The sequence below is a fragment of the Pituophis catenifer genome, unplaced genomic scaffold (genome assembly GCF_029215685.1).
Source record: "Pituophis catenifer annectens isolate HBS135680 unplaced genomic scaffold, rPitCat1.0.hap2 SCAF_3, whole genome shotgun sequence".
NCBI classification, from domain to species: domain Eukaryota; kingdom Metazoa; phylum Chordata; class Lepidosauria; order Squamata; family Colubridae; genus Pituophis; species Pituophis catenifer.
In genome coordinates, this window is record NW_027256883.1 from 201,769,753 (window position 1) to 201,996,192 (window position 226,440).

Below are 226,440 nucleotides of genomic sequence, written 5' to 3' on the forward strand. Positions count from 1 at the left end.
ACTATGTGTATATATTTCTTTCAACAAGTCTCTCTTCCCAAGTTGTACTTTCTCTTGTCCCTTTCCAAAATGCAACAACGAAGTCTGTGGAGTAGATCGGAAAGAAAAAGGCCAGAAAGTACGAAGCAGCAGCGCTTAAACATTGTAAATAAACCTAAAGGAGGAAGCAAAAGGCAGCGTCGCGGTAGGAAGTAGTTTTTCCGCTCTTCGATTTCTGGAGAATAAATTCGGCTGTCACGTGTTTTGCACACACCCAAATACACAAACACAACACACACAGAGACACACAAACAGGCTGAGAGAAACAGACAGAAGCACACATGCATACATAAAGCAAGAGAGAGAGACTAATTTGAAAAAGGGGGAAATAGGAGCCAAAGAGGACCAAGGCAAAACGCTTCGCTGAGTCCTGAGGAAAAGTTTCCACCGCTCTGAAAGTCTTATGGAGGTTCTCAGGGGCCGCCACTTTGAAAGTCGCCCAAGGGAAAACCGGCGGAGACTCCCGAAGTCCTCCTGGCACGTGCTGAGCCAATAACAAACGCTTGTAGAAAAGCGAGCGCGCCTTTCTACACGCTCCCCCCCCCCCACTTCTCGGCTGCATGGGGATGTGCTATAGCCTCCGCTGCGGGGGAGACGGCCACCTGCCCATCTCTGCCTATCCCGCAGGCGGAGACGCGGCGGAGCTGCAAGCCGCCAAGAAGGAGAACAGCAAAAGCAAAGAAAAAGCAGATCGGAAACGCAGCCAAAGCATCGACAAGTTCCTCAGAGCCGAGAAGAGGGACTACAAGCAGACGCACAGGCTGCTTCTGCTAGGTGAGAGAGGGAGCGAGCCTTGCGGGGAGGCGCCGTCGGGCGTGTGTGTGTGGCTGCGGCAGCGGCAGCTGGGCGCGGGAGCCGTCGAAGGGAGCCGGCTTCCTTCGGTCTGGTATTCCATCTCTTTCTCCGTCTCTCTCGTCGTGCCATACACACACACAAACCCTTATCCTGGGGCCCTCTTGGCCTGTTGGTTTGGGACGCCTGTCTGCGCCTCGGGGCCGCCACCTGTTCGCCTTGTCTCCCCCCCCCCTTATTTGCTTTGTAATTCAGTTTGCCCCTCCTCCCTTCTCTCCTCCTTTTTACGCCACAGAAAACAGGACTGTCACTGTGGAAAGGGAAGTTTTTCAGCCTTTCCAGCTTTTTCTGGGATCGCTATTTATATTATCAGCATTATTGTTCCTCTCCGCTCTACAGTATCTGCCTGCCTAGCTAGCTAGCTAGCCAGCCAGCCAGCCTGCCAGCCAGCCAGCCAGCTAGTTAGCCAAGTAACTAAACTAAACTAAACTAAACTAAACTAAACTAAACTAAACTAAACTAAACTAAACTAAACTAAACTAAACTAAACTAAACTATCCCTCCAAACGTTTTTGCAAAGACTATGCAGAAGAAAAGGGAGGGTTCTGTTTATGTCCGAAAGTTTGGGAGCCATAAATTATGCTGTTGTTGCAAACATGACTTTTTCTCCCGCCACACCCACCAATGACCCAGATTAGTGCTTGAAAAAGCCGAGGATGATGATGAGCGCAGCCAACCTGCCTTGAGGGCCAAGTAACAGGGAAGAGAGGAATCCCCCTGGGATGCTTCCATGGGGCGCCCGGTTGGGGAAGGTACAACTTAACTATTCAATTCAAATCTTTATTGTCAGTGCACAACATATGTACAATGAGATTGGCTGAGCTCCCTCAGTGCACACACACACCCCCAACACAATACAACTCACAGTGAAGACAGAAAATTCCTAACCCAATAAATCATATTCACAAAACATCCGGTCCTATTGCACCAGTGTGGACATGTTACATGGTGCGCCGGCCCTGCAGTCCATCATACTACGTAGTTATGATGTTATTTCTCATTCAAAGAACTAACTATTGTGAAAAGGATAATGGAAAGGGATGACTTGTTAGGGCTCCTCTGGAGAGCAGTTCAAATCTAGTCCCAGGATGAGCATGGCTTAAACCAAAGTGCAATCTGAGTTGCCCGAGGTCATTGGGCGGCGCACAAATTTAATGAAGCAAAATCTTGGAGGGAGAAAAAGCTTTCTCCTCTTGAAGTCCCCGGAGAGCCCCGATGTGTGTTGGCAGCCGCTTCTTCCAGATGGTGAAATTGCTTCTTATGAAAATCTTTTAATTGTTTATCTTAAAACTTTAATTAATTTAAAGCTTTAATTAATATAAAGTTTATCTTAAATTAAAATGTAAATTAAATCAAGGAGAGGAACTTTTCGCCCTCTTCCCTGCCTGGCTCTGAACTCTTCCTGTAAGTGAGGCGAGGTCTTCAAACTTGGCAGCTTTAAGAATTCTGGGAGTTGAAGTCCACAAGTCTTAAAGCTGCCAAGTTTGAAGACCTCTGAGCTAAGCTATGGTTCTTCTTCCTCCTTAGTGATCAGGAGGATCTGGCTAAGAACTGATTACAGTAATTATGGAAGGCCTATTCAGGGCAGCCTTGCATTCTTCTAGTCTTTCCTGAAAATATGTGATTTATCCAACAGAAGTCAGTATGTGTAGCTGAGGGTTGAACTGCGGTGTCCTTGGTGCTTTTTGAGCTTGGTTGTGCGCTTCCAGATATTTCAGTACCCAACTGCTTAAAGGCTGTGGTGTGTTGTATAGAGATGGAACAATATTTAGGGATGTTCAGTAAAATAGAATCAAGATAAATCTGATGATAACAACTAAGAGATAAAAAGAGACAGAACAACCAGGACATTTGACTAAAAATGGAGGGAGGTCTCCTCTGATATAGATAATACTGATTTATATACACCTCAGTGTTCCTTCTAGTAAGTTCCTGTGTTCCTAAAGAGTACTGAGGAGATGCCACTTCATTCGCTATCCAAAGTTTCTAGTAGCTCATATCTCAGTCAGAAGTGAAATACAGAGGCATATGTCGCATTTGAAGTCCATACAACATACATAAAAGATTCTATGTTCAGCTTCTGGCACGTCCAAGAAAGACTAAGTAGTTTTGTAGAATTGTGGCCAATCGTTATAGACAATACTTCAGGACAGCACTAGGATTCCTGTAAAAAACATGGGGGCACAAATGTAGCATCCATCTATGACTCTTTAAAACAGCCATTCCCCCACCCCCCCCAGCGTTGTGTAGTTATGTATTTTCCTAAGATAATGTGGCAGGTGTAGAAGACTTCACCTTTTGGAATCAAACCCAAAGCCCTAGTAGACAATAATGGCCTATATGAGCTTTTCCTATGACTTATGTTACTAGGTGTACTAATCCAAACATAAAACATACAATTCCTCTGTTGTATATCCTAATACAGCTTCAGTTGTCTTCCCTTTCGTACGATTTATATTGATATTGTTTCCTGATTGCTTATTTGTACCCTATGACTATCATTAAGTGTTGTACCTTATGATTCTTGATGAACGTATCTTTTCTTTTATGTTCACTGAGAGCATATGCACCAAGACAAATTCCTCGTGTGTCCAATCACACTTGGCCAATAAAAAATTCTATTCTATTCTATTCTATTCTATTCTATTCTATTCTATTCTATTCTATTCTATTCTATTCTATTCTATTCTATTCTATTCTATTCTACTCTACTCTACTCTACTCTACTCTACTCTACTCTACTCTAGCCTAGCCTAGCCTAGCCTAGCCTAGCCTAGCCTACCCTACCCTACCCTACCCTACCCTACCCTACCCTACCCTACTCTATTCTATATTCATACAGCTGCATTATGGATATAGAACTGAATCTAGTCTGAATGCCAGATTGGGACTCCACCTAAGCAGAGGGGGAGGGGGCTGATGATATCCAGGTATGGAGCTTTTGAGGGAGAAGTCCCACCCTCTAACATCATCTCATTATTTCATACTGAAGAACTAGGAACTGATACTGTTTGTCTCCTCCTGCATGCAGAAACCTTCTTCACCAATATCTTTTTTTTTCCTTCAAGGTTAAGGTTAAGGTTTAGGTTTATTAAAGGGAAAGAACTTTATTTTAGTTAAATGTTGACATGTTAGCTTCCACGATGGACAAAAGTGATGAACATGACAGCTTTGATGTAGGCTTCTCATGGGATCATGGAACATTTCTTGTTTATTTTCAGTTGGGGCATGTTTTGCAATCTGCTGGACCAGTTCTTCTCCTGTGGTTTGGCACCAAGCCTTTCAGACAAGGCTGCTGAACAGGGATGGGTTCTACTTACCTTTACTACCGGTTTGCAACAGGGCCATGCGTGCTTCTGCACATGCGCAGAAGCTTCCTGATGATGTCAGGGTAGGTGGGCAGAGCCTCCTGCCAGTTTTACTACCAGTTTTATAGAACCAGTCCGAACCAGGGGCAACCCACCACTGCTGCTGAAGCTTGGAAAAACCGTCCATTTCCAAGTAAATGTTGTTTTTGTTCCCACCTGTCCTGAATACTTAATGGCCCACTCTATAAAGTTCCAAGCAAGAGGCCCTAGGGAAATGAAAGGGCCTAATTTTTTTCCATTTCAATTTCACAAAAGGCGCTTCTCTTCCATTGCCCTCTGAACACACTTTAGCACTGATTCTCCTGGAAATTATATAGGGCACATGTCTTAAATATTGACTTGCTTGATAATGCCTTTCCAAGGAACTATTGTATTCTAGAAAGGCTCTCAGCAAGAAGCCAAATCTTTTTACTGGCTTTAATTTTAAGAAAAGAAAGAGGAAAGGGGATATAACTCAGAAGACTGGATACTGGAAATGAAGTCTTCCCTTTTGAATACATTGTAGCTTTATGTTTATGCATTTTTTTTAAAAACATTCTAAATAATAAGTGGTGAATCTCTCTATTGTAAGGAGGTTAAGGATGGGTTAACTGTGGCTCCAAAAGAAAGAAAGGACTGGGAGATGGGGGAAAAGGGATTTATTTGTGCAGAGACAAAAATCCTTCCATTCAATCCAAAAAAGACAACTATTAGCAGAATAACCAAATAACAGAGTTGGAAGGACCTTGGAGGTCTTCTAGTCCAATTCCCTGCTCAAGCAGGAGACCCTATACAATTTCAGACAAATGGTTGTCCAATCTCTTGTTAAAAACACCGATAGACATTTGTGAAGGCAAGCCGTTTCACTGATTAATTGTTCTAACTGTCAGGAAATTTCTCCTTAGTTCTAGGTTGCTTCTCCCCTTGATTAGTTTCCATCCATTGCTTCTTGTCTTGTCTTCAGGTCCTTTGGAGAATACATTGACCCCTGCTCTTCTTTGTGACAGCCCCTTAGATATTGGAACACTGCTATCATGCCTTCCCTAGTCCTTCTTTTCATTAAACTAGACATACCCAATTCCAGCAACTGTTCTTTATATGTTTTAGCCTCCAGTCCCCTAATCATCTTGGTTGCTTTTCTCTGCACTCTTTCTAGAGTCTCAATTTCTTTTTTATATCATGGTGACCAAAACTGGATGCAATATTCTAAGTGTTATGGAACACTTGGAATATTGCATTCAGTTTTGATTGCCGCAATATAAAAAAGATGTTGAGACTCTTAAGTGGTCACTTAGAAGGGAGGCAGTATTGTGGCACTTTCCGGGCAGCCAATTGGTAATTGTGTAGGCCTCCTTCTAATGCTCATGAATTCATAAAGCAATTGTTTCTCTGTGTTAGAATGAGGGAAGGAGTTCATGGACCTCTCCTTTGGTATCCCCTGAGTTCAGTACCCCAAATGACTGTCAATGCAAGGATTGCTTATAAAGTTACTTTTTCATCACCATCATAACCACAAACAGTTACTAAATAAGGCAGTTGCTAAGTGAGAACCACCTGTATATGAAAAGAATGCTCTGGAGAGAGAGAGAAGAGAGGAATATATAGTGGCCAGTTCTGCTAGCTGAACTATGAATTCCCAGCAGTCACCAAAGGTGTACACATAGCTAATGCATGTGAAGACTCTTGGAACAATATACAAGTATTCCTCAATTTATGGCAACAACTGAGCCCAAAATTTCTGCTACTGAGCGAGAAATTTGTGAAGTGAGTTTTGCTCAATTTTATGACCTTTATGGCCACAATTATTAAGTGAATCCCTGCAGTGGTTAAATCAGTAAGACGGTGGTTAAGTGAATCTAGCTTCCTCATTGACTTTGCTTGTCAGAAGGTCACAAAAGGGATCACATGACCCTGGGACACTGCAACCGTCGTAAACATGACTCAGTTACTAAGTACTCAAATTTTGATCAAATGACCATGGGTATGCTGCAATGGTCATATCACTTTTTTCCAGTGTTGTAACTTTGAATGGTCACCAAACGAACTGTTGTAAATCAAGGATTATCTATAAAATTCTTTCCAAATTTATCACTATCTGGATTAAATTGCCATTTATGAGACTCAACCATTGTCTTTTTATCATTTGAGTCTATTCTCCTCCTTCCCATTCTCTTCTCCTATTCCTCACAGTCTCTCACAAGCTCCCTTATTTTTTGTCCTTCATGGGCAACCCGTGCTTCTTGGAACCCATGTCTAGGCAGTGCATTGCTGGAATGGAGGAACTATCTTTGTTTTTTTAGTACACACCCTCCCCTCCATTTGCAAGTAACACATTAGTAAAATATATTAAAAGTATATACTAACATAACAATTTGAATGCCCCATGAATAAAGAGTAAATTCACTTCCTTCTTTTCTCTATAACGTGTAATATTTATCAAGAATTTACTGAGGAAAACAGGATGTCTGTACAGGCTACACTAGCATCCCAAAATAACTAAATTATGTCATTTAATCTTGTACAGACATCCATGGCAGGAACTAAACTTCCCTTCCTTTCCTTTAGAATTAGGAATGATTCATTTATTTATCTGTATCATTATATCACACCTTTCTTCTGTGAAGATCTCCAGATATTTTCCAGGCAATCGCCGATAGGAACATAGATCTGCTTCCTTGTCTTGGCACAAGGATCGCTGGCTGTTTTCAGAGCACCTGTGCCTCTACCTGTATCTCAGCATCTTAGTGCATCAGAGACCACCCAAGAACATCTTAAGGCATTGTGGCTCCATTTGGTTCTACTGGTTTTGGATCTCTTCTTGAAACTAGTTCCTGACCCCTTCTTCCACTGAATAGTCCCCTTCTGGCTGTAAGGATGACTGAAACTCTGGCTTTTGCAGCTGCTGTCACCTGGTGGTCAAAATGCTGAACACCATCACACAACACAACACAACACAATCAGAGCACCAAGGACCACTCATTTCATCCACCATCTACAAATATTCTCCTTTATTGGCTGAACAGTCTGTCAAAATACCCAAAATTGGACAAAAATTTCTTCTGATAAAGACACAGGAATCTATTATCCAATCACAACAGGGTCATTTAAATAAGGACTTTCTGATAAGCAGTTTTGGGTAATGAAAGAAAAGGTTTGGGAAACCCTAATCTCCAGAGTCCAAAGCCTTGAAATTTACTTGCCCATACCCTGGATGACATCTGTGATGCATTTGAAAGGACTTACATTGTGGCTTTTTGGGGTTGGGAATTCCTTCCCATTGGCTGATGATTAATGGATTGGTTTTAGAAATGTATAAAGCCACCCAACAGTTCAGATAGTCCTCAACTTACTATCACAATTGAGACCAGAATTTATGTTGCTAAACAAGGCAGTTTTTAAGTGAGTTATGCCCAATTTTATGATCTTTTTTGCCATAGCTGTTAAGGGAATCACAACTGCAGTTAGTAAGTGACTCATGCAGTCATTAAGAAAGTTTGGCTGCCCCCAATGTCTTTGTTTGTCAGAAGCCAACTGGGAAGGTGTCAGATGGCAATCACATGAACCTGGGATGCTGCAATTGTGATAAATACATGCTGGCTTCCAAGCACCCAAATTTTGAACATGTGACCATGGGGATGCTGCAACAGTTGTAAGTGCGAGGACTGATTATAAGTCACTTTTTTCAATGCCATTGTAACCGAGGACATATGTCCGTCTCACCAGAGCCGATAGGGTGAGCACACTCCCACCCTCCTACTCCTATTCCTGGCTCAGGAATTCTGGGAGTTGAAAGTCCACAGGTCGTAAAGGGGCCATAGTTGCCTACCTCTGCCTTAAACATTGCCATCTTGTGGGTCCTTGGAAGTGTGCCTTTTTCACTGTAGCTCCTATCCCAGTGATGGCGAACCTTTTCGGCACCGAGTGCCAAAAAGGGAGTGTGTGTGCGCGTGGGTGGCACCAAGTGCCGAAAAGGGCCAGCTGATCACTGTGCATGCATGCATACCAGAAACCCAGAAGAGGAACACCAGGCGACATGGCTCCGCGTGCCACTTTGGGCACACATGCCATAGGTTTTACATCACGGTCCTATCCCATGAAACATTATCTCTGAGATCCAACAAGCCCCCATCCTTCTATCCTTCCAGAGGGTACTTAAAACTTGTTTCTTTCCCAGATATTGAGATAGGTTGAGGCTAGGGTGGGACAAGAATGTGGGTGCATCAGAAAAGTGTGGTTGTGGAGCCAGGTTTTTCTGTTTTGCTTTATTGCTGTTGGTTTTATACTGTTTTATATTGTTTTATTGGTTGTAAGCTGCCCAGAGTTGTCTTAAGGTGGGCAGTTATATCAATGTTTTAAATAAATAAATTTCCCAGTGAATCTGTAGTTGAGATTGGGTATCATCAGCTATGATTCTCTTCCTCTCCTAATGTTGTGTTGTTATAACTCCTATATTAATCCCTGCAGCAAACTTCAGGTCTTCAGCAGCATTTATCTACTGCATAAATACAGATGACTACCAGATGGCAGCCAAAAGATACAAGACTCCTAAGGTTTTGCTGCCACATATTGGTTGCTAAATCAAACGGTCATTTGGTCAACTCATAATTCCAAGAAACAACAACAAAAGTTCAGTCAGACCTCAGTAAATCCGAAACTCCTGCCTATCTATGTGATATTTGCCGTTCATCTTTTTACTCCCACTATCCAAGGTGGCATGCATGCAATAAAACTAATTATCTTGCACTGATTATTCTCATTAATACAAAGGGACATGTAATTTTGTACATCGTTCCCGCCTGCCCATTTCTAACACATAGAGACTTACTCTGCAGCTCAACACTCAGCTGGAACCAGGGGGCTCCCAAAATCAATTAGTCACACATTTCTTAAATTACACCACTTCATGGATTCTGTGCACTCTTCCTACAGGCAACTTTTGAAGAGGGCAAGGAATCCGAGCAAGGCAGCATAGAAAGTTATACATTGCTGGGTTCCTAAAATAAATCTCTGTTTATTGAAGGAACATTCTGCACTTTGAGCTCAGGATACACACCCAGGATTTGGGGGACTGTAAAATTGCTTTCTTTTAGAAGGGGAGGGGACAAAGGCTCTTGAAACTATCACAGCTCATAAACTGTAGGGTACTCATAAATAAAGGCTACATTTAGAATAGGATGGTTTAAATCAATTGCACGTTTTGTACTTAGGCAGAATGCCACATTATTCCATATACTTCAGCTCTCAATTTTATTTGGGGAAAATAGGCTGTGTTTTTCTGAAAATGGGACTCAATGCCCCACACTGTTTTTTCTCAGCCTTGTTTAATGTTTATGGAGAAAATTGTGTACTATTTTAGTGCATATTATTCCTTACAGTTAACTTTCTCTCAACCAAATCTGTTTCACATACTATAAAGAAAAATAGGAGGACACCCTGTGTACTCTTCTGTAGGCTTCCTGCAAAAGTCAGAATATAAATAAATCAGCAAATAAGTGTTTTTACATGTGCCTTTTCTTCAGGAGCTCAAGGCAATTTAAGCATAGATTGCTTTCTTTTTATCCTTACAACATCAATGCTGATGGTATGTTAGCCTTCAGAGAGAGATGGATTATCCCAAAATCTCTCATGAAATTTCCATGGCTGGAGTAGGCTTGAATCTGGGTCTCCATGATTGCAGTGTTTTCAACTCTGGCTTCCTTTTTTGTTTCGCCACATCTGATTTCCTTTTTAAACTAAAGTGGGACCATCTCCTTGAAGCTGATGACACTGGGTTGAGAGAAATTGTAATCCAATTTCTGCTTTAGCTTGGAAATAGCTAAAGCAGAACCTACGCAATTCCAAATAGATGATACAATTACTCACAATCACAAGGATTCTTGTGGCACGTTTATTAACACATTTATGATGATATAAATTTAGTGCATTAAAGCCCATTGTGCCAGATACAAATTCACAAACGTTTATGTCACAATGATTTATTTATTGGGTACCATTAGTATTTATTATCATTTATTCATTCATTCTTGTTAATGCTTTGGGGCTGTTTTCAGCAGAACTCATCCCGGCTGTGCCCAAACCACAAAACATAACCCTAGTAGCATCAGAAAGTCATTCATTCAGAAATAGCACCATAATAAAAACCTAACAGAAACAACAGAAAGCCACACACAAAAAATATAGTTTACTGAAGTGGGGTTTTGGTTAGAACTTTGAAAGAAATCTGTTGAATTTGGAACTAAGAGCCTTTAAGGCAGGAATGAGTATAGGATGTCCACAGGATGCAGTCCAAAAAAATGAAGATGGCTGCCACAATGAACTTTCATATGCACATAAACAATAGATAGCGCTTCAGTTGTGCCATTGTGGCTGCCATCTTCATTTTTGGCGCCAAATCTTCTGGACACTGTGAGTAAGCAACATGGTGTCTATAGGTAGTTTTCAACTTATGACCTGCTTGAAGTTATAATAGACTTAAAATGGGGGACTTACGATCCAGATCCAAAATTCTGACAGTCCCGCTCGCCCATGGTCATGTGACCATGCTTTGAGCCCTTGGCAACATGGCCACATTTACAGCTGTTTGCAGTGTCCTGTGGTCACATGACTGTGTTTTACAATGGTTTTGCTGAAAACTAATACTTCTGGTTCTCAGCAAAATCACACCGTAGCGAACAGTGCAGATTCACTTAATAACCACCACAAAAAATAGGTTGTAAAATCAGGTTGGTCGCATAACTGACCTGTTTTACAACTTACGACCTATGATTATAATAGTAGAAGGGAATATAGCTCAGCGTTGTATTATAGGGTCCTTGATGCTCTCTGAGCTTGGTTATTTTCTTGCAGAAGTTTCATTATCAAACTAGGCAACATCATGTTGGACCCCATAGTTGTGGGCAAAATTCACTTAATAACTTTCTTGCTTAACAGTAGAAGTTGTGCTGGGCTCAATTGTGGTCATAAGTTAAGAATTAGCTGTCATGTCTCATTTCTCAGGGAATGTGAAATAATCTTTCTAAAAATCCCACCATCCCCACACCAACTGTAAAATTACCTTGGAGAAACAATCTTGATTTTCCTTCTGCAAATCTTATTCTTCTGGCTGCTTTATTTCTTTTTATTAAATTGATATCTCTACTGACTTGCCCAGAATTGATATTAGGTTAACCAGACTATACTTTTCTGGATCTTCTCTGGATCTCTTTTGTAGCACTGTATGCTACAATCCTTTGAAATCTTTCCTGAAATCTTTCCATGTAAAGAAACTTTTCCCCTTCTGAAAATCCTAGTTTGTAAAATATCTTTTAACTTGTTGGTTTTTGCAACCCGGCATTTGCTAATAATATTTTTTTAAGAATAATCTTGTAGTGGAAATAAATTACTATATTTTTCCTATTAATTTTGCAAAGAAAGAAAATAATCTTACGTGATATGGTCAATTATATTAAGTAATGGGCCAATCCATTTTATATATAAATAAAAATAAATAGATTATTGTGAGAGGTCATCAAAGGTTCAACTCAACTTTACTAGATTTTCACCAGTTTAGTTTCAAAATATTGGTTATGAAAGCCAGATAAACTTTTAAAGTTGGGCTATAATCCTGATAGTTCTGTAATAAAAATGTAATAAAAATCAAAGTGGCCTTGTTAGAATGAAAACAGAGTTTGGGTTGATGTGGGGTGAAGGGTATCAGTTGAAGTTGTAGTTTGGTTTTGCATAAGATGAATTCCCCGATGATCAAATGAGGTCATGACTAGCAATTGTAAGACATTTTGATTTACTCATGTTTTTTCCCCAATTTTTAATTTAAAATCAAGGAATTGACTTGGTTCCCATGAATGACCATCACAGACAAAGTATCCTAACTACATGGTTGGCTTCGATGAAATATCTTGCTCAGAGGCAACCTAATCTGATTGTGGTTTTCGTAGTATCTTTCCAGTAGTATATGATCCACCCATATTTTTTTTTTGAGTTTTCATGGGGATTTCTGAGCTTTCCCTCTACATGAAAAGCTGAACATTGAAATTATATTGTTTAAAAATGGTGGCTTTTTCTGTCTTCCAAAGAATTCTGGGAATTGTAGATTGATGAGGTACTGAGCATTTTCAGTTAATTAGGATAGTTTATTTAGTGTTAGTTTGTGAGTTAGTTTTAATGTTTATTTAATGTTTATTTTGAATTAGCTTATTTATTTTATTTATTATCAATTACAGGTATATTGTTTATTTAATGTTAGTTTTCATATGCTTTGTAAAACTGTAATTTAAAAAATTAGGATAGTTTATGGGAGGATGAGGAGGACTGTTTAAATAAAGCTGCAGCTAGAATACAATGTTTTCACTCTGGGGTGTTTCCCCTCATCAAAGATGTAAAATGTCTTGGAGTCTGTCATGGATAATGCATTTACACAAACCTTTGGAGACATTTGCCAAGTGCAAATGAACAATCTGGCTGAGGTTTTACATTTATAAAACAATTAAAATAAGAACCTTTTAAAGTTGCTCGGGTAGAAACCACTCTAGATGATATGCAATCTATTGCTATTCAAGAATTATGATCTAAAATTGTTTACAGCTTTGACAAATCAATAACTCGTGCCTCTTAAATTGTGCAGAATAGGTTGTATTGGCTTCTCTGGATAGGATTATTCAGCTCCATACTAGGAATGAGGAAAATAATACATAGAAAAAAAAGCATTGTATTAACATGAGATTCTTCACACATCTGAAGTTTCCAAAGGTGAACTGAGAAATCTGTTTTCCTCTTACAAATTCCTTGATTTCCCCCAGTGCAGATAATGACTTGGTATGTTTAATTCAAACAAAGCATCAAACGGATTTACTGTGGACATCCGTACCTAGAAGATAGGATAATTCTAGTAAGAAATGTCTTAATCATAATTTGTACTTTTAGTTTGTGGTAGTTTTTCTTTCTTTGGTTCTGGCTCTAAAGTCATCCCATGGTTAATTTCTCTGTCTGGAAGAAAAAAATGTAGATATTTCAGTCAGCTTAAGAAAGAATTTGCCTTCTCCTTTGTACTTTCATATATTGTTGAAAAGTAGGGAACATCTGCCTTCTTGTGGACACCAGAAATTATAAGGACCTACAAGAGATGGAATAAAAACCTTGCGCACGGTGGTTTCAAGCTTGTGCACCAAGCTTGTGATTCATGCTTTTGATTGTGCACCAATCACAAGTATCACAAGCTTTGCTCATTCTCTTTTGGAAAGTTCTCCCCCCTCCTTTTTTTTTTTTTTTTTTTTTTTGAGATAGGTGGCACTTGGATGAATCTTCTAGTAGTAGCCCCAGGGGTGGGTTCTACTTACCTATACTACTGGTTCGCAACGGGGCCGCACATGCGCAGAAGCGTTTTGATGATGCCGGGATGGGTGGGCAGAGCCTCCCTCCGGTTTTACTACCAGTTCTATAGAACCAGTCCGAACCAGGGGCAACCCACCACTGAGTAGCCCTTACTTCCCTGAATCTCTCAGGCATATATGCAGTTTCCTCCATATCACGATTTCTGTAAGTAACTTATAATTGTATTTTTTCAGCAAGTTTTCATCCCACGTGTGACCACAAGCATATATTGTGGGTTTTTCATTTTAGAACAGAACAGAACAGAACAGAACAGAACAGAACAGAACAGAACAGAACAGAACAGCTTTATTGTCACTTTGAATGTACACTAATCGGCATACATTAAAATGAAATTACATTGCATACAGCTCTCAAAGGGTCTCCACCTCTAATATAAACACGACAAGATAAATGAATAAATAAATAAATGAATATAAATGAATGTATCCACATATATTGATTTGAGTTTTCATTATCATAGTTTTTTTATTTTGCGTTGATGTTGTAGGGCTGGGGCACATTATAGGTACAGGTAATCTTTGGTTAAAAATGGTAATTGTGACAGGCAACTCCATTGCTAAACAATTTGGTTGTAAAATGCAATCTCATGAGACTAGGTCAACTTATGGTAGCAGACCCAGTTGCAGTCATGCTCATTAAGCACTGTCACATGATCGTCATGTGTGATTTCTTGCTGGCTTCCCCATTGATTTTGCTTGTCAAAAGCTGGCAGTAAAAGTCACAAGAGGCAAACATGTGTCCATGATCATTGCAATTTTGAGCTGGTTGCCAAGTGCCCAAAGGTGATGATTCAACAGCCACAACTACAAAAAGCTGTTGTAAGTCCCACTTGTTCAGCACTGTCATAACTTTGAACACTTACTGAACAAGTGGTTGTTAACCGAGGACTACCTATATTATAAAGATAAACAATCTCCCAGGAAGCAAGATCTGGTCAATTCCACCAAAATAACTGTGATAACAGATATAACAGATAACATGGCAGATGATTGGCAAAGTGTGTCTAGTGGCAGCTTGCTGCATCATCTGTTGCAGCATCCATAAGTAAGTACTCTGTCTCCCATTAGCACCAAAGCTGGCTTAATGTTTTAGGTGAACATTTGCAAGGACTGGGGTCACCAGAGGTAAACTGACTCCTGCCCATTTTGCAATCTCCAGTGCAAATGAATGGGAGGATTTGCATCACACACCAGGTTAAAGCTTATTTGTCATGGAAGCTCAGCCTTTGTGGTTAGTTTGTAACTCAGTGCAGTGAAGCCCAGCCAGGGGTGAAATGCTACCAATTTGCTCCGGTTCGGGCAAACTGGTAGTGATAAAAACTACCGGTTCGGGCGAACCAGTACTAAAAAAAATGCTTTAAAAAGGTAAGAAAACGATTCCGACAATCGTGTGGCACAGTTGTGATCGTTGGAACCTTTTTTTTTTACTTTTTTAAAGCATTTTTTATTACCTATTTGCCCAAACTGGTAGTAAAAAAATGCTTTAAAAAGGTTTTTAAAAAATTGGCCATGCCCACCCAGTCACATGACCCCCCCCAACCAAGCCACACCCACCAAGCCATGTTTCACTACTGAGCCCAGCAATTCACACTCAGAACTGGATGAACGTGAATAAACTATGGATTAGCATATCAGGTGAATAAACCTAATCAATTAAGAAAATCTTATCCAGACTCCCCATTTAATATCTGAATTTGAATTCACTTCAATGCTGGAGAAAAGTAAACCAGGTATTTCTAAATAGAAAATCATCCTCTAATCCTACCACATCACTATCAGTATTTTCAAGAATTCCCCCCTCCCAATCTTTATATTCTGGTTTTTTCACATATTTCAAACATAAGAGAAAACAGGGAAGTTGGAAAGTTTAATTTTACAAAAGCAGTTTTCTGTAAAATGTTTTTTTTTTTCATTTCCTTCAATTTGCCACCATTTTTCCTTGCAAGTATTTTAGATTGTAATGTGGAGTTAAACCATGGGGTTTTTTTGTTTTCATTTCTGTTTTTTGTTTAGAATCAGGGATGTTATGCAAAAAAAAAGAAAGCCAATAACTTGCAAGATAGAGTTACTGATTTTTTTTTCTCAAAACCCAGATTGGGATTCTTTGGAAGGAATGAAAACTGACTCAACAGCGGCCTCATGTGTTGGATTGGCAGAATAGTCCTACCTTAAACCTGTTTGTTTAAGAAATCTTTGGGGGCATTTCACACTGTAAAAATTATTACATAATGTTTGTGGTCAGTTATGAGAGTGCAAGAGAAACACTATCTTTGCACTATATTAAAACCCTGATTTTAATATAATTGTGTACAGGGAGCCAATCTGCATCTGTATTTACACGAATATAAGAAAAAGAAGATGTGTATAGGTAGTCCTCAATTTACAACAGTCTGCTTGGTGACCGTTCAAAGTTATAACAGCATTGAAAAAAGTGACTTATGACCATTTTCCACATTTATGACCATTGCAGCATCCCCATGGCCACATGATTTATATTTGGATGCTTGACAACTGACTCACATTTATGACGGTGGCAGTGTCCCGGGATCATGTAATTCCCCTTTTGCAACCTTCGGACAAGAAAAATGAATGGGGAGCCACATCTTCTTAACAACCATGTTACTAATTTAACAACTGCAGTGATTCACTTAAGAAATGTGGCAAGAAAAGTCGTAAAATGGGGCAAAACTCACTCAACAAATGTCTCACTTAGCAACAATAATTTTGGGCTCAGTTGTGGTTGTAAATTGAGGACTACCTATATCTACAGTATTTTCAAGAGAAGGATTTACAGTTCTCTTTAAATGTTTCTTCCTTCATAAGTACTCCATTAAATAACAAAGGAGAAAAATCTAATAAGTAAATATATATCGCTCTGAGAGCAGGGGTGAAATCTACTTACCTTCTCCACCAGTTTGGAAGTGTGCGTGCGCGGACAAGTGTGTGTGTGTGTGAACAGAGGGTAAAAAACTGTTTACGTCCTGGTTAAAACCAGGAAGTAATGATGGCCAGGCAGGTGGGCGGAGCCTCGCACTGCCGTCGCTACCGGCTCTACGAACCACCCGCCACCATCGCTACTGGTTCGGACAAACCAGTCTGAATCGGGAGCATTTCACCCCTGTCTGAGATCAATAGATTGTGAGATTTCTGCAATGATTTGCCACCTTACCATGTGTCACTGGGAGGAGGCATGGCATAACAGCAGCAAGAACAGGAGAGCCGTGAGTGAAGACCTGGACCCAAGTGCCACTCTTCCTGGTCTGCTGCCTAAAGAGGCTACTTTTCTGTTTTTTCTGTAAGATTCTACTCTTGGAAAGAAGGATTCCGCAGAACTGATATGAAGCTGCTGCTGATAAATCCATGGATGGTCCACGGATGAGCAGATGTTCCTTAATAATCTCATCGGAGGTGGATGTAGAGACTTTGCCTGGTGTACCTGTGGCTTGGCAGGAACGATTGATCCTGGCTACAACATATTCTGGACTGCACCAATCGGGACTTGAGGAGTGGAGTAGAAAGAGTAGAAAGCTCTGCAACCAGCTAGAATACAGGGTTTGCACATGGGGTGAAATCCAGCAGGTTCTGACAGGTTCTGGAGAACCGGTAGTGGAAATTTTGAGTAGTTCAGAGAACTGGCAAATACCACTTCTGGCTGGCCCCAGAGTGGGATGGGAATGGAGATTTTGCAATATCCTTCCCCCAGGAGTGGGGAGGGAATGGGGATTTTGCAGTATCCTTCCCCTGGAGTGGGGTGGGAATGGAGATTCTGCAGTATCCTTCCCCTGCCATGCCCACTAAGCCACGCCCACAGAACCGGTAGTAAAAAAATTGGATTTCACCACTGGTTTGCACCCGATTTTCAAAAGAATTAGGATTTAAGAGTAGGAATCTAAACATCTGGGGCCTGTGACTTTATTTTCACTGGACATCATAATCTGACCTGAGAAGCTCTGAATTTTTTTGCTGCTCACTGATCTTTGATCTGGGCTTCTACTTTATAATCCCTTTCATTAAAAAAAAATCCTGGGCAGAGAAACCCCACATTTCAGCGTGTGACCAGTGTGTGACCAGGACAAGACTTATTTCAACATGGTTAGAAAAATCTTTCTGTACACGTTAGTCAATTGATTGTGTATTTTGTGGGTTGTAGAGACCCTCCACTCTTAAAAGGATATTGAGAAGCCCCATTGATTTCGAAATGCTGATATATTGCACCGTAACAATGAGCTTGACATTCAGGTTACTCTGGAATCTTGCAAGGGAATTATACCATCTCTCAGCTTTATATTAGGCACCTAGATGGGTGTCAGGAGGCATAAGGAGCTTCCTAAGAACCCTGGTGGCACAGTGGTTAAAGTGCAGTATTGCAGTCAAACTCTGCCCACAGCCTGGAGTTTGATCCTGATGGAGCTCGAGGTTGACTCAGCCTTCCTCCTTCCGAGGTCGGTAAAATGAGGACCGAGATTGCTGGGGGAAATATGCAAATAATTCTTACATTGTAAACAGCCCAGAGAGTGCTGTAAAGAGCCATGGAGTGGTATATACAGTAGTGATCAAAATTGTGGAAACCTTTTGGGGAAAGTACGCCAGTACGCTCGCACAGAGTGGGCCTCCTCAGGGTGCCGTCCGCCAGACAATGTCGGCTGGCGACCCCCAGGGGGAGAGCCTTCTCTGTGACGGCGCCCACCCTCTGGAACAACCTTCCCCCAGAGTTACGTATAATAACAGACCTCCGGATTTTTCGTCGGGCCCTGAAAACCTATTTATTTCAACAAGCTGGGCTGGCCTGAATTAAATTTTAAATTGATTTTAAATTGGGTTATCTTAATTTCGGCCAAAATATTTAATTATTTTAATACTGTTCTTAAATTTTGTATGCTTTGTTTTTATCTTGGCTGTGCACCGCCCTGAGTCCTATTTGGAGAAGGGCGGTATAGAAATTTAATTAATAAATAAATAAATAATAAAGTGTAATTTTGAGGTTTGATGGCTAATAACACCACTTTTTTGGGGGTGTTTTAGTACCATAAAATTATATATCAGTGGAAAGATAATTTAATCAAGAATGTAATGCAACAAAGTTTGTTCAATAATCTGTATTCTATGAAAAGTTATAGCCAAATAACCAGAAAAAGGAAGCACAACTTGCTTAGATTGATATCACATAGCTTTCCTTCATCTGATTGTAGCCAATGAGCATGAGTGTTTAGAAAGCCAATCAGGTGTCATCTTGTTTTGGCAATGAACCAATCAGATCACAGTAGGATTCAGTTGTGTTATTAGGCATCAAACCTCAAAAATACACTTTTCTCAAAAGGTTTCCACAATTTTGGCCACTACTGCAGGCCTAAATGCTATTGCTACTGCTATAAGCCACATCTGCATTGATGTTGCATTTGTCACAAAGCCCCTTGAACATGCTATGTTTACCCTTGATTTTCTGGTTTATTTACTCTCAATGATCATAGCATTAGTTTGTGAGCATATAAATGTAATGCCTCTGCCAAGAGCCATAGAAATCCAGTGCTTTAAAGATGGGATAAATAAATCAATACTCTCCCCCCACAAGGAAATTCTTATTTCACCCACTTGCAACTTGAATAAGATGATGAGAAAAGCCCCTTAAATCTGTCTGTTTTGGGCCAATGCCTAGATTAGTGGTTCTTTGTCCAGATGAGAAGTCTGAGATCAGAATTTGTAGCTCTGACAGAGCCCATAGATCAGCCACAATCCCGGTAAAGTTTAATAATAAAGCCTATTTTCATGCAGAAATGCTGCCAGGAGTATTAACATGAGACCTTGTGCAAACAAGAGCTCTTTTCTATAGAGAAGAGATTCCTTGGGCTGGATTTTGGAGTTGCATAGTTTGGGTAGACCTTTAACTATGCAGCTCAGTTCACAAATCCTGTAATGCCATAATGTCCTTGGTCTCACTCAGCTTGAGGCACTGGATTCTGGATGAAGCTGTTAACAGTTTGCAGAAGCAAAATTTAGAATTGCATGTTATCCAAATCTAGCCAATTGTGGTTTATTCATGTAACTGTGGCTTGGCTTGATCAGCCAGACCTGTAACTATAGGGTAGGGAAGGGAGGTACTGCATTTATTTTATTTTATTTTATTTATTTATTTATTTCGTCAAGCATGTATTAGATAACAGATATAAGTATAGACATAATTATGAATACATGAGATGGATACAAATAAAAGGGAACATTAGGACAGGGATGGTAGGCACGCTGGTGCGCTTATGCACGCCGCTTACAGACCTCTTAGGAATGGGGTGAGGTTGACAGTAGACAATCTAAGATTAAAGTTATGGGGGGTTGAGGATGTAACAACAGAGTCAGATAGTGCATTCCAGGCATTGACTACTCTGTTGCTGAAGTCATATTTTCTGCAATCGAGTTTGGAGAGGTTTACCTTAAGTTTGTATCTATTGTTAGCTCGTGTATTGTTGTGGTTGAAGCTGAAGTAGTCATTGACAGGTAGGACATTGTGGCAGATAATTTTATGTACTACACTAGGTCAGACCGAAGGCGACGTAGTTCCAAGTTGTCTAAGCCCAAAATTTGGAGTCTGGTGGCAGAAGGTATTCTATTGCGGGTAGAGGAATGGAGGACTCTTCTCATGAAGTATCTCTGGACTCTCTCAATTGTATTAATGTCCGATATGCAGTGCGGGTTTCAGACAGATGAGCTGTATTTGTTTGTTTGTTTGTTTGTTTGTTTGTCAGATTTATATGCCGCCCTTTTCCCATAGGACTCGGGGCGGCTCACAACAATAAAACAACCTGACAATAGATAAAAATTAAATAATATTAAAAAGCAATTAAAATCCCCAAATCCCCAAATTAAAATCCACGGCAGATCAGGGAAGTTGCTGAAAGAGCCATGTCTTTAGATTGGCGCGGAAGGTGCGGAGGTCGGGGGCCGTCCGGAGCCCAGTGGCCAACTCGTTCCAGAGGGTTGGTGCGACCACAGAGAACACCTCATCCTGGGGACCACCAGCCGACACTGTCTAGCCGAGGGCAGCCCTATGTGAGTGCACTGGACAGTGGGAGGCCGGTAGGAGGTGATCCTGCAAATATTCCGGGCCCATGCCATGAAGAGCTTTATAGGTGAGTACCAGCACCTTGAAGCGGATCTGGAAGACCACCAGCAACCAGTGCAGTTCGCACAATAGTGGTGTTATATCGGAGTAGCGGGACACACCTGTAACTACTTGCGCGGCCTCATTCTGGACCTGTTGGAGCTTCCGGGTGCACCCCAAGGGCAGCCCCATGTAGAGGGCATTGCAGTAATCCAACTCAGAGATAATGAGAGCATGAGTGACTGTACGGAGGGCGTCCCTGTCTAGAAAAGGGCATAACTGGAGCACCAGGCGAACCTGTGGAATGGCCCCCTTGTCACGGCCGTTAGATGGTCCACTAAAGACAGCCATGAATCAAGGACGACGTCAAAATTACGAACCCTTTCCGAGGGAGCAAGACACTCCCCTCCCATCAACAGTGATGGGGGATCTAGATCATGGGACGCCGGTATCCACAGCCACTCTGTCTTGGAGGGGTTGAGCCTGAGCCTGTTCCTACCCATCCAGACCCATACCACCTCCAGGCACTTAGACATCACGGAAAGGGCATCCCTGGGTTGGTCCGGGGTGGAGATGTAAAGTTGGATATCATCAGTGTACTGATGATACTGCACCCCGAAACCACAAATGATCTCACCCAGCGGCTTCATATAGATGTTAAAGAGCAGGGGGGAGAGAACCGACTCCTGCAGTACCCCACAAGTGAGGGGCCTTGGGGAGGATCTCTGACCCCCTGCCCAAACAAACTGCATATGGCCCGAGAGGTAGTTTATTTGTTTATTTGTTTGTTCATTCGTTCGGTCATTCATTCATTCATTCTTGGGGCTTACATGCTGCTCCAACCAGTCCAACTCACAAACTTCCCAATGCAGTAACTGCATTAAACATAAGATAAATATAAATGTAAGAATAAGAATTAAATTATCAAGCAGGCTTGTTACTTCATGAGTTTGAGGAGTTTGGGGTGTAAAGATATTTGTTCTTTGACCGTGAATTGGAGTAGCACTTTGATAGAGAGTAAGGGAACCAGTGTAAGCAAAGTATATTTTCCAATGTATTTGAGATTCCGATACAGACAAAAAAAGAAACTTGGGACCCTTTAAAGACCAGCACATCTATTCAATTTGCTCTTCTAAAGTGCACACAATTTTGTGATGGTTTTACAGCAAGGGCTACCCATCTGGAGACACTGCGGTATACAATCCAGGAAAGAGCTGTGAATTTTACCTAGTTTAAAATTCAGTCCAATGGAAGAGAAGTTGCAGAAGCAAATTTAGATCCAGACTGAGTTAATAAAAGATGGCTCCTTTAAATTCATATGAGCTCAGGTAGAAGGACCACAAACCACGCCTCTTCTTCCCCAGCAGATCCAGGGCACGTCTGGCCAGTTATAAATGGATCACGCGTTGCTATTTTTAGCTTAAGAGAGGCTTGTAAATATAAAAGGGTATAAAGTGCAAACGTAGCAACGCAGGCAGCATTTGTTTGCTTTATTCCCTCTTTCTCCTCCCCCCCTTCTTCTTCTTCTTCTTCTTGGCAGGAGGCTGTTTCGGAGGGGAGAATGAAAGCTGGAGTTAAAAAAGAGCTTGTTGGGTGATTAGATGGGGACTTTGCACTCTGCACTACTTCCCCATCTCAAAGGCAGCGTGGATTATGCAGGGAGGAAAGGAGTGTGTGTCTGTGTGTGAGTGTGTTTCATGGACTCTTTTGAGAAAGTAGTCTTGCCAAATTCCTTGTGCTGGGGAAGGGAGAGCCCCGTGCGAGGAGTGTAGATGGAGTGGGAGAGAAATGGAAGGAAACGGCTATGACAGAAACGACAAGGAAGCATTTGTGAAGGAAGAACAAAGGGTGGAGGAGCCGAAAAGAAGCATCAGATTGCATGGAACTAGAGATCACAATAACATTAGGCACGCATGGTTAGGCCGTTGTGTCCTGTTGTGGGGCATGGATCTTTTTTTAAATACATAGTTATTTTATCATAAAAAAGTAAAACAGGAAACAGAAAAACGAAACAAAACAAAAACATGCATAAAACATTAGCAACAAAAAAAGGGGGGAAATCTCTTTATTTGCACACTCCTAATGGGAAGTATTTTTTTTTGTGGGTATGAATCCTGATCGTAAGTCAAATCCCTTTATTAAGTCAAACCTGACTTAGTGGGACATTTTGTGACCATTTGAAATAACTTGGCCATTCCCTTCTTCTGACTCTTACTTCCTGGTCTAGCCAATAGCCTGATAGTTTTCATTCAGGTTCAAAGACTAACCACGTTTGATCTTTCTTAGGAGCATCAGCGAAGAGTGCCACCTAATCAGTTGTGCCAAAGCTGCCGTTATTGTACAATTACTTTCCCTTAGGAGTGTGCAAATGAACATACTTTTGCTTTTGCATTTTTGCTCAAATCAGCTTTCCGTAGTTAATGAAGGTGTAATCCCAAAAAAACTGGAGGCTCTGGCTTGACTAAGGCTGTCTTAATTGGCTTAGCGCAAATGTCTTCAAACTTGGCGGCTTTAAGACTTGTGGACTTCAACTTTCAGGATTCTCCAGCCAGCATAGCTGGCTGGAGAATTCTGGAAGTTGAAGTCCACAAGTCTTAAAGCCGCCAAGTTTGAAGATGTCTGCCCTTAGCAGATTGACTGAAAAGCCCACACTTTTGATCTCAGATTAGAAAGTGGCTGTTCAAAGAGATCATTGTCTGAAGATCAATATTCTGGCACCCCCTTAGATGTTGCCTGAATTCTTACCAGGTTTTATGATATTAAATTTGATCCAGAGGTCTTTTTCATAATAAAAGGAGACTTACTTTTTCTTCTCCAATCCAGGAAACAAATAAGGTCATAGGATTTTTGAAACTAGTTCACAGTGGCTGTTGAAGGAGAAGCTTGAACTGAAATCCATAGAGTACAGCAGTGTTTGTCAACCTTGGAAAATTTAAGATGCATGAACTTCAACTCCCAGAATTCCCCGCTGGCTGAAGAATTGTCGGAATTGAAGTCCGGATATCTTGCTAAGCTTAAAAAACACTATGTTAGACTACAACTATCTACATTCTCAGCTAGAAGGGCTGAATGCTAAATTGTGATGAACACAACACTAACATGAGAGCTAAAACTATAAAATTCAAATTGTAAAAGCAGCATTCATCAAAGTAGTTTAAAGCATATCATGGAGCTGCACACTATTTTTGAATAGCATGTACGAATTCTGTGTGCAGCTGCTGAACTGAAGCGTGCTGGCTGGAGAATTGTGGGAGTTGAAGTCCATGCACCTTAATGTTCCCAAGGGTGACAAATACTGCTATAACTGGGAATTTCAAGCATTACAGACCCTCCCCAAAAGGGCCTGGAACAGGTTTACTACCCCAGATCGCCTATGATCCATGGAGGTCTTGTTCCTGGCCAACTTATAATTTATGATGTGACAAAAAAGGAAATATATAAATTACACCACAAGAAGATTATATTATTGTTAAATACAAACCAACTTTAGTCTTGATCCCCTTCTCACCCACTAATTTGGGGTGATGGAGCTTTTAGCATGCTGTTCAAATGTCGGATTTGCCTTTTAGCCTGAAAAATAGTTTTTGAAGGGGAAAGGAAAGGAAAGGAAAGGAAAGGAAAGGAAAGGAAAGGAAAGGAAAATTTAGCCTATGACTGACTGTGAATGTGTCTGTGCACACAGGCTTGTGTGTGTAAAGAAAAAGTAAGCTGGGGTGGGGCTGGAACAGGAGAAGCTGCCATGTGAAAAATGAGGTGTGTTTGGAGCCAAGAGAAACATGGAGGGGGGGGAGGAGGAGAAGGAGGAGGCAAGGGCTGCCTGGGGCAACTGTGGGGGGAAATTACTTGTTGCCAGGATGAGGTGAAGGTTCAGCAGCCTTGTCTAAAAATAGCAGCAGCTCTGTTAAAAATAGAAGTTGTTGAAAATGTCTGGTGGAACTTTGTAGGAACTTCTGTTTCCTTTCCCTTTCCTCCTTTCTTTCTTCTCTCTTTCTCCCTCCCTTGTCTACTGATTTTGCTGATTGTTCAAAATCTACTTTCAGAGATTCTTTGAAATCTCTATATGGTCATTGTTATAAATTCGGGAGGGAGGGGAGCTGGGTGCCTTTTATCAAGGCCAGCTTGGAATATTAATTTCCTCCTCCAATTTGTAAAGTGTTGTGGGAAATGGGAAACACCAACAATACAACCAAATCTTTGGCATCATTACCTTATGCAAGGGGTTTCTGGTCAATTTTGAAGGTGTACAAATAGAGCACCGGGGTGAGTAGGGGAGTTTTAAATTGATAATTTTAAAAAAGTTATGAATGTGGAGGAAACATGGTAGGAAAAGTGTGAAGGGGAAAAAAGGGGTTATCAAGAAATTTGAGTCAAAAATTCTGTCATTAATTTAGGAAGGGCCATTTGCAAAGGTTTGGGGACTGATCCTGAAGATATGACTGATCCTCCCTCTGCTCTCCAATTTTCCCTTTTGTCCAGTTTAAGAGACAATAATAAGGTTTATTTTGACTTAGATAAGTGAGGCAAAAGTGTGCAGAAATGAGGCAGACAGATAGAGTATCAACTCTGCACTGGTTCTTTTAAGGGTTTAAGAATAGAAAAGTTGTTAAAATTCAGGGGCTCCCCTCCAATCTCTTAGACATGTACTAAAGGAACATTTTGATCATATGCTCAACTTTCAAACATCCCTATTCTGGAACAATATGAACAAATTTGATACTGTGACAGCAGATTTGGAGAATTTTCATATTAGTTGTTTAGGATAAAATTTTAGGGAACATCAAGAGTTCCAAACCTCTCCTGTCTCTTCTCTCTCCTAATTTGCAACAATTAATAAAATCTCACATTAATCATTCGTGGGATGTTTCAGTTACTTTATATCTAAGCCTTCCATGTAATATTTTTTTTTCCTAGTCTGATGTAATACTCAACAAAATGGGAGTGCTGATAATTTCCAGACGCAAGACAACATATTCCAAGGAATCTTCTACTGTTTTTATAGTTCTGTGGTTTGGGTGGATTGGAATGAAATAAATTGATTAATTAAAAATGATTTATCATTTCCTCTTTCTTCTCTAAAATATTCCCAGTACAAAGCTATCACATTGATAGCTTAAAAGCTGTGTTGTATTTCTAAAGTCTGATCTTAAACCACTTTCCTTCCAAGTTTCTATGCCCAGTTGTGCAGTTTGAGATAGAAGGATGAAACAACAAGTGTCAATATTTAAAGAGCTTAAAGCTTTTGGTTAGTAGCATTATTTTTTATTTTTACTTTTTAAGATAAATTATACATTCCCACACTTTTTTCCATAGATCTTTTAAAAAAATTATATGTTATACAAGTAAAGCCTATAATCATTTAATTGCATAGAAAATAGAAAACATTCCTGTCTGCAGGAGGAGGAAAATATTCTAACAGAATGCAGAAATGTGTTTTGTTGAATCTGAGCTATACATTTTGAGGGGAAGAAAGAAGAAAATAGTATTGTATTATAGAAACATATATCTCTAGACTTTGGCGCTATAAGACAAAGAAATAATAGATTTGCTTTTCTTATTCCAGTCTATAAATCCAGGAAACACCTAAAATCTGATTATTTAACAATGAATTCAAATATAATGTACGTACTTGACTATTTGCTGGACTACTGAAAAACATTCTGTGCATTTAATCACTAGCAGATCTTAAAATGATAATATTATGTACTCAATAGTATCAGGTCTATCCTAGGAATACTTCTTGTATTTTCAAAATACAATTTGCTCTGAATTTTTTTCTCCTTTACTCCAGTTCCTGATAAAGTTAATGGAAAGTTAAGAAAAGTAATATTCTAAATATACTTCAGGCATGTACTACCCTGTTTAGCTTTAATTGGCAACACATTTTACTTGGTTCACTGTGTTTTCCAGTGAATTTTCAGAAGAAAAGTTCAAAGAATTCAATTCTGTCCTTTTCCATGTAGGGTTCTAGGTAAGATATCTGATTATATTACAGATATCCTGCTCCATGACTCATAGATTAGTGAATCTATGTCTGACCTACAATTAATGTTGAAAAAGAAACTCTCTAATGAGCAAATGTCCCAAATAACTAACATAAACTCTGTTCAATTTTTGCTTTTTCTCTTTTTCTAACTAGCAGCTATATATGAAAATTAATCAGTTTCTGACAGAGCCATCAAAATCAGAGAATCTATTAAGTTGTTTCAATATTTGTTTAGTATTTAATAATATTAATAACTGTTTTAGTAGCAGGAAGTTGGAATAAAAATACCCTGTATTGATAACTTGAATTTTTAGCTGGGTGTTTATAACAAACAGATTGCATGCATATTGCATATTTTGCCTATAGTTTCCATTTATGGATTTTTCAGACTTAACTCCTTTATGGACAGTTTTCACCAAGAAAGTAGCAATATTCACTAAGGTCTTATAGAATCTTAACTTTCCTGCCTTTATTAGGAAATTTGACCAATGAAAAATACTTCAGTTTGAATAGGAAAACATGCAATTCTTATAAAATGCTGCTTCCAAATAAAAACATAACAAATAATAATGAGGTTAGTACATAATATTTGGGCTGACAGGAATGTTCATTAAGATAGCATTTGTAACATACATGTTGTTGAATAAATTTTGATGAACTGCATGAGGCTTATTTCTGAGAAACACACACAGGATTCTTTTGCACATTATAAAGGACAAGATAAAGGTTGTTAGGAAAAATTATTCACTGCTTTGTAGTTTTGAGGCAAACAATTCAGATGTTTAAATTTAATAAGGAATGAAGAAGAGAAAAAAGTATTCTAATTATGAGTGATGACTTGGTTTATGAAATAAGAACATAGGCTAAAATATTTCATATTCTCTCTCTCCTTTTCATAAGTGTTGTATTACATTTCTCAATGTCTGTACATAACCGTTCATTTAGTGACACTTATAATTTGTTTTATAAACTTGGCTGCTGAGTTCTGCCAGTAATACGTAAATTTGATGAATAAAGGTCATTACTCAATATGTTCCTGAATTTTAAAATACATTATTTAGTAATCTAAATTAGATTTCCTGTAAAACAATTTACTAAGTTGTTATGTTATAGGACAGTGATGGCGAACCTATGGCACGCATGCCAGAGGTGGCACACAGTGTCCTCTCTGTGGGGATGCGAGCCGTCGCCCCAACTCAACTCCACCACGCATGCGCGTGCGCCTCTCGCCAGCCAGATGGTCTTTGGGTCTCTTCGGGGGGCAGGATGCATGCGGGCGGCCCGTGCATACACAGGGGGGTGGGGTATATGTGCTGGGCAGCACGCACATTGCATTTGGGGGTTCGGACGTGCGTGCTTTGGGCACTCGGTCGAGAAAAGGTTAGCCACTACTGTTATAGGAAGAAAGAGACATTTTCCTCACTACTGAGCCATTCATCTTCAAATTAGCAGAAGCTTCTCACATCTCTGAAAGGAAGTAGGTAGGGGCCTCTCAGCAACTGGATGGGAAGCCTGATAGAGGTTGCCTCTATACTTTCATGATGTGTTTATTTATTTAATTTCTATGGCTACCTGTCTCACCATAGCAATTCTGGGTGGCTAACGAAAAAATGGCATCGGCAATGATAAACAACAATAGGTTAGGCCCAAATCTACAATATCTGCATCTATCTCTACCTAAATGGCCAGTAGCAATAGCACTTAGACTTATATACCGCTTCACGGTGCTTTACAATGTTCTCTCTAAGCGGTTTACAGAGTCAGCATACAGGTAGTCCTCGACTTACAACAGTTCATTTAGTGACCGTTCAAAGTTAACAACGGCACTGAAAAAAGTGACTTATGACCATTTGTCACACTTACAGCCATTGCAGCAGCAGCATGGTCACGTGGTCAAAATTCAGACGCTTGGCAACTGACTCATATTTATGACGGTTGCAGTGTTCCAGGGTCATGTGATCATCTTTTCTGACTTTTTGACAAGCAAAGTCAATGGAGAAGCCAGATTCACTTAACAACCGTGTTGCTAACAACTGCGGTGACTCACTTAACAACTGTGGCAAGAGAAGTCATAAAATAGGGTAAAACTCACTTAACAGATGTCTCCCTTAGCAATAGAAATTTTGGGCACAGTTGTGGTTGTAAGTCAAGGACTACCTGTATTTCCCCCAACAATCTGGGTCCTCATTTTATCAACCTCAAAAGGATGAAAGGCTGAGTCAACTTCGAGTGGGTGAGAATCGAACTGCTGGCAGTCAGCAGAGTTAGCCTGCAATACTACACTATAACCACTGTGCTACCATGGGTCTCCAATGCTAACAATAAAAAACCACAACATCTCATAAACTCAAGCTAACCTCCTGGCCCCACTCCTGGGAGTACAGCCAAGTTTTTGCAGCTTTCTGAAAGGGTGGCAATATCAGGGCACTGTGTTCTAAAAGGTTGGTTCTGCAACCGAAAATGGCTACTTTCTTGGTCCTGCTAGTCAACAACCATTTGTTATTAGGGCCCAGGGCATGCCTCTCCTGTTGGACCTGGTGTGATGGGTACAAACAATTAGAGATAATCCTACAAATGGAGGCGCTTATGATGGTGTTTGTGATAGAGGCAAATTGTGCTCTTAAGTGTAATAAATGGCAAGAACTAGGAGCTCATATTAAGCCACAATGTAATTCATTTGTTGGAGCACACTTAGTAAATACACAAATAGCATTTTGTTAATTCTGGTTTAGAGTTTCACATCTTGTGTGAACTAGACGTGTTAGGAAAGCCCTGTTTGTAGCCTCAAGTGACTGACGATTGAGTACATAAGACATAGGGAATTCCATTCCTAATCTTAATTCTTACCATCAACAGTAAAAGAACAAGCAGTCGAGAAACATGCTGCAGACTAGCATTTAGCAGAGCAGACATGAGAGCCTTGAAAAAGCTGTTCAAAGGCTGTAATGCAGGGCTGTCAAACTCACCGCCCGGATGCATCACACACTGGCCACGCCCACGCCCGGTTTAGCAAAGGGGGGGGAAGTCCCGCTATGTCACGTGATGCTGCCATGATGATGTGAGTTTGACACCCCTGCTGTAATGTATCTATACCTACAAAGATCAGAATCGGGCAAGCCATGGTATTCCTTACACTCTATGGAAGTGAAAGTTAGACTCTTAAATACCAAGATGTGAAATGTTTTGTCCCTTCTGAACATTGCTGCTGGAGAAAACACCTGAGAATACTGTGGACAGCCAAGGAAATCATTGAACAAATCAACCTAATTAATTCAGGGCATCTTTCGGAAACTTCACACCCAGAGTTCTGACTAACACACAACTGACCAGACTCAAATTATCCTACTTTATACACATTATGTGAAGATCTGGTTCTCTGGAGAAGGCTCTAATGCTGGGAAATGTTGCAAGGAAAGAGAAGATGATGACCAGCAGGAAGGTGGATGGACACAGTTTATAGTAATGATGAGTGTACAGGCAATAGCTGAAGGAGCAGGTTAGGGACAGATTGTCATGGAGAAAATCTATCTTAATTACTAACAGCTGACAATGATTTTTTTTAAAAATTTGATTTATATGCCACCCTTCTCTGGAGACTCAGGGCGGCTTACAATGCATTAAGCAATAGCCTTCATACTTTTGTATATTTATACAAAGTCAGCTTATTGTCCCCACAAACTGGATCCTCAATTTACCTACCTTAGAAAGGATGGAAGGCTGAGTCAACCTTGAGCCTGGGGAGATTCGAACTAGCAGTAATTGCAGGCAGCTGGATGTTAATAACAGGCTATTAGTCTGCTGCACCACCAGGCTCTGGATTTGATGGCATATAATTAACAATCAACGAAAATGTAAGGGAAACCTATGGGGAAGTGATCTATCAAGGCAGAGATATGGATAGGTAACTTAAGACTAGGTTAAATGTTCCTACCAAGGTTTCTTCTTTAAAAAGCAATGGATTGGATAAAGATGTAGATATATTTAGAAAAGATCCATCGAAGTTGGTGAGAGCTTTATTAGCTGGAAGAAGCAATTCCCAGGGATTTAAATGGATCCAGGCCCAATGCATTAAGCTCTGCTGTGTTTGAGGATGTTTCTTTATTCCAATATGGGGAACTCTGGACTTCTGGTCCAAAATTCCGGTTCACCGTGACTGAATTCAAACTTGCTATGCTGTTGCAGGAGGCAGATTGGTATTGCCTTTGTTGAAGATTGAAAGCCAGTCTTTCGCATAGCATGATAAGATATCAATTGTTTAACAAGAGCGTAACTAATAAACCACAGAGATGTAAATTCTGCATGACCATTTACAAACTGCAACTGACTGAATTCACACAAAACAAACACCTTATGGCTTAGTGTGAGGTATGAATCCATACTGAGTGAGGCAAGACATTCCTTCTACAAAGCCTCAGAGCTGTTTCTTTTTCTAAATATTCCACTATTGAAAATAGATTCTTGGGTTGCATCCTGAATTTGTTGTAAATGTTTACTTTTTAAAAGTTTGAAAACAAAACAAAAGCCATGGTAGCAGAAAGAACATACTTAGATTGTCCTTAGCAAGACTGTTACTAAAAATGTTCTTTCCTTTGGTTAGCTGTAACAGCAGCGAGACATAGACAGCAAATGCGAGAATTAGGATCAGGAAGAGGCCAGCTTTCAATGCAGACATTTATTAAATTCTTAGCCTTTTTATGTTTGCAGAGATTAGTTGGAAAACATAATGGAACAAAATGTTAAAAAACACTGAAAGTAAGCCTGGTTGTAAAGCAAAACCCAGACTTGTTTTTTAGTACTTCGAAGTCAATATTTTATTATCTTTCTCCAAAAGTCTCTGACGTTCATGTACTTTTTGTCTCAACTCTCCACTGCATCTTTCCATATACTGTGTTGTTTTTCATTTTCTTAACTGTAGAGAGAAAAGTAAAAAAGTCTATCTAATAATAATTCCCCAGTGTTTACATTTTTAATACTTTGATCATATAAATTAGAATATTAAATCATTCTGCCAATCCTTACTGATCTATAATGCCCTTGGAAACATTGTCCCACCTGGAGATTCAAATAGCCCTAATCCTGTTAGTCCTTTGTGACATGCTGAAGATCAGGATGTAGCTCCAGAGATTTGGATCAGGAAGTTAGATGAGTGGGGTGTTTTATTCATGGTCATCAGTGGTTGTACATTGTGATTTTCCTACGTCTGTTTCTTGTATGCTATTATTTATTATTAGTTATATGAGTTACCTGTGTGGTAACTCTGGACATAAAAATCATATTAAAAAATAAACAGTAAATGAATAAACTCAATTTGGGGTTTCTAAATATGTTGGACTTCAATACCCAGTATTCTTGAGAATTTGGGAACTTGAACACATCTGGAGAGTACCAGATTGGGGAAGACTTATTTGCAAATGAGTAATTCAAAAATTCTGTCACCAAATAAAAGGTTGTACCTGAATACAGATAGTCCTTGACGTGGGACCACAATTCCAGTTGCTAAGCAAGGCAGTTATTAAGTGAGTCACTCCTGATTTTATGAAATTTTTGCCAAGATGGTTAAGCAAATCACTACAGTTATGAAGTGAATCACATGGTGATTAAGCAAATCTGATTTGCCCCATTGACTTTGCTTATTAGAAATCAGCTGGGAAGATCACAAAGAGCAATCACATGACCCCTGCAATGCTGTAGTCCTTGTAAATGGATGCTAGTTGCCAAGCAACCAAATTTTGATCATGTGACCATGGGGTTTGTAAGTGTGAGAAATGGGTGTAACTAACGTTCTTCAGTGCCCTTGAAACTTTGAACAATCGTTAAACAAATGGTTGTAAGTCAAGGACTTACATCACAGGCACTGGTTTCACTCCTAGTTCAGTTGTCTGATTTAACGTTTAGCGAAAATTTAATGTGGTAATTCACCCAGAAAATCATGCAATAAAAGGCATGATTATTTCTCATCTGGCATCTAGGGTGGTACTGGAAGAACAAACTTATTCATTAAAACTTCCCTGTAAGTAAAAGACAAAAGATGTATATGATCTGAAGAGAAATTAGAGTATCTTTTTTCAGATAACAAACTCTAGAAACAGTAATTATTTTATTTTACCTTCTCCCTCTCCATTTTCTGTTTTTCTTTTCCAACTGAAACTCAAATGGCCGTCACTAATAATCACATTTAATTGGCCAGCAGATTAGTTACACAGATTCTGATACGATTTTATATCTTTTGCAAATTTGACTTTACTGAAAATGGAGCTTTTCTCCCACATATTAATTTTATGACTAATGTTGCACAGAATAGGGATAACCTGTCCCGTTATATAGGTCACCCAAAAATTGTTGGATTTTAACTTCCAGCAGCTTCAGACAGTTGGATAAGTGGTGATGAATGCTGGAAACTATAATTCAGCAACATCTGAACTACATTGGATGTCTTAGTTTGTGGGTTTTATTAATAAGATTTACTGTAATAAAAGCAGTAATAGAAGCCGCACTAGATGGAATTCAGTAGCGTTGTTGCCAGGATAGAAATCCTAAGTAGGATTGTGCAATGCTTTGAAAATAATTTTTAAAAGATATTTTGCAGCATATGAAACATAGTCCCAGGGAATGACACAGCTGCTTTTAAGAATGGCAAATGCTGGGAGGTGCTATGTTTGCATTCCATTTTCTTTGGGAATCAAATTTGTACAGCCTTAATTATTTCTAAGCACAGTTCTTTATAACCTATCGTTGATCCATACTTCTTTGATGCCCAAGTATGAGGATGCAAAATAGAATGCAGAATACAGAACAACAGTGTTGGAAGGGACCTTCTAGAACTCTTCTGCTCCAACCCTCTGATCAAGCAGGAGACCTTATGTGATTCTGGTGGCGCAGTGGACTAAGTGCTGTTAAAGTAGCACTTAGTTGCCAGTTGCCAGCTGCCTGCAATTACTGCAAGTTCAAAGTTGACTAGGCTCAAAGTTGACTCAGCCTTCCATCCTTTCGAGGTAGGTAAAATGAGGACCCGGTTTGTGGGGGCAATAAGCTGACTTTGTATAAAAAAGAACACCACTTAGGGGGGGCCGAAAGCCCTTCTAAGCAGGTATGTACAAAAGTATGAAGGCTATTGCTTAACGCATTGTAAGCTGCCCTGAGTCTCCGGAGAAGGGCGGCATATAAATCGAACTAATAAATAAATAAATAAATAGATTCTGGACAAATGTTCAATTTATTCTTAAAAATCTCTAATGATGGAGCACCCACAACTTCTGGAGACAAGCCATTCCATTAATTGTTCTCACTGTCAGGAAATTTCTCCATAATTCTAGGTTGGATCTCTCTTTCATTAGTTTCCATCCATTGCTTCTTGTCTTTCAAGTTCTTTGGAGAATAGATTGACACACACACACACCCCTCTTCTCTGCAACAGCCTGAAATATTGGAATACTGCTATCTTGTCACTCCTAGTCCTTATCTTAGTTAGACTAGACATACCCAATTCCTGCAACCTTATTATCATATGTTTTAACCTCCATCGCCCTTATCATCTTTGTTGCCCTTCTCTGCACTCTTTCTAGAGTCTCAACATCTTTTTTGTATCATGGTGACCAAAATTGGATGCAGTATTCCAAGTGTGGTTGTTCTAGTGCAGTATGTTAAGATATTTACTTTAATAGCTGGAACAGGTACGTATACAATGGACCAGAACACACAGTTGTAGTTGATTGGTTGGAGAATTCAGGTTCCTGCATGAGGCAATCTACGTTATGATTGGTTGCTGGGCATAAAGAGGGAGTTTCCCTTTTTTGCCCCGCCTTTTACTTCTTTGTGCTCTGTATGCTTTTCTGTGATTTACCTAATGATTTACCTCATGATGTAATGACTATCTGCCTGTAGTGACTGCCTGACTATCTTGTTCGCTGTAAATATAAAATATATTTATTTATATAAATATAAGAGCCACAGTGGCACAGTGGTTAGAATACAGTACTGCAGGATACTTCTGCTGACTGCTGGCTGCCGACAGTTCAAATCTCGCCATGCTCAAGGTTGACTCAGCCTTCCATCCTTCTGAGTTTGGTAAAATGAGGACCCAGATTGTTGGGGGCAATAGGCTGACTCTGTAATCTGCTTCGAGAGGGGTGTAAAAGCACTGTGAAGCAGTATATAAGTCTAAGTGCTAGTGCTATTGCTACTTTTATATAAATCTACAAGTTCTTGTCAGCATCTCTGACTCCATTTGGACACTGGCTGCGCGATTCCTTGACATTGGTGACCAAAACTGGACGCAGAATTCCAAGTGTGGTCTTTCTAGTGCCATACAAAGCAGTACTAATACTTCATCTGACTTTGATGCTATGCAGCCCAGGACTGCATTGGCTTTTTTGCAGGGGTGAAGTTCAGCCTGTTCTATCCGGCTTGGGCAAACCGGTAGCGGCGGCTGCGGGAGGCTTCGCCCACCCACGTGGACATCATGACGTTGCTCTTTTGTGACATTTTAAGCCTTTGTGCATGCGCAGAAGGCTTTGTGCATGCACAGACAACGGCGCATGCACATTTGCGAACTGGTAGGGAAGGTAAGTGAATTTCTCCCCTGCTTTTTTGGCAGCTGCGGAACACTGCTGGCTTATATTTAAGTGATTATCCATTAGCACTCCAAGATCCCTCTCTTAGTTGCTCCTGTTGAGCCATATACTATCAGGTTATCTTCGAGACCGCCTTCTGCCGCATAGCTCCCAGCGACCGGTAAGATCCCACAGAGTTGGTCTCCTCCGGGTCCTGTCAGCTAAACAATGCCGGCTGGCAGGCCCGCGGGGGAGGGCCTTCTCTGTGGCTGCCCCAGTTCTCTGGAACCAGTTACCTCCTGAGATCTGGACTATCCCCACCCTATTGGCCTTCCAAAAAGCGGTGAAGACTTGGCTTTTCCGGCAGGCCTGGGGCCGTTGATCTCACTCTTGCAATCTGGCGAGATCCGGCCATGAATGGTGTGAATGGGTTTTAATTGTTTTTAATGTTTTAATTTTTAATGTTTTTATATATGGTTTTTAAATGCATTGTAAGCTGCCTTGAGTCTTCGGAGAAAGGCGGCATACAAGTTGAACAAATAATAAATAATAATAATAATAATTCTATACCTGTGCATTTTGGTATTCTTGCCTATCGTTTCAAGAGGGCAAGAACAGATGATGCCATCCTTAGCCTGCCTCTAGGAAGGTGGGATGGTGAGGTTCATCCATATTTTTTGCTCAGTATCAAAAGGATTGTTTTCCTTTTTCCACTGGTGAGAGCAGGGCAGTTTGCTTCATCTATTGCACTTCATCCCATCTTATGCAAATGCCTCTGTTACCATTGGATATGTGTGTTCTGGTATGCCCATCATCCCCAGGTTCTCTCTTCAATAGATATTTTGTACTGGGCTGCTGATGAAAGGCTGGATCTTTGGAGGGATTTTATTTTTTAAAGATTCAGTAACAGAAGGGTGAAATGCTGCATCTTTTCCCTTGCCTGGGAGGAGATCTGGCAAGCTTTCCCTTCTAGCCCAAATGACTAAAAGAACTGTAAAACCTGTCCTTTCCCTCACCAGCCTCCCTGGTTGGCACTTGGTTTCTGGCATGGATAGCAGGGTAAAAGAAGTGGAGAATCTGCCAATTGGGGTCACCTTTAACTGCATTTTGGACAGAATGCTTGGCCATTCCCATGGCCAGCATGGAGGAGGAGGCTGACATCTGGAAAGGGATGTCTTAAGTGGCTTTATCTCCAGCCAGTTATTGCACAGGAGACAAGCAACCGAAGGTTACAGTGAAGGCTACAGTGTGGAAAATTCCTGAGAAAAAGAATGGGAGAAAATAATTACATTTGTTTTACAAACTGGCTAAGGATGTTGGAGGCTGAGTTATTTGAGAAGGAAAATTTGGAGATAGCTCAGAAAATGTCAGGTGAGGGTCAGGGCTGATTTTCTTGATTTGGTGTCCTCCGGTCCAGAGTGTCGAAAATGGAGAATTATGAACATTTTTAGTCTAGTGCACCTAGAGCAGGGGTCTCCAACCTTGGCAACTTTAAGCCTGGCGGACTTCAACTCCCAGCTTTACTGGCTGGGGATTTCTGGGAGTTGAAGTCCGCCAGGCTTAAAGTTGCCAACGTTGGAGACCCCTGACCTAGAGGAAACCTGTTAGTGAAGAAATGCTCTAAATGCATCTCAGGTTACCTGCATAGGATTGTGGTGTTCATGAACACCAGGTGCCAAATTAATTTTCACTTGTTGAAAACTGTTAATAATCTTGGAGCTTTTATTTAAGTTTCCCCTTTGGGATCCCATACTAGCCTTTTCATCCCTTCTCTTTCTCCACCTGATGAAAAATATGGGAGTTCCCTTAGTTCGTATGTGCACAGTGGTGTGGTTTGGGGGTGGTGAGGTAAAAGTGGTGGGAAGGAGGACCTCCTACATAATTGGCAATTTTAGAATTGAGTAGATTCCTGCCTTCTTTTCCAACAGAGAGAAGTTCACAAATAATTTAGAACATAGGCCTATATTCTCAGCTTTCTGCCAAAGACCGCAAGAAGCCAACAATAGTTAATAGGGCTGTTGGGGAGGAATCAAGTTTTTATCTTTTAACAACCTTGCTCCCAAACTGTGATTTGTCATGCTGGAAACCAGCAGTCTACAAGCACGATTGTTGAGGTTGCAGGAAACCCATGTTGCTTTCCTATTCCTATCAGACAATCTGCTCATCTAACCTTGTTTGGGAAAGATTTGAGAATATATTCTCAAAATTGGCTTAAATCAAGACTTGACATGTTTTGGCAAGCTGTAAAGACAAAAACACTTCACATTTTGCTCGCTAAACCTTCTGATTCAGTGGAAATTAAAACAAAAATAAAAAAGGTACAGGCAATTTTTGTCATTTGGTATGGACCATTCTTTTATTCTATGAGTAATGTTGAGCTGAAACCAGTAGAATTAGAAGTCTGGCACGGCGTGGCAGGTTCAGACTGAGCCATGAACTTCTTGGTTTTCATTTGTTCCGAATGTCGTTTTCATGAGCTGCTTTGAACACAAACTTACTAAATTTTAATCATTCGGTTTGTATATAAAGAGTCACAGAGCTATCCAGAGGATTTAATGAGATAAAGGTGACAGTTAAGAAAAAAGAAGGAAACAAATCTTGAAACAAATCCTACAACGCAGGACCTTAATAGATATATCTAAAAGCTTTTTTTGTTTTAAATATGAATGGGTGGGGTTTTCACTGTTTTTATGAGCAAGTGAATTGAATTGCTTGAATTGAATTGAAATACCATGTTTGTTTACTAAATAAGAGGGCAGTTTAATCTCCTGATGAAAATGGCTGGAGGAGCTTAGTCTAAACATCTGGCTGATTGTGGAACCAACCATAACAACAATAACCCATTTAATATGGCAAAAAAAAAAAAAAACCCACAGAAAAAAGAATCCTATACCAGACCAGTCTTTGCCCAGGTCAACAGAGAGCATATCAAATGTTAGAATTCCTGGGCATCTGTTGACAAATGGATATGGGGATTCAGAAGCTATGGCTGGGCAATCAGGATTTAGCCTTGAAGGATTAGCAGAAGAACTACAACCTCAGACAAGACAAAAGTATACTCTATTTGAAAATTGTACCATTATCCCCTGCTATCATGAATCAGAACCAACACAGCGGGGCTACTTAAAGTGAATGTTTAAACGGCAGGGGGAAAAAATTATCCAGATTCAAATATCATTGAATTAGCTGATCAAAGGAAGTTCATTACCAGAAATAAAGTATTCAGAAATGTAGAACTGGAAGAGATTCAGAAAAATTGTGAAAATGGAAGAGCCCAAAACAATAGAAGAATAGAGCAGTAGAAGAAACATGGATAAAAAAACCAATTGCAAATATAATGGAAAAAGCTGATATAAACTACAGAAATGACAACTTAAAAGAAGTAATAACAACAGACCTAGTATAGGCCAGTACTGAAACAACCCATGAACTGACCCCCTGACAAGAATTAAAAGAGAAAATTATGACATGAGAAGAATTATCAGTAGAAAGACAAAGACTGACAATATAATAAGTAGTGCCCAAAAAAGACGTGGCTCCTCTAATAAAGGATGTAAATAAGATACTTGCAAGGATTAAAATAACATTTATCGAACAGACCGATTAATTTGACTACAATACGATCAGCTTGCCTACAGTATAATCTGCTTGGCTACAGTGATTAAACAAGAACTGAGTAACCAAATTAGAAAACCAAAAGTAAAATCATATTCAATCCCAAAGTGGAAGATCAGATTGGAGGCCAAGATAAAGAAATTAAGATCAGATGTAAGTAATTTAAAGAACATAAAAGAGCAAAAATGGAAAAATGTAAGGATCAAGACAAGTCTAATAAAAAAAAATACTGGCTTAGTACCAGAAAAGTTGAAGAAGCTTTGGAAATCATAAAGCAACAAATAATAGCAGGGAAAATTGAATGCTTGTGAGGCACGAATCTCCAAGTTAAGCAAAATCAGCTATTTCAATCAGGCCAGAGGCAATTTTACCAAAGTATACATGGCAATAGGAATTATGAAAATGGAAAACCAAACAAAAAGGAAACCATCTACTTTTGGAAAGATGTATGGGAAACTCAAAAAGGCTATAATAAAAATGCTAGATGGATAAAAGAATTTGAAGATGAATTTAGTAAAAAATCTAATTGAAGAAATAATGATAACCGCAGAAATAGTTAAAAAAATTGAAAAGGATTAAAAAGTGGACATCTCCTGGAAATGATTAATTGCATGGGATTTGGCTCAAATATCTGACTAACTTACATCCAATTATAGCTAAACAGCTTAATGAAGTATTGCATAAAAGAAACATCAGTGACTGATTAATCACTGGCAAACGTTAATAACTGGCAATATCTGATTCAAAAAGACCCAGCAAAAAGGACACCCGGAAACTATAGATCAGTAACATGATTGCCCTATAATGTTTAAATTACTCACAGGCATAATAGCAGGCAACATCCAAGATTATTTAGAAGAAAATAATGTCCTTCCAGTAGAACAGAAAAATAAATAAAAGGAAAAGCAGAGGTACGTAATATCAACTTCAAATTGATGAAAATAATTTTGAAGAATTGCAAAATGTGAAAGCCAATTTACCTAGGGTCTGGATTGTTTATAAAAAGGTGTTTAATTTATTATCACATAGTTCGACCATAAAATATTTAGAAACAACTGGTGTCAGTAAAAACATTAGAATGTTTATAGAAAAAATAATGAAACAGTGCAGGACAGAATTGGTGGTTGGAAATGAAAACTATGGGCTTGTCAAGTTTAGGAGAAGCATCTTCTAGGCTGACTTGTTATCACCCTCACTATGGCTGGCAATAGGGGAAGCCATTCTCCTCTGATCATCAGTACATGTAGTCCAGTGGTGGGTTCCTCCCGGTTCGGTCCGGTTCGGCCGAGCCGGTAGCGGTGACGATATGACGTCACCGAACCGGTTCTCCCCCCCCGCCCTCCCCCCCCCACCCACGTTATTCTTACCTTTTATTTGGTCCCACCCCCAATCTATTGCCGCCTCCTGAGTCCCAGCTGATGACTAGAGAGAAAAAAACTGTTTAAACTCTTGCCCGGGGCTTCAAAGGGCCGTCCTACAGCTGATCAGTGTTAAAAGCAAACAAATGAGTCGGGTCGTAAGTGCGAGGACTGGTCGTAAGTGCGAGGACCTTCCAGAAATGACTCTGACCAGCTAGCCACGCCCACCTAGTCACATGACCTCCAAGCCACACCCACAAAATAAGCCACGCCCACAGAACCGGTAGTAAAAAAATTTAGAACCCACCCCTGATGTAGTCCATGACTACTGAGCCTGGAATTCTGGTAATAAGTCATTACTGTCATAAGTCGAGGCATCACATGGTTGGAGTTTTCAACATGTTTTGCAGCAGTCATTAAACAAACTGCAGTCAAGGAAATACATTAAGTAAACCCCTTTTTTTTATTTTGCCAATGGGTGTTTTTTGCTGAAACCAGAAGTAAACAACGGAAACATTGGCAAAAAAATAGTCAGAAATCATGACTATGATTTCGTGACCACAAGTTTCTGCAAATGGCCATAAAGCTGGGCCTGTTGCCAAATTTTGAAAATGTGATCATTGAGGGTGGGGGCAGCCATCCTAATTTCGAAATGGATTATAAGTACCTCTGAGATACTTGTAACTTTGAAAGGTTTGTTGTAACTTTGAAAGGTTGTTAAGCGACCAGTCATAAATCAAGGACTATCTGTAATCTTCTTTGGCCATCATAACTCCCATAAAATAAATCACCAATTACCCCAACCAGAAGATGTGTTTGGGATGCTTTAATTTGAAGTACATATAGATTTAGCTTAAATGGCCACTTCAAGCTCTATGGTTCTTTATTACCAAATACTATGGGTTTGTAAATATTCCTTTCAAATCTGAGACTGTTCTGACCTAGGCTTCCTGAGTCATTAAAACACACGAGGAGTCCCAAAAACCTCTTTTATTGCCACAGCTGTGAATTCTGTTCATTCACAGATGAGTCCCAATTAATTGTAAAGAATCCTTCGGGAGAAGTCCTTCGGGATAATCACCCACCTTTATCTCCCTTGACCTAATTGGCAAAGCCACATGGAGTCCAGAATCAAACAGAGCTTCAGGCTTTAAGCTGAACCGAATGAACAAACATTGCTTCCTGCAAAGGCCCACATGCCTTTGCTCCTCTTTTAAGTCTTATGGGAGGGGCCAATCATCTCCCAGCTCTACTCCCAAGTCGTCCTTTTTGTTTTAGCTGTTCTTGCCTTCTGGCAGCTCTGCGCATGCGTGCACTGGGAACAGGCTCCTCCTGTTCCTCTGCCTTGCTGAGGTCCAACTCTGGAGGCTCTAGAGGCAGCACGTACCTCCCAGATGGCTCTTTGTCTGCCTCCGATGCAGAGCCCTCGTCCGAGCCTTCCCCAGACTCCAGGACTGGTCCATGGTCCTCCCCAGCCTCCTCACTGTCAACTCTGCTGCCAGCTCTGCTCTGCTCTAGCATTGGTCAGGCTAATCAGCACTGATAACTCTGCTTTAGAAAATCTAATTATTGTTATGGAATCACATGTCGGTATTTTTACTGAGATTTTTCTTCCTCTAGTTTTTTTTTTCCCCTTCCTCTTTATTTTGCTTTGATACTTCCAGGTACTTTGTGGAATTGGATGTGTGTGTATGAATAATGGAGCTAATATTTTTTGTTCCTATAGAAGATTTCCATCCTTTCTAAGCTGGTCTTTGCTCCTCCATGATTTCTGCTACTCCAGCCAGGGACAACAGGAGAATCTTTTCTTGGCAAAATCCTCTCTCAGAAAGGCGAAGGGGTATAAGCAAGTCCTACAAGAATCTACTATTGCCTATTGCCACTTTTTTCTTTTTTTAAAAAGAGTTTAATATGCGTAGTTTGCTGTTGTTTGGCTTGCAGGCGCCTGCATGGCCTCTGAGCCAGAAGTGTTGAGAAGTACCTTGTGGTGCTCTTAGTGGCTTATCCTGGTGTTTACGCATTGATTTGGAGCTATAGTAAGAACAGTCCTTTGATGGGAAGTTGGCTGAGTAGCTCAGCAGCAAAATGGTGCAGGAACAGAAGGAGATACCTTTGCTTTACAAATCATATAACTTGGTTCTCCAGCTGGCATTCCCAGAAGAATGCATCTGCCTCATATGGGTTTCACCGCCAGAGAAAGAGGAACTGTTCAGTCTGAGCACCATTTGGCTCATCCGAATTGTGCCACAACTCATAAATGCATATTTTTGGAACAGAATGGAACGGAACAGAATAGAATAAACTCTATTGTCATTTTTCTGTACACACAATGGTATACATTAAACTGAAATTCCAAATAAACTGTTTTAAAAATAACCAATAATAAAGTAGAAGTAGCTGCAGCTAAAAATGCCAAATTGTCCAAATACACACACACATCTCACAGTCCATTTTGAATATATAGCAGAAAAAAGTTTACAAAGTTCATAAAGTTGATAGTATATGATACAAAGCTATTACAGAATCTAGTTTGGGGGGGTGGGGTTGCTACCGGTTCACCCCAGTTCGGGCGAACAGGTAGCGGCGGTGGCGGGAGGCTCTGCCCACTCACCGAGATGTCAACAAAAATGCTCTGCGCATGCGCAGAAGTGCCACACGCTTGCAAAGTGAGCGCCCACGCTCGCGCACTCCCAATAGCAAACCGGTAGCGCCGGGATATGAATCCCACTACTAATCTAGTTGTTCTGCTTCGAATACCACAAAGCCTTCTCCGAGAAGGTAACAAAGAAAACTGGTCATAGAGAGAATGGGTAGAATCCCTAACAATACTGCGGACAGTCAGTGGTCAAGCAATGCTTATATGCCATGTCCAATAATCTTTTCATCCATCCTCGCCACTCTGCATAGCCTGGTTTAGTTCCTTATATATTGTGCCCATTGACTTCTCAGTTGTTTGCTGGCCTATATTAAAGATTCTCAGGGTTACCTGAGGGAGAGTTTTCTTCCAGATATTTCTACCTATCCAGCCATGTTCTAGGTTCTGTCAGCTGGCGGAGACCAGGAGATATGTCTTTTTTGCTGTAGCACCTGCTCTCTGGAATACCTTCCTTCCTGAGATTAGAATGGTCGTAGTCCTGGCTACATGCCCAGTCCTGGGGTCTCAAGTGTGTGAAGGACTCCCATTTCTTGGTTATTCTGACACCAACAGATTATAATATCTCTGGCTGCAATTTGTACTTATTTTTTTAAATCATGTTTTAATTGTTTTATGACTGTTCACCCTTATGGGTGACTATGAAAACTGAATAAATAAATTCCTTAGTTTCTATTTGGATCTCCCAACTCTCCTATCAATAGCCAGAATGGCATAAATTGGATTTAAAAAAAATGTATTACTTTATAGTTATGTTGTGTAATAGAAAGTATTAAACTGAAACTTGTTGAAACATACACAATTTTTCCATTCATACAACATGCCCTTCTTATTTTTATCTTCACAACAATCCTGACTAAATCCACATATTGTAATGTATTTATGCTCAAACAAAGCTTTTCAAAAAGCAGTTATGCTAAGCAGATTGATAAAGGAAAAATAAAGATATATACTACAATATTGGGAAAAGGAGGTAGCTTCCAAATGAATCATTATGGTAATAATAAAAAGATAAAATGGCCTACTTGTGCTATAAACAGAAGTTGAGAAAAATGATCATATTGCTCAAAAATCTTCTTCCTTGTCTCTCTGTTGAAGACGATAATCTAATTCAAATGTTGATAAATGACAGATTTCTATTGCTGCAAATCAGATGTATCTCCTTCTAGTATTATATAATAATTATTTTGGCCAGTCTCCATGTCTGAAAATTAACCATATATTTTTTAAAATCATAACCAGTTTGTTTGTTTATTTGTTTGTTTGTTTGTTTGCACTTGACAAGTTTAAGATGCATGGACTTTATTTCCCAGAATGCTGGCTGAGGAATTCTGGGAGTTGAAGTCCACACCTCTGAAAATTGCCAAGTTTAAAAAACACTGCCATTTTGACCCCTTAATGGCTGGATCTATACAAATCATAGACATTGCAGCTCAGTGTAACGCAGTGTGAGACTTCCCTTAGTGTTGGAACCATAACCAGTTAGTTAGTTAGTTAGTTAGTTAGTTCAGGAAAGCTTGGTCTCTGAGATTCTATTAAGGAACCCTAGAGAGAAACTTGGGAGCTTTCCTGTAGGGGGCTCTTCATCAATCTCCCCCATTTTTGATAGGAGTTCTGGAAGTTGAGAGCAACTACTGTTGTCTGATCAACCCAAGGCTGCTGAGTTTAGAAGAACTTTTTAATTTTCTGCCAAGTTGTGGAGAGATACCACATTGGACCATGGACGAAATTCAAATGGCAATTCCCATAGCCAGTTGCCCTTGGTTGATAGTGAAATTTATTTATTTATCTAATTTTTATACCGCCCTTCTTCCGAAGGACTCAGGGCGGTGCACAGCCAAAGATAAAACAAACACATATATAAAATTTAAAAGCAATCTAAAAACCTATTAAATAATTTGGCCCGAACATCATTAAAAAACAAAAGCAACCCATTAAAATTAATGTTTAGGCCAGCCCAGCTTGTTGGAACAATAACGTCTTGAGGGCATGGCGAAAGGTGCGTAGGTCAGGGATCATCCGTATCTCCGGGTGCAATTCATTCCAGAGGGCGGGTACCCCCACAGAGAAGGCTCTCCCCCTGGGGGTCGCCAGTTGACATTGTTTGACCGATGGTACCCTGAGGAGTCCCTCTCTGTGGGAGCATATTGGCCAGTGGAAGGCTGTCGGTAGCAGAAGGCGATCTCGTAAGTACCCAGGTCCTAAGCCATAGAGCACTCTAAAGATGGTAACCAACACCTTGAATCGCACCCGGAAGACCACCGGGAGCCAGTGCAGCTCACGCAGGAGAGGTGTTACATGGGAGCGCCGTGTCGCTCCCATAATCACCCGCGCGGCCGCATTCTGGACCAGTTGGAACCTCTGGGTGCTCTTCAAGGGGAGCCCCATGTAGAGAGCATTACAGTAGTCCAGACGGGTAGTGACGAGGGCATGAGTGACCGTGCGCAGGGAGTCCCGATCCAGAAAGGGACGCAACTGGTGAATCAGGTGAACCTGATAAAAAGCCCCCCTGGCCACAGCCATCACATGATCTTCTAGAGACAGCCGCGCATCCAGGAGGACACCCAAATTGCGAAATAAAAGAGTAAAGGGGAAGAGGGAGCAAACACATCCCCTGATGTTTAGCAAGGTTCTTTGCTGCACAGCTGGACCATTGCAATTCCCTGTTATGCTGGTTTTGAGATATATTGAAAGTACACCTAAGAGAACCTGGTTCTTTAAGAGTCCTGTCCCCCTATATGTCCCCCAAGATCCATTTTTGTCCCTGGAGTCTGTCTCCTTGCACTCCTTGCACTGCCAGTGGTGGATTTCACTTTGCTACTGGTTCGCTTGCATGCCACTTATGCGCATGCTGCGCATGCGCAGAAGTTTCTGTGCATGCGCAGAGCGTATTTGATGACATCCCGGAGGGTGGGCGGAGCCTCCCGCCATCGCTACTACAGATTTGCCCAAACTGGAGCGAACCAGTAGCAACCAACCACTGCTCCAAGCCCTTGTGCTCTACAAAATTCATTCAGAGGTTTTGTGGAGAGGAATGCATTGTACCTATGTGTGCCTTTCTTGTAAGTGGAGGAGAGAACTAAAGGGATTCCTCAACTTACAATAATTTATTTAATGACCGTTCAAAGTTACAACGGCTATAAGAAAAGTGACTTAGGACCATTTTTCATACTTAAGACCATTGCAGAATAAAAAGATCTACCGGGATGTAACTATGAATCATTATGACCCCCGGTTAGTCTTTCTTTGTGGTTGTCTTTATGTGTTGTGTTGTGTACCCATATATATAACTCATATCTGTTTGATAATTACAGTATATATTTTTTTTATTTGTAAATAATTAATAAAGATCAATTTTTTTAAAAAAAGACCATTGCAGCATTCCAAGGGTTGCATGATCAAAATTCAGATGCTTGGCAACTGGTTCATATTTATGACGGCTACAGTGTCCTGGGGTCATGTGATCAGCTTTTGCAACCTGACAAGCAAAGTCAATGGGGAAGCCAGATTCACTTAACAACCGTGTTACTAACTTAACAAATGCAATTATTCACTTAACAACTGTGGTAAGAAAAGTCGTAAAATAGGGCAAACTCACTGAACAAATGTTTCACTTAGCAACATAAATTTTGGGCTCAATTGTGGTCGTACCTCGAGGACTACCTGTATTAGTAGAGGATCTAAGCCAGTGCCTTCATTAGAGCATGAGTGGAGGGAATGGCTTCAAACAGTGAGTAATTGAAGCTACAGAAGTAACTACTTGTTTACGCCAAGAGCTACTGAAACAAATGCAAGAGCTGGAGGGAAATTCATAAGAAAATTAGCTGTACAGTGAAGGAGAGAGAAGGAAATGTCAGGGCTGATTACTTAACTATCTCATATTTTGCAAAATGTTAACACTCCTATGGCAGGAGAGCTATTAATTTTGCCAGTGCTGTAATGATACATTCTGGTTTTTCCCCCTTCCTCTTCCTTTTCCTCATTCCTTCTCTCCAGTTTTGAGTTTAAGCAGAACTAAACTACAATTTGGCCTTTAAAATAACCACATGAAATGTCAAGCTCGTAGACATAATCCTGTTTGAGGAACCTCAAAAAGGTGCTTTTCGAAAAGGCAACTGGACTTTTTGGGTTTTTTTTTTTTCCTTTTTTCTTTTCCTTGAAAACATTTTACTTCTCATTCAGGAAGCTTCTTCAGTTCTGACTGAATGGTGGGGAATGGAAAGATTTATATTCTTTGTAGTCATCTGATCATTAGCACTCTGAGGGGCAGCCGTTCGCTCTCTGAGAGTCGTTGAGGCCACTTGGAGGTTTATCTATATCATGGGTCCTCAAACTACGACCCGTGGGCCGCATGCAGTCCACTGAAGCCATAAATCCGGCCCACGCAAGACCACAAGGCTGCCCCGCCCACATTAGCCCGCCCACCCTTTGGCCCAGCGCAGGACTTACCTTTGCTAGCCCCTCGGGCTGGAACTGAAAGGTAAGGCCAACAATTTTGGTCTGCAGAGATGTTCTGGAGGTGGGAGAGGTGAAAAATGGGGTTCACAGATGCCCCAGGAGGCAAAAAAGCAGGCGAAAACGGCCCGTTTTTCAGTTCCCCCGCCTCCAGAAGATAGATAAAGAGAAATAGATTGACAGAGGGAGAAAGGGAGAGAGAGAGAGAACCAGAAAGAGAGAGAGAAAAGAGAGAGATTTCTCAAGCTCCATGGGGCTGAGAAGAATTGCTGCAAAACTGAGTTTTCTGAAGTGGACCACTAGACTCCTAAACAACTGAAAAAATGATCTAGTAAAAAGAAAAATCAACCAAAAGCAAATAAAACACCCCCAGGAGCAAAACAAATTAAAGTTTAATTTGTGTGCATTGTTTAATGGACTGTTAAATTGACCATGCCCACCTAGTCACATGACCTAGCCATGCCCACCCAGCCGGTCCAGCCCCCCAACAGTCTGAGGGATCATGGATTCGCCCCCTGTTTAAAAAGTTTGAGGACCCCTGATCTATATCCTCAGAGTCACCTGAATAATAGGATACAGATAAATTGGCAAGATTACATATTGTAAATGTCCTGGGGTATCAGAACTGAACAGAAATATTTAAGTTGTGAACAAAACTCAGACATTGTGCTTTTGGAATGAAGTTTTCCTGCTCTTGATCAAAGAATTTTAGGTATAACTCGAATTTGTGAGGTCAACAGGTTTAAATTCCCAATATATAGATATCCCTTTCTATCACAGATATCAATATCTATAAGTGGATATCTATGCAAATGGATTGGGCATGGGATAATGGCCCTTTCTCCTAAAACAATGATAGATCTGCCTTTGGGCATTCTGATTCCTGCTTTCATTTAGAAAAGATAATATTAATTCAGTAGAGATCTGCAAGGTATTTCTGGTTGTGTGTCCGTGTGCACACACACACATGCACGTACACACACAAACACACACATACTGTATGCCAAAAATTTATTTTTCCCCTTTCATGGTGGAACAAGTAGCGTAGAATATATGCACAGAAAAAAAAATGCAAGCAGAAAGCATGCATAATACTTCTTCCAAAGACAGTTTGGCAGTTGTCAGAATGTGTTGTCCTGTCCAAGCTTTTCCCATGACTGTACTACAATACCAAAATTTACATTGAAGGTTATTCTGACACGTTCAAATCCACTTAAGTACAAAGATAAATGAATTTTTGTGGTTTAAGCCAGAGCTAGTTCAATTGTTTGGGAGGAGAATATCTTTAACTTGAATCCTGTGTTCTCATTAAATGAGATTCTATATATATTTTAATGTGTTTAGAAACACTGCTGTTGTGTTGTGCATTTGGTGTTAAAAATGATTGGCAATTAAAAAGAAAAAAAGAAATACATTCAATAAAGATCTTAACTTCTTTAGGTATGCCAAACTCCATTAGATTTTCAGCTCTCTGGCTTTTTGTACATTCTAAATCCTCAGTACCCTTGTTGCCAGATTGGAATGGGAGAAGGCAGCACCACTTAAATACGTGACATATTGGCCAAGCAGTTCTATCTTTTTCTGAAAATACCTTCAATTTGCTCTGTGTCTCTACAGTTGGTTCTTAATTTACATTCATTTAGTAACCGTTCAAAGATACAATGCCGCTGGAAAAAAATGATCTACAACCAGTCCTCACACTTATAACCATTGCAGCATACCCACAGTCATGTGAACAAAACTTACTGATTGAGTGGTTTACTTAAGAACTGCAGTGGGACCTTAGAGGTCTTCTAGTCCAACCCCCTGCTATGGCAGGAAACTCTACACCATTTCAGACAAATGGTTATCCAATCTCTTCTTTAAAACTTCCAGTGTTGGAGCATTCACAACCTCTGGAAGCAAGTTGTTCCACTGATTAATTGTTCTAACTGTCAGGAAATTTCTCCTTAGTTCTAAGTTGCTTCTCTCCTTGATGAGTTTCCACCCATTGCTTCTTGTCCTGCCTTCAGTGGTTTGGAGAATAGCTTGACTCCTTCTTCTTTGTGGCAGCCCCTGAGATATTGGAACACTGCTATCATGTCTCCCCTAGTCCTTCTTTTCATCAAACTAGACATACCCAGTTCCTGCAACCGTTCTTCCTATGTTTTAGCCTCCAGTCCCCTAATCATCTTTGTTGTTCTTCTCTGCACTCTTTCTACATCTTTTTTACATCATGGCGACCAAAACTGAATGCAGTATTCCAAGTGTGGCCTTACCAAGGCATTATAAAGTGGTATTAACACTTCATGTGATCTTGCTTAGCAACAGAAATTCTGGCTCCAATCGTGATCATAATTCAAGGACTAACTGTACTGGGGATGATGGCAATAAAAATGTAATCATCCAGGTTTTCATCACTGGATTCAGGAAAGTATTGCCCCACCTTCTTGTAAAAATGTTTTTCACCTATGAAATGAACTCTCTGAGGAAGAGAGATTCTTTGGGAGTCTATGCAGATGCAGGGCATCTGATTGTTTGTTTCCAGTAGAGGTTGCAAAAATCTTTCAAATGTATCTGTGCTTGCTGGGGAACAAATTGAGCCCTGTCTCAGTAGTCCTAGGATGTAGATTGGAGAAGAAATGTTGCTTGGCTTTCTATGCCGAAGTTTCCAAGGTTAGTCCCAGGGGGGGATGAGAACAGCTCCTTCAATTTCAGGACATTTTTGTTGTTCAACTCCACATTGGAATCCAAGCCATCACAATGTGCTTTTGATATGCTACATTTCCCCCCTTTTTTTGCTTGCTTATAAAATCCACTGCCAAGTTGCCCAAGAAGCTGTTTTTGTTACATTCTATACTTATGACATTAAGCATTTTTTAAGCTAAAACACTGATAGAATTCCTTTTCTTCGGCATAACATCATAGTAGGGCATCAGTTGTCTAGCCTGTAATTAATAGCAATAGCACTTAGATTTATATACCACTTAACACTGCTGTACAGCCTTCTCTAAACGATTTATAGAGTTAGCGTATTGCCCCCAACAATCTGGGTCCTCATGTTACTGACCTTGGAAGGATGGAAGGCTGAGTCAACCTTGTATATTTGTGTTAAATAATATAATATATTAATAAAAATAATATACTTAACTTACATGCAGAGCACATCATGAGAAAGGCAGGGCTAGATGAATCAAAAGTTGGAATAAAGATTGCCGGGAGAAATATCAACAACCTCAGATATGCAGGTGATATCACTCTAATGGCAAAAAGTGAAGAGGAACTAAAGAGCCTCTTGATGCGGGTGAAGAAGGAGAGTGCAAAAGTTGGCTTGAAACTCAATATTAAGAAAACTAAGATCATGGCATCCAGCCCTCTCAATTCCTGGCAAATAGATGGAGAAGAAATGGAGGTGGTGACATATTTTATTTTCCTGGGCTCCAAGATCATCACAGATAGGGACTGCAGCCAAGAAATTAAAAAATGCTTACTCTGGGGAGGAAAGCTATGGCAAATCTAGCTAGCTTACTAAAAAGCAGAGACATCACCCTGCCAACAAAAGTGCATATAGCCAAGGCTATGGTTTTCCCAGTTGCAATTTATGGTTGTGAAATTTGGCACCATAAGAAAGGCTGAGTGCCAAAGAATTGAGGCCTCTGAACTATGGTGCTGGAGAAAATTCCTGCGTGTCCCTTGGACTGCAAGGCGATCAAACCGGTCATTCCTAGAGGAGATCAACGCTGACTGCTCTTTAAAAGGCCAGATCCTGAAGATGAAACTCAAATTCTTTGGCCACCTAATGAGAAGGAAGGACTCCCTGGAGAAGAGCCTAATGCTCGGAACTATTGAGGGCAAAAGAAGAACGGGACGGCAGAGAATGATGTGGCTGGATGGAGTCACTGAAGCAGTAGGCATGAGCTTCAATGGACTCCAGAGGATGGTAGAGGACAGGAAGGCCTGGAGGAACGTTGTCCATGGGGTCGCAGTGGGTCGGACACAACTTCGCAACTAACAACAAAATAATAATAATAATAACAACAACAACAACAACAACAACAACAACAACATTTTGACTCTACAAAAAACCACCTTACTCGGAACAGCTTACATCCTCCGACGATACCTTAACAGTTCCTAGGTCCTTGGTTAGAACTCGAGCTGCTGAGCTATTAACCAGCCTCAAAGGCTGTGAATCTCACTAAAGATTAACCAATAATAATAATAATAGAGTAAACTGATCAGCTGCAGAGCACTTTAATCACCAAGGAGCTTTCCCAGACATGTAGTACTAAAATATAGGATTACTGAACCAAAATGAGGCTTGGCTTTTTTTGCCAACCCAACCATTGTGGTTGGTAAATCATGGCTTGTGAGTCAGTGTGTTGTGTGAACCCATTAGCTGTGACTTATTCAATACACTGTGCGTAAAGAAGCCATGGCAAAATGGAGTCTGTGAACTCTTATCAGTGTTTTTTTCGGCAATTAAACTCATAAATCTGCTATTTTAAAATTAAGCAATGATCCTGCTTTTGTTGTCAATTTAATGGGAATCCCAGAACATAAATTTCCCATTCCCATCTTGTGCAAGGGGGTGAATGAGAAGCATGGGTGGGGGAGGTCTAAGACAACTCACCGTGGCCAACTCTCCGCGGGGAACTAGCCATGAAACACCCCACCATGGTCAACTTGCTGAGGGACAACTTGCCACAGGACAAAAGTTACACTAATATCAAAGAAATAGTAGAATAGAATCATTAAAGAATGTGAAAGGAGAGACAAAATGAAACGTGAATGAGAAAAATTAATATACATTTAAACTATTTTAAATAATTAAATTGAATTACTGTATTTTTCAGAGTATAAGACACAGCTTAGTTTTTGGGGAGGAAAATAGGGGGGGGGGAATCTGCCTACCAGGTATTCATCTGGCTAGCGTCCTTAGTCTGGTCAGCTTCAGCACATTAGCTTCTAAGGCACAGTTGAGAGGAAGCAGCAATGAGAAAAGCAGGCAAAGCACTGGGGTGGGGGGGGGCGATCGCTTCACTCGCTAGCACCTCATTAGGGCTGAAAAAAAAGCTTCGAAAAAGCTAAATTCGTAGTGTAAGACACACCCAAATTTTCAGCCTCTTTTAGGGGGGAAAAAGGTGTGTCTTATACTCTGAAAAATATGGTATTGAATTGTCCTGTGGGCAAGTTATGCCACAGCAAATTAGCAGGATAACTTGCCCACATGGTGAGTTGGCTGTGGCAAGTTGGCCACTCCATAGGAAAAGGTCCTTTCCAAAGCCTTGCACAGCCTCGGGAAGGCCTTGCAAGATGTCAGGAATGCTATGTGTAGCCAGCAGCTACCTCACAAAGAGGCAAGACAGGTGCATCTCAGCAACAGCAGTAGGAAGGTCAGCTGGGAGCAGCAGGGGTGGCATCTTGCAGGATGATAGAGATCCAGTAGGCAGGGATGGTAGAGCGCAGGGCAGTGAAAAAAATCAGAGACAGATGAATGAGAGGAGTTGAAGTACAGCCTGCAGTTGTAAATGTGGGCAGGCTGTCAAGCCCCTGAATTTTGATCACATGACTGTGGGGCACTCAGCAGCTGTAAGTTTGAGATATAACTACCATTTCTTCAGTGCTGTCATAACTTTGAACAGTCACTGAATGAATATTCATTAAGCGAGGACTGCCTGTACAATAAAAATACATCTATCTGGCATTGGTTTCTTTGTCTGTTCTACATTGTTATGCTGATCCAAACTCACTTGTAAAATCCAGCTTTATTCTTTAACTTTTCTTATACTATCCCTTCTTTTTCTTCCTGTCCACCCTGATTCTAGCAAACTTTGTCCAACTATTTCGGTTTTGTCTTTTCAAAGCATGCACTTCTTACACAATGGGAAAATTTGTCTATAAAGATGGATAAAATACAGTATGTCTGATATCCCACCTGACCTGTGGTAGCTGGAACTGCAAAAGGATGCCATAAATACTGTATAATATAGTACATTCACTTTAAAAATCTATTATCAAATTTCTGCCAATCATAGTTTCCAAGTAGGAGATGCTCATGTTATTATTTTCCTAGTGGTTAGTGGTTTAATCATGGTTTACCAATAATGCTATCCAGGTTTAATATTAACAATAATTTACAAGCCCACTTTGAGTTACTTATAGTCATTCCTCCTAATATCATGTAATATTTTATCATCTACTTGCACTTACTCTTTCCCTAGAATTGGCATTTAATATCTTGCCAAAAAAGATATATAACAATGAAAAAAAGAATACTTTCATAGACTAACTGCATATTCATGTGCTAAATTTTCAAGCTACAAGAATGTTTAAAAACAATGAATACAATTTTTCTCTTCTGAAGGGAAGCAAATTAATTTCCCATTTAAATCATTCCAAATAAGTTCTCAAATTAATTCATATCCCTCAAATCTCCCTTATTCTTTGTTCTAAATCAACCTCCCCTACAATAAATTCAAAATAAATAGAATATATAAACTCTGGATAGGTGGTTTCTCGAATTATGGCTGCTATGCAGGCCTGGAGATGATTCTTCCCCAATTATCTAGAATGCACAAAGAAATGGTTGCAATACAGGGGTGAAATCCAGCAGGTTCTGACAGGTTCTGGAGAACCAGTAGCGGAAATTTTGAGTAGTTTGGAGAATTGGCAAATGCCACCTCTGGCTGGCCCCAGAGTGGAGTGGAAATGGAGATTTTGCAATATCCTTCCCCCTGGAGTGTGGTGGGAATGGAGATTTTGCAGTATCCTTCCCCTGGAGTAGGGTGGGAATGGAGATTTTGCAGTATCCTTCTCCTGCCACACCCACCAAGCCACGGCAAGCCCACAGAACCGGTAGTTAAAAAAATTGAATTTCACTACTGTTGCAACACTTAAAAATCTCTACTTACACCGTCACTAATATCACTTCTATAGTATTTTCAAATATTTCCTTTTCCAACTGTTCATTTTCTACGGAGGAGGTAGGCAATGTTATGTGATCTGTGTTTCTCCCATCGGCAACACTTAGCACCACTGATGGCAAGAACCATGTTGGTGGGAATTTTTATTATTTATTTCATTGGGTAAGCTCAATACCATGTAAATAACCAATACATTACTCAATCAATCAATACAGGACATGTATAAAAACTCATCCATCAAGGAGGCCCTATCTACCCCAACTCAAGGCCTGGGAAAACAGCCAGATCTTCAAGGCCTTTCAGAAAATGAAGAGGGCGTGAGCCAAAGAAATTTCAGGGAGAATAGTAGTATAAAAATGTCAGGTTGTACTCGGAATGTCTGCTTTTAGTATTAACTGAAGGTATCTTTCTTCTCCAGGCTGCATCTGTATCTTATCCAATCAAAAAATGAATCGAAATATAAAAATGACAAATATCAGTTGCTTCAAAGTAAAGACTGTCTGAAAGCTCTGGCTATGATAGTATTGTCAGCCTCATGAGAGAGACCAGACTTGAAAATCGTCCACAAAAAAACTAGATAAGCTATAATGGCACAATTTTGCAAATCTGGATTGTGCTTTTTTTCCTTCTTTTCTTCTTATATCCCAGTGAATGGCCAACCTGGGTCTCTTCTTGATACAGGGAGTCCTCAACGTACAACGTACAGTTTGTTTAGTTTGCAATGGTTGCAAATATCATTTAGCTCAGAGGTCTCCAACCTTGGCAACTTTAAGACTTGTGGACTTCAACTCCCAGCAAAGCTGGCTGAGGAATTCTGGGAATGGTTGGAGACCCCTGATTTAGCATGTTTAGTGACCATTGAAAGTTACAACGGCACTGAAAAAAGTGACTTGTTACCGTTTTCACAGTTATGACCTTTACAGCATACACCCCATGCTCATGTTAAAATTCAGAAGCTTGGCAACTGACTCATATTTATGACAGTTGCAGTGTCCTGGGGTCATGTGATTACCTTTTACGACCTTCTGACAAGCAAAGTCAACAGAGCAACCCGATTCACTTAACAACTGGGCTAGTAACTGAAGAGCTGCAATGATTCACTTAACAACTGTGGCAAGAAAGTTAGTAAAATGGGGCAAATTAACATCTAACAAATGTCTCACTTAACAACAGAAATTTTGGGCTCAATTGTGGTTGTAAGTTAAGGATTACCTGTACTATCTCTGTTCCCAGGATTTAAGAAATGCTTCTGTCCCTTTTGCTTAGGCTACAGTTTCTGAATATTTGCTTCAACTCCACCTTCCTGCCTTTCTATAGGTGTAAATCTAATGAGGGCTATTGCTTTTTTTTTTTTTTTACTGTTTCTATTTTAGCCTATTGTAGCCTACAAATTTTCATAACTCAACCATAACTTCTTTAATGCCAGTTGTTTCACCACTAGTGATTTATAGATTCATCAAATCATCACTATGACAAAATCGCCATAATGTTCAGGTTTTATCCTTGTTAAAGAGATGGCTGGATGATATTGTATTATAAAGATGCTACATGTTAGTAGTGAAGAAATGGCTTCTGGAGCAATTCTTTGTGTCTTTCTCAAACAAGGTTTACTGCCTAGAATTAATATTGATATGCAAGCCAATATTGATATGCAAGTTTGCATAACTATGGCAATGTCAGGGTTCCAAGCAACAGGGTTTCCTTAAAGTTACATTTTTTTAGAGATGTCATATTGGCACATCTGGGAAAACCCGAATCTGAAAGTTTCCAGGTTTTCCCCACCCAAAGAAAAGTTCAAATCCCTGCCCAACACCCACAAGTCCATCACATGATCCAATCAAAGCACCATCCCAACCAGAGATGCCTCCCAAGTCCAACCTCCTTGCAGGGCAAGACGACCTTGACTTTCTGAGAAAGGAATGTTATTATGATTATATATCAGGCATGTCAACCAATCCGCTAATGGCTATTAAGCCAAAGTTTTTTTGATGTAAAGATTGGCATGATTGAGTTCACTAGCACTCCAAGCTAAAAATCGAACAAGTCTATGGTTTGCTGTGTTGTATGGACCCCACAATAGTGATTTCTAAATCATGGTTTATGATTTAGCATATCATTTCAGCCCAGCCAATTATAATAGATTAAGCATTATAACTAACCCTGGCCACTAACCCTGGCTTAGTGCAGGATTGTCAAACTCACATTGTCACGGCGGCATCACATAATGTATCGAGACTCCCCCCCCCTTCGTTAAACTGGGCGTGAATGTGGCCACCGTGTGATGCATACGGCCCACGGGCCAGGAGTTTGACAGCCCTGGCTTAGTGCAATGCAAGAACCAGGTTGAAGAGGCAATTCTGGACATTAAAAAGTCAATGTGGAAAAGGAAATGTTTTAAGAGATCCACACCCACAACTCATCAGTGTTAGCAAAAACTCTTGTGCACTGTTTTCTCATTGTCCTTCTACTTTATGCCCAAACAGTACCACTTCCCAGTGAAGCAGTGGTGGGTTGCAACATTTTTATTACCGTTTCTGTAGGTGTGGCTTGGTGGGCATGGCAGAGGAAGGATATTGTAAAATCTCCATTCCCTCCCCAATCCAGGGGAAGGTTACTGCAAAATCCCCATTTCCTCCCAATCAGTTGGGATTTGGGAGACAGAGAATGGATGGGGGCGGGGCCAGTCAGAATTATTACTACCGGTTCTCTGAACTACTCAAAACTTCCGCTACCGGTTCTCCAGAACTGGTCAGAACCTGCTGAAACCCACCTCTGCAGTGAAGGGGGAATAGAAGGAGAGAAAGCATCTGGGATGTTAACTTTCCTTGTTCCTCCAGAACTAATTTGCTTTAACTGATCCAGAGATGGCAAAGTGACATGGGGTAAACTCCATTACAGGAGCTTTGATTACTTTGTCACACTCTTGTCAAATCATGAATAAATAAAGGCTATCTTTTCTTCAATATGCTACTTTGCAACTTAAAAAAAAAAAAACAATCCTAAGGCTCTGAGCTTTAGGAGATGCAACTTACCATATTAAGCAACTGTGAAGCCCATCTTCAATGTGCAGCATAACTAAATTTATACTCCTGAGGCTGCATGTTATAAATTCACCACTTTTGCCTTTGCAAGAAAAGCACAATTGGTTAATACTTGATACATAAAACACAAGGTCTGGGCCAAAAATTAATCAGTTGGTAATCCTAATTACAGTGTTTCATTTCAAACTTCTCCATCTGATTTAAAGGATCCCTGGCAGGGAATATTGTTGCAATAAAAAGTGGACATATTATTCTATGTATCACACAGCACAATCAGCAACTTTGTTACTGCTGCAAATGCCTTGTGTTAAATCCTGTTCATTTGGAAGAGGAAAACATAATTCATGCCATCTGCATTATTAACTTAGAGAAAAGAATATTTCAGTGGCAGGAAAACAAGCCTTTTTTTTTCCTTGGGAGCTATAATAGAATTTAAAGGGGATTTACTAATTGAAATAAAGAAGACTGGAATGGAACTCGGACACTGCAAGTACGCTTAAGGCTGTGGTGACAGGAATGAATATATGGTGATAAATGGCTCATAAAAATACTGAAATACTGTAATAGGAAAGATTATTATGATGCCTAAAACAACAATAGGGTAATAATTATTTCAAAAACATGGGCAACAGTTGTTCCCAGCTAGCATTTCTTATTTTGATATCAGCCTGTTTATCAAAGGCTATGCAAGCTTTAGAATGAACTTTTCTTTCAAACATCTTGGGGAAAAATATCACCCTACCCTACTTAAAAAAAATCCTTCTGTCCGAACCACAACGTGCCTCAAAACACCTACAAGTGTGCAGTTTATGGAATGCAAATATTATACAGTCACAATCACACTGGGATTTGCTGGGGTGGGGTGGGAGAAAGCAAGTATTTGGTTTCTTCTTGGAATTATCTGAATTCCCTGGAAACTATATTGTACAGTTTCTGGTACAAAATGAAACTTAATGTTACTAAAATTCTGCTGTGGACAAACACTCTTTATTCCATGTGGTTGGTTGTCATTCACCCCACACAGCCCCTAAAAAAGAAATTTTGAGAGGCCTGTGTTTGTTACAACATTTGGAAACAAACAGCCGTTCCCACTGAAATCAGAAATGCATTAAAAAAAATAAATAGGCATCAAGAACTAGTGGCAAGAAATAAGGCCTAAATTATTCTTTTGTTTGTCCTAATTTTTATATTTTTTTGCAATTGTATATGGTCAAAAATGATTTAATGGTTTAATAACACTAGATTGATTTTCAGGTTTCTGAATATTTGAAATATCATTGTCAATATGTGCCATACAATTGATATCAAATAAGCTGACTCTCATTCTGAGGGACAATATTATGGCTAAGATAAGTGAAATTTGGATTAATGCTATGTCTCCCTCCCACAGGACCGGAAAAGCATTAAGCACAGATAAATAGTTATCTCAGGAGGCAAACAACAACAGGGACACTAATTTGCTTCCACAATAGTCCCTAACTGGCCTTCTACTTTCAAGGGTAATGAAAAATTGTATTTATTTATTATTGAATTTCTATCCATAGTGTCCCAGGGAATCAACCCCTGATGGTGTATATCACTGATCTAAATAGTAAAGCCAAAACTGAAAAGAAGAAAAACAAATAGTAAATATTGAGAAAACTATAGGCAAAATCATTTTATTTACACACAATAGTTATTCTAATAGAGTCCATTAAGAAGGGAAGGTTAAAATTCAAGAATGATCTTCAGTTTCTTTGGTAAAGGCTGTGACCTTGGTTTGTTTTTAATTTAATTTTTAATTATGCTTGATACCTGAGCAACCTGAAGGAATCGTTCCATTAGACTGCCAAGACTTAAACTGTAACACAAATCTTGAAACCGGCTAGGAAAACAATGAGGACCCAGTGCAGCTGAGCCAGGGTCAGGTATTCTGTATGCCAGGGGTGAAATCCAGCAGGTTCTGACAGGTTCTGGAGAACCGGTAGTGGAAATTTTGAGTAGTCTGGAAAACCGGCAAATACCACCTCTGGCTGGCCCCAAAGTGGGGTGGGAATGGAGATTTTGCAGTATCCTTCCCCTGGAGTTGGGTGGGAACGGAGATTTTGCAGTATCCTTCCCCTGCCACGCCCACCAAGCCACGGCCACAGAACCGGTAGTAAAAAAAATTTGGATTTCACCACTGCTGTGTGCCCAATGAGGAACACATATGAGAAACTTGACTGCCTCGATTCTATTACTGGTCCATTTTTAGGATTGAAATAAAACAATTTTGCTAATTCAATTTTGCTTTTGAACCCAGGAGGGAGAAACAGCATCTTTTCTGCCACTTCTGACAGCAGAACAATCTAAACCCTCCTGTCTATGCAGTTTTACTGTGATACAAATTATTAGACTCTATATCCTGTCTGGGTTTTGTGCATCCAATTAACCCAAAATGTGATCTGCTTCATTTTGGTTTAGTGCAATAGTTTAGTCAAACTATTGGTGTGTGGTATAAACTCAGTTCTTTTATCCAATCTGGCTATCATATCTGATAAATAAGGATTCATCAAAATGTGGAAATTAAAAGAATAGCACGTAATCCAGAGAAAATTAGGTATTCTATGTTAACTTCAATGAGACGTGCAGGACATTGTGAAGCTTTCTGAAAACTGTATTGTATAGGTTTAGGTCAGAATTTAGTGGTAGATAAGCTAGTTCTCCTTGGACTCAATTTATGCAATGGCAAACTAGACCCATTAAAAATACGTAATTGAGAGCATCTTTATTGGTATCAAAATCTAATCCTGTTTGGCCTTGGGAATGTCAGGGCCAAACAATGAAGTTAGCATCCATCTCTGCCTGCAATACATTTTAACAGAGTTAAATTTTCCCTTGTGGGCTATGTCCAAATGACTCCCCATTGCACCTTATCTATGATTTAAGGCAAAATATATTTGTAATTATTGTGCTAAAAGCAGAATAGGAAGCATCTGCCTATTGATGAATTAAAAAGGTGAATACTCTTAAAATTTTCTCCTATCTCCTTTCTGAGTTCTTTTTATTGACTGCAAAAATAAAGAGGTTGTTAAGGTTTAAGCTTGAAAAATATTTTGCAGATGAAGTTATTGTTTATCAAACAACCATATGAGAAACCAAAAACCCTCCCTCCCATTTTACCTCAGCCCTCACAAAGCTTATCTTGTTCCTGTTTTAATATCTGTAGACCAAAAGGTGCCTTGATAGGATTGCATTGATACAGAGAGGTAGATCAAAGAGCTTTCATCACCAGCGTTTTTGTTTAGACATAAAGAGGACTGGCTACTTTTAAAATATTTTAAATTTGCTTGGTAAGCTGTTAAACTTTTAGTTCTAAAAGTTGTTGGAAAATAATTTTGGAAGTATAATCCAGAATACTGTATTTCCTGGATTTTATGCATAGCTTTCTTTCTGCTTTCCCTACAAACAGCACAACAGTATAACACAGAGCTGGAAAAAGAATGCATCACAAAATCTCTTTTGTGAGAGTACGCCAAAGCAAATGATTATTTTACAAAATGAATGCCCCCACCAGAAAGAGATTTAAATAAACTGCATTGTACCTTATAACAACCCACACCTAAAGCATTTTTACCTGCTCTCAGTTAGGAAAAGGGAGCAGCGCTATTGTATCGGCTTCAGGAACCTTGCTGTACAAATTGACCATCTGCAATTAATTCGTGCACTGTATAAATAGTTTTGAAGACTGAATAGTTTGCATTCCGAATGGAACAGTCTATTTTTAGCTTTCAAAGCTGGCGTGTTTTGTGTTCTCTGCAGAGGCAAGAACATAGTTGTTGTTTTTTTTAAAAAAATGCATGGAGGAGATGGTTTAATTACTCGAAAAGAAAATAATCAGAAGGGACATCAGGAAAAGAAATTTCTGAATAATCTTAAAATTCTATAAAGGTGGTTGCTCCACAATGAAAAAACTGCAGAGAGAACAGATGTTTTATATAGGGTTTTTTCCCTGCTTTTTCCTTATGCTTTTGTAATATCTATTGGTTACTGAACAAGCTTGCTTGAAAGGGATGAAAGAACATAAAATTGTTATATTGCAGCCAAGATCGTTCAAGAGAGAGTTATAGCTGGAAAACTTTGCAATGGCATTAAAGTGTTAGAAAATATAAGATTAGAAAAGATCCAGAAAAATACTTTACCACATTCATTTCTCGTCAAAGTGTTTTGCGATGTTGGAGAAAGGGGTAATCTCATGCTTTGATCCCATGTTTTCTTTTTAGAAGTCCTTTCTATTGAGGGAAGTCTACTCATACAATGATTAAGTTTTGTAATAACTCAAATTTTGTTTAAATTGTAAAAAAACATGGTCACTGTGTACATGACTCGGTTCAGGATATACAACTTCTTCTTGGCCAAGTCCATATTTTGCCTGTGAAGATCATGATGAGGATGCACAGTCCAAAATGATAACTGGATCAGGAAAGTTATTTTATTTAATATGCATTTACATTCAGCTTATAATGAACTGAGCATCTTCAATCATGTATATTTATCAATGGTTATCTTCTGTCATGTTTGACAGAACATGCAAATCAAATGCAGCTCTCAGTTCTCAACTTCTATGCCCTTCTTGTCATCATCATCATATATTATAAAAAGATAAAAAGTAGCAGTAACAGGTACTCATAAACAATGTGACAAGAGAGTTGTGTAGGTCCAAAGTAGTTAAAAATCAGAAGGAGGTAGTATCTTTTGAAAACAACACGTTATTATTAAATGAATAAGCTTTTATGAACTGGAACTTAACAAATGCACAGCAGTGACTAGATTGATGTAGGAATTCTTTTTTTTTTCTCTGCTTTACACTCATGTACGTGTATATAAAGTCTATAATTTGTCTCTCACTCTAGCTGTGAAGTTTTTTATTTTTTTTGTTTGTACTAGTTGCTGAAATATTATCAGGCTTCTGCTTTATGTTTGTGACATTGTCTTAAAAAGTCTGTTTTTATATCCCCAAGTAGCTGAAAAGTATAATATCATTGCATGAGTGCTTTTAGGTTTTTATTACACTTCTGTGTTGGATGGAATGAAAACTATATTTGTAGTTTTATAGAAACTCATCCTGAATTAGCAAATACGTGTGAGAAAGAAGTCCTCGGAAGCTGAGAAAGAGCTGAAATGTTATAGGATTGGTTGCAGAATTAACATTGTTCAATTCTTGATCTTCTATTATATTTTTCTCTTTTTTCCTTTTGTTAAAAGAACATTGTCTTTTCATATAAATCATTGTTGTGAGAATGTGGATAATCAAATACCACATACATTTTCCACATCTCTGCAAGCTCAAGATAAACTGTCCTTCCATAAGCATTATATATAAATGGTGTAATTTTAAAAATTCTAAATGTTATTCTGCCGTATCCTAGTGGTTTGGAAAAAGAAACAAAAACAAATTAATGGAAAGGCAGAATTTAACCAATTTCCGTCCTTTTCCAGCTTAATCTGAGTCCAAAGAGAGTTCCACAGAAGTAAATTAACAAAATGTCCACAATCCCATCCTTAAGAAGAAAGGTCTCATATTGTTGCTGTCTAAACTTAGTATTTTGGGCTAAGCTAGAAATTATATTAAACATAATATGTAGTTGTTAAAGGAAATATGCCAACCTGGGAAAAAAATCCAGTGGGTTCTTAAAAAATAGAATGGGGAAGTCATTGGGTTGGCAGCTAGGAACTGGGTTCAAATCTTGATTTAGCTGCATTTACATACTGTAAGCCATGGCTTAAAGCCACAATTAGCTGGGTTCACACAAAACAAAAACCCCATGTTTGCTGAGTGGGTTACATGAATGCAGACAGAATTTCACTGAATATTCAGTCCAAGATGTTAATTACTTCTTGGAATGAAACCTAGAATGCAAATATGATGCAGTCAATTACAAAGAAGGAATTCAGCATTTAACTCATCTATATTATTTAGAGAAAATCTGCCCCATCCTCTGAAATAGGTATGCTGGGTTCACACATAGGTTGTTGTTCAGCATGCTTTCTTCACCTTAAAGTAGGACTGGTGAGTTGTGAGGTCTTTTAGCTCACTTAATTGACAGTTCAGTGACATGTCTATGCTTTAAAAAAATTATGCTAAACTGCAGTCCATACTTATTGGGAACAAAATGAAGCAAGGTCTGCCCTGCCAGTTTAGGTATAATTGGACCTGGCCTAAAATAGCTCATGCATTTTCCCTTATTTTGAAAACAGCCCCTAATTCTAAATGGTAGAACAGATGTAAAACTAGCCTAAAATTTAAACAAATTAAATTGCAAATAATAGTAATACTGTATTTACCGTATAAGTAGCTGGGTTCCTATATTGAATTAAGACATGATCTACCAAATGGCTGGAGCAAAATGTATTAAGCCTAAATAAAATCAAATTGTATCTCAGTTTGATGTTGGCTAGAATGAAGGAGGGTTGTGCTTTTAAATATCAGAAAGGCTCCAAGTTACCTATTGCTTCTCCCATATTATTATTGTTAGCTGTACCAGGAATAGTCAGTTGGATTGGGGTCATATAAGCTATTGTAAATAGTTTGGAAAATTAAGGTCTTCAGAATTTGATTAGTAGTTGGAACTTGGGTTCTATGCCTGTAAATTTTAGAGCTGAATTTTGCTATTTGCAGAGAAGAGCCTTTGGCCAAACACTGGTTTCAACTGGCAGAAAGTTGAAGTGTCTCCTTGGGAGACTAGCATCTGTGCGGACTGAAGTAATGAAAACAGTCCTTCAAAAACACAAGGTAAGCATTATCAAGCATAGTAACCCACAAAGGGATTAAAAAGTGCAGTCCTCTCTAACCAGCCCAGCAGTAGTTAGTGGAAAGTTCATAATAAGCTTTAGTCTGAAATAGCCAACAGATTATATAAAAATAATAGTGATACTGAAAGGTAAATTAAAAAGATCCAACTACCGGTAGTGAGCACACTGGAATATGATATATGTGTATACTTGTGCACATATTCCTATTAAATCTTCTCTCTGTGCGTGTGTATGCTGTATTTGCCAAAGAAAGTTGCATTGCTACATGTTTTGAGCTTCTTTGTCATACAGGCTTTATGGAGTTTATATATTTTCATTAGCTATTTTCAGACAGATTTTTTTTAAAAAAGTAAATAAATAAGAACCGTGGGATTTTCAAGTTGGTAGAAATCACAGCACCTCTACTGCACCGTCTCTTTGTGGGGTTTTTTTTTTAATCATTGGGAAAATTTACTTTCATTCTCTGTATATGTCAAAATATAGTAATAAAAATTGATCCTATCCCCAATCTACCCCACAAGGTTGTTGTGGGTAAAAATGCAATAGTTATGTACATCCAGGAGGAAATAAAGATTCTTGTTTGATGTCTCTTTAATTACAGGGACTAAAGCAGACTAAATCTTGGCAACTTTTAAGACCTGTGGTCTTTTAAGACCCATGTCTGCCTAGGGAATTCTGGGAGTTGAAGTCCACTGGTCTTAAAGTTGCCAAGATTGGACACCCCTGGACTAAAGTGTAAATATTGAAGGTCAAGACAAAAGAGTCCTTATTTATGCTATAATTAGCTTGCCCCAATCCCAATGACCATATATGGAACCTAGTTTGGCGTAAGAAAGACATTCTTCCAGTTAGTTTTTTCAGTATGATTTTTATTTAAACTTTTAAACAAGAGGATAAAGACTGATACAAGCTAATGTAAGAAAAAAAGTGAAAGGAAAAAAGTTGAAGAAAAATACAAGAAAGAAAAAAAAGATAAAGAAGGGGCTTCCAATATTTTTCACAACAGTTAGAAGTACAGTACAGGTATAACTTATTTCTCTTAATTGATATCATAAAACTCTTCTATAATCTATCCTGACTAATCATCAGTTATAAATCTTGTTCATTTTTTTCATTTTTATGCAAAAACTCCATAGGTTTTCAATCATCAATAAATGTAGACCTGTTTTTAGGTTTATTTACATGTCTACCAAGCATGATAAAATGTGCCTTCATGTTGTTCACATTTGCAACATATATTTGAAGCTCCTTCATATATCAATGAAGCATCATTTTATAACAATTCTCTTTTAAGACCATAACACAAGGTAAAGGGGGACAGCTGTTGCAACTTCAAGGGTGAGTCATAAGGTTTAAATCTGTTGTAACTTCAAGTGGTCATTAAACTACAAATCATAAGTTGAGGACTACCTGTATTCCGTATTATTAATGTAATAATATGTATAATTAATCGTACCATAAATATCCATGCAATCAAAACTTCAGGCTGTGATACTCTAACTCTAAAAGTCTCTTGATTCTCAGCGAGATCCATTCTTTCCTCCAGATCAAACAAGCAGCAAAGTACAATTTCAAATTGTTCCTGGCATCTTGTAACACTCTGTATTTAACTCATGAAGTTTTCTTTTGCCATATAAATTTAGGTAAATAATTTTGCCATTGTATAAATGGGGTATCAATTGTCAAAATGGGTATTGTCAGGAACAAAAGCATGATTCTTGGGGGAAGGGGAATCATTTTATTACAGATGTTGATTGCCCAGGAATGACCATTTTAATTTCTCCCATCTTAATTTCATTCCATGTCTCAACCTATTTTGAAAGAACATGCGATTCGTATTTGTTATAGTAATTCCCAAGTGTTTTACTTTTTTCCCCAATCTTAAAACCAGTTTTCTCCACAAATTCTATTTAATTTTCCAGTTTAATATTTTTTGTTAGCATCTTTGTCTTCCGATTATTAATCTTAAAATCTCACATGCTGAACTATCTTTTCCCATTAATGCCTCTAATGGATTTCTAAAGCTAACACCAATCATTCACAAATGCTCTCAGGGTTCTTTTTTATTCTTAACTCCCATAATTCTCTCATCTTGTCTCTATTCTGTACTTTTAAGAACTAAAATGAACCAAATTGGAGATAGCAGAAAACCTTGTCTTGCCCTTTTGGAATCTCGCAAGATTTTGTTAGTTTCCATTAACAATTTTAAGCTGGCCAAAGGGATAACAGGTTCTGTTATTTAATCTACCCTGGGATAACAGGTTCTCCAGTTATGTTGAACATCATGGGTTCTGATTCTTGCTCATATACTGTACCTCTGGGTCAGGACCAGACTGAAGTTTGGCTAGAAGGTTGAAACACCACAAAAAGGATCATTTTCTTCTTTGGAATACTGTATCCTCCACCATCCACATCCCCATGGTCTGTGGCTTGCATCTGACACATTATGGTGGCAGCTTTGGTAAAACTGTGGCTAAAGAATGTTGCTCAGTCATTAATTATCCTGCCTACTTTTATTATACCTGCAAAGGAATATATCTGGTTATATACTATGGACTAATACATTTTTTCCTTGAAAGATTTGCATCTTTACTCTTTCAATGTTGACACAAAATAGATTATATTGCTGTCAGGGCCCCAAACTTGATGGGCATTGAATGGCCCAGATTAATTCTGTGTCTCTTATTTTCAGAAGCACAGTGGTGAATGTACTGAGCCTCATTTAAATGGCTGTCAAATTTAAGTTGTGCATCTTCACTTTTTAGAAACTGGCAAAATTAATCTTGGCTCATTGAGCATTCACATACGGATGCCAGCATACATATACATAATCTAATATGAGCTCTGTCAAATTTTGGCACACACATATATTCTAGTTAATATTATCCTAAAAAAAGATGAGGGAGAGCTGTTCCTAAAATAACATTTTAGCATCTATTTTGCTAACTCCAAAGCTAGACATAGTGACAGGTCCTCATCTGGGATATATCACCGTAACTCCCTGGGCCTGTTTTATTTTGACAAAAAGCATTTCAAATGTAAAAATAGTTGCATTGTTTTTCTCTAACTAATGCTCCTCTGTTTACATGGAGTAAATTTTAACATGTGTGGTTTAACAAGCTAGATGTCTGATTTCTTAGCTGACTTTCAGCAAATGAGGTTGGGGAAGGAAAAAATATTAGTATACAGGAGACTAAAAATGACGATAGTGGTATCACCCTCTAAGATTCTACCTGGGGCCATTTATTAAAAAAAATCATGCTTGTCAAAAGTCAGAATAATTTAAATTGAGATAATCCAGAAAGATTTAAACCAAGTTTCAGCCTCTTTCTACCCCACAGCCTTACAAAATGGATTTACTGTGCGGTAAATCAGAAATGGCACCCATACATTGATGCTTAAAATCAGAAAATAATCAAAATGTCTTGATCCTTTGGGGTTAAAATATTATTTTATTGTTCATGCACATACTTTTTTTCATTTTCATTAAATGGTGGACTAGCTTCAACCATTCAAAGTTACAGTGATACTGTAAACATGACTTACAACTGGTCCTCACACTTACAACCATTGCAGCATCTCCATGGTCACATGATCAAAACTGAACTGTTTGGCAAGTGGCCAGCATCGGGGGGGGGGGGGCGAACGTGATTGCCGTTTCCAAACTTTACAGCAGGCTTCCAGAAAGCAAAATGAATGGGGGAAGCTGGTTTCGCTTAATGACCACAGGATTCACTTAACAACTACAGTGATTCGCTAAAAAGGTGTAAATTCACTTAACTGCCTTGCTTAGCAAGAGAGTCCCAATTGTGGTTATAAGTCAAGGACTTACCTGTATTCCAGTACAGCGTGTAATTTGGTATTGCTGAATAAGTCCTTTTTTAGACTGTCATTGGATATGCTTCTAAAAGAGGTTGATTTTTTCGTGGAACGCTTAATGTGTCCAGATCTGTTTTTCTTCCAAATATATGTCTGTGTATGTGTCCCCACTCCATTCACATCCCTCCTTGGCCTGAACAGCTTTTCTCTGATTTTGTGGTTTTTTATTCCCCACCCCCACCCCGACGACTTCATGCATGAATAATTAAGAATAATAAGGCCATCCAATCAGGAGCCCAATTTAGAACATTAAAAATACAAACACTTAACTCGTGCAGTTTCAAAATGGCAACACCACCAGAATCTATCTGGTATAGTTAGCAAATCTATTGAGTTCTATTGAAATTGGCATGGTGAAATTGAGAATAAGAGATGGAAAGTGCTTGGAAGGAATTAAGATGGCCCTCAAATATTGGCTGGTGAAACTGATTAAAAAATGGATAACCTGTTTCCTCCAAAATAAGACATCCCCTGATAACAAGCCCAATCAGGCTTTTGAGCACAGGACAATAAGGCCAAGCGCTTATTTCAGGGTTCAAAAAAATATAAGACAGGGTCTTATTTTCGGGGAAACACAGTAATTCTGCAAAGGGAGAACAGTAGAGACAGAACTATCCAAAACCTTATTTTTCCAAATTGATTTAAAAAATACCAGATGAAATGGCAGGAAAAAGCCTCTGCACTTTGCTCATCTCTAGACAAAATAAAAAATAAAAAAAAAATACATGGACCTTCTCGGACCATTTATTTATTCTGTTTACAAGGTATATATTAGGCTGATGGTGTAAACACAGCAGGTACAGATAGTCCTCGACTTACGATCACAATTCAGTCCAAAATTTCTGTTGCTAAGTAGGACATTTGTTGAGTTTTGCCCCCTTTTACCACCTTTCTTGCCACAGTTGTTAAGTGAATCACTGCAGTTGATAAGTTAGTAACCCAGTTGTTAAGTGAATCTGGCTTCCTCATTGACTTTGCTTGTCAGAAGGTCGTAAAAGGTGATCATATGACCCTGGGATACTGCAAACCATCATAAATATGAGTCAGTTGCCAAGCTTCTGAATTTTGATCATGTCACCAAGGGGATCCTGCAACAGTTGTTAAGTGTGAAAAATGGTCATAAGGAACTTTTTTCAGTGCCGTTGTAACTTTGAATGGTCACTAAATGAACTGTTGTAAGTCGAGGACTACCTGCATGGCCCTGCAGTTTTCTGAATATCCACTGCATTTCAGAAAAATATCACCATGATTGTACCTCATGTACAAAGGGTGTACCCACATCAGTGTTAAAACATCTTCTGAAATTTTGTACTGTTTAAGTACGCGCCTTTATTCAACATCACAAAATTCAAGCGTAGAGAATTACCGGAACAATTTTGTTCTGCACCTGGGGCAGGTGCAAAATCTGTCATGATAATTTCAACACAAAGTTAATTCAGATCTGACAGCTAGCCCAGTATTCAATGCCATCACATGTTACAGCAACCATTTACCTAACAATGAATCAGTTGTCAGTATATATTTCAAAGTCTACCTTGCCAAGTTTCATCTTCTCATACAAGTATTCAAACTAGTTCCCTGCATTTAAATCTTAAGGAGCTTTAACATTTATAGGATATAACATTTATTCTACAGCAACACGATTCCCCTAAATATATATGACTTAACTTGCTATGTTTTATAGAAAACAATGGTTTCTATCTCGGCATTGTATCTGGCACTATACATCATAAATTATGGTTTACAATTATTTGTTTCAGTAATATGATGTGATCAATAAATTGGGCTATCATATATTTCATTCCAACTCTAGCATTGCTTCCAAAACATGTCCTGAAAAGATGGAGGCCCCTCTATTATTATCCCTATCTATTTCTATTCTTTGCTTCCTAGTCTTTAATCAGTTCTACCAATCTATAATGTGCATTCCATTCTCATCTCATGACTGCTAAAAGTTTGTTTTTAGTGTGACTCTGTCAAAACAAAACATACCTGCCATTTCATCTTTATCCACTGGTATATAGACATTCTAAATATATATCATGTATATACCATCAATGAAAGATGTCACTTGGAGGAAGCCACACTCATTCTTCTTCAGCAAGAATGTTTATTTTATCTTCAATAATTGCTCAGAACAGGTTTTAAGCTAGCCAGGGCAGTTTCCTAGAACCACCAGATTCCTTTCTAGTCCTCTAATACAGAGGCCGATCTTGGAAAAGTATTTCTGCTAAGAATTCTTGGATGGCTACCATCTGGACTCTGATTTACTTTCAGTTTTCCAAGAAGTTCTAAAACTTTTATCACTTTTCACCATGATTTGCTTCGGTTCCTAAAGCTCTATTTTTCAAAATACTACTCCAGGCACAAAGAGTCATTCTACATTCTCTGAAAAGTGACATAAATAACTTAAGATTTTTTTGAATTTTTTTTTTTTACTCTTCAAACTTATTCTTCTTTGTGGTTTCCAGTTCTGATTGACAGATTAGTATTTATTTCAATGTCATTAACAATTTCCCCTCTCTACCATGTATTATGTGTACTTCTTTATGCAACTTTATGCTTTCCCCCCCTCATCTCATTTATAAATAGAAAATAAGGTCCATTCCTTTATCATCTAAGAGGCTAGTATATCCAAATTTGGTTACATTTTAGGTCAAATGTGATTATATTGGACTTCCTTGGTAATTCAACTTATATTTAGATTTAATAACACTATGGCTACTGTTTCCAATGAATTCAACAACTTTCTTTCTAGGGTGCTATATCTAATAGGGAAATATGTATGTAATTCAGAAAGGATTCAATTCTTTGCTTGGTAACTAAAATGAATTATAAAAACATAACAAAAAGTTTACACCATAATATTCTAAAGCTCTTACTATCAATAGTCATATATTTCATTATTCTAAATCTGACATTTTGCACTTCTCACAACCACTATTTTTTAAATGGGCATTTTCCCCACGAGAGCCATTTTGTGGCAGCATTTCTAATATTTTTCGCAAAATTTGAAATCTGACCATTGCTGCTAAAATACAGCATATCATACTATATACTATATCATACTTTTCTCTGGTTTAATTTTTCCTACATTTTTCCTTCAATTAAACTTGGCTGCCCTTTTTATCACCTTTGCAGCCTGGGATATATGTACAGGTAGTCCTCGCCTTACAAACAGTTCATTTAGTTACAATGGCACTAAAAGAAGTGACTTATGACCATTTTTCACACTTATGATCATTGTAGCATCCCCATGATCATGTGATTAAAATTCAGACACTTTGCAACTGACTCATATTTATGACTGTTGTCCCAGGGTCATATGATCACTTTTTGTAACCTTCTGACAAGCAAAGTCAATGGGGAAGATTCACTTTACAGCCGTGTTACTAACTTAAGAACCGCAGTGATTCACTTAACAACTGTGGCAAGAAGTCATGAAATGGGGTAAAATTCACTTAAAGTCTCACTTAGCAACAGAAATTTTGGGCTCCATTGTGGTCAAGGATTACATGTAGTTGCTTTTGAAATAACCTCATAAACTGAGAACAAGTTGGGTTCATGATCATCTGACTTTATACTTCTCTTGTCTGATATAATTCCATTATCCACTACTTGAACTGAGTTTTAGAACTAATTCTAATTGTTGACCTAACTTTTTTAATGTAATTTTTTATTCACTTGGTTGATTAAGCTCAATTGTACTTGGCCTTAACTCAGTATTGAATGGGTCTAAATATGAGACAAAGAATCTGGGAAGAAAGAAGGGCTTTGAATTGAGGTAAAGGTTAGATAATACTATAAAATAGTATCAGAAGAGGCCCTAATCTGCTTGAAGCAAAGCATGGACAGCAAGTCAGTTTGATTCTACTGAGAAATTTCCAAGTCTAATTGATCACCAAGGATTTTCTATTCCTGGTGGTTTAACAATATGAGGAAAACAGCTTTTTAAAATATTTTTAACAAAACACAATATGACTGATTTTAGTATAACTAGGATCATGCATGAATTAAATTCTAAAGTAGTTTGTTCAGTTGGGTTTAATAGGCTGTGTTAACTAGTGCCTCATTCAACAAACCATAACCTGTTTTCAAATATCTTGAAGATTTGACTTTTCTTGGTGCACCCAGACTTTCCATTTGACCCGACTTTCCATTTACACTTTTGTAGCAGTTTTTTTTTAATTCCTGCATTATGGGTCCTAGCTATTATATTTTTCTGACCCGTCTTGCTTTAATCCTAATTATCTATATTCCTTAAACGCATAGATTTGCAGTTGTGATTGAAACCGCCTATAAGTTAATTGATTAGTAAAAAATAATAATAATAATCATAAAACCTTGCCTTGAATTGTTGGAAGACAGGCAGAATATAAATCTTAACACAATACACGCAAACGCGGGGAAGATCCTGTGGATCCAACACGAAGGTACGTAATTAAATTAACAAGATTCAGACGCTGCTTAGTCTCGAAGGAACAGGTTTATTCCCCTGGGCCAAGGGCTTAATACAGACAGGATCGCAATTGATATGGTTGGAATAAGAGTTATACTGGATCGATTCAAGACACGATCGCAACGTAATAAGCCTAAAATGGAGCCTATCTTCGGTCTTCCCCCAGAATTAGCGCATCTCCCTCCCCTCCCCGGTCACCTCCCAGGCTTTTGGCTCTCCCTGCCTTCTCCACTCTCCAGTCAGGTTACAGGATCCGGGCAGGCAGGTCTTCCCTTCCCAACCAGGATCGCTAACCAACCAACCCCCCCCCAACCTTTTCCCTTCACTGCTCCTCATCTGCTTTAATTGCCAGGATCGGCGGCGTTCGCTCCAAAGCCTCTCCCATTTCCCCGCCTTCTTCATTCCCATCAAAGATTTTCCAACAAGCACCGGGAGTTCTCCTTCGGGTAGGGATCCATCTGCGCGCCCCTCCATTTTCGGGTGGGGGGGGCGGGAGAGGAAGGAGAAGGCGTTTTGCGCCCACCCAAGCCGATCTCTTCCCCCCCACATCGGTCCGAGGAAAGTTACGCTCGGAAGCGAAACTGAAAAGCGTTTTCCAAAAGAAAGAACGAAAGAAAAAAAAAAGAAAAGAGATTCCCCCCTCCATCCTTGTCGTAATAGGAATAACACCCCCCCCCTTACACTCACACCACATACACACACCTGGGCGGGTGAAGCTAGGAGGGAGCGGGCAACGCAACACGTGCAGCCACCGCCCCCCCTCCCCCCCGTCTCTCCCTGCGGGCGTTTGAAGAGGGCGCCTCTAGTCAGTTAACTCCTGACGTTTGGGTATCATGTGAATGATTGAGTTCCCATGGTTCACTCCGAGCCGAGGTTGCCCCACCCCATCGCTGCCTCGCTCGCGCTCCCCTGCCTCGCTCGATTTTAATATTAAACTCGCCCCCCCGCCTCGCCCTCCTTGGCGGGGAAATGCAGGGAAAGAGGAAGGGGAATTAAACAGGGAGTGGGGAGGGGGAGCGCGGAAGGAAAGCTCCCCATAGGAGAGTTATTTTTGTTTTGGGGGAGGAGATCCACACTGCGTTTTCCTCTCTGCTGCCTCTTTCCTCCTCCTCCTCCTCCTCCTCCTTCTTCCCCCCCCCTCCCGTCCCCTTTTACCCCTCGTCTCCCCGCATTTGCCGGAGAGGCGAGAGCCGATCGAGCCGCCTGGAAGCCGAATGTGAATAAGCAAAAGGGCGAGGAGGAGGAGGAGGAGAGGGCCTTGGATTTGTACAAACCACCATTAAGGGCAGGAAGACGCGCAGCCGCCGCCGCACCGCAGGCTGGAGAGAAGGAGGAAAATCTACCCAGCCCAGCCCGGAACGCAGAAGGGACTCGCCTTCTTTGCCTGCCCGACGCCGCCGCCGCCGCCGCCGCGGAAAGGTTAGCGGTGACCCTTTCGGGCGCTTCACCCACTTTGCAAGAGGCGCCTCGGAAGGGGAAGCCGCGAGACGGAGAAGGAGACGGAGAGAAAACGGGGCAATTTTTAGCCCCCAAAACAAACAAACAAAAAAGGGCCAGCCAAAGAAGAGAGACGTTGCTAGAGCTTCGGTGCCCGGAGTTGGGAGGGTCTCTCTCCCCCCCCTCCCTCCGTCCGTCCCCTCCCGGCTTTCTGGAGCTTGCTGCTGCTGCTGTCGCCTCGATCCTGAAGGATTATATGTAAAGTGAAGAAGAAGAAGAAAAAAGACAATTTTGCTTTTTATTCTGTTCCCCCCCCCCACCAGCGGAGGTGGCGTGGAAGCTGGAGATATTTAAAGGAAAACCCACCCAGATTTGGTGGTGGCTCTCCCTGCGGGGTTTGGGGGGGGGAGAAGGAGGAAAAGGGAAGCCAATTTTTAACCCGTGATCCTTCCCCCTTCGGGTGGCTGCCGACCTCCCTACGTTCCCTGCCCCCCCCTCCCTAATTGCCTTCCCCCCCCTTTTTTGTGTGTGTGTTTGTGTGTGCGCCCTTTTTTTAATTGGGGGAGGAAAAAAAAATCTGCATTGCGAGCGGATCCGGCGGCGGTGTTAGGGGAGAAGGAGGTGAAGGCCCGGCTTGAGCAAAGTCATCGCTCTTCCCCCCCCCACCCCTTTCCCCGGCCCCCACCCCGTTGTAGGCTCCGGGTTCTCCATGTCTTTGGGTAGCGACAGCTGTGCGTGAAAAAAATAATATTGAACGGGGGGGGGGCAAGGAGAGTCGCCGCCGCCTCGCCCGCCGCCCCCGATCGCTTCCTGCTTCCCCTCCTTTTCCCCTTCCCCCCCTCCCCCTCCATTGCACCCCCCAAGATGGGCTGTTTAGGGAACAGCAAGACTGAGGATCAGCGCAACGAGGAGAAGGCGCAGCGCGAGGCCAACAAGAAGATCGAGAAGCAGCTGCAGAAGGACAAACAGGTCTATAGGGCCACGCACAGGCTCCTCTTGCTGGGTAAGGCGCGCGGGCGTCGGGGGCGGGAAGAGAAGGGAGAGGCCCCCTTTCTCCTAGGGGCCCCGGGGGGGACGGACGGACGGGTGGGCTGGGTGGTGGGGCCTGGGCAGGAGAGGTGGGGCCCTGCTGGCTGCCTGGCTGGCTGGCCCGCCGCCTCCAATGAAGCGGGCCCTGTGCCAGGAAGAGGACAGGGCGGCGGAGGGGTTTTGCTTTCTGCCCTTTTCCCAGGCTGGCGGGCCCCGGCTTGACATCTCCGGGTGTAAGGAAGCGGCCGAGATGCAAAGAGGAGGGGTGTGGGGTGTGAAGAAGTAGGCCTCGGCCCTCCCTGCTGGTCTCCCCATCCTGCAGCTTGGACTAAACCCCTTAGGGCAGTGTTTCTCAACCTTGGTAGCTTGAAGATGGGTGGACTTCAACTCCCAGAATCCCCCAGCCAGCAGCGCTGGCTGGGGGATTCTGGGAGTTGAAGTCCACCCATCTTCAAGCTACCAAGGTTGAGAAACACTGCCTTAGGGGGTGACCCTGGGGGGAGCAGAAGTGTCGGGGAAGGGACTAGGTCACTAGGAAGATCTCCAGGCGACTTCAGGAGGGGCTCTTTCTCCCCTCCTCTTTTTAAATGAGGGCTTTTTGTGGGGCTTAAGGTGGAAGGGGGTGGCCTGGTCATTTCCTTGCCAGAAAATTCCACAGATGACACATGATGATGATGATGATAATGTAATTATTTTAATAACACTCTTTTTTTCTTCTCTTCCCCCCCATAAGACCTCATCCTTTGAAAGCCCTTGGTCTTTCTGGTTTGGGACTTTTTTGCCCCCAAAGTTGGTTAATAAATAAAAATGGCTTCATTCTACCTCTGCCCTTCTGCTTCCATCGCTTGTCATTCGCTTGTGGGGGTTGGGGGGTGATAAGGGTGGGCAAATCAGTTGCCCCTCTTTTCAAGTCATGATTTGGGCAGCTGTGAACTGTTGAAGGGAAAAGTCGCTTTCATATAAAGAAAATGTTCTGATTGATATTGACGTGGTTGGCTTTGGGGATGCAACAGAATATTCGGCACTTCCGTTAAGGTACTTGATGCCACAGGCCGTTGGTGGGAACTGAAGTAAATATAGTAGATGGAAACACAGGATATAAGGAGAATCAGGACTCACTCTGCTGTCTGCCGAAGATGGCACATTGAATCCTTGCAGGAAGTCTGTTGAATTTTTTGCAGTACATTGGTGAGGTGGAGAGAGAAAAATACAGGTATTTCTTTGGAGATATAAGGGAAAGGGAGTGGGCTAAAAAAACCTAATACTTGATTAAATTTTAAATACTGGGATTGGGTTGCATTCTTCTCTTTGATACTTTTGTTGAAAATGGGACTGGGAATAAGTCTTTTTGTTCAAAGAGCTGGAGTTTTAGCATATGTCGGTCTTGATATCACAGACTGGCCTATTTGGATATATTTTCTCACAGGCCTTTCCTTCCTACAGTTTTATCTGAAGATCCCAAGTAAAAATAAAGTGAATAGCACTGTTTTCTAACATGTATTTATCTAAATATGATAGTGCTTGCTAGTAGAGTATTCCTTCTGAATAGACTGATTTTGGGGAAGAAGAAAATAAGAAAAGTGAGGTGTGCAAGTTTTACATTGTTGATTTGGAGGACTAAAGATAAATTAGAAGAATAACAATGTTTCCTATGATAAATGATTTGTTGAGATCCTGTTTAACTTAAGTTGGAATGAAATAGTTTACCTTACACATACATATTACAGACAACCCTTATTGCTAGGGTTACAATCTTAAGAATACGTAGATATTAAAATCTTTTTAAATAATTGGATTTACTTCCATATATGTATGTTGTAAGCTTTGATAGCAGTCAATTTGTTTTCAAAATTCTGATGATCAGAAAAGTGCTGAGAAAAAATATCAGATTCTTCATAGTTAGAATGTGTCTTCCTTTTATGTTTGGCTGGGCCTAAATGTATCAGCATACATACAGTAGTAGTTTTATGATTGCACAAAACAGTTAACAGCAAGAAATCTTTGCTATTGTAAATGCTATAAAACAGCACAATGCAGGGCATTTCAAGTATTCCAGCATATTATGAACATATTAAGAATAATTAAATGGGGATGGAAGCTTTGTCCAATCTTACTTATAAGGCTTCATATACTTTAGGATATTTAATGTAGTGTCTCAACTGAAGAAACAATTGACATATTAGTGACAAATGTTTTGTGGCTTCTATTTATATGAGAAAGATTAACACTGTTCAATTTGGTCTTTTATAGATCAATATTAACAATGTTGGAGTTAATGTTTTCATTTAAATGTGTCATTGCTTCAGTGTAGGTTGATTTTAATTTTTAAGTCTCTGATATTATAAGACTTACATATATTTAGGCGGAAGGTGTGGGAAACACCCTTGCTTTTGATCAGCTCTCTTACTGCTTGGTAGGAAAGACATATTACAGTTCTGTGACTGGCAAAGACTTGATGCAATTATTTGTCTGGCTGTGAGAAATGGGGAATTTGATTTTCACCAGTATTGATGAGGAATGAAAGGGAAAGGCAGTGAAAATTTAATATTTTGGTCTCACCGCATTTAATGGTTGGATTTGAAGAAGGCTGAAAACATTAGCAGTATGCTATGGTAATCAGGGCCCAGAATGGCAGGGCAGATAAAGACAGAGAAAGAGGAGGACAAAATTGGAGCCTCCTGCAGCCAAATAGCCCTTGATATATAGCTGCTAAAATTTAGTTTTGTGTATGAGACTCAAAATGGAGGATTGTGCTGTAGTGAGTGCTAAGAGAACCACAGATACTACAGTGCTTTTGTGAGCAATGCCCACTTTAAGCAGTGTATCCTTTATTCCCCCCTCGGGCTGGTGGGGAAGCTATCTTAGAAAATGAATTTGGGTATCAGTGGGTCTGCGTTAGTAAAGCCAGTCTTGTGCTCCTATAGGAGAAAAGGGTGCTTCTGTGTAAAAAACAGTTCAAATTAATGGTCATCAGAATTCGTGGCTGAAACCATCTCCTGGGCTGGCTGAGTGGGGCAGATTTGGAGAAAGCTTGTTTCAAGAGAGGGAGCAGGAGAAAGGATAGGGAGCAGAACCAAGGATGTAAGGTAATCGGCTGGCTAGGCAGTTTAAGGTCATGCAGAATATGTGAAGTTGATGGGGAGACTGTTTTTTTGAGGGCAGATGGGAGATACAGCACAAAAGGAAACTTTTACGCAACAATGGAATGAAGGGAAGGCCAGGGAAATGTGTGTCTTCGATGTTCGGTGCATTTGACTGACTGTGGCATAGGTGGAAAAGGCATGAAGGATCTCCAGACCAAACTGGGAAGTGTTTTGCTCAGGATGGACTGCAGCAAAATGGTCTTGCTACTTACATGGGTTGGGAAATGGTAATAGCATTAAGTGGCTTACCTTTTTCCTCTTAAGGTATTGAGTCCTCCTACATTGTGTCTGTTTCAATAAAGACCCTGGGGAAAAAAATGGATAGTGAAACATTCCAAGCTTCCACTCTCACACATGACTTTAGCTTGGCATTTATTTTTAGTTACAGTTGCAGTTTCCAGTGGCAATTACTTTTCTTTTCTTTTCTTTTCTTTTTCCTTTCAGTTTTCAAGTTTGGATTGCATCGTTCAGGTTTGGGGAATATTGTTTGTTGAACCGGAACAGCCGCACACACATTCTCCTGGGTTTCTTCTATTATTTTCTGAAATGGATTTGTTTTTGCTTTCTAGGTGCTGGTGAATCTGGTAAAAGCACAATTGTCAAACAAATGCGGATCTTGCACGTCAATGGATTTAATGCAGAGTAAGTATCTCCATTCTGGTTACATTCCTTGAAGATACAGGTGTCATTTCATTTTGGGAATTGTTTTGTGGGTTCCTCATCCCTCCCCCCCACTATGTTTCATTTAATCCAGGACATGGAGATTGGATTTCAGAAATACGTTTAAGGAAACTGTCATTACCTAACTCCATCAAAGGTTCGCTTGTCAGGTTTTATGAAGGCAAGGTTTTGGCTGCCATTTCTACCTCATTGTGGCTGACATGCCAGCTTTTGCTGTCGCTCATTATTTTGTGCTGTTCTCAGTGCTTTCTTGCAAAGAAGAGTAAACATGAAGTAAACGCCACATACTTGATTATACAACATTAAGATTTACTGTACTTCAGGAAATTTTTCTTGTGGTAGTGTGCTGTTTTAGATTGTTGACATATGCAAACTGTAGTTGCATTTTGTTTTCCATAGATGGATAAAACTCTTTGATATCGTCTATTGGTCTGATGGGCCACATGCTATGAAGTGTAAAGATATATTCAACATTTAATTGTCAGGCTTTAAAAAAAAAACATGTAAATGTTACATTGCAACCAAGTCATTAACGTTAGATACTTTGAAACATTTCATTGGGCATTTATACAAAATGGGACTAGAAACAAACTTTGAGAGGATCTACGCAAATTAATGGTCTTTTAATTAGTATTCTGGGTTGGAAGTACATGTTTTATAGAAAAATCTATGCTTCTAAGTCATTTCTTCAAAGTATCTGTTTAAAGATCATATTATGCCTTCATCATTTCTTTTCCATGGGCTGTCCCCAAAACCCTTTGTTGGTAACATGCACCATAATCCAGCTATCTGCTCCAGTAATTTTGAACACCTGAAGTTTTTTTCTGTTTTTCTTTATTTTTATTTTTAATGGGGGTGAATGCAGAGAACTTGAAAATTGAAAACAGTGAAGAGGAAGACATACAAAAGCTGTTTGTTACAGTGGCATGTAGGAGTAAAGGCTTCATGCCGGAAACCAGGAAATCTTGAGTTCTAGTTAAGCCTTAGACAGGTAGCATGCTGGGTTACTTTGCGCCATTCAATCTCTCTCAGGTCTGGGAGGGAGGCAATGGCAATGGCAAACCAATTCCAAAAATGTTGCCAAGGAAATTGCATGGCTTATCCAGGCAGTTGCCAGGAATTAAGGCTGATTCAAAAGCACTGGGGGAAAAAAAACAGTAGAAGAAGCTCCACCATTGGAGATCAAATGTCAGAAATCCCACAAATACAGTAGCTAAATAAAATGAGGCATTTAAGATCCCAGTTACTGCTCGTTAAGATCCCAGTACTCCTCGTTAAGTTCACATCTGTTACATCATAGGAAGTTCCCTGCTTACAAGGCCAGAAAGACTGTTTTGATTCCGTCTGTCTCAGCAAGATACTTCCAGGAGATGTAGAGTTTCTTGGAATTTTCTCTTCACCTTACTCTCAAATGTGTTCAGCAATGTGTTGCTTCTGACCATTGCAGTTCTGTTCACATAGCAGGGCTAATTATTGCAAAGGACGTAACTTTGAATTCATTCAGTTTCTCCTGAAAATGTTGCAAGCTAGTGTGTTGTGTAGAGAGATACTGATGTTTGCTGAACAAATTTATTGCAATTTTGAGTCATGAAGAGGTGTGTTTCCGCCCCCCCCCTCCCCGGATATTTTATAAAACCTCTTGGATTCTCCAAACCAACAAGTAATAATGATTTTGTTGCTCCTAACAAACTATGGATGACTTGGCTCTTCTCAAGGGAGGCCCTCACTTCTCTCTCACTTGCTATCTTTTATCTTTATTGGTTTTATTATAATTTATTTGCTTGTATACAGATTTCATAAATTATTATTATATACACAACAACGTGAAATCACAGCTGCAAGTTTTTTAACTAGTGTTGGCCTTCATAGTTACTGAGTTCTTGCCAAGAACCCAGGATGTTGTAATATATTGACATAGTATTTATTTATTAAATTTGCTTGCCGTCCTCATATGTGTGGATCAAGCAGGTGGCCTTTTGTAATTGACAGGTGGAAATTTTGTCAATGTGTAGGTTTTCTAACTGCCATCCAAGATATTTTGGTTATGGCACTCAGTGTGCCGATAACCATTGGAATCACCATGACTGGTTTATGCTACAATCTTTCAATTTTTCGGATCTCGATATTTTGTGTTGTTCTCCAATTCATTGGCTTTTATTCTACTATCCTCTGGTATTGCCACATTGGTTATCCACACTTTACTTTTTTATTTTGTATAATTTTATTTTAACTTTGTATTATCTATAGTATTATGGTTCGTCGCATAATCAGCCAGATGTTTAAAGTTTGGATGATTAGATTTGGCATTATTATTGATAAGTGATCTGTGCAAAGGCTACATAGGTCTCAATGGTCCATATGATGGTTCAGATAAGACAGTAGCAATAGCAATAGCACTTAAACTTATATACCGCTTTATAGGCCTCTCTAAGCGGTTTACAGAGTCAGCATATTGCCCCCAACAATCTGGGTCTTCATTTTACCCACCTCGGAAGGATAGAAGGCTGAGTCAACCTTGAGGCTGGTGGGATTTGAACTGCCAAATTGCAGGCAGCTGGCAGCAGGGTGGATAAAAATCAATGATTTTTTTAAAAAAATCAAAAAAATCAGATTTTTTTTCATTTAAATCGGATTTTTTTCATTTAAATCAGATTTTTTTTTTATCGAATTTATTTTAATAAAAAACTTTTGGGGTAAAAATCTATCGTAAGATAGTTTTCTATTTAAGATACATAAATAATTTAGTTTATTCAGCATGAAATGGAGCTTAGTTATGTAGCATGAGGCTGTATATTCTGCAACACTGGGACTATCGGTGAGTCAACAGTGGGTCAAAGGAGTAGCAGAGATGACAGTTGCTCTTTAAAAATTATTATTTAAATCGAGTTGATTTAAATCAAGCCTTTTTACTAGTGATTTAAATCATTATTTAAATTGTGATTCAATGCTTAATGCATTGTAAGCCGCCCTGAGTCTCCGGAGAAGGGCGGCATATAAATCAAATTTTAAAAAAAAAAATCCACCTTGGCTGGCAGTCAGCAGAAGTAGCCTGCAGTACTGCACTCTAATCACTGTGCTACCAAGGCTTATTAGCTATAGTTTGGCTGATATTCCGTCATAGTGTTACATCATTTCAAAAAGATGACCTTGAATTAATGTAGCTTTCCCTTTAGAAAAAAGATACGTAACTAGTATGTGGTTTTAGTTTTTATTTGCTGTGGTGTCGCAGTGGTTAGAATGCAGTATTGCAGGCTAATTCTGCTGACTGCCAGGAGTTCGATTGTGACCTGCTCAAGGTTGATTCAGCCTTCCATCCTTCCGAGGTCAGTAAAATGAGGACCCAGATTGTTGGAAGCAATATGCTGACTCCTAGTCTATGTGTTATATTCCAAAAAGACATCTGCTTTTTCTAGTGTATTTAAAGGTTATGCATTTCAGCATTATTTTTCCTTGTTTTCCAAAGAATTAGATATTAAGCAAGTTTAATATTTCCTATTAGACTTTGACTAGATAATGTACATAAAACCCTCCTTATTTCATAGCATTTTGCACTTTTTTCGAATAATTAGTGTTCTATCTTCCCTTTTTTTCCACAACAACTCTATAAGGTAGATTGCAGTAAGGGAGAGGTGGGCATGTCCAAAATCACCCAGGAAAAGCTTCTGGGTCTGAGGCTGAATTTGAACCTTGGTCTCTCTGATGCTAGTTCACCACTCTGCCAAATGAGGTCTCCAGGGTTAAGAGCAAGGCACCTCAAAGAGCTAGACCTCAGAATAACATGTACTTCATAAATCTAAGTACTAGTGTGATTTTAGCTTTCAGTGTTTAAGAACTGTGAATCTTTGTTTGTTACATACAGTATGTGCTGGTTATGATTTCACCACCTCTTATCATTTCTTATGTCTCTACAGTTGAATATGTTAATTTGAAAACTCCAAACCTCTTCACTGTTGATAGATTACCATTTTATTCACAAAATGGTCATCATTCAAATGGATATTTGTGCAGGGGTGAAATCCAGCAGGTTCTGACAGGTTCTGGAGAACCGGTAGTGGAAATTTTGAGTAGTTTGGAGAACCGGTAGCGGAAATTTTGAATAGTTTGGAGAATCGGCAAATGCCACCTCTGGTTGGCCCCAGAGTGGGGTGGGAATTGGGATTTTGCAATATCCTTCCCCTGGAGGGGGGTGGGAATGGAGATTTTGCAGTATCCTTCCCCTGCTACGCCCACCAAGCCATACCACACCCATCAAGCCACACCCTCAGAACCAGTAGTAAAAAAATTTGAATTTCACCACTGTATTTGTGCAGATCTAGTAGGGTATGTGTATAATGCAAAGAACCCAGGAAAATATGTTTGGTGTTTTTATCTCTCTCAGTTTTCCTGGTCACGCTAAAATTCAGTATCGGTTGAAAGTAGGAAACTGACTTCTAGTTTACACCAATTAATTTTTATGGATGTTACTACAATAGAAATTGCTAATTTGGTCGTTTTCTGCTTTAGTAAAGGCCTTTTCAGCAGTGGCTCTCATAAAGGTATTGTAGATTCTACCTTTTGTAGCTATTATGAAGATCCCAGACAGTTTGATTTTATCAAGAGTTGTATTAATTTTATTTCTGGCCTATTTCTGTTTATGTAATGGTGTTTTTATTCTCGCTTGTCCACACCATTATGATACTGGCCTCAATATTTGTATACTAAGATGTTCTGTGAAGACTGGCCTTATAGAGTAGAAATAAATAAAATAACACTTAATAGAAATAAATTTAGCAGCATTTTATATTTTATAAAAAGTAGGAATAGTTGCCCCAAATCTTGTATGTTTAATCCTTTATGAAGCATCTGGAAACACTGTTAATATAGTATGGTTTTGAAGTAAATGGTAAACATGGTTAAAAAAACAAATTCTCTTCCTACACTGTTATGTAAAGTTTCCCATACTTCCCAAAATTCTGGGGCACATTTTTGTAAGGAGCTCCAGGGAGGTGAATAAAAATGGTTTATTTTGCTGTTGTACATGCTTTTATAAAGAGATGGATTCTGTGAGATGCAATCCAAACAGTTGGAAAAATGGGGAGTGGGAATGAAAGGTAGATTGTACCTTTACAATTGTAAAATTGAACGCTAAATTACCTGAAGTGCCACCATTATATTTGCCTTATTTTAAAAAAGAAATTCATTAAAATTGAATCCAGAATCTGTTCTTATTAAGGATAGCGCTCTTTCTTTCAGTAGTTAGCAGTAGAGAACATGAAATATATTTTTTCACGAGGCGGGTGTGATGTATCAGCTTTTCAAGCTGTGTTTTCTCGGGGCTGCAGAATATTCCTGAGTTGATCTCAACCTTGCGCACATATTTATTAATTTTATCATACATTTTAAATGACTCAAGGCAGTTTATAATCAAAAAAGAAAAATTTAAGTTATAGTTACAGTTAGTTATACGTTATTGAATTTATATACCGCCCTACTCCCGAAGGACTCAGGGCAGTGAACAGCCAAAAAATAAAATACATGTAATACAAATGTTAAAAAAACCATTAAAATACGATTAAATAATTTGGCCCAGAAAACAAAATTTAAAACCCCCAATTTTTATACGACAAATTTAAAATTTAAAAAACAGTTTAAAAAACAGTTTAAAAAAGAGGTTAGGCCAGGCCGGCTTGCTGGAATAGGAATGTTTTGAGGGCACGGCGGAAAGCGCGCAGATCAGTGATCCTCCGTATCTCTGGGGGGAGCTCGTTCCAGATGGCAGGTGCTCCCACAGAGAAGGCTCTCTCCCTGGGGGCCGCCAGTCAACACTGTTTGACCGACGGCACCCTAAGAAGCCCCTCTCTGTGAGAGCATACTAGTCGGTGAGAGGCTACTGGTGGCAGAAGGCGGTCTCGTAGATACCCCGGTCCTAGGCCATAGAGCGCTCTAAAGGTGGTAACTAAAACCTTGAAGTGCACCCGGAAGACCACCGGGAGCCAGTGCAGCTCGTGCAGGAGGGGGGGTCACATGGGAGCGCCACATCGCTCCCATAACCACCCGCACAGCCGCATTCTGGACCAGCTGGAGCCTCCGGGTGCTCCTCAAGGGGAGCTCCATGTAGAGAGCATTGCAGTAGTCCAGGCGGGAAGTGACGAGGGCATGAGTGACTGTATTTAATGAATCCCGATCCAGAACGGGATGCAACTGGCGAATCAGGCGAACCGGATAAAATGCCCTCCCGGCCACAGCCGTCAGATGCCCTTCTAAAGACAACTGTGAGTCCAGGAAGACACCCAAGTTGCGAGCCCTCTCCGTGGGGGCCAACGACTCGCCCCCAATAGTCAGTGATGGCACCAACTGACTATATCGGGATGTCGGAAACCACAGCCACTCGGTCTTGGATGGGTTGAGCCTGAGTCTGTTTCTCCCCATCCAAATCCGTATAGCCTCCAGGCACTGGGACATCACTTCAAGGGCATCATTGGGGTGGTCCGGGGTGGAGATGTACAGCTGGGTGTCATCAGCATACTGGTGGTACTTCACCCCGAAACCACGGATGATCTCACCCAGCGGCTTCACATAAATGTTGAACAGAAGGGGTGAGAGGACCGACCCTTGTGGCACCCCACATACAAGGGGCCTCAGGATCGACCTCTGTCCCCCCGCCAACACACATTGTGACCGGTCGGAGAGAAAGGAGGAGAACCACCGCAACACGGTGCCCCCCACCCCTAACTCTTCCAGCCGGTGCAGCATGATACCATGGTCGATGGTATCAAAAGCCGCTGAGAGATCTAATAGGACCAGGACAGAGGAACAACCCCTGTCCCGAGCCCTCCAGAGATCATCAACCAATGTTACCAATGCCATTTCTGTGTTGTACCCAGGCCTGAAGCCAGACTGGAACGGCTCCAGATAAGCCGATTCATCCAGGTGCTGAGGGAGCTGTCGGGCTATGATCTGTTCCCGTCCACACACACATACAAACACAGCCAGCCGAGGGTTAAGGAAGCACTTGGCATACACCCAGGTCTTTATCTCCAACTTGGCAGCGATATACACACCGTCTGCCAAGTGCTTTTATTTCCACAGAACAGAAAGATAATATACTCAGCGTATAAGAGTCCAACAGAAAATAATATTCCTCTCCGCAGTTTCGGACGATGCTTTAGTGACTATCCAAGGTTTATTTTTGTTCGTCACAGGGATCACTGGCCACCACCCTCTATTATATAGTCTCTGGGGTGTGGTCCAGTGACTCAGTTCTAATCCCTAGCACGCCTCCTGAGCTGCTGCAATCGTTTATCACGCCTTCGGTGGCGTGCGTCCAGGAATGATGTCTCTCCTTCACTCTCATCCGAGAGACCTGTTTCCCGGCTAATCTCCTCTCCCTCGGCCGGCACCTGAGACAGTGCCAGAGGGGAGGGGCCTGGAGAGGGAGGCCTGGCTGACTCCTCTTCCTCATGCTTGGAGCTTTCTTCCTCCGATGGGATAGGCTCAGAGGGCGGGGCCACAACAGGCTACCACACTCTCAACAACCTTCGCAACAAAGCGAAGGTTGGAGACCGGACGGTAGTTAGCTAATTCAGCCAGGTCCAGGGAAGGCTTCTTGAGGAGGGGCCTCACCACCGCCTCTTTTAAGGCGGCGGGAAAGGTACCCTCACTCAAGGAAGCACTTATAATCCCCTGGAGCCAGCCTCGTGTAACTTCCCGAGAGGCCAGCACCAACCAGGAGGGACACAGGTCCAATAAACATGTGGCAGTGCTCAGTCTACTCAGTATCCTGTCCACGTCTTCGGGAGTCACAGAATCAAACTCTTCCCAGATAATATTCTCAAGAGCTGCCTCCATCCTCCCCCCTGGATCTACCCCATCGGAGTCCAGGTGTTTCCGAATCTGAGTGATTTTATCATACAGATACTGTACAAAATCCTCAGCTCTGCCCTCCTAAAAGTCAAGAACAGTTAATAAACAGAAAAACTGTACAACAAGGGCCCAATCCCCTATCAATCCCCTATCGCCTGATTCGCCAGTTGCATCCCGTTCTGGATCGGGATTCATTAAATACAGTCACTCATGCCCTCGTCACTTCCTGCCTGGACTACTGCAATGCTCTCTACATGGAGCTCCCCTTGAGGAGCACCCGGAGGCTCCAGCTGGTCCAGAATGCGGCCGTGCGGGTGGTTATGGGAGCGATGTGGCGCTCCCATGTGACCCCCCCTCCTGCACGAGCTGCACTGGCTCCCGGTGGTCTTCCGGGTGCACTTCAAGGTTTTGGTTACCACCTTTAGAGCGCTCTATGGCCTAGGACCGGGGTATCTACGAGACCGCCTTCTGCCACCAGTAGCCTCTCACCGACTAGTATGCTCTCACAGAGAGGGGCTTCTTAGGGTGCCGTCGGTCAAACAGTGTTGACTGGCGGCCCCCAGGGAGAGAGCCTTCTCTGTGGGAGCACCTGCCATCTGGAACGAGCTCCCCCCAGAGATACGGAGGATCACTGATCTGCGCGCTTTCCGCCGTGCCCTCAAAACATTCCTATTCCAGCAGGCCGGCCTGGCCTAACCTCTTTTTTAAACTGTTTTTTAAACTGTTTTTTAAATTTTAAATTTGTCGTATTTTAACATGCTTTTATTCGGTGATTTTATTGTTGTGAGCCGCCCTGAGTCCTGTGGAGATAGGGCGGCATATAAATCAAATCAAATAAAGAAATAAATAAATCCACAAACCCAGAAAAATTGGGGAACTCTGCATTATATGACACTGCTTAATTGATTGGACATGAAGCATACCTTCTACCCAATCTCCCGGAAAGACCAGAAGCATGTGGTCCCTCAGAAAACCAGACCCCATATCCACCATTTTGCCTGTTTCTTTGTCGTCGTCCTCCCCACCCCGCCATATTATATATGGAGAGTGACTCTGGGCAGCATGCAACAGTCCAATAAAACAGTAAAGTAAATAAAACCATCATTACCTAAAACCATTATATAATAATGAATGAAAGAGCATTAAAAAATAAAAAAACAGAACTAAACCATCAAAAAGAGAATAATAGACGGAGGGATGTTAATAATACCAGGGATACTTCATGAGGTTTCCTGTGATACCAATCAGATCTAATGGCACTTGGGGTAGAAATACTTGATAGTTCAGCCATTGACATTTCCTAGGTATTCTTAATTGATTGGATAGCAGATTTGATCCCAAAGTTTTGTAAGTTGCATTAGGAGAATACTTCTAATTTTATTTCCCCATATTTGGATTTGACAAGACAAATGTTTCAATCTTTATTCAGATTTATCCACATTCTAGTAATCTTTTTTTAAAAAACAACAAAAATAAGCACAGCTGAGAAGACGGTTGTGTTTCAAGCGAAAAAGGCATATTTATTTCCCCTCAACATGATGTGAAACTCACAGTTTTTAGGCCTTTTTTTGTCCCTTATCACATTGTCTATACACACCAATTTGGCTGTTGAGGGAAGAACATGGGAGGAAGGAAAGGTAAAGGTTTGTCTGTCGAGTCGTGTCCAACTCTTAAGTCGTGGTGCTTGTCTCTGTTTCTTGGTGGAGGCAGCCAAGATTGTCCAAAGTCATTTTCTGTGGTCATGTGGCCAGCATGGCAATATGTCAATGGCTCACGGAACACTATTACCTTCACTAAAGTGGTACCTGTTAATCTACTTGCATTTGCATGCTTTCAAAGTAGAAGACCCCAAATTGGTTCCAGTAAGAAGCTTACTGTTATCAACCTAGAAGACTCTAATTGATCTGTATTCCATCCTGAACCTCTGGTCTCGGCTCATGTTTGATGGAGCTTGTGGGTGTTGTACTCCAAAACATTTAAAAGGAAGCAGGTTGCTACTTCAGCTACCTAGCTTTAAATCTTCAATCAGGAAGTAGGTTAAAGAATTGTTCTATTGTTCAATTTAGGAAAGATTTTTTTCTTGCATAGGGTTAAATCTCGGGGAAGTGGCTTCTCTGTGCTTGTGTATTCTACTCAATTCATAGCATTATTTATGCTATTCTTATGTAGTTGCTCTTCATATTTGGTCATTTAAGAGAACAAGACAGCACGGTTTCATTTTAAGCTTTAGCTTTGCAAGATGAAACCAGGGATCTTACTCGATTTATTAAAGCCCCCAAATTTATTGGGAAAGATAGAATTAGAATCTTAATTATTTTGCTTCAAATCAATCAAAAACCCTGAAACTTCGGTAAGGGTAAGGTAAAGGTAAATGTCCCCCTCGCACATATGTGCTAGTCATTCCTGACTCTAGGGGGTGGTACTCATCTCTGTTTCTAAGCCGAAGAGCCAGCACTGTCTGATGACCATTCTGTGGTCATGTGGCCAGCATGACTAAATGCCAAAATAGGTAACATGGAGCGCTGTTACCTTCCCACCGAAGTGGTCCCTATTTTTCTACTTGCATTTTTACGTGCTTTTGAATTAGATTGGCAGAAGCTGGGGAAAGTAACGGGAGCTCACTCCGTTACGCAGCGCTAGAGATTCGAACTGCCGAACTTTCTGATCGACAAGCTCAGCGTCTCAGCCACTGAGCCACCGCTTCCCCTCAGTAAGGGTAACAACAGTAAAATAAACAGTAAAGGCATCTGTTCCTGGGCCAGATATTTTGAAGGCCTAAATTAATAGGATTTCATAACTCATTTAGTAGGTACTTTCATTTTTAAGTCTTCAATCAAATTGCTGTTCCAACATGGTTTGTGCTAGATGTGTATAAGTAGCACCTGAAAACCCATTTCTATAATAAATTCCAAGGACGTCCTATATTTGTAGTGGTTATGGTCATTATTTAACTAGATTTATAATCTAATTAAATTTGTATCCCTCTTTTCCTGCAGAAGCTCAGGGCAGTGTATACCTGCATCCATCCAAGAGATCCCTATATATTCTGTATTTTCTTACATATATGTTATATATTATAGCAGGATAGAAGAAATGATCTGTTTTAGCCTACAAATATGACCCTTGTCTCTAGTTTGGCTATTTATGGAAATTCTCTTTGCAATCTAGTCCAAGAAGATGGAAAAGAATCTTTATAAAAAAAGGGGTAAAATGCTGAGCTTCTGATCTTATTTAAGGAAACCAGCATTTGGATTATTACTCCAGAAAAGAGCATGGACTGTTTTAAGGATGCAGGTGTACCTGAGTTTTGTCACCTTTTCCACTCCCCCTAGGACTGTAGATTTCATTTATGTATTCTAAAATATCCGTTTGAACTTGGGAAAGTTGAATAATTCCTCCTTTTTATAGTTTACTTGTCCTGTAGTTTGCATGGGTTTGAATTGAACAAAATGCATGGATTTGAGGGTTACATTTTAATTGCTTGCAGCTGCTTTTTTAAAAGAAAACTTGGCATTTCACACCCAACTACAACTTATGTTGGCAGGGTGAATGGAGAGATATTTGCTAAGTTTAGCATCTTGCGTGATCGGTGGGCTGGCCAGTAGATTCCTCCCCTCCATACACACACACCCAAAAAAAGGTGTAAATACATGTAAATATAGGCCTAACAGGTCAGTTTCCTTGCTTTCCCAGTTCTCATATGATCCAACCATTATTTGTTTGTAAACTTGTGTAGATGATGATTCTCCTTCAAGAAACTTACAGAGACTCAGGGCGGCTTACAATGCGTTAAGCAATAGCCTTCATACTTTTGTATATTTTATACAAAGTCATCTTATTGCCCCCACAAACTGGGTCCTCAATTTACCCACCTTAGAAAGGGTGGAAGGCTGAGTCGACCTTGAGCCTGGTGAGAATTGAACTCGCAGTAATTGCAGGCAGCTGGATGTTAAATGCTGCCTTAGTAGGAGGCATTAGCCTCCTACGCCACTCAGGAGTTCTCAGTACTTCTTGTACCAGAAATGGTACAAGAAGTCCTCGACTTGCAACAGTTCACTTAGTGACCGTTCAAAGTTACAACTGAAAAAAAGTGACTTATTGAATTGAATTGAATTTATTAAACTTCTATACCGCCCTTCTCCCAAGGGACTCAGGGCGGTGTACAGCCATATTAAAACACATATAAACTCACAAAATTTAAAAAAACAATTTAAAACGAATATATAAAATTTGGCCCACAAAGTTAAAAGCTAACAAACACCTGATTTAAAATTCATATTAAGCCAGCCCGGCCTGTTGGAACAAAAGAGTCTTAAGGGCGCTGCGGAAGGTACGCAGGTCAGGGATCATACGCACCTCTAGGGGCAGCTCATTCCAGAGGGCAGGTACTTATGACCATTTTTCACACTTATGACCATTTCATCATCCCCATGGTCACTTATTTATTTATTTATTTATTTATTTATTTATTTATTTATTTATTTATTTATTTATTTATTTATTTATTTATTTATTTATTATATTTCTATACTGCCTTTCTCCCGTAGGACTCAAGGCGGTGTATAGTCAAGAAAAAATATAGATACACAAACATCATAAAATTGCTAATTAAAATTATTATTATAACAGTTTGGCCCAATTAAATAGAACCTAAAATTAGATAACATTTTAAAATCATTCACATGTTCATATGTTTAGTCCCGCTTGTTGGAACATCAGGGTTTTGAGGGCACGGCGGAAAGCACGGAGATCAGGGATATTCCGTATCTCCGGGGGCAGTTCATTCCAAAGGGTTGGAGCCCTCACAGAGAAGGCCCTCCCCCTGGGAGTCGCCAGTCGGCATAATTTGACTGACGGTACCCTGAGTAGTCCCTCCCTGTGAGAACGAACTGGTCGGTGGGAGGCTATTAGTGGCAAAAGACAGTCTCGTAGGTACCCAGGTCCTAAGCCATGGAGCGCTTTAAAGGTGATGACTAACACCTTGAATCGCACCCGGAAGATTTACATTCAGATGTTTGACAAGTAACTCGCATTTATGATAATTGCAGTATCCCAGAGTCAGGTGATTTCCCCTTTTGCGACCTTCTGACAAGCAAAATCAAGGGGGAAACCAGATTCACTTAACAGCCATGATGTGAATTTTAACAACTTCAGTGATTCACTTAACAAACGTGGCAAGAAAAGTCGTAAGATGGGGCAGAAGTCACTTAACCAATTTCTCACTTAGCAACAGAAATTTTGGGCTCAATTGCGGTCGTACGTTGAGGACTACCTGTATAAGGTTTCCTGCTTGAGCAGTATTAGAAGACATCTAAGGTCCCTTCCCTTATTCTATTATTTTAAATTGTAACTTTTAACCTTATTTTTTTTTAATTCTGTTTTTAACTGTGTTTTATCACGTTTTATGTATTGTTTTATGTTGTTTGTAAACTACTCAGAGTTGCTTAAATGGGATGGGTGGCGTAGAAATTTAATAAATAAATAAATTTGAACCAGAGTTGAAAAGTCTGACTCACAGAATAATGATTGTTCTCTTTTCTTTTGGTCTACTCTAAACCAACTTTTTAAAAAATACCTTCTTAAAGTAAATCCTGAATTTTTAAAAACAAATCTGCATTACTTCCACCTTGATGTCTCTCATTCAGTCTTTCATCAGTTCTAAGTGAACATATACATACACTCAGTGCTGTCCAAGGGTGCTGCTTTAAATATATTTTTGCTTAGTTGATTATTTTAGTGTTAAAAAGTTGTTTATTATGTGGCTGTTAAATTCCGAGCTAATTTTACTGAACTGATTTGGAAGTACTGTATTTTGGTTTTGTTTTAAACCTTGTTTAACATTAGAGGAATGTCCTAACACAAGTGGTCCTCAGCTTACGACCACAATTGAGTCCAAAATTTATGTTGCTAAGTGGGACAGTAATTAAGTGAGTTTTGCCCCATTTTGCAGCTGTTAAGTGAATCACTGCAGCTGTTAAATCAGAAACCCAGTTGTTAAGTGAATCTGGTTTCCTCATTAACTTTGATTGTTAAAAGGTCACAAAAGGAGATCACATGACCTTGGGATACTGCAACAGTCATAAGTATTAACCAGTTGCCAGGCATCCAAATTTTGGTCACATGACCATGGAGATGGTGCAATGATTGTAAATGTGAAAAATGGTCATAAGTCACTTTTTCAGGGAAGTTATAACTTCGACTTCGGGTGTAAATCAAGAACTGCCTGTAATAAAGGCTAAATCTCAAAGTCTGATCAAGGAGTGACTGTTGTGTGAACACAGTCTTTGAGGAGCTGGCTGATAGTTAGCACAGGATCTCACTGTGCTGTATAATTAAAACACTCCTTCCACCCCTTAACTCCTTTGCTAAGGTACTCATAGGACATAAATCAGGAGTCTGATAATGCTTTTTCAGACCAATACATTTTATTAAAAGGGATATGTTTTTATAGTTACAGCTTGTTTCATCAAATGCAATAAGACACAGATTCCTGATAAGTTTTCAGTGGCTAATTCTGGTTTTGCATTCTATTTTAAAGCCAACTAAACATTTCTGAACGTTGGGGTTTTTTTTTGGTCTAAGTGGATTTAGTTATTTTGCTGACCACATTCTCATGCTAGACAGTTAAATATAGCCCATGCTTTTCATGCAGATACATATGAAAGATTTCAACCTGGATTCTCCTGAGACCAGAATTATTAATCCCATAAATGGTGCAGTTCTACCTATAATACACAGCAACAAAGATCTTACGCTCTTTGTTGTAGCATTGGGGGCACAACATTATTGTCATGGTCTAATTCAGTGTTTCCCAACCTTGAGAACTTTAAGATGAGTAGACTAATTGGTCTAATGGTTCTCATTGACCAACCACAGGAAGAATACTCAACCACAGTAAGTCTCCACAAGAGCTTGTGAGAGTAAAAAAAAATAAAAATGAGATGGATGCCTAATTATCTCTGTAATTTTATATTGGTGCAAAAGTAAAAGGCTGCTTCATATCCATAGCCCCAAAGTGTGCCTAGTATTTTGCTTGCACTTGTTTTCTTTTTACAGCAGATCTTTATTATAAATGCATACAGCTTTTCCCATAATAATGATACAGAGTGAGTTCTTGTTTCTCTAATGTCTGTTTGTTTGCTGTTTCCTATATTAAAAACTCATTTAATTTCCAAGAAATAAAAAAAAATAGTCCCGATCTTGGAGTCATTTTATTTTTAAACTTGGAAATAATTCTCTTGGAATGTTTGTTTAGCAGATAGACTTGATACCTTAAGTTTGCTAACCTGGCTTCATAAGAGTGGTTGCAATTAAGTTAATAGTTTTCGCTTTTGGATATTAGATTTGATTTTGTTTGATACTGATAAGTCTGTATTGGTGAAGATGAAAATACATGCAATTAGGAGTATTGCAAATTCCTTTTGCTGAGATGCTTACTAAGATCATTTGAGATTAACTGCTTTGACAAAACCTGTGTATGCCAAAAAACTAACATTAAAGTATTACTTAAAAATGGTCTGGAAATGATTAAAGCACCTTCAATTTGTCTGCATTGTATCCCTTCTATAGTAACTAATTTTTTTACATCTAAGAAATTTTGTAACTTATTTTTCTATGAAGGTAGGCGATAGGGAGAACTTAGTTCTAAGATTTTCTATTAATTTTTTTTTAATGGAGCCACAAAGGGTACTACAGGTTTTTTTCCCCCAGCCTATGGACAGATTTTACTGAAGTTACAGAAGGAAAAATGCCAATTGTCTGCTTTAAGAATACATGGTAAGATTGACTACACCTTGCAAAGAGTGCAAAAAAACTGTTCAAAGAGGGAATTAAACACCGTTATTTCTGTTTTAAGAAGACAGTTTATCAACTGTGTCTGAATCTGAGCAAATTGTTCTTACTTTTAATATGTCGTGTGTTGGGGTGGGGTTAAAAGTTGACTTTTTAGAAATGTCTTCCTTCCTTCCTTCCTTTGCCCTGAGAAGGGGATCAGACAATCCCCAAAATAATTCAAGCATTGAGTTGGCCCTTTAGGGCAGGGGTGTCAAACTGGTGACCCTCATGCTGGATGGGTCACGTGCAGGCCACGCCCACTCCAGCTCTGCAAAGGGAAAAAATGTCATGTGACAGCAATGTGATGCTGTGAGTTTCATACCTGTGTTTTAGGCTTTTTTTTTCCCCATCAGAGAAAGACCCCAGCTTGGCTTAAAGATGACATGTTACATGGGAAGGCTTCTTCTTGCCAAGTCTGGTTTTGTGAGTAAATTCACTGTTTACCTAATGGATAGTTTTAAGACCAGCGGTGAAATCCTCTGAAGTCTGCTACCGGTTCTATGAGTCTGCTACCGAGCGTGGGCTTTGCACACCCCCATGCGTGCCTGAGGTGCGCCTGCACAGCGCTAATAAAGGAACATTTTGAAGCCTTCCAAGTTTGCAAAGGTAAGTAAAACAGTGAGAGGGGGAAATCTGCTGTGCCACATGATTTAGATTAGTTAGAAAGCAGGAAATTCGACCATTCTATCTAATATAAATTGCGTGTCACAGCTGATTGTCGCCCAGCTGATCGTCGGAAATACCAGTTCGCCTGAACCGGTCCGAACCGGTAGCATTTCACCCCTGGTTAAGACTAATCATAATGGAGAATTTGGATAACATTAGAAATGGAATCTAGCTCTTCCAAATTTTTTCACTAGTGATAGAGAAGGACATATAACAGAGTCTGGTGTCAAGAGCAGGTATGGTGAACAGGAAAAGAACACTGCTACCTGTCTTAATTAGTATGTTCTAACATAGGATCACATTTGCTAGCAAAGCAGAACTGGACTAAGGAAGATACTCTGTCCAAAAAATGCAGGATTTCTTAATAAACATTTAGTTGGTCTCAATGTATTTGTATTACATTGTAAGAAATACATTTTCAGAAATAATTAAATATTTCATGTTCATTCAAAAAGTATAAGATTTCCTATGAGATAACAGAATAACATATTCTGTTTGATTCCTTCATAGGAAATTTTATACTTTTCAAATGAACATGAGATACATGTATTTAAGGCTCAGTCATTCTTAAAGTAGTGAATGGGAAACCCCAATTTATACAGGCCTGTGCATCCCTTCCCCCATATGCACTCAGACTTATACAGCCTGGGCCACATGTGGGCCAGGCAAGCAAGCCTGAAAAATGAGATTACAATGCACGTATCCCAGGTATCTGAGCAGACAGGCAGGAGAGCCGATTGGCTGCGGAATCCAAGCCTTGGGAAGGGGAAAGAAAGATCTGGAATCTGTAGCGTGAATGAAAGTTACGAAGAAGTGCTCTTTAAAAGTTCATTGAAGGCTACATCTATGGGAATCAAGGATTGATTAGTCAGGACCAGGTAGCTGGTGAAGTGAGCTGAGGGAATTCCTTCCTCTCTGACATGAAGGTGAATTTGTAGGCAAGGATTTGTGATCTGATTCCTTTTGTTTAAATGAATGCTGATTGGCATAGTCTCTGATCCTTTGAATACTATAATTTCAAGAAATGTGCCTCTGGTTTTGTATTAGATGTTTTGTTGTCTTGTGCTAACTCAGAGATGTTGTATCTCGAAGGATGTAATAAAAGCACCTCCTGATTATTTGTACTATTGGGTTTAAGTAACTGAGAATATAGAGCCGAGGTGGCGCAGTGGTTAGAGTGCAGTACTGCAGCTACTTCAGCTGACTGCTAGTTCAGCGGATCAAATCTCACCGGCTCAAGGTTGACTCAGCCTTCCATCCTTCCGAAGTGGGTAAAATGAGGACCCAGATTGTTAGGGGGCAATATGCTATTTAGTATACTGTCTTTGGTGTAAACCGCCCAAAGTCCTCGGAGAGTGGGCGGCATAGAAATATGACTAATAAATAAATAAATAAATATAAAGACATTTCAAGGACATTCTTATGTGTCACAAGTCCCATTGAAAACCCCTAATTTCATTTGGAATGTTTGATACATAAGACTTTTGAGTGACCTTTTCATGAATAAGTAAAAAGGAAGCATACCTAGATTGCGATGCTTTCTCACTATTAATCTTAATACCTTCATTTTGTTACTGATTATTCTTTGTCTTTTTCTGTCTCTAGCCACCTAACTATAAAATGTAAGGTCCTCGGGAAAAATACCGCTCTGTTGCCTATGTTATTCTATAACATGCGATACCCACAGATGTTCTGCATAATTAACAATATTACCTGCAGTAATTAAAAAAAAGATCATCGCTTTTGGAACCAGCTATAAATACTCTACATTTTCTCTCACCTCATGTTGCCATTCAAACAGCAGCCACTAAGGACAGGTTGAAAAGGGCTGGACTTTTTTGGCTTTATTGTTTAGGTTTATGATCTCCCAGAATTTACTGCTATTAAATAGAGGGATTTTGGCTGTGTCTCATGGTTGCCTGGTAGAATTTAATGTGCACTTTTAAAAAAAATTAAGCGATGTTGATTCATCCTGCAAAAGTAGTAAAGTTAATATGGCTTGATTTTCATGGAATAAGACCCATTTTGAGATGATATGGAAATATGATTCCCAGTTGACAAAGGTACTTAGAGATAAGAGCTTGTAGACTGGAGCAGTGGGTCTAGATCACGGGTGTCAAACTTGCAGCATCACATTGCCATCGCATGACATTTCGTGACGTTTTCCCCATTCGGGGGGTGGAGTGGGCATGGCCTGTATGTGACGCATCTGGCCTGTGGGCCACCAGTTTGACACCCATGATCTACATCAGTGATAACTAAACTCTTTTGCCGCTGTGTGCCAAAAGTGCACACATGAACCCTCCCCATTGCTCGCACTGCGCATGCACCCTTCCCCCCTGTTTTGGGCCTGGAAAACCTCCTGCACCAACCTTTGCTGGCGCTGTCCAGAACACAAGGCTGGCAGCAGAAGGAGGAGCTCTGGCAGGCCGTTTGCACCTGCAAAGAGGCAGCGGTGGCTCCTCCTGCCAGCCTCACGCTCCTGGCAGTGTCCAGCCAGCCATGCCTGGCCTTCCCCTGCGACAGCCCACATGGATCCCGGGCAGCACAGCTTCGGGGCTTTTCTTGGCGGCAGCGGTCAGGCAGGCGGGTGCAGGGGTGTGACTGGCGGCAGTGCTTCTGGCTGGCAAGGGGGTGGATGTCCCAGGGTTGCATGTGGGCGTCGACAGCATGGCCAGTGTGCATGTGCGCTAAGAGGAGCTACCCAGTGGGCATGCATGTGCCGGGAAATGAAGTTCCGGTTTCCGGCACACACATGCGCACTGGCCACCTAGTCTTCTGGTTACTGGCGCTCATGCGTGCATGACAATCATCTGGCCAGCTGATCTTTTGGTTTCTGCAGAAACACATGGAGAAGAAGCTAAACTTGTATTTCTTTGACGAGTGGAGTTGAACTGTATGTTTGTAGCAATCTGGATTCCTGTCTACCTAATGTGTGCATGCAATTTACTGGAGCCAGAAAGAAAAAAGAAAGCATTTTAGGCCTTTGCAACTCTGCCTGCTTCTTATATAATTAGTATGTGGCATTGGTTTGTGACAGATATCCTAGTGCAATTCTTATTGTGTGTCCAACAAGCAATTGCGTTTGGGGGAAAAAAAGATGTAATAATTCTTTAGAAGCAAAAGGGATTCCTAAGCAGTCCCTGCCAAAGTATTCAAGTTTTGAAATTTGCAATGAGATCATAAGCAGATACATTAACCACCTTTTGATAAAATTAACTATCTCTCACTTGCTGTATTCTCTGGTGTCCTATTATGTAGGCCGTTTTGCTTACTCCTGTCTGTCGTCAAGGCTCCAGAAAACAATTACCTATCTCTGATGCATCCTTTCAGACTCCCAAGACACCCAAAAAGTGGTACAGTCAGTTGTGAAAACAGTGAATAGTCTCTTTAGTCACGTCTCTAAAATACTATAAGTTTTTCATTTTCCAGACCAAAATTTTTTTTAAAAAAAAATTAAAAGGTTATATTTTAAATTAAGAGCTTTTTCTCTGAAGTGTTGTTTTGTGATTGCTGTAGAAAGAGAAGTCTTCCTGTCAAAGAACAAGGAAGTGAAAATTATAATCAAAAGTAATATTAAGCAATAAAGTATGTAAAAAGTAAGGGCTGAGTTTCCAGACCAAGGCCATTAAATTAAGCATTATACTAACTTTTCCTGTAAATAATGTGAGTAAAAATAATACTACAGTTTGTTCTATTTGTAGTTTTGATTCTTGTAATTTTTGCAATGCTGAAGAATATTGTTTCTGATGCCCTTGCCCCTTTCCTGATACTTTTTTTAACCTTTGTACTCTTCAGATTCTCATTACTACTTCAAATTTGTCTTCTTAAAAGAACTTCATATTTTTAATCCCTTCTCTCTTTACTTAGTAATGACATGTTCATCAAAATACTTCGTTTTAATCTTGTCCTCTAAAGTTTTGAGCTGTGTTTTTTTCAAAACGCAGATGTTTTAATCCCACTTTAATATCATTTTAATGAGTCAATGTGTTTTTGCTGCTTTAATGTTGTTGTTGCATACTGTGTTGGTACCATTTGTTGAAAGGTAATAAATTTTCACTCCTTTTTTTATTTTCCAATTCTGGGAGGCTGTTCCATTCAGTTATGATAAATATTTACTTTTTTCTGTAATTTTCTTTCCTCAGTGAGAATTAGTTCATTTTCAGATTTCCACAAAAGAGCTTTTTACTTACACTGCTAAAGATCTGTTGGTTTAGATTTCTTTCTCCTTTACTTACCGCTGTTTTTAAATGCAAAGGATAATATTAAAAATCATACTTTTTTCCTGCTGACTAGTTTTATAGCTGACTAGTTTTATTGATTTTTCCCCTCCCCATTTCTGCTACGTGCCTTCATTTCTTTGGTTGGTCATTCCTATCTTGTTTCAGGCTCCATGCCTATAATCTTTACCTTTTTTTAGTTATGTATGGTAAAACTTTAGGTCATTTCCATTGTTGTCCTTCTCTCCTACATCAGGAGTCCCCAACCCCTGGGCCGCGAACCAGTACTGGTCTGTGGCCTGTTAGGAACTTGATTGCACAGCTGGAGGTGAGTGGCAGGTGAGCGAACCCTACTGAAAATGGCGCATGCGGGGGATCTAGGTTGTATACTTCTCTCAGCCCAGTGATGGAATTAATTTGTTTTTTCCTCTTACTGATCTTAACTTTTGTTTCTGCAGTGTGTTTATTCCAAATCAGTTTTATTTGTCTAAGTAGGTTAGACATAAATCTAAATAAATGATTAATTCTTGAGCTTTTGCTATCTAATACTTTTATTCACCCATCCAGCCATCCACCAAACTTGGATGTGCCTTCCTAATTATGACATCTTTGGCAGAACCTGCATTTTATGTTAAATGTGTATGAAACCTTCATGTATTTGTGCTGCTACTACAGCAGCAACAGCAGTAATTTGGCTTCAGTCCTGGCCAAGGACTTGTACATATGAATAAAACTACTGTTAGGTTTAAACTACAATATCAAAAATTCAGTATGATTGAATTTGTCATTAGTTGTTGAAGGACATGTAATTTGATGTTGTTCCATTAAGTTCATTTATTTCTATTTCTTATTAAAATCTGCATGCAGAACAGATTTCAAAATCAGATCAACTCAAATTTCTATCTAATGGAAATTAATTTATTTAATCTCTTAGTGTTAAATAACTATTTCTAGGGAGTCAAGATATTGTCATCATCATCATCTTCATCCTAGCGTTTTTCCCACAGGTCTCCTTTTCAGCTCAACAAGCACCCTCTTGTGCGATCAAATGCAGCATCTGAGTGTAACTGGGCATTTTTCATGTCCGCATTTATTATATCTTGTCATCTTTGTTTTGTTTTCGTCATAACCAATGAAGTCAAGACTATAAATATGAGGGAAATCTATCATTCTGAAGAGACTTACTATACAAAAATGCTTATATTTATGTTACTGGTTACAGTATATCATACTTTTTTTAATAGAGAAAGACAAAAAGTGGTCATATGATTGTTAAATAGGTTATTTATTTATTTATTTTTTAGCAAAGAACAGTATTTAAGAACAGTTATGATCTATATAATGAAATTTGCCAGATGAAATAGGAATGTGGTTATGTGGTTTGTGTATTTCTTTATATCTGAGGAACTTCCCTCTTTACTAACTGAACTTAAACTAAAATAATGGCAAACTTTGGATATACATGCTCATATTTCTTTGAGGATTTTACGCTGGTCAGAATGTCATTTAATATAATTATGACCTTCTTTCATGATTTCGTGGAGCCTGAAGATTGAAGGCGAAGTACCATCAATTTTGACGATATCAAAAATATTTCTCCTTTTCATCTAATGCAGCCGAGATGCAAAATAATTCCAAAGAGATGCCTGCCATCAGTTATGGCACCGGATGTAAGATAATTAACTGATCCACAGATCAAACAGAGGGTTAGGAAGTGAGTAAGTCACTTGATCCCACAGTAGGTAGTCATGCTGTTCTTGCTAGAATTTTATTCTCTCAAAGGATGAAGTTTACACTTGGCTTTGTGATGAGCTTTTCAAAGAGAAAGGAGGAGAAGGAGAAGATCCTTTTCTACCATGACTTCTGCCCTTTGGTACATCTTACCCCCATCCTTTTGACTTGCTGGAAGACCCTTAAGACCTGGCTCTACCAGATGACTTGGGGCCCAAATGAGTGAGCTTCAAGTGGAGCTGGTTAATTAACCCCCCCCCTTAGAGACACGGTGGCTCAGTGGCTAAGACACTGAGCTTGTCAATTGAAAGGTCGGCAGTTCAGTGGTTCGAATCCCTAGTGCTGCATAACGGGGTGAGCTCCCGTTACTTGTCCCAGCTTCTGCCAACCCAGAAGTTTGAAAGCACGTAAAAAATGCAAGTCGAAAAATACGGACTACCTTTGGTGGGAAGGTAACAACGTTCCTGCACCTTTGGCGTTTAGTCATGCCGGCCACATGACCACGGAGACGTCTTTGGACAGCACTGGCTCTTTGGCTTTGAAACGGAGATGAGCACCACCCCCTAGAGTTGGAAACAACTAGCACATATGTGCGAGAGTAACCTTTACCTTTACCCTCTCACCTCTTGCATCTGGCTGCCCCCTTCTCCATCTTGTGTCCATGATTTTATTCTGTTTGTATTGCCGAATTTATTGAGTATTTTTATATTTGACAATTTTAATGTTTTTATGTTGTAAGCTGCCTGGAATCATTTTGAAACAAGATGGATGCAAACGCTTAATAACACCCACTGTTTTTGTTTATTCTCGGATAGGTTTGGTGTAATAATTTTTGAAAGAACCCTAACAAAAATGTCCATTTAAAAATCAGCAAATTATTGAGGCATTATGAGTTCTGCAATGAGTTTTAGCAATTTTCTTAATATTAATGACCAGCTATTTAGATGGATGGCCTGGGGTTAAATGTTTTAGCCTGCTGGGTTTTTTTTCCTCTTTTCTGTTTTGATAGTGAGCATTCAGCAATAAATATGAAGTTAAGTCAAACAGTTACCTTGAACATTGCTCAAGAGGCATAACCTTGCTAGCAGAATGCTTCAGGCAACCTTTTATACGTCATACTGTAACCATCATATCTTAACTGGAAAATTAAGTGGAAATACTATATAGTGACCTCGAATTTCTGCAGGAATCAAGGTAGAACAATTAGTTGTCACAGCTGGGATACTCTGTCAACCTCATCTTTTTAAAAAAATGATCTTTTCTAATAAGGATGTGGTTTGCAGAAGGAGCTGTGAAGGAGAAGCAGTGGGTTTACATATTGAGAATAAGTAGTCCTCAACTTACAACAGTTTGTTTAGTGACCGTTCAAAATTACAACGGCAGTGAAAAAAGTGTTTTTCACACAACCGCTGCAGCATCCCCATGGTCACGTGATCAAAATTCAGATGCTTGGTAACTGACTCATATTTATGACGGTTACCATTTCCCGGGGTCGTGTGATCACCTTTTGCAACCTTCTGACAAGCAAAGTCAATATGGAAGCCAGATTCACTTAATAACCATGTTACAAACTTAACAACTGCAGTGATTCACTTGAAAACTCTGTCAAGAAAGTTTGTAAAATGAGAGAACATTCACTTAACCAATATCTCACTTAGCAACAGAAAATTTGGTCTGAATTATGGTCGTAAATCGAGGATTACCTGTCATATAGCTTGAACCATTTGAAATTAGGAAGAATGGATGGTGCTTCGCAAGATATTTTATAGCAATAGCTTTTAGTCTGATATACCGCCCCATAGTGCTTTAAAGCACTCTCTGGGCAGTTTACAATGTCAACATATTGCCCCCAATAATCTGGGTCCTCATTTTACCAATCTTGGAAGGCTGAGTCAACCCTGAGCGCCATCAGGATCAAACTCCATGCTGTGGGCAGAGTTGCCTGCAGTACTATAGTTTTAACTACTGTGCCACCAGGGCTGTTATAGTATTGTTTTTCAAAATGTCAGTAATGATTCCAATAAAATGCTGCCGTAGTTTGTTTAGACGTACACAGATATGTCCAGATACTATTTCATTAGAAGCCTCGTGGTTTATGGTTTGTTTACTGAATTTTGTTCAGAACGTTTTCTGAACAGGGATGTGATGAACTTTTCTTTAGAAAGTTATAGTGAAGATTGAAATTGGTCACTGTTGACAATACTTTTTGTGCTTCTGCTGGCACCAGCAGTGAATATTATAGTTTTAGAAATGGAATTGAATTGTCATGCTTTTTATACGATGCTGCCTCTGAAGGTATTTCGGGAAAATAATACAATTTGGAACAGAACAGCTAGTCTACTAAGAGCAACTGGGCATAAAGAACACATTTCAGTACTTCATGAACAGTTATTCTGACTCCCTTTATGGTAAGAGGCCAAAGGCATGAGGTTCTTTTATTAGAGGTGAAGCATCTGGCAACTTGGACTGAGGCCTTTTCCATTGGACTGCTTTGGCTTTCACTGTTTTTCCAGATTTGCCCTCAGATAATTTTCTAGTGATAAATGAGGAACATTTTTTTCTATCTCTCTTGGATATTACTTTGGTAGAACTGATGTCTTCAGCTTATTTTAATGTATGTTTATTTTGTTTGGGGTATTATATTTTAAGTCCTCTGAGGATGTATTTGATATAGGGAATATAAATCTTGAAACAAATTGCAACAGCAGCGGAAGAAAGAAAGGGATCCCCCTCCCCCCGGTCTATTTGCAATTTTGGCGGTGTTGCTGTTTCATAAAAGTGTCATGTTAAGGGCAGTCATGTTATTGTGACTAAATAATATTGAAATTGACTTGCATGTCATCTATTCCACGAGACTTTAGGAATCTAATCACAAAAGGTTTGGGTTCTGAAGAAGGGAGCTCCACATATAAGTCACCTTAAGTTCCCTGGGGAAGGCCAGGATAAACATATCAAATTATGGTGTTGCAATTTGTGTGTGTGTGTGCAAACACGTGTCTCTGTATCTACAGGTAAGAACACCTAATTAGTCATATCTGGGCTGAGTAGCTCAGGTGGTAGGGGCCACAGTAGCTTAATGACGTGGAACTGCTGACCATAAATTATCTGAATTCCAGCGGATCAAGCCTGGGAGACAGAGTGAGCTCCCATCGCTCAGTCCCTAACTCATGCCCATCCAGCAGTTTGAAAGCATGCAATATTGCGAGTAGATAAATGGGTACCACTTTGGTGGAAAAAGTGTATAAGTGTACCTAAATTTTCACCCCCTTTTGGGGGGAAAGGTGTGTTTTATACTCCGAAAAATACGGTAAATATTCAAATGCTATTTCTCTCAAATAATAGTTAATCCCAGTGACTTTAAATACTCATTTTTTCTGGAATGCTGCACATGTTCAGAATACATGTGAGGTAGATTATGTTTAAAAGGCCCATCTCCTAAAGATTGAAAGTTGTTTGCATTCAGACAAAGAGGTTGCTGATCTCCCAGCCTTCTCTGCAAATGTCCATAAACTCAGATTATGAAATATCCCATACAATGTCCTACTGTGTCCATTTGCCTGCTTATATGATAAACTTCCATGATGTTGTGAAGATTAGGATTTGAATTTCCATAGATGAACTTCTAGGTGACGGATTAGGAACACTTGATAGTAACCCATTCATTACTTTAGGGAAATGAGGTGGCAGTTTTGCAGTTACAAACTAAAGAATAGTGCTATAAATAAAAGGATGTTTGGAAACAGGAGTGAAAGTTCAACAAATGAATCAAGCTAAATCTTCTTAAACTACTTTCTGAGAATTTTGGAATTATTGACAGCATCACTGGAAACTGGCAAGCATTTCTGAGTGTACTGTAACATACTGAATTTATTTCTGCTTTTCTGTGAGAAAGAGGCCGGAGGTACATCTTATTTTTCTATTTCTACTTAAACATAGGCTGGGTAATATAGAAGTATTGGCTAAAAACCTATTATTGGTTTTTTTGAACACTGTTTACATCAAAATGGCAGGTTTTATTGTCCTGAACATTTAGTTCCATTGCATCTTATACTAGTTTCCTAATTCTAATATGAGAAAGGAAGAAAAATACTCCCTACATTCTAGACATCATTTTATAAATCTTGGTCATATTTTTTCTTCATTTAGTTATTGATAGAATGTTTCCATTGTCCATTAGTTTTTCCTTCCATGCAAAGATGAATTTTAAAAATAAATAGCACTAGCACATATGTGCGAGAGGAACCTTTACCTTACATGTAAACATACAATGCATTCAGTTCTTTAAAATGATGTCCACAGTAGAATCTTGTTTTTAGATGCGAACACACGTTCATGATGAACTGAATAATTATAATATCTCAGGTGGCTTTATGTCTTTAGATAGCTTGGTCATTAAAGGTGAAACTACTATTTAGATTAGTGCTTTTTCAGTTTGAGAGCTAATAGGTGTTAATTACTGCTGGTTTCCTGGGATAATCTTAATCATATGCCTGATCAATTGTTAATTGGTTTAGAAACTCATTAGTTATTGGGAAAAACTGGAAAAATTTTAAGGCCAAATTATATCTATCAGAGGGCTTATTATAATAGTCCAATATTGCATATCAAAATCTTTAATGTAAGATATCAGAGAATTTTGAAATTTTTCTGGATGGAAAGCTCTGAAAGTAAACTGTCATATTAATTTCAGTTATTGAATTTTAAGGCAACATTACTACTGTAATCTTTTACCTGTTTTTTTTTTAAATTAAAATCTGTAAGCAGTAATAGGTTGTTGTTTTTTCTTCCTTTGGTGTCTCAAATGGGCTTCTGTGACCTTCCCAAAAAAGCTGCTCTGAAAGAGAATATAAGAATTTGATCACTGTTGGGATAACTTGCCTGGTCATAAATAGCTTCTAAGAATTTTTAGTCTAAAACTTGGTTAGGTTGAAGCGTGATATAAGTAGTACTTAATTTTATAGCATTAGTGACTTCATCAAAATAAAATTCATTTGCATTTAAAATTTTGTTTAAACATAATTATGTATAGAAATAATTGGAATTAGCTTCAAATTTTCCCTTCTAGTATTATAAGAAAATAAAGCTTAAGCACCCCTCTCCTCTCCCTCCTCTCCTCTCCTCCCCTCCCTTCCCTTCCCTTCTCTTCTTTTCTCTTCTTTCTTTTTTTCTTTTTTGCTAATGTTGCTTCATTCCCTTTCAAGAAAAGGGGAAGGAAGAACTTTCTGTATTGTTGTTCTAAAACAGGGGTGTCAAACTCAAGGATCTGTCCCACGGGGTGCTTAGACATGGCCTGCAGGGCTGCCCTGGAGACAGCGAAGGACCAGCTTGCAGTGCCTCTGCCAGCAAAAACTGAGCTTGGGAGGGCTGTGTGCGGTCTTCCCGAGCTCCGTTTTCATAGGCAGAGGGTTACAGGAGGCCATCGCAGCTGAAAATGGAGCTCACAAGGGCTGTGGGCGGCACTCCCAAGCTCCGTTTTCGCTGGCAGAGAGTTGCAGGAACCCTCCCAGCTGAAAATGGAGCTCAGGAGCCCGTTTTCACTGGCAGAGCGCTTAGGCTACCATAGCCGCCTCTGACACGAGTGATGTTGAGCTGGCCACGTCTACCCTGGCCACGCCCATCCCGGCCACCCAAGGTCAAACACAACCCTGATGCGGTCCTCAATGAAATCAGGTTTGACACCTCTGTTCTAAAAGAACCCTTATAGATCAAAGGACAGATTTTTTTTTAATTAACTTACTCAAAAAACCTGTTAGCAAATGGGTAAGATTTGGAATTCTAGTACTGACAAAGCTTCTTTCTCACAAGCAGGCAAATATCTAATATTAATCAGTATCTGAACTATCTTTATAATAGCTCATAAAATAATGCAGAAGAGGAATGCTGTGCTTGTTGGCGGCTTTTAAAAATATATTGTTCTGGCCTTGTGGCTTCAGTTAATAGTTCTTTTTTATTATTGAGAAAAATGTTTTAAAATCTAGCAATCTTCAGGAATAGAATTTTCTTTTTGCATATTGCTGAAGTCAGCAAATGGTTTTAATGCTGAGAACTTCAGTCAAGCAAGGCATTTATTGTATTTTGTAAGTCCTTGAACCGTTAGTAAATTGCACTTGAAAGTAAGTTATTAGTCAAAGTCATGACGTACCTCACTCTGTAGGAGATGTAGCATGCAATTGTCATGGAAAAAGTACTCTTGGGGAATATTACGAAATACAAGTGAATATTATATATTCATTGCTATAAAAAGGGTCTATTTACTGAACTTACCATAGGCTTACTAAGGTAACCAGGTGAAAATAGGGACATAAGTATTCTTGTGGCATCTAATTTTTATGACTCCATCACTTAAAGTATCTTGTTCAAAATCCATTAAAAGTACTTGATGGGAAAGGAATCAGCTTTTGTTTTCAATTTTATTTATATTTTTTTAATAAATAACTTGGGGGGGGTGAGGGGTGAACAAACAATACTCCTTCCTTCTCCTATTTTTCCACAAACCAGAGAGAGAGAGTGACTGGCCAGAAGTCACCCAGCCAGCTTTCATGCTTAAGATGGGACTAGAATTCACTATCTCCTGGTGATTGGCTCAAAGTCACCCAGTCGGCTTTCCAGCCTAAGGTGGGACTAGAATTCAGAGTCTCCTAGTTTAGATCCTGGTGCCCTAACCACTAGACCAAGCTGGCTCTCAGTAATATCACTTGGCTTTGTAAACATTGATTAAATAATAGAAATAGTGGTTATTTTCCTTTCCCCCTTTTTTTTAAAAGTGGGCATTCTGTGACTGGATATTTCATAATGTGCTAAACCCAGCAGATTTCTCTTTTATTTTAAATGTTGATTTCAAATAAAAAGCAGATGGAAGGGAAGGAGACTTTCCCAGGCCACCCTGAACAAAAGAACATATTTATATATTTGATTTTTTTTTTGTTTCTTGATTACAGGGAGAAAAAAATGAAAATTCAAGATATTAAAAATAATATTAAAGAAGCTATAGAGGTAAGTCTACCAGCTGTTCCTTGTTTTGACTAAATTGTTTTAACCTGTAGCATTCTGGTAACATGCTTGAAATCATTTTCTCCACAGACAATAGTAACAGCGATGGGAAACCTGGCACCACCAGTTGAACTAGCTAATGCAGAGAATCAGTTTCGAATTGATTATATATTAAACTTAGCAAATCAGATAGATTTTGACTTCCCACCAGTAAGTACGCATTTTTATTGAAATGATATTTGATTAATATTTAAGCTTTTGTCTCTTTATCCATGTGGGTATTTTGAAAAACAGAAAGTAATTTGTTGAATTTTCTGATGTTTTCAACTTGCATGCATTGATTGGTATCCAAGTATTGATCTACAAATGTGAATCTAGAACCTGACTTTGGATTCTTCTTTGGACTTTTCTGCATGAACCATGGGTTGAACGATACAGATGTATAAACTCTCCAGTGGATGTGCATGTTTTCCAAAGAAATTGAAGCACTCCAGATTTGAAGTATATGAGAGTAAAGTGATGAAAATGGAGGAGGTATTTTCATGTTTACCATTAGTCTTTCTGTGACCCTTAGATATCTGTGCGTTTGTGTACATGCACAAGCATGTGAACAAACCATCTGTGCAATGTAAATTAAAAATGCTCACAAGAAAAGCTCCAATTAAGATTTCAGGCAAAATTTAGTTACCCATCCACTCCATCAGGATTCTGTTACTATGGACTTTGAGTTGAACATGTAAGTTACGTGTGGTTGAATGCTATAATTTATATGGATCTTCTCAGTGAGGCTTTAGGTGCATGAGGCCGTCCATCCCAAATAAACATTATCAGTATAATATAATTCAACTTAAAGTGAGGCAAGCTGGAGCAGCAGAGATAAAATTGGTTTTCATTGATAACATCACCTCCTCCTATTCAGTTGGTCCTTGATAAAAGACTTTTCTGGTATGGGCCCAATACTAAATTTGGAGGTTCTCTTTTAGGATCCAAGACAGATTTTAGTTAGTATTGTTTCTATCGTTTTCTAAATGCATCCAGGGCCTGTGTCAAATAAACCAAAATTCTCAACAGTGAGCCATGTGTCAGTTCCCTGCCTGCTATTTTTTACTTTTGTTAAACCTGCTGAGTCACTATAAAAGGCATTTCCTGATTCTTGTAGCTCTGAAAGATAATTTTGTTGATGTTGGTTTCACTGATAGAAATGACTTTATGAATGGGACTCCTTTATTTCACACCTGTCACCAGTGTCAGCTCCTGGTTATCAGAGTGTTTTTGGCTTGCATTTGTTTCTTGTTAGCAGCCAGTATAATTTATTTGACAAGAGAATTTTCTTACACATCTAGATGGGGAAAAGGTGCAAAGATTAGTCATTTTGGGCCATCTTGAAGCATTTCTGGCTTAGAAATGGCCATTGTCTTACTTGCTAACAAGTATCTATGGGAGAGGTAGGGAGAGAGAAAGGGAGGGAGGGAGAGGCTAGAAGTTTCCAGCTAGGCAAGGCTTCAGAGGAAGTCATGGTTAATAATCTTCCAGTAGTTGAGGATTAATGAGTAGGTTCTTTGGCACTACCGATTTCTAAGTTACAATGAATTCACCCCCTCCCTCTGTACATTGGATGTAGACATGCACGCACAATACCAGGTGCATTGATTGTCAGCAATTTGCATACTATAAATAAATACAACCAAGACTCGTGTGAGTGCTGAAAGCTGTTCTGTTGCTGAATTGTGGATTCCCTTCTCTGTTGGCTATCAACCGGAACTGCTATGGATGTTGATATGCATTTATATTTCACTGTAGAGCTTTTTTTTTTTTAAAGAAAACTTGTAAGTAGCTCTCTGTGCACACATAATTGAGAAGTATTTTGCTGAAATCTCTGTGAAGTCAGGTCAAATCAGGTGCTTCCACTCCCCAGTCCTTTTGATTGTGAAGCAAAAACTGTCTGCTACATTAGGTTGTTTACCGCAGCATAGGAGTTGGGAGAGAAAACTATGTCGGGAATATTTGGGGCATCAAATGTCATTTCTATAGTGCCGTTGTTGGGCTCTGCAGAAGATTACACGGCTACAGATGCAGCCTGCTCATAGCATCAGGTTTTCTCCTCTGAGATGTCTCTTCCTGGTGCAGAGTCTCACCTGAGCTCATTTAAATGTTGTATTCCTTTGGTACTGGAAGAAAAAAAAAACCTTGGGTATTAATTATATGTAAAGCAATGTCATACCCTGGAATATCTCTATACTCCTAACCTCCTGGGCACAATCATTGAAATGGAGAGTCCTCAGAGAAAATTGGAGACTTTATAACCTTAGTTTATACAAATTTCTCCTCCTGAATACTGTAAACAGTAGAGAGCAGCTTTCTCTGGTGCATTGTGAAGTATACACAAGCAGCTGGACACATCCAATTTTGTGATGAAGTTGAAAATTTTACAATACTCCATTTTCTTAAAAATAGCATGTATCACAAGTTTTCTGTAAAGTATTCACCTGAGTTGTCTTATTGCAAGCTATTGTTTCCTAGGGCATCTGTGGACGTGTTTTTGTGTTAATTGCTGATTCAAGTTCCTATTTGTATACTTCTCTTTGATCTCAAAGAACATTTTTGTAAACCTGTTTGTTTGGTACTTGAGCCTAATTTTTCTTCTTTTTTAGAGCACATGACTAGGGAAATGAGTTACTGTGGCCTCAGTGTCTCAGCCTAAGAAATACAGAGGCAATTTAACATCGATGTTTTTTCATTAGTGTTAACACTTGGCTCACACAAAGGCACTAAGCATACCTGATCTATCTGTGGGCCAACTAGACATTCTCTCCATTTCAGTAATCTGTAGACCTGTTTTATGATGCCCTTTTGCTTTGTTATGTGATATACCTGTGAGATTGTGGAGCGAAGGAGTAATACGCAGTTATGACTTGAACTGATCATAGTTCCTTCAGCCTGTAGAACTGGCTTGGCAACTTTACACCTTTCACCTCATGCATGAGGGAAATGAACAGCGGGCAGGAAACTGGAGTCTGGGTGCTACTTGTTTGAAAAAGGCTCAATGGTAGCTGTGGTGTGTTTTGTTTTGTTTTATTTTATTTGTTGACTTGACTATGAAGATGTAAATATCAGGTAACCATTTTAATAAAACTATTATCTGCAAAAAGTAAAAGCTACTAACCATAGCTGTGAGATTGGCTTTGGGCAACAGTGATCCATTTTTTCTAGTCTTGGGTGTCAGGTGATCTCAGCAATTGGATGGAGGCCAAATTCATTTGTTTATTTTATTGTATTATATTTGTATCCCTCCTTTATTATTTTTACAAATGACTCAAGGCAGCAAATGTATCTGACACAGCTTCGGTCTCTTAATTTCCCCACAGCAATAACTTTGTGAGGTAGGTTGGACTGAGAAAGAGTGACTGACCCGAAATCATCCATGGCTAAAGCGGGATTTGAACTCATGATCTCTTTGGTGGGTTGACAAGTGACTGTGGACATTGAATTGACAACTTTCATTTAGTGAGATAAATTATACAGAAAGTTTACCACATTAACATACTAATTTCAAAGTAATTGTACTTTGGAATGACTGTTTCATGCTTTGGGGATTGTTCTCTCATTCCCCTCTGAAAGTTACTAGGAAGCTGAAGGCAAAATCATAAATTTCTGTCTGTCTGCTTAGAAGTTAAGATACCTTATGTGGGCTATGTTGTTTTCCTTTTTACTTTAAGGCAGGTCGGAGAACTGGAGGGAAGGGTTTTTGGGGGGTGATTAGCAGTGTAGTATAGTATTTTTATTTGACATGAAATTTCAGTTTGTTTGTTTGTTTTTCAAAACCCCAAAATGGTGAGGTAAGTTGGCTGAGAAAGAATAGCTGGCCAAAAATCACTCTATGGCAAGTATCGGCAACCTTAAACACTCAAAGAGCCACAAAGGTCCTAACCAGAAGCCCCACGTTCAATTCTGGAGCTGACTGGAAGTCCGGTTCCCCCACCATATAGTCTCCTCCTAGCACAGTGCCCTTTTTTCCTCTGCTGACCGGAAGTACAGTTTCACCACCACCATAGAGTCTCCTTTTAGCGCAACATCCTCTTGCCTCTACCTGTCCTGACCAGAAATCCAGTTCCCCCCACCGTAGAGTCTCCTCTTAGCGCAGCGTCCTTTTTCCTCTACCTGTTCTAACTGAAAGCTCTATCAATTGTGGAGCCGACTGGCGACAGGGAGCCACAGCAGAGGGATGAAAGAGCCACATGTGGCTCCAGAGCTACAGGTTGCCGACCCCTGCTCTATGGACATCTGGAGTGAGGGTGATTTGATCCTGTATCTCTGAATGTTCCTGACATAGGTCTTTAACCAATACAGTAATCTGACTCAAGGAGCACTAGGTGAACTTTAGGGAAAGAAAAATATCTGTGATTAAAAACTCAGGAATAAATCTAGTTCCTCCTAGCTTGGAGAGATCTTCTCCTTTGTTAAATAATAAATGCTCCCAAGTCTGAACAAGGAAATTCGTAGACTGAGACACAATTGCAGTCTTACTGAAGTAACCAAGTGCGCATGATTCTTTAGGGAACTGTTGCCATAGATTAGGTCCTATCTTTCTTCCCTCCCTTCCCAGGGTGTTGAAGCAGACTTTTGGCACAGTTTCTTTTTTGCATTAGATAGGTTAAAAAGACACAAGGCCTTTTCTCTCACTGTTAATGGTGTCTCTGAAGAAGCAAGTTGAGGAAGTTGGTGGGTGTTTTCCATATCTCAATGCATATTAAAGGAGAACAGATGACCGAATGCATTGGCAGAAACATCAGGTGTTTCTTTGAAAGACAGGGGGAAAAAATCATGCTTCCAGAAGTTTGTGGCATGAAAATCACCTCCCTCTCTCTAAAGTTAACCTTTTGACTAGTTAAATTAATTGAGGCAGTACTGTAAAACACACACAGCAGCCGCCTCCTTGTTGTGAATTTTGTGTGCCGGTGCTATTTAAGAAAAATGCCAACAGCACTACACAGGCACAAAATTATCTTTAGACACCTCTGTTGAAGTCATCTTAGTTTAAATTGTAGCTTTACAGTACTAAAGTTATGAATTAAATAAAACATTTATTTATTTCGGTCATTGACCGGTACAACACATAAGGGATCATGCAATATTATCAAAGACTAAAGCCAAAATAGGGAAATTTGCAACTTTGACATCTCAGAAAAGAAAGCTAAGCATTAAATTGTGTGTGTACGCTGTGATGCAGGAGTTCAAGTGAGGATGTGACTTATATTACTTAGCAGAGCTTAAAAGGATGAGCTGACCATATTTGTACCCGCCATGGGTACAGTGTTTAACGTGACCTTCTGTTTGAAGGAATGGTGTTTGTTAATGCGAGATAGTTAAAGATTGAGCACATTTGGTAATGGTTTACTACACTTCCTAAGTCGAATGGGTTAGATTTTGTATTAGCTGTACCTTGCCAAGTAACAATAAGGAATTTAGGTGCTTAATAGATGACAGTAACATCCCTTTTTGTAATCATTGCTTCCTGTTCAGTTTTTTTTTAAACCACCAGTAACCATTTGTGTCTAAAGAAACTCAGCAAAACCAAAGTAGAAATCTTTGCTATAAAAAGACAGAGGGAAAAACATAAATAATAATAAAAAAAACTTTCTCAGGAAATGGGCACTGCTTTATATGTTTTCACCTAATGAAAAATGTGCTAAAAATGCATAGCTTTTAAAGAATAATGAAGAAAAAGATCAAATATTGATGAATCATTGCTAGGAAGGGAAGATAAAAATTGTTGTTATAAAATCAGTGCCAAGGATCATTGAGGACTATCTTCACTTTTTCCAAGGGAAAAAGCAAAGGAAGATAACGTCGGAATAGAGAAGGAAATGTGTCCATTTCACTAGTGAATAATACCATTATTGTCTATGGAGATTCTCAGTCATTCAGGTCATGGTTGTCCCAAAGATACTTTTCCAAGAGGCAACTGGATTTTCTTTGTTTTTCCTTGAAGACATTTTGCTTCTCATCTAAGAAGCTTCTTCGGTTCTGAAGAATTGAAGTACTTCAATGAGTACTGAAGAAGCTTCTTTGATGAGAAATGAAATGTTTCCAAGGAAAAATAAAGTCCAGTTGCCTCTTGAAAAAGGCATAGTGGTTAATGTATCAGGCCACAAACCAGGAGACTGTGAGTTCTAGTCCATGTTAGGCATAAAGCCAGCTGGGAGACTTTGGGCCAGTTCTTCTCTCACATCCCTAGGAAGAAGAAGGCAAGAAAAAACATTAAAATGTTGCAAGAAAACTGCAGGGACTTGTCCAGTGGTTGCCAGGAGCCAAACCAGACTAAAAAGGACTAAAAAGCAGGAAAAGCATTATAAAGAAAAAGGGATGGGGGGCTTCTTAGATTTTATAGTATTGATCTATGAATCAGAAAGAAGCAGTCTGAGAGCGGAGCATAAAATCAACCAAGAAGTCATAGAAAACCCCAGAACCATATCAAGAACCTGCAAGACCTCTCTCGCCTTAGCTAAACTTAATATTCCTGCTCTGCCAGTAGAAAAGTATTGAATATAAATACTATTCTTCAGAGAATAGCAGAGAGAAATCTATTGCTCCCTACATAGCGCATTAATTCTCATCTCAAGTCTAGACTCCTGGAGGAATATTCTATAGATAGAGGAATAAAACTCCTTTATCTATAGCAGAGGTGGGAACTATGGCCCCTTTATGACTTATGGATTCCAACTCCCAGAATTCCTGAGCCAGCATGGAATGGCTCAGAAATTCTGGGAGTTGAAGTCCAAAAGTCATAAAAGGGTCGTAGTTCCCCACCCCTGCTCAATAGAATATGCCTAGTCTAATGAAAAGAAGGACTAGGGGAGATACGATAGCAGTGGTCCAATATTTCAGGGACTGCCACAAAGAAGGAATCAACCTATTTTCCAAAGCACCTGAAGGCAGGACAAGAAGCAAAGGATGGAAATTAATCAAGGAGAGAAGCAACCTAGAACTAAGGAGGAATTTCCGGACAGTGAAAACAATAAACCAGTGGAACGGTTCAAACATTTCATAATAAAATAAAAAACTAGCTGTCAAGCATGGAGATTGTGCTGTTGGAGATACTTTTCTGCCTTAAGATGTGCTTGACTTGCTATCATTGAAGTAAGCATGACTTTTCCTTTGTACAGGCCATCTGTCCATCAGCAGATAGACACTACAAAATGGTTGTACAGTGATTTCAACATTCAGTGATTCCAGACATTCAAACGAGGAAAATTCCAAGGTTTTATAATTGTAAAGTGAACCTTCAGTCCTAAACCCAATTAAAATTTTGTTATAGTACCAGAAATGAGTTAGAAAACCCTAACGTTTTATGGAGTTAAAGCTCCATAAAGCTTTTGCCACAAAATAATAAGCCAAAATTCCTACACAGCATTATGAAAGACTGATTACAAATTGTAAGAAGGGTTGGTTGATACAACCCTTGGTGTATTGGTACAATTATTGAATTTCAGGGGAACCTTTTTTTTAACATGAGCACATGTTGGATGATCTTGTATACATGTAACAACACAAAGTTTAGGTGTTATTTGTTTATTCAGACTTTTTATAGATGTGTAGGACTCATGAAATTTAGGTAACATCCAAAGCTCAGAAAATCAAATAAATACTTTTTAGCAGAAGTGTAGGTAATTTTCTTGTACTGACATTTAATTTTGTCAGCTGTATACACTGTCTTTTGAATAGAAATTGTGGCATATTAAGTTTTTAAAATTAAAATAAAGTGACATAATTTTTTTTTATCACAACATACAAGTTAAGCCTGGGAACAAAGGATTAGATGAACAATATTGAAACATCTTTCCATCCCATACATTATCATGCTTAATTATCTTTAAACTTTAACAATTTAAGTCTCAAGAGGGATAAACCAAAGATTAAATGAGAGCAGAATCAGTATATTCCCAATTCTTGGATTACTTCTGAGCCTTTTTATGACAGAAAGAATACATTTCATTGGCAAATTTATTGTGCATGTTTACCGTGATATTATTAGTATAACACTATGTGGGATTCTATGCGAATTGTGTATGCTTCCATCAAGCTGCTTCTTAAAGGAATATAGAAAATCAATTTTGGAGGATTTTCCCTCAGTCAGCTTTAAAAACTTTTAAATAAATAAAAAGGTTGGTTCTTCTCAGAAAATAAATTTTGGCACATTTTAAACTTTTATAAAATGCGCTTAATGGTTTTAATACAGACCCAAAGAATAAATAATGAGTCTTTTTTTTATGACTATGTCTTTGAAATACTGTAAGTGCTGTTAATATTCAGTATTCAATTCTGAAACAAGTATGAAACATTAATGAACTTAGTAAAGTAACTTTATTGTACATTAATTTCTGTAGAAAACGGTAATGTTTATTGTTTCTTAGCTAGAATATATATTTGCTATATAACTGCTGAATGAGTATCAGAAGTTTTTTTTAAATGCTAGCACTGTCTAAAATGAAATGCCAAAGCTTGTGGGTGGATGGAGGACGAAGGAAGAAAAAAAACTTTGAACTGAGCTCTCTTTCAACACTACTACATAGCTGCTATTTGCTCGACCGGTAAAAGATTCTGTATGTCCCAAACCCAGTTTATGAACTGAAACAATTGGTTCACTTTATACAATTAAATTTTCAATGGAAATTTCCTTTGACTGTCATATAAATTTAGTGTTTTGTGTTATTTATGAATACCAATTTAAGAAAGGAACATTAATGAGATTGTTTTCATGTAGAATATTGGATTATTTTTTTAAATCAACCTACTTGATATGTAATACCTTGACTAAAGAATTATGGGACTTGATCGACTTTATGGAAAACTTGGATGTGATAAGAATATAAATGAAGGAATCCAACACTTGTTATTTCAGAAATCAAGTAAAAATAAAATCACTTTAATGGTGAGCTCAGCTCCTGGCAACTTACATTGACATAATCATGAAATTTCCACAGTATGACACCATAGTGTCATAAAGCTTCCCAGCCCTTTTCCAAGACGTTTTAAAAACTTTCTAATCTAATGAAGAGCACTGATCTTTGAGCTCAAACGAAGCTTGATTAAACTTAAATCAGACACATTGGCCATATTCTACAATCTATTGAAGCTCAACTGAGAGGTATCAAATGAGACTTGCTATTCAATTAGTGGGTATAGGTTGGCAGTATTTGTGATGAATAAACATATATAGAATTGTTCTATAATTAGGTTCCCTATCAAACATACCAAGTGCTTAAAATCTTCCATAGAGTTCATTTTCTGCAAATGTGCAATCATAGGTATAAAACAAGTATAGATATGACCACCATTGAGCCCAAAATTTTTGTTGTTAAGTGAGACATTTGTTAAATGAGTTTTGCCCCATTTTACGATTTTTCTTGCCACATTTGTTAAGTGAATCATTGCAGTTGATAAATTAGTAACACGGTTGTTAAGTGAATCTGCCTTCCCCATTGATTTTGCTTGTCAGAAGGTCTCAAAAGTTAATCACATGACCTTGGGACATAGCAACAGTCATAAGTATAAGTATGAGCCAGTTGCCAAGCATCTAAATTTTGATGACATGGTATGGTACAAAGGTTGTAAGTGTGAAAAATGGTCATGTCACTTTTTTCAATGCTGTTGTAACTTTGAACGGTCATTAAATGAACTGTTGTAAGTCGAGGACTATCTATATAAAGCAGAAAAATTCCTGTGTGAATTTACTTAGGAAAGATAACTTGGTGAATTTGCTTTCATGCTTTATATCTGCTTTTGTTATCAACATGTTTAGCAATATGTTAAAATTTAAATGGAAATGGAAAGATGTATTCCGGGTTCCTTGAACATAATTTTTGCCTAAATGTATTTATTCTGATTGGTCATCGTAGTTTAAGGCTTAACATAAGATGAAAATTTCTTTAATGACTTATCCAAACCATTTTAAACCAAATAATAGTTCATTGTGATCCACGTATCAAGTCTCAGTAAATTTATCTTCTTCCTTTGATGGAGTAATTTCTACCAAATTGAACTCCAAATTGAAATAGCACAGATGCCTGCCAGAAATTATATTGTGTTTTGTGGTCCATGCTTCCTCCTTTCATCAGTAGGACACAACTGTCATTTAGATGTATAGTTTAATCATGCACATGGGCTAATACAGCTATCCTACTGTGATTATTAGTCAGCTTTTATGGAGACTTTTGCTGCTGCAGAGAATGACACAGTGAGGAAAATGGATGCACCAAACTTTCTTCTTCAATCAGAAAGTTAAAGAATCCATTTCTGTTTAGTAAATGGTTTCTCGGATTTAAAATGAGAAAATGTACAACTTGGAAGTTCAAGTTTTTATTTATTTTATTTATTATTTTATTAGTCATATTTCTATATCGCCCACTCTCTGAGGACTCTGGGCGGTTTACACCAAAGACAGTATACTAAATAGCATGTTGCCCCCTAACAATCTGGGTCCTCATTTTACCCACCTCGGAAGGATGGAAGGCTGAGTCAACCTTGAGCCAGTGAGATTTGATCCGCTGATCTGCTGAACTAGCAGTCAGCTGAAGTAGCTGCAGTACTGCACTCTAACCACTGTGCCACCTCGGCTCATATTGCCTATAAACTCATGGGATGCATTAAAGATTATGTGTTTACCCTTCTCAGTTAAAATATACTGATTTCACCAGGTAGAGTTTGACAATCATAAACTCTCAAGCTACCACAGAACATTGAAAGATGTCGATAAAATGGGAAAACTTTGGAAAGAAAGATGGAATTTTATATGTTCTTAATAAGAGAAGAAAGGATCCATTCTTTTCATCCTTAGTATATACCGTATTTTTCAGAGTATAAGACTCACCTTTTTCCCCCAAAAAAGAGGGTGAAAATCTGGGTATGTTTTATACTCCGAATGTAGCCCCACCCAGCTTCTCAAACGGAGGTTTCAGAGGCTGAAAAAAGCCTCCAAACAGAGCTTCAGAAAAAAGCGCCCCCAAACAGAGCTTCAGAAAAAAAGCCCCCAAACAGAGTTTCAGAATAAAAGCTTCAGAAACAGAGCTTCAGAGGCTTTTTTTCTGAAGATCTGTTTTGGAGGTTTTCAGAGGCAGAAAAAAAAGTTTTTTCTGAAACAGTTTCAGAAGTTTCAGAGGCAGAAAAAAAAAACAAGGCACAGAGCTCATAACCAAGGAACCTGTTGCTAAAATTCACCTCTGGGAACAGCTGATTGGGGGTATTCTGGGAGGCCGATCTACCCGCCAGTCAGCTTTTTTCTTATTTTTCTCCCAAAAAACTAAGATACATCTTATACTCCGAAAAATACAGAATTTTTAAGAGTTAGGGTTATTCCTGGCATGAACTATAAATGAGAAATGATTTTCTTCATTAATTAGAAAAGTTTAACTTTTTTTTACTTCTACTTTTGCATTTACTTTATTTTTGCACGTATGTCTACTTTTGTAGGTGCAGATAAATAAAAAACAGGGTAAAAAAGGAATGCTTTGAAGAATTTCACATTTGCCTTTCAATCTCTGCTAATTAAATTCTTTATGTGGAAATATAAATAGTAATTGAACAACCCAAACTGCTTCTGAAAAGTGAATGTGCTATGTACATTGCAGGGATATGCTTTTGAATTTCAACAGCAGAACTGTTGCGAAGGAATTTATTCCACAGGTTCAGATAGATGCTTGTCTAAGCTTTCCTTGTATCTCAAAGAATAAAATTCCCCGATCTTGTAACCAGATTATTCCATTATTAGCGTATAGGTAGTCCTTGATTAATGATCACAATTGAGCCCCAAATTTCTGTTGCTAAGCAAAATAGTTGTAAAATGAATCACTATAAGTTAGTAGCACAATTGTTAAGTAAGTCTGGCTTCCTCATTGACTTTGCTTTTCAGAAGGTTGGAAAAGGTAAATCACATGACCCCAGGACACTGAAACCATTATAAATACATGCCAGTTGTCAAGTGTCTAAATGTTGATCACATGACCATTGGTCACTAGACAAATGATTGTAAGTTGAGGACTATATGTAAATATATATAGTACACACTGTGTACTGTGATTTTGGTACCTGGAATAGGTGACAAGAGCTCAGTTCCTGTGCAGTATGGTCTTTGGCCATCTCTACTTCTACTTCTCCTGGGACAACTTGATACTCTTATAGAGTCACAGAGTTGGAAGATTTTATTTTTTTTTAGGCAAAGATCAAATAAAAGTCTTCACAATACTTTAATCTCTGCTTGAATACACATAGTGAAAGGGAGCCTGCAGTGTCTCTGGTTAACCAGATACTCTGCTGGCCAGGAAGTTTTTATTAATGTTCAATTGGAATCTGCCTTTCTATAACATAACTTCATTAATCTGCACTTTGGAAGGAAAGGAAATAAATCTTGACCTTCTTCTATCTTTTAGGAATTGGGAGGGGAGTACTGTCACATCATCCCTTAGTGTTCTCATATCTAAACATCTCTGCTTCTTCAGTTTTTTGCCATCAGACAGTATCTTGCCTTCCTTCAAATCTGTTCATTTGAATGTTTCTTAAGATGTGGTGTCCATTCTTGTAACCTATAGTTGAAGTGACATCTCACCACAACAGAATAAAATTGAATTATTACTCCCACTCTGAATTTATGGGCAAAAAAGAACATTATATACAGTAAATCTGAAAAATATTAAATAAATCTAAACCCTTGTCAGTCAAACTGCATTCCCAGTAACTTAAGAGGTACGTGAGGATCATACAGGAGCTCAACATGACAGTTTACTCCCAGGATTACAGTGAAATGATAAACTCTATTCCTTTGTTTCGATTAAAAGAGAAAAGTCTGTGACAAGGCATTACGTGAAACATTTACTAAAGAGTTTTGCACTGATTTTTCATATTGAGAAATATTCTTCAGGTACAGTACCTCCAGTTTCAAGACTGCTGATCTAAAATTTTACAGCTTCTCCCCATTTTCATTTTACCTAATGTTTCCTTTTATAATTTAGTTTCACTACTTTTTGCTCCTGTAAATATTTGCTCTGAAATGTTTCAAACATATTACCCATGTTGTTCTAGTCCAGGGGTCTCCAAACTTAAGACTTGTGGACTTCAACTCCCAGAATTCATGCTGATTGGAGAATTGAAGTCCATAAATCTTAAAGTTGCCAAGTTTGGAGACCTCTGTTCTAGCCCAAGATTAAATAGATTTTATCTTTAATTTGAATAAATGTGATAGCAATAGAATCCTACAGCTAATGGATGCTCTGTTGTGAAAGTGATATCTAAGCATCTCCCATATTTTTATATGCAAACTTCTTTTTCTGTTAAATATTAGCTTCATAATCCCCGGTGCTTAGTATTTCTCTCTTTTTGTTTGCGTATGGTTACTTATTTTACGTGATTCAAAATGTCGCAAGTCACATTTCTGATTACTTTCTCTTCTCGTCTACTAAATTATTGAACCATTTGTGAATGGAATAAGATGCCCACAGCAATCAATTATGGTCTGCATATGTGCCCTTACAGCTTCCCTTCTATATCATATGTGTGTTGTGACCCTCTTTTTAAAAACATATTTTTAAAGGGGGGAAAAAAAGTAAAGTCCAAAAATAAAACAAAAAAGGCATTTTATATTCCTTTAAAAAAAGTTCACAGGAAGTACTGGTTTTTGAAATTGAGGTACTCAGCTGCTTTTATTTATTTATTTATGAGAGAGATGACAAGGCCATCACATTCAACAGAATATGGAAGTACTGCTTATTATGTTTTGTTAGAGTTTATAATACTAAAAAAACCCTCATAAACCTTCCCTTGATTTCTTTTTTTAAAATACTGTATATCAGGGAGACCAGTTCTAATCTGGCCTTTTAATTGTTATACTGGCTTTATGAACGTTTATAATCTGGAGGGACTTTACAAAATCCAGTCTGTATTTCATAATTGTTTCTATTAATTTTATCTAAATAGATTACTGCTGCATATGTTAAGCCTTACTAAACGTTGCCTCCCTTCAAGACTTAACATGTTTATTTTCTGTTCCCATTCTCAGTTTTGCTTTTGCTTTTAGCTGGTTCCTGTGACTTTCACTTCCTTAAGGAATGAACTCAAATACTCCTTGAGAAATCTTTGGGTTTCATGGCATTCTGCTGATTGAAAATGTTGGTAGATAATGTGTTATGTCAGAACTACCTTTATGTACTAATTTCTATGTGGTTTTTTGTTTTGTTTTTTGTATTTTGCCTTTTACTAGTTTTAATTTTAATACTTAGAGAAAAAATGGCCCAGGATAAATGAAAACTAACTTTCTTTCTTTCTTTCTTTCTTTCTTTCTTTCTTTCTTTCTTTCTTTCTTTCTTTCTTTCTTTCTTTCTTTCTTTCTTTCTTTCTCTCTCTCTCTCTCTCTCTCTCTCTTTTCTTTTCTTTTCTTTTCTTTCACCTCCCGTCTCTTTTTCTCTGTTGAGAATATTGCAACATTATTAAAATAATTTAATTGGCTGCCAATTAAATGCTTTATAAAATTTGTAGGCTGGATATTGGTTATTGAAAGGAATTTGTATCTCATATCAAAGTTTTAAAATCTTTTAAATCATAATTCTTTAGGAATTGTCTTTTTTGTTTTAATGCATCCGAAGTTTTCTTTATGATTCTTTTCAGCTGAAGAGTTAAATATAAATGTTTTAAATACATACATTTGCCATCGTTCCTTAGCTTCCTCCTGCCATTAAATATTAAGACAGCGATAACAAGGGAAATTGTTTTTGGTTGTGATCTCTTGTTTGTGAAACTCCCCCCCTCCCCTTTCTATGTTGTTTTTCAGCATCTGGTAAACTACTTTGGATTCTCTTAGGCCATCTAAAGCATTTTTTTAATCTTTGTTGACTGTTTTTAATTGGTGTTTTGTTCTGTTTGTTTTGTGTTAACCCTGTCTTACGTTTTATTGCAAGCTTTAGATATTACAAGCTTTAGATACAGAACCTGAATTTTTTTTTTAATGGAAGGTTTTTTATAATTTGAGTATTTGATTGGGTGTTTACATTGCAGCAAAAGAGAACATTGCAATAGAAGAGAATATATGTAGCTCAAGTTCCACTGTCTATATTGCATTGCAAACGTTAATTAAAATTAATAAAAATTAAAAATTAAAAAAAATAATAAAAAATTAATCCTTTTTAATTTGGAAAAAACTTGAAATCAAGAATATTTAAGAAACGTACATTATTTTATTTTTCACTTGTTTTGTACAGATGTGCTGCTTTTGAACTGTAGTCTATTTTCTTTATTAATCTGAACCTATTAATAGGTAATGTGCAACAACTGTAATACAGTTTGTGCTGTATTACAACACAAGTTTGTGCTTCGTAGAATAGATTTGCTCTGACTATTCTTTGATTATAACACACAGAGGGAGAACTAGACTTAAGGAAGTGCTGCCTTGTCTTTTCCTGGAGAAATGAAATGCCAGCCTGTTTGAAATTTAGAGAGTCTGTGTAAATCTGTCGCTTTTTTATGCAGTCGTGGGTTGGCTGTCTCACTCAATATACTTCCTGTTTCTAAAAAAAGCCTCTCGTTTAGCTGCTTAAATAAATATGACAGCACCTGCAAAACTGGATGTGTAGCCTCACCATTTGTGTTGAATCATCCAGATTGTTTGGCTAGTAACAGCAATCTCCAGAGTTAGAGACCAGGGCACCAGTTATATTTAAAGGCTTCAGATAAGTGTTCAGAGGGAGGAGAAGGTACAGATGCCATTAACATCACAACTCCATTAAACACTTCTCTCAGCATTGTTAGACCCATTATGCTGTTTTTTTTTTAAAAAAAAGAGAGAGAAAATGCATGCAGAATCTTAATCCCCAAACAGTACAATCTATTTTGCTGAATATGACAGGAATGTTTTGGCTGTAATGGGAATTAAATGGAGAAATAGAATTTTAAAAAAAACCACACCCTGATTTTTTGTGATTTTTATTTATACCCCACTTTTCTATTTGTATAAACACACAAGGCATATAGGTCTGAATCGTAAATATGGTTTCACCCAGTGGTGGGTTGCCCCCGGTTCACACTGGTTCTATAGAACCGGTAGTAAAACCGGCACACCCCATTACAAACAGGCAGTAAAGGTAAGTAGAACCCACCCCTGATTTCACTGCTGAAATGAGGCAAAATTAAAATTGTACTTTCTCTCATGTTCCTTAATCCCCTTATTTATTCTGTCTTTTTTCTTGACTCTCTTATTGTAGCCTCCAAACAAATCTTGATTTTAAGAATTGTTTTGCTTGAGTGCTATTACTTTTATTTATTTATTAAACATTTGCCCAACACAGTCTGGCAACTCTCAGTTGCTGACAAAAGTATATTATATAGTCAATGTTAAAAGATCCACAGTACAATTAAAAACAGCAGTAACATCATAAAACTCTTTACACAAACAAAACAGAAAAATGAAGGAATAAAAAAGCAAGAATAAAGAAATAAAGATGTCCCGGTACTTAAGTTAAAAGAACATCCTGTAGAACAGAGTTCCCCAACCTTTCTGGCTTTGCAGCCCGGGGGGGGGGGGAGGAGAGAGAGATGGTTCTCTGTGAGCGGCAGGCTAGCATACATGCGTGCACAGCTCCACTTGCATGAGACATGCGCGCACGCTTGAGCTCACCTGCCACTTCCATGGCCCGGTTCCAAACAGCTCAAGGCCCGGTAGTGGGCCATGGCCCAGGGGTTGGGGACCCCTGCTGTAGAGTGACTAAATCTTCAGCATTTTTCTAAGGCCAGTAGGGAGGTGGCAGTCCTGATCTCCATTGGCATCTATTCCAAAGTATAAGCACTGTCAAATATGCGGCATTTTCTAATCTCGGTCCCCCTTATGTGTGAGATTGTTAGCAACTTCTTCCTGCAAGATCAAGTGGGTTGGGCCAATTCTGCTTGGAACAGGCAGTCCTGTAGGTATCACCTGGGTGCTCAGATCTATCTATCTATTGTTTGGCCTCCCAACTGGACAAAATAGTATTAAATCCTCATTCCCCAGTCCCTTTTCACTCTCCACTGGTGAAGTATAGCACTCTTGAACTCACCAGCCAGAAACCTATCAACAATTCAGGTTGAAATCCCAATCTCACAGTCCAGTTTGAATAAGAGTCCAATTGTGCTTTACCCTAAGCCAAAGATTTGTGGACTGCCAACACCCAGAATTTTCCAAAACATGTAAAATTTCAGGATATTTTTAACTACAACATTCCACAAGATTCTGTTGTTATAAGGTGAACTAATAATTTGATGTGAGGCCACCTGTTTCACTGCTAAGGTGAACTTTGAGTTGTGATTTCCGATTCACAGTTCATAACCTTAATTGCTCCTCAGTAAATTTACCAGTAAATCTAGTGTCATTTAATATGTTTTTCCTGGAACAGAAACTGGGCCCTACAAGCCATTTACAATATTAATTAAACTTCCAACTTTCAGTGTTGAAAGTTGAAATGTATGCATAATTATGAGAGTCCCGTAGCTTGTCACACACTCTGAAAACCGTGTTAGTTATATGAAAGGGAAAAATCAATTGCTGCTCTTTGCACAACAGTGTTCAAATTGATGAATTTGTGATTGAGAAAGAAAAATCTATCTAAACAATAGCTGTGGATAGTACAGATTTTTGTGGATACTACAGAAAACACATTTTCTCAGCCAGTCAAAAAAAAAAAGATGGTATCTAGTCTTAGATTTAAAAAACAAACACTTTGTATTCCATTTTGTTATTATTTCTTCATCCCCTACATTTGTGTTGCTAAGAACTTCACAGTCAAACCTCACAGAAGTTTAAATTCCAAACTGTATATGACATATATGTGATCCTCAACTTATGACCACAGTCAGGATAAAAATTTCTATTACTAAACAAGGCAGTTGTTAAATGAGTTGCACCTAATTTTATGGGGGAGGGGTCGTTGCCATGATTGTTAAACGAATCACTGCAGTTAAGTGAAATATGCAATTGTTAAGCAATTCCTGCTTCTCCATTGTAGTGGAGACAGCAACCACGAATGGGTTGTCCTCGTCTGCTAGCCAATAGGACTGAGTCTGCCAAAGTTGCGAGGACATGCCTACACCAACGGTCCCTAGCTTTTGACTCAGTCCTAGCTAAAGACAGACGTGTTTTTGCTTAGCTCTCCTAATTCCTGGATACTTTTTCCACTTTCCACTACTTACTACCAACGTGGCAGCTATATCACCAATGTATCAGCTGTGCCACCAACTATTCCAGCAAGAAGAGCTTTTTGCTCGAGCCCGCTGAGGGTGACTCTTGACAGGGCAGCCAGACTGAGCATATCTCACAGTGCTGACTCAGAGCCTTCTTGGAACAGGATCAAGGCTCCAACATGTTCCGGCTCGGTGGGAAGCTTTGCACTCCACTCCTTGCCGATGGGTGGCCAGGCTGTCAGGTAAGCCTGGGACTGTCGTATTTGACAGCCACTGCCAACGATTTTGGCACTGATTGGCGAGTCCCTGCCCAGTTGTGGGCATACTCAAGAGATGTCGGCAACGTCACCATGGATCGTGAGCCAGATTCCCGAGCCTCTGCTCACTTGCGAGCATACTCGGAAGCAGCCACAAACCACAGTTTTTGGCAGCAAGACTTTTTGAGTTTTGGCGGAGCGGCAGCAGCCTTAAAATGGCGAATGCGGTGGCCTCCTTCAGCAGGGAAGCCGCTTTGGCACTGGACGCTCCAAATTCGGACAGGAGGTGAGGCAACACCACAGGAACCTCAGGATCGAGGTCTGCGAGTAGGAGGGTGGCGGCTAAGCTCTCCAAAAGACCAAAGGCCCTCGCTAAGCCCTCAAAAGTGGCTGAGGGGGACGCAGCAAGATGCCAGAAGACGATTGACCACCAGGTGGCCAGGGCACTAGAAAGGACTAGCAGGACTGCCTCAGACTTCTGGGATGGATTGTTCCTGCCATAATGAGGAACGGCAGTTCGCTCTGCCTGAGGCTTCTGACAGTCGACCTCCACAGTCTCTGTCACCAGATGGTGCTACTAAGCAGCTTTTAACAGAGTAATTGCCCAGCAACAACAAATCTCTGTATGGCTCCCTCCAAGATCCATTTTCTGCCTCAAGTGCATCGCAACAACCTATCGGTCAATGTCTCAGCTGCAGAGGCAATCTTTACCCCGACTACAGCGGGGATCCGCTCAGGGGAAAGGCAGGACAAGCAGATACCTGCTGGCATGGAAAACTTGATCTCAGAGGCCATTAAGCAGGGCATAGCAGCTGGTTTACAGCAAAGCCATAGAACTGCTTCAATCAGATCAAACCGTTTTTGACCTGTAGATCTGCCACTTATGGCCCAGGCTCCAGAGAATGTTTTGCCCACACAGGGCCCTTATTCCCCAGTCTCTTCTAATCAATCTGCCTCAGAGGAGGAACTGCTCCGGGAATTAGATCTGTCGGAGGATGAGGGCTTAGCCACTGATCAGCCAGCATTCGCTGGTCTGTTCCACCCAGAGTTATTCAAAACTTTATTATACAAGGCTAGGAATACAGTGCACCTAGCAGGCCATTTGCCAGCTCCAGAACCACCAACAGCCATATCGCGACCCATGAGCTTGCTTTTTTCGGAGCCAATGGCAGAGGCAGAGGTAGTCCCTTCGCCCCAATTATTTTTGGACATTGTGCAAAGGCAGTGGGCGGCACCTGGGGCAGGAGAAAATCCCAGCACCCTGAATAAGAGATGCTACAATGTGGGGCCAGACTTGTCCAAAGCACTTCATGTGCCTGTTATGGATGGGCCGGTGGTGGCATTAACTGCATCATCCATACTGACGGACTCACCCAAGGATGCCCTCCGACCTGAGGACAGATAGGTGGAGCAATCCCTCAGGAAAGGCCACCAAGCAGCAGCATGGGCTGTGAAAGCGTCCACAGTGGCATTTTTTAACAGGGCGTCCTTGATGTGGCTAAAACAATTGCAGGACAGAATTCCAGTGACAGATGTATGGTCTTATCAAGACCTTAACAAACTGTCAGCTGCCTTGGAATTCTCTGTGGACGCCATGCTCAATGTGGCATGGTTCGCTTCAAAGGCCATTGCCTCTATGGTGGCTTCTTGACAACTCGTGGTTCTGCAAGTGGCAGGCGGATGCCAAACACAAGTGGAGACTGGCCTCCACCCTGTTCTCAGAGGAGCGGCTCTTTGGAGATTCCCTGGATCTAATCCTGGTAGAATCACGTGACAAACGTAAGATCCTCCCATCTATCTCCCGGTGGGTGAACTCCCACCCACCGCCGTACTTTCACCGCCAGACATTCAGGGGGTCAGACAGCGGCTTTGGGTCACCTCGCCCACAGCGCCCCTTCCAGCAGAGGCAGGACCAACAGCAGGTTAGGGCGGGGAGGTACAAGCAATTCCCCCCTAAATGGCCCTTTCGAGGGGGAGGAAGCCATTCTTTCAGATGCCAGAAGTAATAACAGTGCTGGCTCTCCCATTGAGGAACGCCTGGCCGAGTTTGCCGGGCAATGGGAGGGCATTACTACGGATGCATGGGTCTCGGAGACAGTCCGTTCAGGCCTCTCCTTAGAATTCCTTTCCACACCTCCCCAAGATTTTTCATTTGCTGCCATTTCAGGGAACAGGATTAAATGGGACCTCATGGAAACCGGTATTCAACATCTGTTGGATATTCATGCCATCCAACTGGTTCCAGAGGACCAGCAAGGGATGGGTTTTTATTCTATCCTCTTTGTAATTGCAAGGCCCTTGGTGGGGGGGTACAGGGCAATTCTGGACCTCAAAAGACTGAACCGCTGCGTAACCTACAAGCGGTTCAAGATGCATTCACTTCAGTCCATTTTGGATGGCATCAGGGAGGGCAATTTCCTCACTTCTATTGACCTCACCGAGGCTTATCTTCATGCCCCATTTGTCCGGAACATAGGCAGTATCTCCACTTCTATTATGCAGGCCAGCATTATCAATACAGGGCCTTGCCCGTCGGCCTGTCATCAGCACCCAGGGCATTCACGAAATTGTTGGCTGCCTTGGCGGCACACCTCCGGGCTCTTCCCGTGTGTGTCCAGTGCTACCAGGACGATATCCTGATCCAGTCCGCCTCCGAAGCACAGGCATGTGAGGATCTCAGAATCACCATCCAGGTGCTTCAGGACCACGGGTTTTCAATAAACACCAACAAGAATCACTTGACACCAACCAACCAGTTGCTGCATTTAGGAGAGGAGATAGATACCATTGTGTGCAAGGTGCATCTCTCCCAGGAGCGACAGGTGAGTATAAAGACAACAACAACAACAACAACAACAACAACAACAACAACAACAACAATAATGATAATAATAATAATAATAATTTTATTTCTATACCGCCTTTCTCTTGGAGGACTCAGGGCGGTGTACAGCCTATTAAAAGCACAAAGACAAACATCAATTAGAAATAATTAAAATTATTAAATAGTTTTGGCTCAAATTTAAAACCCCCAAAATTTAAAACACCTAATTTAAAATCATTACACTGATAGCCCGGCCTGGCGGAACAGCAGGGTCTTGAGGGCAGAGCGAAATACATGGAGGTTGGAGATCTTACACATTTCCGGGGGCAGTTAATTCCACAGGGCAGGGGCTCCCCCAGAGAAGGCCCTCCCCCTGGGTGTCGCCAGCCGACATAACTTGGCTGATGGCACCCTGAGGAGACCCTCTCTGTGGGAGCGGACTGGTGGGAGGCTATTAGTGGCAGAAGTCGGTCTCAAAGGTACCCGGGTCCTATGCCATGGAGCGCTTTAAAGGTGGTAACCAGCACCTTGAATCGCACCCGGAAGACCACCGGGAGCCAGTGCAGCTCGCGCAAGAGGGGTGTCACGTGGGCACAACAGGTTGCACCCATAACCACCCGCACGGCCGCATTCTGGACCAGTTGGAGCCTCCGAGTGCTCTTCAAGGGGAGCCCCATGTAGAGAGCATTACAATAGTCCAGCCAGGAGGTGACAAGGGCGTGAGTGACCGTGCGCAAAGCATCCCGGTCCAGAAAGGGCTGCAACTGGCGAATCAGGCGAACCTGATAAAAAGCCCCCCTGGCCACGGCCGTCATATGCTCTTCTAAAGACAGCCGTGCGTCCAGGAGGACGCCCAGATTGCGAGCCCTCTCTGTGGGGGGCAGAGATTCACCCCCAATAATCAGCGATGGCACCAGCTGACTATATCGGGACGCCGGAAGCCACAGCCACTCGGTCTTGGAAGGGTTGAGTCTGAGCCTATTTCTCTCCATCCAGACCCGCATGGCCTCCAGGCAGCGAGACATCACATCAAGGGCATCGTTGGGGTGGTCCGGGGTGGAGATGTACAGCTGAGTGTCATCAGCGTACTGATGGACTCTCACCCCAAAACCACGGATGATCTCACCCAGCGGCTTCACGTAAATGTTGAACAGAAGGGGCAAGAGAACCGACCCTTGTGGCACTCCCCATGCGAGGCGCCTCGAGGTTGACCTTTGCCCCCCTGCCAACACAAACTGCGAACGGTCGGAGAGTACGGTGCCCCCTATTCCTAACCCCCTCAACTGCTGCAGCATGATACTATGGTCGATGGTATCAAAAGCCGCTGAGAGATCTAATAGGACCAGGACAGAGGAGCAACCCCTGTCCCAAGCCCTCCAGAGATCATCCACCAATGCGACCAATGCCATTTCTGTGCTGTACCCCTGCCTGAAGCCCGACTGGTACAGGTCCAGATAGATAGCTTCATCCAGGTGCCGAGGAAGCTGTCATGCCACCACACTTTCAACAACCTTCGCCACAAAACGAAGGTTGGAGACCGGACAGTAGTTAGCTAATTCAGCCGGGTCCAGGGAAGGCTTCTTGAGGAGGAGCCTCACCACCGCCTCTTTCAAGGTGGCGGGAAAGGTACCCTCACTCAAGGAAGCACTTATAATCCCCTGGAGCCAGCCTCGTGTAACCTCCTGGGAGGCCAGTACCAACCAGGAGGGACACAGGTCCAATAAACACATGGCAGCACTAATCTTACCCAGAACCCTGTCCATTGATGGGTCAGATCAAGAGGGACCATACGATGCCCCTGACCACGCTTTCACAACTCCTGGACAAGATGGTCTCCTGCATTTCCATCGTGCCTTGGGCATGCTTGCATGCCAGGGCTCTCCAGTGGTTCCTTTCCTGTGGGGGACTGGATTCCCTAGCTCAGCACCCGACCCTCCACAGGTTCATTAAGGGCACAACGAATCTACGGCCTCCAGTGGTTCAATGATATCCTACTTGGGACCTCACTAAGATACTGCAGGCGCTGACCCAGGCTCCCTTCGAACCACTGAGAGCAACCACATTGCGCTTCCTAACCTGCAAAGTGGCCTTCCTGGTAGCCATTACATCAACTTGACGGATATCTGAATTGGCAGCACTCTTTGTAAGGAGTGATCTTTCCACCCTAACAGGGTGGTATTGCATCTGGACCCTTCCTTCATACCGAAGGTGAACTCATGGTTCCACAGAGCCCAGGAGTTTATCTTGCCCAACGTCTGCCCCAATCCATTGCATGCCCTGGAAAAGAAGTGGCACACGCTAGACGTGAGACGGGCACTCAGAATCTATATAAAGCGAACTTACCCCTTCAGGAAGATGGAGTCGCTCTTTGTATTGTTCCAGCCAGCCTCCTTAGGACCCTGGGCCGCTGGATTCGGATGTGTATTGCCAAATACACGTCCGAAGGGCCTGTCCAATGCCCAAGAGTATCACGGCACACTCCATGATGAGTGTGGCCACAAGTGCAGCATGGGTGACGCAATCCTCGCTGGAAGAGGTTTGCCATGTGGCTACATGGTCCTCTCCGTCCCCTTTCATCAAACACTATAAACTGGACAGCTACGCCTCAGAGTTAGACAGCTACAGTGGAGAAGGGGTGTTGATCCTACCTGATACTCTCCTTCTCGTTGAGTGGAGACAGCATCCAGCCCCACCCTGGGTGACTGGCTGGTCCTCGGTCCATTGGGTGAAACTTCTGATCAAGACACGTCGAGTCTATCTCTACGCCTTCGCCAAAAGCTGCGGACCGTTGGTGTAGGCAGACTCAGACAACTTTGGCAGAGTCAGTCCTATTGGCTAGCAGATGAGGACAACCCATTCCTAGATGCTGTCTCCACTCAACGAGAAGGAGCGTATCAGGTAGCACCAATGCCCCTTCCTCCATTAACTCTGCTTGCCAGAAACCCCTTTGGGAAAGTTATATAATGACCATCACAGGACCCTGGGATGCTACAGCTGACATAAATACATGCTGGATGTCAAGCACCCAAATTTTGTTCATGTGACAGTGGGGATGCTATGATGTAGGTGCAAAGTCATAAGTCACTTTTTTCAGTGCTATAGTAAATTCGAATGATCACTAAACAAATGAATGTAAGACAAGGACCGTTTGTATATTGCAGTTTGATTGGCTGAAATTCAGATTAACCTGTTTTATTTTTTTGCATCAACTGCATAGTCTCATGCGTCATAGGTTCCCTTAATTTCCAGAACAACTTGAGGAGAGAAACACTAGTAGAAAGCAGACTATTCCTTGCTATAGAAGTCCATTAAAGCAGAGTTACACCCCATGTCCAGTTATAGTCCAATTCTCCTTTTTGAAGCACTGAGAGGAATAGAAATGGTTAGATTGTCAAACTGCATTAACCTATTTTATCGATCACATTTATACTGCTATTCATTTGGGGGCATTGCACCACCATGTCAAAAACCATTTGAAAGAGCGTCATAATCTATAAAATGCATCTTAAGTATACGTGAAACATTTGGAAAGTTGTGAAAAAAGAGTAATAAAATGGCTATTGGCAAAAAAACAATTGAAACAGTGTAATGAAAGAAAGGTAGTTGCTAGTTATATTTATGTTATGATTAGATACTAGTCAACTGAGGGCACATGAAAATACATACCAATAAGCTTGGCTTCATTTTCATTCTGAAAAAACAAACCTATAATGAACTTAAGAAATTTTGAACTAGAAGCAAATTTAGAACTGAAATCCTAAGTTGCATTAACAGAGGGATAGAATTACGACCGTGAGAAGTGATACTACCACTGTATAATGCCTTGATAACACCACACGTGGAATACGGCATCCAGTTTTGGTCGTCACAATATAAGAAAGATGTTGAGACTCTGGAAAGAGTGCAGAGAAGAGCGACAAAGATGTTTGGGGCGGGCGAGCTGAAGGCTAAAATATGAAGAATGGTTGCTGGAATTGAGTCTGTCTAGAAAAGAAGGACTAGAGGTGACATGATAGTAGTCTTCCAATATTTGAGGGGCTGCCACAAAGAAAAGGGGGCCAACCTATTTTCCAAAGCACCCTGAAAGCAGGACAAGAAGCAATGGATGGAAATTGAACAAAGAGAGAAGTAACCTAGAACTAAGGAAAAATTTCCTGACAATCAACCAATGTGGAAGAGTTTGTCTCCAGAAGTTATGGGTGCTCCAACACTGGAGGTTTTTAAGAAGAGACTGTACAGCCACTTGTCTGGAATGGTATAGGGCACCGGTGTCAAACTCATGGTGTCACGTTGCCATCACGTGACATATTGCGACGTTTTCCCCCTTCATGGAGCTGGGATGGGTGTGGCCTGTGCGTGACCCATCCGACCTGTGGGTCTCCAGTTTGACACGCCTGGTATAGGGTCTCCTGCTTAACCAGTGAATTGAATTAGAAGATCTTCAAGGTCCCTTCCAATTCTGTTAAACCTGAATAACTAAATTATTACTTATTATAAGTCCTCATAAAATAGAAATTGGGGTATGAAATACTTCTTTTCATTCTATGCTCATTGAACAAATGAGGGTCAAAATCTCATCAAGCAATAGAGAGCACGAGACCCTGCCCTCTCTTATCTATCGCCTTGCTTCTCGTCTGTTCTCCCCCCACCCCCAATTCCTGCCTCCTAAATTGCATATGCACTTTGTCCTCTTTACACAAACTGTTCTGTGAGCAATGCATGCTTAGAATAGTTCTCGAGAAACAAATGCAAGTAGGCGAGTTTGGAGAAACTTTCAGGATTTCTAAAAATTTGAAAGTGACACGAGTTGAACCTTTTTTCTATTTCTGTTTCACTTGTCGCATTAATAGGATTTATTGCAACCATTGTTCTTAACTTAATGCCTGAGAGTTGGTTCCAAGCTTCTTCTCTCGTTCACCTCCCATTTAAGGTCATTTAAATACATGATATCTAATTAAAAATTGATTTATCTAGATTAAGAGCAGGGGCGCACAAAAATACCTGTTTTTCTCGTATGGCTTGAGTGCAATCTGCATCTCCAGAATCTTTTTTTTTTTTCTCTTAATGTTATCTAAGGGGAAGGTAAGATAATTGAGTGCAATCTGCATCTCCAGAATCTTTTTTTTTTCTCTTAATGTTATCTAAGGGGAAGGTAAGATAACTTTTAATTAAGAAGCTACAATAGTGTTAAATAAATTCATTTCTCTACCTTATGGATTTACCCAGGGTCCCATCTGTCAGGACTTTCTGTAATTCATGACAACCCTGTGTGCTTTATGCACACTTGTTTTGAAGTGTGGAAACTACAGCTGGCCCAAAATGTAGCAAATTCAAATTCAAATCTTTATTGTCAGTGCACAACATATGTATAATGAGACTGCTTGAGCTCCCTCAGTGCACTCCCCCTCCCCCCAAACACAATACAACTCACAGTGAAGACAGAAAATCCCTAACCCAGTAAATCATATTAACAAAACCGCCGGTCCTATTGCACCAGTGTCAACATGTTACACATTGAGCCGGCCCTGCAGTCCATCATGCTACGTAGTTACAATGTTATTTCTCATTCAGGAGTCTGACAGCCCACAGATAAAAACTGTTCTTCAGCCTGTTTGTGCGGCTGGCTATACTTCTATATCTCCTTCCCGATGGTAGGAGGGTAAAGAAGTGATGACCAGGGTGAAAGTCATCCCTGAGAATTTTCCTCACTCTTCTAAGGCAGTGAGCCCTAGCGATCTCATCTAGTGGTATCGGGACAGCCCAACAACCCATTTGTTGGTGGGTACGGGCTGCTGCAAGCACATAGTTCCTATGTTTGCAGACTCTACCGTGACTTCTAGTAGGTGCCAAGTGAATTCAGAACACTGGTTTCCACCTTTGTGTTTGCTCCTAAGCACCTTCAGGATGAGCTATTCCACATGGCAGCAGGCACCCCAAGCTCTGCTGCATTTGCATTGTGCCCCCTCCACCACTCACACACATCCTCCCACCTAGTAGCAGCGACTACAAGTCTCGCTGCTTGCCAGCCCGCTTGTGAAACACCTACAACTTGTGACTTCCTGCTGGCTTCCCCACTGACTTCAGTTGTTGGGAGCCGACAAGAAGTCATGAGGAAGTACTTGCTTAACAATCCATAACCCTCCTTTTAAGTACAGGTACTCCTCACCTTACAACAGTTCGTTTAGGGACCGTTCAAAGTCACAACCGCAATGAAAAAAGTGACTTATGACCATTTTTCACAGATAAGACCTTTGTAGCATCCCCATGATCATGTGATCAAATTTCAAATGCTTGGCAACTGTTTCATACTTATGACCGTTGCTGTGTCCCAAGGTCATGTGATCATGACCTTGCGACCTTCTGAGAAGCAAAGTCAACGAGGAAGCCAAATTCACTTAAGAACCAGGTTACTAACTTATCAACTGCAGTGATTCACTTAACAACTGTGCCAAAAAAGGTTGTAAAATGAGGCAAAACTCACCAAATGCCTCACTTAACAACAGAAATTTTGAGCTCAATTGTAGTCGTAAATCGAGGACTACCTGTATAGTAGGGGGACTTCAAAGATCATTGTTGCTAAGTGATGTGGTCCCTTGATGTCTCGCTTTATGACCACATTACTTAGCAACAGAAATTCAGGTGCTAATTTCTGTTGTAACTTGAGGAATACTTGTACTGCTTGCACCAAGTACCATATTTTTTGGAGTATAAGATGCACTCTTTTCCCCCAAAAAAGAGGGTGAAAATCTGGATGCGTCTTATATTCCGAATGTAGCCCCACCCAGCTTCTCAAATGGAGGTTTCAGCAGCTGAAAAAAGCTTCAGAAAAAAAGTCCCCAAACAGAGCTTCAGAGGCTTTTTTTCTGAATCTCTGTTTCGGAGGGTTTCAGAGGCAAGAAAAAAAGTTTTTTCTGAAACAGAGTTTCAGAAGTTTCAGAGGCAAAAAAAAAAAGAAAAGAAAAAAGAAAAAAAAAAGAAAGGCAAGGCACAGAGCTCACAACCAAGGAACCTGTTGCTAAAATTCACCTCTGGGAATAGCTGATTGGGGCTATTCCGGGAGGCCAATCCACCTGCCAATCAGCTTTTTTCTTATTTTCCTCCCCAAAAACTAAGGCGCATCTTATACTCCGGTATGTCTTATACTCCGAAAAATATGGTAATACTGCTTGCACTTGTACTGCTTGCACCACATTCTGGACAAACATAGTATTTATTAGAAAGTATATAGTATAAAATAGTAGTCACTGAAGTTATGTTGAATGTGTACAGTGCAATTAAATGAAAAATAGGCTTTGGATCTTGATACTCAAGAGTCTTTATAAGAATATTTCTGATTCTGGAAAATGGTAACCGGTTCTTTGGCTTGTCACAAGTGCTTTGTTTTCCAGCCTGACTATGTACCAGGGTACAGATAAACTGTATTTGTTCTGAGGAATGTTTATTTCCTTTATGATAACATCAGGCCTGCAAGTTTTCAGTCATAATTAATATGTGGTACCATAGTTACATGCAGCAATACTGAAATATGAATATAGAGCGGTCACTTCCTTATACCACATTTCAGATAGATGAATCCCCTCCCCTTCTCCTTACACAGGTCCAAATCACACACAAAAAGATTGAGAGAAAGAGAGACGAAGATGAGGAGCTGCATCCAACAAAGGTTGGTGACTTCGGAGTCTCCACCATCATAGACATGAAGTCTCTAGTGCAGGAGTCTCCAACCATGGCAACTTTAAGCCCGCGGACTTCAACTCCCAGAATTCTCCCAGAATTACGGGAATTGAAGTCTGTCAGACTTAAAGTTGCCATGGTTGGAGACCCCCTGCTCTAATGCAGGCCTGCAGACCCACAGGTTTGCAAGTGACTCTAGACAACTAGTAATGTGGCTCCCACAAGATGATAAAAAAATATTTTAAAAATAAAGGGAGTTTTTTGTTTACCATATTTTTCAGAGTATAAGAATCTCCAGACTATAAGAGGCACCTACCTTTTTTGGTGAGGAAAACAAGAAAAAGAATTCTGCCTCTGCCTCCCAGCAATTTTGCCTCGTTGCAGCAAACAGCAAGCTTTACTTTCATTTTTGTTTTCAGCATAGCTTGATTAGCACAAGGGGGAAAAAATCTGCTCCCAGCAATTTACCTCCTTGCAGAAGTAGCAGAGGCCCGCATAGCAATAGGCAATGGCAATCCCTGCAGCCTGAAACAGCTGAGAGTGGGGAGGCCGATCCAACAGACAATCAACTTGTGATAATTAGGCTGTGCTGAAACTGAAATGGGCTGTTTCTTCTTGCTGCTTGCTGCAAGGAGGTAAATTGCTGGGAGGCAGAGGCCAAAGAGTGGGGGCAAGTGGGTGGGCGGGGCTACATTTGGTGTATAAGACACACCCACATTTTCACCCCCTTTTAAGTGGGAAAAGGTGCATCTTATACTCCGAAAAATACGGTATATACATTAGCTATATTATATATTTTATATGAGGCCCAATACAATTCCTCTTCACTCAGTGGGGCTCAGGCAGGCAAAAAGGTTGGACAACCAGGTCCTAATTGCACAGATAAGTTCCTTCCTGTTGATATATACTTCTTAGGAGCGGCTTCAGCAGCTTAGAGAGATGGGCAAGGAGTAGAATGCAGCAGGAAGCACAAACATTTCATTTTGTCTTATGTGAATTGAAGTTTAATTTAATTTAATTTAATTTAATTTCGAATTTATATACCGCCCTTCTCCCTGAGGACTCAGGGAGTTCCTCTCTCATCCCTTTATAGTTCCGCTAGACAGAAATTTTGGGCTAGAAATTAAGCTTAAAGGGATTGTGTTTATCCATTGCTCTAAACCAGAGTTGTCAAACTCAAGGCCCAGGGCCCGGATGCGGCCCACGGGGTGCTTAGATCTGTTTCGCGGGGCCACCCTGGAAACAACGAAGGACTCGGTTGCAGTGCCTTTGCCAGCGAAAATGGAGCTTTGTGTAGCCCTCCTGAGCTCCGTTTTCACTGGCAGAGGGTTGCAGGAGGCTGTCTATGAAATGGAGCTCAGGAGCCCGTTTTCACTGGCAGAGTGCTCGGGCCACCACAAGTGCCCCTGACATGAGTGATGTCGAGCTGGCCACGCCCACCCTGGCCATGCCCATTCCAGCCCCCCAAGGTCAAATACAACCCTGATGCGGCTCCCAATGAAATCAAGTTAGACACCCCTGCGCTAAACCATAATGTGGTTCATTTGGTTTTACCTTAGTGCAGTCTATACACCCAGCCAAAGGTGGCTTGTTCAACAAACCATAAAAATCATAAACATAAGCAAAATGTCTTAGAGCAGGGGTGCATAGCTCCAAGGTGCAGTCAGTACTCTAAATCTCCAAATCCTCTCCGGAAGTTGCTGTAATGTTGAAAATGTGACAAAACTGAGAGCACTACCAGCAGCAGAATTGTATCGAATTGAATTATCATTTGGTTTTAAATTAAATTGAGCCCTTTTTGTTCTGACGCACCCACATTTTTGTATTTCCCTCATTAATTCTAAATTTCACTCTGCAATACATACTCGGAGGCGAAGCATACCCACTCCCCCGCTTTGCCTTAAAAAAAACTTGCACATTCTGCCTTAAAAAATACAGAGTTTGGTTAACGTGTTCTTGCTGCAAGAAAATCACAGCATTTGGAAAAGCTCAGAAAGTGTAGAGAATTATATTCCTTCCAGTTTAAAAAAAAAAAAATAGAATCAAGCGTTCCAAACATGGCTGAAGAAAGCAATATTAATGGTCCCAACTAGCCTGCCCTTGCTAGAAAAACCTGCTCTACAGTATTTATTATTTATTTGTTAGTGATACTTCTGTCCCATTCTACACCAAACATTATTCAGCTGGTAGGAAGTAATAAAAGGTTTTTGAGGAGAAAAAGAAGTACAGAGTGACAGGTGTGCCATTAGCTGGACAACCAACAATATAAATGTTGGTCATTGATGTTCTCGGAGCTTTGTTGTTTTCTGGCAGACATTTCATTACCCAACTAGGTAACTTCTTCCATGCACTGATCATAATTGACACCGATAAAGTTATCTAGTTGGGTAATGAAACATCTGCCAGAAAAGAACCAAGCTCAGAGAGCATCAAGCACCCTACAGTTCAACCCTGAGCTACAAGTATTATCCTCTGTTGATACTAAAAGCATCTTTCCAAGATCTTGCTGTGTTGTGGCTGTGACCTCAGCAGGTATATTTTTTTTTTTTTTTTTTTTTTTAATTTGATTTATATGCCGCCCTTCTCCGGAGACTCAGGGCGGCTTACAATGTGCTCAGCAATATCTTGCGCTCCGAGTGAAATACAATTGAATTGCTGACCTCAGTAGAGAGTAAATGTAACATAGCTACATTTATATAAGAAGGTTTGCAAACTGAGGTTTAGGAGCCACATTTGGCTTTAGGAAAAAACGAAGAGGCGTATGTGAGAAAGACAGAGGCCTTTTCAGAATATAGCTTAATTCTGACCTTTATTTGTAAGGTTTACTAGGCAATGACCTATTTTAAAATTACTGTTGTAAAAACAGTTTCATGGGGCACTGAACTTTGTCCTAACGAAATTGGATCTCTTGTTTAACAGCAGTGTTGTGTAACTTCTGTGCACATATCTTTCAGTATGGTGTGTGTGTGTGTGTGTGTGTGTGTGTGTGTGTGTGTGTATGCTTTAAAAAAAAACCACCATTGCTGTCTTAATATAAACAACAAGCTCTCAAAATGCCAAGTCTACTTTCTGTTTTTATTTTACAGTGTTGCCTATGTCTATTCCGAGTGCCTTTTTTCTGGAGTCCGTTTATAGCATAATAAATGCAGAGCCACAGCTTTGTATCAGGAGACGTTTCTTCAGAGAAATGCTGTTGGAAATACACTGCATTTTTCCTAGCACTGAAACAGCTTTATTTTGCAATTGAGAGCTCCTGCAGGTGTTGTCCACAATACGGCCAGCAGCTCCTACTGCAGTACACCCACAACATTGGCTGGCCTCACTGCCAGAACCTATCAGGGGTCATTGCACATTGTTATTCTAGAAGAGAAAAATGAATTTACTGATTCCCAGGCAAAAGAAAAAAGTCCTTCATCTCCACGAGATAATTCTTGCTTAGCATCAGTAGCCACTAGGTGAATGGCTATTTTATGGCTAAGCCTGAATAACTGCATAATGCCTGTGGCTTGACATGTACAGGTTGTCTTTATTCTTTGTGGCTTTTGGAAAATCTAAAAGATCCTGCAGTGTGACTGCTGTTTCAAGAGGAGCAGGACTATTTTCCTCCCTGCGTTTCTGTAACACCTCCGTTGTCTTCATGCTGGTATTAATATGACCCCATTCCAAACATGGACATTATCTTTCAGCTTTCTTTCTTTCTTTCTTTCTTTCTTTCTTTCTTTCTTTCTTTCTTTCTTTCTTCCTTTCTTCCTTTCTTCCTCTCTCTCTCTCTCTCTCTCTCTCTCTCTCTCTCTCTCTCTCTCTCTCTCCCTTTCTCTCTATCTCCTATCTCCCTCCTTCCTTCCTTCCTTCCTTCCTTCCTTCCTTCCTTCCTTCCTTCCTTTTTTTTCCCTTTAAGAGTTTCTCAATTTATTTATTTTGTTCTATTTCCTGCTTGCAGTTATTACACAAATGACTTGCTGAACTTAAGGGTTTTTCCCCCCCTTGATTTTCATTTGGCATTATTTTAATGTTTAACAATATTTAATTGAAGACTACTTAGAGTCTCTCTCTGAGAGAAATGGTTAAGAAATATTAAATACAAACAAACAAACAAATGAATGAATATCTTCTACTCCCATACTCTCCAGAAAGTAGAGAATATCGCTTCTCACCAGCAGAACACATAAATCAATATGAAAGGCGGAAAGTTCTCCAAGTAGAGTATTCGTATCTGCAGTAATGTGCTTAGAGTTGTGCAAAATTTAAATATTGAGGGATTGTATGGTGGATAACGAGACGTTGTTTTGTGATAGGATGCTCTTTGGTAAGTATCAATTGAGAATGGTGTTATCTCCATTCTGTTTGTTCTACCTAGTCAACATTCTGTATGGTTTGAATGGGGAGCTAGACTGGATGGTAGATTGTATATCTACTTCCATCAAGTGTGTTGATTTGAATACCAGGAAGACTATAAAGACTACAGATACTACAAAGTAATTCCTATTTCTGAAACCTCCCTGGAATGAGAAGTAAAACATCGCCCCAAATTTGATTTTAACTTCAATATTGATCTCCCTAAGCTTAGACAACCCTAAGTAAGAGTATGTACAATGAAACCTGACTATGGTTAACCAAAGAAATCCTTAAGCTGTCCAGTTACTTTCTATAACCAATGTTCATCATTTCTTCCTTATTCATTGAATGATTATGTTTTGATCAATGTGAGGTTTAGAACTATAACCTAATAAAGTAAGATCTGCTGTTATAGTTCAGTTTTCCTTTGCTTAGCTAAAAGTCTGTAGAGATTCTCAGTCATCCAGGTCATAGCTGTCCCAAAAGTGCTTTTTCAGGAGGCATCTGGACTTTCTTGCTTTTTCTTTTTACTTGTTTTTTCTTTTGAAGATGTTTCGCTTTCCATTCAAGAAGCTTCTTCAGCTCTGACAGGATAGTGGGGAATTCCATTCTGAAGAAGCTTCTTCAAAGAAAAACCAGAAAGTTCAGTTGCCTCTTGAAAAAGCACCTTTGGGTAGTACCAGAATAATTAATTAAAAATGTTTTAAGTCATTTTGATACCATCTATACCAGTGATGGCTAACCATTTTTTCCTCGGGTGCTGAAAGCGTGTGCGCGCAACAGTGTTGCGTGCATGCCCACAACCATAATGCAATGCCTCCCCGCATGCCCTGCCTCCCTGCGCTTGCGCGTGTGACGCCCCCTGCATATGTGCACACACACACCGTGCCCCATTTTGGGCCTAGCAGGCCTCCCTGAAGCCTCCTGGGACAAAAAACGGGCTATGGAGTGGCGCAACCCCCCGCAAATGCGCGCATGTCTCCAGCATGCACGACAAGGACCTGAAAATCAGCTGGCCGGTGGGAGGCACACGCACATGCGTGGTGGAGCTGACGTAGGACGACAGCTTGTGTGCCTGCAGAGATGGCTGGCACACGTGCCATAGTTTCACCATCACGGATCTATACCATCTTGTATATCATCTATACAAGAAAGGAACAGTAACAAAGGAGACATGTTGTCCAGTGGATCAATAATTCTAACTTGGGGAAGGATTGGGTTGTCACTTAAAACATCTTTTTTTCTTTTCCCCAAACCAAATAATTTAAAATACACCTTTATATGAATAAGGGTAATGCCCTTAAAAGTTATTTAGAGTCAAGTTTGAAATGTTGCAAGCATCATAGATTCCCAGAAAATGTTATCTTTGGTTTACTATAAACCTACACCTGCTAGGCTAGAAAGATTATTGAATCAAGGCAATTTGAAGTCTATTAAATTTTGAATGTACAAGAAAAATGTTCAGGGCATGTTCTAAAATAGATGAAATAACAACATTGCTGAAATGAAGCTGTTCTAAATTATGGTTTAAATCCTAAACCAAAATAAATATTTAAGGCCCTTGGGGTTTTCACTCTCTTCTTCATACATCCAGTGCCCAAACCTGAACTAGGTACCCAGTTGCCTAAATTGGGACTCTAGTCATGAGACGTAAGATGTGTTAGTGTATATTTCCAGTACCAAGTCATAATCATTCTGCTCAATGCAATGAGTTTAAGAATGGATATGGAGAGCATCTGTCGGTGATGGTCAAATAGGAGTGGAAAACGATTTGATGGCACTTAATAATATATAAGGCAGCAATTAACAGGAAAATGGTTCTTCCTTTTCTGGCAGTCATTTTAGCAAGTGTCCTGAAATCAGGGTGAGCTTTAAGGCTGCTATTGTGTGCCATGAGCAACACGGGGTTTTGTAAGAGAGTTGTTCTTGAACAGCATTGCAGAGAAACATTAGATTAGAAAAGTCATTGCGGTGGGTGTAGACCCCACCCAACCCCAAGTAGACATTACTATCTCTGCTCAGAAAGTATCAATTTTAAGGCTTTTTCTTCCAAAACACGCACATTTTGAAACCTGTAGTAGTTCAGTGTTTTCTACACGGTGCTCTGTGTCACAGGTCTTAGGAAAACTTCTTTTTAATATGACAAGTGCTTTGATAAAGGAAAGGCTTCAGATGTGTTTTACCTAATTCTGTACAAGATCTGTCATTTATCCCCAAGATGGAACGTGTTGCTTCCTTAAACCTGAAAAATCTGAGTTTTTATTTTTACTGAATTCATCATTTTACCAAATTCATGAGAGGCTCAGGATTTATTTCTGTTACTGAGAATGACTGCTTGATCATCTAAATGGGGAGTTAAAAAGTGGAAACAAGGAAAATAAGCATCTTTAGACCCCTTCAAGATAACAGGGAGACCTCGACTTACAACTATTCATTCAGTGACTGTTTGAAATTACAACAGCACTGAAAAAAAGTGACATGACTGTTTTTCACATTTATGACCGTTGTAGGCTCCCCGTGGTTACATGGTCAAAATTCGGACAATTGGCAACTGGCATGTATTTATGATCCCCAAGACACTTAACTGTCTTGTTTAGCAACAGAAATACTGGGCTCAATTATGGTCATAAATCAAGGATTACCTGTACTTCTCTGGATTAGACAGTTTTAAATTCAGTCTATTGAAATATGCAGAAGTGTTTTGCATGGTCAATCACTGTTTAAACTTCTGGCAGTTTAGAACCAGGGAAAAAGGTGGTCTACTTTAATTTATAGCTCCCAGAACATGGTTTTTCGTGCCCCCTGAAATCTAGTTAACCTTCTCATTTTTTTCCCCCTTTGGTCACTAGCTGAAAATTTAGCTATATCCCGAGTTTTGTCTAATATTGCCATTTTTGTTTTGTTTTATTTTTTTGACTTCTAATTGATTTCCCATGGTTTATTAGAACAGCTTGTTCTTCATCGTGGTCTCAGATTCACTTTCAAGGATTGTGCCAATGTACTGCATTAGGCTCATTTAGATTTTCTAGAGCACTGTTTCCCAACTTTGTGGACTTCAAACCCCAGAATTCCATAGCTAGTAGAACCGTTGATAAGAATTCTGGGAATTGATGTTCACATACCTAGAAGCTGCCACAATTGGAAACACTGTTCTGGAGTTTATAGGCGTGTTTGACAAGACCAGTGGCCTCGAGGAAAGCTCCCATCAAGCCCCTTCGATTTGTTTTTGATTTGCCAAATCAGCACTTTCATCCTGGAGCTGATTATCCTTTTGCTTTAATGAATTGGTTCATTTTCCCCTTATTAATTTTCTCTACTCTTCTTACAATTTGTATTCAAAACTCCATAGAGCAGGGGTGTCAAACTTGAGGGCTGCATCAGGGTTGGGTTTGACCTTGGGGAGCAGGGGTGGGCATGGCCAGGGTGGGCATGGCCAGCTCAATGTCACCCGTGTCAGGCGCGCCTGTGGTGGCCCGAGCGCTGTGCCAGTGAAAACGGGCTCCTGTAACCTTCTGCCAGCCAACAAAAAGGGAGCGCAGGAGGCTGCACATGGCCCTCACGAGCTCTGTTTCCTGTGCGCGGCCCTCACAAGCTCCATTTTCGCTGGCAGAAACACCATGGGGTGGTCTTTTGCTGTTTTCAGGGCAGCCCCACGGGCCAGATCTTAGCACCCCGTGGGGCGGATCCATCCCCCGGGCCTTGAGCTTGACACCACTGCCTTAGAGGTTTGTCTAAGGGCACCTTGAAGAACAGTCCAGCATCTTGTCTTTGGCATTGTCGCCCCAAAAAGTCCATTTCACAAATGCCATGTTGCAAAAATAAATTTCTTCCCTCAGAGGAGCATAAACCATGTTTTTCTTTCCTAGACGTTTATAGGCACTGTCAAGTATAAGCTGCTGTTAATTTTCATACCACCCCATAGTATATTTTTGCAGAGATAAAAGTAGAACTTGTGGCTGCATAGCTGTCATAAATATCTATGAAGTGCTTCTTGAAGAGGTGATACCTCCGGACGAGGCACGTTGCAACAATTTACTCATTCTAGGCCTCTCGTTTGCTATTGCTGCTTTCCTCATATCCCTAAGCAATTTTGCCTTTTTTTCAGCATACAGAAGGAACAAGGAAGTTTCTACAACTTCCTCGTTATTTTGCTGAAGAGCCTGGAAGCCTGTAAGAACTGTGAACAACTGACAGTATCAGAAATGTTGCTTCAGCTTTCCATAAACTAATGTTATACACAGATGTTTCTGTTCACCTGTTTCCTAACTGGTCCTCAGTCAAAATGAAATCTAGACATTTCACTTTGGATGCTTTTTTGCTGAATTGTAAACATTAGAGAATCGGTGCTATTTGTTATCATTCATTGGTGCTTTAAATACAGAATTTTGAGGGTTTTCCAGTGATTTCCCTTTTCATATCATTATTTATTCATTTGATTTCTTTGGCTTCTGAACTCACAGTGAGACCGCTTGGTGGCTGACATCTCATTAAAGAGCAAGAGTCAAAAAAATTCCTGACATGTTGGGGCTTAATAGATAATTTTAAATTTTAAAAAATGACTCTGTATGAACAATAGTACAGTATAAAAATTATTTTTAAAACGTACTCCATTCCCCAATAGAAAAGTACTTTGTGGAATGCATTTGAATTAAACACTTTCTCCTCATTTATGAGTGCTATTGAAAATTACTTATTATACAGGTACTCCTTGACTTAATAACTATTCACTTAGTGAAAATTCAGAGTTACAATGGAACTGAAAAAAAGTGACTTATGATCATTTTTCATGCTTAACAACCGTTGTAGCCTCCCCATGTGATCAAAATCCAGTCACTTGGCAACTGGCTCATATTTATGATGGTTGCGGGGTCATATGGTCACCTTTTGCAACCCTCTGACAAGCAAAATCAATGGGGAAGCCAGATTCACTTAACAACCATCTTACTAATTTATACTGTGGCAAGAAAAGTCATAAAATAGAGCAAAACTCCCTAAACAACTGTCTTGCTTAGGAATGGAAATTTTGGGCAACAATTGTGGTTGTAAGTTAAGGACTACCTGTACTTTGCAATAAACGCGATTAAAAATACATTATTGAAACGTGATATCTGCAGGACCAAAAATCCCCAAATAGTAGGATCTGTTTTGTTTTGCAGCAGCTTGATGTCTGCCATTATTTTTGTGGCTGTTTAATTTCAGTTGCCCCTGAATGTCAATATGAACGCTAATAATCTATGATTCCCCTACTCTATGTATTCCACTATTATCTCTTTTTCAACAAAAAAAGGAAGTTTGAAATCTGATACCAATTAGTGATGTATTACTCTTTAACTCTCCTCATCTTGCTGTGCCACTTTCATACAGGTGTACAATATTTTCTAGTTTGCTGTGGGGTAGGGAATGAAGTTTTAGGTGAGGATCTAAACAAGAAAAAAAGGTGTGTATTTGGGTGAGAATAGCGTGGCAGCATACAGGAAGTCCTCAATTTAACGATCCCAATTGCAACCAGAATTTCTAAGCAAGGCGGCTGTTAAATAAGTCACCCCCATTTTTACGGTCTTTTCTGCCACACTTGTTAAGCAAACCACTGCAATTGTTAGGTGAATTATGTGGTTGTCAAGCAAATTTGGCTTCCCCTGTTACTTTGTTAGTCAGTTGCACATGGTGATCATGTGACCCGGGGACGTTGCCAACCTTGTAAATACATCTTGGTTGCCAAGCACCCAAAGTTTAATCACATGACCATAGGGATGCTGCAATGCCCATAAATGTGAGGACTAGTTGTAAATCACTTTTTCAATGCCACTGTAATAGTCGCTAAATGAATGGTCGAAAGTCGAAGACTAATCAGTATTCTCTTTGCTTGAAAGAAATGGAACAATTTGGAGAGTATTTCCCATTCTCTGAGGTCTGTTCTCTAACCAAAGATGGTCTTTCTTCAAGGCCTGCTCAAAGTGAGATGGAGGTTTTGTAGTTGTCTATTAGCAGTTAATTGATAGCAGATTGAGCCAGCGCATAGATCACATGATGAGGTTTATTTCTGTTTAATTAAAAGTAGATATTGTTATGTGTTATTCTGTATGCCTACATTCACACACCATCCATTTTATACAAATGATTTTTTTCTTGTTCCTTTGGGGTGGAATTCTTCTTTTGTGGCAATATACAAGCAATCATCTCATGCTACTAGGACAGGGGTCGGCAACCTTAAAAACACTCAAAGAGCCACAAATGTCCTAACCGGAAGCTCCCTGTTCAATTCTGGAGCCGACCGGAAGTCCAGTTCCCCCACCATAGAGTCTCCTCCTAGCACAGCGTCCTTTTTCCTCTGCCGAATGGAAGTCTGGTTTCCCCACCATAGAGTTTCCTCCTAGCATGGCGTCCTTTTTCCTATGCTGACCGGTCTGGTTCCCCCCCACCATAGAGTCTCCTCTTAGCATGGCGTCCTTTTTCCTCTACCTGTCCTAACCGAAAGCCCTATCAATTGTGGAGCCAACCAGCGACAAGGAGCTGCAGCAGAGGGATGAAAGAGCCACATGTGGCTCCAGAGCCGCGGGTTGCTGACCCCTGCTCTATGGACATTACTTTAAATTGTATTTTCATGGATTAAAAGTTAATTCTTACCAAGAAAATTAGATACACCTTATCTAATTTGTCACTTAAGGTTAAACCATAATATATATCAGAATAAATAATGTCCAAACTGTGTTTAAATTGATTTGCATTGGATTTTAATTTGGAGTGAAAAACTGTAGAATGGAGGACTAACTCTTAGGCGCTTGTTTATAATCCAGTAAATGTTAGTATTGATTGTAGGTCCTTGTTTTGAAATCTCAGTCAATAAGTTCAAAGAGTGGACTTAGTTTCTTTTTCCATCCCACGTGGAAAGTTAATAACCGCATTAAAAAGATAGCATAACAGTTGCTGGGTTATAGTTCAGATTAAAGACATCAAGCAAAATGGTATTCTCAAGTATTTTGGCTATGGTTCTGATTTCAAACTTCTGATTTCTGCTTAGTCAGTTAAGTAATTGATTCCCAATAAAATGTGATCAAGGAAAAATTTCTCCTGTGAAGCATTCGAACAGTTTCATTTTTGTTTTGTTATTGTTCTTTAATTACTTGGAATAGAGTAACAAAGGGGAAAGCATTGCATGAAACCACATTATACATCAATAGCACATGAAGCTCAAATGCATTAAATCCCCTGTTTGAATCTACTGCTACTTCCCCAATCAAGGAAATAGAAGAGATATATTTTTCCAGAAGCAAATTGCTTCTGGATACTCCAAAGAGACATTGCCGTCAGGACATTAATTATCCCAATATCTGATAGGAGATAATAAGCTAAAAAACAACCCATCCAGAAATTTTCTGAGTTTTGCTTCTGGTGATTGTCTCCTTCAGATGGTAGTAATTAGTAGGGGGACTTGGTTAATAAATAGAAGAAACAACAAGGTGACAGTGAAATACTGGAATTCTTGATTTTAAGGGAAACTAACATTGAGAATAGTTCAATATTGAGAAAATAGATTTTAATTAATTCAAAGCAATGCAACATAAAATTCTTTGTCAAGAAACAAATGGGAAAAGGAGCTCAAATTTCTAAAAGATACTAAAAATGTATTAGAAATAATTCTATAATACACAGAAAAAAGAAAAATAAAAGCAGGAGAAGGCAATATGACCGCACCAGAAACTTAGTGACTACCTGAAAACAGAAAGGATAGATACCAGAATTAGAAAGAGAAAAGTTAGTCAATTTAGGAATAATCTAGGATCGCACCGAATGAACTGAGGTTACCAAAGGCAAAAGGTGAGAATATGAAGACAACAATGTTCTAAAGGTGCTTTTCCAAAAGGCAACTGGACTTTCTTGACTTTTTCTTTGAAAACGTTTCGCTTCTCATCCAAGAAGCTTCTTCAGTTCTAACTGACTGGTGGAGAATGTAAGGATTTATATTCTTTGCAGTCATCTGTCAATAGCTCTCTTGAGACAGCTATGATGAGAGCCAGCTTGGTCTAGTGGTTAAGGCACCGGGCTAAAAAGCAGGAGACCGTGAGTTCAAGTCCCACCTTAGCCATGAAAGCCAGGTGGGTGACTTTCGGCCATTCACTCTCTTTCAGCCCAATCCACCTCACAAGGTTGTTGTTCTGGGGAAAATAGGAGGACGAAGATGTGTTGGATATGTTGGATATATTCACTGTCTTGAGTTGTTGTTTGCGGGATATAAATAAATACATATTCTATGAAACACATGCTTTGCAGCAATATTAAATGCTATACTGATCCTTCAAGGGTCTTAGATGTAACAGTAATCATTTCATGTAATACACTTAGGTTCAGCGGTGGGTTTCACATTATGTTACTACTGGTTCATGTGTGCACCCGCCTTCCACGCATGCGCTTTGCTTGCACATGGGCCTTCCAGGCATGCATCTGGCCTTAAAAACATGCCTAAATAGGATGGCATAGAGCCAGGGCAGGTGGACAGGCCCACCTGTGATTTCCGCTACCAGTTCGGGTGAACCGGTCCAAACCGGCTGAATACCATCTCTGCTTAGGTTACCTAACTACGTATTTTTTGGAGTATAAGACGCACCTACCTTTTTTGGCAAGGAAAAGAAGAAAAAGAAATCTCCCTCTGCCTCTGAGCAATTTTGCCTCTTTGCAGCAAACAACCTGCTTTACTTTCATTTTCGTTTTCAGCATAGCTTGATTAGCACAAGGGAAAAAAAATCTGCTCCAGCAATCTTTGCAGCAAGTAGCAGAGCCTTGCACAAAAGAGCTGAGAGCAAATCAGCTGAGAGTCGGAAGGCCGATCCAATCAACTTGTGCTAGTTAGGCTGTGCTGAAGCTGAAAGGAGCTGTTTTTTCTTGCTGTTTGCTTGCAAGGAGGTAACTGCTGCGAGGCAGAGGCCAAAGGGTGGGGGCCAGTGGGTGGGCGGGGCTACATTCGGTGTATAAGACGCACCTAAATTTTCACCCCCTTTTAGAGGGGGAAAAAGGTGCATCTTATACTCCGAAAAATACGGTATATTACATGAAATGATTGCTGTTACATTCTGGATGTCAACTTGGAGCCCCTTCAGTAATGGTTGAGAAATCCAGAAGGACAAGTGCACTGCCATAGAATTAGAGAAGGGCAAACATCTCTTACGTTCAAAACGGTCCCGGCCAACTTATACACTGATTGGCTTGGTGTCAGTACCAGGCAAAAACAGATTATAAAATAGTCAATTTGTAAGCATTTGGGAAAGAATGCATTGCTTGGCAGAGACCAGCATGGGTTTATTAGAAAGAAGGCCTGCCAAATCAACCTGATTTGTTTTTCTGATAGAGTGATCAATTCAGTTAACTATGGAACACAGTGGGCATTGTGTACTGCAATTTCAGAAAAGCTTTCAACATCATCTCCTATGTATGAGATCATAGTAGAAAGGATGAAAAAAAGTGGGCTGGGACAATGGGCAAGATGAATATTCATTAGAGATAAGTGGAAAGATAAATGCAATTGATTTTAAAAAACCAAAAGGCATACCTATAGGGGGGTATATTAGGGAGCAGTACATGCATCTGGAGTGTTTTGGTTGATCAACTGTTTATTTATTTATTTATTTATTAATCAAATTTCTATACCACCCTACTCCCGAAGGACTCAGGGCGGTGAACAGCCAAGATAAAATACAGATAATACAAATATTTAAAAAATCCCTTAAAATTATTAAATATTTCGGCCGAAACACAGATTAAAACACCCAATTTATAAAATCACAAATTAAAAATTTAAAAAATTTAAAAGATGGGAGTTAGGCCAGGCCAGCTTGCTGAAATAGAAACTAGGTGCAATGTTCTAGGTTGGTCTGATCAATGGAGAACAGGGAAGAACAATGGCTTCTTTTGATCTTGGAGCTATTATTGTTGAACATCAACCAATAGTGTTAATGTAGCTTCACCAAAAGGAAATGATCCTAGCCTTCATCAGCAGAAATAATAGCTCCAAGATCAAAAGAAGCCATTGTTCTTTCCTGTTCTCCATTGATCAGACCAACCTAGAACATTGCACCTAGTTTGGGCCATTGTATTTTCAAAAATATATTAATGTGGAGTAGAATCAGAGGACAAGAACCAAGATAAGAACCTGGAACCTTAACGAGGAATAAGTGGAGGTATTTGGTGTGTTCAGTGTGGAGAAAGGAAAACAGTAAAGAAACATGATCTCTGTATTTTCATGTATCTGAAGAGAAGTCATAGAAGGAGCAGAATTGTTCAAAATTAGGATAAGGTAAAGGTAAAGGTTTCCCTCACACACATGTGCTAGTCGTTCCTGACTCTAGGGGGCAGTGCTCATCTCTGTTTCAAAGTTGAAGAGCCAACGCTGTCCGAAGACGTCTCCGTGGTCATGTGGCCGGCATGAATAAATGCCAAAGGCGCACGGAACACTGTTACCTTCCCACCAAAGGTGGTCCCTATTTTTCTACTTGCATTTTTTTACATGCTTTCAAACTGCTAGGTTGGCAGAAGCTGGGACAAGTAACAGGAGCTCACCCCGTTACGCGGCACTAGGGATTCGAACCGTTGAGCTGCCGACCTTTCGATTGACAAGCTCGGCGTCTTAGCCACTGAGCCACCGTGTCCCTTAAAAATAGGATAGATTCCCCAAAATGACCCAGATTCAAAGTTCCAATGTCCATCTCCCCCTGTGGTCACATGATCACATTCTGGGCACTCAGCAAGCAGCCCCTCATTTACAGCTGTTTGCACATCCCATGTGACTGCAATGTATTTCAAACCTGGCAACTATAGATATGTGGATTTCAACTCCTGTTGGCTGGGGAATTCTGGGAGTTGAAGTTCACACATCTTAAAGTTGACAAGTTTAAAAAACACTGCACTAAGGCATCATGAGATATAGGAAGTGCTGGTAATAGGGAATTGCCTGATTTGGCACAGATAACATTTTCTTTCTTGGATTCTTTGTTGTAGGAATATCGGGTTGAAGGTGTTAGAAAGTTCACATAACTTCACTGTATTTTATTATTGTAGTCTTTGCCAGAGAACTTTGGGCTTTGTTTAGTGGTGTGTGTGTTTGTGTGTGTGTGTTGAACCTGAATTTCCAGTACTTCACTACAGTAATTTAAAATAGATTCCAAAACAAGTCAACACAAGTGAACGGTGTTTAAGAAATGCTCTTTGGAACTTTCTTAACTAGTTTGATACTTTGCAACATACTTTTAAAAAAGTATTTTTAAAAATCTGTTAAACATACAATAGATTTAATAATTTGAAAAAAAATGTATTTGGTTCTGAGTTAGCAGCTTGCTGTGACCTTATGAGTGGGGTTATTATTTCCTCCGAGTGAGGAAAAGAAGTTTATTAATCTATGAGTATAGGGAGAAAGACTAACGTAGTAGCTGCAGTGAACGTTATTTAAGGTTCTAGTATTCATACTTTCAAAAAGGGGAAATGAATATTTCTACATTTTTGAAATCCATTTGAAAATTCTTGAAATCCCAACACTTTCATGTCACAAATCATTGAGCATAGAATGACAGAGAAACAGATAACACTTCTCTTCTATGTCCGATTACTTTAAGTTTTACTTTGCATTGTATCGTGTAGGAAGCTTATTTGAAGGCACAAAGTAAATTTCTAAAGTTGAACAAATACAGCACAATTGCCATACGTGACTTAGTTCTAATATTGAATTAGAATACAGAAATTTTGCCTAAGTAAAAGGAGCTTTTTAAACATATTTCATAAATATTTATTACTGTTTATCAACTATCAGCTAAATCACTGGGGATACAAGATTTGGTTAATGTAGAAATCCATTTGAAAATGTCTTGAAACTTTGCTATTTAGTATTTTATTTTATTGGTAGTTGCTCATTATATTAAAGCGTGTTGTATTTTATGTATTCCTTTTCTGGTTGTTGATATAGATTTATTCTTTTTTTTTTTCTTTCAGGAATTCTATGAACATACAAAAACACTTTGGCAAGATGAAGGTGTGAAAGCGTGCTATGAAAGATCTAATGAATATCAATTGATTGACTGTGCTCAGTAGTAAGTACAGCTTTTCTTACAATTAATTTTACTGATATATTAGAAAAAGAAACAGTGGAAAGATTCTGTGTTACTGGTGTTGATATAATGGCTCAGGAATACTGGGAGTTGAAGTCCTCAGGTCATAAAGGGGCCAGAGTTCCCCCATCCCTGATCTAAATAGTTAAACTTGAGCCACATACTCATAAAATAGTAAATTCAAATGATGTGTGCTAGTATTCCTACCTCTTTTCTTTTGTTTCTTCTTGAATTATCTTTGAGAATTAATCCACAATACCATATGATTTTCAAACAGAGACATCACAAGGCTTTGCTGTATGTAATGTGTAGCTTGATGTAAAACAATTCCCTGGGTAAGATAAGGCTGGAAAACTGCAGTTTTGAGGGATCAAGTAGCCTTTTTCTTCTATCCTGTCAGAAGATGAGATTCATTCCTGATCAGACCATTTTAAAAAGATAACTTTTTAAAAATTTACCTTTTTAAAATTTACCTTTTAAAACCTGATCAGGAACGAAGCTCACCTTCTGACAGGATAGAAGAAAAAGTCTACTTGGTCTCTCAAAACTAGTTTCCCAGCCATATCTGTGACATTGATACACAGGGAATTGTTTTACAGCTAATTAGGCTGTATTTATTTGGTAAGATACCTTTTTAAAAACATATCTCACCAAATAAAACTCTTGTAGGTTGGTCTACAAGATTAAAACCCTTAGAGCAGGGGTCAGCAACCCACGGCTCTGGAGCTGCATGTGGCTCTTTCATCCCTCTGCTGCGGCTCCCTGTCGCTCAAAATATGCGTCACAACTGCTAATGTGCAACACCGCCCAGCACACAATTTATTGAGCTTTTTGACCCCGGTAGGCCAACTATGGATAAATCCAAGAAAAGAAAAGTTTCAGAAGAAAACAGAACATTTAATTCGACTACATATGTTAGTTTTGTGGCTGCTCAGGAAATCGTCAGGCATGGGAAGGGTTTTGTGGCTCCCGGTGTTTTCTTTTCTGTGGGAAACGGGTCCAAATGGCTCTTTGGGTGTTTAAGATTGCCGACCCCTGCCTTAGAGGTTGGTAGAGATCAATTTTGATCTAGTGGTGAAGGCTAGAAACCAGGGAACTGTGAGTTACAGTCTGTGCACAAAAGCCAGCTGGATGACTTTGGTCCAGGCATTCTTTCTCAGCCCAACCCACCTCACAGGATTGTTGTGGAGAAAATAGGGAGAAGAAGAAGTTTTGGCATGTTCAGCGCCTTCAGTTATTTATAAAAAAATAATAAAGGCGAGATGTTAAAAAATATTTTAAAAAATACATTGGAAGGATACAGCAACTACACAGTTACTGTGTAGTTTGCTCTCAGTTGCCATCTTCTGGCCAGCCAAGAGGTCAGAATTGGGTTGTGCTGATTTGTCACTTTTGTTGTGGCAAAGGCTTTAGAAACAGTAAATTACTTTATAGCTTAGACCTCTTTATAAAATAAAAATAATAATAAAAGGGCAAGATCTCTCCACAATGTCTTAAAACATGTTGATGAGAATTACTATTTTACAGGGAGCATTATTTCATTGGTCATTATTTTAGAAATTTCTCACCCAAGCTCTGCTTCTCTTTACGTGTGTAACTTAAAATACTCTAATATTTTGTACCCATGATTGCAGTGTGGATGCATCCTTAGATGGCTTTTTGAAGAATGCATGACTAGCAAAAATCTATATTTGCTAGGTTAAAGTGTTTTTATCGCCTTGGACAGTTAAATGATATGCATTGATTACTAGTTAAACAGTCATGCTTCTCAGTTTTATGTTTCCGGGGTTTATTTTCATTGTTGCAGTACTGTATATTTGTTATTGCCTGGAGTCCCTTATGAATTAGCAGATTGTTTTAGAAACTTTAAAATAAGTAGATCAAGTTAAGAATGTGCTTGTGTAACCTTTGTACACTCCCATGGTATAATAATGTTGGGTTAAAATTGCTGAGAGCATCCTCTGCTGGCTCCATCTTCTTTGACGCCTACAGATGACTTTTCTACGGGGTTGATGGGATGACTAACTCAAGAATTCCAGGAAAGGATCTCAGAATACATACTTAATAGTAGGATCCATGGTGTGACTTCCATCTTTATTCCAAAGTTCTTTGTTGGAATTCCTGATTGAAGTCAATTTTGTCGATGTTGATCTCACAGCAGAACAAAGATATGGTGATTAAGAGCCGTGGTGGCACAGTGATTAGAATGCAGTATTGCAGGCTAATTCTCCTGATGCCAGCAGTTTGATCCTGACCGGCTCAATGTTGACTGAGCCTTCCATCCTTCTGAGGTCAGTAAAATGGGAACCAAGATTGTTGGGGGCAATATGCTGATGCTTTAAACGGCTTAAAGAGGGATGTAAAGCACTATGAAGCAGTATATAAGTCTTATTGTTATTGCTATGCAGTTTCCTTAGTGTATGAACATAGCGTATGATACAGTACCTACTTACCAAACCTGTTAAAGAACGAAATAAGAATTTCATTAGCAAGAAATCGTTACTTCTTGCAGAGATGTTGGGCATAACTCTGCTACTTTAATATCCCTCCTATCTTCTTTTAGCTCTTTTTATGAATTCTCCATTCGTAATATTGGACTTTTTAAGGCAAAGACTGCAATCTTCCATCTTACCTTTATACTTGTCTTCATTAGATTTTTTTTTTCTCAATCTGTCTAGTCTGTTAGAATAGGAAACCTGTCACTTTTCAAGTACTGCTGAATTTTTCTGCTTCTGGGAAATTTAGTTCATCACCACCCCCTTTTTAGAAGAACGATTGCTTGATCCTGTACTTCCTGCTTACTTATGCAGAAGTGAACAGCTTGAGGGGAGGGGAAAAAAGCAATTTCCCTTCCCTTAACTAAGGTTACCAAACTGGTTACTTTCACTGGAGCTGGAGGGAAAAAAATAATACCTGTGATCCTGAGCCAGAGATGTCCCAGTGCATTTTACTTTGCAAGATTAATGAAAGCTAGGAGGGAAGTGTCAGTGCATTTTGTCTCTCAACAGATTTTCAGGTGATTCTATAAAAAGAAAAGGGGAAAAAGTAAATGCGTGGGAAATGTGGCCTCACTATTATCATCTAGAATCAGAATAATTGACTTTTCGTTTTATACCAAGTAATTTCTCCATATTTGGTATTAAATAGGAAATGATTTTATTGCAATGGGAATACTTGGGAAGTGAGATTCCTATCAATGTGAATGAGATTCTGGAAGGGGCATAATGTAAAAAGAAAGTTAAAGGGAAAGAAACACCTCTTGTAATAGCATATTACTGTAAAATATTTGCTTGAAATGTATATAAAGGGAAAGGTTCCCCTCGCACATATGTGCTAGTCATTCTCGACTCTAGGGGGCGGTGCTCATCTCCGTTTCAAAGCCGAAGAGCCAACGCTGTCCAAAGACGTCTCCGTGGTCATGTGGCCGGCATGACTAAACACCAAAGGCGCATGGAACGCTGTTAACTTCCCACCAAAGGTGGTCCCTATTTTTCTACTTGCATTTTTTACGTGCTTCCGAACTGCTAGGTTGGCAGAAGCTGGGACAAGTAACGGGAGCTCACCCCGTTACACGGCACTAAGGATTTGAACCGCTGAATTGTCAACCTTTCGATTGACAAGCTCAGTGTCTTAGCCACTGAGCCACTGCATCCCTTTTATACCATCTGGTAAATGTTTCCTTGATGTATTGAAAGTCAGTTGGAAGAAGTAAGGTGGCTTCATCATGCTATTATAGGTAGTTGATTTTCAAATATCCAAATCTCTGCTAAAAGGATACAGGGTAAACCTATTCGGTGATTTTGATTTAGAACTTGTTTTACTTTGTATTATCCTTTGCTTTACTTTTGTGTTATCATTATATCTTTTATTTTGGTCTAATTACAATAGTTGGGTCATATATTTTGTACCACTCTAATATCCATAAGAAGGCAGAGTAATCTTAAATAAATAACCAGACATCCAGCATGACAATTTTATTACAGTAATACAAGCTCTTCCAACTTCCCCCACAAAATCAAGGTGGAAGGATTTGTGTGTGTCTGTGTGTGTGCACGCACGCACGCACACACACATACTCACTTGCTCATGCCCTCCTTCTGCTAAAGATTTGCTATATCTATCCTCCAGTTAGCATTTGCTGGACTTTTACCAGGGTGGAAAAGGAAATAGGGCAAGGGAAGCCTTTTGCAAGCTGTTTCACACCCCTTCGACTTCAGGAAGGGCTGGAAGTAGCGTGAGAGAGTTTCTGTTCATGGTGTTTCCTGCAAGAATGCCTCTACGTGTTTTCTTGCTGTCTGCCATTTCAAAGGAAGAGCTTAGGAGAAAAGCATAGTCAGGTTAGATTGCCCGCACTTCACAGTTACAAAAATCCTTGCTTAGCTTTAGAAGGGGCTGGGCAGCCATTGAGAGCTCTGGAAATCACATATTCGTAAAATAGTTGGTTGTGTGTGATCTTTAGAAGAGAGCTGAAGGCAACAAATAGTAGAGAATCATGGGAGGTGGCAGAGATACACCAACATGATTGTGTCCTTTGATTTGACTGTTCTTTGTATTATTTCTCTGCAGTCCATAAATGTTTGTACCCATTGACACCTAAGTGTCCCAAAACTGGTTCTTATGTAATTATCTCCTTTAAATGACCCTTGTAATAAATACATACACTGTTTTTTGTTTTTTTTTTAGCAAGTATTCAATCCTATTCCTTTCAACGGTTGGGGCATGTGCTTTCATAATAGATGTTCTGAATGTGTTTTTTTCCCCTGTAACTTTGCATTGATTTTTGTTGTTTGGTTGTTTCCTGCTATTAAGAGCCGAGGTGGCGCAGTGGTTAGAGTGCAGTACTGCAGCTACTGCAGCTGACTGCTAGTTCAGCAGATCAGCGGATCAAATCTCACCGGCTCAAGGTTGACTCAGCCTTCCATCCTTCTGAGGTGGGTAAAATGAGGACCCAGATTGTTGGGGGCAATATGCTATTTAGTATACTGTCGTTGGTGTAAGCCACCCAGAGTCCTCGGAGAGTGGGCGGCATAGAAATATGACTAATAAAATAAATAAAATAATAAAATATTACTTCTGCCCACAATGAAGACATATGGTGAGTTGCTACTTTCTGATATACCCAGAGATATTAACAACATACCTGTTCAATGAAAAAGTGGTCCTTTAGATCAGTGGTCCCCAACCCCCGGTCCGCGGACCGGTGCCAGGCCGTGGAGTACCTGGCACCGGGCCGCGCAGCGGCCGGGGGACATGAACGCTGCAGCGCAAAGGCTCCTGGGCCGTGCGCAAAAGCTCCTGGGCCGTGCGCAAAGGCTCCAGGGAAGAGAGCCCCGCGCAGGTACGCACGTGTGGCCCAAAGCCCCCACCCCTGCGCGCGCTCAGCGGGCCACGGTAAAATTATCAAAGGCTGATTGGTCCGCGGCGATAAAAAGGTTGGGGACCACTGCTTTAGATGGTTAGCAGTCTATAACCATTGAATCACAAGCCAACCTCAGCACTTAGCATTAGAATCTTATTGTGAACAGCAGAAATGGCAAGCAAAATTCCTTGAAAGACAATTTCCTTGCCACTTTAAATATTTTTTTTATAGAGCATACTTAAATTTCCAGAAGTATATTCATTTTACATGTGTCGCTGTTAGGCAAGAAATTGAATGCACTCTAAAAATTAAGAATCTTCCAAATCACACAGAGGTTTACTGATCATGCAGGGAAATTTAAAAGAAACTAGGATGCAAAAGTAAATTTATTTTTAAAGTAAAGCACAGAGATAGAGGACCAATATTTTTATAATATTGGAAGTCTGTGAAAACAGAGAAAGCCCTTAAACCTGATGAACTTTTGGTTGAACAGTACGGAATTTTCTTACACATATTGTTAGAGATCTATAATCAACCACTTAATCTCTGTATTTCCTTTGTAATTATTTCAGTACAATGATATCTCAGCAGAGAAAGATTCTATTAAAAGTGCAAGTTATAGACGAATGCTTTCACTGATGTGGACAGAAAAAAACCAACTGGAGTGCTAGCCAGGAAGTTACAAAAAGTAATATCATCTATAACAGTGGTCACCAACTGATGGTCCGCAAGAAAATTTCAGTGGTCTGCAGAAAAATTATTTGCATTTTTTATATTGCACTAAATCAGGGGTCCTCAAACTACAGCCCCTGGGACAGATGTGCAATGAATGTTTGTGTTGCTGCAGAGAGTCTCCCCCTTCGGGATCTTTTTGTGCAGGTCGGAGGGGGGGAGAAATTCTGATTTGGGGTCTGCTTCAGCCTCCTGGTGTGGGGCTTTGGCGAAGGCTGGAGGGAAGCGCCACTAGTGGCAAAGAGAAGAGGGCTTTATTCCAGTGGGACTGCATCATGGCCTGGAACTGACTGACCATCTCAGCCTGCTGAGCCTCCAGGCGCTGATACCTAGCCTTGCACTCCCGCAGGTCTTCCCTCTGCTTGGAAGGCCTGTGCTCGTAGTCCTCAGTGAGGTGCTTCTGCTGAGCCTCCTTCTCGATCAGATCCTATTTGAACTGAGCCAGCTGTTTTGCCAACTCTTTCTCATGGTGGCTGCTTAGCTCCAACAACTGCTTCCTAAGGAGCCCGGGTGGGCAGGCGAGGAGTGGCTGAAGGGGAGGGGCACATAGAGGCTGGTGAGGAGCCCCTTGACATGAGTGACATTGAGTTGACCATGCCCACCCAGCCGGTCATTAGGCAGATTATATTAGTGGTCTGTGGGATTTAAAATTATGAATTTAGTGGTCCCTGAGGTCCAAACAGTTGGTGACCCCTGATCTATAAACCACCCATCTCAGTATTTATTTATTAAAAAAAAGCAAGCTTTCTGCAATAATTGTCTTGATATTTTGGATGTGTCCACAGATAAATTGGAATTAACTGTTTTAATTTCATTGGACATTGAAAAGCTCTTCAAGTAGTTCAAATTGAAAGTGTATTCTAAGAAAAAAGGCAATTTTTTTATTCACTTGATTTCAATTTGCTATTTTCACCCAAAGCTAGAACTATTATAGATGTATCTGTCTCAATCTATCAATTTATACCTTAATGTCCATCAAGGATGTTTCTTGTCCCTTTGGTTCGTGAAAATTTCAGTGGTTCTTTTAGGCAGTTTCATGATTCTCTTATGTACCAATCCCTGACCTAGTTGCTTCTGAATCATCTATAATGTTAGAATCCTTAATTGATACAGTGCTTGGAAAGAAGAATTCAGTTTTGTAAGGATTGGATCAAATTAAAGTTAGTATTCATTATATCCCTGAATGGAATTAAGAAATGAAACATCCAGTTTTGCAGAATCAGTGGATACATGTCTTAATGAACTGTTAAGCATATTTCTCATGATTTAAGAATGAAATTAATCGGAAAATATTATTCATGTTTCTTGGGCCCCTCAAAATGTTTGGACGTTAGATTTTTTTTCATGCGGTATTTTAAAAACTGTGAAGGCTCAAACTCAGATGGCTTCAAGTCATTATCTGTATCACAATTTTGGAAGAAAATATTATAGTTACAGATCCTAATGTCTTCCTAAAACAGTGGTTCACAACCTGTGGTCCGCGGACCTTGGAGGACTGTGATCTCACAGGTGGGCCATGAAGGCTTGGAGAAATGTTATTTATTTATTTATTTATTTATTTATTTATTTATTTATTTATTTTATATCAAATTTATATACCGCCCTTCTCCCTGAGGAATCAGGGCAGTGTACAGCCAAATAAAAACATAGACTACAAACATTAAAATATTATTAAAAAGATATATATCAATTTGGCCCCGTAATTAAAAAAACAATGACAAACCAATTAAAAACATTTAAAAGTGTTAAGCCAGCCCGTCATGCTGAAAAAAGAAAGTTTTAAGGGCACGGCGGAAGGCACCGAGGTCTTGGATTCTCCTTATCTCTGGGGGAGTTGGTTCCAGACGGTAGGTGCCCCCACAGAGCAGGCCCTCCCCCTGGGGGTCACCAGCCTACATTGTTTGGCTGATGGCACCCCGAGGAGGCCCTCTCTGTGGGAGCGCACAGGTCGATGGGAGGCCGTTGGTAGCAGCAGGCAGTCTCAAAGATATCTAGGTCCTATGCCATGGAGCGCTTTAAAGGTGATAACCAACACCTTGAAGCGCACCCGGAAGACCACTGGGAGCCAGTGCAGATCACACACTGATTTATGATTTAAATCTTGAGTTAAGTCTTGGTGGTCCGTGGCCATGCTCCATGGCCACAAAAGATATTTAAAGGGGGGGTGTCCATGGTGAAGAATAGGTTGAAAACTACTGTCATGGGACAACTAAAACATGGGGCATGTCATCTCATAACCTTTGCCTGTAGCATGTCTGGACATGATAAGGAGGTTAATTTTACATAAATGGAAGGCAAGTTATCTTCCTGATATTGAGGAATGGATTCAAGAAATGAGTCAGTTTATCTGTTCCTGAAAAGTTATGTATTGTAAAAATGAGAATTGTGAAGCACTATGTTTCTTTATTGTCTCAATTTAATTAAGTTTAACCATTACCAATCACAGGATATTATATGAATCCTCTCCCACTTTTTGTGTTGCTGGTTTACTTTTTTCTTCTTTTTGTTGTTTGGTTTGATCATAATCTGAAAAATATTTAACCAGGTGATTTGAAAAATACAAATTGTATAATCAGGATCAATTGCCATTTCTGCTTCCTCTTTTGGGCCAGTGAAAAAGATGCAGGCTTACTGTAATGGGATACAGACACTCTTATACTTTATTGGCTTCCTATTATAGATGGATGGCCTTATAAAATAATATAGAATATCATGTTTGTATGTCCAGAGTTTGTCCAGAGTTCTAAGATTTTTGGAATCAAAGTTAATGCTAGGAAAGATGAAAAACCTATAGAAAAAATAAGATGGATTTAATGAAATAATTAGATCCATTTTAATTGAGCTATAATTTATTGCAATTCAGTATAAAACTTGACAGTTTAATCTGAATTAATATAATAATGATTGTCCTCATTTAGTGACTGCCTCATTTAGCATTTGTTCACAGTTACATCAGTGATGAAAAAGTAACTTTTTACAACCAACCCTCATATTTTCGATCTTCGCAAGTTGTAAAGCAAAGAACAGCTGGGATAAGACCAAAAGCACAGTCATGGTTTCATTCAAAAACAGTTTTGCTCAACAACTGAATTGTTGGTCCCAGTTGTGATTATTAAATGAAGATTGTCTGTATGCATTTGTTACCTATTACTTTTGAATAATTTACATTTACATTTAGAAGTGTACATATATTATTTCCTTTTAAGTAGAGTTACATAGTGGAAATTGATATACCACTCCCTATCATAATATAATGGATAAAATGTATTATGGAGTTTCAATGTATTTTTCTGCTTTCGTTAGTAGAAATTCTCATAGTACAAGTATTCCTCAACCACAATTGAGCCCAAAAAGTGAGACATTTGTTAAGGGGGTTTTGACCCATGTTATGGCTTTTCTTCCCATAGTTGTTAAGTGAATCAGTACAGTTCTTAAGTTAGTAACCTGGTTGTTAAGTGAATCTAGCTTCCCATTGACTTTGCTTGTCAGAAAGTCACAAAAGGTAATCACATGACACTGCAACTGTCACAAATACATGCCAGTTGCCAAGGGTCTGAATTTTGATCATGTGATCATGCTGCAATGGTCATGAAAACTGGTCCTAAATCACTTTTTTCATGCTGTTGTAACTTTGAACAGTTACTAAATGAACTGTTGTAAGTCGAGGATTACCTGTACTGAAGAATTCAATTAACGCATTGACTGGCAATATCAAGGTCATGTTCTAACATTCTCTCTGCCAACTGCCAACACGATATTAAAATACGCTGAAATAAATAGTATTTTTTTAAAAACGTGGATTGTTTGAAGTTTGAAAATCCAAGTTTGTGTAAAACAGTTAAATTAATTTCAGATCTACATTGGCTTGCTCTTTTCATCTCTACCATGTTGTGCTGCTTCTTTTTCAGGTTTATGGGGGGGGAAACCTAGTTGAACAAATTTGACTCTCCTTTCAGCAAGTGTGGCTTCTTTGTTTTGTTTCCTATTCATGTTTTTATAGATTAAAATTAATGAGAGATGAAGTTAGTGTTGTTGATAGTTCCAAATAATCTCGACAAGTTAGATACTTGCGCTATTTTCTATTTACTGGAAGAATATTGAATGTTGTAATTATAAATAGTAAGTTAAGGGAGATTTTCAACATTCTTTGTTTTGACTAAATGAATGTGTGACATGTTCAGATAGTTGATTAGCTTGCCAAGATACCAGTACTGATTGAAAAAAGAATTAATAAAGTGGGGGAAATAACTTTACGTTATTAAGGTATTCATTTTGAATGGTCAGCTTCTACCTTTCTGGTGTGAAATTTAAGTGGCTACATCTTGATCTTTCAGATTTGCTCTTCAAATTATACCCCGTGTAATTCACTTGAAAGTCTGCCTTTTTTTTCCCCCTTGTGTGTCTAGTGACAACATTCAGTTTATACATCTGATAGGACTTATTATTGTATGATTAAGTCCTGTGGCTGAGCATTTGGCTGTTTGTAATTTTTTTCATTTCTCAGATATTAGTTTTCTTTTTAATAGGTACTCCAATGGTATAAGGTAGATTGCTAAAATTTTATGAATATAATTGCCATCACATAAACTCTTGGCCTGTAGACTAGACTGAGGAATTGTAAGATACAATACAATATTAGATATGATTGCAAAAAAAACCCTGCCCTTTTGTGTTCATGATATCATCTGCCTTGAGCCTCAACTTGAAGAGGAGATTTAACTTTACAATGATGGCACTTAAATTTAATCAAATGCTAATGGGTTTATTCAAGTAATGTTCTTCCTTTTTGAATTTCCTTATTCAAACCATCTTAAACCTGAGGCTTACCCAAGTTGTTTATGCATTTTTGTTCCCACTTCTTCAGGACAATAGTATAAAAAAGTGATTCTGTATGCTCAAACTGATTTTAAAATCTGCAAAATTCCTATAACCTAAAGATTACAAAACTGAAAATTTATTAATTTCAAACTATAGTCCCTACCATTTTTGAGATATGCCATTTTGTGATAACAGTCCCCCAAAAAATTTTTTTTAGTTTACTTTATTGTCATTGCACTTCGTACAACGAAATTAAATGCCATCTTTGGTGTACATTATACATAAAAATATCACAAAACACACATCCTTCACATTCTATACAATTGAATTGAAAACTCCTGATATTGCATTAATATTGCACTATACAGTAGAATTCAATATAGTTACTGCTCTGGGATAGAAGCTGTTATTCAGCCTATTTGTCCTTGATTTTATTATCCTATATCATCTGTTAGATGGCAATAGTTCAAAAAAGGTGCCCAGGATGAGATGGATCTTTAAGAATGTTTTGAACTTTCTTAAGGCAGCGGGAGCTATAAAGCTCTTCTAAAGAGGGGAGAGGGTAACCAGTGATCCTCTAAGCCAGTGGGTCTCAACCTTCCTAATGCCGCGACTCTTTAATACAATTCCTCATGTTGTGGTGACCCCCAACCATAAAATTATTCCTAAAACCATTGAAAATATGTGTTTTTGGATGGTCTTAGGCGACCCCTGTGAAAGGGTCGTTCGACCCCCAAATGGGTCCCGACCCACAGGTTGAGAACCACTGCTCTAAGCAATGATGTTAACCCTCTGGAGCGCTGTCCTATCTGCCACTGTGCAATTGGCAAACCATACACAGGTGCAGTAAGTTAAAAATGATATATAATTGAGGAATGCATGTTTGGCTAAAACAATTATAAATATAAAACTTTATCCACAGCTTTATTCTTTATCCTGTTGCTATGTAGCAGATCTGATTGGGTTGATCCTGATGGACATCATAATTAATATTAGGGTTAGCTAAAGCTCTATCAGTTTGGCATAGTGGCTTGAAACTTAGAGACTCTTGAATTACTGTCCCATCTAAGGCATGAAGGGATCTGGGTAACTTTAGGCCTGTCACTCAACACAGCCCTAGGAGAGAGACAATGGCCAACCACTTCCAAAACTTTGTCAAGAAAACTGCAAAGAATTGTCCGGGCAGAAGTCAACCCTGACTCCTGAAGACAAGCAGACAGACAAACACTATGTAAATGCCATGTTTCAATTACCAAGTCCTTATTAGTGGAAATGCTTACCTGCCTCATCCATTTTCCGTCCAGTTATTTGGCTTACAGTACATGATATGACATGAGTCATATGATTCAAAGCAGACATTATCCTTCAAAGTCTGAACCAGAATAACTGAAATAAAAATTTAATTGCGGTTTTTCATTCATCACTAAGAATGAGCAGTCTTCAACTCCAAAGCTGCCTGCAATGGGGATGGCAGATTTAGACCAGATTATATACAGTAAGTGGATAATACGTGGAATCCCTTCCCAAGCTGATAACCATGGGAAACAACTGAACAGTGAGAGAGTTTGCACAATATTTGGCTATTGTGGGTACAAAATGGGTTGGCCACATGACCTTCCAGGAAACTCATATAAAGGTGGCCCTCAATTTACAACCACAATTGGGACCAGAATTTCCATTGCTAAGCAAGGCTGTTGTTAAGTGAATCATACCCAATTTTACAAACCCTTTTGCTATAATTATTAAGCAAATCACTGTAGTTGGTAAGTGAATCTCACAGTTGTTAAATGAATTGTGGCTTCCTCAATTGACTTTACTTGTCAGAAACTAGTTGGGAAGGTTGCAAATGGCGATGACCCCTGAGACATTGCAACCATTGTAAATGCACGCTGGTTGCCAAGCGCCCAAATTTTGACCACATGACCATGGGGATGCAGCCACAATTGTAAGTACGAGGACTGGTCATAAGTAACTTATTCAGTGCCATTATAACTTTGAATGGTCAATAAATGAATAGCTATAAATATCTGTATACGAGAAATCAATATTTAACTAGGATATGGGGGAAGGAATTTACATGGCTTTACATTTTGCAAAGGATGAAGCTTGCATTGTGATATTGCAATGCATATTTTGCCACTTGTTGTCTTGTCCACCATTCCCCCCTGTGAATGACCGTGGTATCATAGTCCAAATTAAAATGAGGGTGGAGGTTTGTTCTCTGAGCTTCTGGGTTGGTTTCCAAAAGTTTCGTTACCAGGCTAGATAACATCTTCAGAAGAGTTTAGGAGATGTCCGTGTCGGTGTTCTCCTTATCAGGGCTTCGTGCAGTTGTGAAATCCCCATTTTTTCACTACCGGTTCTGTGGGCGTGGCTTGGTGGGCGTGGCTTGGTTTGGTGGGCGTGGCAGGGGAAGGATACTTCAAAATCCCCATTCCCTCCCTATCCTGGGGGAAGGATATTGCAAAATCTCCATTCCCATCCCACTCTGGGAACAGCCAGAGGATTTATTTGCCGGTTCTCCAAACTACTCAAAATTTCTGCTACCGGTTCTCCGAACTGCTCAAAATCTCCACTACCGGTTCTCCAGAACCTGTCAGAATCTGCTGGATTTCACCCCTGGTTTTGTGTGGTCAGTAAGTCTTGTGATGGGAGGTCACGTCAGGTGAGGGTCTAACTCTAAACTCTATTGAAGATGTTACCTAGTCTGGTAACGAAATGTTTGCAGAACAACCCACGCCCACAGAACCGGTAGTGAAAAAATGTGGATTTCACCACTGCGCGAAGCCCTTATAAGCAGAACCTCCACCCTCATCCTTTTACCCGAGCTACAGATATTCGCCACTATCCCAAATTAAAATACCTATTCAGCCATTACCTTTGTAAAAGAAAGTCTGTTTTCTCTCTGGCGTATTAGCCCACTACTGAAATTTCAGTAACAGTAAAATCTACTATTCTGTACCTCATGATTGTTGTTCTGTGTTCTACATTTTGAGATGAAAGAGAACAAGTCTCAACTGCTTCAGGCCTTGTGTAACACTCCTTCGGGTTCTTGAAAAGTCCTGTCATATCCTCAGTCAGTCATCTGTTCTCAGGCTCCCCATCAGGTCTCAGTTTACAGTTCCTTCTCCATCATTGCCCTGCACCCATCCCAATCCTTCTGAACCATTCTTGAGTTATACAACAGGCGTGGAATGCGTTTTATCAAAGTCCATTGCCCTGCAGTCTTTCTGTACAGGTAGTCCCCGACTTACGACCACAACTGAGCCCAAAATTTTTGTTGCTAAGTGAGACATTTGTTAAGTGAATTTTGTCCCATGTTACGACCTTTCTTGCCACAGTTGTTAAGTGAATCATTGCAGTCATTGAGTTAGTAACACGGTTGTTAAGTAAATCTGACTTTCCCATTGATTTTGCTTGTCAGAAGGTCGCAAAAGGTGATCACATAAATCCAGGAGACTGCAACCTTCATAAATATGAGTCAGTTGCCAAGCATCTGAATTTTGATCCCACATCCATGGGGATGCTGCAATGGCCGTAAGTGTGAAAAACGGTCATAATTTACTTTTTTCAGTCCCGTTGTAACTTCAAATAGTCACTAATGAACTTTTATAAGTCAAGGACCACCTGTATTTATATAGAGTAATATGCCACCTTACAAGAAGTCTAAAGTTGCGTAATTTCTACTAACAGTATATTGCTATGATGAGGGTTGGGTTGTAAGCGAATGACTGACCTCAAGTCACCCCGTGAACTCCATGGCCAAGAGAGACCTTGGAACTGGACTTCTCTGATCCAAGCTAACACTTTTTTCACAAAAGAATTTTAAACCTACCCTGTTTTCCCCAAAATAAGACATCCCCTGATAATAAACCCAATCGGGCTTTTGAGTGCATGGCAATAAGGCCAAGCACTTATTTCAGGGTTCAAAAAAATATAAGACAGGGTCTTATTTTCAGGGAAACACGGTACTCTGTGCATAAAGTATAACATTTAAAACAATTGTGTAATATGTTTGACTAAAGTTTCAAGACAGCATGTCATGTGACGACCTATATGGGAGCAAAGTGAGTCCTTCCCACCTAGGATTATAAAAATGTACCATGTTGTCTAACTTAAACTGTATCATATCGTATTTAATATAGGTAGTCCTCAGGTTACCACCACAATTGAAGCCAAAACTTCTGTGCTAACCAAGGAGTTGTTAAGTACGTTTTGCCACATTTTACATTTTTTTTGACACAGTTGTTAAGCAAATCATTGCACTTGCTAAGTGACTCATGCGGTTATTCGGCAAATATGGCTTCTCCCATGGACTTTGCTTGTTGGAAGCCAGCTGGGACAGTGCAACTGTCATAAATGCATGTCAATTGCCAAGTGCCAGAATTTTGATCACGTAACCTTGGCAATGCTGCCAAGTATGAAAAGTGGTTATAAATCACTTTTTTCCATTGCTGTTGTGACTTCGGAGAATCACTAAACGAACGGATGTAAGTCGAGCACTACCTGTAAAATGTCACCATTAATTCCAGAAGGCATTTTGAGGAATTTCAGTTCTCATGAGACTTCCGTGTGAGTTCCCGGCGTTTGTATTGAGTTGCTGTAGAGACTGAGGCAGAAAAGGGCACACGCCATAATTCTCAGTTAACCTCAGATCCCTGGAAAAAGGCACAACAATCTACTGTGAGGTCTGAATGACTGAGGCCTTTTTTTTTGGCATGTGGATCTGGAAGGTGCTTGTCAATGAATGCATTTTGTTTCTCTTGGCCTCTGAGGGCCTGGTATCCATTGCAAAAGGCCCCCTGCCCTGAAACTACTTATGTAAACGAGCAGCAAGCCAACCAAGGACTATTTTTAGTAAGGCGGCAATAGTTGTGTGGGGAAAAAGTAAAAAGAGGCACCATTTCTGGGTCATGTAGAGGACTGTTTTAAAGGAACAAAGGGGATGGGAAGACTTAGGGAGTGTAACTCCTGTACCCCATAATTTTGAATGTAATTCCAAAGCTAGGGTTTTTTTGGACCCGCATTAAAATATCTGCTTAAAACAGGTTGTTTGTTTTCTGAAATGAAAATAAAATCCCTACATAAGAACTGAGTTGATTGACCATGATTAAAGATTAAAAACAGTACTGTTAAAGTGATTGTTCAGTGCTAATGAAGCACTACTAAATTCCATGAACTGTGATGGAACAACCAAAGTCAAAAAGGCTGTACAGCAGTGGTGAAATCTAAAATTTGTTACTACCAGTTCGATGGGGGTGGCTTGGTGTATGTGGGGGGGTAATGTGACTGGGTGGGCGTGGCCAATTTTTTTTTTAACTTTTAAAACCATTTTTTCTACAACCTCTTCGGCAAAGAGGTTGTAAAAAAATGCTTTCAAAAGATTCTGACGATCCCAGCTGAGTTGCCTGATTGGCAGAGGCTTTTTTAAAAAGCCTCTGCTGAACAGGCAACTCAGCTGGGATCGTCAGAGGCATTTAAAAGAAAAAAAGGGTTTTTTTCTTTTAAAAGCTTCTGACGATCCCAGCTGAGCCGCATGATCATCAGAGGCTTTTTTTTACTTTTACTTTTACTTTTAAAAGCATTTTTTCGGCCAAAGAGGTTGTAGAAAAAAATGCTTTTAAAAGTAAAAAAAAAAAAAAAGCCTCTGATGATTGTGCAGCTCAGCTGGGCATGGGGGGGCAGGGATTTTTACTACCGGTTCTCCGAACCACCTGCCTCCATCGCTACCGGATCGGGCGATCCAGTCCGAACCAGGAGCATTTCACCCCTGCTGTACAGGAAGTTCTCGATTTACAACAGTTCGTTTAGTGACCGCTTGAAGTTACAATGGCACTGAACAAAGTGACTTATGATCGTTTTTCACACTTGTGACCATTGCAGGATCCCCGTGGTCACGTGATCAAATTTTGCCAATAAAGGAGAATATATGTAGCTCAGGGTTGAAATGAGGAATCCTCAGAGAGGATCAAAATTGGGATGCTTGGCAAACAACTCATATTTATGACCATTGTAGTGTTCTGGAGTCATGTGATCACCTTTTGTGACTTTCTGACAAGCAAAGTCAATGGCAAAGCCAGATTCACGTACTATTATTTATTTATTCATTCATTCATTCATTCATTCATTCATTCATTCATTCATTCATTCAATTTATATGCCGCCTTTCTCCGGAGACTCAGGGCAGCTTACAATGCATTTTTTTTAAAAAAACTATTATAAAAACATTTAAAAATTAAAACATTAAAACCCATTCACACCATTCATGGTCGGATCTCACAAGATCGCAACAGCGAGATCAACGGCCCCAGGCCTGCCGGAAAAGCCAGGTCTTCACCGCTTTTCGGAAGGCCAATAGGGTGGAGGTGGTCCGGACCTCAGGAGGTAACTGGTTCCAGAGAGCTGGGGCAGCCACAGAGAAGGCCTTCCCCCGCAGGCCCGGCAACCGGCATTGTTTAGTTGACGGGACCCGGAGGAGACCAACTCTGTGGGATCTTACCGGTCGCTGGGAGCTATGTGGTAGAAGGCAGTCTCGAAGATAACGTGGCCCTGAGCCATGTTACTAACTTAACAACTGCAGTTATTCACTTAACAACTGTGCCAAGAAAGATCATAAAATGGGGCAAAACTCACTTTAAAAAAATGACTTTGGCAACAGAAACGTTGGGCTTAATTGTGATCGTAAGTCGACCACGTGTATAGTAGAAACAATGAGGATACATGACTGCAAAATGCAAAAGCCATTTCTTTTTAGCAATAGAGTAGCAGGCATTTTGCAGCAACTTCCTTTGCACAATCCTGTTTGGGTCCAGTAAGTCATCAAATAATATCTATTGAGTTTTTCACTTTTTGTGAAACGTTACAGAGGAATTATTGAGTCTGTCATCTGTACCTCTATAACTGTCTGGTTTGGTTCTGCAACCCAACAAGACAGACACAGACTTCAGAGCAGTGGTGGGATTCAAATAATTTAACAATCAGTTCTCTGCCTTAATGATTTCTTCCAACAAACAGTTCACTAACTGCTCAGAAAGTTAACAACTGGTTCTCCCGAAGTGGTGCCAATTGGCTGAATCCCACCACTGCTTCAGAGGATAATTAGAACTACAGAAAAAACAATTACTACCAACCTGCCTTCCATTGAGGATCTGTATACTGCACGAGTCAAAAAGAGGGCTGTGAAAATATTTACAGACCCCTCGCATCCTGGACATAAAGTGTTTCAACTCCTACCCTCAAAACGATGCTATAGAGCACTGCACACCAGAACAACTAGACACAAGGATAGTTTTTTCCCAAACATCATCACTCTGCTAAACAAATAATTCCCTCATCATTGTCAAACTATTCACTAAGTCTGCATTACTATTAATCTTCTCATCGTTCCTATCACCCATCTCCTCCCACTTATGACTGTATGACTAACCTTGTTGCTGGTATCCTTACGATTTATATTGACTGTTTCCTAATATGATTTGATTGCTTATTTGTTCCCTATGACTATCATTAAGTGATGTACCTTATGATTCTTGACGAATGTATCTTTTATGTACACTGAGAGCGTATGCACCAAGACAAATTCCTTGTGTGTCCAATCACACTTGGCCAATAAAGAATTATATTCTGTTCTGTTCTGTTCTATTATTGTGATAATAAATAGAAACACATGGAAGTAGGTTGTCCAGTTGTTATTATTTATTGTGAAACGGTATCGCATTCATTGCAAAACAGAAGTCTTTTTTTAAGATAAAGTTGAATTTATTAAGATTTTTTTTAAAAAAAAACTGATTAAATTCTCAGAATTCTAAGTGTCTGCCAATTGCACAAAAGAGTCTCAGAAATAGAGCATTCCCCACCCTGTTGAAAGAAGATTTGTCTTACTCTTGCCAGTTTAGCGGTGAATAAGACCTCTATTGTACCCAGTTGTTAATGGGAAGCTGTAGTTGGCAATTTTGTTAACATACATATTTCCATCTATAACAGAAACAAAAGCACATGCTTGTGAATTTTATTTTATTTTACTTTACTACTGAGGTTGGGTTTTTTTTTTTATCTGTCCTGCTTCTTCAGTGTAATGTGATCCAAATTATATTTCTTGCATGGGATTGCAAAACGCCATCAAATGTTCCATTTCACCTCCTTAATTCTCAACAAGTAGTTGTCTGCAATATTAACTGAAAATTGGTTTGCGTGAGTCACAACTCACTGGTTCACCCGCTAAAAAATGTTGCCTATGTAATATATCACAGTACGCTATACACTCACTTAGCACTATGATATCATAAGGATTAGCAAAGATATTATGAAATCAATGTTGGGAAGTCTAAAGCTAACTTGACCTAATCAATTTAAAAAAGTGCCGCAATAACTTGGCTAAAGATTTGAAAATATTTTTAGTTTGTTTTGTAGCAGGAAGAAACACAGTTACCCCTCTGGAATTAGGAATGCACATTTTGGAACAGAATGTTCCTGCTGTTTTTTCAGTGTTCCATTGGCCAGCTTCTTCACAGTTGCCTTCTTGGCTAGGAAAAGTCCCTATACAGGTGGAAGGCACCAGTTGGAGAAAAAAAAAATCTAGTGTAGTCTTTCTTACTTGTCAATGCACTCATAAGAACATCTTTATGTAAAATAGAGCCTAGCTGGCTTGATTTTTGCCTTCATTTATTTCATATCACATTCCTTCATAAATATTTCAAAGCATTAAGACAAAATTAGAAAACAAACAGAATAAGAGTGGGGAAGGGACCTTGGAGGTCTTCTAGTCCAATCCCCTGCTCAGGCAGGAAACCCCTATACAATTTGAGACAAATGGTTGTCCAATCTCTTCTTTAAAAATCCCAGTTTTGAAGTACCCACAACTTCAGGAGGCAAGTTGTCCCACTGACTAATTGTCCTAATTGCCAGGAAATTTCTCCTTAGTTCTAGGTTGCTTCTCTCCTTGATTAGTTTTCATCCATTGCTTCTTGTTCTGCTTTTCAGGTGCTTTGGAGAATAGGTTCACTCCTTCTTTGTGGCAATCCCTTCGATCAGGGGTGTCAAAGTCCTCAGGCTGCTTAGATCTGGCCCCCAGGGTCACCCTGGAAACAGTGAAGGACTGCCCTTGGTATCTCTACCAGCAAAAGCAGAGCTCAAGAGGGCGGCACACAAAACCTCCTGAGCTCCGTTTTTACTGACAGATGGCTGCAGGAGGCCATCGTAGCTGAAAATGGCGCTTGGGAGCCCGTTTTCGCTGGCAGAGTGCTCTGGCCACCAGAGGCACCCCTGACACAAGTGTGTTTGACCCTGGCCGCCCAAGGTCAAACATAACCCTGATGCCTTAGATATTGAAACACTGTCTCCCCTAGTCCTTCTTTTCATCAAACTAGACCAGTGGTGAAATGTAAAATTTGTTACTACTGGTTCTGTGGGCGTGGCTTGGTGGTGGGGGTAATGTGACTGGGTGGGCGTGACCAACTTTTTTTTTTTTACTTCTAAAAGCATTTTTTCTACAACCTTAAGAGGTGGATCGCCCGATCCGGTAGCGATGGAGGCAGGTGGTTCAGAGAACCGGTAGTAAAAATCCCTGCCCACCCCCCACCCCCAATGCCCAGCTGAGCTGCACAATCATCAGAGGCTTTTTTTTTACTTTTAAAAGCATTTTTTCTACAACCTCTTCGGCCGAAACAATGCTTTTAAAAGTAAAAAAAAAAAAAAGCCTCTGACAATCAGGCAACTCAGCTGGGATCGCCAGAGGCTTTTAAAGGGATTTTTTTTTTCTACAACCTCTTCAGCTGAAGAGGTTGCAGGAAAAAATGCTTTTAGAAGCCTCTGACAATCCCAGCTGAGCCGCACGATCATCAGAGGCTTTTTTTTTTTTTTTTTACTTTTAAAAGCATTTTTTCCGCCGAAGAGGAGGTAGAAAAAGTGCTTTTAAAAGTTAAAAAAAGAAAAAGCCTCTGATGATCACACGGCTCTGCTGGGCATGGAGGGGGGCAGGGAGTTTTGCTACCGGTTCTCCGAACCACCCGCCGCCATCACTATCAGATCGGGCGATCCAGTCTGAACCCGGGAGCATTTCACCCCTGAACTAGACATACCCAATTCCTGCAACCGTTCTTTATATGATTTAACCTCCAGTCTCCTAATCATCTTTGTTGCTCTTCTTTGCACTCTTTCTAGAGTCAGCTAATTTAAAATAATATATAAAGAAACAAAAATTTAAACAAAATGACAGAGAAGATAGAAAAAAGCTGACAGGGCTCCACAACACCTGGGTAGGCACAAAAATAGATTGAGGGAAGGAGGGAGGAACATTGCAGAGAGTGGGTGCCACAAAACAGAGGACTATTGTATTTTCAAGTGTCTGCAAAATGACAATATACAAATTGTATATTGTCGTTAGTTTCTGATGATCTCTGCAATGGGGAAAACACTGTCAGGTGTCCTTGTCCTCAGGATTTTATCATGGTCTTCATGCAAGTTAAGCAAAATTCCTTCAGTGACTTGCAACCTGCTGTATGATAAGCACCATTGATTGATTGCATTCTGAGAAAAGATCCCCTGCAACTAATATGTGCTGTATGCAGTATATTCAGAATTGCATTAACTACACTTCCCATTTTTGAAGATGACTAAACAGTTACTATATTTAGTAATTTAATATGCAGACTATTACATTTGCTGCTAAAATGTATTTTTTGTCAGGCTTCCGTTTTCTTTGTAAAAGAAAAAGACCAAAAATAGACTTAACATCCCTAGTGCTCTCTATGTATGTTACTCTAGCAACTGGAGGAATCTTTCCATTTCATATTTTAAACATGTTTTAATGGTTTGAAGAAGTTCTGCTAATTTACATCATTTATGCCAAAGCTAACTAGTTCTTAAATAACCTTATTGCTTTTCTTAAAGCAGGGAGCCATACAGTTCAAGGGCAATATTTGGGTGATAAAAACATTTGCTATAGCAGTTGTTGCCATTTATAATGGCAATGAGATCTCTCCCTGACACTTGCCCTCCTCTTCAAATTTGGATAAACAATCAAGTTACATCTCTAATTAAAAATCCTGAAAGCATGTTTGTTCTACTGGAGCGTGGGGCCAGCAGGAATGGGTTAACTCTGTCATCTGTCCCGGACTGAGTCTGCAATTTGTGAAGCTCCTCCTCTTCCTCCTGCTTCCCAGATTCCAGACTCAGTCGATCTGAATGGATACACTTCGCTGAGCTGCCCATTCTTGACTGCCTTGGCAGTATTATAGCTCCCAATACAGGTGGAGCTCCCACAGCTAGTCAGGTTTTGTTTTGTTTTTCCTGCTGCTGAATTTCTTGGGCTTGACTACCTCGCAGGGCTCCCAGGGACCTGATGGAGCCCTGCTTTACCAGCGTGAAGGGCTCACTCCTGATCCCGCTGAAGACTGCATTGGCAGTTCCAGCAGGTTTCTCCCGGCTTGCCAGTTGAGATCCTGTACTCCCAGCATGAACGGCCTTGGCCGGAACCTGCTGAAGGCCGCTCTTGATAGCAGTGGGTTTGGCCAGCTGGCAGACCCTTGGACGGGTCTGGGCTCGCCCTCACACCTTAACAGCAGCAGCGGTTGGGGAGGTTTTCACCCGCTGCCATTTTGATTTCGCTGTGGAGCCAGGAGACATCGCCGACAGCTGTCTCCTCACGATCTCAGCTGCAGTTCTGGTAAGCCCGTTCTGATTCCCCCAGGCCTCCAGGAAGCGTGCTGAGACTGTAGCAAGCAGGTTAGATGAAGGCTCCTGCTGGGCCTTCTCCAGTGGTCGCCATTTTGTTTTGGCCGCCATTTTGTTGGGCCACCATTTGACTTCGCCTCGTGCGATTACTGACAAGACTTTACCTAGAGGTCCGGGGGACTCTCCAGGTTGTGTGCAGGGCCTTTAACAGGTGATTTTGGTGGTGACTCCTACCAGGGCCTCTCCAGTGACCACCATTTTGTTTTGGCCACCATTTTGTTTGGACGCCATTTTGTCTTCACCTTGTGCTCCTACAGGCACGATTATACCAGATGACCTTTACTTCGTCAGCCCGACCTTCCAAGAGAGGCTCCGCACACCTCTCCTTGGCAGAGCCGGCTGGCTCTTCACAACCGGGCCCTTCCAAACAGGCCAAGGCTCCTGGTAAGGCCCCTAGGCCCCAAAAAGCTTCTAAAGCCTCAGAAAGTGAGGAAAGCAAGAGGCACAAGGCCCTGGAACGGGTCATCGAGAAGGCCATAAAAGAGGCCACCAGGAAGGAGTTTAGTCCTTCTATTCCCCAAGCCTCTGCCCCAAATCCTCCTGCGCCCCAGGAGACACCTTCTACCCAGGCCCCTCCAATGGCCTGATCCCCGGATGGGGACCCGGCCTCTTCCTGCTCAGGGCAGGCTGAGGCCAGTGCAAGATTATTTGGGGTTCTACAGCCTTCACCTGCCCCACTCAGCCAGGTTATTCCACCGACTCAGGAGGCCCCTCCTCTGCAGATGATGCAGGAGGACCTGGCTTCCCCTCACACTCCTTCAGGGGCCTTGGTTTCTCAGGGGGAGGCCACCCAACCTGAAGCAAGGATTCAACCCTCCCTTGTTCCCGTCTTAGCTTCCCTTATCCAAGAAGCTGTCCAGAGGGGCATCGCCAATGAGATGCAGTGCAGAACCAGTTCCTGGGTCTCAGATCAGGCCAGATCTCAGGGGGCCCTTCAAAATTCTCAAGGGTCTGTAGATCTGGATCATTCCCACAACCAGGGGTATACCAGGGTCTCTACCAGTCAGGACTCTGCAGCAGGTGATGACCTTGGGGAACCAGGGTTGTCTGATGATGAGGATCTCTCTCCAGATCAGCCTTCCTTTGTAGGTCTCTTCAAGCCTCAAGTTTTCAGGTCTGTCCTCCACAAAGCCAAGCTCACCATCCAGCTGGGCCTTCCACCTCCCAGAGCTGGCTCACCTGATGAGGGTGCAGGCACATCAGCTTCCTTATTTGAGGAACCCACCTTTGAGGCAGAGAAGATTCTGGGCCCGAAGATGTTCAAGGACGTCGTCATGAGGCTGTGGTCAGCTCCGGTCTCAGGCCCTAATGCCTTGGACAGATATCTGTATAATATGGCTTCTGACATTTCTTCTATTCTATAGATACCTGCTGTGGACCCACCGGTGGCCGCTCTCACAACACCCTCTGTACTCACAGGGCCACCTGAGGAAGGTCTTCGGCCCGAGGGCAAGAGGCTTGAGCATTCCCTTACTAAGGCCCACCAGGTGGCTGCCTGGGCCATTAGAGCTTCGTCAGCAGCTTCTTTCTTTAATAGGGCTACCCTCATGTGGGTCAAACAGTTACAGGACCAGTTGCCGGTTTCTGATACCAGGGCCCATCAGGATGTGAACAAGATTTTGGCCGCCCTGGAGTACTCGGCGGATGCCACACTGAACGCCTCGAGATTCACAGCTAAGGCTATTGGTTCTAATGTCACATCCCGCTGCCGCCTCTGGCTTCGTCAGTGGCAGGTGGATGCCAAAAACAAATGGCGGCTGGCGTCCTCACCATACTCAGGTTCCCAACTCTTCAGAGCTCCTTTTGAGCCTCTGCATAAGATCCTTCCCAATCTGTCTTGAAGGGTGGACTCCCGTCCTTCTTCTTCCTTTCGGGATTCGGGCCCCAGCTATTCCACTTCTAGGGGCCAGAGGTTTTCTTCCCCCCGTAGGGATAGGTTCCAAGACAGACAACTCGGTCCGGGACAGAGGGGCCAGGCCCGTAGTCCCTTTCGGGGGGAGGGGCCGCCCCTTTTGCAAATTCCAATGACTGCTCGTCCAACCCTCCCATCGGAGGCCGCCTAGCACTGTTTGTCAGCCAGTGGGAGGCATCCACCTCAGACGCTTGGGTCAGGGAGACGGTCAGCTCCAGCCTCTTCCTGGAATTCCTCTCCACCACCCCCCAACCCGATTTCTCCGATGCCCCCTTTCGCGGGATCAGTCACAGAGGCTCCTGGTGGAATCAGCAATCAATCATTGGACATCCGTCAGGCTCACCACATTTACCTTAAACAAACCGCCTCTATTAGGTGTTCAGAGAGTCTCTTCGTGTCCTTCCAGCCAGCATCCTTGGGCCATAAGGTATCGTCCTCCAACATTGGTCGCTGGCTTTGGGCAACTATTGCCACGGCTTACGAGGTTCAGGTCTTGCCAGTTCCACATCGGATCACGTCCCACTCAACCCGTAGCGCTTCTACTTCAGCAGCTTGGTCCACTCAAGCCTCCTTGGAAGCCTCCTTGCCGGGCGGCCACCTGGTCGTCACCTTCCCCGTTTATCCGCCATTATAAGTTGGATGTCTATGCATCGGCGGAGGCGGCCTTTGGCCGTCGGGTTTTACAACAGGTCCATACGGGGGTGGTGACTTTGGCTCGGTCAGCTCCCGCCCAATAGGAGATCTGCTTTGGCATGTCCCATTCCTGACTGCTGGCCCCACGCTCCAGTAGAAAGGGCATTGTCTTACCTGAATGCCCCTTCTGCTGAGCAGGGGGACCAGCAGTCAGCCCCACCCTTGTTCTCCCGGTCCTCGCCATGGGACGGGGTGGCTGCTAATGTTGTCTTTTCAGCTCAGTTCTTCAGTCTGCAGCGTCTCCTTCGTCAGGAATCTGGGAAGCAGGAGGAAGAGGAGGAGCTTCACAAATTGCAGACTCAGTCCAGGACAGATAATAGAGTTAACCCATTCCTGACTGCTGGCCCCCTGCTCAGCAGAACGGGCATTCAGGTAAGACAACGCCCTGTTTACTTAGAAATTTTATGTGCCAATCACTTCTTTAATGGCTTTAGGTGGCTTTAGGTCCCCATAACACTTCCAAGATGCTCAAACTGGCCCGTTTTGGAGGTGAAAAAGCTTTTTTGAACTCACAAAGGTTTAAATACAAAAGGGTTTCCAACAGCATTCGTAGTAGGCATAAATATGAAATTAAAATAGCAGTAGCTGACTTGGGAAAATAAATATGTTCTGAATTCCCTCCTAACATTGGTGGGAGAGATGAGAGGGGGGTTTCACCTTTAGTCTATCCCATAATAGTGGCTTTGCCTGGAAAAACACAAATTGACCATTGATGTCAAATCTCTCTGGTGAAAACATGTAAAACACCAGTTGATGATCTATAAGTAAGGCACAAATGAAAAACCTGAAGGATAATATACCGTATTTTTCAGAGTATAAGATGCTCCAGACTATAAGACGCACCTATCTTTTTTGGAGAGGAAAACAAGAAAAAAAAATCTGCCTCTGCTTCCCAGCAATTTGCCTCCTTGCAGCAAACAGTGGAGGCCGAAAATGGGGCACATGGAGGTGGCAATAGGCAATGGCAATCCCTGCAGCCTGAAACAGCTGATGGTTGGGAGGCCAATCCAAAGGAAAATCAGCTGCTTGTGCTAATTAGGCTTTGCTGAAGCTGAAACTGAAATAGGCTGTTTGCTGTTTGCTGCAAGGAGGCAAATTGCTGGAAGGCAGAGGCCAAAGATGCGTCTTATACTCCAAATAATATGGTAGTTTATTATTTTTTATTATTATTATCATTATTCTGACATGAAGCATTATTAGGGATAATGCTTTGTGTCAGAAGCATTACAATTAAAATTAGGGCATATGACATGAAAAGGGACGTGATGGCTCAGTGGCTAAGATGCTGAGCTTGTCGATCGAAAGATCGGCAGTTCAGCGGTTCGAATCCCTAGTGCTGTGTAACAGGGTGAGCTCCCGTTACTTGTCCCAGCTTCTGCCAACCTAGCAGTTCGAAACCATGTAAAAAATGCAAGTTGAAAAATAGGGACCACCTTTGGTGGGAAGGTAACAGTGTTCCATATGCCTTTGGCATTTTGTCATGCCGGCCACATGACCACGGAGACATCTTTGGACACCGCTGGCTCTTCGGCTTTGAAACGGAGATGAGTACCGCCCCCCAGAGTTGGGAACGACTAGCACATACAGTATGTGCAAGGGGAACCTTTACCTTTTCCTTTTATATGGCATAAAATTTAAAATATAAAATGCAGGATTAAAAAACATAAAAATTAAACAGATCTTGCCCAGAAACTAGCAATATTAATTGTGTTCTATCATGCTGCCATGAGGGCCTTGAGTGTTCATTGATCAGGACACAAAAGGGCAGATATACATACGTGTTGTTGTCTGCATGTCACCACAATTGCAAAGAACAGAAGCCACCAAATAGCCCCATTTGTTCAGAGGGTCTCTGTATCTTGTTGTACTCCTGCCCAGTCTATTCAACAATTTCCATACTTATCAACTTTCGTCAGACCCAGGTGCCAGCTCCTCTATTGGTTCCATCCAGTCAGTGTTGGTTCTGGGTAGCTTTCCATTTGCTTTCAAATTCTTCAAATTCTTTCGTTGACCTAAGTCTCTTTCTGTATGCTGCTGCTTCTGATGGGGCAATGCCAGCTAGATGGTAGATCTTATCTAGAGGAGTAGATTTACAAGGGTAAGGAGAGACCTCAGTGTGATCCTATTCAGCAAATCTGTTGCTGCATCTGGGGTCAGTTTCTTTACAGTCTTTGATGTCAATCCCCAAATACTATGTCACATTACAGGAGACCACGCTTATATCAGAGGCTTGGACATTTTTTTTTTAAAGTTGCTCACTCAATTTATAAGCAAAACTCCCAGTTTCTGCTGGTCGTCCATACATAACTTGAAAAATGTAAAAGTATGATGGATGCGAAAAGGGCTCTTTTGAATTGATCTCCGCTCCTGGTGATTGCTTGGAAATGTTTTTTGGCCTTTTGCAATTCGACAAATTCCTTTGTAGTTGGCTCATTTTACATTGTATAAGCAAGCTTCCAGCTGTTATGATTGCTTGAGAAAAATGTGTGACTAACCTGATTGGCACAGAGGTTTCAGGCTTTTCTGGATGGCATTCTTTCAGGTTGGCATTTCCTGGTGGTCTCTCACCCAGGGCCTAACCTCTTTGTTCCTCAAAAATACAAAGATTATCGCTGATAAAACCATGGAAAAAAAACTACATACAGGAGTGAAAAGAGAACCAGTTTGGTGTGGTAATTATGATGCTCACTCAACCCAGTTAGCTTCAGGCTGTGCAATAAGGCTGACCAAGAAAGCAAATAGCTGTGATATAAGACAAAGGTGAGCATTGTGCAGAAATAAGTGGATCCTGTAACCATGTGAGAAAAAAACTAAGAACAACAAATTACAGTTAAAAATACCTGATATCAGGTACTGGAGCATGAGCATAGGAGCAGGCAAAAGATGAAAGAACATCCCAATGCAATACAACATATTTCCTTTTATAGAGGCATCATGATGTGTCACACAAGTAAGAGATGGAGCTGAGGTTGCAATTTCACAATGCTTGTTTGTCATTTGATGAAACCACTGGATTCTGTGACAACGTTCATGAAGGCAAACATAGTGGATCCCTGTTGCATTTTCTGTACAATGTTAATAGGGTCCAATCTGAGTCGGTTACCAGGACCAAAGTTTTATTCTTTCAAGTCAAAATGGTGCTTTTTCAAAAGGCAACTGGACTTTGTTTTTCCTTGAAGGTGTTTCACTTCTCATCCAAGAAGCTTCTTCAGTTCTGACTGAACTGAAGAAGCTTCTTGGATGAGAAACAAAACACCTTCAAGTAAAAACAAAGTCCAGTTGCCTTTGAAAAAGCAACTTTGGGAGAAACGTGACCCGTATGACTGAGAATCTGCATAGACATTCTTCCAAAAGTGCATGCCTTCTGGAGAGAAAGAAGTTACCTGAAGATGGGCTGCAGCACAAGCCCGAAAGCTTGGAAGAAGTATAAGCTTTTGGTACCAGTGACCGACTCATATTGGATCCTACAACATTATACTGGGACACGTATATTTGCCTTTAATGTTGATAGGGATGTATTTATTTAAATTAAGTAAAGATTTTCTGCTTAGCTGCAGGCCAGCAAAAAACCAGAATTTATTTATTAAATTTCTACACTGCCCATGTCACCTAAGTGACTCTGAACAGTGATAAATATGAACACTAAGATTCCACCCTCCAAGCTGGATTGGTCAAAAACGCAGAAGCAGCAGGTAATATCTAGCTGTTGATCCAATAGCACTGGCATACTATATATCAGGTGTGGCCACTGTTTATTCATTTAAGTTATTTCTAATTTAATGATGAAAAATAAAGTCAAAATAACAGAATGTACATGCTGTTATTTCTTGAAGACCTTATCAGTTGGAAGCCAAGATAGAATTTGCATAAGATTGATTTTGCATATTTTTTTAAATTTTGATTTATCTAGGCAATCATCTCAGCTGCATGACTCTGGGTGGCTTACAACAATTGTAAAAGTACACAAATCGAATCACATAAAGAATGTACAAAAACCAATACAAAGGAACAAAATCCACAGATGGGGGCAAATTCACCATTTGAAGGCTTATGGTAATAGATCTGGGGTACCTAATAAAGGTGCAAAATTATCGAAACAGCCCTTCTCTTGTGTCTATCCCCCTAATTAGGTAGTTAGAAACTGAGTAGAAATAGAACCTTCATCTTTTTGTTATATGTTTTGTTCTTCAAAGTGAAAGCACAGTACTCTTAACCCAGGGATATCTGTAAAGGATCTGTTTATCCATTAGAGCCTTTCCTGATTTGGAATATCTTCTGTTCTTCTCTTCTATTTTTATTTGTTTCTAGCTGTCTATTTGAGGACTAGATGGAATGTGGGCACATTATAGAAAAGCATAGTCACTTAGGCCATGTACAAACAAGGAATCAAATTAACTTTTATTAAAAAATTTAAAATGAGCTATAAACAAGTTCTCTTAATGCTATCACATACAGTATATGTGGGCTATCAATCCTTTCTATCTTCATCAACCTGTCACTCTGACAAATGGAGATTTCCTAGGGTTCCTAGGACCCTGAGCTTCCCTAGAAGCAATCTTTCCACTGGCACCATTCAAATCCCTCCTTCTCAGTTTGTTTCTCCCTCCAGAACATTGAGTGGTGGTTCTGCTTTGGAGAATAGCTTGACTCCCTCTTCTTTGTCGCAGCCCCTGAGAGATTGGAAGACTGCTATCATGTCTCCTCTAGTCCTTCTTTTCATCAAACTAGACATATCCAGTTCCTGCAATCGTTATTCATATGTTTTAGCCACCAGTTCCCTAATTATCTTTGTTGCTCTTCTCTGCACTCTTTCTAGAGTCTCCACATCTTTTTTACATCGTGGCGACCAAAACTGAATGCAGTATTCCAAGTGTGGCCTTACCAAGGCATTGGTGATATTAACACTTCACGTGATTTTGATTCTATCCTTTTATTTATGCAGCCTAGAACTGTGTTGGAAGGAAGGAAGGAAAGAAGGAAATTGAAAGTTTTTGATGATTGATAGGCAAGTGCTTGTTCTAGAAACAAGCAGCAGAAAAATATATTTATGATATCCTACTTACCATTGAAGCAATTATATATACACAGGAGGGGAAGCCCACAATGATGTAAAACAAAATTAATGTAGCAGAAGCAGCAATAGTTCTATTGCACAGTTCTCCTACATACCCTTTTCTACAGGAAATATATGAATTTGGATAGTATAATAGGTTATTATTGATGGTAATGCTGAATCCAGAACAAACTCCAATGATTGGTAGTGGAGACCAACCACTTTGCCTTTTGTTTCCAGGGTTGGATGACATGGTAAACTATATCACAGTATAACGTCTTGTGCAATCATGAAGTAAAGAGAAGAGAGAATTTACCTTAGGCAAAATCATAATAGTTATAAATATCCAGGAGAAGCTACAGGCGTCATTAATCATCATTACATCATTATAAAAATTAGCGTTTGCGACTGATAAAGACATAACTTGTATCCTCAGAATGGGCAGTATCACAGTGTACGTGTTACTACTTGGCCCTGCACTACATACATCTAAAAAATATCAAGAACAATTGGGCTATTATTTTTTACAGGCAGACATTATTGTACATCATCCTACCCCAGGGTTCTCTTCATAGATTGGTGGTAGGCCTCCTGACAAAATTGAATCAATTTGTCTCAGGAAAGATTTTGATACGTTGATTCATCCCTTCCATGATAAAGAAAAAGGCCACAACAATGACCAGGCTGTTGAAGAAGCTTGCGTCTCCATTTGGTTTCTTCTTATGGAGAACTAGCTGGACGCGCATGCTACAAAACTATGTGCTAGGGCAGTGATGGCTAACCTTTTTGCCATCGCGTGCCGGGAGAGCGGGGGTGGGGCAGTTTGCGTGCGCGCGTGCCCACATCCATAATTCTATGCACCCTGCGCATGCGTGCACAACTCCCCTTCCCCCCGCTCCTGGCACCCAATGGCCCGGTAGGTCCGTTTTTCTTTCTCACCTGGCTCCAGATCCGCTCTATGCATCTGGGAAGGATGAAAACAGCCTTTCCCACTCCTTCAGAGGGCCTCCGAGGGAGTGGGAAAGGCTGTTTTCGCCCTCCCCAGATGCATAGAGAGGATCTGGAGCCAGGTGAGAAAAGAAAAATGGGCCTTCCCCACCCCAACCCCCAGGCTCTCCGGAGGCAGGAAACAGCCTCTTTCTCTACCTCTGGTGGGCCCAGAAGACCTGAAAATCAGCTGACCAGCACACGCATGCGCGCCAGAGCTGAGCTGGCGTGCCCACTGTTATGGCTACGCGTGCCATAGGTTTGCCATCACGGTGCTAGGGCTTGATAAATTGATTCTTACAGCCTGAAATTTAATGTAGAATGTGTAACTCCATAGCATCAGAGTGTGTTAATATAATGCAATTGGCAATTGGAACACAGGGGGAGTAGAATGTCCCAGCCTGCAGCATCCATCGGTATTCATCTGGCTAGCATCCTGTCAGTGTGTGAGAGAGTTGAGGGGTGTTTGGAAACTCAAACAGTATTTGCTGTGTGAGCAAGAAAGGGACGGGAAGGAGGCTGGGTGTGGCTTAGCTCAACTGTTCTATATTAAAGCTGCTTCCTGCTGTGAAAGTAAAACTGAAAGTGAAACTCCTCTGCTTGTGTTTTCCATTTGGAACAGATTTCAGGTGGGGAGAGGGAGTAGAACTCCTTATCATCAGAGTGTATTAATAATAATATAGGAAATACTAATGCTCTGATGGTCATTTCGAAAAATCCTTTCTTAGTGAGCACCTAGAAGCCAAGAGGAACATACATGGCAAATTTCAAGTTTGTAGGTTTTACGGTTCTGGAGATTTCGTGATTAATGCGTGAGTGGTTTTCACTTTTATATATATAGATTAGATCTGGAGATACATAGAAATTTTCCCTGGAACATGTGATATTACAAAATTTAGGCGAGAATCTCCATTACCTGGCCTTTTTAATTTCACTCCAGGCATCTGCCATCAATGAAATGAGAAGTAGCAGTTGAACTTGTTAACACAATTCCAAAAGCTTAAATGCACTTACCGACAGAAGTAAGCATTCAGGCTGTACATACTTTTCTGTAAGCCCTTGCCAACCTTTTCAGCTCATTGTACAGACTTGAATGCTTGCCTTAATTCTTTGTGTCAGATTGTAATGCATATACAGTACAATCATGAATATTGAAATGCTGATATTGCGGAGAATATAGTATCTTGCTACCGTGTCTGCATCTTAAACATGACAGCATAGAGGTGTTGTACTGGCCTCTTTTATTCTCAACTCACTTATTTTATTGTTTGCGCACTGGCTGATTCCCTTCTCACACCAGACTCTCTGTTGCTCTTTAGAATTTAAGTCCGGAAAATCCACAACCTCTAATTATAGTAGTGCAAAACAAAGGGAAATCTTGAAATTATGGTCGCACTGTGACATGCACTGTGCATTAGAAACTAGTTACAGCAATATTTAATAATAAGTGAGCCAGGAATCTTTACCTCTTGTGACTCATCATTGAGGGTTAGTCCATGTTATGTCCTGACATATTTTGACCTTCTATATCTCTGAACTAATCCTGGCTTGCAGTAGAGTTATTGGGACAATTTTTCTAAAATGGCTGTCTCCATTCTAAACAGTAATTACAGCCTGCTGACTTTTCTTCTTTCACACTCCTACCATGGATTTCTAGCCTTATCATATTTTCTGTCACTAGGTACGAAAGCTAGTACCTTCCTACCAAGCGAATTGCTATCTCCAGATTCTTCACAATTAAATTAATTGTGATTAAATCATCTATTAATGGTCCACTGCTATTAAGGGAAGATTTCTGAAGAGCTATTTATAAGCCAAATCTATATCTTGAGATAACATCTGTTTTGGATAGTATAGAAAGTTTTCTGGCCAGGACTTCTGTAGATGTTTGAACTTACATACAAGGATTCTCATTGTATGTGAAACAATGTTCCCTAAAAGGATCTTAAAAAGTAAACTAAATAATGTACCGCCATTTGATTTTCCAAAATATTTATATATACTGTGTTCCAGTTCCAGTTATTCATGAATTTGGTTTCGGGTTTCCATGAAGTTAAATTGTTTCACCAACTGACATACTTGCCCAATGAAATCTAACTTTAGATTATAGCATATTACACTAATTAATATATAGATATTAGCATATTGAGATATAGCATATTACACTAATTAATTTGTGAACACCTCAATTGCAGAAACGAAAGTATTTTCTTCAATTTCTTAAACATTGCTTAGCACATTGTAAGCCGCCCTGAGTCTCCGGAGAAGGGCGGCATATAAATCAAATTAAAAAAACAAAAACAAAAGCAAGGGCATATCCCTGAGGAGAGCAGAAATAAATGCATTTTATAGTATTTCAAACTTTCCAACATTCTGATCCCAGTAACATAAAACAACAGTTACCTTAGACAAGGATTAGAAATCTTGTCATGAAGGTCTTTGTTGAATTTTGCTTTGACTGGAAATGTAGGTCAACACCTGGAATTTAACTTGTAATTTGTTTTTTGGTGTGATTGTTAAACTGAAGAAAAAACTGCATCAAAAGGATCAGATGTGAGTAATTCTTTGCAGTTTTTCAATGTCTTAATAAAAATACTAACAATAATATATCTATAAAAAAATCATGACAAATCTTCAAGCGTCAGTTCAGTTTTCATAAATCAAATATAACATTTTCTGAACTGGCCCTTTCTTACATATTATTTTGTTGTTGTTAGTTGCGAAGTCGTGTCCGACCCATCGCAACCCCATGGACAACATTCCTCCAGGCCTTCCTGTCCTCTACCATCCTCTGGAGTCCATTTAAGCTCACACCTACTGCTTCAGTGACTCCATCCAGCCACATCATTCTCTGTCGTCCCATTCTTCTTTTGCCCTCAAACTCTCCCAGCATTAGGCTCTTCTCCAGTGAGTCCTTCCTTCTCATTAGGTGGCCAAAATATTTGAGTTTCATCTTCAGGATCTGACCTTCTAAAGAGCAGTCAGGGTTGATCTCCTCTAGGACTGAAAGGTTTGAGCATCTTGCAGTCCAAGGGACTTGCAGGAATCTTCTCCAGCACCAAAGTTCAAAGGCCTCAATTCTTTGGCGCTCAGCCTTTCTTATGGTCCAGGTTTCACAGCCATACATTGCAACTGGGAATACCATAGCCTTGACTATACGCACTTTTGTTGGCAGGGTGATGTCTCTGCTTTTTAGTATGCTGTCTAGATTTGCCATAGCTTTCCTCCCCAGGATGAAGCATCTTTTAATTTCTTGGCTGCAGTCCCCATCTGCTGTGATCTTGGAGTCCAGGAAAATAAAATCTGTCACTACCTCCATTTCTTCCCCATCTATTTGCCAGGAATTGAGATTGTCCGGATGCCATGATCTTAGTTTTCTTAATGTTGAGTTTCAAGCCAACTTTTGCACTTTCCTTCTTCACCCGCATCAAGAGGCTCTTTAGTTCCTCTTCGCTTTCTGCCATTAGAGTGGTATCATCTGCATATCTGGGGTTGTTGATATTTCTACAGGCAATCTTTATTCCAACTTTTGATTCATCTAGCCCTGTTTTTCTCATGATGTGCTCTGCATATAAGTTAAATTGGCGAGCGATAGTATACAGCCTTGCCGGACTCTTTTCCCAATTTTGAACCAATCAGTGACTCCATGTCCAGTTCTCACTGTTGCTTCTTGACCCGCATATAGGTTTCTCAAGAGACAAATAAGATGGTCTCTACTTCCATCTCTTTAAGAACTTGCCACAATTTGTTGTGATCTACACAGTCAAAGGCTTTAACATAGTCAATGAAGCAGAATTAGATGTTTTTCTGGAACTCCCTAGCTTTCTCCATGATCCAGCGTATGTTGGCAATTTGATCTCTAGTTCCTCTGCCTCTTCGAAATTCTGCTTGTACTTCTGGTAGTTCTCGATCCACATACTGCTGAAGCCTAGCTTGGAGGATTTTAAGCATAATCTTACTAACATGTGAAATGAGTGCAATGATGCGATACTTTGAACATTCTTTGGCATTGCCTTTCTTTGGAATTGGAATGTAAACTGACCTTTTCCAATCCTGAGGCCACTGTTGAGTTTTCCAAATTTGCTTGCAAATTGAGTGTAGCACTTTTACTGCATTGTCTTTTAAGATTTTGAATAGCTCAGCTGGAATACTGTCTCCTCCACTAGCTTTGTTGTTGCTCAGATTTCCTAAGGCCCATTTGACTTCACATTCTAGGATGTCTGGCTCGAGGTTAGTGACCACCCCATCATGGTTATCAGGGATGTTAAGCTCATTCTTATATAGTTCTTCTGTATAATTTTGCCACCTCTTCTTAATCTCTTCTGCCTCTGTTAAGTCCCTGCCATTTTGGTCCTTTATCACGCCCATCTTTGCATGAAACATTCCCTTCATATCTCCAATTTTCTTGAAGAGATCTCTGGTCCTCCCTATTCTATTGTTTTCTTCTATTTCTTTGCACTGTTCATTTAAGAAGGCATTCTTATCTCTTCTAGCTATTCTCTGGAATTCTGCATTCAACTGGGTGTATCTTTTTCTTTCTCCCTTGCCTTTCGCTTCCCTTCTTTTCTCAGCTATTTGCAAAACTTCCTTAAACAACCATTTTGCTTTCTTGCCTTTCTTTTTCTTTGGGATGGTTTTAGTTGCTACCTCTTGTACAATGTTGTGAACCTCCGTCCATAGTTCTTCAGGCACTCTACCAGATATAATTCCTTAAATCTATTTGTCACCTCTACTGTATATTTAACAGGGATATGATTTAGTTCATACCTGAGTGGCCTAGTGCTTTTCCCTACTCTCTTCAATTTAAGCCTACATTTTGCAACGAGAAGCTCATGATCTGAGCCACAGTCAGCTCCTGGTCTTGTTTTTACTGACTATAGAGCTTCTCCATCTTTGGCTGCAGAGCACATAGTCAATCTAATTTCTTTGTTGATCGTCTGGTGATGTCCATGTGTAGAGTCATCTCTTGGGTTGTTGGAAAAGAGTGTTTGCTATGACCATTTTATTATCTTGATAGAATTCTATCAGCCTGTGCCCTGCTTCATTTTGTACTCCAAGGCCAAACTTGCCTGTTATTCCGGTTATCTTTTGGCTTCCTACTTTAGCATTCCAATCCCCCATGATGATAAGGACATCACTTTTTGGTGTTAATTCTATAAGGTGCTGTAGGGCTTCATAGAACCGGTCAATTTCATCCTCTTCAGCACCAGTGGTTGGGGCATAGACTTGGATTACTGTGATATTGAATGGTTTGCCTTGGATTCGAACTGAGATCATTCTGTCATTTTGGGGATTGTATCCCACTATTGCTTTTCCTACTCTTTTATTGATTATGAAAGCTACTCCATTTCTTCTGAGGGATTCTTGCCCACAGTAGTATACCTGATGGTCATCTGAATTAAATTCACCCATTCCTGTCCATTTTAGTTCACTGATTCCTAAGATGTCGGTGTTCAGTCTTGTCATCTCTTGTTTGACCACGTCCAGCTTGCCTTGATTCATGGATCTTATTTTCCAGGTTCCTATGGAGAAAAAATCTTTACAGCATCGGACTTTCCTTTCACCACCAGATACATCCAAAGCTGAGCATCCTTTTGGCTTTGGCCCAGTCGCTTCACTCTTTCTGGCACTACTAGTACTAACCCTCTGCTCTTCCCCAGGAGCATATTGGACACCTTCCAACCTGAGGGGCTCATCTTCTGGCATCATATCTTTTTGCCTTTTGGTACTGTCCATGGGGTTTTCATGGCAAAGATACTGGAGTGGGTTGCCATTTCCTTCTCCAGTGGATCACGTTTTGTCAGAACTCTTTGCTATGACCTGTCCGTCTTGACTGGCCCTGCATGGCCTAGCTCATAGCTTCATTGAGCTACGCAAGCTCCTTCACCACAACAAGGCAGTAATCCATGAAGGGGTTCATATTATTAGTATAGTTTAAAAATGATTTAATTGGCAAACATTAGGTTACTTTATTTTATTTTATTTTATTTTATTTTATTTTATTTTATTTTATTTTATTTTATTATTTTATTTTATTTAGACAGCTATGATCTATTTGTAGGATATATCCAGGTTATATAGTAAATACTACTTTAGAGAGCCAGCATTTTGTATGGCAAAATCCACAGAGAAACCAGGAATCTCCAGATTAAGATGGCAAAATTGAACCTTGCAATAGCTCCCATGAGATTAAACTTCAATTTTATATTATTACTATTCTGTTAACTATGATTAAAAATACATACACATGACATTCCTTATAGATTTAGAATATTGTCAATATATATATCTTGTTAGTTAGTTTCCTCTTTTTTCCAAGTTGATTTTTTTTGTAAAAAAAATAGTTCTTTATATTTACATAGTGATAAATGCAAGACTGTAGGTGAGTACTGAGTTTATCTGTAATTTACAGCCTCAATACTTTCTCACCGTAATTAAAAACTGGAACCTGTTTGAATCTCTCTATTAGTTGTCAAAATCCAATATACTTCAGTTGTCATTTTAACTTTTTTTACCATTTTTTCCCCAAGGAGTTCATCTTTGATTTTCTCCTTTTCAAAATCCTTTGTTGAACAAACTCTAATTAATGGAACATGGAAACCATTTTAGTTACAGTATTGAAGCAGTATTGAAGGCTACTGAAATCTTAAACAGTCTTAAGAAAACAATGAAACTGCTTCAGAGATAGGTTCTCACTTAGGTGGATTGAGCATTGCAGCATTTATAGTAAAAAACCTGCTGAAAATGTGAGAGATAAATTTTAAGATCATCATTCAGGTTAAATTAGGCAATAGGGCAATTAGGCAACATTCATACACACTCTCCCCATAACATAAGGTACATGCATAATGCTTTCTAAGAAGTGGAAAGTACTACATTAGAGCTGCTTCTGTTAATTTACTGGCACTTTACACCTTATATATTCCCTTTGTTGAAGTCACCTTGGAAGCAGGTTTTCTATTTGGTCTTTCAAGCTGTTTTGCAAAAGAAAATGGAATTGCTAAAGTTCCTCACCTCTGGCTGTCTGCAGCCTCAATTCAGAGACCTACACTTAGCTGGGTTTTAATAGGCTTTTTAGTTTTCTTTTCTGCTTTTGGAAACAGGATATGGCAAATTGCTTTTGAAGACTCCAGCAGTTTTTAGAAAGTTATGAATGCAGCATTTGGGGGGGGTGGGGGTGGGGGAATGCTGGTCTCTTCATTAGGAAAGTTTTCTCAGAATTCAACAATTGGTATTAATACAGTATTATCTCATTTTCCTGCTGCAATTAGTGAAATGTTTTTGGTTTGGTTATTATGTTAATACTTGGTTGCTTAAACAGATTGCAAAAACCTAATGTTGAAGAAGTAAGACTGTTCAAATGCATAATAGTATTATGCTCATCGTAGATGAAAGGTGAGTAAAAAAAAGGAATAATTTAGACATGAGCAGAAGGTTTTGTTCTGTGCACAAATATAGCTATCGTAGGGTTAAATTTAAGAGTTATCATTTAGATTGGACCAGACTGAGCACTGAACAGGCTGAGAGTTTTTTGGGGTACTTTTTCATTTGCATATATTCTACTAAGGAATCTATTTGCAGGATAGGGATTTCTCTAGCGGTTTTTAACTGAAAAGCTGCTTCTGGTTGTATACTTCTTTTTCTAAATGGAACTTGGCAGCAATTTTAGGGCCTTAAACCCTTCGAAGTTGGGTATGTTAGGCTCTGTTCAGCAGAAACAAATGGAAATTTTGAATGCATATATAACCAGTATCTTACAGTGTAAAATTTTCCAAAATATTATATACAAGTTGAAATATACGTTGTTTCTTTGACAAAATTGTACATAGTTGGGAGTGAGAACTTACGAAGACACTCATGTAAGTTTGACTGTGAAGGAAACTAAAATATACAATTTTTATAAATGAAAATATCCATGTAAGGAACTGAAGGATTCCTGTAGGCTGATGGAGAGATTTGTATGGAACACCTGTATTCACTCCTTTCTGGTATTTTCAAGGAGACTTCCTTCCTTCCTTCCTTCCTTCCTTCCTTCCTTCCTTCCTTCCTTCCTTCCTTCCTTCCTGTAGTTTCATTTCATCTGCAGTCCTAATTATGTTCACTTCATTTTTTTAAGTTATTGTTTTCTTTCAGGTTATTATTTCCCTGCTGTAGATCGAAGAATATATATAGGACTTATGAATCTAATTTTATGGCTATTTCAATTGTAAAGATAACTGAATCTGGGCTATTTAATCAATTTGTATAGTGGTTTAATTACAGCCACCTTGACCTGAGGTTATTTAGGATGACTAACTTGAAAATTATACCAATTTAGTTGTATTAATGAGTATAGTGGTGTAGGAAGTTAGCATCCACCCCTCCTAGAAGAATTAAATATTCTAGGAAATATTTAAAAGGCAGAATATTATACCTCCCTGGATGAGAAAAAGAGAAACATGCTCTTGGAAAGCAGCCACCCCCCCCCCCTTGCTAATAGCCCCAGAAAGACTGGTGCCAATCTATCTACAAGACAAAAGGCTGGGCCAGTTTATCTACAACACAAAAGACCTTCACCCTCAGGACATAATAGGATTAGCCATCTACCCATCTCACCACATGGCACATGGGAAGATTACATCACCCAGCAAGATTCAACCAAGCATGGGACTCAAAACAACCTACAAAGTTATCCATGCATGGCCACATGGGAGTCTGACAACCAATCAGGATACATTTCTTGGCACAAGAACAGGAAGCAAGTTCAAAGCCCAACAGAGGGTATAAATCTCTCACCCATGTGCTCTTTTTGTCCAGGACCTCAAACCATGTGGTCCTGTCCACCATTAAACCATTTTTCCAAGCAGTCTCCTTGTTTCCAATGTATTTCTTCCCACTTGAAACTGAACCCAGATGGACATTTCTTCCAACAGTGGTTACATTTTAGATAGATAGATAGATAGATAGATAGATAGATAGATAGATAGATAGATAGATAGATAGATAGATAGATAGGCATTTGAAAGTGGTTTCTAAATTGTATTTTTTTAATTGATTGACCCAAAAAAATAGAATGTTTCTCCGATATTATGAATGAATTGAACTTTGAGTATAGCATTCAGTTATGAAAATGAGTTTCTGTGATGTGTGACACATCAAAAGGTTTAGGAGCAATACTAGCAAATGCTGTTTTCATGCACTTCCTGTTTTCCTGTGCTCTGATGACCACAAGAGATTTTTAAAATCCTTCTGTTTCTGCTTTTTGAATGATCACAGTACAGAATGATGACTGAACCCTAAATCATCATCACTGTTAACAATGGTTCATTGAAACATGACAGATTTACAACCCATGGTTAGAAACTGGTTTGCCAAAGTTAATTGGTGTGCTGGTTTTAATTGAAATAAGGGAAAGGCAGAGATGGGAGATTCACTGATTTTCATCTTGCTAAACAAGGATGATGATGATGGTGGCGGATGTTCAAATATATAAATATATTTGGTTCCGCAAGAAGGAGTATAAATCCTTCTGTTCCCCACCATCCAGCCAGAGCTGAAGAAGCTTCTTGGATGAGAAGCAAAACGTCTTCAAAGAAAAACCAGAAAGTCCCATTTGCCTCTTGAAAAAGCACCTTGGGGTTAAATCAGGTATTAAAGCTATTTGAATTTGCTAGTAGGATATGCAGGGACAATGTAAAATTAACATCCCTTTTTAAGAGTTCCACATCATACTTTATTTTTTTTTCTATGCAAAATGACGGTATTTTCTGTAAAATGGGTTCTCCGGGGAAGGAGTTGTTCGATTCCAGGCAAGCAGAAATGCAATCCTGTCACTGAAACCTAGAAGAGGAACTTGGGTTTCGTTCGTGTGTGTGTGTGTGTGTGTGTGTGTGTGTGTGTGTGTGTGTGTGTGTGTGTGTTTCATACACCCTCCCCCATAGGGAAGAAATTGCACTGTTCCGAATCTCGAAATGACACGGTTTGCCACAGACTGCAATAGGGGGAAGGGAAGGAAAGAGGGAGGTGGGGGGGGGGAATCTTTAAAGCAAAGAATGTAAACGCCTAACTGCGGCTTTTATGTGAATAATGGAGCCTTCGTGTTTTTATAACCCTACTATAAACCCGATCCTGCATTAAAACGCAGTCAGGGTTCTTTCTCCGTCCGGCTCTGATTATCTTTGTCTACGAGTGGAGAGATGCATTGTACCTTTCCAACTGCCGGAGCCTATTTTTATTTGTCAAGCTGGGACTCGCCTGGCCCCTTTCCAGATGTGCCTCACAAGATTTGGTGCTGATGATCTATTTATAGAACTGTGGTTCCATTGTCATGGCAACCGTGCTAGAGGCCAAGGCGGCTGGGAGCTATTTCTGGACTTGTGCTGTAATGTAAAACTGATTGGGAAAGTTGGTGCATCTTCTAAGCCAGACTAACTTTAGACAGGCTGAAAGAGAAAAAAGAAAGACATCTATCGGGTCTTTAAATAGACTTTCCTTTTCTCTGGTTGCCACCTTCTTCTGTCTGCTGCTTCGCTGGCTTGCTTGCTGCTTGATTTGCTTTTCTAGTTTGCACCCCAAGTGTATTTAAAAGCACAGGTTGAATTGTTTCCGCAGTGCGCCCATTGAATCTTGAATTTTTAAGGAAAGAGTAATTATGCAAAACCTGGTGTTCTTGTTGAAGGATTCCTCCCGCACCCCAGTCTTATTTCTTATTTCTCCCCCCCCCAATCCTAACCTCGGTCCCCAACTCTGCATTTTATGATAAGAGGGCCAACATCACATTCAGTAGCTTGGGTTTTTTTTTTCTTTCTTCTCTTTCTAATGTGTACTTGATGCATTCCCTAAGGAACTGTAAAACAATAAAGAAATATTGGTTTCCAATAAATAGAAAAATCATACTTTACTGCTGTCTTGCTATTTGCTTGAAGTTTTGAGCAGTAGTGCCTCTCTGCCTCCAAGTGGTTGGAATGCTATCCTGTGACCCTGTAATTAAAGCCAATTTATTTGTAAAAGCTGCTTTAAAAAAAAAAAAATACTGCACCCACTTTCCCCCTATTCCTGCAAGCCCCACACATCTATTTCATTTACGTAATGATACAATTTGGATCTACTGCATTTTTTAGACCGAGTTCAGAACGCGTTTTAGATTTTATTCCCAAGCTGCAAGTAAATCCGTTTTTAAAATAAAATACAAAACAACTAGATTTTTAATCGAAGAATATTTTAATACTGCCCCAGCGAGTTTGAGAATTGGTGTATAACGTTCTCCTTCCATGTGCCAGTTTATTAAGAAGCAGAAGTAAGTGATTCATCTCGGAACTCTAAATATAGAGGATAATTTTAGCTAGTTACAATGATTTACTATAAACTTCATTTGTGGTTTTTTTAAGAGTTGGGCAGCTATTTCAGTTTAACAGTGTATTCCCATCTTTCTAAATATTTTAAACTGTGTGACTATTTTGTGAGAGTGCGGGTGTCACGCAGTGTGTGTCTAGGACACTGAGTCGGGAAATCTCCTGTTCAAATAATCACCTCCAGCTCAAAATATGTGACAGATCATTCTGCACTCAGCGTTAGCTTTCCTGCCTGCCGGCACATGGCAATATAAAATAAATGTGTACCCTTACCTCACAGGGCTGTACATGGGTTGTTGAGATAATAGATTATGTGCTTGGAACAGGAGGTCAAAAAGCAAAGCTGCAGCCAGTTGATTCGTAGTCATTTGGTTTCATTTTAAGAATTTGAGATTTGCTACGGGCGAGGCAAATTCTTTTGGATGTATGTACGTTATGTTCATATTACATCCAATTTACATTTTAAAATCTTTTAATCTTTTCACAGCTTTTCCTTCTTACTGAGGCGAAACAAGCTTATTTTAAGTATGTTTCGACTAAGGTTTTTAGAGGGGTCAGTTGCCGTGTTGCTTTTTTTTAAAGTTAGCTCTTCTGTCTTGTTATTTATTTTTATTTTAGGGTTTTTTTTTTAAATCCCACCTTAACTGTTTTTTATGAATAACTCAAGGTGGCGAAAGTATTATACTCTTTCCTCCTTTCCTATCTGCCTCATAAAAGCCAACCCTGTGAGGTGAGTTGGGCTGAGAGATAGGGACTAGCCCAGACTAAACCTTATTCCCGCACATTCTGCGACAGTTAAAAATCAGTATGCCTAGATATTGGGATTTGAAAATAAGAAACTTGAGAAGAAATGTTAAGCATTATGTTTTGTGGACTTGGTGATACCTATACTCCACACTTCTAGCTGAAATGGCAAGTTTTGCCTCACCTTTGGTGTGCTGACCCTCATCTTCAAAATTGCCTGATGGAGGGGAAAACAAAGAGTATTTACCGCAACAATTAGCCACAGAAAATAGCATGTTGTTAAGGATCTGCAAATCAACTGGAGTAAGTTCAAAAACAGTAACACAGGGGGAAAAAAAGACAGTAAGATCAAATAGCAGGGCACTAAATATGTTTAACCTTGAGAAAAGAAGATTGAGAGATTTGATAGCATTCTTCAAATTCAGAAAAGAAATGTAATTTGAAGAATTGTTCTCTATAATCACAGAATACAGGAATTGTAAATGTTAGGAAAACAGCTTTTTGTTTTAGGGGAGAAAAGCTTTCCTAACAGAGCAATTGAACAGGAGAACCAGTGTCCTCAAACAGCTGGTGGCACTTCCCTGGAGGGGTTAAGTAGAAGCTGATTTTCTTGTTTCCAAAGGATTTTAGTTTTACTTTCTGACTAATCAGCAGTTGGACTTCCATCTTTGGATTCCAGGAATTATAATTTTGTTTGTATTCATATGACAAATATCGGCAGAAATCAAACTACTTTCTTCTCCCTAATCACCGTTATCTGATAAAATACAATACTTATAATCTTCTAGAACAAAAAGAGTTTCATACAGATTCTGAGAAATGTTATGAGTCTGTTATTGTTTTGCTAGGGTACAAATATTAAAAACTGAAATGACTTTGTCAAAAGGATTGGCAAATGTTCTTTTTTCTTAACATGAAAGTACATTCTTGTTAAAATGGGACTTGTGTTTTTCCTCGTATTTCCAGCATTGGGAAAAATGTAGGTTGATGGCAAGAGAGTTAAAAGTTTTTGAAGCTTCTTCTTTAATGTTTTTCCCCCCCTTTCTCATTGGACATTGGTGAATCTTCCTCCTAGTAATCCAAATCTTAATGTTCTATTTAAAAAAAAAATTGTAGTATAAGATATTGTTGTTAGGATTTAAAAGTACAACCTGTAAATAAAAACTCTTACTGCTGAAGAAAACCAGCAGATTTTATTGTTTCAAAGCTGGAAAGTTGGTAAAGAAGTATACAGTAGTGCTATACTCTAAATTGGACATATTTAAAATATTTCCAGGTCTCTTCTAAACTTATACTTCTTTGGGTTTTTTCCACCCAATAAGAAAAGGTGGTCTTTGAAATTGAGGAAGACAAGCCCCTGAAATATAATAGGCCACAAAATTGACTTCAGATGATAATCTGATTGAAAAGTGTGAAAGATGAAATTTATAAGCTGATTTAATTCCTGGCTGTAACATGACATGCAAAACTTTACCGACATCAAAGCAGTTTATCCAACAACCAAAAGATGCATTGTCCTGATGTAACTCTCCTTCAGCATTATATGCAAAAAGAAAAGTATATATAAAGGATTTTTTTTAACCTTGTATAATCAAGGTACACATTAACATTTTTCCTTAAATTTTCCCCAAGATAATTTGATAGTATTGAGAGGTCCTAATAATCTTAGAAACTGATTCCAATAATGCTGTAAAAGGATTTTTTTAAAAGCGGGACACAGACACACAAACACAAACATGGACTTTCTGCAATTTGAGAGTTGTACTTCAGCACGCTAAGTTGCACCTGGATAGATGTTCTTGCAAACCTTCTGTGTACTTTTCTGCGTGGGGGGTGGGGGTGGGGCTGTTCTTCTTTTATCCCACCATTTCCCCCCTCCCCCCAAATTCAGTCTCTATTGTTTAAGCACGGTTTGATATTTACAGCGTGCACTTCCTTCTCCCCCAGATCTTTCTAAAAAGAAAATACAGTATTGTTTGCCAAATAATGGTCTTCCTTGGTAACTGTTCACAAGGACAGGTTTTTCTCTGAAAGTTTTACTTTTAAATGCAGGAAGGTTGAAATGTTTTTTTGGGGAAAGAAGGCATATTTATGGCATTCTGACCTGTTTTACCTAGCGTGCCTGTAGGCATGGAAGACCACATTCAACGGCCTGCTCTGCTGCCTGGCCTGAGTAGCTGGTGTTTTTCAAGGAAATCACAAGCCTAAAAATAGTCTGCATAAACAACTGCAGAACAGTTTTGCCTTTTTTTTTTTTTTCCTACTTCGCTATGTTGGAAGAAACATCCCTCTAGGTTCTGCTCCAAGTGGGGAAAACAGACACTGGAAACATGGAGACTGCTTGGAAAGATGGTTTAATGGTGGACAGGATCACATGGCTTGAGTTCCTGAACAGAAAAGGGCAGATACAGTAAATCCTCGGGTTTTTATGCTCTCTCTGGCTCTGCATTTCTTGGGGCCCCAAAAGAGTATCCTGATTGGTTGTCAGACTCCCAGGGGGTGGGGGCCTTGCTGGCTGATGGTCACATGTGCTTCCCAGGTCACATGTGGTGAGTTTCTGCTGCTATTGTGTAGAGGGCTAATCCCATCTTTGGCAATTCCTACTATGGCTCTGCCTGAAGGAGGCAGATCTTTGTTATGTAGAATAGACTGGCCCAGGCCTTAATGGCCCATTGACAAAGGGTGGGGGGCAGGAAGGTGGGAGCTGCTTTGTCTGTAAAATATGCTTCTCATATTTCTCATCCAGGGAAATATAATATTCTGCCTTTTTCATATTTCCTAAAATATTTCACTCTTCCAGGAAAGGGGTGGGTGCTAACTTCCTACAATCCCTACTCTTTTTTTTTTCAAAACGTGAGTTTTGAAACAAGTTCTTGGCGAAAGATTAAAATTGATCACATCAGGGAGGCTTAATGGGTGCTTTTAATTTTCTAATGCAAAGGGGAGGCATTGATAGAGGCAACAGAAAAGGATTCCTTCAGTGGCTTCCAAAAGCTTTCAACCATGAAGGTCTAGCAGCCAGGAAAAAATTTCTGGTAAGAATTTTACAGTATCCAATTTTCCATGCCAATTAATTTCAGACTTCAGATATTACTTTCCGTGAGCTTCCAGTCAGGTTTCAAGCAAACACATGTCCCAAAATTTTTCACAGCCATGATTTTCCTTTAAATTGCAGGCTGCCCATTTCCAAAGGTTGGTTACTGAACCTGTCCTAGCTCTTACTTTGGTGCATCCAGGATTTGTGAGTCCAAATTGAGGTTAGCCAGTGTACAATATCCATTCTTTTTTTTTTTTTTTTTTTGGTGTTACACATAATGAGCCCTGGGAATTCTACTCATGAGACCACCAGTGCAATATATCTTCCTTTACTGGGCAACTGGGCAGCATCATTTGTGAGTCACAGTCAGGGCTTGGGTTTTGGAGATCACTTTTCTGCTATCTCTTCAAGTGAGGGAATTGCCTGAGGGGTATTGCCCCCTCCCCCATCGAATTAGCAGGGAGATATGACTCCTTGGGCTTTTAGTGCTACAGAGCAAAAATCAACCTAGGAGAAGCTTTGTGTGGAGGTAAGTGAAGGAAATAGTTTCAATCTAATTCTGAATAGTATGTCTCTCTGTGTGTGCATGTGTATGCAGCTACTTTTACAATACAGGCAATACAAACATTTTTGACACATTTCTCCTCTCCACCAGACAGAAATCTTAAGGTGTACATAACTTGCTGTGGCAACCACTCTCAAATACAATTCTTACAATAAACTGATCACAATATGCATGAGAGAAGAAAGAAAACCTTACAATGAATTTCCACCCTCCTCATAGTCTTTCCAGCTGTCTTCTGGGAATTGAAAAGAGTCTTTTGGTCTTTACTTATACATCTCAGGGTCTTTTCTTTCATGTCTGCTGGTAAAATGCTTGGTGGTAAGGCTGGTCAGTCAGGCTTGGAAAGGTCTGCTCCACTCTGGTTGCTGTGATGACTTTCAGTGGAGACTGGATTCAAACCCAATTCCTGGTTCAATCAGATGGAAGGTCTCCTTTGGAGGCAGCATCTGGATCCATGTGCTCTGCTTCCACAGTTTGCAGAGTCCTTTGTGCAGGGCTGAAAGACATGAGAACAGGGTCCCCTCCCCCCTTTTCTTTTAAGTACCTTTATTTAGCCAAATTTGTCTCCCGGTGTTATCTCTTAGCAAAGCCCATTTTTGACACAATTTTCCTAATTTCCTTTTATCCATGCCCCTCAATATGGGCACCCGCCTGGCGTCCCAGGCCGCGAGCACTTCATCTACTGGGGTCCCCGCCACCCGCGAACTATCGCTACCCATGACCCTTTCCTTTTCTCCGGAAGGATCACTTCGACTTAGCCGGGTGGCACGCACTCAGTTTTCAGAGGAAAAAGCTCTGGGAAGGACTTCGATTCCCTTGCGAAGTATGGGCCCCTTCCTCTAGGGAATCACCACAACTTTTCGGATCCAAAAAGGGGATCCGCGAGGACCTGCTGACCCCTGCAGCCAGGTGTGGGCACCTCCTCTTACACACACACGCTCGCCCCGTGTCTGGGCTGGACAAAACCGGGATTCCCTTTTACAGTTTCATTACCCCCCCTTCACACGCTTGGCTTTTGCTCGGCTTCCATTCCTTTTAAACACAAAGTTCCACATTTGGCAACCCCCCCTTGCTTTCTCTATCCTACCGGTCATGGCTCGGTGGAGCTAGCAGTAGGCAGAGGTGCGGCTAGAGGTCACTCAAAGAGGTGAAATCAGACTGTTTTCCAGGTGGAATCCCACACACACACTTCCTCCTTCCCTTACAGAAGGTCCTGTGCTCTGGCAAAACCCCCATGCTCTCCAGACTGTTGGTCTTTCTGCGGTTAGGAAATGCACAGAGGAAGCAAGATCCAACTGTGATTGGGAGAAGGGCCTTCACTCACACACATGCAGGCATACACAAATTTCCCATGCTTTTCCATACTTTAAAATTAAAATTTAGAGGTACTCACCTTCTTTTCAAGCAGCCTTTGAGCTCAAACTCAAAACCCCTTTAAAACCTAGTTCCAAATGGCCAAGGTCCAGGAAAACATATCCACAGACTCAATGGATCTGCTGCTAGCAAGGGAGGCTTACCTGGGCCTGGTCCATTGGTTAGGTTAGCTTGGAGTCCCACCTGGGTCGCCAATTGTTGGAAGAAACATCCCTCTAGGTTCTGCTCCAAGTGGGGAAAACAGACACTGGAAACATGGAGACTGCTTGGAAAGATGGTTTAATGGTGGACAGGATCACATGGCTTGAGTTCCTGAACAGAAAAGGGCAGATACAGTAAATCCTCGGGTTTTTATGCTCTCTCTGGCTCTGCATTTCTTGGGGCCCCAAAAGAGTATCCTGATTGGTTGTCAGACTCCCAGGGGGTGGGGGCCTTGCTGGCTGATGGTCACATGTGCTTCCCAGGTCACATGTGGTGAGTTTCTGCTGCTATTGTGTAGAGGGCTAATCCCATCTTTGGCAATTCCTACTATGGCTCTGCCTGAAGGAGGCAGATCTTTGTTATGTAGAATAGACTGGCCCAGGCCTTAATGGCCCATTGACAAAGGGTGGGGGGCAGGAAGGTGGGAGCTGCTTTGTCTGTAAAATATGCTTCTCATATTTCTCATCCAGGGAAATATAATATTCTGCCTTTTTCATATTTCCTAAAATATTTCACTCTTCCAGGAAAGGGGTGGGTGCTAACTTCCTACAGCTATTTGGAAATTTCTTGTACGTTCTCTTAACTGTGCCAGTGTATCCGAACCCATTGGCATGAGTAGGGAAAAAACAATATTTCAAGGCGATTGCTAGAAATAAATATTGAACTTGCAATCTTGTGAAAAAGCAGACCAGCAATGATTGTTACGTTTGAATTAGCGAAGGTGAAATGCACGAGTCAAACATAGCCATTCAAAGCCCGTAATAATTGCCCTATTTTAGCAGAGTTCATTGCTATTTGCCGGTTTTGCTTCTCTACTTAAAAATTATCTACTCGGCTTCCCCCAGAAATATTTGTCAATTGATTTGATGATTGATTGATTGATTGATTGATTGATTGATTGATTGATTGAATCGGAGGTGGGGAACAATGGCCCCTTTATGACTAGTGGACTTCAACTCCCAGAAGTTGAAGTCCACAGGTCATAAAAAGATCATAGTTCCCTACTCCTGCTCTAAGACAGAATGGCTGGCTGAGGAATTCTGGGAGTTGAAGTCCACAAGTTATAAAAGGCCATCGTTCCCCACCCCTGGATTAAATGATTGGTTGGTTGACTGTGCCATCAAGTCGTTTTCGGCTTCTAACAACCACATAGATTGATTTTCTCCTTGACAAACTATCCTAACCTGGTCTTCCAATTGTGCACTCATCAGTACTGTACTGTGTCTACCTACCTTGCTGCTGATAGCAGTAGCACTTAGACTTATATACCGCTTCACAGTGCTTTACAGCCTTCTCTAAATGGTTTACAGAGTCAGCATATTGCTCCTTCTTCTCTTTCCTTCCACCTTTCCCAACATTAGAGCCTTTTCCAGGAGCCTTCATGTAACGTACAATAATTTGCACCTGATAAAATGAAAATTCTGGGTTGATTCATTTGATCCACAGTGTGTTTTGGCCAACCCCAACGTTCAGAAAGTGCCAGTGCTCTTCCTATCCTGCTTCTTCAAAGCCCAACTTTTAACTTTTATTTTTATTTTTATTTTTTTAAATTTGATTTATATGCCGCCCTTCTCCGGAGACTCAGGACGGCTTACAATGCGTTAAGCAATAGCCTTCATACTTTTGTATATTTTTATACAAAGTCAGCTTATTGCCCCCACAATCTGGGTCCTCATTTTACCTACCTTAGAAAGGATGGAAGGCTGAGTCAACCTTGAGCCTGGTGAGATTTGAACTTGCAGTAATTGCAGGCAGCTGATGTTAATAATTGTTAATAACAGTGCTTTAGTCTGCCGCGCCACCAGGCTCTTTCTTCCATAAAGTGTCATAGAAAATACCCTGGTTTGCACTATTCTGCTGTTTGTAGCGGAGGTGAAATTCACTTACCTTCCCTACCAGTTTGTAAGTGTGCTCACTTTGCTCGCGGGCGCCATCATCTACACATGCACAGAGGCTTAAAATGTCGTAAAAAAGGTGACATCGTGACATCCGCGCGGGTGGGCAGAGCCTCCCGCAGCCGCTGCTACCGGTTTGCCTGAGCCGGATAGAACCGGCTGAATTTCACCGCTGCTTTGTAGGTATAGTCACATAATGACATTTGAGGAGTAGTTTGGACTTAGTTTATTCATGTAGTGCTACCCAGCAATCACCCATACAAATCCTGTTTCTATGAATTCTAAAGCAAAGTTGCCCTTGGCCAAGTGTGAGTCTGGTTGATTGTAGGGGCATCTGGAGCAACGTGGAAATGGCTTGCTTTCTTCTATTGCCCTCTTCATGAGTTCTATTACATCCAAGCATAGAGTTCACCTCTGGCATTTATTTGATGTCCTCTCATCTATGCACTATCCAGGTCCAACCCTTCTCTGATTTTTCAACATCAGCAAATGTTAGCTAGGTGCTGCCACCTGCTGTTACATCTAAGCTTTGCTCTCTCTCTCTCTCTCTCTCTCTCTCTCTCTCTCTCTCTCTCTCTCTCTCTCCCTCCCTCCCTCCCTCCCTCCCTCCCTCCTCATAGATTCTCTCTCTCACTGAAAATTAACAAGTGAATTGAAACCTATTGGAGAATCAGAGAATGATACAGTCTCCCTGCTCCCCCAAATTTGGCATGATTTCTAGGATATTCAAATCAGGAATTTCAGGAATAAAGGCGTTGGTACAAGGTGTTGGTGATAAAAAATTCTTGCTGGTTAACCGATGGGCTTGTAAATATGAAGGAACAGTCATTTAGAAATTCCAGAAATCAAAAGTATTGTTTTGAAGCTAAGGTAGCAACATTATACAGGCTGACATGCAAGAGGAGGTTTAGCTGAATTCCCTAGGATTTGCTTCTGAAAAAGCAAGCATGATACCATGCAATTTCAATCTGAAATTTTAGAAATAAGCCTCATATGATTCTTATAATATTATAGTTGAAGTCAATTATTTGTCATTGCATTGTTGTATTTTTGTTAATACTTTAACAAACATTGTTAAGATTTTATAGATCAACAAATTACCCCTATTTTTCTTCTCTTACTGTTTAAGTCCAGATAGCAATAGCAATAGCGCTTAGACTTATATACCACTTCATAGTGCTTTACAGCCCTTGCTAAGCGGTTTACAGAGTCAGCCTATTGCCCCCAACAATCTGGGTCCCCATTGTAGGAAGTTAACACCCACCCCTTTCCTAGAGGAATGAAATATTTTGGGAAATATTAAAAAGGTAGAATATTATGTTTCCCTGGATGAGAAATGGAGAACCGTGTTTTAAAGACAAAGCAGCTTCCTGCCTCCCTCCACCCCACCCCCCCACACACACCTTTGTTAATGTGCCATTAAGGCCTCAACCAAGCTCACTCAATGGGCCATCATCTGCAACACAATAGGACCCATCTAGCAACAGAAACTCACCACATGGCAAGACTCAAGCAAGCTTGAGAGACAACCTACAAAGTTAGCTAAGACCCCTAGACCACCTGGGAGTTTGACAGCCAATCAGGATACTCTTTCTGGGCCCCAGGAAGTTCAAAGCCAGAGAGGGCATAAAACTCACTGCGTCTCATCCCTTTTTCTGTTCAGGAACTCAAGCCATGTGATCCTGTCCACCATTAAACCATCTTTCCAAGCAGTCTCCATTATTTCCAGTGTCTTTTTCTCCACTTGGAGCAGAACCCAGAAGGATATTTCTTCCAACACCATTTTACCAACCTTGGAAGGATGGAAGGCTGAGTCAACCTTGCCTCAGCAAGATAGATGGACAGAAAGACAAATATGAGATTTATTGGGTCCATACCTTTATGTATAAATCCAATAAAAATTAAAGGAAGAAAAGATGCTTGATAAATCTAAATCAAGAATCAGCAGGCACTTTCACATATTTTTGCACTGTGATCCATGGATCAGCATCTTCCAAGATGAAAAATGTGACGATCTTGAGAGATGCTGGCCATTTAACTATTTTTTTTGTCAAGAGACACCATCTTTCTATAGGTAGTCGTCGGCTTATGACCACAATTGAGCCCAACATTTCCTTTGATAAGCAGTACAGTTGTTAAGTGAGTTTTGCCCCATTTTACAACTTTTCTTGCCACAATTGTTAAGTGAATTGCTGCACTTGTTAAGTTAGTCAGCTGGTTGTTAAGTGAATTTGGCTTCCCTGTTGACTTCGTTGTCAGAAGTTTGCAAAAAGGTGATCACATGACCCTGGGACACTGCAACCGTCATAAATACATGCCAGTTGCCAAGTGTCCGAATATCAGTCATGTGACCACGGGGATGTTGCAGTGGTGAAAATCTGTCATAAGTCACTTTTTTGAGTGCTGTTATAACTTCATACAGTCACTAAAAGAATGGTTATAAGTAGAGGACTATCTATATATGAATTATTGCCAACCCCAATATGCTGTTTCCATATTCAGACAATTTCTGTATCTGTTGTGACACGGTCTAGATATTATTCAGGCTGTGTACAGTTCCTAGAAGCTACTCAGGAAACTTCATTTTTCCATAGATTCCTCTCACATATATATGCCAATCTCTCTCTCTCTCTCTCTCTCTCTTTCACTCTCACTCACTCACTCACTCTCTCTCTCTCAAGCTACTATGTTAAGCTGTCTTTCATCGGTGCCTGAAAGTTCAGGGAGGATTTGTAGCACCCGAGAACTGCACATAAACTAAAAATTCCCTCATTACTCATGTCTTCTGGCTACACATTGAGTCTGATGTGCTGGAGCCAAACCGAATATGGCATGGATCTTCAAAATGCATAAGAGGAATCTAAAACAGTGTAATTCTTCTAGGATTCAATGGGGAGGGGGTGGCGTTGCTGGACAGACCCCCATTAGCTTCCTTCTAATTTATATTTGTATTAATAAATAGGAAATAGTTACCTCCAGAGCTTGCAAGAAAGCAGATCTGGGCAATAAATTTACGGTATTTTGAGGCAATCTGCAGCTGAAAAAAATTAACGTGATTAATGAAGAGCTGACAGGATATTTCTTTATAATTGGATGCCATCTGAACAAAATATTACTTTATTCTTTTGCTTCAAATTGCTCACGGTGAAAGTTCTGCATCTTGTCCATTAGATTACATTCTCTCTGTGTAAAGTTGTAAGCATCTCTTCAGTCATTACAGTAGAAGCAAGGTGACAAAGCAGATGCATGGATACTTGGATTGTAGACACCTATTAATTGGCATAAATAATGGTGATTTATTTGTTGTTATTCTGCATTCTTGCTACCCTGTATTCTTATGCAAATGCCACCCCTTTAAGCTCCCAAATTCAAAAATCTTTTTAAAAAACATGAAGAGATTTGGGGCAATGTTCCCAGTTCTTGATAAAATATCTTCTTCTGGAGTGACTCAATATGGAGTCAATTGATAGAATGAATCAGGAACATCGTCCTTGTGCTGCTTAGCTTGCAGTATCCTTGAATGTTATTTTGGATTAGTTTGAATAAGCAGTTTTTTCAGGCTTCCAGTAATCGGAATGAGAGCCAGATCAATGTAGATGTAGTCCTTGACTTACAACTACTCGTTTACCAACGGTTCAAATTTACAATGGTACCAAACAAAAGTGACTTACAACTGGTCACATAGTCAACATTTGGCTGCTTGGCAACCAGTATGTATTTATGATGGTTGCAGCATCCCGGGGTCATGTGATTGCCATTTGAGATATTCCCAGTCTGTGCTTCTGACAAGCAAAGTCAGTGTGGGGGGGGGAAGCCAGATTCACTTAATATCTGCATAATTCACTTAACAACTGCAGTAACTCATTTAAGAATCATGGCAAAAAAGTTTTTAAAATCAAGCACAATTCACAGCTTGCTTAGCAGTGGAAATCCAGGTCCCACTTACATCAAAAGTTGAGGACTACCTGTAGTGATTAAAGGCACAGGGCTATGTTTTCTTTACGTTTTGTGTTATGCTATATTGACGTGGTTACAAAAGTAAAGTTAATTACTTATTTACAATAATCTAGAAACTGGAAGATTGTGAGTTGTAGTCCTGCCATAGGCTTTTCAATATGGACTCTTTTTAAAATTCCAAAAAATGTTATGTTCTTGTCTAAATTTATCAGTGAAAATATTTTCTTCCTCTAGTTTCCTAGACAAGATTGACATCGTCAAGCAAAATGAATATACACCGTCTGACCAGGTAAGTAAAATGTCTTTTGAGAAAATGAAGTTACATTTCTTCAAAATATTTTTTTCTGTAGATTTCTTCTGTTCAAAACCTGAAAGTAGCATTGTGTTAGTAGTGTCTGGAACAAAGTAATCAGACCTACCACAAGTAACGTGCTTGATCCCAAGTACTCACCAGCCTATTCCAAGTCCCAATTCAATTTAAAATTTAAAACTCTAAATAATAGAACTGTGCAGCACTTCAGATTCTGTTCATACAGGTGGTTCAGCACTCATGGGAATGTAGAAGTGACTTCCCTCTGCAGCTCTTTAAAAGAGCTAAGTCCAAGTTGTTTGTCATCTGTGGCTGCCATTTGATCCTAAAAAAGGTATGGCTCTTTTAAAGAATTGGAGATTGGTGATTGGGGTGGGTTCTTTGGTTGGTTGGTTAAGTGCCATCAAATCAGTGTCAGCTCTTGCAACCACATAGATAGGTAGACCTTATCAAAGATGGTCTGTCCCCAAAGTGGCCCTTAAGGTTTTCCAACAACACGTTTCTTTTTTTAAAAAAACAATTTTATTGGGGGTTTTTTTTCTCCTCTCCCACCTTCATCCACATCTTTCTTTTTTTTGAACAGTGTTGGTCATTTCTTATCTTATACAATTAGTCAAATTCAAATACATTTTACTCAATCACAATTTTTGCCAATATCATCTTCCCCTCTTTTCCTTTTTTTTTGAACATCCCTCAGTATTTCTATACTTGCATACATAAACACCTTCTTCATTTATCCCTAAATTCTAACTTTACTATTTGTACATATTTATCCTCTTTTATTTTTAAACAATTCATTCTTTTTCTTAATATATTTATATTTGTCTGTTCAGAGCTGCCTTTCTTCTACTTCAACTTTTTTATTGTACAGCAACCTTTCTCCTCAAACCTATCATCTCCCTCTTCTCCTTCCAACTTTCTTTCCCCACCTTCTTCTTCTCTTCTCTACTTCCCTTCTCCTCCTCTCTTCCCCCCTGTTTTCCCCTCTCTCCTACTCTGATTTCTCTTCCCTTCCTTCCTCCCTACTCTTCCATCCCTCTCTCTCCTTCCTCCTCCCTTCCAATTCTTTCCTTCATCTCTCTCTATTGCTGTATTCATTTTCAATTTAATGTTTTCCATTGTGGAGTCCAGGCAACCCCAATCCCTTGTCTTTTTAATTCTTAACAATATATTTCATCTTATTTCAACACATCAGTTTCTATTGTGATTGAGAGTATCCATCTTCTTCCACTAATCTCTTTTTCTGTCTCGTCCCATGTTTTCTAGCAGGTTCCCTATTCATGTCCCTGTGCATTCTAGAATACATTTTTAAATAAAACCCACAGCTTCACATAGTCCTGAGATTGTATCTTCCATGTGTTCTGTCCTGCATATTCTCCTCATTTTCTGAGCCTCTACTTTGCATTGTAGTATAGAATGCCCTTTTGTGAGATTTTCCAAACTTATTTAGTTGTTTGCCTGAAGTGAGTGGAGTTCTAATTAAAAGATGAGAGTATGTAGGAAAAAAGTAGGGAAAAATGACCCCCAAGTCCCTTTCTCCCTAATCAGTGATGTATTTCTGAATATTTTCTTTTAAAAAGTACATATTGTGATTAAGATGTGTACAAAATTGAGCTTAAAAATGAAGCTAATAAAGAAAAGAACTAATATGAAATGTATAAAAACCTATCCCAGTACCATCCCAAAGGTGCTTTTTCAATCCTTCAAAAGAAGCTTCTTGGATGAGAAGCGAAAAGTCTTCAAGGAAAAAACACAATCCAGTTGCTGTTGAAAAAGGACCTTTGGGACAGCCATGACCTTGGATGACTGACAATCTCCATAGACATTTATCCCAATGCTGTACTGGAAAATTTTCAGTTTTCAGAAGTCCATGAGTATGACTATATATAAAGTTTATTGTCATTGTATGTATACACAGTATACCCATACAATGAAATTCACATAATGCCCAGAGACCAAGCCCAACACACATGACAATCCCCAGACACCCCCCCACCCACCCAACAAAATTTCCCCACCCTTAAACCACCCAAAGATCCACACAGCAGACCAAATAATGCTGTCCAACAGCTCACTGATGTTTAGTTCATTGTTGAGTGCAATTATAACTCTGGGATAAAAACTATCCCATATATATATGTATTCCATATATGATGAAGAATCAGAAGAAACTACTGTCATTCCTACCGGTAGAACGCCATATATATATATAATAGATATCCCAAGTCAGTGTTGTCACCTCTTTTCAGGTTGTTGGTAGACCAAAGACAGAGTGCAGTTATGTCTTCTGTTTTCAATTTTAACTTTTTATCTGCCAGCTTTTTTCTAAGCAAGCAAAAATGAAGAAATGCTATATTTTTTTTTCAAATTAGGCTGCATTTGAACCCATTTGGGGGGGGTAATTAAATCCATAAATGAATAACCATTATTCAAATATACTTTACTATTGTGTGGGGAAACCCTACTGTTAACTTTTTATGAACAATAAGTATTTTTTTATCATAGAGGATATTAAAAGTTAGCTACTACCTATATTTTATTTTTCCAAAACTTCTTTTTCTTTTCTTCCACATTCTTCAGAAGTTTTTATCTCTAATTATAATCCACATCAAAATGAGTGAAGGTTTTAGAAATGTGTCTGTTTTCCATGGTTTCAAATTTTCCTTTGTGTCATGGTTTTCTGAGCTTATGGGTTGCTGTTTTTATAAACTGATTGTTTTGTTTCCAAGATGCTAGTATATTTTAAACAGTTTCTTAACTTTACAAAATTTATTTATTATGGTAAGCGGCTTTGTGTTGCTAGGTAGGACTGGAGGAAAAAATATGAGATTAAAAACCTGAGATATAAATTTTATATTACCGTATACTTTTTACAAAGAACCCAAAGTTGTTATTTCATTGACCCATTATTCCCTAAGGCTTGTGGGTTTTTTTTAAAAATAGAATATTCTTTTAAGGAAAAAAACTCTTATTATTCTTTTTTATATGTATAGGACCTTCTTAGATGCAGAGTTCTGACATCAGGAATATTTGAAACCAAGTTTCAAGTCGACAAAGTAAATTTCCAGTAAGTATCACTAATAGCGGGTGCTTAAATTGAGACTGGGCATTAAACTAACAGTGAGATAGTAGAAATGTGCAAAATATTCCATAATATAGTAATCCAACTTGAGAAAAAGCCAACTCAAGCAGGGTTTTTCCTGTATTTCTGGAAGTAGGCATGGTTTATGGCCAGACAACATTTGGAATAACATAAAACACTTCAGCATCCAGACAGTCTAATTTGAGAAATACATTAACACTCTGTCCTACCCCCATCCTCTGTGCTTGTATTGACCTATTTTGGAGGAAAACGGAATGTTCCAATAACATGTCTATGCAAAATTAATATAACTATATCCATGTTGTGGTAATTAAAAGTGCTGTTTAGTTCTGTCCCATTTCATTTTTATAGTCATCTAAGTTAGATTTGAGAGCCAGTTTGGTATAGTGGGTTAAGGTTTCAGGCTAGAAACCAGGAGACTGTGAGTTCTAGTCCTGTCTTGGGTACAAAGACAGGAGCCAGTCACTTCCTTTCAGTCCTAGAAATGAGGCAATGGCAAACCACTTCTGAAAAAATCTTGTCAAAAAAACTGCAGACTTTTCCAGGCAGTCTCTGAAAAGCGAACACAATTAAAAAAAGAAGAAAGTTAGTTTTAACTTTTTTTGTAAGCTATAAATTTTTCAAATAATACAAATTCACAACTACAGCAACGAATAAAAAGTTCACCCAAATAATGTACTTCAATTTTTAACTTGCAATATTAGTTATTGGAGAGAACACCTTCAATGAGTAGGCTGAAAAGACATTTGGAATATATATTTGAAATATTATCAGTGCTTGTTTTCCATAATTCTAATAGCATTTTTTGCAGCCTGCAGCTGTGGGTGGGTGGGGTCTTTAATAATCCTGCTTTCCTGGTTCTGAATCCCTCCCATTTTTTTCTTTTCAGTATGTTTGATGTTGGTGGGCAAAGAGATGAACGTCGAAAATGGATCCAGTGTTTCAATGGTAATATTCGGGAATCTGTTAAACTTGTGATAGACTATGAACATTTTCCATGTAATATAAACTGTATATTATATTAATGTGGAACTCCAGCTTTCCAATTACCTGAATACCAAATATATACTATTTGGCATTTTGAGGTTGTCTCCATACCAGCTCAGCTCTTTAACTCACTTTAACTCACTACATGCTTGTTTTCAGCATATAGCTTTCTTTATAAGTTTTGTTTAGCTTCCATCACTTGTGATTAAAATACAAAAGAGGAATGAATATTCACCTCTCCCTCCCTCCCCCCCCTCCCTCCCTCTCTCTCCCTCCCTCCCCATCTCTCTCTCTCTCTCTCTCTCACACACACACACACACACACACACACACACTCACACACACACACACACACAGAACTGTATGTTTTATTTATTTCTATGATCCTACAGTATGTATCCTACAAAATATCTCTTTTTTTCCCTCCAGTCACATTAGAGCTGCATTTTAGCTGATTTTTACTCCGTCCCTCCCTCAATATCTTACTTATTTTTCTTCTTTTGAACTTATTCTTCTCTAAGTGATTTGCTCCAGGGGTGGGTTCTACTTAACTTTACTACTGGTTCGCATCGCACCCACAAAGCTTCTGCCATGCGCAGATCATCTATGATGACGTCCGGGTCAGTGGGCGGAGCCTCCCACCGGTTTTACTACCGGTTCTTGCAAACCGGTCCGAACCAGGGGTAACCCACTACTGCTTTACTACCTTTTGAACTGTTCAGCTTTTCCCTAAGCTCTTCCATTTTCTCTTTTTCTATCTTTTTTTCTTTATGGAGCCAAATTCAAGAAAAATAAATTCAAAGCCAGAGAGTATTGATTAAGGATGTTTCCCTTTGCTTTTGTGTTTTAGATGTAACTGCTATAATATTTGTGGTGGCCAGCAGTAGCTATAACATGGTTATACGAGAAGACAATCAGACCAACCGGCTTCAAGAAGCATTAAACCTCTTCAAAAGTATCTGGAACAACAGGTCCGTCTCTTTAGTTTTGACCAATCATGTGATTCATAATTCTAGTTTATGTTTATTTCTGTCTGTATTATGTAAGACACCGAACCCGTGCTAATATAAATTCTAAGAGAATGTACATTATTTCAGTGAAGTATGTTTTTTTTATAAAAATTCTTCATTTATTTATTAAATTTAGATGCCACCCTTCTCACGATCAGGCGACTCTGAATAATTAATATAATGTCTTAAATTGCTTTATGCTTCTTTATACCTTGATTGTTTTATTGCCATTTTAATGGTATATGGGTCTGTTTCTCTAGGTGGCTACGGACCATTTCAGTTATTCTTTTCCTGAACAAACAAGATCTGCTAGCAGAGAAAGTTTTGGCAGGCAAATCAAAAATTGAAGATTACTTTCCAGAATTTGCTCGTTACACGACCCCAGAAGATGGTAAGAAAGTTGATAGTACACTTTGAAAAATGTTTTTCTCTGTTACTATAAAAGAAAAAAGTGAGAGAAAGAACGAAGGGATTGATTTTTCCTGTCTAATCTTTATGTGATAACAATTGTGTATAAAAATTGTGATAAACGATGTATGAATGTTATATACAATTGTTATAAACAGTGAACAATTGTTTAGGATTTTTTTAAACTCTTTTGTGATCACTAATTGTTACTATATTATGTTTGACGCAATTCTCTTTCTCTCAAACTGCTTGCAGTATAAATCAGACAAATGCTTGATTCAGGATGGAGTACTGTCAGTGATAGGCTTCTATTAAAAATTATTCAGAGTCCATAATTTTCAGGGTAAGGAATGAAGACCCTTCCAAATATTATCAATCAAAGTACTGTAGCCTAAAACCTCAGAGAGGGATATTTTCCCTCTCTGAGACAGAGCAGAATATATTAACCAAGAGGATTCCTTCTGTTAACAGAAAACTTCTAAATTTTTTGGAACAGCTTTGTATGAGAAAAAAAAGCCTCCGATCCAGTGACATCCTTTTTTCTTTTTTCTTTTTTTTTCTTTTTTTTTTTTTTGTACTTTTTTCAGTAACATTTTATGGTCCTGTGTAGTTTCTAGATTGATTTCCCTTTTTGAAGTGATTATTCCCTACAGCTCTCTTTCTATAATAGAAGACTGGAGATCTCTGCAAGCAGGTCACACACAGTCCCCCAACACTTAAATTGTGGTTCCAGAATATCCCAGATCACAGGTCCAAAATTCAGTGATAGTTACAGCAGAGATCCCCAACCTTTCTGGCTTTGCAGACTGGTGGGGGGAGGGGGAGAGAGAGGGGATGGTTCAATGTGAGCAGTAGGCAATCACGCACAGTTCTACTTGCATGAGCACCAGGCCTGCGCACCCACCACTCACACAAATGGAGCACGCCTGCGCCTGCCTGCAACTCCCACAAGTGGGGATGCATCCACTCGCCCACCACTTCTGCGACCTGGTTCCGAACAACTCAGTGCCCAGTAGTGGGCCACAGCCTGAGGAATGGGGACCCCCGAGTTAAGGCATCTACTAGTTTTCAGGCCTGTCCTGACCGATGGTTCACCTTACATCTCCTTAAGATCAAAAAAATAAATAGGAAAAGATAGTGTAAGTAATATATTTATTGTTGTTTGAATTTCAGTTCTTTATCTGAAACATTTTAATTAATTTTAAGTGAATGAGTCTGAGTGAGATTTACTTATTTACTTACTTATTTATATGATTTATTTATTTATTTATATGATTTATATGGCTGCCCACTCCCTTTCAGTGACACTAGGTGGCTTCCAAAAAAATAAAATCCCAATATGAAAAGAGTAAAAACAATAACCCCCTACCCTTTATGCTTGTTGGTGTTTTATAAAAGCCATTTGAGTGCAACAATAATAATGAAAATGCAGCTTCTGGCTGATCCTCTCTTCTAATGGGCAGCCCTTCGTAAAATATGAGCCTATATTTAAAGAGGTATTTTGCAATGCTTATGCTTTTTGGCACTAAAATGTTTTCTTTAATCCCTCCTGTGAATCGAAATAAAAGTATTTTTATAAAACTATTGCAAGATAACCTTTTTTGTTGTTCTTTACTTTTTTTAAAAAAAATGAGCAGCAACACCAGAACCTGGCGAGGATCCTAGAGTTACAAGGGCCAAGTATTTTATTAGAGATGAATTTCTTGTAAGTAGGCTCTCTTTACTGTTCCTGTTTTTATCAGACATGACCTTGCTTCTGCTTGCTTTTACAGTCAGCTACATTTAGGGCTATTTAACTTTTTTGTTTGAGAAGCGTCTCAGTAACTGTGGAAAGCAGAATTGCCATTTGATGGACATTTCTGAGATGTGATTTGAGTGACTAAGTCCTTTAACTTGGGTCATCAAAGGCAGTCCTCACTTACCAACCACCATTAGGAGCAACAACTCCAGGGCTAAGCATTGTGGTTGTTAAACAAAATAAAAATAAAAACCATGTGGCAGTGTCAAACTTATGACATCACTGTGCTTCCATCATTAAGTGAATCCCTGCATTTATTACGCGAGGCATCGTGTAAGCGCAACTTGTGATTTCATTTAGAGAATACAGAATAACACTGTTGGAAGGGACCTTGGAGGTCTTCTAGTCCAGCCCCTTGTTCAGGCAGGAAAAACTATATACCATTTCAGACAAATGGTTGTCCAATCTCTTCATAAAAACGTCAGTGTTCTCCCTTGATTCTGCTTGTTGGAGCCCAGTTGTGAAACTCACAAATGGTGATCACATGATCATGGGATGTTGCGATGGCCATAAATGTGAGGATTGGTCACAAAGCTGTTTGTTTTCCAACCACTGTGACTTCAAACAGTTGCTAAACAAGGCAATTGGTAAGCGAGGACACCCTGTACAAAGAGTCTGTGACTTACGACCACAATTAAGCCCAAAATTTATGTTGTTAAGCGAGACAAGTGTTTAAGTGAGATTTTCCCCATTTTACGACTTCTCTTGCCACAATTGTTAAGTGAATCACTGTGGTTGTTAAGTTAGTAACACGGTTGTAAAGTGAATCGGGCTTCCCCATTTGCTTTGGTTGTCAGAAAGTCACAAAGTGGGAATCACATGACCCTGGGACCCTGCAGCGGTCATAAATATGAGTCAGTTGCCAAGAGTCTGAATTTTGATCATGTGACTACGGGGATGCTGCAACAGTCACAAGTCTGAAAAACGATCATAAGTCACTTTTTCTTTTCAGTGCCGTTGTAACTTCAAGCGGTCACTGAACGAATTTTGTAAATCGAGGACTTCCTATACAGCCTTTTGACTTTGGTCATTCCATCACAGTTCATGGAATTTAGTAGTGCTTCATTAGCATTGAACCACCACCTTAACAATACTGCTTTTAATCTTTTTTTCAATCATAGATTCAGAAGAGTATGGATTTGAACAAGTGTAATTTGTATCTATCTAGTTAGCAGCATTTAGCCCACCATACTGCATATTTTTAAACCGAATTCTCCATCCAATTTGCTGGCCGATTTTTCCAGAGGATTTGTATTCAATCTGTATTTGTCTGGTGATACCAGATTCTTAGAATTTAGGGAAAAGGAGTCTAGAGAAGGGAGGTGGGGGGAATGGATGATATGCTAGAAAAACTGACGCGACTTTTCTGTCTGCTGCTCTTCCAGAGAATCAGCACAGCCAGTGGAGATGGACGGCATTACTGCTACCCTCACTTCACCTGCGCCGTAGATACAGAAAACATTCGGAGGGTTTTCAATGACTGTCGGGACATTATTCAAAGGATGCATCTTCGCCAATATGAGTTGTTGTGATGGAGCGCACTTTTTCCTCTGTTTTGGACTCCTCTTGTTCCTTACTAAAAAGAAAAAAAAAAACCTGGCCCACATGAGGTGGAAGAGAACTGTTGCAGACTCTCTCTGATTTGCATCCCTCAGTCTTTTTTCCTTGCTGGACAAAGAGCAGCCTTTCTGTCTCGTTTCACTCCCTTGGAACGGTCGGAAATAGTCCCCGGAAAAAGAAAAAAAGACTATTTCTGTGGTCAGGGTGAGGTTTTCTCTTTAACACGGCCCTTAACGAAACAAAACCCAAACAATGCAAAACAAAAGAATTAACGCCCCGAAGGGTGAAGCACCTGAGAGGATTTGGGATTTCAATTAAATATTTAAAAGCAGACAAACAAAAAAAACAAAAAAAAGAGGAGGGAGAACTTTAGATAATCATTACTGTTGTGGGCATGATCATTTATCCCATGATTTCAACTCTGTATCCATTCACTGCGTCCAACTAAGGAAGGTGCCAAGTTCTAAGGGCAGCCGCTTCAGTTTGGGTTTTTTGCCTCTGAATGTGACTTTTGAGTGGAAATACTGACATTTCTACAATGGCAAACCTAGACAGTAGAAAACCAACTGCTACCTTCAGAAAAGTGTTGCTGAACCGTGATGTCCTGATTATCAGGGACGGTGCAAAATGAACTGCATTATAGCCTGTGATTGCAGAAAGATTTAACCACACACTGTTTTCAGTTTGTCCACTGTCGATCCTATCCTTTTATTTTATATATATATATTAAAAAAAATCTTTATATATATATAAAATCTTCTTTTCCTGTTCCCCTGTCTTTCCCCTTCTTCTAATTCCTCTTATCCTCCTTCCATGCCTTCTTTTTTTTTTTTTCCACCACTCCCCTAGTTTTTATTTTACTGCTGGATTATTATTCTTGTACAGACTGTAAAATGTATTATTTTGTACAACTTTATTGAAAAAAAAAATAACTTGTAGAAGATCTTTGTGCCTTGATTATGGCTGTACCTGTGCAATGAGCTAAGATGTAAGTATGTTTGATTGCGCTGTACAGCTTTGTCAAACCTTTCAGCAGCATTCGCTCAAGGTAGGGAAAAATTTATCTGTAGTTTAGGGATTTTTTTTTCTGGTTTATAAAAGGAGGGGGAAAAATACTGTTTAGTATATTAAAAAAAAAGTACAAATCGTGCAAACTTAACCACTTTAAAAGTGAGTTCTACAACAAGCGAGCAGATGTTTCAGCATCATGCTTTTTAATTTTTAGCTTTAATTCATTTAAATCTCTATCCAAATGCAAAACATGGCTTGTTTCTACATAAACCAAATTTTGCTACAAATTATCAATGTTAGTCTTTGTCATTCATAGTATTTTTTTTTTGTGCAAAAAGATAAAAACAGAACAAAAAAAATCAATATTATAGGCACTGCACAGGCCTAGAGGCTGTCTTCATGCTGGGTCTAAGACTTTCCCACCTAACGCTAACTCCTCTAACAGGCATAATAATAAAATGTACCTTGCCCCTAGATCTGGTCACTGAATTTCAGTTTCAAATGACATTTTACTTCTCTTTTAATAAAGAGATAACTTAAAACATTGTTTTATATATTAACTATATAAGTAGCTTAAAGTGGAGACGTGTGGATTTTTTTTTCTTAAACTTGAATAATTTATGCAAATTATATGCTTAGGACAACATGTGGTACAGTTTTTAAAAAAAGCAAAAATCACTGTAGCAATAAGACAGCATGTAATTTTAGTAACTATTACACTGCTTTATATTTTATACTTAGGTGTTTCATGTCTTTGTGAGCATATAACTTTTTCATGTGTCTAAACCTACCTGTACAAATTTGTACAGAGTCTAAAATTACAGCTATAATAACACGTCTAGAACAGTGTTAGCCTACTTTCCTCAAGCCCATTTCTTGGCCCCTTGAAGTAGGGGAACATTGGTCTTAATACAGCGATTATTTTTTAAAATTGCCTTTTACACACGTGCTTCTATTTTCACAGGGCATCACTTAACCTTCCCTGTTAGGAAGGCATCCCTTTCAGAAACTGTCTTGTGTCCCAAATTTCTGCTTGATGGCAGGAGTATTTGTGATATCCAAGGACTCTACATATTCCAGGTTTTTCACATGGGCAATTGGAGAAAATTGAGAAAACGCATTTCCTTATCGATTTTCACTTTTAATAGAAATGAAATGGTGGTGATCATTCAGTTTTTAGTTGATTTGCACCATTAGCCAATACAAGGATATATTTTTCCCTGGTAGAACAGGAACAATTGCAACCTCCTTTACGGAATCCTTCTTGGTATTGGCTCTCCATGCATAAATTTGGGGTAAGGGGGGCAATCAAGGGGAAGGAGCACATCATTTCCTAGTTTTTCTTTCTGGTTTCTGCTACTGCAGAATCCAAGATCAATGAGCCACATCAGATTTTAAGAGACAGTGTTTGTCTCCTCGGGTATAGGAGCTGAAGCTGTTGAACAGTTGGCAACAGTTGACTGTGTATCTGCCACAGGGCCTTTGTATCTCAGCCTGTGTCTGCTATTAAATGGATTTAAAAGATCAGATTGTAATTGTAAAACATTTTGAAGAGGTACTGCCTTGGAAGCATTTGGAACCAGTGGCAAAGTCGGACCCACAAATTTATTTTTAGTTGGTGCCTGCTAGGATTTGGGGGGGGGGGGACAGAAAACCTATACATCAGTGTTTCTCGACTTCAGCAACTTTAAACTATGTGGACTTCAAATCCCCGAATTCTGGAAATTGAAGTCTGCACAGCTTAAAGTTGCCAAAGTTGAGAAACGCTGATATGTATACACATGTATATGTATGTAAATGCACTCTCAGACACATATACACAGATTATGAAATGTGAGCCTTAATTTTTTTTTTAAACAAAAGCCAAAACTTGTTAAGTTTAGTGCCAAAATTATTTTATTAATCTCTAAGTCCTAGGGAAGGGAAGAAGATGAATAATAATTAAATGAAGTATTTACAAGGAATGTAATGTGTGATCTAGGAAAAACAAAATATTGCCTCATCTTTAAAAGTAAGGGCACTTTGGGTGAATAGATAAAAGTTTATGTAATAAAGTATATCTGCGCGTGTGCATATGCACACTTACACACATCCCATTAAAATATACTTCCTATGGAGCTTTATATGAATGGAAACATTTGACAGATTTAAAAAAAAAAGTTGGGTTAGAGGGAGCAGTTTGGTTTGCACATGTCTAGAAAGAAAGCAAGTGTGTGTGTGTCTTTCTGCCTCTGTTAGCACGTCTCTGAGTTTGTGCAATTTGGTGGCCTGGTAACCGCAAGTCTTATTTTTAACATTTTTCTTGTTTTGTTTTTCTTTTCAATACAAAAATCCCATAAAGCTTCAGTGCTTGCTATTTAGTTCTGTGTTTTCTTCTGTCTCTAATTTAATTGCCTTAACTCTGGAGTTAGTTGAACTATTTCCATCTAATCTTCATCTTTTCCTTCAATTTCAATTTCCTATTTATTTATTTGAACTTTTGGTTCAGGTAAATTACCATGACTGGGGAGAGAACTGGTTTTCACAGGTCCAGGAATTTCTGGTTTTTAACAGCCGAGGTATTTTCTAAGTATTTGTCCCCATCCTAAAATGCACGATGCCCCATACCACTATCTAGTAAAACTGAAGTGGATTTTTAGGGTTAAATGCATCATCATATAACTATCAGGGTGTGACATTATTACCAATAACAGTGCTATTATGAAAATATTTCTTCCCAGCTACATTACTGCAATGATTCCAACATACGTAGTATCCCCTGGTTTTAATTTTTTTTTCCAGCTCTTTCGATGAATTTAGGCTGCTGCTGTTTCATGTTTTGCAAGTGTGTAAATCAAGTGAATTTAAAACATAACATGCCATGCTAGTCCCCTACAACATTGACTGACTATTTGACATATTTTGTACAAAAATAATAATAAATTGTAGAGATATTTTCAAAACGGATCTTTGTTAACAAATGGATGTTAAAATACTGCACACTTCCAAGAGTGGAATGTACTATTTCTCGAGTTCTGTTTATACTAAGATAAATATCCTGGGAATGAAAGAAAGGTGAATGCAAAACTTTGTAGAAGCCACCCAGTTCATAATGAATAAGCAAGAATCATACAGGTAGTCCTCAACTTATAACAGTTTGTTTAGTGACTGTTCAAATTACAATGGGACTGAAAAAAGTGAGCTTTGATCAGTTTTCACACAATAGTTGCAATATCCCCATGGCCAGTGGTGGGCTTCTCCCGGTTCCGCCGAGCCAGTAGCGGTGACGATATGACGTCACCAAACCGGTTCTGCCCCCCCCCGCACACACACACCCGTGTTATTCTTACCTTTTATTTGGCCCCACCACCAATCTATTGCTGCCTCCTGAGTCCCAGCTCATTGGCTAGAAGGAAAAAAACTGTTTAAACTACCAGGCTTTTAAAAGTTAAAAGCCTGGTAGACCAGTACCTCTGCTAAATCCTAAAGAATTGTTACATGATCATCAAGCCACGCCCACAAAATAAGCAACACCCACAGAACCAGTAGTAAAAAAATTTAGAACCCACCCCTGCCCATGACCATGTGATCAGAATTAAGACTCCTGGCAACCAACTCATATTTTTTGATGGTTGCAGTGTTCCAGGATCATGTGATCACTTTTTGTAACCACCTGACAAGTAAAGTCAACAAGGAAGCCAGATTCACTTTACAACCGTGTTACTTAAACAGAACAACTGCAACGAGCCACTTAACAACTGTGGCAAGGAAAGTTGTAAAAGGGGGCAAAACTCAACAAATTTTTCACTTAGCAACAGAAATTTTGGGCTCCACTGATCATAAATCAAGGACTATTTGTTCTCGGTAATAACCCTTTTTAATTCTGCTTCTCATCTCCCAACATATTTTGCTATTCTGTCTCACTAGAATAAATTTGGGTATATTTTGGAATGGCTTAAGACCAGATTGTGGAGAAGTGGCTCCTACCTCTAAGATTCATTAGAACTCACTGTTCTCTCTGGAGCAGTTCAAAAGATGCTACCTACTCAATTAGTCTGCCTATTTCATATTATTTGTACCCAATTAACCATGGAAAACTTATCGCAAAATCCTTAATGAAGCCTTAAAATTATTTAATACCCATATTGTGCAAAGCTTATTGATGTTTATAATGCAGTTGAATAAATCAAAAATTTGCATTATCCCACCAATTAAACATGCAGTCATGGTATTACAATAAATTCCCCCAACCATTTTCAATCAACCAGAACATTTACTTGAGAGTTCAGTAAAGATGGGAATAGTTCCCTAGACCAGCATGGATTAGAACTTGTTCCGTTTGCTGTAAAAATGCACAGAGTGAATGAAGAAAGAAACAGACTGGATAGAACCATGATTATTGTTTCAAAGATAATCACCATGGAGTTACATACCATCAAAGCAATTGTGTGTATCTGCGTGAACTCTGTGATCCCGATGCATATGGTTTCAAAAACATTTTCCTTGCCAATCTTCAGTAGATAATGTACGATCTATGCTTTATTGCAAGCGGAGTGATCTTGCTGTATAAACATAATGCAGTTTCTGAAGATTTTAGGGTGTCTGATGTTTCAGACAACTCGTATTGGAATCAAAGAACGAAAATTGGATTCTCACTATGTATTCGTAACGTATCTTTCTGTTCCTTGGTGGTTCCAAAGAATTGATTTAAAAAATAATCAGGAAAAAAAAAAAAGTGAAGCAACTAATTTGGTTAATAGCCTTCAGACGGATCATTAGTCTGATATTCAAAGCATTCCAAGGTTGGTGTCTCACAAATCTCTTTAGACAAACCAGTTTGCTAATGGGACATCATCATTGAATAGAACAGTGCTTCTCAATCTTGGCAGCTTGGGTGAGCTTCAACTCCCATGCTGGCTGGGGAATTCTGGGAGTTGAAGCCCACCCATCTTCAAGCTGCCAAGGTTGAGAAACGCTGGAATAGAACAATGTTCTGTTGACTTTTCCTTCCAAGATATCTTTTGTTTTTGAAAATCTTTGAGATTTCCATTCTCTTGATTCTTGCCAAACTCATGCCTACACTGACCACACTTCACTTGTTAGGATCCATGCCAGTTAGTACCTTGAAAAAAAAACAGATTACGTTATATTTTGGTGTTTTTATGAGCTAAATACTAGAACCAGATAGTTGGTCCTACGTTGCCATCTATTGTATTTGAATAATGATGGTCTCTGCAATGCATATCAATAACTCCAGCATAATTCTTACCTTTCTGATATTGAGATTTCAGCAATAGACTTTGTTAGCTAAGTGTACAAAGTCACAATTCCACAGTGAAAAGCATACTTAGCTGAAAAATAAGCTCTGTTATTAATGCACATAAATTTAGACTAACATTTTAAGGTGGCTTCCATTAAAAGAACAATCTATGTCCCTATGCTTGCATATCTTCGGCTTGAATTCTGTTGTTTACTACCCTGTCCAAAAAAAATGAGTATTGCCTATGCAACAAACCTTGAACTTAGCCCTACAAAAAATATTTCAAGCAATTAGCAAAGACTTTTAACTGAAAGAACTGAACAGATATTGATTGAAGCATTTTATCAAATAACACAACAGGTAACGTTCAAAATAAGAGCCAGTTTGGTGTACCGGTTAAGGCACTGAGCTGGGCGACCTTGAGCCAGTCACTTTCTCTCAGCCCCAGGAAGGAGGCAATGGCAAACCACTTCTGAATAACCCTGTCAAGAAAACTACAAAGATTTGTCCAGGCAGTCACCAGGAGACAAACTGCCTCATAGGCGCACACACATACGCAAACACACAGACATGCATGCAAAATGGTGCATCATTTCTAACTAAGGAATTTCTAACTAGAAAGATACAGAGAAAAAAATGAAGTCCATTATAAACACCTAGTGTAGCTATTACAGATAACCCCAAGAAAAGCACAGCTACCTTTCCTCTGCAGTATTAAGGGCAGGGTTTAACCCTTTGTGATGCTAACAAAATTAGGTATAGTGACCCTAGCGTGGTAGATGTTGCTTATTGTCTCCAGATTGCTACGAATACATTCAGAGATTATTTTTATACAATCAAGTCCTAGATTTCTTGCAAATGTACCAAGTTCCAGAAAGTTTACTGCAAGTAATTCAGGGCAACATCTAAGCAGCCTCCATTATTATTGACTGATGCTTTTTCAATACTCAAGTTGTCACTTCTACAGAGTGTTGTACAACAGCTTTGGTAACATGTTGCTCTTCAGACAGAATTTTAAAAACTGGATTTTTAACTTTAAAAAGCTGTTTAAGGAATTTAAAAAACAACATACAGTTTAGTAATATCAAATTAAGAGACATAATGAAATAAGCAAAAGCCAACGCATTACAACAAAAAGTATCAATAATTATGTGAAATTGGACATTACCTGGATATTACCTGGACATTACCTGAACAGAGTAACTCAATTAAGTTCACACATGTGCATATTAAATAAAATGACATTAAATGAAATAGTTTTTCCCCAAAAATATGATTAGCTTGTAACTGGATTTACTGAAGATAAGCTTCACAATCCCTGCTATTGTGAAGCTTATTATTTATTTGCTTTTATAGCCCCACCGTAGACAACAGGAATTATTACTTGGGTAATAGAATTATTATGGACATTATTTTGACTTCTTGGGTATTTTGGTTCTTTATGTTAGCACAATAACACAATTAGCATTTATTTATAATGAAAAATATGGCTCAGAAAATTTCATAGGTTTAATGCTACCTTAAAAATACATTGCATTCTTAATAAAGCTATATCATACTATTTTTATACTGGATGGTGTTGTCTCAAAATCCCAAATATGTTCTCAAACTTGAAAAGGCTATATATAATCTGTTGTACTGTGTTTCCCCGAAAATAAGACCCAGTCTTATTTTCTTTTGGGCTCTGAAATAAGTGCTAGGACTTACTTTTGGGGATGTCTTATTTTGAGTATTGCCACTGTGAGGCAGGGTGGTGGTGGAGCTGCCCCACGCGCCCCACACCAGTTTACCTCAGTATGCCTACAGCCAGGCCATCCAAGCCCCTACAACTGCCTCACCTCATGCCATTGCTGGAAGAAGTGGGCCGGTGGCCACGTGGGCTCCTGCTACAAATGGCTGCTGGTGCTGCAAGGCAGTTGTTTGGTCATGGATGGCCTGGCTGTGGGTACCCTGAGGTAAGCCAGTATGCTCGTGGGGCAGCTCCACGCCCCTTTGCCTCGCCTCATCTCATGTCGGTGGCACCGCAAGCAACCAGATGGAATGGGCAGCCAGCTGTACAGGGCTTATTTTGTGAGTAGGGCTTGGGAGCACGCACAGAAAACATGTTAGGGTTTATTTTCAGGCTAGGTCTTATTTTCAGGGAAACCCGGTAGTATATAAAATATGGTTGCATTATGCAATTCTCTTTGTGGGCTGCTCTTGAAGATCATTTGTAAGCTACAACTGGTCTGAAATGCAGTGGAGTGGTCAGTAATAAGCATGTCGTGGTACGGACATGTATCCCTGATGTTTTGCGAACAGCACAGAAGGCCAGTTGGCTTCTGAAGGAATTCAAGATGCTGGTTATCATTTACAAAGCCCTAGAGAGTCTAGCTACTTGAAGGACCATCTGTCTCTGTATATTTCTGCCCATCTAGTGAGAGTTAGAATATGCCAGGTCCCATCAATTAAATTTTGTAAGATCCGGGAAGTGTACTGTTGGAAGAAATGTCCATCTGGGTTCAGTTCCAAGTGGGAAGAAAGACACTGGAAACATGGAAGCTGCTTGGAAGGATGGTTTAACGGTGAAGCAGAACCACCAAGCCCATGTGATTCTGGGTAGAAGACCACATGGAGTGGAGAGTGACATATATTTATACCCTATCTTGGGCCTTGCAAGAAATGTATCCTATTGGTTGTCAGACTCCCAGGGGGCTATGCTGGGGCCCAGCTATCCTTGTAGGCTGTCTGTGTCCCAGGCTTGGTTGAATCTTGATGGGTGATGATGTAATGAAGAGGGTTGTGTTCTGAAAGGGTGTTGGGTAATTCCTATTATGGCTTAATGGCTTTGTCCTGGTTTGGATCTTGAGTGAGGGCTAATCCTATCACCCTGGAGCTGAACGCCTTTTGTCTTGTAGATAGGATGGCCCAGTCTTTCTGGGGCTATTAGCAAAGGAGTGGGGCTGCTTTCCAAGATCGTGTTTCTACTTTTCTCATCCAGGGAGGTATAATATTCTGCCTTTTTAATATTTCCTAGAATATTTCATTCTTTTAGGGGAAGGGTGGGTGCTAACTTCCTACAGCACCTTGTCAGTGATGGCTTTTCTGCAAATTATTAGCAGCCTCAGTTGCTATGGAGTTGGGTGGCCTCAAAATTGGAATTAATAAATACATAAATACTTGTGGCCAACATATGCAGTGATAGCCAGTAATTTAGATGGTTTTAAAATGGGACTGAAGAAATGTATGACGAATAGAAATGCTGAGCTCCAGAATCCCTAGTTCTATCCATGAAATGCCAGTTGCTAGAGGAAGAGAATAACCGCTGAAGA

General features: G+C 39.9%; 1 protein-coding gene and 1 long non-coding RNA gene across 3 annotated transcripts; one reads left to right on the plus strand and one right to left on the minus strand.

Annotated features, from left to right (window-relative positions):
* Positions 1-12,845: 12,845 nt before the first annotated feature.
* Positions 12,846-60,952, minus strand: LOC139314457 (uncharacterized). Its single transcript, XR_011600185.1, has 2 exons — positions 60,869-60,952; positions 12,846-13,220 (listed from the first exon to the last, which is right to left on the minus strand). It is a non-coding gene; the product is annotated as an uncharacterized lncRNA (long non-coding RNA).
* A 12,582-nt stretch (positions 60,953-73,534) lies between these two features.
* GNAS (GNAS complex locus) lies at positions 73,535-220,832 on the plus strand. Of its 2 annotated transcripts, XM_070941770.1 has the most exons (12): positions 73,535-74,822; positions 78,561-78,633; positions 107,903-107,957; positions 108,045-108,164; positions 153,201-153,298; positions 207,938-207,992; positions 211,007-211,080; positions 212,006-212,064; positions 212,954-213,074; positions 213,374-213,504; positions 215,159-215,226; positions 216,705-220,832. In XM_070941770.1, the coding sequence occupies exons 1-12, from the start codon at positions 74,684-74,686 to the stop codon at positions 216,849-216,851; spliced, it is 1,140 nt and encodes a 379-aa protein (XP_070797871.1). In that variant the 5' UTR covers positions 73,535-74,683; the 3' UTR covers positions 216,852-220,832. The 2 variants fall into 2 exon arrangements, with proteins under 2 accessions (XP_070797871.1, XP_070797872.1); XM_070941771.1 differs by lacking the exons at positions 73,535-74,822; positions 78,561-78,633; positions 107,903-107,957; positions 108,045-108,164 and adding an exon at positions 108,430-108,488.
* The last annotated feature ends 5,608 nt before the right edge of the window (positions 220,833-226,440 follow it).

Excerpts from the sequence above, each read along its gene's own strand:
- GNAS (XM_070941770.1), top strand. The coding sequence starts at position 74,684 with ATGGGCTGTTTAGGGAACAGCAAGACTGAGGATCAGCGCAACGAGGAG. Across the intron at positions 78,634-107,902 it reads GTCAATGGATTTAATGCAGA|GGAGAAAAAAATGAAAATTC; the intron begins GTAAGTATCTCC and ends TCTTGATTACAG. Across the intron at positions 213,075-213,373 it reads AAAAGTATCTGGAACAACAG|GTGGCTACGGACCATTTCAG; the intron begins GTCCGTCTCTTT and ends CTGTTTCTCTAG.